General features: G+C 32.7%; 1 protein-coding gene across 1 annotated transcript; it reads left to right on the forward strand.

Moving 5' to 3' along the window:
• Positions 1–36,146: 36,146 nt before the first annotated feature.
• LOC126734652 (transcription factor VBP-like) lies at positions 36,147–230,382 on the forward strand. Its single transcript, XM_050438350.1, has 4 exons — positions 36,147–36,362; positions 93,762–93,941; positions 135,706–135,881; positions 230,221–230,382. Exons 1-4 carry the CDS (start codon positions 36,293–36,295, stop codon positions 230,380–230,382), a joined length of 588 nt encoding a protein of 195 aa, XP_050294307.1. The 5' UTR covers positions 36,147–36,292.
• Positions 230,383–243,793: the final 13,411 nt, after the last annotated feature.

A 243,793-nucleotide genomic window follows, 5' to 3' on the forward strand; every position in this document is an offset into this window, starting at 1 on the left:
AGTAAAGCTAAGCTTTAAAAAGCATATATTTTTTTGTACCATTTACTGGGTAGATTTTAATGAAAAATCACTTAGAAAGTTTAAGATGGCGGTTACGCCCCCTGGCGACCATCTTGGCAATCTGAAAATATTTTCCACGATATTCTTTTGACCACTTTAGTAATAAAGTTTTTTACCGCAAGTCTCTACGACGAATAGTTTACAAAATACAGCACTTTGCATTCTTATCTGGCCACCCTGTACAGTACACTCTACGGGATTACGGCTTAAAGCGTCTACGTGACTCATTTGCGTACCCTTTCGATATTCGACATCAGACGAATATTTTTGTAGGCTTAGCTCTAACGGCACTGCAATCAGTGATGACCTTAAATTGTATTCCAATTAGATAAATCCGGAAAGCCTTCAAGGTATACACCACTGCCATAGTTGCTAATTCGTAGGAATGATATCTTTGCGCTTCTTTAGTGGTTTGCTTGGAATAGTACATCACAGGCTTCATGGCTCCGTTAAGCTGTTTTTGAAGTAAAATACCTCCTATGCCCCATTGAGATGCATCGGTATGTACACTGTGTCCCATTTTGGATGAGACTGCAGGGTATCTCTGTATTTTTTTAAGATAGAGCTTTGCGGTTTTTGCGACCCTGTATCACTTTTTTGTAAAACTTTTAAAGCCACAAACAGAAATATTCTAACTACTTTTGTTCCTGAAATACAGGGTGAAAACGAAAATGTTCACTTTTGGAGATGTTATTATTTCTCAGGCCCTGTATAAGATAGAATAAAAATGAAAACTGCTTATAATAGATATTTTTACATAAAAGTCAGTGGCGTATTTAATTTTTTTTTCTAATGCACTGTTTTTAAGATTGGGCACAAACTTGGTATTTTTTAAATGGAACACCCTGTATATTTTAACGTCAAATTTTTGCATTTTTTTTCTGAATACATTGATGTATCATGTACATGATGTACATATTCTTTAGTAAATTTTAGCTTCAAAAATCAGAAAAATCCATATTTATTTTTGTTTTTAATAGTAGGCCATGAATTCTTACACACATGCATTTAATTACTACTTTTTTAAAACGCCATGTGATTTAAACCTGTTTATTTAACTATATTTTAAACATTAACTTAAAATATTAATATAAACATAAAAATGTTAAAAACTAAAAAAATATATCGGACCAGGTTTAACATTAAAAACTAATTAGTAATTACAAGAATCAAATTAGAAAATTAATTACAAAAACCAAAAAAAAAAACAACAAATATAAATTTAATAAAACTGTTCAAACTGCTGTCCATTTTGTCTTATGCAAAAACCACATACAATATGTATTCGTCTTAAGGCATTTAAAATTATAAAGGGTTGCCTTTGTAAGTTTATGAATGCTTCTTCAGTTGTCGCTCGGAGTTCATTTATATTATTATGCCGATTTGCATAAATTTTATTTTTTAAGTACGACCATACAAAAAAGTCCAAAACACTTAAGTCCGGTGACCTCGGGGGCCATCTGATTGGCCCGTGTGTGCCAATCCAACGTCTATCAAAATGGGCACTTAAATATTCTCTAACTACCCTTGAATTATGAGCGGGCGCTCCATCTTGCTGGAAATATATTTGATGTCGCTGGGCTAAAGGTATGTCCTCCAGCAAGTCTGGCAAATTATTTTGCAATATATTTAGATATCGTTGGGCAGTTAAGCTACCCTCAAAAATTGTATATACAATTTTAGTGCCCAATACAAAACAGGAAACACTAAAACCAAATCGGCCTTGTTGCTGTAGTTCAAAAGTAATATGTTGGTTTTCTTGATACCAATGTCTGGTATTTTGCCTATTAAATATGCCACTACTGCTTATATGGGATTCGTCAGACCATATTACCTTTTTTACAAAATCCGGATCTTCATTAGTTTTGGTTAAAAACCAATTAGAAAATTCCAGTCGTTTAAACGGATCGTCGAGATGCAATTCTTGAATAATATTTATCTTATACGGTTTAAATTTATGCTTTTTTAAAATTTTTTGCACTTTTGTTTTGGAAACTCTTATCTCTTCCTCTATCTTTCTACAGGAAATTTGGGGTCTTGCTTCCACACACGCTAAAACATTAATTTCGCCAGCTTTATTTCTATCGACATAGGGTTGCCTAGGTTTTGAATAGCAGCCATAATTTAAAAGATTAGATTTTAACCGGAATACCGTAGCCCGAGATGGCTGACGTCTTTCTGGAAACCTAATAAGATCTTTTTTATTTTTTGAATTTTGTAACAAAATAAAATAAGCTAGAGCTTTACCTATTTAAATATAATTGCTGCGCCGCTTCGACATTTTCGTTAGAAAGGTTTAAACATTTTATAATATCATACTTTTCAAAATTTTGGAATTCCATATTTTCACCGTCAGCCATCATTATTGATATGTATTGAGTCTGTTTGTGACTTAGTTTCCATAAATGCAATAAACAAAACATTTTTTTATGCATGTGTCAAAGAATTCATGGCTTACTATTAAAAAAATAAACATAAATATGGATTTTTCTAATTCTTTGAGCTAAAATTTATCAAAGATTAGGTTGTGATACATCAATGTATTCAGAAAAAAAAATGCAAAAATTTGACGTTAAAATATACAGGGTGTTCCATTTAAAAAATACCAAGTTTGTGCCCAATCTTAAAAACAGTGCATTGGGAAAAAAATTAAATACGCCACTGACTTTTATGTAAAAATATCTATTATAAGCAGTTTTCATTTTTATTCTATCTTATACAGGGCCTGAGAAATAATAACATCTCCAAAAGTGAACATTTTCGTTTTCGCCCTGTATTTCAGGAACAAAAGTAGTTAGAATATTTCTGTTTGTGGCTTTAAAAGTTTTACAAAAAAGTGATACAGGGTCGCAAAAACCGCAAAGCTCTATCTTAAAAAATGACAGAGATACCCTGCAGTCTCATCCAAAATGGGACACAGTGTACATCGGTTGGAAGCTCTGGAGCGTAGATTGTAAGAACAGGTCTGGATACTAAAATTGTCTTAAGAGTGTTGAAAGCTCTACTTTGTTCAACATCCCAGATAAATTTAGTATGCTTTTTAGTCAAAGAAGTTAGAGGTCTCGCGATCGTAGCATAGTTCTTTACGTACTTCCTAAAATATCCTGCCAATCCCAAAAATTGACGCACAGTTTTAACATCTGAGGGGACCAGAAAGTTACTCACTGCTTCAGTTTTTCCTTTTCCTGGCTGAACACCCTCTTTAGAAATCTCATGGCCTAAGTACTCCACCCTTTCTTTGAAGAAATGACATTTTGACAGCTTCAGAGTTAGACCATGTGCAGCAAATGTTTAGAATACTTCTCTTAAATTGGCCAATCCTGTATCAAAATCCTAACACTTTATTTACAGTTAGTTGAAAAACCGCGGGTGCATTACACAAACCAAATGGGACCCGTAGGTATTCGTAATGACCATCTGGAATAATAAAGACAGTCTTTGCAATAGATGATTTCTCCATTTTTATCTGATGGTAACCACTTGCAAGATCTAAGCAAGTAAAATGTGCAATCTTTTAATTTTTCATAAAAATCGTCTGCTCTCGGCAACGGAAATCGGTCCTTAACGGTTATAGCATTAAGTGCATGGAAGTCTACACACATTCGTTGTTCGCGATTCTTTTTCTTAACCAATAAAATTGGGCTTGAATAAGGTAAGTTAGACTCACGAATTATTTTATTTTGCAATAAGTCATCTACTGTCTGCCTCACAACTTTTCGTTCATTATAAGAAAGAGGATAGGGTCTATATACAACAGGAGTATTATCATTTAAATGAATGGACACTTTTAAAACATCAGTTTTACCCAATTCTGAATTATTATTTGCAAAACATACGCGAAATTCATTAATTAAATTTAATAAACGTTGAGCTTGGTCAGCAGTTAAATTTTTATTGTATGAAATGTCTTTGAGTTCAAAGTTGTTGTAATTTTCTTTTACATTAAAAACGGATATAACATTGTCAAAAGATCTATCTTCAAAACACATTACAGATCTAGCTAATATTTGCTTATCACTTACCAAGATTTCGTTATCTGATAAGTTTGTTATAGACAGAAAACCATCAGCTGCATTCGTAATGCAGTCTTCAACAATGTGCTCCTTTCCTGGAAATAATCGTAGTCCTCCATGAATGAAGACCTCCCCATCGTAACTGCCTCGCGATGTAACGGCAAGAAGGGCTTGCGTTCTTGGTGGAACGACCGTAGATTCTTTTGCCCAATAATGGTATTTTTCGAGCATCAATGTTCATGCAGCTGCTCACATCTTCATCAGAAGGCAATATCCTGACAGTTTCGCTACATACGATCATGGCTAGATGGGCTTGATGAAGAAAAGTCTGTCCAACCATAACATCAACATCTTGAAGCTCATCTGGAACTACTAATAGTTCAACATCAGCTTCTGCTCGATCAACCTTTAAGTGAGCCTCTGTAGAACCAATGACTTTTATCACAGACCCTCCATAACCCGAAATTAATATCGTCGATGGATATATCAGAAGATTTAGCGATTGTACCACCTCTTCTTTTATAAGCACTGCACTGCAGCCTGAATCCACATAACATTTAAATGTTGATCCTTTTGTATGTAATGTACATTTCGACTGCTGAAGCACAATTTGGTTTCTAATAAATTGTCTGCGGCAATCCTTTGTTAAATGCCCTAGACGTTTACAGTTGTTACATTCTATCTTAGGTTTTGGACATTTATTTGAAAGATGTCCTTCTTCCTTACAATTGTAACATCTAAACTTTGGCTTTTCATTATTACTTGATTTTTCGGTTGGGTGCCCTCTGTTACTAGTACGTTTGTGTTCATTGCGATGGGAAACGTTTAAGCGTAAACGTTCAAAGACTGGTTTTGAATGTCTTGATGTGTACGGTAATTTTTCTGAGGCGAGTGAGGATAAATATTCTGCATAAAGTGTATCAGGAGTCTCATATCTTCCTGCTCTGGCGCCTGCCTGAATACTTGTATCAGAAATATCGTCGATGATGCACGATACTGCCTTTTTGCCTGTTATTTCACAAGCAGTAACCAATTCCATTTTATCAAAGTAATATCGATCCCATGATTCATCAGACTTTTTGTATCGATTAACCAGGCTTCTTAATGTCGCCGCAAAATCCTGATGCTCAGGAAAGGATTTTATCAGGAGTTCTTTCCATTCTTGCCAAGAAAAATTATATGATGGTAAATTATCATACCGTCTTCGGGCAAGTCCACTTAGACGGTTCTGCATTATAAAAATCATCGTGGTGTCATCCCATGAGTTAATAGTGCCCAACTGCTCAATTTTGCCAATCCATCTAGAGGAGCTTAAATTGGGGTTTGCAGGTGTAAAAATGGGTATGCAATCTGGTTTAGCCAATATTTGTCCTCGTTTAGGTGTTTGTGTCTGATGACTTATGACTCTTTCTACCAAGGCCTCTAGTCTTTCCACTTTGTCGTTTGTGGGAGGAGGGGTATAACTGCGGCTGGTACTTAACATGCATAAATCTATATTGGAGAAAATATTTCGTTAAGTTTTCTTGCTTCGTTTGTAATTTCCATCTGAAGAACTAGAGCTACTACTACTACTACTACTACTAGTAGCAGGTGATAACTGTCTTCTTTTACGCATTATAAATCCGACAATTTAAATATGAAGCACAAAAATAATAATACTTAGTCTATGCAGTTCTAATTAATAGTAAATACAAACAATAACCATACATAAATCAAAAACGTCTTTTTCAAAATTGTTACATAACTTTAAACCCAATTGGCAAACAACAACAAAAGAACAATGCTGTTTAACTTTTCCGTTCGCTAAACAACTTGTCTTTATTTATATACTAAAAAAAACAACTATGCATCATATACTCTACCTTATCAACAAAGTTAAAAATAATATAAAACTTATAAATCAGATCGTACACAATTTTTCTGCTAATCTTAAAAAAAAAACACCTGATCAACAATTTCAAACCACACAAAGCACCAAGAAAATACTTAAAGCGGAATTTATTTATCACGTTAAATAAATCCTAGCTTCACAAACAAAATAACGTCACATATACTCTTTGTTGTTCATGTAATTTTGCCTGCAACTAAACAAAAACCAGTGTGATTCACTGATAAACATAAACTCTTATTTGGATATTAATAAATTATTACTAGGTGGTAAATATAAACAATATACAATTAGCCATTTACAAATTTAAGTTATTTGACTGACCCGTTAGTCAAATGTTCACATAATTGTTCTAGATGTACTTACAAAAATTGGTCCAATTTAATAAATAAACACTTAACCCTACTAACTATAACTATAGGTATTCATTATTCACTATGATGCAATCAATATGATTCACCCTCGGATTAACCCACAAAACTAACAAACTGGAGAAAAAATGAAAACTCTAAGTCTCAGTCTCAAACTAACAAACTCAACAAACTGGGCTAGACACTCAACTAGGCACGTGATTAGATCTCACCGCTGCTCTATAAAGTCTAATTTTAAAGAAAAGGCACTTTTAACTAAAAACACAGGTTATAATTTTGATTAGTAAAATACAAAATAAATGTCGGACCGCCAGAACTCGACTGTAACTTGAGTCCCCGCCTCGACCCTTTTTTTTGCCAAGTGGGCATTTTTGATCTCCAACGGCTAGTGGAATATTTTACAATAACAACATTTTTTATAGCATTTAAATTATATTAAATGAACTGCCAAAATTAAATTGAAATCAAATTGGACAATTAATAGCTATAGGGATTAATTGTTAAATTTTCTTAATTTTTCTTTTTTCTATGTCCGAAACGTAAAAAGGATCATTTGAGTCTTCTTGTATAACCTAAATACCAATTTATAATTACTTTCGAATAATAGATAACCATAATAGAGTGGGATATGACTACTTTTTTAAAACAAAATACATAAAATAATTTTTAAAAATCATTTAGAGTTTATCAAATTAATTCCAAAAATTAAATTGCAATCAAATGGGTCAATAGCAATAGGGCTTAATTGTTGTATTTTCTTAACCCTAGTTATGTCCAAAACGTAAAAAGGATTATTTGGGTCTTCTTGTATAACTTAAATACCAATTTTAAATTATATTTGAATAATAAATACACGTATTAGAGTAATATATGAGTATTTTTTTTAAAGACAATACATCAGAAAAATTTTAAAAATCATTTCAAGTATATCAAATAAACTCCAAAAATTAAATTAAAATCAAATGGGACAATAGCTCTAGGGTTTAATTGTTGAATTTTCTTAAACCTAGCTATGTCCAAAAGGGAAAAAGGATCATTTGAGTCTTTTTCTATAACCTAAATACCAATTTTTAATTATGAAAGATAACAGTAATAGTGTGAGATAGTAGTATTGTGTTCAAACACAATACTTCAAAATATTATTGAAGATCATTTAGGGTTAAACAAATTATATCCAAAATATAAATTGAAATCAAATCGGACAATAGCTATAGGGCTAAGTTATTGTATTTTCTTTATGAGTATTTTTTTTAAACACAAGACATCAGAAAAACTTTAAAAATTATTTAGAGTATATCAAATGATCTCCAAAAATTAAATTGGAATCAAATTGGACAATAGCTATAGGGCTTAATTTTTGTATGTTCTTAACCCTAGTTATGTCCAAAACGTAAAAAGGATCATTTGAGTCGTCTTGTATAACCTAAATACCAATTTTAAATTACATTCGAATAATAAATACCCGTAATAGAATGATATATGAGTACTTTTTTTAAACACAATACATCAAAAAATTTTAAAAATTATTTAGAGTATATCAAATGAACTCCAAAAATTAAATTCGAATCAAATTGGACAATAGCTTTAGGCCCTAATTGTTCTATTTTCTTAACCCTGGTTATATCCAAAACGTAAAAGGCATTATTTGAGTCATCTTGTATAACCTAAATACCAATTTTAAATTACATTCGAATAATATATAACCGTAATAGAGTAAGATATGTGTATTTTTATGAAACAAAATACATTAAATAATTTTAAAAATCATTTAGATTATGTCAAATAAACTCCAAAAATTAAATTGGAATCAAATCGGACAATAGCTCTAGGGCTTAATTGTTAAATTTTCTTAACCCTAGTTATGTCCAAAACGTAAAAAGGATCACTTGTGTATTTCATTCGAATAATAGATAATAGTAATGAGAGATATTAGTATGGTGTTCAAACACAATACTTCAAAATATTGTAACGAAATTCGAGAACAAACTTTTATTGTCAACGTCAAAAACACTAACCTAACTCGCCTTGACTGTCGTTTAATTGTTTTCAAGGTAAAACTGACTAAACAATTAAAACTGAATGAAATGTCACAAAGCGCGTCCTTCTTAAAACCCGATGGAACAGTTTCCAAATATTTAGAATTATATTCATTGTTTTGGCCGAAAGAGACCAATAATTTTAGGACAATACTGACAATCAAAGCAAGCAAGTATACAAATTCTAGAAAATTAAAACTACAGGAATTTACAATAATATAACCTAAATTGGGGCCAAAATGGGGCTTTCAAACAAGATGAACTACTTAAAATCTAAACAATATAGTTAAAAATAATAAACCAAACATAAGTAGAACCCTACGAATTAACTTTAACTACAGAATACTAATAAAACAGTACAAGAACTAGGAGAATAAATTAACGTATTTATATTTTCATAATACGGTCCCCTTCTCAAGTTTGATCGTCACGATCAATAAACACCTCCAGGTTCAAACATGGGACCACACGAGTCATGATAGGGCGCTAACCGGACGATGTTCAAAACTTTCATATTCGTTTTCAGATGTCGCTGGATATGGTACACCACGTCGTTGATTCTGGTGACCACATCGAATTGACCTTCCCAATCTTTCTGGAGCATTGGTGACTTCCCTTCGTCCTCCGTGGATTGTATAACCAGACTTTATGCCCAGGATTAAAACCGGTAGAATTTGCCTTTATGTCATAACGGGATTTCATTTTGTTACTTTCTAGATGAAGTTTATCCCGTGCTTGTTCGTCAACAATTTTTAAATGCTCTTGTAAATGGTCGACGTACTCGTTTCAGACTTATAGCGTCTTCCAGTAATAATGTCCAAAGGTAAACGAAGTTCATCACCGAAGATAGGTTTTGCTGGGCTTTTTGCAGTTAAATTGTGGATAGAAAAACGATATGCCAATAGGAATGGTTGTAAGCAGGTGTCCCAGTCGGTTTGCTTAGAGTTTACTACCATCCTCAAATAGGTTTCAAATGTGCGGTTAAATCCTTCAACCAATCCATCAGACTGAGGGTGTAGGAGGGTTGTACGGGTCTTATTGATTCCCAGCAACTGGCATACTTGTTGGAATATTTGTGACTCAAAGTTCCGTCCTTGGTCTGAATGTATCTCTCTAGGTACACCAAATCGACAAATCCAGTTCTGGAACAGCACTTCAGCTACTGTCGTTGCTTCTTGGTTTGGAATCGGATAAACCTCGGGCCATTTACTAAAGTAATCCATAGCAATAAAAGCATATCGGTTTCTGGAGCTACTAGTAGGAAAGGATCCTGCTACGTATATGGCAATTCGTTCAAAGAGTGCACCAACAAGATACTGCATCATCTTTCCTCTTGTCCGGGTTCTTGGGCCCTTGCTTGACTAACACTTCTCACACTGTCGGCACCAGCGTTTAACAACTTCATGACTGTTCAGTCAGTAAAATCGTTCTCTCACTTTTTTCAAGGTCTTACTAACTCCAAAATGTCCTTCGCCGACGCCACCATGAACAGCTTCAAGAACTTCTGGAATCCGTTTTCGAGGAAGCACTGTTAGATATGTCTTTTCTTTTCCACCTACGCTCTCCCAGACTTTTTTTAACAATCCATCTTTTATAACCAACGAGTTCCATTGACACCAATAAGCTTTTAGTTCACTTTTGCATCCCACTCTTTAGAACTGTTAAGGCCAATACGATTAGAAGTAAATATCTCCGGATGCTGTTTTAATTTCTTTTTAAAACAATGTTGACATATTTCAATACAGGGTCTTCTCCTTTCGCCTTTCCTATGTTCTATTGTAAAGTCATACTCTTGTAATCGTTGAAACCACCTTGCTATTTGTCCTTCGGGGTTTTTAAACTGAAACAGTTATTTCAGCGAAGCATGGTCAGTTCTAAGGAAAAATCGTTGACCATACAAATATTTATGGAAATGTTCAATAGCTTCCGGCTGGTGACACAATTGTTTCTTTCTAGTTTTGATAACGTTTTATTAAAATAAGCTATCACCTGCTCGTCATCTTCATATTTTTGTGATAGAGCGGCCCCAATTCCAACATTGCTGGCATCGGTATCCAAAATAATAGTTGGTCCAGGAATCAGATATGTTAAAATTGGAGATGTGCACAGGCTCTTTTTAACCGTTGAAATACTTCTTCACAGTCTGTTTACTAACTAAATGCAACTTGTCCTCCGTGAGCTTATGTAGAGGCTTTGCAAGGTTAGCGAAATTTCTTACAAATCTTCTGTAATAGGTACAAAGGCCCAGAAAGCTTCTTAACTAGCGTTTATCAGTGGGTCGTGGCCAATTTTCGATTGCTTCTACTTTATCTGGATCAGTCTTGACACCTTTTTCTAATATTACCAAGGCCAAGGTATCGAATTTCTTTTTGAAATAAGCAACATTTTTTAGGACTTAGCTTCAGGTTGGCCTCTCGGAGCTTAACAAATACCTTTTGAATATTCTTCAAATAATCTTCAAATGCTTATCCCAGTATGATGACGTAATCTAGATAAACTAAACATGATTCCCAAGTCATTCCACGTAACACTGTCCATAAGTCTCTCAAAGGTAGCTGGAGCATTCCAGAGTCCAAGGAGCATGACTGTACAACTGCCAAAGTCCTGTTCCAGTCAAGAATGGTTCTTTTCCTTATCTTCTGGGTGCATCTTTACCTGCCAGTATCCACTCTTTAGATCGAGTGCTGAGAACCATTGTGAACCTGATAGCGTGTCCAGGCGTGTCGTCAATTCTTGGTAGGGGATAACTGTCTTTCTTGGTAATGTCATTCGCCAATAGTCTACACAAAATCTGATGAATTCATCCTTTTTCTTTACTAGTACAACTGGAGATGTGCAAGGACTCTGAGAAGGTTCTATCACTCCTTGTGTCCTCATTTCTTGAAGTATTGAGGAAACTTCTCCTTGTTTAGCTATCGGAATCCTTCGAGGTGTTTGTTTAATCGGAGCATTGTCTCCAGTTTTAATTCGATGCTGCACCAAATCAGTTCTTCCCAGGTCATTATCGTGCAAGAAAAACACATCTTGATTTTCTTCAAAAAGACGTCACAATTTACTACGTTGGTTCATGGTTAAATTGGCAGACGATTCTTTAAATAAGTTTTGTAAACATACAGGGAAACGTCTGTTTGAATAACGACTTCTATTAGCATTTTTCATGACTGCCCCTACTTTAGAGCATACGCCAATGTTCTCACCTTGTTTCAGGTGTTGATCATATCCTTTTAAATTTATCATTCGAGCCAAAACAGTAGATTTCTTCTGCGTAGATAACGTCTTGGCGGGAAAAAATACCTTGACCATACAGGTTGCAGTTTTTTATGGGCTCAACAAAACAGTTTCTCCATCTTTTCCTCCAGTTGTAGCATTAACCACCACCTCAGAATTTTCTGGTATGGTAATATCCTTGAATAACTTAACAACTCCGGTATTTGCTTTATCTTTTACTTCACCATTTAAGTGGTGCATAAAAATCTCTTCATTTCTCGTCGTCAATATCCGGTTATATACATCCATTTTAAACTGCTGAGCATTAATAACATCTAATCCTAATATGACATCATCCATGATTTCTGCCACTAGTACTAGCTGTTGGAATGTTGTTAAGCCAAGGGTGACTGTAGCTTCATGCAATCCAAGCATCGGGATCCTTTTTCCATCCGCAGACTCCAGAATTAAATTGGGTGGTGCTGAAAGTTTACAGTGAGCTACGATGTTTGGCTTTACGATACTATGACTTAATCCTGTATCCACCACCATCTCACAATCACGTCCGCATATTTTTGCCGGTACTACCAAGCTCTCTCCAGGACGTGGCAGCCGATTTAGTCTTATACGTGGGGCTTGGAAGCACCCAGCCAGCTTGAAGTTGAAGTTTTCCTGGTTCCTTGGGTCTCTTAAAGGCTTAGGGCATTGACGTTTAAGGTGCCCCTCCTCATTGCAATTCTAGTCTTTTAGGTTTCCTTGCTAATAATAACTCAATCTTCTTTAGGCGGTTTTCGAGAACGCTTTCTAAAGTTCTGATTTGTCTTATTCATAGCTTCCTTCTAGTTGCTTGAAAAGCTGCCTCATACTCTAGCCTATGGGCCAAAGCTTCTGAATGACTTTTATGATAAGCCATATAGAAAGTTGTTCTGGGAACTCTGTTGGGGCTAAAGGATAAGCCAGATATACTAATCGAGCAACATCGGCCTCAAACTGTTGGAGTCCTTCCTCGGGTTGTTGTCTTCTAGATTTCAATTAAGCCTGGTACACTTGTTGTAGATGGGCTTCACCGTATCTCACCTCTAAGGTACGCACCAGTAGATGGCACCATTCTTATCCGTTTTACTTTCATCTCTAGTTCTTGGATCTTTTTTTGTGCTTGCCTCAATTCTTCTTCCACTGTTGCTTCAAAGTTAGTCATTAATTGTTTCTGATTCATCTCCAGATCTTCTTTAATTTGTAAAACTTGTTCCTCTTGTTTTCTGTCTCGTTCGTCCTGTTCCTTTTTTAAGATTATCTTTTAAATTCAGTAAGTCATCTTTCATGGTTCGAATCAGGTCTTCATTTTCCTTATTTAGGTCAGATTTAATTGTCTTTAGTAAATCTTCTTGTTTCTGGTCTCGCTCTTTTTGTTCTTCCCTCTGTTTACAGTCTCATTCTTGTTGCTTGCGGTCTCGTTCTTCTTGTTTTACTTTTTGCTCGTTAAACTTCCTTAATAGCAGCTCCATCAATTTCTCGGTCTCCATCTTCGCCTGACTTCTTGATAAAAGCATCCACTAAGATGAGCTTCAAAATATCCTTTATTTCTGATACTAATTGTAACGAAATTCGGGAAGAAACTTTTATTGTCACCGCTAAAAATACGAACCTTGACTGACGTTTAATTGTTTCCAGGGTAAAACTGACTAAGCAATTAAAACTGAATGAAATGTCACGAAGCGTGTCCTTTTTAAAATCCGATGGAACAGTTTCGAAATATTTAGAATTATCCTCATTGTTTTTGTCGAAAGAGACCAATAATTTTAGGAGAATACTGACAGTCAAGGCAAGCAAGTATACAAATTCTAGAAAACTAAAGCTAAAGGGATTTACAATAATATAAACTAAATAACCTAAATTGGGGCCAAAATACATAAAATAAATTTTAAAAATCATTTAGAGTATATCAAATGAATTCCAAATATTGAATTAAAATCAAATCGGAACAATAGCTATAGCAAATAGTTATCGGTTTTATTTATCGTAGTTATGTCCAAAACGAAAAAAGGATTATTTGAGTCGTCGTTTGTAATTTAAAATTGGTATTTATGTTATACAAGACGAGTCAAACAATCCTTTTTACGTTTTGGACATATCTAGGGTTAAGAAAATTTAACAATTAAGCCCTATAGCTATTGCCCGATTTGATTTCAATTAAATTTTTAGATATAATTTGTAATTAACCCTAAAGGATTTTTAATAATATTTTGAAGTATTGTGTTTGAACACAATACTAATATGTCAATCTATTACTGTTATCTATTATCTGAATGTAATGTAAAATTGGTATTTAGGTCAGACAAGAAGACTTAAATGATCCTTTCTACGTTTTGGACATAACCACGGTTAAAAATATACAACAATGAAACCATATAGCAATGTTCGATTTGATTTCAATTTAATTGCTAAAATATAACTAAAATTAAATTGAAAGCAAATCGGACATTGCTATAGGGTAATATTGTTGTATATTCTTAACCGTGGCTATGTCCAAAACGTAAAAAGGATTATTTGGTTCGTCTTGTATAACCTAAATACCAATTTTAAAAAACATTCGAATAATAAATAACACTAATAAAGTGAGATATTAGTATTGTGTTCAAACACAATACTTCACACTATTATTATAAATCATTTAGGGTTAATTACAAATTATATCTAAAACTTTAATTGAAATCAAATCGGACAATAGCTATAGGGCTTAATTGTTAAATTTTCTTAACCCTAGATATGTCTAAAACGTAAAAAGGATTGTTTGACTCGTCTTGTATAAACTAAATACCAATTTTAAATTACATTCGAATAATATATGTTAGATGAGAATATACCATGAAACCAGATACCAAGGCCAACCCACATGTTTACCGTCTCAACCAGATCCGTAGGCGTTTCCAGGAATAAGCAATCGTAGCACCTTTTATGCTTAGCTATTGTTTGTTTAAAAAGACTGTGGAAAGAACCTTATCATATTGTTCTCATGATAGTCAGCATTTTCTGTTTATATAAAAAGCCATTGCTTGTTAGCTCTAAGATTATATTATTAAGTATTTAGTATAAGATAAACCTATGTCGGTTTTTTTTGTAATTTTGAAATAAAAGTTTTTTTTAAAAAGTTATTTTTGGAATCCACAATCTAACATTGGCGCAGTCGGAACGGATAGTTATACGCCGCGAAAACAGGTTGATCCAAATTCGCGAGTGATATTAGCTACAGTAAGAACCACTAGTACCCTAAGGTAATCCAGCGTCCTCACTCAGCAACAAGGGTACGGAAGGAACACCTGGTGAAGCCCCTGGTATCCAACAAGCAGAGAACAAGACAATGATTAAGAAGATTCTTTTGTAAGTAAAAGCATTGAATCATTCATTTATATTTTTGTTTTTGTGTATTTTAATATTTTATACACATTTTATTTTACACTGTTCGATTTTCTAATTTCGTATTTCGAAAAAAGTATTTAAAATATTATAATGTCTACCACAAACGAAACTGAACAAACTGAACTTACAACATGGCAGTCGGTGAACAACGCGATCTTTTAGTTATTCACATAAAAAATAAATTAAAAGGAAAAGCCGCACAACTTGTCAATTCTCGAAATTTATTATCATATTTAGAAGTTTAGCAATTATTAAGTTTACATTTTGGTGATAGTCGGGTTTCTTTAATCCCGAAATGTATCTAATTTATCTATGTATTTAACACCAAAATGTATCTTCTTTAATCCAAAATTAGCAGAGATTAAAACAATTACCAAATGAATTCCCGTTAATATTCTAGAGTTAATAGGCTTCAAACTCTTAACTCTAAAATGCACACTTCCGTGCAAAAACAAAATTTAACCGCACCTCAAAAAAATAGCGCAAACGAATTTAATAGACTCGATGGCTCTAAACACACTATTAACCGGTTTAGACCCACGTATTGGTCACATAGTACGCGCAAGTAATCCCAACAATTTACTTGAAGCTCAAGCTAGATTTAGGCGAGAATTGCAATTGTCCTATTTTGAAAACCAAAAACAAAATATACCCATACAACCACATCCATCATCCAGACTAAACACTACCTTAAGACGCCTGCAAAATCCTAGTATAAAATATTTTAAATGCGGAAGAATTGGCCATACTTCAATTGAATGTAGAGTACAGTCAAGCCCCAGACCTAATAATTTTGGAAACCCAGCACCAAATTTAAATAGTAACCCAAATAATTTTCAAAGGCCATACTCACAAAATCAACCTTTATTTCAAAATCCTTCTAACCCCCAACCACGACCAAATTTTGGACAAAGTAGCCAAAACCAGTATCGTCCCAGTGTCATTCAAAGAAACCCAAACTATCAAAGAACCTATCATATGAACTTTGATGATGGTTCACAATATAACTACTTTGACGAAAATAACTATTTTGATGAGAATAGTTATTCTGATAACTACCTCGAGCAGTACAACTATTATTCCGATAATAGTCAAACCTATTATTACGATCAAAATATCGAAGATTTTTCTAACCAAATCGACTATAATTTATTTGAACAGCCAATAGGAAATCAACACGAATCTAATAATAACTTGGCAACACAACAAAATCCTTTAGTAACGTCAAATCGAAATTTTCCATTAATATCGAACCAAAACCACCCACCAGATCAGAAACAAACAGACCAGACAATGTCGCAAATTGCAACACAAATCCAAACATTGCGGATCAACGAACCGAAACAAAATCCCGAACAAAGCTTTCTTTAAATAATTCACACACCGTAAGCTCAAAAAAACTTTACTACATTTACGATGCTTCCAAAAGATATAAAATACTCATATATACAGGTGCGGGAATTTCAGTTTTTAAGGATCATGTTGCAGACGGTTTTAAGCAACGCCTTGCGGAAAATATTGTCGTACAAGGTATTACTAATCAAAAATCAAACTTAGCTAAAGCCTCTTCTTGCCTACCTCAAATTCTAACCCCAACAGTTGAGACCAAAACTAATCAGCATTTTCAAAATAACGCAATAAAAAATAAAAATTTAATATCAATAAAACCCCGTACTGAAAAAGTCTTTAAACTAAAATGTAATTTAAAAAACACCGATGTAATTTTATTAGTTCAAGAAAAAGAAAAAGTTAAAGTCCCAAATACTATTATTCACGTAAACGAACAAGGCAAATTTTTAACAACCATTATTAACCCTAACGCAATTGATAAAATAATCGATTTTTCGAATTTGTCTTTTGAACCTCTACCTGATCTACAATCGATAAATAATTTTAATTATTATGAGTCAGCCGAACCTGTTGATAGACGGCAACTAATAAAAGAACAATTGAGAATTGACCACCTTAACGAAGAAGAACGTGAGGAAACTACTAAACTTTGTTTAGAATTTTCCGATATTTTCTATATCGAAGGTGATCAACTTACGTTTACCAACGAAATTAAACACTCGATTGATACTAATAACGCCAAACCCATTTATACAAAATCATATAGATATCCTCACATTCATAAAGAGGAAGTTAAAAGACAAATTTCTAAAATGCTCGACGAAAATATTATAAGACCATCCATATCTCCCTGGTCAGCCCCGGTTTGGGTAGTCCCTAAAAAACTTGACGCTTCAGGCAAGCAAAAGTGGCGAGTAGTTATCGACTATCGTAAACTAAACGAAGTTACGGTTAACGATAAATACCCATTACCTAATATATCAGACCTCCTCGACCAACTTGGTAAATGCCAATATTTCACTACTTTAGATTTAACCTTAGGGTTCCATCAAATAGAGATAGACCCGAAAGATATTTCTAAAACCGCGTTTTCCGTAGAATATGGGCACGAATTCGTTCGAATGCCATTTGGCCTGAAAAACGCTTCATCAACTTTTCAGAGAGTTATGGATAATATTCTTATGGGAATTTTAAACGAAAGATGCCTCATCTACATGGACGACATCATAATCTATTCTCCTACTATCCACGAGCACATTAACCGCCTACAAGAAGTCTTTAAACGCCTAAGAAAATCTAATCTAAAAATACAACCAGATAAGTGCGAATTCTTACGCAAAGAAGTAGTCTATGTCGGACATTTAAATGTGCAATAACAGAAAATGGTGTAAAACCTAATCCGGCAAAAGTCGAATGTATTTTAAATTTTCCAGAAACAAAAAATTAAAAAGACATAAAATCTTTCCTCGGATTAGCAGGTTATTACAGACGGTTTATTTCAAATTTTGCTAAAATCTCGAAGCCCCTAACCACCCTTCTTCAAAAAGATACCCCTTTTATTTTCAGTAAAGAATGTCAAGAGTCTTTTAATACATTAAAAACTGCATTAACCACTGACCCACTTTTAATTTATCCGATTCGAGGAACCGTTTATCTTAACTACTGACGCAAGTGCTTTTGCAATCGGAGCCGTTTTATCTCAAGGACCGATCGGGAAAGATATGCCCATCGCTTACGCATCGAGAACCTTATGTGCCACGGAAACTAAGTACTCCATTATAGAACGTCGTGATTTATTTGCTACAGTTTGAGCCGTAAAACATTTTCAACCGTATTTATTCGACCGACAATTCACGCTTGTTACTGAGCATCGTCCAATTACATGGTTATGGTCCATTCAAGACACCGGAAGCAGGTTAACGCGTTGGCGCCTCAAACTCGAGGAATATTCATTTAAAATCGAATTTAAACCCGGTAAATATAATAAAAATGCTGACGCATTTTCTCGAATTAAAATAAATCACCTTAAGGAATGCGTAGATTTCCATAAAAAAGTAAACATTTTTGCGTTAGAAGAAGACACTGTTATCCCTGAATCGAGCCCTCAACCCTCATTTACCGAAGAATATGATCGAAACATAACCGAGGAATAAAATCGATTTGTTGATAACTATAAAACTAGATCTTTAATCGATTATTCTAAAATAGAGGTTACAAATGACCAACTATTAGATAAATCAAATAAAACTATCGTTACATTCTTTAGGCAAAACAAAATGGAAGATTTACATTTTAAAATTATTGACGACGTTCTTAAAGAATATTTAGATTTCCAAGAATTAAAGATTAATGTTGCTAATAGTAAATCAGTTAAAAACCGGAAGTATTTAATAATCCCTTAGATCTACCTTCTTTAGAAATGATGTCATTTATTTTTTGCCGACAAAGAAATCAAATTAAAAATTTGTCAAAATATTGTAACCACACCTGATGAAGACCAAATACCTATTATCATAGAACAATACCACGTTGGCAAAAACAATTTACACCGCGGAATTAACGAAACTTGTCGAAGAATTACACAAAAATATAATTGGCGCGGTATGAATAAGAACATCGAAGACTTTATAAAAAGGTGCGAAATTTGCAAAAAGGTCAAAATTGTTAGGAAAAACTTAAGTAGACCTCTAGTAATTACGGAAACCCCCTGAACACCATTCGAAAGAATAAACATTGACATTTTTGAATACCCAACTACGCTTTAACTATTAACGATGAACTCACGAAATTTGTTCAAGTTTATCCTTTACGGGACAAAAAAGTTTCTACCATTGTAAATACACTCTTAGTTTACTTTCAACACTTTGGTACGCCCCACAGTGCTTCGACCAATGGACAAAAATCGAAAAAGTGACTTGTTTTTCAGAAGTATTTAAATACTTTATCTTAAAGACCACAAACAAATAGCCACTATTCCACAAAAATGTTATCGCAAATAGCATTTTTGTTTATAAATATTTGCGCCAAAATTAATAAAATGTAATGTATGTATTCAATGTAATAAAAGGCGGTTAATCAAATTTAAAAAATATATTCTTCTGGGATGAAATCGGTTTGGGAATGTCTGGACATAGCAGCTAGCGGCAAACTAGCATTAGGGTTCCATTTTCCTAGTTGAGAATTGACAGGTATTTATTGTTTACAATAATATTTAAAACTTACCAAACATCAAAACCATATTTCGGAAAAGGATACATTTCTTGGTCTATGAGCCATTATGGTTTTATTCTTTGACAGTACGTAAAAAGTTAATGTGCCCGATATATATAATAAAATGTAATGTAATGTATTCAATGTAATAAAAGGCTCCGAGGGAATCCAGATTATAATAAATCTGACCAGAACATCGGGAATCGGCAAATATCATCCAATTCCTCCGTAAACCTTTTTCACTTCGGAAAGCTATGTAGAAAGAATATAGCCTTGCAGCAAACCTGATCTCATGACGAAAAGCAGATAGAATCCTTAATGAAAAATCTGTAACAACTTAAGTTTTAAAAAGCTTCAATTCGACTCTGCAAAAATTACAAGTAGACAAAGAAACTTACAATAAAAACGTTAAGAGTATCAAAGAGTCTATTGCGAACCTCACCGATACTACAGCTTTTTATGCTGCCAAAGTTGAAATTCTTGATATATATCAATCCCTTATGGAAAATTACGCCTTCGCATGACTTAAAATTTTACATAGTTTCATCATAACACCATTCGATCTTATTACCTCTTTAAAACAAATCTCTCAAGCATTAAATAAAAATCTACCTTTACTAATCTATTCATTTAATATTGCTCAATATTTTGATATTATTGAACTAAATACTTATCAATCCGATTCAAAAATAGTTTTTTGTCTTAAAATCCCATTAGTTGAACTAGAAATGTACACAGCTTATCATATTTATCCTATACTGATATCAGATAACAGAACTCGTTTTCACCACATCATCTCCACAACACAAAAATATATTGTGCGAGGTGATGATTCGATGCCTTATGTATCCGTGCAAAGCCTAGAAAACTGTAAAAGTCTAGGACGGAGCCAGAAAATCTGTTTGGATACGCTACCTCATCCAAGCGATCGAGATAACATTTGTGAAGCGCAGTTGCTGAAGCAGAACATTCACCGGATATATCAGGTAATTGGCTTACGGTTACAATGTTTAAGAAATTGATCAAAACCTCTGGTTAATTTCACTGACGGATTCATTTCCAATTACCACGAAGTGCACAGGAAATGAACCATCTTCCTCCATTGCTACAGTCAACAGTCTTCTGCAACTTCAACCGTATGGTATCGCTTTTATTGGCAGTACCATGGTACAGGCAAAATACATTGTAGAAAGCTATCAAAACATCAGCTATAAAAACCATCCTGTGCTCATCCCATACAAATGCTGTGAGCATCTACCGACCAAAGACGACATCCCGGATTTCAAACCCTTAAAACCTAGTAAAATCGATATCGATGTTCTTAATATTGCCCAAAATAAACTAGATAAACACTCCGAAAAATTGGACCAGATGATACAATAACCATTTATCAACCGACATCTTTTCTGGCTCACAGTCACTTCCATCATCCCAATCATCCTTCTTGTAGTCACTTACATGCTGATGAGATGCCGACGCAGAAAACAAACGATGCTTGCCATACTAATCCAGGAGATGACTTCCCACCAACTTCGATTCTAAGCAATCGAAGAAACAAAAGCTAAGTCGCTTACTTCCCAGAAGACGACCTACAATAATTCATCTTTGAACTTACCTCACCCTAAAAGTTGATGCCTTTGAGGGAGTTGTTATATAGCCTTATATTACGTCATTGACGTGTAGCCGTATATTGTAACATCAAGGTTGCAACCTCAGCAGTCCTAGAATTTCCTAGAGACTGGTAGACCAGCATAAAACCGATAGCGTGATTTTAACATCGTGGGAATCGCTGAATTTACAAACCATTTTACTATAAATAATGACTTTTTGCAATAAAATAGTTAGTTCTGTATAAGTACGTTAAGTTCACGTCAGTCTATATAAGTATTATTATTTGTCAAAATTTAAAGCTTTTATCTTGAAAAATATTTTTTTTTTGTAATACTCGATTTTTAAGTGATAACATGTATATAACCTAATCACTATAAACTTATCGACTAGACAGAACCACCTCTGCAAAAGACAAATCTGAAATAAGGGGTCTGTCGTACACTTACGAGTATATTATTGAATTTTTAAACCATCCCGCTGAAAGTCGAATAGTGTCAAAATTAACCCCTTTCCTACTGGCGGCCGAAGTAGATGCGTGTCTTGTACTATGAGCTGAAAATTTTTCATTATTGACACCTTTTTTTTGCAATATATTTTTGATCCTGTTGGGTCCAAAATAAATTTCAACCCATGCAAAGTCTTCCTTTTTTAAGTTCGGATACTGAAATTAACGTAATGACTTTGCGTAGTCACACGAACAATTTAGCAATAGTGTGAAAGAAAAAACATTTATATTTTCGCATCGTACATTAAATTAATTATTTGTACATTAAGTCAGCCAAAAATAAGCAGATAAGCTTTTTGACTACTAAGGCCTGAAATTTATAGAGTGAACTGTCCAAATTTCAGGCTTTAATTAAGAAATTTGCTCGTCCAGGCATCGACTTATTCGCAAATCCCATAAACAAGAAATGTGATATGTATGTATCTTGGTTCAAAGACCCAGATACCAGTGCTATAGATGTTGGTAGATTTTAACATTCACTGTCATCGAAGAAAGAAAAACATCTTGAAATAAATTTCATCCAATTGAAAGTCTTCCTTTTTTAACTTCGGATACTGAAATTTACGTAACGACTTTGCATTGAATAGTCGACAAGAGTTTGTGTTGCAATTTCTATATAGGGCTTATAAATAGAAATAAATAAACCATTTAATGACCCTCTAAGTAGTTTGGTTTTTTCTAAATAAAAAAGAAGGGTCGAGGCTACGCAAATTAAAAAAAAAACTTTTGTAAAAATAAAAGGTGCATAATAATTTATATCAAAGCAAAGGCAATTGTATTCATAGATATGGTCGTTAAATCTGAACCGTAAAAATTTCTTATCACGTTCGTGTACCGGAACTAAAAAATAAGCTTCTTGCAAATCAATCTTAGCCTTTAAGATAAAATAGTTACTGTTAATTATTCTCGTTACTATTCTGTGGGTTTCTAATTTGAAGTGGTTAGTCTTAATTAACCAATTTAAATTCTTAAGATTCAATATGAAACGCCATGTGCCATCTTTTTTGGGGATTAAAAAATATTTAAATAAAAATTGACCATCACCAGCCTGAACCGTAGGAAAGCTCCAGATTTTAACATTTGTTTAATAGCATGATAATAAATATTTTTGTCTTTCACAGACTATTTTGGTTCTTTAGACATCAAAGCCTGTATGGGTTTTTGCATAAAAGGTAACTTTACTCCTTTTAACCATGCTAAGGTAAGCTTATTGTGAGTAATATTCTTCTAATGAGCAGAGAAATGTTTTAATCTTCCTACTCAACAGGAGCCTACCTCTATTTCCATCGATACCTTCTCTCGGATCTGTCCTGGTCTAGACGGTTCTGGTCTCAGAACTCTCTCTGCTTTGCTGGTGGTATTTGTTGTTGGGAACTTGCATCTAATATCGTTCACAACTGTTTTAGTATTCTTTACTCTGTTCTCTAAATCTTCTTAGAAAAGCCACTCATCACTAACCGGTTGGGATAGTGTTTCTTTCCACCTTTGTTTAAATTAAGAGAGATCAAATCTCTACGACTGATACTCTCAGCATGATGAAGGTCCGATAAGAGCCGACCAAAATCACAAATACGCTCTATTATGGACTTATAGTCTTCGTCCCTTCCTGTTTTTCCAATAATTGTGACATAACAGAGCCAATTGCTGGAAGACTTAAGACGATTTGCACTTGCTTATTACTAAGACGTTTATCCCTTTTTTATACCGACTCATTAACAGACTGAGCCACATTGGGGTTTAGCTTCAGAGCCTCCAAGAAACGACTATTATTATAGGGGAGAAAATATGTCTAAACATTCATGGTGTAACAAAATTGGTGCAAATATTAAAAAACTTCTTGTAGAAAACATAAGATATGGGCTATCATAATGGTAAGCCCCTATGAATTCTTCCCTAAAATTGGGTTTACATCATTTTTGGGGCGGAAAATGTCAAGAGGACCCAAAACATTGCGCACTTGCAAATGTTCAAAAGATTTGACGCATAACTGTATTCAGTGTTTCAAATAATCGGTTTTCTTCTGCGGGCTGTAGCTCTGAGGGAGTGCATTTTAGGAAAAATGTTTATAAAAAAAAGTCTTATTTTACAAACGCTTATTTGCACCGAATTGTGTAATACCCTGTATATTGTAACTTACAACTACAATTTGTGCCTGTGAGGTATATATGGTCTGTTTTGATTTCTTAAATTATATAATTATTTTTAATCAAATAATATATTTTTTCATTCAGTTCCAAACTGTCATTAAACTTTAACTTTTATATTCTTTAACTCATTTGCACTTGGCTTACTATGTAGAAACAATTTTGTAAAATATTCATATTAAAATGCATTTAAAAGAATATTTTGAGGCCTTATAAAAAGTGCGCATTCAGCTTAGCAAAATTTGCTCGTTGGAATCAAGAGGCAGACACAGCTCGCTCTTAAGGAAAAACAAGTAGATCGCTAACCGAGCCTTTAACATGTCAAGTACCGCCCGCCACAATCACGCATTTATGGAATTAATAATTTTTATGGGAAATAATTTTCGTCATGTACGTGATCAAAACAAGCCGCTGGTATAGTTAGTTCGAACTCGAAAAAATTAGATACGGAAAAGTTACCTGAAAAATGAAAAAAAACTATGGAAACCAAGATCTCGGCTTCTATGGGCACTATCGGAAAAACTAAAACGATTTTGTCTTAGTTTTATTCTTCTAAATCCAACGAGACCCTCATCAAGGTCGTAGCTCTGATAGTAGACCAGTAGACCGAAAAAATTACTCATTCATTTAGTTCTAATCGGATCCTCGTATAACACGGCGTCTTCAAAATGTACGTGATAATAACAGTCCGCTGTTATAGTTAGTTCAGATTCAAAAAATGTCAATTATCGCTGGAAAAATTCGATACGGAGGTTATACCCGAAAAATGGAGAACATCTGCAAGGTCGTAGTTCTCATAGTAGTCGACATATTGCATTTTTCGTGTCCAAATTTAGGCTCAAAATCGGCGTCAAAAATCATTAATTCCCTAAGTTCTGGTCGGATCCTCTTCTAACCCGATGTATTCGTAATGTACGTGATGCGAACAAGCGTCTGGTATAGTTGGTTTAAATTCAAAAAAAATCCTGAAAATGGTCGATAGTGTGGGCATACACTTTCGGGAAAATTTTCTGTCTAATTCGTCCTTCTGAATCCAAAAAGACCATCCGCAAGATCGTAGTTCTGATAGTAGTCGAGATATCGCATTTTTGGTGCCCACTAGGCTCAAAGCCGACGTCAAAAAATGACTCATTTCCTTCGTTCTGCTCCGATCCTCTTTAAAAGCCGGTATTTTCATGATGTACGTGATGAAAACTAGACGTTGGTATAGTTAATTTCGAATTGGAAAAAAAATAATGTTTCCTGAAAAAACTCGATACCGGAAAGTATACCCGAAAAAAGAAAAAAACCTTTGAAGACCAAAAAAGTTTTGAAGGTCGATATCTCTGTCTTTGTAGGCACTATCGAAAAAAGTTTAACGGTTTTGTTTTAGTTTTGTCCTTCTGAATCGAACAAAACCATTTGCTAGGTCGTACCTCTGATAGTTGTCGGGATATTAAATCATATTGAGGCCGTATCCTGGCATACAATTAGATGATCAATCCAAAAAGGTTTACTGGTTGTTAAGGACGAAAAGTTGTAGAAAATGCATTGTATATTGTGTAAAAAATTAAGAATTTACTACCGCAAAATCGGTCTCAGTCTAGAGCATGTAGATTCTTACTACTTGCGTATTGCAAGACAGTTAGGAAAATCATAATACGGGATAAATTAAAGATAATTTTAATTCCCCTCGAGTTAGTTCAGCTTGTCGTCGAACAGAAAATAAGTAATAAATATTAGTTTATTTAAACAAAAATAGTTGATGTGTACTTATATGATTAGTAAAATAAAATTTGTACAGCATCGTATATATTGTTATCCTTAGAATTTTTTCTCTCCTTTATGCCTTTCCCTAGACTTCCTTATAATAATTAGTTAGCTATTTAACTAAGTCATTAAATTAGTTTTGTTTGAACCAACGCCACTTAAAAATATATAGAGAGTTTTTTTTTTGAAGCGGCTTCTTCAGTAGTTGTAATTTTATATAATTTTATTTTCTGTATTTTTATAATGTATTTATGATAGCCCTGTGTATATGCTTTTAAGTTGTATCATATGTAACTATTATCTAAGCTTTCTTAATAATAAATTTATATTTTATAATAATAAAGCATATTTTGATTTGACCTTAAAGAAAATAAAAACTAAATCGTATACTGTTGTATACTACACTGTTGTTTTGAATAGCTTCATAATAATTAGATGTATATTAGTTATTTCATTAGAAAAGACCGTATAGATCTCCTTGTAAACTGGATAAATAGGCCTATTTCGAAAGTACTCACGGGAACCTTTAGCCCCAAATAACAGAATATAATATATTACCATTGATATATTAAGGAAGATACAACATAACTTGGATAAGGAGAAGGAGGATACAACATAACTTGTTTTTAAAGTAATAAGTTTGATTATTCACTTTTCTTTTTATATAGATTCACTTGAATGCATCTCTGCGAACTAAAGCTTTCCATTTATGTTAATTTTGAATTTTTAAAAATAACCTAACTTTCTAAGTTAAACAAGGGATTTTTAGTGTGAGCCCATGAGTTTTAAGGAGCTCTTACACTAAAGATCTAATTTAATAGCTAAAGTAAAGGGTTAATATTTATTTTATTGTTAATTTGTTTCTTTCAAGTACATTATTAATTACAATATAACACTTGTACATATTTGAATTTATGGTTGAATATTTTTTGAATATTTTATAGGTTGAATTTATAAATTTCCCTGTCTGTTCTTCCTTGTGAGATGTTCTTTCAGGTTTATAGGTATAGTGCTTTTAGTAATTTCCTGGTTTCTTGGCCATCGGGATTTTCTCGTCCATCTGGGATAAAACAGGTGGTGCTTATATTTTATTATTTATTATTACTCTTGTTGAATCCACGCCACTCTACTAAGGTGGTTAGTGCTAGTCGGCTTCCCCTTGAGAAGATCCCCTAAGCCGTCATCTCCATAGTAAGCCTCCTCTCTTCCTCTTTCCCTTGGTTTCCTTGTACCCATTTTCTAATCCTCACTTCCCATACTTTTACCCTCCTTTTTCACCTTTTCCTTTCTGTCATTACCATCCGTCCATTTAAATTTCGTTTAGTCTATTCAAGTAATTAAATACTTATTATTACTAACAACTTTTTTTTTCTATTTAACAAATGTTACGATCAGAATACATTATACATTAGACTTTAGTGCCAGGGTTCCACATTACTTTATCGTATTTAGGATCAAAGTAAATGGATTAATAGCAGAAAAAGACAGATCGAATATGTGTGAATTTTAATGATGTTATTACGAGTATTATTACGAGTAATGTCAACTAAGCAACAAATGATGCAGTAAAATCTTCTTTAGGTATTATTCTAAGTGTATGATTTTAAATATTTTTTCGACTTGATGATTTTTATAATTAACTGCCTAAATTGTAGCAAAATACTCAAGTATATACGTAACATAAGTAGGTGTAGTGTACTATAAGTAAGTGTGAAACAAGTGTATTAATAAATTAAGGTGTATATTTCTTTACTATTAGTATTAATAACTAGTAGTACAAGCCTAAGTTCCTTATTCTTCTGGGTAACTTGTTTATTTGTAATTAATTAGGAACTTTATACGCTGTGAAATAATTTTGTAAATTAATAAAAAGACATTTTTTACTTATTTCATACTCGTTATACTAAGTTAGACAGATAAATTAGAACTTTTAAATCGTATACTTAATATTTTTGATGTAAAGTAATTATAATAGTATTAGGCAAATTCTTTTAAAGCAAAGTAGGTTACATTTTTATCATAAACCAATTTATTTTGCGAAATATATTGCTTTGTACTGGCGATAAGCAGAGCAGCAAAATGGTGCAAAGCAAATCCAGAAAAAAGATTTGAAGGAAAATGGGGTAGTCAATTTAAACTTTGCAGTACAGAATACAACATCACAAAGGACGTCAAAGCAATTTTGTACATAATAGTTATTCTGCTTATTGGGATGGTGATCATTTTGACAAGTAATTTCAAATGTACAAGAAGGATATTAGGAAGCAGATAACTCGTAAGCTTGCTGTTTTTTGTATTTCTGAATGTTTGTGCCATTTAAAAAGAGATGCTGCCGCTTCAAACCGTATTATTATCCCTTAATCAGTCAACGAAAAGCGACACGACTTAGCAGCAATTTTACGCGATGTTTAGTGACTAAAATGACTTTTGTGAATGGCTAAAATGACTAGCGTGTAAACTAGTCCGCGTAAATCGAGTGCGGTTATCATAGTGCGTGGATACGAGGGCAATTTTATTGGACAACTAAGGATAATCTACCTCCTACTGAGTAAGCCTTATATTATTTTATTTTTGTGTTTATAATTTTAGGTCATTGTATACTTTATAATTTTTTGTTTTTTATTAAGTAGAAAAGCCATTTTATGCGTATGAATTTTATATATAGATATTTTTTTTGACAATATTATACCATAACTATTTTAATAATAATGGTTTCTATGTCTTTCAACTGGGGAAGGACTAATACAACCTTATTGGAATTTAAACAAAGGGCTATAAATCATGCCAAAAGATCTATAAAAAAAGCCGTACCAAAAAATCCGGAAACAAAAGTCCTTTATCAAGCATTTTTGGGTTCAATTAGATAGTCCGCAAAAGAATCAAATTAAGGACGTATTCCTTTTTATTAGAGATAAAGTAGTTAGGGCATTTGAGATATTAAAAGTTCCATATAAAGTACCCTTAAGTTGTAAAGCAGAAAGTGATCCGTTGGTTTTGGAGTATTATATATTATCAAGCGTCGTAGAGGAAATAAATAGGCCTTTATCAAATTTGGAGTTTTTTAATTTACCTGGCAAAATAGTATCTCAGAAGTTTGATGGCTTACATGCTAAAATCATTTTAGATGCTCTTACATTACTTAATGAAAATTTGAGCGATCATGGAGCAAAAGCAGTAGCCTACGTTAAAACACCACTTACAAGTAAGGTTCGAGGTTTCATAACTACCAAAGCATCCCTTGCGAAAATCATAAACACTTTGCGTTTAAAAATTAAATAAGAGAGTTCACAGCTAGTAACAACAAAGCAATTAAATTATAGGCAACATTCTAGACAGACTCTTGGAGGTTTGCTTCGGATATTGATCTCTAGCTGAAAAATTAAAAATAGTATATATTAGGTTTGTTCTCACTGCAAATTTCTTACAAGTTTGAAACTGTTTCCAAACCATTCTTGATGCGCATGTGTAAAATATTACAACTTCTGATCGATTTGAAACCGTCTGTGCGAACATCAAATACGGGTTGAGTGGAGAAGAAAAATAACCTCACTTTTTTGCGAGGTTATTTTTCTTATGCCAGTGGGAAATGGGAAAATAAATAAAACATAAACAAAACAAAAATTATACTACAACCTTGAAATAGCTGTATATTATTAATAGAGTTTAAGATTGTGTGATTATTTGCTACTTCAAGACTTACTCTAAAATGGTCGAGAAATTCTATTCTATTAAATTGGAACACAGTTTCATGAAAATAGTTTTGATTTTTGGGCTTTATCCGTTCTTCAATTAAATCTTCTTTAAAAGTCTGTGTCGGAATCAACATAATTCTGATCAGATTCTTCCGACGATTCAAAATCACTTGTTTCCTTAATATTTATTTTTAGACTAATCCAACAATTTAAAATACAATTTTCAAAACGAATATCAAGGAACAAAATGACAAAATACAAACAACAATTTAGAGGTTATGTTCATATTCCGAAGATCGGCGTTGATTGGCTACACGAATGCTCTGACACTTTGCTTGAAATAAATCCGAAAACAAGTCTGACTATCAGATGACGATCAGAAATTTGTGTAAGAACATCAAACTTTTGATTTGAAACCGATCAGAAGTTCCTGTGCGAACGCATTTTACTCTATTGCGCATGTGTATTTGTCGAAAACTTGTTTCTTACTGCTGTGAGAACAAACCTATTAACGAGGGTGCCCTCGCCGATGTCGCAGCAAAGTATTCTACTAATCAAACAGTAAGAAATTAGTTGTGGCCGTATTTGTCAACTTGCAAAAAGCATTTGATGTTGTGGGTACCGATACACTTTTAAATAAGCTTGAAAAAATGGGAGTCTGAGTTGATTTACTAAAAACATATCTCGAAAATAGAAAATAATATGTAAAATTAAATGATACTCGTAGTTCAGTGTTAGTTAATTCTTAAAGCGTCTCACAAAGTTCCGTACTCGGACCATTGTTTTATTCCTTGTATGTATTAAACTTGAAGCTTGCTAATCTCACTGCGTTATTTCACTTTTGCCGACGATACTGTGTTAGTTTATACAGGTAGTAGCAAGGTTGTTCTAGAGAATAACATTAATGCCGATCTCAATATATATATGGACTGGTTCCATTTTAATAAATTAAAAATTAATTCTAATAAAACAAAATACATGTTATTTAAACAAAAAAATACACACGTTGATGAATGATTCAATATTGGTATATATGATTTTCACATTCAAAAAGTTGAGAAAATTCGGTATCTGGGCTTAATAATTCATGAAGCATTAACTTTGCGGGAAGAAATCTGCGTTGTTGAAAGAGTAATGCGAATGATTGCAGTTATCTACAGATGTCGTGATTATTTAAGTGCAAAAACTAAAAATAAGATTTATAATGCTTTCTTTCTCACCTTAGGTATTTACTCGCTGTTTGGGGAGTGTGTGTTCAAACTAATTTTACTACTGTTGAAACTCTTCAAAATAAATTTATTAAAGTTCTTTTTAATTACGATAGGCTTACTCATACAGACTTATACGAATATGATACATAATTATCCAATAAGAAATGTAAATAACATTTATCAGAACTATACAAGAACTAACATAGGATTATTATTACTAACATAGGACTATTACAAAAGCTCTTAAGGTATTTAATGAATTGCCAGAAAATATAAGATGTGTTCAACCATTTAGTAATTATTACAAAAAAATTAAAATATTATTTGATATTTAGTTTTTTTTAAGGCATAAGCTTACTGTATAGAAGTAAAATAGTTACTCTCGTGACCAATGCTTGCATGCATTGATTAGGGAGTTTTAATTGTATTATACACATGTAAACTTATATTCGAGATAATAATGAGGTTTTCAAAAAAAAAAACGATAAGCCTAGCAGAATTTAACATCTATAAAATCGATACACAATATAATAATAGAAATTCTAATCTCATGAAGCAGTTTAATGTTAAAAATGTACTTGAGTTTGTCAAAGACAAATAAGTTAACTTATGCAACGAATTTTTAGATATTTTTGCCCTTAAGATAGATAAAATAACAGTCGCCAACTTTTATCAACAAGAACTCCGACTAACTGATAGGTCACCCGTATATATTAGAAATTGTAGAATTTGGCATTCTCAATAATTTACTTGAACAAAAGATTAGAGTTAGATTTACTTGAACAAAAGTATTAGAATTACTTGAACAAAAGACTAACCTCAAATTAGTTACAAAAGATTACTTACTTAGTAGTTATTAGAGCCATCAATCTCCGACTATAATAACTCAGTTTTGCTAGTACGCAAAAAATCTCTTGATGGTCAAAAAGCATAGAAGTTATTTATTTTCGCTAGCTAAATAAAAAACTCATTGCTGACAATTTTCCACTAGCTCTTATTGATGATATATTAGATCAGCTAGGAAGAGCACAGTGGTTTTCAGTAATTGACCTTATTAGTGGTTTTCACCAGGTACCCTTATGTGAAAACTGGTGAAACGTAACTCAGTTTAGTGTTGATGCGGGCTCTTTCAGATTTACACTTTTACCTTTCGGACCATGAGTTAGCCCAAATAGCTTCCAGCGGACAATGTCAATGTTCACCGGCATTACCCCTAAAAGAGCTTTTTTATATTTTATTGTGATCGGTTGTTCTAAAAATCATAATTTTCAAAACTTGTATAAAGTTTTTAAAACATGCACCAATTAATAAACCTTATGTATTGCAACTAGCAATATTAAAACCATCTGTGTACGAAGCAGTGAGAAATGTTAACATTATAAAATTACATTCACTACATTTTCAAGTTATACCTCATCATCTTATGGATGCTTATTAAGTACAAAAATAAGTTATATGCACAAAAAACTTCCCAAAAATCTTAAATGGTAACATTGCATTAGAATATATGTTGTCTCAGTTGGATAATATAGTTGGAAATTAAAATATAAGCAAAATAAAACTAAGCTTAGGAGATCTAATTTTTAATTTATGCGCAATTAATAAGTTTAAAGATAAAGGCCTTAAAAATTTTCAAAATATTAATATTGCTCTTTCGTAAGTAAATAAATTAGTTACAGATGATAATAGAAAATAAAATTAACTGAGCATTAGTGGACATTATGGCCAAAAACGACTTTTAAAAAAGTTGAAGGCTAGTTTTACTTGGAGAAATATGTCGCGCCGCGTCACCAATTTTATAATAAAGTGTCATGAATGCCAAGTAAACAAAATTAAAATTTAACTCGAGTTATGTGATGCAACCAGGCCGATAAGCCCGATGACCGAACAATCCTGCTTATTCATATATTATTGCATTATTATTGTATCGCAAAATAAGCATTTATAAGTTAATATTAGTTCTCATAATTAGTTTTTCTTTTACTTATCTTTTAATTTTCGAGTAGTAAAGATCGTAGTTAAATAGATAGTCAACCTTTTTTTGGGCAGAATTATTTTGAATAAAATTATTATTTTTTAGTTAGTATTCATAAATAATCCAATCACTGGCGCAGTCGGTAGGATGGGTATCTTAGAGGTTCCTGGTTTTGCAAAAATATTGCCGACGCCCAGAAAATTGTCAGTAATAACTTTTTGCTGAGATAGTAACCAAGGCAAAAAGACCACAGTTGCAAAGATAAAATTATAAGTAATTTTTTTCTTGCCTATCACATTATTTTTATATTTTACCTTATACAATTGTTGTGTGAATTTAAAAAAAAATACTAAAAGTGCGAAATAATTCGTTTACACTAGTCAAATTTTCAAATTACATTTCATTGTTTTTCATAATTAAGTTAAATCTGAAATTGACGTTAATACTTTTATAGAAAATCTTTCAAATATTACGTTAAATCCTTTAAATTCAAATATGTGTACTCTTTCATCAGCAAAAGTTGCTCGTACCCTCAAAATATTTACAGGCAATAGCGAACATTTAGAATTTTTTATTTCAAGCGTAGATAAGTTTTTTAATAGATATTTAATAGATATATAATATAGATATTTAATAGATATATAGGCTATCTATGATATGACTACCGATGAATCTCTTAAAGAATTTGTTTTTGCTGCAATTTGCTCTAAAATTACCGAAGCAGCAAGCGATTTTTTAGTTTGTAAACTAGATTTGACTACCTGGCTCAAAATACAAAACGCTTTAAGAGAACGCTTTGGTGATAAATAGACAAGTTCTTGCTCAACAGCTTAATTTTTTGACTTGATCTAGAAAATAACCCATTTTAGATTTTATCAAAAAATAAAACTTTTAAAATCTCGTATTTCTTTAAAAATTGCTGCCGATACTACCCTTACTCAAGTTGGATTTGTAAAGGCATAGAATACATATGAGTAAGGTTTTGAAGGTTATTTATTTAGGGATGTATTCTAATTTTGTAAATATTAAAATTCTCTTGTCTGTTCAGTTAGGGAATGATTTAAAACATGTGCACCTGCATCATCGATGTTTTTAGAATTGTGTTGATTAAAATAGTTGGAAGTTCACTTGGAGAGTTAGAGATTAAAACTGTAACGGATGTTAGTTCTGTTTGCTCTAATAAAGCGTCTTTAAACCATATAAATACATATACCTGTATTTTGCGATTGAAAGGCACCTTTAAATGCTTATTTGAACACTAAAAATACCTTTTTCATAAATTTTACCGCAAACTTAAGAGGATATTATGAAAATCATAAATGTTTAAAGTTATACGTTTTTCACCATAATGGAAGCATCCACCCATTTGTATCATACTCAAAACCTTACGTTTTGATGACACTGTTCCCGGGCAAGCGAATTCGAATAGCACAAAGCAAACGCACAGTAGATTTGTTAACGAGTCCAAATGTCATATTAGATACCTCTGCAATCTGGTCCTATAGACTCGTGCTTCAATAACTCAAATACATAACATAAAATTGAATTATAATTGTGATTCATTATTAAACAATAAAAAGGAGTGGTCAAAATATTACTTATTTCATAATAGTTCTTTTATCAAGTTTAACCAATCCCGGAAGTTTTAAAGGTGCGCATAACATAAGAGGCGGAGTATAAGTGCACACAGCACTCCTCTTTCCCACGTAGGAGTTTTAGACATCACCAACCGTAAAATATTACGTAAGGTCTGCCAAGGACAAAAAATAAGTTTATTATAATTAAAATGCTTCAAGTTACACTGAGGCCATATCTAGATTTATATATATTTATAACTATTTTATTCGTTACGTTTCCTATATTATATAATTATATTACTATATTATATAATATGCGTTTTTATTACATTGTATAAATCTTTAAAAAAAATCATCAATGTTTCAGTATCAGAACGCGTTGAAAATATAAGACTTTTTCATTTTATTCGAACATTATCATCACTAAAAGCGCTGTTTGTTTTTCTCGAAATGTTTAAAATACACTAGAGTATTTTACCCTCCTTGGTATTATATTTTTTATTTAATTAAATATTTAGATAATGTTACAATTCCATAACAGAGGGGTGTTAATACAAACTGTTAATCGACCATCTCCCTATATTTTGAAAATATTTTTGTCTAAGTGAGGAAAAAAAGGAGTCGGAGCATTACAGATACTTATTTTATATTATCTCTATATGTTTGAGGAATATTTTGGAGATACAAGTAGAAGTGGATTTAATACAAAAAAAAATCAGAACATTTATAATTTATTAACGCATGCGATGATTTTTCTAATGAAAATCGAGGTAGATATCATATTTCCTAAAAAAAAAGTTGTTGTTTGCTCCTATTATCAAGGAAAAACGAATTTTTTGTTTAGGTAGTAAAAATGATCATTAAAATACCTAATTTATATGCATATTTATTTATATTTTGTTTTTAGGCAAGATATATAAATTATTGAATAAATTTCAACCACTTATATTTAAGTACCTAAATAAGCAAATATATTATAATAATTATTATAAGTATGTTTTGTATATTTTGTTCATTATAGATATAACATTTATAGATCTTAATAACATCTATAAATGTTATTGAGAAAGAAAGCAAAAGTAGAATATACTTAATTGAATTCTTAAACCAGAAAATATTATATAAAACTTCACTTACAAATATGAATGCGTTATATAATGTCGTATGAAAAGCACCAAATCAACACAACTAAAGTAGTACAGTCAATATAGCATGAATCAAAATGAAAAAAATGGTCCCTGGTCTCATATTTTATTATTTGAAAGTGATCCGCTAAAAAATCGTAATTTCACTGATGATTATAATTCTCTACCAATTTGCGAGAGACTTAAACTCTCTCCAATTTTGGTATCGTATAACAAAGCTATAAAATTACGCGAACAAAGTTATAGAGCGCCAAAATCACCAAAACGCAGATTTTTGTAGTTTTTTTCACTTGCCAGGGGAAAATAAATTATTTTTTCTACTACTGTATGTAAAGTACACACACACTTCCCAGGAATTTTTGACATGTAACTTGGTTTTTGTTAAAAATTTTTTGACGTTTTTTTTACGCATTTGTGCGTAAAGTAATTTGGTATTTTTATTTTCTTCACTGGTAGAAAAAATTTTGTGCTAACAAAAAAAGGCAAAAGTCGGTAAAGCAAAAGGTACGAAAATACAAGATATGAAAGACGATATGTTGCTATCAAATTCAACAGCACACAAAATTCACCTTTAATATGGGAATCAGGCGCTGACATAATTATAGACAGTCTAAGAAACCATAACTTGAATACCAAAAAGCATTGTTTCTAATGTTATTTGCTTTCAGTTTACTCTATTTTTTGAAGCATAAATTATAATAGGAAAATGCTAAACCCACAAATAATTTTGTATTTTTGGACCCATTTCGCTATCTATCTATTGATCTTAGAAGAGCCCTTCTCAAAAATTACACATTTCTAATTATTTAACTATTTCCTTAACTGACGTTAACGTTAACCGATGTCAGCCTAAGAATTATGGCAAAACTGTCCCTAAAAAGTCCTTAGCAACATTGCCCTACTCTAACATAATAGTTTTATAGGTATTTAAAGGTTACATGAAATGCCTACATTTAGTATTTGTTTGAAGGTGATGCGCGTTAAACTAAAAATCTAAACATCAATTTTAAACGGACTTGTAATAATTTGTGCATTTATTACTGATTAAGAATATTTATATATAATTGTTTCAAAATATAAAAAGTAATGATGAATACATGATTAAAAAGATAAGTTGTATTACAGTTTCACATGATGTCTGCGTTTCCTAGTTATAGTTTTTTGAAAAACTGTAGCTATATCTTCGAGACCTCTTATCAAGGTATTTATAGCTAGCCTCTAATTAGCTTTTATATTTTCATATTAAATACATACAAAATGTGTATACCTTCAATTATGTATTTTCTCATAATGTGTATTTTACTATACTATGTATTTTACTAATACTTACAATTATATTTAACTACCACCGTATTAAATACATATCTATTTTATTTTTTTATGTATGCTATATTTTAATCTGTCATATGTTAAAAAGAAGCTTAACATTAGTGTTAACACATATTTTTTCTCGTAAATAAAATCCTTATTTAAATTATAAATTCGATTTTTATAATTTCTGAAAGTTATATATTCTTTAAAAGCAGAATCATATGAGTTATCCTTTATAATAAAGTTTTAATAATTGATGGTTTGGTTGAATAAAAAAAAATATATTTTGTTGCTATATATACAGGATGTCCCACATAAAATTGATACAAGCAAGTATCTTAGTTGTTTGTTGAGCGATCTTTTTAATTTTTAAAAGGTAGCTGCGGCTATAAGGCGCATATTTTGCCTTGAGTAAAGAATGGGATGCCTTATAGGCATACGCTTTAATGGAGTTTGATATTTGCCGCCCCAAAAATAAACTACCTTTAGGGCACTATTAATTTGAAATCTGGTTAATTATATTGAATCCTCCTTACCCAAGATACTTAAGGTTCAATTTTGATAAATAGTAATACAGAGTGTGCCATTAAAATAGGAAATTTTTATGTCAATATCTTTGACCAAACCACCATAATGTATAATGCATTTTTTATACATTTTCCTGTTTCTTAAGCAAACTTTTAGTAATTCTGGTCTAGAAATTTGTTCGCATGCTTGTCTTATTTAAGTTTTTAATTTTTCTAATGTCCGTGGAGAGGTTTACAAATACTAATACAAACAGGATACAAATTTTAATGTAGAATTATTTATTTTTAATTTTAAGTTGCTTTTAAATTTTAAGTTTCTTTTGATTTTACTTCAAATACATAATAGCTTAGTCTTGTCAGAATTTAAGTTTAGGTTATGTTCAGCAGATAATTCTTTAATTACTCTGAAGGTCAGCATTTATTTTATCGGCCATTTCTTACGATTTGTTATGATCAAAAGAGATATAGATTTGTGTGATAGAAGGGGTGACAAAATAGCTCCTTATGGTACACCCGATGAATGAATTAATTAAACAGAGTCCGCGTTGAACCCATAATATTTTAGCTTAGGTAATAGGAGACGGTGATCTAGAGTATGAAAGGCCTTGGAGAACTCTAGAAGTACCAAAATATTTATGTAGCCTTTATCGCATATACTGAATATTTCATCAAGCACAGATGCTAAAGCAGATACTGTACTAAAATTATCAAGCAGGATTTTTGTTAACAGTAAAATAAGTGAATATTTGGTTATAAAGAATTCGCTCAAAAATTTTTGACAATGTGGGAAGATTACTTATGATCGGAGGACTGACTATACTTTAGGAGTGGGGTTCCCAGAGCAGTTTTCTAGATTATTGGAAGTTGCTTCTTTTCTATGGTCGTGTTAATAATATGTTAAATTATATGATCTATTAAAGGGCTACATATTTTTAGCATTTTTGTATTAATTTAATCGGCACCAACAGCGTTACTTCGGATGTTATGTAGAGCGGAGTGTATTTCATCTAGTGTAGCCAAAAGAAACTTAATTGCTGGGTTGAATATTGCTGTTATAATATAAAATTTGGTTATTTGAGATACTTGATATGGATTGCAAAAAGAATGTAAAATAACTATTAACTTCATTAGGATTTGAGAGGTTACTTGGTATACTATGTTTTTTTTGTGAGCGCACATTTAAAGCTTAAAGAGTTTTCCAGAGTTTAGCTGTATTGTTTAATTGAGAAGTATTTATAATATATTTCTTTTTTGCAGCTCTAGTGGCAGATGATGTCTGGTTACGACTCCTTTTATAGAATAAATGGTTAGCCTCTGATCTAGTTTTCCTATACTTTTGCCAACTATTTTTCACAACACTTTTAGGTGACGAATTTCATCATTTAATTAAGAAACTTTCAGTTTTGTTGTCAGAATTATTAATAAATATAGAATTATTTATAAGCTGTTGCAGACTATAAGACTCAAAATATCCAATATAGGATTAGGTAAATTAAAAAAGTTAGTGTTAAAATCTCCCAGGTACAAAAGTATATCCGCTTGAAGAAATGTCTTAAATATTACGTTTTCAAAATCATTTATCATATTGTTTATAGTTGTGTTAGCTGGTCAATAAAGAGCTACAATAATTATATTTTTATTTTTAAGTGTGATTTTTAAAATTATGTATTCTAGTTGATCGGATGTTTGAAATTTAAAATTAATAGTTTTCACTTTTAGATTTTATTTTACATAGGTACCAATACCCCCACCTTTACCAGATCGGATGCTCAGTGCATCAAAAAATAAATTATTATTTAGCCACGTCTCAGTTAACATAACAATATCAAAATCATGCTCAACAACCAATGAGCTAAACTCATGAAAACTATTGAAAAGTGATCTTACATCGAGTTGTGCAATCTTCATGCTTTTTAAAAGAACACAGGTATATACAGACATAATAGTGAAATTTTTCATTACCAAATGAAGTTTATGCAATTAAAGGATTAAATGATTAACAAAATATAAATAATTTATATATATATATGTTGTTTATGAAAACTATTATAAACTCAAAAAAAAGACATTCATTTTTATTTATTATGATTATCAGCTATAAAGTATCGAATAGAACTAGGGCATTAAAAAACAGAAAAAATAATAACATAACTTTTCTAAAAATTAATCTTCAAAACCTAATATTTATATACATATTGAAGCTCATTAATCAAGAAATATAACTCAATGAGAAAAAAATTATAACTAACTTAGTGACTAACAGAGGCCGTAAAGTTATTATTAAATTACATTGCTAATTTTTAAAGAAAGGTCATTAGAAGATCTTATAAGTTTCCTCTCACCTGAGATAAAAGCATAAACCGAATATGAGCACACCGATTTTCCATAAGATTCGCGAGCACACTTAAACACTTTAAGTTTCTCTGGAGTAACTTCTGTCACAATATTGTCACACCGGGGGTTGGCCCGGTCTAGGACAAGGCCGTGTGACGGTTACATACATTGTATGTAACATACAAGTTACATACAAGGTTACATACAAGCGTACCTTAAGGTACGCTTTAGCATTGAAACAAAATATATAGTTTACTAAATACCTTGTATTGACAGCAAAATATAATTATAACGATTTAAGTGGAGTTACCCAAATAAAAGAGCTAATTTGACAAGAGATAAACTAAGATCGACATAACAGGATTAATAATTTAAGTACATGGGAATATGTAGCGAATTCTATAATTAAAGTGAAAGTAATGTTACGTAACTTAATAAAGTGACAATAATTGTGATCTTCTTCGATATGATAAAATGTTGTACTTACATTATTATTATTCTTGGAGCAAACATTTCACAAAGCTTTTCCGCACTGCTTTCGGTTACCTCTTCTTGCCCGAGACCCGGTCGTAACTCTGCCAAATTTCGTTCGTCGTACCCTAGTGTTAATTTTCTTTGTCAGCAGAATTTCCGGTTTTTTCCAAACCATCGTTCTGTCGACAAAGTACTTTTGCAATCTTTTTACGATGGAAATGACTTGGTTGTTTCATCATGCAATCAGGAAATTGTTGCTTACACAATTTGTGGGTAAATGACCGAACGAATATTTTTAAGTGATTTTTATATTAATAAAATAAAATTTAAAATGTTTTTTAATGAATTATCTTCGTTTGACATATCCCCCGGGCATAGAAAAGCTGGCCTCCAGCTTTATTGTTAACAATCGAAATCATGATCGAAGAAGACCCAGAAGAAAAAAAAAATTTTACAATTAGTAAGATCAGAACAACAATGTACTTAAATAACATATAATTAATTAGAGCTGAACCCTAATTATTCATTAAATTTTAACTTAAATTAAAGTAACTATCGCTTTTGATGTCCACATTTTTTAAGTCTTTTACCACAAAATACAAATATAACTTCACTACGTAGTCTCTGAACACAAAATGTCTTCAGCATCCGGGTCCGGTCCATAAGGTGGCGACGCAGCGACGTTCATAGCTGTCGCCTGCCCCTCGTCTGGAACGCCTACAGGTTTAACGCCTCCATGTGTCGTCCTAGGACACCTTCACCCATGTATGTCTGACTCCTCGTCTGGAACGCCTACGGGTTTGACGCCTCCAATCGTCCGTTGGCAACCCATGCGACATCACATGATGACTTCTCCCTTGTTTTGTACCAGTCCTTCAACGCCGTCGGTTTCCCGGAACCTGTAGGCAGAGACTCCTTCATTGCAGCTGCTGTGGCGTGACAAAACTTTTGGTTTTTGTTTTGTCCCTTCTTGACCATTTCCAGTGAGCTATCCCATAAGCTTACTGTGTTTTACGGATGGCCCCTGCCGTATCTTCAGCTGAATCCATGATTCGTAATGTTGGCATCCCCTACTGGAGATCATAGGTTGAACACTTCAACCCGCTGCTGGTAGCGTCGTGAGTTCGGGCAAGTTTGGACTTTGACCATTGGCGCAGTGGTAACTTAGCTTGTCCTGGGATGGCCATGGCTCTGGCATCACCCTGTCTGCGATTGGGATGGTCAGGACTGACAACAAGGCAGTGCGCGGATGTGAGGTGTTCCTGTTTGGCTCTGGTTCTGGTTCCATCGGCTACTTTCTGTGGTTCTGGTAGGAGCGTACCCTTATTTTCTGTTCAGGTCGAATTTGTACGGGTGGCATCTCATGGTATGTTTACATGTAAAGAAAGAACAAAGTGTAAGTATGTGCTATTATATGGTGCTTAATGGTTTTATATTTAATCATTTTGATTTCATGTTAAATCTTTATATTATATCTTGAGAAATTGTTGACTTCCTCGCAATTTTTGTATTATATATTTTAGGATAATTTGACTCATAATCAAATTTTATTAATTTTCCTTTGTCTCAGATCTTTTGAAGTTTCTTGTATTTCGAGTTTAGATAACAAAGTGTTTTATTTATAGAAAACCCAAAAAAAATATATTTTTTATTCATTAATTGTTTATCCCCTCTCTTCTAAATAACTTTTATTTATGTATGTCTTTTTAACTTTTATAGATTATTACGGGGACAGTGATAAAAGGCTAGCACTATTTTTTATATCTAGCCGGAACCTTGACATGGCGTTTGGTTTGACGCTCGGTTCGGGGTCATTGTCTGGGTCGGGGATTGGGTATAATATTGTTTCGTCAAATGATTTTTCACTTCTAATGGACATGGGATTTTGGGTTGTAGTTGAATTTTTTGGTTTGTTTTTGAAGTATCTGAGCGTTATATATAAAATATAAGTAAATAAGAATAGAAGGAAAAGTAAACATGAAGTGTAAATTATTATATAGAGAGCCTCGTGATTAACACTTGTTGAGGGGCTTTTTTCATGACAGTCTATTTCTCCACGTATTTGTGGAACTGCCGCTACTATTGCTATTCTATTTTGTTTAATTAGGATGTACGCTACCAAGATTGAAATGGTTATGTTCCAAATTAGAAAAAATGAGTCCCCGTGAAAGCTATGTGTATCACCATAAGCGATTACATTTGGATAGTTTTTCTCTACTGATTTTAGAATATTTTTTAAGGTGTTATCGCTTAAGATGGAGTATCTCTAGTGTCCAATTTGTATTTAGGCATTCGGAAATGTTTTTGTAGAGTGGTGGGGTACTAATAATGTTGGGATTGAGGATATAGGAATTTAGATTTGACCAGGTTGCAGGTATTATGTGGGTTACTATTACATTGGTAGTGATGTTTTCTGGACAAGGGAAATTTTCAGGTATAATAACTGCATTGCCTACGCTGAGGTGGGATTTGCATGAAAGGAAAATTTTGATAGAGCCTTGACGTGCTAATGTCGTGTCTAATTTCTGAGGCTTACTTTTATCACAAGAGATTGTCATGTCCTGTTTCGGGTGGGTAATGACATAAGTTTCGTCTTTAATTTCGGATATTGTCATCGATGTTGCTGAGTGGCAGTCCATTGGGCAGTATTGGCTTAGTTCTGTTACTGTTGCCCCTTGATATAGGATTTTCGCACATTCAGGCCCTTGTAGGATGTCTGCTGAGAATCTGGGTAAATAGCATAATTTATTTTGGTATGGCTTACATTCATGTAGGCCTGTCCCCGATATTTGTCTTAAGTCGCCCTCGTTATTTCCGTTTTTGGACACTGCAATGTATAGCGGTTGGTGGCGTATAATACAGGTCTGGTTATACCAAGCAAAGGGTATGGTTATTAACTCTAGTAGTTGCCAATTTCTGTTTTTCTTAATTATTGGAATTTTTATGTGAACATATATACTTGATTTTGTAAAGGAACAGTCACATATGGGCATTTCGAAGTATGCTGCTAGTTCAGATGTAGGGATGGCCAGCCCTTGTTCTGAATTTGCGATTTTTGACTCGAAATCCTCCAGATCCTTTTTTAGGACTTGCGGGTTGACAATTTCCGCCGGTATTTTATGGTGTCTACATGAATTTACGATAGCTTGTCTTCTGAGAGTCCTTACTAGTAATACCATCCTTTTTAGGTTTAGATATCCGTTATAGAGGTTTGTCATTATTAGTAATTCCTGTTCGTTTGTCGTGTTTGCCACCTTATTTTCCAGTTGTTTAGTGAACCTCTCTATGCTCTTTATCCTTAGCTCTGTGTCCGAGAACGTTGCTGCGACTAATTTCTCATAGTCTTGAAAGTGTTTGGAGTTTTCGCTCATTTGTTTTACGGTATCGGACAGTCCTTGTGACATTGTGTCTAGCCTTTTCCTGATCTCGCCATCTGAGTTTTCGACCATATTTAGTTTTTGCAATGTTGCCACTCCGCAACACCATGATAATCCTGAGCCTATAAAGTCTAGAGACCTCTTCTCTCTCTTAGATGGTTCGTTGTTTCTTAGTGGTGCTATGCCCCAGTGTTCGTTAAGTAAAGTTAATTCTTTGAAGAATGCTTTATTTAGTCCATTTATACTATTTATTACGAAGCATTCGTTCGTTTGCAATTGGCTGCATTTGAGATTTCCTACATCCATCGTGTGGTCATCGGTATCCTCGGTCCATTCCCTTTTATATGTCAATGGTACTGTAGCTTCATAGATTCTTGTCGCTGGGAGTGGTTTCCAATAAGCTCCCGCGCTTACCTCAACTCTGTAATCTTGTTCTTTCTTCATGTTCTGCGTCTGATTTAGCACCATAGTGATTAACCTAATAATAGCGTTAAAATATATTTTTTTAAAATAGTGTTCCTTATATATCCTACCATTCTAAAGGATTTATAAAGTAATTTATTATAGCCTATGTCGTCCGTATTATCTCAAATTAACTTGTAAGGTATTTTGCGTTACATTACATTTTGTACTCTATGTATATTTGTTTCTTTACGTATCTAAACTAATCAATATTTATCTACTTATTTAAAGTTAATTTAATATACCTATTCATTACTTTGAGTTTATTATACTTAGTATATATTTACGTTTATATATATACGTATTTAATTTCTTTATTTCATTTAAAATATGAATGTTAGTCCCTTTGTCTATGAATTAACCTATATATTAGTTATATGTAATAAACTTAGGAGTGAGTCAATATAGACCAGGTGTCCCACTCACATCAAACCTAATCTAACCGTATGTAACAATACTATAATATTCATGCATATAATGAAATAATATTTCCCAAGCTATGAGCTTATCGTATTACATGAAAATGAACTTTTCATATAGTTATATCTATATATCCGTTATATATACCCCTTATACTTATTATAATAAACATTTAGCGTTTTTTTTGCTTTTATAACTATATATTGCTACGAATTAAAAATAAGGTATGTCGTCAGGAATTTAAGTATGTAGGGTTTCGCTTTGTACACCTTAAGTTACTAATTAACCGACTATAGTCTTAGGTTCTTTAATTTGTAGTGATATGTTATTTTTGATTATTTTGCATATTGTAATGCGGTCATGATATTTATGATTAGCATGATATTTATCTTATATGCTAAAAATAATGTAATAAATAAGTTGAGTTGTATCTCCTGTTTACAGAATCCATTAAGAAGAGAAAAAAAATGTTCGTATATATTTTGTAATATAGAACATGTACCGTAAAAAAAAGAATCTATAAGAGGTACTATATATATAAATTTATATATGTCACGTATTTACATTACAGAGTTTTTCGATTTTTATGGCGATTATTGTACATTTGGGGTCGCGTCTGGGGTCCAGGGGTCGTTATAAGGGAGTATTCTACTGACATGAACTATATCTCTTTTCGCGTTTTTATTTGAACCCTTTTGAATTTCGTAATCTACGTCTGAAGTCTTCTTAGTTATATAGTATGGACCGAACCATTTTAAAAGTAGTTTTTCGCTTCTCCCCACTTTTCTTATAGGGGTGAATACTTTCACCTGGTCTCCTACGGCGTATTCTATATGTCTATGTTTGGTGTCGTAGCGTAGTTTATCGATACCCTGCCTCCTCTGGATATTCTGCACTGCCAAATTCCTTAATAGTAGTGCTTTATCTCTTATTTCACTACTGTCCTGGGGGTTGGGAGGCGGCATTAGGGTTGCTTCGATCGGTAAGATGGGTTCTCTGCCGTATACCAGCATAAAAGGCGAAAACCTTGTAGTGTTTTGTTTCGATGTATTGTAAGCAAATGTCACATGGGGTAAATACTGGTCCCAATTTGTTTGGTTGATATTGGTATACATGGCAATCATATCCGCTAGAGTTTTATTGAGCCGTTCTAACAGACGTTAGTCGAATGGTGGTAAGCGGTCGTGAACTGACTAGCTGTGCCCATTCTTTTTAAAAGTTCTCGTACTATTTCTGACTGGAAAACTTTACCCCTGTCGCTTAATAAATGCTTGGGTGCACCGTATCGTGTTATTATTTTTTCTAGTATAAATCTGGCTACGGGCCCTGCTTTTCCGCTAGGGAGGGCCTCGGTTTCTGCCCAGCGTGTAGCATAGTCTGTTGCTACTATGATCATTGTTTTTCCGTTGCTGCTTTTTCTAAAAGGTCCTAGTAGGTCTATACCCACTTTCTCAAAAGGTGTTCCTACGGGTATAGGATGCAACAGGCCAATTGGTTTTTTATTTTGTTATCCTTTCCTTGCTTGACAGTCAGGACACCCCTTAATAAATTTTTCTACATCTTTCTGTAGTCCTTCCCAATAAAATCTTTGTTTAATTTTATGTAGTGTCTTGGCCGTACCAAGGTGTCCGCTTAAGGGCTCTGAGTGATTAGAGTACATTATTTCTCCAATTAGGGATTTTGGTACTACTAGGAGTTTTGTCCTGCCGTCTGAGCTTAAATTTACCTTATAAAGAACCTATAATTCTTGGCTCGTCTCCTTTCTCCAATTGACACGCTGTTTGGGTGTAATAATGCCTTTATTAGTGTATTAAGTTGCTTATCCTCTCTTTGTAGTTTGCCAATGTCGTCGGATTGTAATAAAAATGTGGGGGTCTCGTCTATGTCGCCTATTATATCGGTTGTTGGTTGTAGTACTGGGTACCTGCTTAAGCAATCAGCGTCCTTATGGAATACCCCGCTCTTGTGGATGATAGTATATTCAAATTCCGACAGTTTTATCGACCATCTCGCCAGCCTACCTGTTGGGTCCTTTAATGACTTCAACCAACAGAGTGCGTGATGATCGGTGATTATTTTAACGGGCTTTCCATATATTAAATGCCTCAAATATGTCAATGCCCATATAGCTGCTAGTCCTTCTAGTTCTGTGATGGTGTAATTCTTTTCAGCCTTTGAGAGACTTCTGCTGGCGTATGCTATGGGGTGTAATTTTTGTTCGTCGTCCTCTTGGAGTAAGATGGCTCCAATGCCATTTCCACAGGCGTCTACCCTGAGCTCGCTAGATTTTTCTGGATTGTAATGGCCTAAAACGGGTGTTGTTATAAGCTTTCCTTTTAGGGTTTCAAATGCTTCTTGTTGCTCTTCGTTCCAAATAAACCCAATGTCTTTTCGTGTCACTTTGTGTAGTGGGTGGGCTATACTTGAAAAATTGTTAATAAATTTTCGGTAGTAGTTGCAGAGTCCCAAAAAGCTCTGTACATCTTTTACTGTCTTAGGGGTTGGGAACTTTTTTATTGTTACTACTTTATTTTCGTCTGGTTGAATGCCCTCGCTAGAAACTGTGTATCCTAGAATATTAATCTTTTCTTTTAGGTACTCACATTTGCTGGGTTTTAGCGTAAGTCCGGCCTGCCTAAGTCGCATAAATACTTTTCTTAGTTTTTTAAGGTGTTCTTTTAGGGTTTCAGAAAATATTATGACGTCATCTATATTTACTAGTATTTCTTTCCATTTTAGGTCCTCGAATACTTTGTCTGCTAGTTTTTGAAACGTTTCCGGTGCGTTACATAGTCCAAAACTCATGTAATTAAATTCCCAAAGACCGTGGCCTTGTGCCTGAAATGCTGTATATTGTTTTGCTTTTTCTGTGATTTTGACCTGCCAGAATCCTGAGAACATGTCAGGGGTAGTAAAATGTTTGGCTTTTCCTAAGTAAGTCATGATGTCGTCTATATTTGGTATTGGCCAATTAACTTTTTGTGTGCATTCATTTAGTTTTTTGTAGTCTACACAAAATCTTGTTTCTCCGGATTTTTTCTTTCCGAGAACTACAGGGCTTGACCATGCTGACAGACTAGGGCGAATCACGTTATGTTTTGCCATTTCTTTAATTTGTTGGTCTATAATCTCTCTCTCTTTTTGGGAGACCCTATATGCCTTTTGCTTTATCGGCTGTGAATCCCCTATGTCTATGTCGTGTTCTACCAAGTCCGTTTGTCCCATATACTTTGGAGATTTAGAAAATACGTCCTCAAATTCTTCGAGGAGTTCCTTAAGCTGTGCTTTTATATGGGTGTCTCGGATATGGCTGATTTTGTGGTCGGCCAATGTCACTTGCTCTTCTTCCCTTTCGTCTTTCTCTATGTAGAGCATTGAGGAGTCTACCAGGTTGTACATACAGGGTTTTTCTATATACCCCAGTGTCATACCTTTAAGTATTTTTATTGGGTGGGCTTGCCTTGTTACGACATTCATTACCAAGCTGTTTTCGACAAAATGCAGTGTTGAAATACAAATCATCCCTCTTGGGATTAAAAATGCGTCATTTTGTGTAAAATCCATACCCAATATTTCTTCCGGGGTGTTGTGGTTATAGTTTGTTGTTAATTGTACTTGAGTCTCGATATTTGGTCTTAAGGTGAAGTCTTCTTTGGCGCTTATTTTATAGCTGGTTGTTGCTAATTTTTTCGTTAATGAACACAGTGTCGCTCCCGTTTCTGCCTGACAACTCGCATGTTGGAATTTAACTGTCGTCTCGATGTTTCCCTTTCTTAGGGTGACTGTTTCCCTACCGTAGTCTATGTTAGCTTGTGTTTTTGATAGGAAATCAGTGCCCAGTATTAAAGGCTTTGAGAGGTTCTCTACCACTAATGCCATTACGTGTCCAGCCAGCTCTCCTATCCTAATATCGACTCTTGAAGTACCTAGCGTCCTGATTTTTTGTCCGCCTGCTGCAATTAAATTTTTTTCAAAATCTAAGGGCTCAATCTCCCTTGCTAAGATACTGTTTACTACATATTGACTCGATCCTGTATCTAAAATTATATCTATTTTGTTTACCTTATTAATTAAACCCCTAACACTTAAAATTTGGTGCGCTTTGGCCCCTGAGTATAGGACGACTCCTTCGGCCCTTTCTAGTGGAGTCGTCCGGCTTCGTTTGGGGACGACTCCCTTGAAAATCTGACATTCCTGTTTTCGTTTTCGCATGAGTAGTGCCCAATGCGATTGCATGTAGTACAGCGTGGTCTGTCATTTATGCTTCTTGTATTTGGGTGACCGTTGCCTTGTCTTGATCTATATGGTGACCTTGGCAGGCTGTTGTCTCTTTCCCTGTACCTTGTATTTCTTGCATTAAAATGTTGGTTATGATTCCCCCTATATTGTGTAGTGTTGCCTCTTGGCCCTCTTGCCCCTCTATATGATGAAGCTTGGTTTCCTCTGTAATAGGGCCTATTCCCTACGTTTTGGTTTCCATTGTAATAAAACTTATTTCCTGTATTCTGGTTTCCATTATAATAAGGTCTAATTGCTATGTTTTGGTTTTCATTATACCGTGTGCTATTCCAATTATAGTGTTGGTTTGTATAGTAGTTTGGCCTTCCCCTTTGCCTAGAGCGCCCTTGATTTTTGTTTTCGTAGGTTGTTCCTTCTAGTGGTTTACTATTGGTACTTCCTGACCACTTATCCTCTCCACTTATGCTTAATAATGACGTTTGTGATGTCATTTGGTTAGCCAAAGCTCTTTCTCTTATTTCACTTAGTTTTACGACTAGTGTTTTGAGCTGTTGGTGGTCTAACTCGTTTGAACTTATTAGGTAGTACGTTTCATAGTACGATGGGTGCAGGCCTTTTTCAAAATGATCCCTGAAGGTTTCGAATGTCATTTTTGGATCAACTTCATGGCATAACGAAACTATATCATAATAATATTTTTTAATGTCTTCGTTGTCCGCTTGTTTTCTTGTATTTAGTCTGAACTTTATTTTTCTTAGTGGTTGGTCCCCACTATACTCCCTTATAAAGTCCTCTTTAATTTCTTCCCAGGTTTTGGGTTTATTTCTTTCGTTACTTGAATAGTCCCTATACCAAAAATTTGCCGGTGATTCTAAGAAATTACCTAAATATGATATTTTGTATGCGTCATTCTAACCATTATTTAAAGCGGTTTTTTCGTATTTTGATAAAAATATTATTGGCGAGTCTAAGCTTGGATCGAAAAAGGGTGGGGTTATGAATTTCGGAGTAGCTGGATTTTTTGTCTCAGCTAGAGCGTTTTCGAGAGTTGTATTTGCCATTTTAGTGTTAGGGTGTTGAGGTGTATTTGTGTGTGCTGTTACTTGGATTTGGTTATTTTCTACAGGAATTACAGTTGTGTTCGTTGATTGAACTTCTTCTGAAGTCGTGTTTAGTGTTGATGTGTCTTGGACTAGTGTATCTTCTTGTGAGTCAAAATCTGGGTTTGGCTCTTGAAAATGTGTTATTTTGTTTGATTGTTTTAAATTTAAAATATCGTTTTATTTTGTAGGTGTAGGTCTGGGTGTCGAGGATCTCGGTGTTTGGTTTAGTGTAGAACTGCTTTTTGTGTTACCTGTTTTGTGTAATGGCAAATCAAATGTAAATTGGCTACCACAAACTTTCGCTGAATTTGGTGGTGTCCGTTTTAATGACACTGCCGGAGCAAATACATTAGCACTCGAGCTTTGGTGCTTGGGGTTAAATTCGGAAATATTTGAAAAATCTAAGGGACCTGGTTTTTCGACTTTATTCTTTGTTTTACTGCGGGTTACAATCCCGTCTTTGTTCATTAGCGTTAACAGTATAACGACATTTATTTGTATTTTTTGTAAGTTTATTTGTAAGTTTCGTTAATTTCCGAATAATTTTATGATATATTGCTCTGTTCGATTAATTTTGGATTGCATTTATTATTTAAAAAAAAAATAAATAAATTATGAAATAAATAATAAATGGAATAATAAATTTTGCTAAATTAAAAAAAAAACTTAAATTTAAAGTATCACCTATATTCACATATATTCGATATATCTACTGAAGTATGTCAAAAAAAAAAAAATGAAATAGACCTTAATGTCGAAGACCGCAATTATTGTATATTATTGTATTAAATTTTATATCTCTAAATCATTTTTTAAAATTATTAATTCTGCCATTTCCTCTTTATGTCGCAAATCAAAAATAAAAGATCTTAATTAAATTTTTAATCATACTGTATAGAAAAGAAAATAAACTGTGCCTCCACTTTATGTCTAAACTGTATAGTTAAAAAAAAACTAACATGTCTCGCTAAAAAAAAGGAAAAAGGGACGGCGCCTCCACCATATGTCACACCGGGGGTTGGCCCGGTCTAGGACAAGGCCGTGTGACGGTTACATACATTGTATATAACTGGGACCTTAAGGTACAGTAAAATACAGTAAATACAGTAACAGTAAATACCTTGTATTGACAGCAAAATAGAATTATAACGATTTAAGTGGAGTTACCCAAATAAAAGAGCTAATTTGACAAGAGATAAACTAAGATCGACATAACAGGATTAATAATTTAAGTACATGGTAAGTAAGTACATATGTAGCAAATTCTATAATTAAAGTGAAAGTAATGTTACGTAACTTAATAAAGTGACAATAATTGTGATCTTCTTCGATATGATAAAATGTTGTACTTACATTATTATTATTCTTGGAGCAAACATTTCACAAAGCTTTTCCGCACTGCTTTCGGTTACCTCTTCTTGCCCGAGACCCGGTCGTAACTCTGCCAAATTTCGTTCGTCATACCCTAGTGTTAATTTTCTTTGTCAGCAGAATTTCCGGTTTTTTCCAAACCATCGTTCTGTCGACAGAGTACTTTTGCAATCTTTTTACGATGGAAATGACTTGGTTATTTCATCATGCAATCAGGAAATTGTTACTTACACAATTTGTGGGTAAATGACCTGGTATACCGAACGAATATTTTTAAGTGATTTTTATATTAATAAAATAAAATTTAAAATGTTTTTTAATGAATTATCTTCGTTTGACAATATCACCTAAACCTTTTAAAAGTTTTTTGTTTGTAAACACTAAATTTTTTGACCACCTACGACAGAACCGAACCATAACTGGTCTGGGTTGGGTTGGGTTGGGTTGGGTTGGGTTGGGTTGGTTTGAGTTGGGTTCTGCAAGGCAGTTTTTTTTACCTTTACGTTCTATGTCACCCCATTCAATTTTTTTTTTTGGAAAAACAAAATTTCAAAGCAAATACCTGACGAGTACTAGTTTTTTCTTAAATATTTTATTAATTGTAATAATTTGATTTTAAAAAAATCTAGTATGTTTTCATTATTGTTAAAAAATCAATATTTATAGCGATGGCTAAAATTGCGCTATTTTTGAAATAAAAGAATAAAATAAAAATAAAAATAAAAGATCTGTTAGGTAAATACATAATGGTATTGAATTTGTCTTGGAAGATTGGAATATTGTGACCATCAAATCATCGACATAAATGTGATTTGTCCCTATTGAGATTTTTATGTCATTATCGGTATAGGGGTTTAGTATCAACTCTAATTATACTCTCTATATACCACTATGTTTATTGTTTAAGAAATGTGTTAGTAATGCTACTGAGAACAATATTTGAAGTATCTGTATGCTTTTTGCATTACTTAAAAGGCGCTAATAGTTTATATTTAATAATTAAATATATTTAATTTATTTAATAGAGTCAAGTTTTTATTTCTCGATTTCAGAAGCACTTTTCACTGAGCTCAATTAACTGAAATTACCGTTGTCTAATTTTATAGCTTTAAGACTAGCTACTAGTTACTAAGTAAAATCTATATTGTTGTGATAAAATCATAAGTAGTAACCTATTTTGTTGGGTGTTAATTCGGGTATTATTGTACTAAATATATATTGCAATATAATATACAACAATATACATAACTACTTAAAGTATTAGAAGTAAAAAAATCAAAATTAATGTTAGGTTTTGAAGATACAATAGCATTGAGTCTTAGAAGGTAGATTTCTTAGAAAAAGTAATGGGTACCTCTGTTTTTTTTAAATATCAAGTTGTGCAAATATTTCTGTAAGTGTAATGGTCCAATTGTGCAATGTTCTAAAAGGTGTCGAAAGAAAACAACCTCATGAGTAGTATATGTATATTGTACCTCGACCGACTGTCCCTAGGCAGCTTAGATACCTTCAATTGGTGTTACAATAATAATACAATATTGCTTACACTGTATATTCATAATAATTGGCACACGTCGATCCAAGAACATATATGTACCTAATAATATAAAGGGTGATATACTAATAAGATAACCAAATTGCACTACATCTTCCCCCTTTCGGCCTTAAATGAAGAACATTCTCCACCAAGAAGCTTCTGATCACGTTATTGTAGACAATTATTAAAAGTTTGTTAATATAATTTACCAAACATAAATAATTTTTCGAATTTAAACACAGTATTTCGTCTTTTAAGTAAAATATTTATTAATTTTGACACTAACCTAACCTATTAAAGAGAAATTCCTTGTAACCTTACTTACTTGCTTTTTATGCGGGTATGTCACTTTAATCACTGTATCGAGTTTCTTCACAGAATTTATACTCTACACTTGCATTTTCACTACTTAGTATTTCTTATTATTTAATAAACATGTTTTTATATACCTATATATAAAATTGCACTAAAACTAAGAAAAAAAATTACGGTTGCGAAAAAAAAAACAAAAGTAAAAAGTAAATGGTTGCAACCTATTTTTGTGTACTCTAATTTCTTTACCAATATAATTTTTTGTGGTACAATTTACTCCACCTGACTTAATTACTGAAAAGGGACCCATGTACTAAGGATCGAATTTTGTTCTATTTTCTATACTTAGCAAAACTAGGTCTCCGGGTTTTAAATGCAAGTTTTGTGTTTTATTTTTATCATATTGTAACTTACGCATTTTCTTAGCTTTAGAAATTAATTAGTTTTTTTTCCTTGCATATTGTAGCCTGTATCTCACCTCTTGATAATAGGCATCGATATTGTAAATCGGATCCATTCTGGCACTCAAAAGAATCTCACCGATATCCGCCTTGTGTGCAAAACTTGCTCAAAGGGTGTATAACTATGATATATACTAGGTGTTGTATTATAGTAAAAACTGTAATATTTTATCCAGTCATCCCAATCCGTCTGCGCATCACCTATATACATCCTTACATATTCATTTAAAACTCGATGGCTTCTTTCACATCCTCCGATCATTTGGCTGTGATAAGCTGTAGAAAAGTTATGATTGATCATTAACACCTTGGTTAATTGATGTAGAACCTCATTTTTGTATTCCGTGCCTAAATCAGTTCTTATCTCTTTCATAGTGCCGTAGATTAGAATACACTCGTCCATGATTGCTATTGCAATTGTAGTCGCTTCTTTATTCGGTATTGGTACCATGATAATATACTTTGTGAGTTCATACTGTATCGTGACTGCATAGAGGTTGTTATTTGCGGTTCTTACAAAAGGTCCTATTGTATCAATACACGTAATATCAAAAGTTCTATGAGATGTTGGAGTGCAAACCATAGGTTCAATATGTGCAGATTTCTTTTTATTTATTTGATATTTTCGACAGCTTTTAACATACAATGCAATATCTTTCGACATTAATTTTTTGAGGATTTTTTTTTCCTACAAAAAGTGGATTAACGTGATATTTTTCCATTAACCTGGCTTTTTTTCTCTATTTTTATGATTTAAGGGTCTCAATATATCGCAATGTTTACATTCTTCAATATGGATTGACCAATTTCTTTTAATTGATTTTATCATGCATGATTGAAAAATCTGGTCAGTACTTTTTAAATTCTTTATTTTATAATCACTAGCCATTTTTTGAACCTGAGATAGTATTTTCTTTAAAGAAATGCTATCATTAGTGATTTGTATCTTTGTTTCAGCACTAAAACTTTAGTATCCTGAGATATTTGGGTCTAAGATCAAATTAAATAAATTGAAATTTAATAATATTAAAATTGTCTAAGGCGTCGAAGATCTTTGACTTTTTATTTATTATAAATTCTTCTTCATATTTCGTAGGTAAATTCGAGGGTAAATTACATTGCTGCTTTCTTGTCATTAATCTTGTGATCACCAAGATTTGCGTAGATTGGCATCTTAGATTAATAAGATCATTTATGCTTATTCTTGACAGTGCATCTGCGCCAATGTTGTCCTTGCTCTCAATGTACTTTAAAGTCGTATTCTGCAAGGTCCAGACGCATGCGAGTTAATTTGGATGATCGATTTTTTATTGAGAATACGATGATGTATACAAGCGGTTAATGATCTGATTTCACTAAAAAACATTTCCATATAGATAAGGTCTAAAATGATTTATTGCAAAATGAATGCCTTTCAATTCCTGCTCAATTGTAGCTTTGTTAGCTTTCTCTTGGTACATAATTTAGATGCATAAGCTATAGGTATCTCTTTGCCATTAAAGTCTTGAGCTAAATTAGCTCCACATGCCCCCTTAGATGCATCTGTTGTTAATACGAAATTCTTGCTAAAATCAAGATATTGCAAAATTTGAGGTTTCATTAAAGACTGTTTTAGCTTTTCAAACGATCTTTGGCAATCAGGAATCCATTCAAATTGAATATTTTTTTTGCTTAATTCCCGCAAAATTTCGAATGAACTGTCTATAGTAATTAGTTTAGAGTTGATAATAATACTTTCTACACGTTTGAAAAACCTCTCAAATTTTATAAATGGCGATTTTAGAACATCCAATAACAATAAGGTTATCCACGTAAAGAAATGATTTCGTTGTCTCTTGAAAGGTGTTATCTCTTGAAAAGGTATTTGTTGGAATCTAGCTTTAAGATCCAAAGTAGGAAAAAATGTAGCTCTCCCTAACTAGTCTAACATATCATCTATGCTTGGTAATGGAAACTTATCTGCAAGTAATTTTTTATTTAAAGCTCTAAAATCTGTAACTAATCTTCATACTTTTTCTCTATTTGTTGATTTTTTAGGAACTAGTAAAATTGAACTGTTATATGCTGACGTTATAGTTTCAATTATGCCGTTTTCTAACAATTTTAAAACTTGTGAATTTTCTTTGGACTCTAGCGAATGTGGTGAACGATAATTTTTTATGTACACGGGTGTTTGATTTGCAAGTTTCAGTTCTTGTTTATACAAATTATATTAGCCTAATGACTTTGTTTTTAACAAAAATGGATATCTCTTTATTTAACTCCGCGTCTAAAGCAACATTCTTGTCCTCTGTTTCGCAATCGTAATTATAAATATAAAAATCTGCTAAGTTTGTTGTTTTTATTTCGACATTTTTTATTATTACACTTTCAAATGTAGTACTTTAAATTTGAACAACCGGGCTTGTATTTGGCACTATCGCTCCAGCAACAAAAATTTCTGGATGTATTTCCTGCTTTAAAATAACCGCATCCTGTGTAAGATTCTCTAGTTTCTTAATTTTTCTTAAAACCTCGAATCCAGGCGGAATTACCAGGATGTCATCTTTTGGACTAGTATAAATAGTTATGTTTTTGCTAAAATTTAACAACGTTATAGTCCAGTTAGCATAATCTAATTGACATTGATTATAACATTAATAACAAATTGAAATCACGACCTAAAATCGTCGTTGCCTACTATATGAAATGTATGTTCTACTGATTAAGCATTTTTAAAGTAAATTTGTGTTATTGTAGTATCTAATGAATGTGATATGCCATCTGGTATGCCTTTGATTTGACTAGCATTTCATTTATTTACAACTTGTTGTGAAATTATTTTCGCTCTTTTAATTAATGAAATGTCCGCCCTAGTGTCTATTAATAGTTATTTTTTCATATCCTGTCATTTCCAAATTAATTACTACAAAATTAGAAAGAGAAAGGTCCAAATTAAATAAATTTACATCTTCTCCAATGGACCCAAATGGGCTTCCTGCAGGTTTCCCGACTCTCGCTGAGTGTCGTACGTCCTGATAAAGGTATTTCCTTTATCTTTTTGGCCTCTATGCGGAAATCCCCTATTAAACCAGATTCTTCTATTACCATTAAAGCCTAAACTACTAAAATTTTAAGAAGAAGGGGTCTGATACCTATAATTATCAGTATACCTATGATAATTTCCTGCATGATTATAACTTCTATCTTTTGTGAAAACGGCCACATGCTGATCTGCTTACATTCACAAATTTAATAATAGCTTCTTGACAAGTCGCAAAAGTTCCTGCTTCCAAGATCAGTTTAACTTTTTCAGATTTTGTGTTGGTGTTTAACACTTTCACCACTGTATTTGAAGCATAGGTTTCTGCTACAGCAAACGATACACCCTCGTTAATGTAATCCTTTTAGATTTGTTGCCAACTCCTCTATCTCAGATGAATATTTGGCAGGCTCTCATATTTGCTGTGCTGTTTAAAAGACATTAATTTTGCTGGAACTAGCTGAAAACTCTCCGATATTATGATAATTTTTAATTTAGTACCAATTTCTACCAAAGAGTCTCCATCGCTAATTAAGTCTCTAGCTCTTCCTGTTAGTTTTGTTTTTAAATAAGCTACAGCATTTTGTTCATTGCCCCCGCAATTAGCTTGTACTAGATTAAGGGAGTCTAAAATTGACTGAAGCCTGTCAATTGACCCATCAAATTCCTGCGTTAAGATTTTGCTGGCAAAATTAAAAAATCCGTTTGTGTCATACCCATTTTGGTTTCGTCTAGTTCTTTCTGTTCCACACCTTTATTGCTCTTCTGATCTTCTGAAGCAGCCTCTTGCTTCTCTTTTTCGTCAGTACACACCAGGTCGTCGTCAACTATATTAGTGTTTATGAGTTCAGTGCAAGAAGTCGGAACCTTATAAGGCACTCCAAGAATCTGAAAAGATCTAATTAAAAATCTCTTGCATATGAGAATTTTTTCGATACTGCCTAATATTTCTTTTCATCTAAAAATCTTATATCCTCTATATATATATAGATACTCCAAAATAACTACTTTTACAAATTAATTATAGTAAGTTAAAAAGTTATCTCGAACCTCTATACCCACATCTTCAGATTTAGGCACTTTTGTATTTAAAACCCGTTTTGACTCGCTGACGATTAATTGTTTTAAATTTTGAAGTTTTATAAAGATCTCTTCTCTGCCTTCCGACATAAAAAAAAACGTTCTTATATTATTACTACAAAATATGTAAAAATTGAATATTACTTCATCATTGTAATTAAAATATTATTCCTACCATATTTATTTAGTAAAATGGTTGGCTATATCAACTTATGCATAAACCGCTAATTTAATTATACAAGCAAGAAATAATTTCAATCATACTCTATGTAGAATAAAATGCTTCTTTTCATAAATCTCTAGGCTTTCTTTTCGCGTTAAAATTATTTTTAATTTTTCAGTTACTGCATAAATTAATGTATAGTAGTCACCATCTCTTTAAGATTCTGATTGATCTCGTCCACTGGCGCCACCATAATACGGTCGTTTCGGAAATTTGAGCAGTGTTTAATTCATATATTTAAATGCCAATAGATTTGTCAGTAAACTAAGTCTTACTACTCTAAAGTATCTCAAAAAACGATTAAATAAAACAAAAATAACATTATTTGAAAAAAAAAAATTTTGTGATAATTTCTAGTCCCGATCCAGTTAAACGCGTAATTTTACCGGACTAGCGCAAGAAATGTCAGAGGTCACATCTGCAAACACAGATGTTACTTGTCATAGAAACAGGCGCGTGCTAGCTGCACTGCTGTACAGTGCCGGCTCTAGATTACTTTATTAGATAAATGTTTATTATTTTGGTTTTATTTGCTATATACAAATGGGAACTGTATAACTGTAGAACTGTATAATAAGCTGACATTAAAATAGCATGTTTTGCCACATTTTTAATTTGACTTGGCAAATAGTTTTTGTTACCTACAACGTTTGCATAGTGACAATTTTGTTATAAACGTTATTTTGACTCGATATAAAAAAGGTCACGTGATATTAACTTTGATACATTGTGCTTTGGCTTGTTCAACCACTTAGGTCGCGCTCGTCAGCATGGAGCAAGTATAGATATTATTTATATATAATAGTTATACGACCTTGTGCTTTTCTTTATTGATTTTTTTTTCATTAAAAATTAAACAGTCACAGGTCGCCTCTAAAACAAAAATTTAGAAATCCATTATTATATTTAAAACAAAAATAAGCCAAATTTTTGACAAGTTCATAAGTTGAACTAAGGGTTAAGGCTTAAGTACTTATATAAAAAAATTACGGCCTAGAAATATCGAAAAAAAATTAACTAACCAATCTCAGAAGTGTTTTGAAACAGACATGCTTGTGATGTTAGACATATATTGTATTGTACCCGCCATCGGTATTTGATTCTGGTCCCCTGTCATAAACCAGGTTTCCACATGTCAAATAATGTACACAGCATTGTTTGGAAAGTTGGTTTTTGGCAGGTGACTAAAATCAATTATTGATGGGTATAATAGTACCCACCATATTTCTAACATTTTGGCCACCTTTCAAAAAACTGGTTTACCCCCATTAAATGTCAAATAATGTAAATAGTAGATGAAAGGCCGGTGTTTTGACTGGTGCCCAAAATCATAGAAATATGACGGCTATAATATAGTTTACCAAACAAGCCGAATTAAGCCTCTAAGCGGACACAAGTGCGCCACCAGTAATTAGTTTTATTACAATACGTCTACGTCAATACGTCAATGTCTATGATGATATTAAAACAAGGCTGTATAGTAGTAAAAAAAGAGGAAATAAAAGTACAACGTGGGAATGGGTGTGTTGAAAAAAAAACATTAATTTCATTTCTTTTTTATATTTTTAAATTTATTCATGGACATTTTTCTCTTTTCTGTATAAACTTTATCTCCTCCCTTTTCTTAACAAGTTTCTGTTTTTTATGAAAGACTATAAAAAAATAATTAGAAATATTAAAAATTTTAACATCTTTTCTCACCATATTTGAGGAAGCAGGATGCCCTATGGTTGTCAAATGGCAGGAAGAAGCAGTCATTTGTTTAATTGATAAGGTCGACAATAGGAAAGACTGTAAAAAAAAATAATTAAAAATATTAAGAATTATATTTTAACTTCTTTTCTCACCATATTTGAGGAAGCAGGATGACATGTGTTTCTCGAATGGCATGAAAAGATTGTCCGTCATTCCATTATGGCTGCCCTTTTATTAATTACTTTAAACCTAAAATCCAATATTTTCAAGTGCCTCCTTAAGGTTGTATCTGAGTAGTGCTTCTCCTTTTCTGACAGGGTTTTCCTAATAATCTATATGGTTGGCACCTCACTGCGTCTATACTTATCATAGACAATACTCCTAAGCAATTTAGAAGTAGCTGGGCTAAGTTCCTTTAGTTTCTCTGCATCTTTCCTTATTTTCTTCTTCCTAATCCCAGTTCTTGCCATTTTAGCTATTGTCGAATAAGAGACACCAATTAAAAACGCTGCTTTTTGCAAAGCAGAACTTTTGCCTTTAAACTCAGGGTCATTTAATAAATTTTGGTATACATTTAGATAAATTTGTTTTGCATCCTGACTAAGATTTGTACGCCTAGCTGTTTGTTCTCTTGCATTTTGCACTTGATTCGCTTTCTCAATATTGGAAAATAAATATTCGGAATCTAAGTCACTGTCCAGATCGCTAATATTATCGTCTTCTTTTTGCATCCACGGTCTCTAAAAATCAGTACTATAGTTATAGAATTTTTCCAGGGCCGAACATTTTAAAGTTTTTAAAAATCACACAATGTCCACAATTACAAATAATCGAAACACACACTGTCATAAAAAAAACAACATCCAAAACAATCAGTTTGCTCTTATATAGCACTGCTGACCTACTAAATTTAATTTATTGCACCAAAGACAGTCAGAGATACTTCGTCGCACCGCCCCTCCCCAACGAATACATAAACGCATTAGAAAAAAACAAAAATGGAAATAATCCGGAATCTGGCAATCCGGCACTGATATGGCGCGTGGCCTCAGATTCGGGCAAACTCATGTTGTCTTAGTGCGGTGAAATTTCGCGTTTAACTGGGGCACGGGACTCAATAAATTCTCACAAAAAGTTTTTTTTTCCAAATGATCTAATTTTTATTTTATATAATCGTTTTTCATACTTTACTGATACTTTAGGGTAGTAAGACTGAGTTTAGTGATAAATATTTTGGCATTTAAGTACATGAATTAAACACAGCTCAAATTTCTAAACCGAATGTATTATGGTGCCGCCAGCGGGCGAGATCAATCAGAAACTTAAAGATGTGGTGGCTACAATATAGAGTTAGAATATATCTATCTTTATTTATACCTTAGCTACCTAAATTAATAAAAGTTTAATAAGCACTACTAACTACCAAAGTCCTTAATTTCTCTTTTAATATTCTTATTTACTATTTGACCCAACTTAATGCTACTATATTAATTTGCTGAGAAGCGATATTAAGCGACTTCTTGGTCATCCTATGCTTGATATTGATTCAGCAGCATTCGTACGAAGCGGTCGTGTTTTCACTTGTTGGCTCTGCCGGATTGATGTTTTGTTTTGTTTTGTTCTGTTTTGATTTTTTTTTACGTTTCTGCTGTGCATGATACCTGCAAAAAATAATAGTTCCGCTTGACTGTTATTGTTTCTGATCTAAGTAGAAAACGTAAAAAGTAAAAAGAAAAAGTAAAAGTAAAAAGAAAAAAAAAAGTAGTTCCTGTTTAATACACGTGTTTTGTCAACATAGTTTGTTGAACCATCATAACATTACGACGACGCGGCTAGTGTTTATTGTGCGCGTGCTACCTGTTTATAAATTAGTTCCCGCTTAACTGAACTTGACTTTGGCAATTAGCACTGACCCCTACATAAGTGTTTTTGTCTTTGAACTTTTTACTCTAGAATCTTAAATTTTTTATTATTATTTTTTTTTCAACTTAATAAAAAATGGCTGAGTTCAAGTGTGATTCGTGTCAAAAAACCGTATCCGATAAGGATAAATATAAACTTCATTGGAGCGGAGAGTGTCGCCGGAATTTCTGCATGAACTACACCGGGCTGGACAAGACAATGACAAAAGCGCTTTATCAGCAGAAGTGCCACAATGTAAGATATTTTTGCAATGTCTGTGACTCTCCAACACTCAAATACTTGTACGACAAAGTCTCTCATCTACAAAAAAGTCAGACCCCCCTTGAAATTGTTGAAGCATTGGGAACGTGCCTAAAAAAGAACAACAAACTGTTCCCTGTATTATCTGAGATCTACGACATTCTGAGCTACCATGACTCGAAATGGAAGACCTTATACGATAAAATAGATGAAATTCATAGCCTCCATACGAGAACTTCTGAAAACGGAAAAGAAACCTTATTCCATTCCATCAGGGAAATGAAGCAAGGCATTTTTAATCTGTCGTCTATTCTCCTGGATAATCATGGAGATTCTGTTAAGGTCCAGATACACGACTTATCAAGGGAAGAGCTCGCGAAGGAAATGGGTGATCTCCGAAAAAGTGTTAACCAAATGGCACTTTCCATCGACAATTTAACTTCTAAGGGAAACACGTGTAGTGGAAGTAGCCTCCTGAAACCAAAAAAATCCAGTTTAACGCAGACCGAGCATTTGGAAAACCCTATAGATGTGAAGACTCCCATAAACAAAACCACTCCTCCACCTTCCAAATCTTTTGTAAAAGAGGAATGGGAATACGTGGTTGTGTCTAGGATCCCCTCATCCTATACAGCAAATCAACTTGCACACTACGTCAAGGAGAAACTTAAAACCACGGACTTTGTTAGATGCTTTCCTATGCTGAAGAACAAGGACTGTCCAGACTCAGACTTCAAAGTTGGCGTGAAAAAAAGGAGCACCTAAAAACTTTAAAAGACCCAACTATGTGGCCAGCAGGTACAATTGTAGATGGCTACAAATTGAATGCTTCAACCCATCCAGATTCACCAACATCCAAGATTCAGCCACCACTAGAAGCCACCGCTACGCCAGAGACATCTTTAAGAATTGCTTCAGACAAGGAAGCAATCGTTGCGAGTAAGTCCCTTGCACGGGAACCCTCTAAAATAATAATTGAAAAAAAGACGATGAACGAAGACATCGTTCATTTAGGCTCTACCTGGCATACCTCCACGACCTGCCGGCAAGTACATGCTTTGGAGGGCACACGAAAACTAGCATTAAACTAATGCTTGCCGCAGAAGGACTTCCCACTGACATGGACTCCCTGAGAAAATTATACTGTCGGTTTCATAATGCCTATGGTATTGGTTCGGCTGAGATTGAAGCAGACCTCTCCACCTTTGGATCCTTCTTCTCTTCAGAAAGACTCCTACCGCTCCAAAAAATTAGAGAAGGTCAAACTAATTATTTTTTTCCAACTAAGTCAAAAAATTTTTAAATAAAACGACGCGAATACAGGATCAAGCACCCTCTAAAAAAATGGACGTTAGCAAAGTTAATATATTCCTCATTAACATTCAGTCCTTAATACATGAAACAGACGAATTACATTTTTTATTGGAAGAGCTAAACTTTCCCCATATTGTTGCCATAACAGAACATGGGTTAAAGACTGATGAGCCTGTATTTATTAAAAACTACACCACTTTAGCTAGATAGTTATAATAGATATAATAGAAGTAATTTATCTCATGGAGGTACTATGATAATGTTCACTAACAACGATTTTTCCGCGGTCAGAAAATTTGATAATTTATTATCTGAAAAAGTATTCGAATTTTCCATCGTCTATCATAATAGCTTTGACCTTTATATAGTTTGTATTTACAAAACACCTGACGCGGACGTGCAAATTTTCTGCCAAAAATTATTAAGCTTGCTAGAATCCCTGCCCTTAATAAGCAAATTAATTTTGTGTGGCGATCTTAATATTGACTTCTCCAGTGTGTGTGCTGCAAGGAAGGAATAAATAAGGAATTGAAGGGATTATCCATATGGTCCATATTTGATTCATTTGGGATGGTTATGCATATTAACTCCCCAACCAGAATAACCAAAACTAGCTCTAGTATCATTGACTACGTCGTATCAACCTTTGATCCCGATCTCGTTGATTCAACTGTCTTTAACTCAGGTTTCTCCGATCATGAAGCAGTGTTAACTAAATTTTCTCTAAATCACAAAAATAAGAGTCCCGCGCAAAATGTGCCGTATCTTTGGGGAAAAAAATTTCCTAAATTTTAAAAATCTATGTCTAACAACGGACTGGGACTTCCTATCTGATGATGTTAACACTGAGTTTTCTCGATTTATAAAGTCACTGTCTGATTTGGCATCCAACTCATTTCCTCTTAGACCCATCAAAATTAAACAAAAAAAACCATGGTCTACTAAAGGCTTACGCTTGTCTTCTAAAAATATACGCTCCTTATCACACTTAAAAAAATTCTCAGACAGTGTGTTCTTCCACGATTACGTAAGGTTATACAAAAAAATTTACCATAAAATAATAAAGGCAGCCAAGGACCTCTATTACAATAAAAGGATTTCTAATTCTGGAAATGTTGGTAAGGAGACTTGGTCTATTGTTAATGAATTAAGGGATAAGACTTCTCCATCTATCACAATCCCCACTTCACCGGATAACTTAAACAACTACTTTATAAATGTAGCCAAAAATCTCATGAATACCGTAACTCCTTCCCACGATCCTCTCTCATATCTCGCTAATGAGAATTTACACAATTTCTTTCTTACACCCATAGCATTAGAAGAACTACGCAGCACAATAAAAGACATTTAAAACAAATCTTCATCTGGGGCTGATGGTCTAACGCTCAAAATGTTTTCAAATCTCCCGGATATCACTTTAAACTATCTTACCAACTTGATAAATATGTCGCTTCAAATTGGAATATTTCCAAGCTGCCTTAAGACGGCAATTATTATTCCTTTACATAAAGGGGGCGAGAAGGATCAATGTTCGAACTACCGCCCAATTGTACTTCTCCCAACATTATCGAAGATTATTGAAAGACTGGTAAAGAAACGACTTTTATCCTTTTTGCTTAAATATAAAATTATAACCCCGCATCAGTTCGGATTCTTGAGTAACAAGTGCACCAATGACGCTATATTGTCCCTCTTTAATAATATATACTCCAGCCTAAATAGCCATCTCTCTGCAGCAACAATTTTCTATGATTTCTCTAAAGCTTTCGACTGTGTAAACCATAATATCCTAATTAATAAATTGCAGCACTATGGAATTAGAGGAACACCTCTCGAGTGGTGCAAGTCATACCTGAACAACAGAAATTAGTTTGTTAGGGTTGATTCAATGACGTCTTCGTGGAAGCCAATAGAATGCGGGGTACCTCAGGGCTCAGTTCTAGGCCTTATTTTGTTTCTTCTATTTATAAATGATATTGCTAATCTGGACATAAATGGTAAAATTTGTCTCTTTGCGGACGATACTAGTTTTTCTTGGAGCAACTTAAATATGGTGGCTCTTCGTAGAACCATATCTCGTGACCTAGTCACCATTAAATCGTGGTGCGATTCAAATCTCTTGTGCCTTAACCTCTCAAAAACTAAAGTATTATCATTTAGCGGTGCGTTGCAACCTTTTGTAATTAACAGAATGGAGGTCGTTGATTCCGTAAAGTTCTTGGGACTGATTGTAGACAACTCTTTAAAATGGGATATCCACATCGATTCCTTATCGAAAAAATTAAGTTCTGCATGTTTTGCTCTGAGATCAGTATCCAGGGAGCTAAGTTTGGCAACGGCTGTAACCCTGTTTGAGACGCACCTCCGATATTCCCCTCCCGTTTTGGGGTACGTGTGGTGCGACTCAATTTGAGCGCATATTTAAGCTACAAAAGAGAGCTATACGCTATTAATTAAGACTAAATTACAGAACTCACTGCCAGGAATATTTAAAAAAATTTTAAATACTAACTTTTCCTTCCTTATTTATATTTGAATCCGTCTACCTAATCCGCAAGCACCTATCAGATATGTCAGAAAGGCCATCTCACAATTATCCTCTTAGAAACGCAGAGTACGATCTTTATCTACCAACCCCACGATCAGAACTAGTTAAACGATCCATTCTTTACAATGCAAAAAAAATGCACAATCATCTCCCATTTGAAATCAAATCAATAACAACTTTTACCAAATTTCGGAAAGCTCTGAAATCATACTTACTGGAGAGAGCCTTATACACAGCAAACAACTTTTTTTAATAATTAATGTTATGTAATTTTAAGCACGCGCTTCCTAAACACTGGTTAATTTGTTTATGTTATGATAATGTACATAAATAATATTCGAATATTATGTAAACAAATTAGTAGTTTGCTAATAATGTTTTTGTAAACAGGTGCCTGCTTTTTTTGCCGACTTTGTATACAAGTGAATGTATATATATTTTATAGATTTTAAGGAAATGTGACCTCAAACAATTTATAAAATTGGTAAGTTTTTTGTATGTTTCGTTGTATTTTTTATTTTTATATATTTGTATTTTTTGTTTTTTCTTTGTAGATATTTTGTTTGTATGATTTATTTAAATAATAGCTTTGTCGACAAAATTTTAAATTTTATGATAATAAAGCATTGATTGATTGATTGATTGATTAATAACCAATAATTTATATTCCTAGGTTAAAAAAAATTATTGGTAAAAATAGATTCCATAAATTGTTTTGCACTTGAAATAGTTTTTTTATACTAAGGTTTTTTAATTAACGTCCTAAAAAGTCGATAGAAAGACCTTGTGCCTATATTTTTGCGATGGCTTAATATATATCGAATTTAATTATGTTTTTATGCATGAGTTTTGCTGATCTTGACTAGTTAAACATACAAAATTAGTAAACTTAATTAAGGAACCCGAAGAACACACGTTTTTGTACAAAAAAAAACACGAGGAAAAGAATGCAACTACCGCGGAATAGCTGAAAGTCTTGAAAAACTCAAAACTAATTATTACTGGCCATCAATAAAAACGAACGAAACAAAATTTATAAATTTATAAAAACCATTTCAATTATTTCATGTTGATATATTCAAATTTGCCAATGAAGATATTCTCACTATAACTGACGCTTTTTCAAGGTCAAGCTATCAAACTTCTGCAGTTTATAATATCTAATACTGCTATCGAAACCAGCCCTTGTTTATTACTTTTTTATGGTCTCCCTAAGAAAATAATCATGGATAACGGTCCTCAATTTAATAATACCACGGTTCAAGAACTACTTAATTCTGATAAAATAAACGCACACTTTATAATTATCTATTCAAAACCAACCAAACTCTCCAAAATGACAATGTCATCTAAATATACGAGACAAATTTTATTTCACCAAGGCCTCTTAATGTGGCCTTAAACAATAGTCTTAGGAATGTTAAAAGGGCATGTTGAGAATCGAAAGGCATCTTTTTCAATTCGTAGTGACCCTTAGAATATTTAAATACTAGAATCAGGGAACAACCAATTTGTTTGAGTGCAACATTGTGTTGGCTTTCCAGAAAAATAAAAAATAAAAAGTAGAAATAGACATTTTCCCCGGGGAGGGCCGGGGTAGAATAGCCCTCCGGTATGCTCTGCCTGTCGTAAAAGGCGACTAAAAGAGCAACTTCTTTGGTGGTGGATGTTGTCTACTTGCATCGCCCGGTTCAATACCACCACATAGGACTTAGGCGGCGTGAAGTGGTTCCATGGAACTCACGTTTCGCCCTCAGGTCGATGTGTCCGGTTTCCAAAGGGGAAATGGAGTAGTAAAATTAATGCATGATGACGCCCTCACGACCAAAACTTTCCGGAGGTAAACTAGCCTCCCATTCGGATCTCCGGGCGGAGGCTGGTCGGGGGGGCTCATCAGGCGGATTTAAAAGCCTAAAAATCAATTTCTGCAACATCAGAGGCCTAAACACCAATATTAATGCAGTACACCAACACCTGCAATCAAATAAGCCTCAACAAAGGTGAAACCTTCAACAACAAATGTTCACCTCGTTTATCCTGGATACGATCTACACACCCGTTTTCGACTAAACTTTGGATTGGCAGTATTTGTCAAGAGCGATTTGAGTTGCAAGCGGGAGGAAACGCTTGAACCTGCGGACTTCGACGTTATGTGGTTCAAAATAATAGCCAGTGGAGCCACGAAATTTATCTGCTGTATCTACAGACCACCAAGCGACACCCAATATAGGCGGCTCTTTTTGAACCTGGTTAATTGCATTAACCAACTCCAAATTGACTACCCAAGCGCAGAAATCATCGTCATGGGTGATTTTAACGTTCACAATATCAACTGGCTGCGCTTCTGCAACAAGAACGACGATGAAGGACGAGAAGCTGAGCTATTTGCCACCATATGCGGGCTTACGCAGCTGTGGAGGAACCTACCAGAATCCCCGATCGAGACGGCGAGTTCGCGAGTCTCCTAGATCTGGTCTTGGCTTCAGACCCTGACTCGTACACTGTATCAGTACAGACCCCCCTAGGAACATCGGACCACAAATTGCTAACAGTCTCTTGCCAGTTGGATGTTAAAACGCAGGATCCTCCGATGCCGCGGAAGGTATGGCACTATAAATCAGCAGAGTGGAACCATCTTCGGGAATTTTATCGCTCATTCCCTTGGAAAGAAGTCTGCTTTAGAACCAATAACATCTCAGAATGTGCAAACCAAATTACAGAGACGATCTTGGCAGGAATGGAAGCTTATATCCCTTTTTCTACTAAATGTAGATCAAACAACAAGCAATGGTTCAACCTGAATTGCAAAAAGGCAGTAAACACTAAAAACGCAGCATATCGCAAATGGTGTCAACATCCTTCCATCGAAAATTGGAGGAACTTTTTAACCTCCAGAAATAGCTGCAAGCGAATTATTGATGAATGCAAAGAGAGTCACAACAACAGGATCAAAAACAAATTGCTAAACTGCCCAAATGGAACAAGATCTTTCTGGTCGGTATCGAAAGCCGTTAGTCAAGTTTTTTCTAAGTCGGCCTTGCCACCCCTAACAGCAGATGATGGTTCTATCGCGGTAACAGCAAGGGAAAAAGCCAACTTACTGGGTAAACTCTTCGCGTCAAATTCTACTCTGCACTCGCAAGGCAAAACACCGCCATATTTGCCAAGGGTGAATTCATCGATGGGAGAAATTTCGTTTCCCCAACGAATTATAAATAAAATTCTTAAAAGCGTAGACACAAACAAAGCTTCTGGACCCGATGGACCCGACAAAGAGTCTGGATAGTCTGGAGCATAGGAGAAAGGTGGCTGATCTCTGTTTATTCTACCGTTATTATCACGGTAAGTGCTCCTCTGAGCTGGCAGGCCTGATTCCACCCAGGGCTGTTCCGGCAAGAAGGACGCGTCTAGCAGCGGCTCATCAATATCGAGTCCACCTGCCTACCCCAAGGACGTCGCTGTATCGGGACTCATTCATCTGGAGAACATCTTCTTTGTGGAACGGGCTTCCACCTCACATATTTCCCGACACATACAACCTACAGCGATTCAAGATAAATGCCTACAAATATCTTCGCGCAAGCACCACTCCAAGAGTGACATAGGACTTTCCTTTTGTGCTTGTGTTTACCATTAAAAAAAAAGACATAACCTATTCTGAGAATAAATATCATAGAATAAACATCTTTTCTTAAAACCGCATCTGATAAAACTGGAATGATAACATCGTCAGATTATGCAGGTGTGTATAAGCGAAATGTAATTTTGTCAACCCGCTTTGTATTTACAATCAGTATTTGCGATTCTTCTGTATTCTTTAGTATTCGTTTGTGCCATTTTTGTGTGTTAAAACAAGTGACAAATTTTCATATTACAAAGTAGGAATCATTTTTGTTCAAAAAACTATTTTTGGGATATTTTCTTTTTGTTGGCCAAATCAAGTGTCGTGAAGTATTGACCTTTACCAAGCTTGTCTAAGATGTAAGGTATATCATCAATTGAGCGCTTCATTCGAGTTGCGTTTTAGAACAATCTAGATTGGAGTAAATCAAGGGGAAAACTCATTTTGGATTATACTCCGCTGATTATACGCAACATTTTTAAAATTTCTTGTTTAACTTACTGCTTATGAACCTTGCGATAGCGGTAGCTCTTTGTAAAAATAGGTGTTTTGTTATTGACATTGATTTGATAGCTGATCTATATCTCTATATAATATATCTCTTTATACTTTAAGCAGAGTTTTCGAATCACATTTTTTCTTGCGCATTTCAGTGGGTTAAGTGGAGGTTTTTAATGCTTTCTCTATGAAAAATATTATGTAAAAGGATATTTTTTTAACAAAATGTAAATGTCAATGTCAATGGGTTCTGTATCTAAAGATTTTGTTGAATATACGGTTATGAAAATATCCTGACTTTTAGAATTTGTTGTAATGGCAAAACAATTTAAAATAATAATTAGAAAAGTAGGAATTTCTATATTAATTTCTAAAGTATAAATTTGTAATTACTTAAAAATCCGCTGCCATTTTCGATTTTTACTGAGACTTTAACAACTTGTGATCTAGAAGAGACTGTTATTAAAAAATTGTAAGTTTGAGATTTTTCGTTTGGAATTGTATTTTATAAATAACTGGATTTTCTGCATAAGGAGTTTTTTTTTCATTAATATTTACGTTTGCATTTAACTGGCTGAATTTTCGTAAGAAATCGAAAAGATAAAATTTTTGTCGACGATTAGTGTAAAATAGACTAAAAATGGATATGTTTGTAACTTCATGGTGATATGATGTGTTGTTTGTATATGAAATGAAATTGTCGAAACAGTGGGCTACCAAGGCAGTTGTGCATATAGGTCTCCTGATGGACCCGTCATGCCCCACCGGGGGTTACCAGAGCCCAACGGCCTTAGAGAAACCAATAAAGCTCTCTGGTCAGAAGGACTTAAAGTCACTCGGTGCACTGAAAGTGTCGTTTGTTCATCTTTTTTTTTTTATAAAATATTTTTAACATTTATATGTTTTATTGGTTTCATTAGTTCTAGAATCTCTGTATTGATCAAAAATAAGATGCAATTTTAGGAATGTAATCGTAAACTATAAATCATAGAGGATCGGGTTTATCAAGATTGTTATGTGAGATTTTATTTTTGTTGGCTTACAGAAAATTTTTAATGTATTTTATATTTTCACTCGTGCAATGGTTGGTTATTTGAGATCTGTAATCCTAGGCCCATGTGGATCTATTAATATTAAAGGAATGTTATTTAATCTTAACCTCAGAACTACTAGGGATATAACTGCTCTACCCTTATAAAGGCATATAAACTTCATTAAAGCTTTTATGAAAAAAAAATTAAAGTATTAAAGCGTTATTTTCAGATTTCTTTCAGATTTTAATTGAAAAACGACCATAGAGACTAAAATTAATATTATTACAATATATAGTGAAACTATCGAAACATATGTGCAATAATAATCAATAAGTTTGAGTAATTTATTATTTTAATTTTATTGAAAATCAATATCATTTTGCAATTGATCAAATTTATTAAAATTAATGTTATTTAAATTGAGCAGTTTTACCTCTTTATACAGTGTTTTTCCGGTAAATTTAAAATATAGCCTAAAACTAGATTAAAAGATAGATAAAAGATAAAACCTAGGCAATGGAATACTTTTAAAAGTCTGTCATATTTTTAGAGCTTCTTATTGCAATATCATCTATTTTTAACATACAGGGTGAAATTTATTCTATAAGATAAGTACCATGTAACATTATATTATTCTGCGAGTTTTCGCACATTCCTATACTTATAATATCGTTATTGCTTACAATAATCCATTTATATTCATTTTTGTTTAGAATTTGGGTATTTATTATATCAAGTAATTATAGTTTATAGTTGGATACATTATGGTTGTACTTATACAGGGTGTTCATTTGAAAACTTCCCACCACGGATTTATCGAAAATCACTGTTTAAAAAAAAAAAAACGCCGAAATACGTCAAAAGGTTTGTCAAGGGGGACAACTTTTAACTCTAAAATTACTTCACCTCCTTTCACCCATTGCCCCCAGGGTCATCCCCTTAAAAATTTTAAATGGCAAAGGGTATCGAGTAATAGCTTGTTTAAAAGGTCTTTCGAAGTCTTTTATTTTGACGTTTGATTTTTTTAAATCGGTCGATTCGTTTTCGAGAAAATTAGAAAAATCTTTATTTATCTTAATTTGTTCAGATAGAAAACAAAAACATGAAAATATCTGTTTTTATTTCAATAAGTGTTCAAAATGTTGCCCATTACTTATTCTATCAGGAAACTCGCGGTCATTTCTAAGAATGTCCTTGATATTTTTGATGTGTTCCTTCACTAAGATCATGTCGGTCTATTTAGCTTGCAGTACACTAACTACTTCTAAAACTGCTGAATATTTGGCTATTGTTTGTAGAGTAATAATAAACACTGGTTTTGTAACGGCTGAATGCAACCGATATCCAAATTTTCTGGTGGCATAATTTCTCTCTATGAATAACGTTTCTAGAGATTTGACAAGCTCTCGGAAATTTTGAGAAAACGTTCTGAATGATTTATATTTTTCGGACCATCTCGTCTCACACAATCGTGATAGGTTTGGAGCGTAGTTTCGACGTGTAGTCGATTCTCTAAAAAACGTTATAACATTCTTTACAGTAGCGAAAGTATTTCTATTTTCTGGCAATGCGTTTGCATAAGCTGATTTATCACACTTAACTTAACTTAAGACTACTAGAGACATTTATTTACAATGTATTTATTTCAATTCCAAAGTCCCGGCAATATTTAGACTTGGACTTAAGATTTAGCGATGAGAGCTCTTTATATATAAGGTGGACTACTATTTTGGAACATTCGCCAACTTTCTACGTTTGTCGTAGTCCTACTTAAATTTAATAAGAACATACATGAGTAAAATTTGTTTTCAATTATAAATTAATTTTAAAAATACGCTGTTCTCCCTTTTTCTTTACCCAAGTAACCCATGTATTATTAAAATTAACTCAGGGACTAGCTATGCATTTATCTCCATTTACCATTATAAATTCTAAATTTTGAAATTGGTTTATATGCTAAGATTAAGGAAGCAGTGCATTCTATTTAGCACAGTTTATTCTATGATTATTATCAAATGTATATTTTGTAATTATTGATTTTTGAAATTCACTGTTCTATATAAGATTTATGTTCATTAAATCTTTTTGATAATGATACTACACGGTTGATATATGTAAAATTTACTAAAAGCACAAGAAATTTCATATATATGTAAGAAGGAGCAATAAATAAAAATAAAAAAATAAACTGCTTCACCAACGATCTATTTTAAAAAGAAGGTTATACAAGCCAACTTGCTAATGCGTACAATACGACGTACCGTCTCAATCTGATTTTTTTTAATCTACCATGCCTTAAACTTAAAAGTCCCTATATCATATTACAGACTAAACATAAACAAAGACATCTAAAGCTTAAAGGTCGAAAACTATAAATCTTTCAATAAAAGTTCGTCAGCACATCACTTGAATACCTACTAGAAAATCCAAATAGAGGTTCTTTTGTCGTTTCTTTTGCCTGCTTGACGCCCAAATTCAATAAAATGCTCACATATATAATTTTTATTTAATTGATTTTTATTAAGAGGTTTAGTTTTTATTATTAAAAAGTGTAATATATTTTTTGGTTTAAAAATAGTTCAGAATTCCTTTAAATTTATCAGAAACCAGGCATAAATGGTACAATAAGATGAGAAGACATTTTCAGAAATTTTCCATATATATACAGATCGTGTTTTCGTTCGTTACTTATAGGAAACCGCAGAGAGGCGAAATTTTGCAACGTCGCGCGTGTACGAGTGCCTGCGACAGAGCACTGCCCCGGCCGGCCCGAGGACGGGATTAGTAAACATCTAACTTTTGTGGGAGCTGTGTCATTTGGCGACAAAATGTCCCAAAATATTACGCGAAAAACTATGCATTTTTAAAATATTATAACTCTGATAAAAATATAATAAAAAATCAGAAATAAAACTCTAAACTTAACAACATATCATTTTTTAAATAAAAGGCTCAAATAAATCGCCTTCTTTCACTAAACAAAAACTTAACCTATCGTAAAAGCTATTTCGCACCTCCAAAAGAGTTTCAGGTAAAATGGAATTGGCACCTTCGACAATTTTATTTCGCAACACCTCTAAATTTGTTGGCCTACTAAATTCATGCTTGTAAATAGTCTGCTTAAGGTAACCTCACAGCTAAAAGTCATTTGGAGACAAATCTGGAGATCTAGGAGGCCATTTAATATCGCCAGTCCCACTAATAAGGCGGTTAGGAAAAGTATTTAAGTAAGTAAGACCAATGACGAACAATGGAACGATTGTGTTTGCCATGTAATGGAAAAGAAGATTCATCAGAAAACAAAATATTTTTTAAAAAATATTCATTTTTATTTGCCTTTTCCATCATGGTTTCACAAAATTCCATTCTTCGCCACTGGTCTTCAGGAAATATTTCCTCAGTTTTTCAATACTTAAAACATTTGTACCCATATTTTTTCCAGATACGAGCAACAGTTTTATTGCTCATTCCCAGTCCCTCTCCAACACTTCTAGTGGACCGTATCGAATCAAGTTCTATGGTACTGCAAACCATTTCTTCCCGCCGTTCTATACCCTGGACCACTTCAACAGGTGATTCTTGACGTTTTGTGTGGCATTTTTTACAATCTTGAAGACGAAAAGATGTCTCAAAATTTGTAACCACATTTAAAACCGTTTTTGCATAAGGAATCGGTCTATTCTCAAATGTCACTGAATATAAATCTCTACATTGTACTGCCGAATTGCCTCCATAAAACCATTTAATTAGTTGAACTCTTTCGGAAGGGGTCTAAACAGGCATAGTAAAAAAAACACGAAAAAAGGCTCAAAAATTATTAATGCAACGTGCAGTAACACAGCAAAGTGAGGTCTGCTGACTCCCGGTTCAAAAAATAAAAACGAAAAATTACAAACATCGAGACCATCACCTACTAAAATTTTTATTGGTACCACGCTTTGTCAGCACATTATGATATTGGTCAATTTGTTTAATTTGTTAGAGTATTAATTATACCGAAGATAAAAACCAGTCTTAATAAAGCAATGATGTAGAACATTTTTGGCATTTTCATTGAATTGGATTAATATGTAAAACGAACCTTTTACATGGCGATCCTGCCAGTGCCAAAACACATCGGTTTTGTTTTTAAAATTAAAAACTTTCATAAAAAGTATAGTATCTATTAAAACAATGAGTTAACCATAAAATTATACAGTGTATATACAGTGAAGCATGGCGTACAATAACAAAAGTCTATAGTCTGTGACTTTGGAATCATCTTAAAATGGGTACGACCAACTCCAAGCATGCCGAAGTAACGGACACAGGTGTGGTAAATTCCAATTTTATCGTGGAAGAGCAGAGCATAATTGTCCCAACCGATATACGTGTGTTACTTTATATAATTGTTGGGGCACTAGTAATAATAGTGTTTCTTAAACTCAGAAAGGCTTATCGTCGAGTGATGAAGAAAGACTTAACCAGAAGAATTATGCTAAAAGCTCCAGTCGTCGATGTTTAATTAAGTTAAAGTTTAGGACACTTTGTAGTGTTTGTGGGCGTAGTAAACGGGAGTTAGTGAGAAAAATGTAATATATGGACTGACGCATGAAGGAAACTGAAGGAGCTGCAGCCATCTAACACAGGTTACAAAATATTTATTTTAGTTGGTATGTAATTTTACCGTTATAATTCTACAGTGTAGTCTGATTGTTTATTTATTTATGGTTAATTATTTATTTTAATTTGACGTTTAACTATGGTATATACATATTTTTGGTTTTAAATAGTATAAAATCAAGTATTTGAAATTTATATTAATTAGGTTTTAAATTATTATTTAAATTATTTTAAATGGCTTATATACATATATTATTTATTTTTGGTTATAAGTTTATACAGGAATCGTATACATAATGTAATATATATTAACTTATTAATGTTAAATTTAAATATTTATGTCGTTAAATTGGGAAGAACTTTATACCAAGTTTTCAAACTTGAGGCAATTAATTTCAAATGAATCAAAACGGGTTTTAAAGAAAAAAGTTCCTAAAACTAAGTCAGTTAAAACAGAAGTTACAGATGATTTACTTAAATATTATAATAAATTTATTAAGTTATATTTATATAGTTATAAAAATTTAGATAAAAACAATATCATTTAATTAAAAAACAAATTTCTGCTTTGTGAGATAGAGTACTTAGGTCATATCAAATACTTAATGTTTCATATAAAATACCTACATCGTGCACTGAACTAATAAATCCAGAAATAATAGATGAGGACATAGCAATCATTCAAGATTTTGATAGTAGCTTAAACAACACAGATATTTCAGACACTGAAGAACAACAGGTTGAAATTAACGTTGAAAAAATGGCAGTGAGTAAAATGGATTTTTTTAATTTTGCAAGTAAAATATTGTCCAACGAATTTGATGGATTTACGGCGGTTAAAGCTCTAAAATCAAATTCAACTTCAGAAAAGGTAAAGTTGGTTATAGAGGCAGACACTTTTAATACCACCCAAGAGGCACTGATCAAATTCGTAAGTGTCGACTCTGAACCCAAAACTTCTGCAGTATTTGTTGCCCAAAATAGATTCTGTAATAACAGAGGCAATTTTTATGGAGGTAGGGTTAATAACCATCGGACACAATGGAGGAAAAATGGCTTCGATAGGTATAAAGAATCGACCCGTAATCAAAACGAACATTTTACATGACCAAGTAATCAAAATAATCACTATGTTTGAGGTAATGATAGAAACAGGGGCTACAGAGGGCGCTATCAAAGGAGCCGAGGAGGCTTTTCGGTACGTACTTACGATACAGAGCCTTCGGAAAACGATTTAGTACCCCATCAGGATCCAATGGGGGAACTATAAATATTTTTAATTTGAACCTGTCACTTACAAATGTTATTATCGTGAATACCCAAATGACAGGAAACAATTCTATAACTTTGATAGTAGACACTGGAGCCGATATTACCCTGATAAAGAGAACAAAAACAAATCGAAACCAACTAGTCAATAGATCAGACGCTAGTAGGATTAAGGGTGTAACTAATTCTTTAGGTAGCACAAAAACTCAAATATTATTTGGCAATTATGCAACAGACTATAATTTTCACATAGTCGAAGAAGATTTTCGAATTCCGGCAGATGGAATTCTCAGAAGAGATTTTATAACGCAATACCAATGTCAATTAGATTACGCTAATTGGATTATGAACATAATACATTATAATAAACAAATATCTTCACCCTTTTATGACTGTCCTGAAAAAGACCTTTTAACTATTCCTCCGAGATGTAAAATTATCAGAAAAATCAAACAGCTAGAACATTTGATAGAGGATTCTGTTGTTTTAAATAACGAAATATCACCAGGCGTTTTTATTGCATCAACAATCGTTTCTAGTTCAAGTCCAATAGTTAAAATTCTAAATAGAACATGTCGAGTCAGCACAATAAAAAATCCTTATATTGCAAATGAGCCTTTAAAAAACTATTTGTTTTACCAAATGCATTGTAATAAAAATAATCGGCTAAGTCATCTATTACGGGAATTAAATTAAAATATAACGGAGTGTGCAAAAAAGGAGACTACTAAATTATGCATTGAGTTTGCTGATATATTTGGATTAAAATGTGACAAATTATCAACAAACAATTTTTATAAACAAAAAATTAAATTAGCTGATAAGCAACCTTTTTAAATAAAAAATTATCGGACACCGCATTCTTAATTTATAGAAATGAATACACAAGTCAACAAAATGTTTAAAGAAAATATAATAGAAGAATCTAACGTTGCTTACAATAGTCCAACCATTTTGGTGCCTAAAAAATTTAATGGTCTAATACTCAAAAATGGCGACCAGTAGTGGATTTTAGAGTAGCCAATAAGAAAATTATTCCCGATAAATTTCCATTGCCACGAATTGACGATATTTTAGACCAACTAGGCCGAGCTAAATAGTTTTCAACCTTAGATTTAAAGGCGGGATTTCACCAAATACCTCTTGAAGAAGAGTCTAGAGACATAACAACTTTTAGTACAGGTAAAGGTATAGGTTTACAAGGTTACCGTTTGGCCTCAAAATAAGTCCAAATAGTTTTCAGAGGAAGATGAATATGGCGTTTGCTGGATTAACACCTGAGAAGCTTTTTTTTATATATGGATGACGTAATCGTGATTGGTTGTTCAAAAAAATCACTATTTGCAAAATCTACGTAGTGTGTTTGAAAGATGGAGGAAATACAATTTAAAATTAAACCCTGAAAAATGTAAATTTCTTTCGCAGGAAGTTACTTACCTAGGTCACCGAATTATTTGTAATGGTATTTTGCCTGACGAGTCAAAATACGATATCATTAACGAATACCCTGAACCTAAAAATGCGAATGAGGTGAAACGTTTTGTAGCATTTTGCAACTATTACCGCAGGTTTATACGCAATTTTGCAAAAATCCCGAAGCCACTAAATTCGTTAACAAGCAAAAATACATAATTTACGTAGGATGAATCATGCAAGAAGGCATTTATTGAAAATAAATTATATTACATAAAAATTTATTATTGAAACCAGAAATTTTACAATACCCAGATTTTAGTAAACAATTTATTTTAACTGATGCTTCAAAAAATGCATGCGGTGCTATATTATCCCAAAATTTTAATGGACAAGATCTACCAATAGCCTACACTTCACAAAATCATTTACAAAAGGGGAATCAAATGAAGCCACTATAGAACAAGAATTACACTAGGCTATTAATTATTTTAGGCCATATCTCTACGGGAATAAATTTTTAGTAAAATCTGATCACAAACCTTTGGTGTATTTATTTTCATTAAAAGACCCATCTTCAAAACTTACCAGAATACAGTTAGATTTAGAGGAATACAATTTCGAGATTGAGTATATCAAAGGAAAGGATAATGTAAAAGCAGATGCATTGTCGAGAATTTGTATTAGTGAACTAAGCGACTTCGCATTAAATAACAAAACAATGAACACGCTGGTCGTGACACGGGCGATGGGGAAAATAGAAACAACTTTAGGACAGGAAAATGGTAAAAATGCTAGCCTACCTCTTACCAGTTGAGTTGAGGCAAAAGTCGTTGAAACCTTAGAAAATAGTAATGTTTTAAAATGAGTTTATGTGAAATTTAAAATTCAGCATAAATATCTTTGGATATTTATGGGTAAAAGTCAAGATTTCGTTATTGAGGATAAAATGTTAATCGGTAATGACAAAACATTCTTAGGAAAAGTTTTGTCTAAGCTTGAGAAAATGGCTGCTGATTGTAACATTAAGGAAATAAAGCTCAAATTAACGGATGATGTATTCAAAATGTGCACAATAAATGAAATAAAAAATATTGCTGAAAATAAATTAAAAAATCATACTATTTTTCTTTATGAAGACCCCAAAATAAAAAAAAAATGATGAAAAGCTAAAATTGATACAACAATATCACGATAATCCACTTACCGGAGGTCACTGTGGACAGAAAAAAATGCTTAAAAAACTTAGAGCTAACTACCGATGGAAAGGAATGTCTCGAGATGTGAACAAATACGTCAAAACATGTGAAGCGTGTCAACTTAATAAGCGAAAAATAACACACTCCGAACCAATGGTACTAACACCTACACCACAAAAAGCATTTGATATCACATGTATCGATACTATTGGTCCATACAGAAAAACGCCCAATAATAATCTCTATGCAATAACAATTCTGATAAATTTGTCAAAATTATCCCCATTCCCAATAAGGAAGCCAAAACTGTAGCTAAAGCTATCTTGTGAATTCTAATGAATTTATTCTTAATTTTGGTCCTATGAAGGAAATCAGAACCGATATGGGCACTGAGTATAAAAATGAAGTACTTGACATTCTTGCATTACTTTCCGAACTTTTAAAAATTAAGCATTCTATTTCGACTGCTTACCATAGCCAAACTATAGGTAAGTGCGAAAGAAACCATAGAGTCTTAAACGAATTTGTTAGAATGTATATAAACGAAATGCAAGACAATTGAGATCAATGGACGCAATATTTTAGTTTTTGTTATAACACTACTCCTAGTGTATATCACGAATATACACCTTTTGAGTTAGTTTTTGCACGAAAATTTTTCACATATTTTAAATGGTATTTTAATAGACCCTGTATTTAATATCGACGCATATTATCAAGAAGTTAGATATCGCTTACAAATTGCAAATAAGCGAGCAAATGACTTTATCCAAGAAGCAAAAGCTAAGCGTAAATTAGAATACGATAAACGGTCTAAGCAAATAACTTTAAAACCAGGTGACACAGTTATTTTAAATAATGAAAACAGAAATAAAGTTGATCCTTGGTATAAAGGCCCTTCTAATGTAAAAAAAATTGAAGGTGTTAATTCTCAGTAATAATAAAAGTGATACTAAAGTGAAAGTGCATAAAAATAGGGTGCAACATTATTTTTAGTGACAAAATCGGATTGTGGTTTTAAAGAATAAAATTTGTAAACAATAAACTATATTGTCTAGTATATAAATAAATTTGTAATATTATAAGCGTACGAAAACCCATTGAGTTTACTAAAGGTAATAAATGGCATATTAAATTAATGTAAAAAAAATCAGTACCATATTTCTATTTATCTAATTATACTAATACTATTGTTTTATTTATTCATGAAATTTTAAATTGTATAAATATAATTTTATAAAAAAATTTATATGTATTTCATTATTTCAAAAGGGGGAGATGTGGTACCTGTAAATAATAGGACACAGTATAATGTTTTAACATAGTTAGGAATATTACTTGTTTTGTATTTGCATACCAATACCGCACGTATTCTACTTTACATCGAAACCATCATCTACTAATATGTTTATTGGTACCACGCTTTGTCAGCACATTATGATAATGGTCAATTTGCTTAATTTGTTAGAGTATTAATTATACCGAAGATAAAAACCAGTCTTAATAAAGCAATCATGTAGAACATTTTTGACATTTTCATTGAATTGGATTAATAGGTAAAACAAACCTTTTACATTGTGTTTTGGTATTATGTGGACTTAATTTAATAAATAAATAAAATTATTACATATTCCTACAGGAATAAAATATATTATATTTAGGAATGAAGTTTATTTAAATAATCATTATTTTTGGGTACCATACATCAGAGAAACATAATATCGCTGTTTTATTTTATTTAAAAAACATAATATATTCTTTTTTTCAGCGATGCGACAGTTATTCAAACAAGAGAGAAGTTCTATTTTAAATTGTTAAATTTACAAAAATTAGTGTTTCTTCGAATAGCACCTTTAATTGGAAAATAAAAAAAAAAGTAAACTTATTTTTCTTGAAAAGAAAAAACACTCTGAGAAAAAATGTAATAAATAAGGAAGCTAATAATTCGAAACAATAAATTAAAAACATCATAAGTAGGATCAACTTGGGCTTCGTGATACACTCGCAGGTACGACGAATCGTATACTACTGTACTTACCACAGCAACCCTAATTCTCAGTAAAAGTTCTTCCCGAGTATCGACAGGAGTTGATTACACCAAGGTTTGAGGTAACCCTATAGGTAAAAATCCAATGGCGGTTGAGGGAGACCGGGAAGGCCAGGCAATGTATCCTCCTTTACCTATCCGATAGTTTTGAAAAACGTTATCCAGGTGGTTCCTTACAGATACGCTGAAATGAGGTGGGGCTGAATTATGAATAAAATACGTATTGCGATAAAATCGCAAGTGGCAAATGCTCTATTGAATCCAGAAGATTATTCTGAAGGAACTCTTATTAAAGTTCTCCATTAAATCGTGGCGGTAGTACCAATGGCCTAATCAAAAAATTGCCAATGATCCTGCCCAGATATTAATTGATTGAATCTGATGTTGATGATAAGAAACATAGAAACGGCGGCACGAGGAAGTTCATCAGCCCATATATGCAAGCTATGTAAAAAAGTACTGTATGGATTATTTTTGGTGTATTTAAAATAAAAATATATAGATTGAGTTATATTATATAATATTCATTCCTAAATTATGTAACTCCCTGAGTTGGTGAAGTAATAATTAAGTTGGTAATTAATGCAATCCCTAATACTACCCAGGTCAATATTGAAGAAAAGGATAAACTTACCAAAGTAATTCCTTTCAACTTCGTACCTCACTGTAACTCATAACTCAGCCGGGCATGAGACACTCCACCAAACTCCAGGTCCATGAGGTATGTCCGACAACTTCCAATTCTAAGGTAAGTACCAAAGGTCTTTTCCCCTAATGAGAAAGAGGGCATTAACACAAAACATAATTCAGCAAACAAAGGATAATTCAGCAACTGATTCCCTAAATTATTTACAGAATGGACGATGACAAATAGCTATTTTCTATTATACAAGACATTCCCTGACTGCTCCCTGCTAGACAATACTGATTGAATTGAAGGTAATTCTGAAGTTTAGCTGCTTTTGTCTAAACTAACGAAAAATGATGGGACTTTTTGCACAATGGGTAGATTTGAACAATTGTATAGATTCAATAAAGGCATCAAATGGTAATAGTGCAACAAGTTACCTGTGTACCAAGATAAGAATTAATTCAATATTCATAGAAGGCATTTATTATTATTAAGACTTAAAGAATTAAGATAATATAAGAATTATAAAGAAGGCATTTATCATTATTATTTTATCACTCTTTTGTATTATACAGTACATTCATTTTGTACTTTATTTATGCAGAATAAACGATTAAATTAGATAAAAGGTTTTCTGGATCCATGTGATCCATGTGAAAAAGTAACCGTAACATATTTAGCTGAGCGGCTAATTTTCGAGTGCTCGTTGAAGGAGTATCAGCTACAGCATTCAAAATATTCTCTTCCAATTCTCCCATACGTACTGTTCTTCTTTAACTAGCATTAGTACCTTTTTCCCAAAACTTACCTAAAATTACAATAAAAAAAGTCAATAATACCACCTTAATAAGTGAAATTGCCTACCAGTTCCCTTAGACGTTGGTCAATTCGTTGAAATGACTTTTGATTTGGAATAGTGCGATTATGAAATCTTTCCGCTTAGAACCTTTTTGCTTCCAATGCATTGCAAGACGCAAGACCATACATAAGATGCATTTCTGCAGACGTAAACGTGAATTTCATATTTCGACTTAATTCAAATTAAATTCACCAAGACATTCAAAAATCAATAAATTATTATCGAAATAAAGAAGCAATGTCTTAACAACTTGAAAGATGCTTTGTAAGATAGGTATTTGATAAAGTTTCGAAAGATGGTATTTGTTTATTATATACCGTAGAAACGTTTGCAGGAATGGTGCATTACGAAAAACAAAAAATGCCGATAAAAAGATGCAAAAACATTTCGTTTCCATTCTTTTTCAGGTTGTTTTTTCGTTTCAAGAAACTTTAAATTTATTATGCGCTAATTCAAATGTTGCACCGATTAAATCTCTGACGATGCCCTGGAGTTATGTGCAGCTTTAGTTGCATCAAAGCTCATAAGCAAATGTCTTAACTCATTAGACTTTAATTTTAATAATGCTTTTTGTTCAACCATTATATTCAAGGGTTGTTTAATAACGCCTAATTTATTAAAACCGTTTGTGGCAAATCGAAAAGCCACCATCCCAACCATAATAAAGAAATTTAATTGGCGTCATGTGCCCACTATAGATAAACCGGCAGATATTATCTCACTGGGTCCTATGCCCAATTAGCTGGAATAATTCCGAATGTGGTTTCATGGTTCTTTATGGCTCTGCGACGATCCCCTATATTGGCCTCAGATTTGCGAGATTAAATCTGATTTGTAAAAAAAATTAAAAGTACATCTTTTAGTACAACCTTCCGATATCGATTTAATTTTTGAAAATGTCTCAAGATATATTGCATATGTATTTAGATTTATAAGGAATTGTAGGAATATCCAGAAAAATTAAATTTATCATGCTACCAGTTGATGAAATTGATAGTTCTTTCAATGTATTAATTAAACTTTCTCAAAAGAAATCAGTTTATGGAGATTATTTTTTTCTCAAAAAGGTTCTCTTTTGTCTAAAAGTAAAATTTTTAGCCTTAACCCATTTTTGGATTAAAATGGGATTTTACGTGGTAGAGTAGTAAATTCGTAATTACACGATTATTACAAGAAACATCTCATTCTACTATCTTCTATACATAAATTAACCAAACTAATTTTCGAATTTAAGCTTATAAAGTTATATTATGCGGGAGCACAACTTTTATTATCGATTATTCGTGATAGATATTGGCTAGTCTCCGGTAGCCCGTAAAACTGTGAAAAGTTGCGTTCGGTGCGCAAAATATAATGCTGCACTGGTTGGTGCAGCCAATGGTGCAGCCAATGGGTGATTTACCCATGAATCGCGTTAAGCCTTTGTTACCGTCTCGGTTGCAGGAGTCGATTAGGCGGGTCCATTTATAATAATGAAAACCTGGAAGAGGTTGTATAACAATCAAATATTATGTGGCTTTATTCATTTATTTGTCAAGTTGTGATATTCATATTGAACTTGTCGTCTCCTTAACTTACGATGACTTTCTCCAAGCCTTTAAATGTTTCGTCAGGCGACGACAAAAACCGTCTGAGGTTTATGAAACGTTCTTAGGTATTTGGGAGGCAGATGTGAAAAGTTTCATTTAAAATGTATATTGGCTAACTCTGTATTGTTTTTCTTCAATTTTCAAACAATATTATTACGTATAGAAGCAATACTTAATTTCCGTCCATTATCCCCTCTCTATTCCAGTCGAGATGATTTAATATGCATGTGGGCATTTATGGGTTTTAATACCGAAACAGTGGCAGTCGCATTTCTGGCGAAATTATTAAACCGGCTAAATTTGTTTCGGGATTTTTCCCGTAGTGTTTCTTATAACTTTGTGGTTAATTTTTACTTGGTCTTGTTGTTATTTGAGATATAGTTCGTCTTAAGAGTTTAATAGTTCGTTGTTATTAATTGTATTGACTTATTATTATGGCTTTTTGGCGACCATTTGAGGTGAAGGAAAAAGATAAACAGTAATCTGCCGATTACCACGAAGACATGACTGCAGATTTGTTTGAAAGGTGGTTCTTTGAACAACTTCTGCTTAATATTCTAGAAAATTCAATTATTGTAATAGATCATGCCACTGCAGAATTCTGAACAAAATTCCTAATACAGCGACTAAAAAAAATGATATCCTAAATATTATGAGAATTAAAAATATATGAATCCCAAAAAAAACTGCGGAGGTTGTTTGAAATGCTTTGATATAATTATAAAATAGCTTCAAAAAACAAAAAATTATAATTATTATAATAAAAATTGTTGCATAAAAACATCTTAAAAAATAAGCAAAATTGACTTATTAGAAAAAAAACAAAATCGGCGATTTAAGTATTTTTCCCAGCGCGCCATGATTTAATTTCTTCTGAATTAATACATTACTAAACTTGTGGAATATATTTTTTCAATACCGACAAAATAATTAATCATGAGGTTATTTAATTAATATTTTATTTATTAAATTTAAGTTGAGTATATATTATTTCGGTACGCCCGTGACCACTACGGAATCATCTGAGAAATATTTTTTTTGGGCTTTAAGTAAGTTTGGGAAAACTATACACTTTTTTAGATTTTCGTTTCCGCAGATAAATGAACTTCCAAAGCCGGAGGCATGTTCCATCATATGATCAGGACGCCGCGACTTCTTTATCCTTTCCCTTCGGAGCGAACCGATAATGATCCAAGGCGGAGGATCGTTCTTTCGCGTCTCGACTGTTCATTGAGTGCATCGAGTTGATTTACTAGTACACATACATAGTGCACATAGTCTATGTGAAGTTAATTCGAACGGCATTACAGGTAGACAAACGGTCAACATACCACGTCATAATATTATAAAAATGAACCGAAATATATGTGATCGGTCCTTGAATAATTTCGAAGCGGTTCGGTAGCAAAATCGTCAGGCCCCGGCCCGTTCAACAATTTTTGACAGACGCTAATTAGAGCGCAATATCGTGTGTGTAGGAGCTCGGTTTTGAATTGTGGACGGGCTGGAATTTTAACACTGTGAGTGAGCCTGGGGGAGTTAAATTAAAAGTTTTTATATTATATTAATTTGTATTATATCATTATCTGTTTAGCAGGTGCTTTATTAGTAGGCTTGTTGCGTGTCATTTTATTCCAAATTATTATTGGATTTGTTGTTAGTTTTCACTGTTTTTAACATTTATTTCCAATAGTGTTGCTGTTTTTGATGTTGTAGTAGCTGTCATTATTGCTGGTTGTTTTAGTGTTGTTGTTGCCGGTATTGTTGTTGGTTGTTGTTCTTAAGACTTATTTACGGTATTTTTTAAATATACCACTAAAATGGTGTTGTGAAGACCTTTTGATGAGCCGATAATATAGAAGCTGAAAGCCTGGAGAAAAATAAATTTTTAAACAAAGACACGTTTAAACGCAAAGACTTATATTAAATATTTTTAATTGTTTAAAAAATTAAATGCCTGAAGCCTTACAAAATAAAATGTTAAGAAGGATTTGTGAGCTAACTAAACTGGCTAGAACTACCATCTTAATCATAATAAAAGTAAGAAATATCTTTAACCATTCTGTCAAACGAAAGAAGCCTGATCAGAAAAATTAATGATAGCGACAAAAATGTTATACGTCGAGCTATATATAAATTTTATAAGGAAAATAAATGTCCAATGTTAGAAGGTATTCAAAGAAAGTTTATTAAAAAAGATTATTTTAAATTACCTAACAGATATTTAAAATATTTTTTTTATTCATGCCTATTTGCGTGTTGCACGCCTATGCTTCATAAAGAAGATGTCGCTTATTACCCGTGTTTTAGTTTTTTTGCTATTTGAATTCCTTTCATATAGACTATAAGTTTAAGTCAATATTTAAATATTATACATTAATATTAACACGTTTCAACATTTTTATTCGAAATATAATTAGTGAAAAAAAGAATCAGTGTATCAGTCCACTACACAAAAGTGAATTTAAAAAAAAAACGTGTTTCGTAATACTTTATTCAGTTTTAATTGTTTAGCCAGTTTTTTACCTTGAAAACAAATAAACGACTGGCAACGCAAGTTAGGTGAAAGGTTGTGATGCTGTCAATAAAAAACTTTTCCTGAATTTCGTTACCATATTATATGCAGTGCGGTTAAAATTTTCCTGCTAATGCAGGGCCTAAGTCGATCGTGACCTATCTGCGTTAATCAATTTCAATGTAGAATGATCTTAATTCTCATAATTAAAATTACAGAAGGAATAATTAATTTCTCTTTATTTCTTTTATATTTTCGAGGCTTGGATTTAAAATCATTTAATTTGTTTTTATAAGGATGAACTGTTATTTCTTGCATCAAACGATCAATATTTCGTTGATCAGGAAATCATTAAGTTGTGGCATTTTTTAATTTCTAACCTAATTTCTACTTTTTTATCAAAAATTCGGCTTTTCTGGAAAGTTTTTGGTAAATATATTTAAAAATATGCTTATTAAACTCCGCAACATTTACTGATCTATAACTAATAATTAAATCTTTAGATTTAGAATAAAATAAACGAATTAGGATTACTAACATCGCAATCAAAGGGTTTAATGCTAAAAAGCCGACATTTAAACATATTAAATTTAAAATCAGGCATTGTTACGTTATTAATTTAATGTACTCTGCTCTGAATTATCAATACTAAGTAGGCTATTTAAAAGCTGTTCTATTTAGAACCACTTATTGTGCTCTCACTTAATAACTATGTATACCAGTGTAACTCGTGAATTAATGATGTTCGATATCGCGGCTACCGTGTCTATTTTCTCGTCTATAATGATATTTAATTTTATGTCGCTAATAACTTTAACAAATAGTATATTAAATGACAAATAAATACAAGATTTGCTTTTTACCTACTAGTGCCTTAAAACACTTTTTAATTCCTTAGTCCCTTATGAACTTGGAATGCTCATGAATCTTGGAATTTTTATATAATATTTAAAATTATTAACCATTAAAATGATGTCAAATAGTCAGGCATATTATTATACAGCTGGTAGACGTTGTAGGAGAAGTCTTGTTTAAACATTATATTTTAGATGAAAATGCTACGACTATCATTATTAAATTAAGACCATTCTTCTTCCATCATAATATATCAAATAAAACTGTCGTGGATCAAGAAACCAAATTGAAAAATCAATTTAAGAATTATCTAAACTGTTTTATATATTCACAGGATTTTCTCCATTTTTTACTTTATGGACTCTCATCAACGAAATGATAATAAAATGAAGCTGCGCAAGAAGTTACTACGCAATGCGCAATAACAAGAAACCTGCAAAAATCCTCTAAAAGGCATATTCGTTTTTAGTGACTGGCACGTGATCTACTGATTCAAAACAGCAATCTTCCAGTCCACATTTAAACCATCAAATTATATTACGCAAATCGGCGTATACACACTTATAAAAATTAAAATTAATTTAAGTATTATTAGGTTTGCTTTAGCAGAATTGGCTTTTAATCTCTATACATTTATTATTATTTATCATTTATTTATCATTACAAGGAATTAAAGAACACATGATTCCTAAAAAAGTATATTCAACAGCTTATGGCGAAAAGACGCGGAACTTTGTTAGAAGCTATATTATATTCATTACCGGTAATTAAGATCGTGATTATTTAACAGAATTTAAACCAACACATGCAAGTTTTTAATAGTGATGAAACTAATTCGATGCATAAAAAGAGTGAATTAAGTTCATTCTTCAACTAAAACTTAAATCTTTAGGCTTCTAATAGTAACCTAAGATTAAAGAAAAAATATTAATAATTAATATAATTATAATTGAATATATTAGAACACGGGATAAATATGGGACGAATATATTTTGATAGGTAATACGCTTTCGGCCTATATAAATATTCCCTTTAATCTTTTATCTACATGTTTCAGATCACCGGACCTTAACCCATTGACCTTTTTTATGGTCAAAAATAAAAAATAACGTTCAAAACACACCGTCAGATAATAAAATCTACTTAAAGAATATAGTAAGAATTAAACTAAATGGCGTTACTCGTGGGCTATGAAAAGTAAAGATGGCCGTAGATTAATGGTTATTTTGAAAACCCTAGTTATTAAACGTTTTATCGCCTCTCAAATAATATTGATTGATTAAAAATGAACTTAAAATATTTGATATGATTTTAAAATATTTATATGATTTAATTCAACTTTAAAGTAATTTGATAGATTATCTAACATAGGTAAGGTTTATAGATTATGTTTGATTATTTTTTAGGTTTAAGTATATTTATATGTTTAAGTTAAGATAGAAAAATAAAATAGGTTTGTTAAGTTTGTTAGATATGATAATCATTAAAATCGGTTTAATTTATAGTAGCCTATATCGTAGCCGATATAGGCTACTAATAGTTCTAGCCTGGACACTTATCCCCGCTTCCATCGATACCTCACAACAGAAGCCGAAATCATGCGAGGCGACGACCGCATCGCGATGGCAAAAATTCCGCGCTGGGGCACATATTTTGCGTTGATTCGAAATAATATTTTACTGCAGTTATTATTGTAGTTTTGAGCTTTGAGTTTTAAAAATAATAAAAATTCGGTATTTAAATCATGTAGGTAAATGAGTTTTTGAGACCAAAAATGGGCATCAAAAATGTCATATCTCGGCTATCGTAAAAGCTATGACCTTGCGAATAGTCTCGTTGAATTCAAAACGACGAAACTAAGACAAAACCGTTGGAATTTTCCCGATAGCTCTCGTAGAAGCCGAGATATCGACCTCCAAAGTTTAAGTTTTTTCATTTTTCGATTTGCCAATTTTATTTTTAACTTACATTTTACAATCTTAATTTTATTTAGAATAATGCCTACCTCTTGCTGCATTCCTGTTTAAGCCCAGAAAAAATTAAAATGGATTTTAAATTTTTTTTGGTTTATTTTAATTATCTTCGGAATCATTCAAATTTTCGATTTTTTAAATAAGCAACAAAAATTTGGCGTAGGTACCTACCTAATTTTGTTTTCGGCATTAACATTTTTACGAAAAAGTAATACAGCAATGCAAAAACTTCCCCATAGCAACCAAGATAACCCACAAAAGTGTCAAGAATAAGTTTTTGAAAATTTGTTTTTTTTTTTTGATAATCTTCAAAACCACATAAAATATAATCTATATATTTTTTTATATGGCATATTCTTAATAAGTTGTGTTGCACATAAGTAAATAATGTGCAACTTTGGGGTAAATTATCCATTTTCGTATTTTGAGGGTAGACGAATTTGAAACACCGTTTATGTATATTTTTCCAATAAAATAAATAATAAAAAATATTTAAAACATTTATCATATACCTAAAAATACGTAATAATAAAAAATATATATTATCTTGTAAAATGTAAAATATTAGGTCCCGCGGTATCTCCACTTAGTCGTTCCACTGTACGGCGTGCGCCACCAAATCTCGGCTTCAATTTTGACGCCACGAAACCAGTGTCACGGCTAGAACTCTCGATCGGCTACGCCTATATTTATATTTGTGAAAAAAACAATTAAAGTTATATTGTATATTATGTCTAAAAATGTAAAAAAGATCTTTAATGAAATTTAAACATAAACTCTACTATCGAAAGCCATTAGGATAAGCGAAGAAATTAACTATTAGGAAAAATTAATTAATCCATAACAGAACTCTTACAACCAATGATCGTACAATGGAAAACTTGGGAGAAGATGGCGCGACTCGATTCATTTGCGCTGTTTCTGCCGTTGCCATTATCCCGAAAGAAAAATATTAATTACAACAAGTAAATGCTGCAGATCTTGATTTCAGTGTCGAAACGAATAAAGGTGACCATAAAAAAAATTAACGAGTTAATATCTATAGTAACATATATAATAATTGGTTCTGAATAACTATATTAAAATTATATTATGTAGGTAGAGTTGCAGCCTAACTTACTATATTTAATAAGTAAAGTAAGAAATATAAATACACATTTGCAAACTTCAAGCAATCCTATAAAAAGGCACTGAACAAGAAAATCAATAATATAATGCTCTAGTGCAGGAACCTCACATTAAAAGTTAAATATTTATGAGGTTTAGCGTGACAAATGACAATTCCATTAACTAACGAAAAATGGATGTAAATATAACACCCAGTGAGAATGACGTGGTAGAAATTGCAGTATTGGGTCATTTTGAGATGGAGCCTAATACATCTGCGCAAAAAATTGCTACTGCATCTTGCATGTCATGTTGAGAGAAATTTGCTGTAGAATCTCTGTTTCTCGGACGAATGCTGTTTTTGTTTACATGGTGTCAATAGATACAACTGTCGATACTGGAGCGATACTAATCCTCATTTATTTTGAGTAATATACGCAGCAACCCAAAATTTAATGTATGGCTTGGTATCCTGGAAAATCATTTTGTTAGACCTTTTTGTCTTAAACCCTAGTGCTGAAAATTACTTGGAACTTACTTCTGCAGAATGCTATCACTCTGATAATCTATAATTGCGTTACTTAAACAAGATAGTAACCTTCTAGAAAATGAACTGATGCTTCAACAAGACGGGCACCACGACATTATACTGCTGGCGTTCGTCATTCTTTCAACGATGGATTTACCGGAGGGGTAGCGTAGAATAGTTTGCTAGATCTCTTAATCTTACCCCTTTCGATTTTTTTATGAGGTGATCTAAGAACCAAAGTCTTTGCGACAAAATCTGACTCCCTTGTAGATCTTCGAAACAGAATTGTTAACAAATATCATCTAATAAGTACGGAAATATTCGCAAACTTTTTGAATAACAATTGTCAGACAAACGACTATTTTGTCTCGGACACCCTGTATAATGAAAGCAGGAAAGTAACTTATGTTGCACCTTACTGGGCACTAGGAGACCTAAAATTACAGTATACAATTGACTGAAGGTATAAAAAGGTTTAAAAGCTTATCCTAACACGACCGGCACACAACAATAATAATGTTTTATCAAACACGAATAAATAATTGATCGAAATTCGGCCTTAAATTTGTTATTAGAAAAAGCATGTATATTTTTAAAACATTTTCAGTCCCGTTATCAGTAAGAATATTTATAATATCCTTAATTAAATGACAAAATACGTAAGTCAGATAATAGTTTTTCCGTGCAAAATTTCAAAACTTTTTTATTTTGTTTCGAAGCCAAACTTTATTATCACAAAATATAATGGTGCGATTTTCTCTCACTGCATTAATTTGCTTTGGAATGAACCCATATCTAAAAGTAGATTAATGTAATATGATAGTCACGCGAGGAACTTCTATAATTGGCTTACATAAAAAAAAACAAGAGGGTAATTTAAAGTCATTATTTCCATTAGTATTTGACAAAATAATTTTTTTACTAGCTTTAACTTTACGTAGTTATCGGTTCCGTTTCAGGATATATTAAAATAGTAAGTTATGTAACAAATGTATAAAATGATTCTTTTTTTTATGAATGGGAAACTCCCAAGAATCAAAAAAGAGGATTTTAAACAGGTGTAAAATACAAAATTTTGTCTACTACCGAAGAAAACATTAAAAATATTAAAATTATCAAATTTGATAGTGCGTTAAAAGACATTTTTAGACACTGCCGCGTAAAAAGGAAATCTTTATAAACCCTGGGAAGTGTGTAAAGTGAGTTATTTACCTACGGTAGTAGAAAAAAGCTTTTTGAAATCTTTTTTGTGTAGGTATGCCGAGCACTAGTTCATCCAAGAATAGGCACTACATTTTTTTGTAGGCTATTTTTTCGCTTACATTTCAGTATATTTAAGTAAACCAGGTGTCTTAGTAAAGTGGTTCGCCCCTATAACTTTCTTAAATTGTAAGTAAAAAAATGAAATTTGATACGTGGGTGTAGCATCCAAATTGGGATTGGGTGACGTATTCAGTTGTTCAGTATTCAGTTCTGTTACTTCCGGTTTAATCGGAAATAACCTTAACTTTCTTGTTTTAAATAGGATACCCCAATTTTTTTGACATATTTTGATAGAAAATGACATTCTTAAAAAAAAACAATACCTCAAATGTCAACTTTTTTTCATACCTAATTTTTAAATTATTTAACTTAAATAATTATAAATTATAAATTATAAATTATAAATTATAAATTATAAATTATAAATTATAAATTATAAATTATAAATTATAAATTATAAATTATAAATTATAAATTATAAATTATAAATTATAAATTATAAATTATAAATTATAAATTATAAATTATAAATTATAAATTATAAATTATAAATTATAAATTATAAATTATAATTATTTGATTTCCGTAGACCGTCGAAATAAAACTCGGAGGTTTTATTATAGTGATTATTTTAATTTGAAAAAAGATGTTACACATGACATCATTATTTTTGACAGACAACACACAGAATGAAAATTTTAAAGATGGTAACTTAATACAAAAGACAGTTACTACTTATTTACCATTGAATATAGGTGGCGCTACATTCAACATAAATATTTATATAATATTTAATAAAATACAATGAATAATATTTTCCGTGATTACTTGGGTAAAAATTAAAACTTTTAAGGCATTCATAGCACCCTAGTTCAAAATTTAAAAAATTGATTTTTTCGATGAGTATAAAATAAAAAGTGGCAAGTGTGGTGTCATTATTCTCAGAATATTATTTTCTATCACAATTCTTAATAATATACCAATTGTTCCATTTAAAATAAAAAAGTTAGTGTCACTTCCTGTTAAACCGGAAAAAACGAAAAATAACAGAATATGTCAAAAGATGCTCTTATACCTGTTTTATCGATATACTAAATTTAATTTCTTTATCTTGAAAAGAAAAAAAGGTATTAAGTGTTCCTTTTTGCCCACTACAAGCCACGCTCAATTCCCTCCCGCAAAACTAAACAGAGGCCACGAAAAAATGTAAACACGGCTATACTTCGGACAGCGGATACTCGCTTATGCTTCGGCTATTTTCAAAAATTTTTTTCGCTTTATTTCTCTTGGGCTAATTTGTTTACTAATAAAATCTTATTAATAAAAAAAGGTTTCTTCTTCCCACACTATTTTAAATTTGCTAAAATACTCACTATTTCAGTTCACAAATTTCAAACTTCTCCTAATTTATTTCAACCTTAAAGCTATACTGTCTTGCAGTATAACTTCTGTAATTACGAAATGACTAAATTTAGCCGCTAAACTCCACAACTTTAAAAATAGACTGGTTTTGTTGCATCTGGATAATATACGCGTATAAATATACATATTATTGTCTTTTAACATCGATGACTTATAGTTACTAGTACTTAATGAACTAATGAAATCTTTATTTTCAGATAACCACTTAAAAACATCCAAGGAAGATTCGAAGCAACTCAAACTACACCATCTTCCAATTTGTTCGCCTCCTCAAAATAAAACGTATTATCCACATTTATTACCCAAGCAGATATTTACACAGGAAACACTAATCCCATATTCACATCCCTTAAAATTATTTCAAAAGGACTGTTTTCGTAAGTATAAGCAACGTAAGAAAATCTATCAAAATGGTTTAATTAATATAGATCATGTAAATAATGGAAACTAACAAATACAACTCACTTAATGGTATAAAAAAGATGTGAAAATATATACAAGACTAAGTATTAAATGACACAAAAGAAGCAAATATAATCTATACGATCGATTTATCCTTTATTAAAATTATATAAGCTAACTTAATTTTGCGTTGCTGTTACCACCTCAGCGTTTGCCGAATAGTTCTGGGACGTTTTTTTGCTGTTTTATTTTAGGCGCTGTTTAAAATTGTTTAATTGTTTAGTGAAGATACATTAGGTTAGGTTTATTACGAGTGGGCCTCCACTGCGATCCTAGGTCTATTGTAGCTTACCCCTAGTTCATACTTAAGTACTCGTTAAGTATTTAAGTATAACTCGTTATAACAAGTTAAGCAATACTCGTTAAATCCGCCCTTTTTAAAAGTTCGATAATTTAATTGGGAGAAGCATTCTTAATGCCGTCCGTCATGAGTAAGATATTGCCAAAGATGGCTGGTTCTCTCTAGTACCTACCTATCTATATAGGATATCTACATAGGATGTGCTCTGCAATGTCGTCCTTCATCATGCATAGTCTGCATTCGACAATTTCGGCCAAACCAATCTGCAGTGGCTGGTATACATTCCCAAGGTTGTGCTTTTGTGTTTTGTCGTATTGTAATCTGGTTCTGATAGAGAATTTAAGCGCTTTTAGAGCCGCCTGACTAACACTGTAGATTTTGATGGTTATGTTTTCAAGTTGCATTTGATTAGGCATTTTTGCACAGATTTCAATGGCATGTATTTCCGCTTAAAAGATTGGCTATTTCTCAAGGCAGCGAGATATTTCTGTCATTGAGTGCAGTATATTTCAGCTCCTACTCCTAAATTAGAATATACTCGAATGTCCGCTTTCTCTAGTTATATCCGTTTCTGATTCCAGTTCGCTCGGTCTTGTATCTTGACCCCGTAACATGTCAATGTTACATTACAATAATTTAATATATAATAATCCCAATATTCAATTTTACTTATAAAATGGCGAAACTTAAAAATCGATAGTAACATTCCCTTGCTCAGAGTAGGCATAGCTCCATTGTTAAATAGCATTGGATACTTGCTATTTAACAATGATTTTGGGCAACCATCTACGCATAGTGTTTAAGCTCTTTATATCTATTGTACTACTTCTATTGTTAAGATAACTATGTATTTTGTTCTTTAGATAAGATTTGATTTATCATTTATATTAATTTTGTATTATGTAGCACCCGAATTGTATGAGCTTACTATAATGTAATTTAGTAGATATTTTGCTCTCCTCTATGTACAGGAACTTACTTGAAATCCTATGCTATTGATCGTTATTTTATATTTTTCGTTAACAATATTATTAGTAATTTTACAGTAACTTAAATCAGCTTTTCTCTTTTTGACTTGGCGAGCTTTGAGTGCGGGTTGCCCATGCTTCGGAATATCTGTTTGAAAATTTCATTATACATTTATATTTCATATTAGTGGTGCTCATTCCTTATGACCTTGTGATATTACTTTAAATTTAATCCTTTCCTTGTCTTTTAATTTGATTTAATTTCTTTTAAATTTTGTATGTGTAATGTCAGACATTTATTGGTTCTGAAACATAAGGTAATTGGCATTTTATTTTAGCTCATCGGCTGCAGTGTCTATTCTGCAGTACCTATATATTTATCTATACAGATCGTGTTTTCATTCGTTACTTATAGGAAACAGCATAGAGGCGAAATTTTGCAACGTCGCGCGTGTACGAAAGCCTGCGACAGAGCACCGCCCCGGCCGGCCCGAGGACGGGATTAGTAAACATCTGACTTTCGTGGAAGCTGCGTTGTTTGGCGACAAAATGTCCCAAAATATTACGCGAAAATCCAGGCATTTTTAAAATATTTATTCTAATGCGGGTTTTACAGATATGACAATGTGTAAAACCCGCATAGAATTGTAATCTTAAAATGTTTAATATGCTGTGTTTTGCATACTGAAAATTAAAGCGTTATTCTAATAAAAAATAAAATATCAATTAAAAAAATCAATAAAAATATAATAGAAAATCAGAAATAAAACTCTAAGAAACAAACTTAATAACATATCATTTTTTAAATAAAAGGCCCAAATAAACCGCCTTCTTTCGCTAAACAATAACTTAACCTATCGTAAAAGCTATTTCGCACCTCCAAAAGAGTTTCAGGTAAAATGGAATTGGCACCTTCGACAATTTTATTTCGCAACTCCTCTAAGTTTGTTGGCCTACTAAATTCATGCTTGTAAATGGTCTGCTTAAAGTAACCCCACAGATAAAAGTCATTTGGAGACAAATCTGGAGATCTAGGAGGCCATTTATTATCCCCAGTCCCACTAATAAGGCGGTTAGGAAAAGTACTTGTTAAAAATTCTTTTACCCTAGCCGCGTTATGAGCAGGACAGCCATCTTCCTGAAAATAAACCGATCCCAGGTCTACATCAGGTAGGATTTAAATGGCAGGAAGAACTTGGTTTTGCAACTCAAGGCACTTTTGGGCGTTTAAAGTGCCATCAATAAAAAATGGCCCTATAACATTGTCGCCCAAAATACCTGCCCAAACATTCAATTTCTGAGGATACTGGGTACGAAACTGAAAACTTCTGTGCTCGTTTGACTGAGACCAATAACAAACAATGGAAGGATTGTGTTTGCCATGTAATGGAAAAGAAGATTCATCAGAAAACAAAATATTTTTTAAAAAATATTCGTTTTCATTTGCCATTTCCATCATGGTTTCGCAAAATTCCATTCTTCGCAACTGGTCTTTAGGAAATATTTCCTGAGTTTTTGAATACTTAAAACATTTGTACCCATATTTTTTCCAGATACGAGCAACAGTTTTATTGCTCATTCCCAGTTCCTCTCCAACACTTCTAGTGGACCGTGTTGAATCAAGTTCTAGGGTACTGCAAACCATTTCTTCCCGCCATTCTATATCCTGGACCACTTCAACAGGTAATTCTTGACGTTTTGCGTGGCATTTTTTACAATCTTGGAAACAAAAAAATGTTCAAAATTTAAAACCGTTTTTGCACAAGGAATCGGTCTATTCTCAAATGTCACTGAAAAGAAATCTCTACATTATACTGCCGAGTTGCCTCCATAAAACCATTTAATTAGTTGAACTCTTTCGGAGGGGGTATAAACAGCCATAGTGGAAAAAACACGAAGATAACGCTTAAAAATTATTAATGCAACGTGCAGTAACACAGCAAAGTGAGGTCTGCTGACTCCCGGTTCAAAAAATAAAAACGAAAAATTCCGCCGCCTGCAAGCCGCAACCAAGCGGTGTTGCCATTATTTTGGGTAATACGTAGCTCACGATAACACGATCTGTATATGCATGCTATATATTCATACTATCTATTCAAAAAGTATTTAAATCTGCGGTATTAAATCAGCATTGAAATGAAATATTAAAATGTACTAAACTCACCTTACACTGAGGTTGACTTGAGTTACATAGAGGGCAATCGAATGATACCAGGTAGGTTCCAGACCACCAGAAAATGAAGGTACCAAATAAATTGTAATATTTTTTTATTTTGAGCAAATTTTTTTATTCTTATTGTTACTACACACGGTATTGGTTATATTGGTGGGTTAGTGGGTGCATCTAGTAAATCGTGTGTGGCGCTCTTTTAACCACCTTTTAAGACCCACATTCTACCAACACAACCTTGGCATATAGGGGACCAAGTGTAAACCCCCCTAGCTAACCCGTACAAGCTGTAACCAAAGGTTACATCATAACTCAGTATAAACCTATTTTTAATATTTTTCTTGGCATTAGGTCTGATGGCAAGAAGGTATACTGTGAGTGTACGGTTTTTAAGTAGTTCAGTTGATTCCATCCAAGCTTTGCAGTACAAAGAAATCAATCCAATCATTTCGTATCATTTTAAAATGATTATCAGCACTTCTTGTAGTACTGTTGAGATTCTCTCTATATTCTTGAGATCTTGTGTTCTCCTTTTTGCCTTATAACAGAATCACCGGGTAATCTGCGTAGGCTTGGACTCGACCTCTTACAGTCGAAGTCTGTTAATTTATTTGCTGCTAGGCTTATTAGTAGACATTGAGCGGGGACATAGAGCGGGCGTTTCTTCTATATTATTAATTGTTACTCCCTCCCCAAGTATATAGTTGAAGAGAGACTCACCGCTTTGATAATCGCTTGTGCTACCCTAAACTGTGTGTGGTTATTCCTGATAAGCATACACGCCCCGGGATTGTTGCCAAGGGGTGGTTCGATTAATTTATCAGTGGTTATACCCAGTTCACAGACTCGACCTTTATCGGTGTTCCATGGTTCTTGGATAAGAGCAATGTCGATTTTAGCCTCATCGAAGTTTTTTGTTATGCTTTGCCATGCTTGCCATGCTTTGCATTTTTGCATTGCTTTCAGCATGCTGCAGATTGGCTTGTAGTACTTCCAACTGCTGTGTGCAATTTTTTACGCAGTAAGCTTACCCATCCTGCCATATGGCTTGGGCCCTTTAGGTTGACCAGGTTCAATCCCTTTGAGTGGTGAACCAGGTGGTTGCTTTGCAGAACTCCTCTTCCCCTCCAACTCCTTCTTGGGCACCGGTGTGTGTTTACCCTTTGCTGAGGTCAATTGCTACTACTTCAGGGCATTTTTTTGAAACCGAACTAATCTTCCCTGTGAACGACTGTCCAGAGGCTTAAGCTCCGGCCGTGTTCTAGCTCTCAGCTCTTCGCTCCTGAAACGCTTTAGTTTATGGACGAAACCGCACTTCTCCGAAGCCAAAGAATGGTATGAAGTTCATTAACCTCAGCGTCTCGATGGATGTGTCATCTACAGCAAGGGTCCAGGTGTGATCCAGTCCCGACCACTCAATATATATTACGACCCATTCGCTAGTATCCAGGCTTCGGTTCATTCACCTCAAAGGCGTTAACACGTCACCCGCACTTAAGCGGTGATCTCCGCCGTCGTCGAAGGTATATTACGAAGATATTGGATCGTGGAAGGTCTGACCCTCTCACAAACGTGAGCTTAGCTCCCTCGCAAGGTTGAAGAGTCAATGCAGCCTCTTTCAGCCATTTGGCAGTTTCGTCGTCCGCACAAGTGAGTTGTAGCCACCCGGGTTTGTGCAAACACTCGTGGAACATCACTTGTGGGTCATCCTCAGGCAGTGATTGAAGCGCCCGAAATATATTTCTTTGGAGAGCAGTCAGCTAACCAGCGAACAGAACACTCACCGGGTGCTCGGAGTGAATTATCCTAACTTGTAAAGCTCTAGCACATGGTGTGGCATTTCTGGCCTGGAATGCCACACCATGTGCTAGAGCTTTACAAGCCACCGATTCTTCTATTGTTTCTGATAAGTCACACAATAGAATAATCGGTGTTAGAAGTCAGGAAAGATCTTGCAAGAATTTGAAGCTGATATTGCACTTTTTTTTGCTTCCACTGTCATATCCAGATGGAATGTTCAACCATTTCTGGATAAACTTTACGATAATAAGCAAGCCAGGCTTTTCTACTAGCACATCTCTCTAAGCTAATAGATACGTCAGTTTCTTATCCGAAATGTCATTCCAGAAGAGGACGACTTTGAGAAATTGTTCAGCCGATTATTAAAGAGGTTTATGGAGAACGTAGCTGCCAGGACTGAAAGCTGAGGTGCCAGAAATAAATGGTTGATATACACAGACTTAATAAACGGACTTCTCGAGGTGATGTGATCCTTCGACAAAGTATATAAATTAAATACCGAATCCATGCTCTATTTATAGCGGCCGACTCACATTAAAAAGTTCTGCGACTCTTCTTGTGGAATAACCTTTCTTAAATAACGGTTTATGGCCCTAGCGATTTTAACTTCACTTAGATATACTCTACGGCTTATTCTTCTACCTAGCACATCAATATTCATGTTTTCACTGTAAAATTTTAACGATGGATAAAAACAGGCGCAAGTTTAATATGCGCTGGTAAGGAATTATTAACATTAAAATGTCATTAAAATACATTTTTTCTGAGGATACCCAGACCAAAAAAAATTGTTTAGAACTTATGAATAAGGCTAAAGTCTATATATACGTTGTGATTCTAAAAAATTTTCGTTTAATTACAAAATACGTGGAATATAAAGTTACGTATGCTCCTTTTTCATATTAAGTAGTTTATTTTTGTAGGATGTATATATTTAAGTACAGATTTTCCGTCTGCAGCGTTCTGGTATTAATGTAGTACTGGTGGCCCTGGGCTCAAGTTTTAGAGTTGGCATGGGCATTTGTGAGTGTCCGATATAATAATAATAATAATAATAATAATAATAATAATAATAATAATAAACAAAACAAACAATCTAAACTATGAATCTATTGCAATTGCAATGCTAATTGCAACGCATAAAAATTAATTAAAACTCATAAAACTAATCAAAACAAAAAAAAAATCAAACAATTCAACAAAACATTTTTATAACAGGATTACCAAACTAAAGACCTACTGTATTTTGTAGTCCTTTGAAAAACTGTTATTACCGTACTACCGTACCGCACCAAAGCAAGACACAGATCAAGATTAAAATTAAAGGGCCATATAAGTGGACATGTTAATTTCTAATATTTACCAAACCATCAATAAGCTGTCTATTTTGAAGGATAATAAATTTTTTGATCCTACTTTTAACCAATCCCAATGAGTTGCTACCTAGAATAACACCTCTCATTTCTACTGGTAAAAAATTATAACATCTGGCAAGAAGATAAGTAAGACAATGTTGCCCTATTGTCTTCCTAGCTCTAGTGGTTTGTGAGGAATACTGTTGACGATTTCTTGTATTATACTGATGGATAATTAATGAAATGTTTGACTTATATTTGTGTAAATATGTTAAAATATTTCTAGGCATTTTAAAAATACGTCTCTAGCCCCTCCCCATCCTAAAATTCCGTATTAAAGACGAGATTCTAGCAAGGCATAATTAATTATTTTTAACTTCGAAATGCTTAATATTTCAGCTAAAAACTTAAATCTACCCAATAAAGATCTTAAGGTATTTGCAACGTTTTGTATATGAATATTTCACTTAAGTTGTTCATCTATGGTAATACCTAAATATTTTATGCTAGGTACTGCTGAAATATAAGTTATCTTATCAACTGTTCAATTGAATATTTAACCTATCATAATTTGGAAGACCATCTCTGTATGATGAAAAACTGAAAAACAGAAATTTAGTTTTATCCTAATTCACTCAATTTCCTGCTCCAAAACTAATTAAAAACATCCTTTAAAACCTCTTCTGAAATTCTTTTTACAATTTCCCAGTTTTTTTCGGTAAAAAATAAAATTGTATCATCCGCGAAGCTAATAATATCTGCTGAAAAATTTGTTTCCAATAAAGAGTTTAAGTAAATTATAAAAAAATTAGGTCCTAGTATAGTGCCCTGAGGTACACCGCATTCTTGTTTTGCTAAAAATATTTCCTATGACAACCCTTTGGGTGCGACCAGATAAGTAATTTGTAAATAATTTATGCGGTTTTCCCCGTATTCCAATATTATCCAAGTCGAAAACATCTTGTCGAACTTGCATTGTCTTATTTATTTAATGTAACACGACGTTTCGGTTGGTAAGTATCTCCAACCGTTATCAAGTGTAAACTGACAGCAAATTACTATTCTATAGGCTTATATACTAGATGTGTGCAGCGATGTGAAAAGGAAAGTCATCCGTGAAAGGAGTTGGGAGGAGGACACGCCTCTCTCTAGATCCTACACTGTTCTGAGAGTAGAGGCTTCCAGATGTTGGGTACATCGACGCTTGGCTGGCTGAAGATCCCCTGATTCTGTGAAATGAAAACTGCCTCTACGAACTTCCTCTTCCGCCAGTGCTGTTCCTTGTGCAGAATCTTGGCTTCTAACCAATGGATATTGTGTCCATTATGCCACGCGTGCTCTGCTATTCCGGATTTGGAGACCTCTCCTCTTTGGGTCCAGCTGCGATGTTCCTTCGCTCTGACTTCTATGGGGCGCTTCGTTTCACCTACGTATGAGTCACCGCACTCACATGGGATCTGGTAGACGCAATTTTTGGTATCCAACAGGCCATCTGGTTTGGTCTTTGATACCACGCTTCTGATAGTGGTGCTAGATCTAAAGGCAGTTCTAATATTGTACTTGCTGGCAATGCGTCGGATTTGTTCCGATGTACCCCTAATGTAAGGTATGGGTAGAAGTCTGGTTGTCGTGGTGGCCACGTCTCTGATTTGATTTGGACGCGTTTTTTGGTTGGTCCTACTTATTAGTTTCTTTAGATATCCATTCTGTTGTAGGTCTTTGTAGATGGTATCCACTTCAGTCTTGAGATCCTCGTCGCTTCTACAGATGGTTCGAGCTCTATTGTAGAGGGATCTTATGATGCCTACTTTGGTGGTTGCAGGATGGTTGGACTCATAGTGAAGATACTGGCCCGTGTGTGTTGGTTTTCTATAAACTGAAGTTCGTAGATTTCCACCGACCTTTTTAACGAGGACGTCTAGGAAAGGTAGAGCTGAGTCCTTCTCTGTCTCCATCGTGAACTTGATTGTTGGTCTGAAGTTGTTGAGGTGAAGCAGAAACTCCTGAAGTGCTTTTTCCTCTTTGTCCCAGATGATGATGAAAGCTTGGGTTTGCAATAGGAGGCATCTATTACATGTTCCTCGAACCATTCCATGAAGATGTTTGCTATTACTGGGGAAAGAGATGAACCCATCGGAAGTCCTTCGTCTTGGGCGTAGAATCTATCCTTGACCTGAAAGTAAGAATTACGAAGACAGATCTCCAAAAGTTCCATCACCCCGTCCAGAGGCAGTGTGGTCCGAGTTGAGAAAGCTGCATCCTTGCTTAGTTTGTCTCGGATGATGTTAAGAGACTCTTCTATGGGTACATTGGTGTAGAGACTTTCGACATCAAAACTCACCAATCTGTCATTGGTCTCGACTTCGATCCCTCCAAGAAGGTCTGCAAAGTGGGCAGAGTTTCGCACGAAAGACGCTGCATTTCCCTGGATCGGTCTAATGATCTCCAAAAGGAATTTCGAGATTTCTGATGTCAGCGAATTTCTAGAGCTCGTGATGGGCCGCAGAGGCTCTTGCTCCTTATGAATCTTGAGTAGTCCGTATAGGTGTGGAGGTTTGCTATAATGTGGTGTCAGCCTAGAGCGTACCGCATCCGACAATGTTGAGGAGTACTTCTTAAGTGCTCTGTAAATTCGACCTTCTATGGTTGCCGTCGGATCCTTAGATAGTAGCCTGTATTCGCCTTTGTTCAAAACTTCCTCAACCTTGTTTTCGTAGGTTTCCAGGTCCATAACCACAGTTGCATTGCCCTTATCTGCAGAAAGAATTTTGATGTTCTTTTCACTTTTGAGATTCCTGAGAGCTGTTTCCTCTTCTTTGCTGATGTTCTGCAAAGGTTTCTGTTTTTTAGGTGAGTCCAGAGCAACCCTTACCTCATGTCCAAATTCATAGCCTCAGGACGTGGTAGGTGGATTGATTCTACTGAAGACACTATGTCTATAAAGGATGGTTTTGAGGATATGACGAAGTTTAGTCCTCTGTTTAACACCTTTTGTTCAGCATCGGTAAGGGTTCTTTTTGACACATTAACGATGGTGGCGGGGAGATTAGAGGTTGGTGCTGGTTGAATCCTGTTGGTTCGTCTGGATTTAAGGTTTTGGAGTTTTGAAAGGTGGCTTGCTCTTAGCTTTTCTCTTAGTTTCTGGCAAGCGAAGTCTATTTTGTCAAAGATTGGTTGATAGTCTTCCTCCAATGTAAGCAAGTTCGACAAGACGTTTTCACTGTACCATTGTCTACCACCTTCAAAAACATTATCCAAGTCCTCCAACAGTTTATGGTGGTCAACTGTATCGAATGCCTTAGCAAGATCCAGGAAGACACATAGACAAGGATTACAACCATCGAGAGATTTGTAGATTTTTTTAGTTAAATTGCCTATTGCGTCTTGGGTACTAATGCCCTCGCGAAAACCAAATTGTCTGTTTGATATCAAGTCGTATTTTTTAAGGTAGATAGACAATCTAACTTTAATTAATCTTTCGTAAACTTTTGCCATGCTATTTATTGAAGAAATAGGCCAATAATTAGATGCTAGTTCCTTATCTTCTTTTTTAAAAATCGGTTTTATTACAGCTGTTTTCAATTCCGTCGATATGATACCCCTCTTAAAATTAAGATTAAAAATATGGTTCGGATATTAACATTTTTATTTCTTTAAGAGTCTCAGCTTTTATTTGATCATACCCAGGCGCTTTATTTGGTTTTAATAGAGTTATTTTTTTTCGATTTCTGTCTTATTTGTTTCCTCAAGAAAGGATGAATTTGCCATTTTTTTAGTTTGTTATGGCTTGGTGGAACTAAGGGTATTTTCTCTGCTAAACTTTGTTTAACGTCAGCAAAGTAATTATTAAATACATTCGTACAAACAGGAATAACAATCTTGTACATCAGTTATTTCATACATAGAGGTCCAATTCATTTTACCTAAATAGTCTCTTAGTTTATTATAATCTATATAAGTTTTTACATTGTTTGCTGATGAATAGTTAGCCTTAGGAATTGAAGGTGTAAAAATAAGTTGTAATACTATTGTATAATGATCTGTAATATGCGTCTTTATAACACTAGAATGACTATCAAAATTTTCTTTAAATTTTTTTATAAAGAAATGGTCGATACAGGTGGCTGAATTATCAAAAACTCTGGTATTTTTATTTATTAGAGATAAAAAACTATATTCAGACAAAATATTTAGATAGTTATTACACTCAACATCATTCAATTTTTTTATATTTATATTTATATCACCCGCTATAATATGACTATACCCGAAATAAGCATTTCGACTTTCTTTAAGATAGTGAGCTAGTCCTGTAAGGAAAATATCAGTATTTCTTGATGGTGGTCTATATATTCCAGTTATGACAAGTGGCCTGTTATTATTAAGACAAACATGGATTTCGGGACATTTACACTCCTCTATTTGTACAATATTGTATGTAAAATTTATTGACTGTTTTATGTATATTAAGACACCATCATTTTTATTGATAGTTCCACAACTATACACCAATTGATAACCTGATATTGCAAAAAGAGGTCAAGTCATTTATTTGCCAAGTTTCAATTAAAATAAAAATATCTAAGTTATTAAATATTTTATTAAAGTTTATAAGCATTTGATCAAAATTCCCAGATATACTTCTTATATTTTGGTACTGTACAGTAAAATTCCTTCCATTTGGAAGTCTTCCAAAAAGTGATGTATACTATTATATTCACGTGTATCTACAGGTGCATAGTTATAATCCCTTACATATGTGTCCATTGTAATATGTTTTTATTAAATTAAAACTAGGAATCTACTTATGAACTAACTATATTAATTTTTTTTTTCCTTTTTTTTTTGAATATTTATTTATTTTTTAAAATTTTCTTAAAAGTAACAACACTGAAAGAACTAACATACATTCATACGGATATACATGAAAAGGTAAAATTAAAAATATGCTTAAAATAAATTAAATAAAATAAAACATTTAAAATATCTTGAATAAAATTAAACTACACTAATATAAGTTTTTTTTTCTATCCCTATTATTATACTAAATTAAAAGAATAAAACAAAATCACCTATTTATTATCAACGCAAAAGTCTAGGCAACTAGGCACAATTCCGCCCCCTTAAATAAATATAGCCTGATGATGCATCAAACATTACGCGTAATTTGGTCGTATTAAATATTTACGTAGTTTATCAGTATTAGATGTTACTCGTTTAGAACACTCTTTTTTAGTATGAATATTCGGGTTATAGGTCGGTTTATTAGGAAAATTATAGTTGTAATTTGTTAGAAACATACCACTTCCAATTATACTTGCAATGGTATTTTCTTAAAGTCATATTTTTTGAATTTAGGAAGAAAACAAAGCGATTCCAAAAACTGACCAGTTTCACCAATGTTGAGGAAGTTATTGGCTGCTAATACACACAGAATCTGTATAGCGATATACAAAATAGTCATATTCAAAAAAATTAAGCTGGCGGTTCCTTAGAGGAAAAGTGCATTGGCACACGTCACTTGTACGATAAAGGACATTAAAAAAAATTGTATTCCTGAAATGAAGGAATGTGGCTTATTTCAGGATATTGAGATTTGCCTTGAATGAGTTGCAACATGTACTTGTTGCGACTTGTTTAGCAACAAGTACATGTTTTCCACCACAATTCTATAGTTTGTTGATGGAAAATGCATAAATTACTCCCTTTAAGGATCTTATTCGACCGGTTGTAATGCTGCTGCAATTTCTTTTAATAAATAATTTATGATTATTGTGATATTATTCAAGATGGTTCAAAATTTTAGGAAGGAAATTTCAAAATATAAAGGCTAAAATGCAAAATATAAGCGCATAATTTCTTTAAAAAAAAGACCACTTTTTCAACAAAGACGCTCAAAAGTAGCAGTCCTTCCTAATGAAGATTATGGCCTAATAAAACCTAACGAAATTAACCCAATAGACGGAAATGAAAAGAGATTTTTTTTTAATTTGCAAAAATTTTCCAAGAAAATAGATGCTATTGAAAAACAAAAACAAAGATCGAACGAGTTAATTTAAATTGATCCAGAAGAGATCCATATGAACTACCGCATCAATTGGAAAAATATGCAAGCTAAGAAAAAATACTCCGTCCTTCAATACAGCTAAAATCTTATTATACTCCAATTTTTTTGGAAATAATGCTATCAAAGGACTCTGAGTCTGTTGATTCTTGATTCCACTTTCGGCCACACTGATAGTGCTATTCAATTATTTGATATATCAAAAGGTATATAGTCATTAATAGTCATTAAATTTTCAAATTCAAATTTATTTCTTGTCTAACAGGAATCTAGTCCTAATCAGTAAGATCAAATATAAAAATATAAATAATAACAATGCATGCGTAATAAAAAATATTATTAATCATATATAAAAGCATAACTAATAGGTAATTATAAAATATGTACGAAAAAAGTACAAGAGATATTTAATTAAATACTAACAATAATATTTAACAATCATTTTTTATATGATGAGGAGACTTGGAGGAGTGAAAGGATTGACATCCAGATTCAAATGGAAAAAGCATGCCCTGTATAAAGGCTCTTTCTTTGCTGAATTTGTACTATATGTTTGTAAGTAAAAATGTTTTTTCTTCTCGTATTATCTTTTTTATGTAACACACAATAAAGTGTAGAGCTGCTGGCAAATCCGGGAATTTAATATGACCCTTTCATCATTTGAAAAAAAAAGCAAACCAATAAATGGTTTCCTGATGAAGAGAAAGCATTTAAACTGCTGAGTAACAAGTGCTGATCGTATCCTTCTTTGGGTTCAGTTTATTCGGGAATATATTTCAGAAATTTGCGAGATCTCTGACAATGTGAGAAATATAGTTTTAATTACCAGAGTGGAGCCGCATAAAGTAATTGCTAGTTTATTAGGGCATTAAACAAGATGATTCTACTTGATATATTAGTGAAGAATGATGAAATTTTTATAATAAGACCAAAAGATTTTAAAAGATGACCTTATGTGATATTTGTGTGATACTTGTGATACCCAAATCACGAACATAATCACAGTTAGAAAGAATTGTACCATTTAATGTAGCTAATTTTATTTTTCAACAAAGAAATTGGCATCTTTACTTTTTATATTAAAGAGAACCCTAATGATCTTACACCAGTTGAAGATTAAATTAGGATCATTTTGGAGGAGCAAACAATTCTCAAATAGTTACAATGCGAAATAGTTTAAGGTTTAAGTTATTTTCAGCACACAAAAGAAAATTGCTTAAAATATTAACAGACATGTCATTGATAAAAATGGAAAACAAAAAAATAGCTATACTGAGCAGGACCGCTATATGTTTTATACATATGATCTAAACCCAATATATTCTACAAGCTGGTGTCTATCTGCTAGGAGGTAAAAAATTCTACAAGATTAGAATGAAAACCAAGCCTGTTAAATTTCTGATCAACAAGTACATGGTCCATCTTATAGACTTTAGCGAAATTCGTATAAATTACGTCTAGTTGATATTTGTTGTTTATAGCCTCATATACAGTCTGAATAAATGCTGTTAAGTTAGTTACTATTGTTTGGGGTGAAAGAAACCATTTTAAAATTATCCATCGTTTTTGACCGAGATATCGCTTGACTAATAACATCGTATACCCCGTGGTATAATTACTAAGTTCGGTTGTTAGCAGAAGGTCAAAAATGTGTGAAGCTCACTTTATAATATTTAATGCTAAACTTCTTTAAAGTAGTTTTAATAAAGTTTTTTATGAATTTAATTCATTTTGTTGTTCGTAATGCCACATAGTTATATCTTTTCTATATCCATATCATAAAGATTTTTCTAATAATTTAACCAAAAAAAAATTAAAAATTTGCTTATAGAGGGAAGTAAAAAACCATAAACAGTCAAAAAATAGGTTGGATGTAAAGAACTACTCTCTATAAAAAATTTATTAAAAAAATATTGTACAACATCAAAGTTTTAATCTACTTTATAAAACTTAAGTTATTTCAAAATTAATAAAAATGATATTTAATTTTTTTACTTTTTTCACGGGATTTAACCTATAAAGTAACAAATGCCTGCGCAACCAAGTAAATTTTTACACAAAATTATCGACGTAAGAAAAGTACATGATTATTATTAACGTTACCTATGTGTTTTTTTATTTTTTAATTATTATTAATTAATTCATAGATAATTGTTACTGTCCAAAAGCCATAACCTCAAAAACGCCTATTTCTATTAGCTAACATGACAAATCTCCAAATTTCGAACCCTGCCTATATCAGAACTTAATTACGGAATAAAAAATTACATAAATTATTATTATAAAAATCAAACTTCAATAAAACAAAATAAAATAATGATTCTGATACATACAAAATTTGCTGGAATAACAAAGATTATTTGAAAGAATTCTTGCAATGGAGTCTTGTTTACTGTAGAGAGAAATCTTTACAACAGAATAAAAATGACCGCGAATATTCACTTTCACTTGGACAAATACTAAGTACCAAGAATCTATACTAAAGGACTTATACGGCTATAGTAAAACAACTCTTTTTTTTAAAATAAACTAAATAGATTTTAATAAACTGAAAACTAAAATTAATAAAGGCAAAATCTTCAAAACCCATACACTTCATAGGTCTTACCCATAATTTATAATAAGGAACAGAATATAAAATATATTACAACGACGTAAAAATATATTTGCAAAAGTATAGGATTACCGCCAAATTACCTGCAGTTACTCAGCCGATCTACTTACCTGAGGGAAGAGTTGGCTCGGATAGCTAGGTTCCGGGGAATCCCGGGGCATAGTTATCCAAGGGTTGGATTTATAACTATTTCTTAATTTAGGTATTTTTATTAAAACAAAAGTAATAAAGAATTGTAAATTCGCGAATATCGTTATCAAAAAGACTTATCACAACAGTAATAATTCAGCAAAACTATAATTAGAAAAAATAATTATTATAATTGGAACAAAGCATTTTATAAACGTATATAGAAGTGAAATAAATAGTACTACAGATTAAACTAGCTACGCAACAGGTACCTACTCCAATACTAAAATCAGCCAGCTTTTTAAGCAGGCGTAAAACATTTCCCTCGTTGCCAAGTTTAAGAAATTCAATCCACCCGGTGGACGGTCTGCCCGCTTGACTGAAAAAAAATTACCGAATGGAAATAATTACCGCCTTCTATTGCCAATTTTTTACGACGCGGTATAAATCTAAGGCGTAGTATATGTTTCACAGTTCTTAATTTTAGTTATTTTATTTCATTTAAAATATTCATACATTTTTTATTGACATTTTATTAGTTATAATGAATAAACATCCTAAAAAACGCCCGGGTGGTACCAAGTGTGAATAGTTAAATTGTTGAAATTCACGAAGAAACTCTACAGTTAGAATGTTAAATTTAAGCATATTTGTGATCAATGGATAATAAATTGTGGTAAGTATTATTTTGCGTAAATTATAAGCAATTATTTCTTTTATGATAGTTTTCGTAATAGTTGGCAACTTTCTTGTGAACTTAGCCGTTAAAAAAATTAACAGTTTTTAATTTACAGAGTGAGAAGAATTTAAAGAGAAAGAAATATGTGTAAAATAAAAAATTTTATGTAAAATATGACATCTCTCTGGCCCTGTATAGGGTATCCAGATTTTATTGAAAACAGTCGGAGATACAAGGTCGGATAAATTGAAGAAAAGTTGTCAAAAAAAATTTAATGCCTAACAAAATTCCGTTCTAAAATTTAAAAAATTATGAATACTTCTGAAGAAAGTGAAAAAAAACGTACATATACTGGGTGTCCTCGAGATATGGTTTTTTGAAGATTGGCTAAGGTATTCAATTATTTCTGTCACTTTCGGTTGAACCGGATATGACCGCACCTTTCTTATTTTAAATGAGATCCCCCATAGTTTTCTACTTTATTTTAATAGAAAATGACATTTTTAGAGAAATTACACTCCACATGTCAAGTTTTGATATCTAGCCTTTAGCTCTTAGCCTTTAGCTCTTAGCCTTTATCTAGCCTTAATTACACTCCACATGTCCTTAATTTGACATCAAGTAGGCCTAGAAAAATTGAATTAACCGTCTTTTGTTTCTTATGATGGTTGTAAATTGTAGATGAGTCTAAAATTTGCAAAACCGTATTTTCGGCAACAAATTATTCAAAAATATATATACTTTTAACCTATAGTAATGATCTAGGAAAGTGGTGAAAAACCAAAAATGGCCAATTACATTTTTCTAGGCCCTCTTAATGTAAAATTAACGATTTTAAACTATTCATGACACTCTTTATTGAAATCTAAAAAAAATAAATAATTTAAAGGTTAGATGTTAAAACTTAACGTATGGCATGTAATTTTTCTCCAAGTCCAAATTAATTTAAGAAATTTAATGTAATTTCCAGCTTAACCAAAAGTGACAGTTTGCCAAATTGACTATTCAGCCAATTTGACTACCAATTCCAATTTGGATGTTACATCACCAAATTTTAAGACGAGTTGGTAATGTTTTTAATATGACGTTTCGTCTTTTGGTAGCTATCACTAACTTTATTTTTCTTGTGGGCGCCATATTTGATTATTCCATTATTTTCAATAGTCTTTTTAATTTCCTGTTCAACAATGTATTACGCATATATTTATTAATTTGACAAAAAAGTAGCGAAGCTGCCGCAGATGACAACGGAATCTGGAAAACTGGAGTAAAGACAGCAGATTATATCAGATTGCAGTATATACTGCTCATATCTTGAACTGCTTAAAAAATTGTAGTTTTTTTATTTGGGGTAAAAATGATATTTTTTTATTACTTTTTTATGTATTTTTTTAGTTCTCCTGGAATATTACAGATCTTTACATAAATAAGATTTATTTTGTTAAAATAAAATGTATGAGCAGTTTATAACTGCTTTGTCACACTAGTATCTGCAAGCCCATATACCTTCTTGACTCGTAAATTTTTTTTATTTATTTATTTATTCATACATCAATACATAATAATATAAATTACATGAATGTAGGAATGTAGGAATATACTCATAGGCACCTAGGTAACTTAAAACCTGAATGAGCCTGTTAACAAGATTTTTTATATTACAAAATATCAATAAATCCATCTGATGCTAATTTATATTCACTTAAAATCTAAACTACATATTCGGTTACTTAAACCTAACCTATATAAATTCCAATTTATAATTTTAACTGCTGTTAAATAGTTCTTTAACTTTTTTATTATTTGTATAAATATAATGTCTGCAAGATTTCTTAAATTTTTTTTTATTCGCTATTTTTCTTATATCCTTTGGAACTAAATTAAATATTTTTGGTGCAAAATAATTTATAAAACGCTTATTTAAATTTGTATTACTTTTGGGAGTTTTTAAGTGTTCATTCATCTTATTGCGAGTATTAAAGGTATGTGTTACAGCAATATTCAGTTCAGGATTTTTATGAACAAAGCAACAAACTTCCAAAACATAAAGTGATCGGACATCAAAAATATCACATGAGTACAATAAATTGGTTGAATATAGTTTATTTTTCCCAAATATGATTTTTAAAATATAATTTTGTACCACATTTAAGGGTTTCAAAGAAGTTTGGTACAGTCCACCCCATGCAACAATACCGTATCTAATCAATGACTCAACCAATGCCCTATAAACTGCAACCAACAATTTCCGGCTTAAGATTTGTTTTAGAATGTAAAATTTGTGTAAGAGTTTTCGAATATTTTTGGTTAGATTTAAAATGTGGTGATTCCATTTTAGATGCTTATCAATAGTAACACCCAAATATTTAGTGAAGTAAACTTCTTTAATAATATTATCCTGTTGTGTATTGTTTTCTATATCAAGAGAATTAAATGATGGGCGGTTTGCTTCAGTTAATGAAAATGCAATATAGTGAGTTTTTGATATGTTAAGTGATAATTTAAAAGTGTCTAGCCAGTTTTTTATCTTACGTATTCCGATTATTGCACTGTCTTTCACATTTTCCCATGTTGTTCCAGAGAAAATTATTGCCGTATCATCTGCGTATGATATAACAGCACCATCTTTAATTTTTAATTCTGTTAGTGAGTTAATATATGTAATGAATAGTAAAGGTCCTAACACGGTTCCCTGAGGTATTCCTATTTTTATTTCTAATGGTTCACTTAATGTATCCTCAATTTTTAAATATTGCTGCCTTCCAGTTAAATAACTTTGAAAAACCTCCAATACTGGGCCCCTAACTCCATTTGAAGATAAAACATCCAAGAGAAGATCATAGGGCACAGTATCAAAGGCCTTTGCCAAATCCAGGAATACTGTAATACATTTCTTGTTCTTTTCCAGTTTATCTGTTATTTGTTTAGTAAGTTGATATAGGGCATCTGTTGTACTTGACCCACTAAGAAAACCGTATTGTCGTTTCGATATTAAGTTTTTACTTTGCAAAAATGTCATTAACCTATCTTTCAGGCACTTCTCAAAAACTTTAGCAAAATTATTTATTACACTGATTGGTCGATAATTATTTATATTACTTTTTTCTCCGGATTTAAAAATAGGTGACACAATTGATATTTTAAATTGTTCAGGGACTTTTCCCGTAGTGAATATTAAATTAATAATATGGGCGAGGGGGCGAACTAAAAATAAATGTGTCTTTTTTATTAAAGAAGAGGTAAAGTTATCTATCCCTGGAGAGCTATTGTTCTTAAGATTGTTAATCTGTTTAATTATATCATTATTATCAACTGGACTTAAATAAAATGAATTCAACAAGGCTGTATTTACATCTATTTCATTCTGGCTAGTTTTAATTTTGTTATACATTTCCAGTCCAATGTTAGTAAAGTAATTGTTACAATAATCGGCCAAACTCTTGATATTCGTAAAGGGGATGTTAGTTTTATTATTTACAATGGGAAGTATGTTTTTTTTAATTTTTGACTGACCATTAGTCGCTTCTGTTATTAATTTGTAAACTCTTTTAAGATTACTGCCAGCATTTTCAATTTCCGTTTTATAATATGTGTGTTTAGTTTTATTTATTAGTTTATTTAGGTTATTTCTATAATTTTTGTAAATCAGATTATCATTTTCATTAAAAGTTTGCAAAAGTAGTTTTTTCATTTTGTCTCTTTTCTTTATACTGGTTATTATACCATTGGTTATCCAAGGTTTACGTTTTTCATATTCTTTTATGTGAATCGTCTTTGTGTAACTGGCCTGGTCGCGATAGGTTACTAAAATTTTATAAAAACTATCTGTTGCTCTGGCTGAATCCGTTTCAGATAGGACAGTGTTCCAGTTTTCTTCTTGTAAAAGATTATAGAAAATTTGTTCATTTAGTCTATTTATTTTTTTAATTATATGTTTATTTTTATTGCAATTAAAATTTTTTTTAGATATGTTTAACATAACGGGATAGTGATCTGTCACATCAGCATGTAGTAAATATGAGTTGACCTGCATCGTATTATTATTTTTTTTGTTAAAGAAAATGTGATCAAGACATGTACTTGTTTCTGGGGTAATTCTTGTCGGAGAGTTTACACATGATAAAAAGCCGAAATGATTTAAAAGGGAAAGATATGAGTTTACGCAGTCATCATCCTTGTTTAAAATATTTATGTTAATATCACCCAAAAAAATATTAAATTCACTTTTTTTACATTCTTGTAAATAAATTCCAAGGTCATTCAAAAAAAGGCGTTTATCTGTATTAGGGGTTCTGTAAGTGCAAATCACGCTGATAGTAGTGGCATCTTTTTTTAGATTGATCTGACTCAGTGTAACATTTGAATTTTTAAGTAAAACGTGATTAATATCAAAAGTTATATCGGATTTTACAAAAATGACAACACCATCATTTCTATTATATTTTGCTCCATTATAAAACATCTTATAGCCGTCAATATTATATTGATTGTCATAACTTTCAAAAGATTCTCCCAAAACAATTATATCGCTAAAATTTAACTCATAAGCTTGCAAGTATGCTACTAGTTCATTAAAATTCTTATGTATAGATCTAATATTAAAATGTAAAATATTAAAAAAAATATTATTGAGATTAATTTTACTTGTAATTGATTCACTGTCGACAGTCTCCTGATGCAATACATTATCCAGAACTTCTAGGTTTTGTAATAGTACTATTTCAGGTTGTTCACATACCATTAAGATTACCCATGATAATCTATTTTCGTTCGCAGAAGATTCAACTGGTACTGATAAGATGGACATTCTGGGTTGTTTGCTTCATGAACTGTGTTGTAATTACTTTTGTATTTCATGTTTGCTGAAATGCAGTTGACGCATTTTTTTTGTAATTTCGGACATTCAGATACATCATGTTTGTTGGAGCAAAATTCACATACAGCTTCATTAGGACAATTTTCAATTTTGTGGTAAAATTGTTGACACTTAAAACATCGCTGTATACTCAAATCCTCGTATACTGGATACCTTTGCCAACCAAAGAAAATTTTCTTTTCATATATCAGTTTACTAAATAAAATGGGGTCACATTCACCAAAAACTATGGATTTACCTTTGTCATTTCTAGCTTTTTTATTATATGTTATTTTAAGTTTATTTTGCTCGGTGATAAAATTGTTTTGCTTTCTTATAGAGTTCTCTATCTCCTTTTCGCTAAGATTGGTGGTACATCCTATTATTTTGAACCTCGGTAGCCTTAATTTTGTTACTTGTACTTCATAGTTCTTTAATTTGGATTCTGCTTCTTTTTTTAGAATGTCAACATGTTCCTTATTGCAGCATTGAATAAGAATACTACTATCTTTTATTTTTTTAGTATTTTTTACGGCAATTCGAAGATCTTTTGGAACTATAGCTTCCTTTATATCCTTTTCAGTTTTTTCGGCAGTTTGTTTTTGCTTTGGTTTAATAATGATTCCGGGAAGATTTATGTTTATTTTTGGTGATTTTTTTATTTCAGTTTGTGCTATTTGACTATATGATGATGTTGTTATTGGTATACGTGATGATTCGGACTCCGTTAGTTTTTGTTTAAGTAGCGTTATTATTTCATCTTTGGATTCAATAATTTTTATTTTGTCTTCTATTGAGTTTTGAAGTAGAGTGTGCGTCTCGAATTGTAGACATTTTTCACAATAAAATCTCAATATTCGATGTTCTTTTAATTCTAGAATCGAAGTTTCAGCCTGTGATAGATGACTGCATTGTTTACAGTATTTTTTCTTGCATATATCACATGAAAAAAGGGGGTTCCTTCTTCCGCCCACCTCCAGGCAAACAGTGCACTCCATCTTACTGCTATTTGTAATATCTCAAATAACCAAATTCGCTAATTGTACAAATCATAGTACAATTCTGTTTCCTGCACAGCCTCGACAACGTATGTATCTGGCCACGTTAGAATCGCAGTTTTTTTCCTGCGGAATTCAGTGACTTAGTCCAGCAACACCAGATAAATTATTGTTTATTATAAAGCTTTTTATGTTTTTAGCTACGGTATGCCTTCAATGAACAACTAATCCGTCACTTCTCTTAAAACACTTCATTCAATATCCAGTAACACCAATCAAAAATACTTAAGTTTAGTTTGACCACTAAAATTTTAGTGTTTTACGGAGCACAACATTTTACGTGTTTACTGTTTACTAAAAAATATTCGTCAATATTTTTTAGATTCAAAAATAATAATTAAAAAAGATGAAGTGTCTTAAAAAAAGTATATAATCGTTCCATTATATTTTAGGAAATGCTAAATTAGCTGGAATCCCCAATGAACTGTTACATACCAAACACGTATGTTCAGACCACCTCCGAAGCGAGGACTTTCGTACCAACAAAAAGTTTTATTTAAAGAAAGAAGCCATTGCATTTTAAAAAAGCCACATGACATTTTAAAAAAGTAATAATTAAAAGAATGTGTGAAGTAAGTCATGGACTACTATTAAAAAACAAACATAAATATGGACTTTTCTGATTTTTAAAGCTAAAATTTATTAAAGATTAGGTTGTGATACATGAATGTATCCAGAAAAAAAAAATGCAAAAATTTGGCGTTAAAATATACAGGGTATTCCATTTAATCCCATCTTATACATGGACTGAGGAATAATAACATCTCCAAAAGTGAAAATTTTCATTTTTGCCTTGTATTTCAGGAACTTTGTATTTGGAATATTTCTGTGTGTGGCTTTAAAAGTTTTAGAAAAAAGTGATATAGGATCGCGAAAACCATAAAGCTATATCTTAATAAATGACAGAGATACCCTGCAATCTCATCCAAAATGGAACACAGTGTATAACGTTTGTCATCTTTTTAAAAGCGTTAGAAATAATTGGCTAATATCATCGGTATGCTCTAAACTTTTTAATAAAAATAGCAACTTTGAAGTGGTTAATAAAACATATGAAATTAACAAGTTGGCCAGTTTTTTCTCAATTGGCCACATTTTACCAAAAATTACAGAAGAACATTAATCCTAATGCTTTTGAAAAGATGTTCTGCAAGTTGGCACTTCAACTCTTCTCAAATACAATGGCTGCAGCAATAAAGACATGTTTATAAAGTGGACTAATTGATAGGACAATGGGCACAAAAACCGCAGAATTCATAGAAATTATGAATAATCCATTTAACGCTTTAAATAGCAAAAGGTTGTATCACATAAACCCTTATAAGGGCGAAATTAGTTCACAAGAGACGCAAGTTCTAGATGTTTTAAAAAAACGCAAAAATATGTGATGTTTTCAATAAAGAAAAACAAAAAACAGTGTTAATAAAAAGCAGGCCATCTTGTTTTAAAGGTTCAGCTATAAATGCAATTAAAACATCGCATAAAGAGCAACAAAAAGAAAAAAATAAATAATTTCTTGTTAACGAATAGATTAAACCAGAATTTTTCGAAAAAGTTTTTTAATAGCTAGGCAGCGTGGTGGCTGGAATCTTAATCCTACAGCTGGATCTTTTCGGATAGCGAATTTATTAAGCCCTTTAAAATTTTGCAATTGCGAAAGTGATTCTGACAGATAATTATTATTAATTGATTTATCTACATCAAAAAAAAAATCTAAACAAATCTGGCGAGTTTAACAAGCCAAAACCAATATGTTATTGAACAAAAAATTGAAAATTTTACTGTTCCTACCCCAAATTATTTAAATGATCCTTCATAATTATTCTTATTAAATAAATATTACGGTGGATATGAACATACATATTTGGTTTGTCATTCTACAAATGTCGCCATTGTATTAAAAAAAATTTATAAAAGTATTTGTTAAATAATTTGCCAAAACTAAACATCAAGAGTTTGTAGGGACCAAAAAAAGAAACAACATTTTGTCATAAAACATGCAGTGGTTAGGACTATCTAATAATGCAAGAGTCCAAAAAACAATACCTAGTTTTTTGGCAAAACTTGTTTACACTAACCTTTGTAAATGGAGCCGACAAAATTGGCATAATACCAAACAAAAAATTCAAAATTTAAGACACGAATAGACTTAAGAATAATGATAAAGAGCATGTTTAAGAGAATTTTCTACCCTGTAGATTGATCATTTTGAGCGAACTGTATTTAAAAGTTTTACGACAACGAATGTAAGCGGCACGATCTGTCAGTAATTTTTATTAAACAAAATATAAATCAAACGTATCCACAACGTGACTATGTCAAAATGGTACTCACCCAGTATATTACACGTCTGGAATCTTTAGGGGCCTCTGCTCAGCTTGGCAAATTTTAATTATCACACGCATCTCCGCAACAATTGATTAACAATGAAAAATAATAGGCCTTATTAATTTAGGCAGAAAAAAGGATAATTCCTTTAGTAGTTGTATGCAACGTGCGTAGTGTCACTAACTGCCTTATTCTCTTGTCTTTTACTGTCAAGACTATCGTCTCTCTTCCACGTTCCCACTCCAAAGTCGTACCAAGAGACAGAAACGTTGTGGATAAAGATCGGTTCACGTGAAATTGAAATGTAAATGACCTGGCCGTTAGGTTTTTAAGTTCATCCGCCAATTTCAAACATTTACTGTATTACGGCGTAAACATTTCCAGCTTTTACTCACCAAAACCCTGGTTTTGATTTTAGGAAAAAAAAATAAAATCTTAAAGTAATACTTTATGAATAACTTAGCCTAAATAACTATCTTGACCAAATGTCTCCCTGATTAGTTGAACAGTTCTTAGATTTATAATCTGACAAACTGAACCTCACTTTTTTGAACATTCACTTTTATTTTTTATTTTTTTATTTTGATTTGTCAATCTGTAATCTAAAATGTGAATGTACACATAAAGTCCGTATTATTATTATTATAATTATTATTATTATATTTATGTCTATTTCTTATAAATTCCCATTTTTTCCTTTACAGAGATTTAACTTTTAAGTGGGAGAGATCAGGGTCCGGAATAAAATTGTTTAGAGGTTCGAGAGTCATCAAATAAGCAGGACTAAAGGGTTGCAGATCATTGGGATCCTGAATAATGCCGCAGAGGGGGCGCGAATTTAATAGAGCTTCAATTTAGATAAGCAAAGTATTTAACTCCTCGTAGGTTAACACTTGCTCCTCATTAACCCTGTACAGGTGGCTCTTCACAGCTTTTACTCAGGGGCACCTGGTGGATTAAATCTCATCATTAGTCAATTAATATCTAGGGATTTCACAGAATATTTGGCAAGTTCAGTAAGGGGAACAGGAAACTAATTATCGCTTATTATCGCTAATTATGACAGAACAGCGACCACGTTGGGATATTAAACGTCTGAACTCTGCGATGAAAGCTTCGCAGGTTTAATCAGACACCAATTCAAGGTGTATTGCCTTTACAGTTTAACAAACGAATACACAAATATATGCCTTAGACCGCTTTGCATCCCGTACTTTACTTAGGGTAATCATTTTGGGTCCAGCATAGTCAAGATAAACAGTTGATAACAATTTGACCTGTGATACCCGAAATGTGGGAAAATCTGACATTCTTGGATTATAAGATCTAGGATGAGAACAAAAGTACTCTATACAGTGGGGGAGACATCTGGATATTGCCACGTGAGGTGATAGAATTCGAAATTTTTAAGTAGCAAATAATGCAGAGTCTTGAATCCAGAGTGAAGATTCTCTTTGTGACTTGCTCAATGATAAATTGAATGAATCTAAAAATGTATCTTAATCTTAAAGGCACATCCCTGCTCTTCTTCTGTGCACTTCGCAGGCAGAGCAGAAGATATTAGATTGGTAGGCTGAATTCGCCAACAATACTGAGGCCTTTTTAGCCAACGAGGACGATTTAACCAAATGTGGTTGGAAGTACTCCTCTTGCGTCCCAGTTGCTTGGGCCGCGAGCCTTCTGCCGGATTATAACCGGTCGGGACATACTTCCAACCCGGGAAAGGGAGTATGTCTTGTATATGAGATACTTTAGTGGCGACAAAAGGCTTGCAACGATGGGCTGAAGAAGAGAGCCAAGCTAAAACAATTTGGAAATCCAACCACGCAAAAATATAATCAAAAGTGAAATATCTGGAAAAAAAATACATTTTTGACATTAGCAACAAGGTCATTTAAGAGTTGTGCAGCCATTAACTCCAGCCTCGGAAGTGACTGAGTTTCAAGTGGTGCAACTCGTGATTTGCCTGTCAAAAATCCAATATGAATGTTCCCCGAGTAGTCTCTAATTCTACAATATACAGAAGCTCCATACCCAACCTGCCACGCATCACAGAAGCCATGCAATTCTCTGAACAACGGTTTGTCAGCGAAGACTCATCTGGGAATAAGTATGTTAGATATAACAGGAAGTTTAATTTTAAATCTATCGCAATCCTGATGGTACACAACCATAGCTGCTGCGTGAAAAGTTTAGCAAAAACGATAATAGGTGGCAAGAAACCCAGGGGATCATAAGTCTGTCTGGATGGGTTCCACTGAAGGCCCAATACTTTTATGAACAAAGACTCTTCCTTGTCAAAGGAACAAGGCATTTGTGTATAAGAAGAGGACACATTTTATAGAATCATTGGGTGATTACTTGCCCACTTCCTTTAGCCAAGGCCTTTAGCCAAAAGTTTGAATCAGCTCTTTCTGAAGACACATTAAGACTAAGGCGTCTAAGGACTGTGTCCCTACTACAGCATTATCGACAAAAATATAGTTTTTGAGAACTCCTGAAGCCTTAGGAAGAGTTTGTTGCTTCTAATTGGCAAGTTTCTGTAATGTCTTTAGGGCTAGGTATGGTGCACTAGAGACTCCATAAGTTACTGTATTAAGGCAGTACTCGCTAAGGGTGCATCGTCAGAAAAACGCGACAAATTTTTTTGAAACTTTCTATGTGGAGGGATAATAAGAATTTGCCTATACATCTGTTTAATGTCGCATATATATACAAATGGATGAACTCGAAATTGAAATAATATTGAGAGATATCTTGCTGGAGTTTTGGTCTGGTCAAGAGACTATTAAGGGACAGACCTTTTGACATCTTGCAAAAAGCATCGAATACCACTCGTAGTTTTCCATCTTTGAAGATACAAAAGTGTAGAATATAATAAGCAGCAGGACATCGACAGTCAGCAGGATGTAAGTGATATATGTCTGCAGACTCTAAATAGTCATGAACTCCACATAAGCTAGCCGTAGCTCTGGATTCTTGAGACAAACGTTTCTCCAAAAATGTCTATTGCCTAAGGGCTAATGAATATGATTCACCAAGGTCAGATTCTGAGCATTTGAAGGGCAAAACAACAATCAATATGCCTGAAGAGTCCCTTTTGGTAGTTTCACGGTAAATGTTTTCACAGAGAATTTCTTCCCGTAAAGGCTTATAGATATTTTCTACCTGCTAAAATTTTTGAAGGCATAAATCTAATGCAGGTTCTTCTGAAACATGAAGACTGGTCGTTTTACCGAGAGATTTCGGTGCCATGCCTGACGATCTTCCCTGTAGAACCCAAGTTTCTATAGCAGCTGGTTGGTTCTGGGACCTAGAGCTCTACCGAAACGAATTATATAAGATACAAATTCAGCACTAAGTAGGAGGTCAATGGGACCTGGAATATGGAATTTGGTATCCGCTAAAGATACACTTTTGATGTGGAGCATTTTAGAGGAGTCAATTACTTTTGGCTGCTCTGAGCATACTTTAGGTAAAATTACTGCCTAAAAAACTACACTAAATCATTTTTGTCACACGGACGGATATGACATGAAGTGATGCCCCGGTTAGTTGAAGAAAACATACTATTGAGATCCTCAATTGATGTGGGACAATGCCTACGGGGTAGCTGTAGCCTTTTGGCACACTGGTCAGGTATAAAATTAGCCATACTACCTGTATCTAGCAAAGCTCTGACCTTTTGGTAATGCCCATGGCTGTCTTGTATTTCTAACTCTACTGTAGAAAGCAAAATGGTGTTGCATGGAGCGTCACACCAAGTAGAGCCTGTTAGGGAAGGCTGTAATGAAATTGCACAAGTTTGACTTATGCCAGATGAACTGGGTTCATCTGGAATGGGGAAAGCGAAGATAATTTACGCAGTAATTGTTTTGTTGCACGAAAGAAGATCGATCACTGGTAGATTTTTTCCCAGAAATGAGTAGTATATAAAATAGGAGCACCCGAACAAAGAATGCATTTCTGTTTTTCCTGGGCATTCTCATATGAAGACACGGTCATAATGGAAAGAAAAGTTCTTTTTGTAAAACCTCCTGAGAAATGTTTTGACGTTTGCGTATGACTGGGCCCTACTAATTGCATTAAGTCTAAAGCTTTGCAATAAGATTCTAAAAAATCTAATAAATGTTGAAATGTGGGTAATTCTGTTGTTCTATATTCCTTTTCAAACTCTGTGCGTGTTGTAGTGTCCAGTTTAGGAAAAATCATTGAATAGAATCGTGATCTTTTGATCTGTAAACTCTTCGATGTGGACACTGGTTCGGCGTTTTTGTTTACGGTCTTGTGTATGCCCGGTCCTGTAAGTCCTGCGGACGTCCCTTGTAAGCCTTCAGCCCTAATTTATTGTGATTTGCCCCACCCAGCGAAGGACCAGCGGTTTTACAAGAAAACACATGAATTTCTTTCTATTTAGAATTTACTTTCCAAACAGCTACACTACTAAATATTACACTAATTAACGGTTTCCCGTTTTTCAAATTCACAAATTTCTAGCGACCGAAACTCAACTGTTAGGGAACGTGCTATGTACTAAAATATGAAAAGCGCGGGAGAAAGAATGCAGCGTGTGACGTGACCCAATTACAGGTTCAGAGGCGCTGGCTGACTTATTTGTCTTGCCCTGCATAAAAATATATTTTTTCCGCATAGATAGCCGTTCTAAGAAATATTGACGCTTGCAAGTTGAGACTCTGTCGGCGGTCTATGTATGATTTCGCGACTGTCGATCATGATTTACTTATTTCATATTAAATTAAATTAAATCCAAACATCCTCCCCCCCTTGAGGCAACGTCCTCAATTAGTATCGTACGGCAAAGGACACAACTTTGCTATTGGTCTTATAAATTTCACGTTTTTGGTTTTAATCTTAGCAACACTCACTTTATTGTCACTACCCGGAAAAACCTCTAGGACTCGTGCTATATTCCACCTTAAGGGCGGTACATTATCCTCTTTCACCAGAACCACAGAATTGATCTGTAAATTCTTTGAAGGTACAAACCAGTTCGGACGGTTCTGTAGCCGGTTCAAATATTCAGTTGACCAACGCTTCCAAAAGGCTTGCTGTATCTTAGTACACTGCTGCCAATAAGTCAATCGATTTTCTGGAACAGACAGCAAGTCTCGTTCAGGATAACCAGTCAAAGGTTCTCCGATTAAGAAGTGAGAAGGCGTTAAACAACTAAAATCGTTCGGATCACTCGAAACCGGACACAAAGGTCTCGAGTTCAAAATTGCCTCTATTTGGGCGAGAACCGTAGAAAACTCCTCAAATGATAATTGGTTGTCACCTACAATCTTTTTCAGAAATATTTTTGTGGCTTTAATACCCGCCTCCCACAATCCGCCCCAATGAGGACTGTTGGGAGGTATAAATTTCCATTCAATTCCCCTTATAGATAAATGTTCATTTATTGAATTCATATTTGAATGTGATTTGAAGAAATCATACAAATCCCTTAATTGATTTTTGGCCCCATGGAAATTAGTACCATTGTCACTATGAATAATAGCTGGGCAACCTCTCCTTGCTATGAATCTTTTCAGAGTCAAAAGAAAAGCTTAAGTGGTTAAACTGGAAACCAATTCTATATGTATGGCCTTTGTAGCCATACACACAAACAAAGCAATATATGCCTTACAAACAGCTGCCTTCCGTACTCGGGTCTGCTTAATGAAAAAAGGACCCCCAAAATCTATTCCTACCTTTAGAAATGGTCGCGAGACCGAAACTCTATCTAATGGTAAAGAACCCATTAATTGGCTAGCTACCTTAGCCTTAAATCTATAGCACGTTATACAGCCCTTAATAACCGATTTAACCAAGTTTAAACCATTTACTGGCCAATATCTCAACCTCAAGTTGGATAAAATTGTTTGAGCCCCGGCATGTAAAAGTGTTTTGTTTTCTAGCATGACGAGAAGCTTTGTAACATGATGCTTAGCAAGTAGTATTATGGGAAATTTATGACTATAACCCACTGCTGCATTTGCTAGGCGTCCATGAACCTTTAACCCAATCCTTTAACCCATCAGCATCTAAAAAAGGGTTCAACAATTTAATCTTACTACTTTTGAATATCAAATTGTCTTTATTTTCCTCCCCGTTTAATTTTAAATTACACAAATAGTCAATTTCCTGAGCGAATGCTTCTTTTTGTACCAATCTGAGGATAGCCTTGAGCGACACCCCCAGCTCATCAACTGTCAAAAGACCCAATTGTTTTTCCCCTTTACAATTTTTTGAAAACCTGAAACAAAAAGCCACAGCTCTTTGTAAAAAAGAAAAACTAGAATAGCGTTCCCAAATTATCGTCAAATCCTGCTGAAAAGATTGAACTAGGACAATCTTTTTTCTTCAGGTACAGGCGTAGCTAAAGAAATATTTGGCTTATTCTTTGGAAATGCCTTATTCTCTCTCAAAAATGTTGACCCATTCCACCATAAGTTACATGAAAGTAAGTCGACTGAGAAAGCCCCACGTGAAACGTATTTGCGACGAAAGTCGTCCATCGTGAAGGTGTGCCTCTTAACCAACACAAAACAATGCTGGAGTCTGTCCACAAAATTACCCTAGAATTAGAGTCTATTTTCAATATTGGTAAAATTTTACTCATCAATCTAGCGAGTAATAAAGCCCCACAAATTTCAAGTCGTGGAAGTGTTACAGTCTTCAGCGGTGCCACTCTAGATTTTGAGCATAATAGATTGCAACTAACCTCACCACTTTCATAAATACCCTTCACGTAAATGCATGCTCCATATGCCTTTGTTGAAGAATCTGAAAACCCATGAACTTGGATTTCAAGCAAATTTCGGGAACCCAAAAATAATAATCGAGAAATCTTTAGTTTTCCTAAATCCGGAAAACACACGACGAAACCTTTCCATTTTTCCAACAAATTTAAAGGAAGCTCCTCATCCCTATCTATTTTGCTAACCCAAATTTGTTGCATGAAAATTTTTGCTAATAATACTACTGGCCCTATAAGCCCCAACGGATCAAACATTTGTGCAATATTTGACAACACAATCCTTTTTGTAAACTTACTATCTTCCTCAATAACTGGAGCTAGTATTTTAAAATGGTCTTTAAAAGGAGACCACGATAGACCCAAAATTTTATTAGATGAATTTTCATCTTTAAACTCTATTTCCTTGATACAATTGTTTCTATCCTTTAATAAAGAAATGTCATTTGATGCCAATTTGTGCAGGTAAAATCCTGCTGAACCTAACAATTGTATGAGCTGTGTCAACAACTCAATGGCCTCTTCCCTGGAATTACCCCCTCCTAAAATATCGTCCATAAAACACTGTTGCAACAGCGCTTGAGATGCTAAAGGAAATTCTAACGCCCTATCTTCACTTAATTTGTTTAGGCATCTTGTTGCAAGATATGGAGCACAGTTAGTGCCATAAGTGACCGTTTGAAGCTCAATGCATTTAAATTTGTCCCTTGGAGAATCTCTCCAAATAATGTTTTGCAAAAAACATTGTTCAGGATTCACTCTCACTATCATACATTTTTTTAATATCCGCAGTTATGACATATTGAAAGGTCCTTAATCTACATAAAATGTCAAACAGCTCCGGCTGAGTTGGAAACCCCTTCAGCATGATGTCATTCAATGAGAGCCCAGTTGAAGTCTTTGCAGATGCGTCGAAAACAACCCTCAACCCTGTTGTTAAATTTGACTCCCTTATTACACAATGGTGCGGTAAACAGTTCCTTTGAATCCCTACCTCATCCTTATTTTGATCAAAATCATAATTTATAAGTCTTGCATGACCCAATGAAACATATTCTTTAATACATTTTTTATATTCAAGAAATATGTCGGGGTTATCTTTTCTCCAGAGAAGAAAATCTTTTAATTGCCATGGATAAAGAATCGCCCAATTTAAAAACGTCACTTTTATTATAAAGTGGCAAATCTACCTGATACCGTCCATTATTTAAGTTCCTAACAGAATCTATAAAAATTTGTTCACACTGTTTATCTTCAGGTGATAAATTTCTTTTATACATGACTTCCTCCATTTGCCAAAACTTAAGCATTGTCAAATTAATGTCTTCTTGATTGCCTTTAATCCCTAAAGAATGCCCAAATAATGAAACTTGAAAATTACATGTCTTAAAATGACTGCTTGACAGAGCTAACACAGCTCCACATACCAACCACCCCAACTGGGTCTCTTGCAAAACAGGTAACTCATCCCCCAGTTTCACTAAACCCGGTAAAAGCAAATCAAAATAAATGTCAGCTGCAATAAGCATATCTATCTCAGATGTCTTGTAAAAATATGGGTCGGCAAGTTTGAAATTGCCAGGAATTTTAAGGTTATTTATATCTATAGTTACATGTTACAGTTTTTAATCAGTCGCGTCGTGCACAGCAGTGGTTGCACATGTTGTTCGTGAGCTCCGCATTATTTCGTATATTCTAACTGCTATAAATTTGTCTGTACTATTGTTCCATATTAACTGTTGAATAATTCTTATTTTAAATTCGCAATTACAGTATATTTTTCAGTTACAATGATAGATAAGTATGTAGCCTGTGATTCTAAAGTCAGCAGGAATCAACCAGGAATTCCATGCGATGTTCGTAAACAAGTATACCATGCTAACGCGCAGTGCTGCGAAGTGAGAAAGGATCAAGTAAATTTATTTCGACCAACCTCTGGTGTAAAATGGAACTGCCCATCATGTCGTACTGGGCACCGTGATGACCAAGAGTCTAGCGATCGGCGATCATAGATGTTGGCGTCGGCGGCGCCAAGACGACAGTCGATTATTATCGGCAACGACGCCGGTGGCCGCGGTGATGGTACTAGTACCGGTGCGCCAAACGCTGTTTCGTCAGCGTCGCAGGGCTTGTCGGCTGTTTGCTTGGAAAATGAACTGAGGATGCTGCGGGAGTCTGTTACATTTTGTTCTGACAAAATTTCAGATTTTGAGGCTACTTTAAAAGCACTTTCTGAAAGCATTAAATGCATTAAAATCTTGAGAGAGGAAAACGAGAGATTAAAGGCTGATTTTCTGTTAATCGCGCAAAAAATTAACTCACTCGATCAGTTTTCCAGATCCAATAATATAGAGATCCATGGGATACCAGAAATAAAAAATGAAAATCTTATTACAATTGTAAGTAATATAAGTAAATCTATTCAGTGCGATATTGAAGAAGAAAAAATTGATTTTATTCATCGTGTCCAGAGTCGAAATCAAAATCTACCAAAGCCTATAGTAGTTCGATTTTCATCCCGCATTTTTAAGGAGAAAGTGATGGGTGCTGTGAAGGCCAAGATTCGTTCTACTGGGAAAAATGGACCTGGTTTAATGCTGGCCAGTGCTCAAAAGCCAATATTTATCAATGAAAACTTAATCAGCGAAAAGAAGATATTGTTGAAGGAGGTCAAGCAGTTTGCTAAGGATCATCAGTTTAAATTTGTCTGGGTCAAGAATGGCAATCTCTTCTTGAGGAAAAATGAAACATCCCGAATTTTTCTTGTGGGAAACTCATCTGTTTTGGAGAAGTTGGGTGATGGCTCTGCGTAATATATTTATGTTTCATTAATTAAGATATTTTTGCTAATAAAATGGCTCTTCACGTATACTGCCAAAATACAAGGGGCTTAAGAACCAAGCTTAATGAATTTTCTTTGGCCATGGATGGAATGAACTTTGATATTGTTTGTTTAAGTGAATCCTGGCTTAATAAAAACATATCTGATGGAGAACTGTTTGACTTAAATAAGTACAATGTCTTTCGACGTGATCGGGAAACAATAATTTCACAAAAGAAGGATGGGGGTGGTGTGTTAATAGCAACCAAGAAAGTGCTTAATGCAGTTAGTGTACCAGGGTTTTTCAGTGATGCAGAAGATGTGTGGGTGGCTTTAAAAGTCGGAATCAATACAGTGTATCTTTGTAGCGTTTATATTCCGCCAAGTGATCGTATGGCATATTCTTGTTTCTCTTCAAAATTATCCTGGATAAGTGACAATGTGGGTGATAGTTCTATTCTGGTGTGTGGTGATAAGAACTGTTCTTCGGTTACATGGGAAAAGAAAAATGAGACTGAGGATTTTTTGATACCTATTACCGTAAGTGCTGGGCATGCAGAACTTATAGATACATTATCATTTAGTGGACTAGTGCAATATAATCCTATTAAAAATAATAATAACAGAATTTTGGAGTTAATTCTTTGTAATAAAAACTATATTAGTCATATTATAAAATGTTCAGTCCCAGCAGTTAAATAGGATAACCATCATCCTGCTCTTGAATTTTTGTTTAGCCTAGATATTCCTAAATCCTAAAGAAACCCAAAACATAGTTTTTTTAATTATAAAAAGGCAAACTTTGAGGAAATCAATAATGAAATGTCTAAAACTTATTGGGATACTATTCTTACTAGTGTTAATATTGATATAAATCTAAGTAAATTTTATAATATTTTAATGGATATAATCAAAGAAAAGGTCCCACTTATCCATCAGAGTAGTGGTTACCCTCATTATTTTTCAAAAGCTACTATTAAAGTAATTAAGGAAAAAAATAAATTCCACAAAAAATGGAAAATATATAAAAACCATCTGATCTAAACATATTTAAACTCTTAAGAAGTCGATCTAAGGGGCTAATAAAACGTGATTTTAATAATTATATATCCTTTTTAGAGGACGAAATATCAACAAATAATAAAATTTTCTGGAAACTTGTATCTGTTAAGAGGGGAAATTCTGGCTTACCTTCAGTTATGAAATATAATAATATTGAAGCCTCCACCTCAAAAGAAATTAGCGATTTATTCTCAGAGTATTTTAAATCAGTTTTTGTAGCGCCAATTGTCTCAAATAATCACCATAACAGTAACATGACACATGATAATCTAGGTTTAATTCAATTTCAACTGGATGAGGTTGTAGCGGGAATTAATGATCTGCATCCTAAAAAGGGTGTAGGCCCTGATGGCATATCTTCATTATTTGTCAAAAATTGTTCTAGAGGACTCTTATATCCTTTATATAAATTATATAATCAATCGCTTTTACAAGGTCAATTTCCGGATGCGTGGAAGGTTCCAATGTAATTCCTATATATAAGAACGGACAAAAAAATATTATCTCCAACTACCGTCCAATAAGTAAGCTCAGTATATTTGCAAAATTATTTGAAAAACTTTTATATACATATTTTTTTAAGTTAGTGAAAGGACAATTGATTTTTGAACAACATGGTTTTTTTGCAAACCGTTCTGTAGACAGCAATCTTCTCACCTATCTTGAATTTATAAAGAAAAATATGGACAAACGTATTCAGGTTGATACCGTCTACACGGACTTCAGCAAGGCCTTCGATAAAATTAACATTTCAATTTTGCTAAAAAACCTAGCTTTGGTAGGGGTAGGTGGTTTTCTTTTAAAATGGGTTGAATCTTACCTCTCAAATCGAAGGTTCACAGTCTGCATAAACGGCGTAAACTCCGAAATAGTTAATGTAACGTCGGGGGTGCTCCAAGGATCTCATTTGGGTCCCCTTTTTTTCATAATATTTATAAATGATATATTTAAATGTTTTAAACACTCGGAATTTTTGCTTTATGCAGATGATCTTAAATTCTTTAGACCTATAAAATCACACGAAGACTGCCAGCTCCTGCAGGAGGATATAGAAAGCCTTGTTGAATACTGTCGGATCAATTGCCTTTTTTTAAATATTGAAAAATGTCACTTTATTTCATTTACTAAAAATAAATTAAAAATCCAATTTAATTATAATATAAATAATGTTGATCTTAAAAGGGCTCAAGAGGTGAAGGATTTGGGAATCATTTTTGACGAGAAGTTACTTTTTGATAAACATATTAATACCTTAGTGTTAAGTGCGTATAAAATGTTAGGGTTTATTAATAGGCAGGCTAAAATTTTGAAATCTTCTAGATCCTATATTTTTTTGTATTACGCATTGTTTATAGCAAGCTTAATTTTGGGTGTGTTGTTTGGAATCCGATTTACTCAATTTATAAAGATAGATTGGAATCTGTGCAGAACAAATTTTTAAAGTGTCTTTATTATAGGGATAATTTAAATATTGTTACTAATGACTTAGGTGATATAAGAAAACATTTTGGTATACTTACTCTTGACAGCAGAAGAAAAATTTCAGACCTTTTATTTTTGCATAAACTGTTGAATAATAAAGTGGATTGTCCATGTTTAATGCAGGGGTTGAGGTTTAATGTTCCATCACGCAGTTAAGACTTAGTGATCTTTTTAATTTACCTTTCAGAAATACTAACAGTTGTCAGTCATCTCCACTGTGTAGAATGATGAGATTAGCAAATTTTTATAATAACAAAGATCTCTTTTTTGAAACCCAAAAAAACCTGAGAGATGTATTGAAGAGAGAGCTACTATAATTCGTGTCCCAGACTTTGTTTTTTGTGTAGGAATTAGTATTTAAAGATTAGTATTTAAAATTTAATAGTCTTTTTCTGGTTTAGCAATTGTTAAGTGTATTTAACTTTAGTGTTTGCAAGTTTATATTTACTTCTATATTTATGAGTCGATACTGTAGTGGGCTTACCTGTTTGTATCCTTAAGAAAATAAATAAAAAATAAAATAAAAAAAAACTAGTAGTGACCGTTTTATTGTTAAAAGAACTCAATTGCAGTTGAATGTCAATCATGTCATTCACCTGGGTAACACTATTCCCTATACCACCAATAGTTAATATTTGTTTATATGGTTGAACTTTAACCTTTATAACAAACTCGAAGATATGAAGCTAGACTGTGACCCTGAATCGAGAACTGCAGGAGCCTTTATCAGCTTCCCATCCCTAGCACATAAATGAACAATAGCCGTAGCTAGCAATACATGTGATTTGAGTCCCTGAATATGTAATGTTCTTTGAATATCTGTGCTACTTGCGCTAGCAGCATTATCTCCTCGAGAATCCCCTTGATTATCCCTATTAATATTTATATTTTGATCGAGTTTTTGCTCTTGTATTTTATTTTTATTGCTAAAATTCTCATCATGCAAAAGTGTATTATGCTTTCTTTTACAGATGTTACACCCTGTAGATTTACATTGTGCTACACCATGATTATTACCCAAACAATTTAATGTTGCCTAATTTTTGTCAAAAATTACCTTATTTGGTCCCCGTGCCCTTTTATAATCTGTGGCATTTCCATTAACCCTTTAATATGAGAATTTGTGATAACTAAATTGTTGTCATATCTTTTTTTTAAGATATCTAAAGCCACCTTATAATTTTCATTTGTTAATGACAAATTGCCTATTAGATTTAATGCCTCCTGTGAGAGTGCACCCTTTAACTATAAAAACCTTTGAACGTCAGTCAACTGAATATTGTCGTGAATTAATGCTGTAAATAAATCAAAAAAATGATTTCCACTCATATTTCCCGGAAAAAGTGGGAGCATTTAAGTTTGGCAACCTCACTCTACCCTAAGGATCGCTAAGAGAGATTGGATGGCTGGATTGCTGTAAACTAGGTGCTATTGCTACCCTGCTTCGATTCTGAATTATGGTTTTTATTTTAGCACAAATTCTAAAAAATTGCATTTCAATATTTTCCCTATCAGTTGACTCAAGGTCATCTTCATCTTCAATCTTTGATTGAACAGTAATATATAACTCAAATGCAGTTTGTAAATACGTTTCCCTGATAACAAATTCATTAAAATCTACTTCTAAATTGTTTTCATTTGTTTTAACATAAGTTCCTATTCTAGTAATAGCTTTTTTCTGCTTTGTACGCTCTTTTTTATAACCCTCCATTATAAACTTTTGGTTTCAACTCAAAATTAAAAACCTAAATTAGCCCTTTTTTACTAATACCTACTTCACAGTACAAAAACAATAAATATTTTGTGTAAATATTTGTAGATCTAGTCTTAAACATGAACAGATCTAATCAACTTAATTTAATTCACCAATTCACAAGTAGGTACGTTTAAAACACTGTAGGCACTTCTTCTTTAATGAACCCCAGTTTTAATAAAACAAGAAAGATCTAACCTTGAATTTCCTTCAATGTCCGGTTGTAGTGGAAAATTTCCAGTCCCAGTTTGCCCAGAGTGGCCTACAACCTCCTACCAATAAACCCAGCTGTACTAAGTATTCACGTCGCTACCTGTCCGACTCTCCGTAGAAGTCCCTTGGAGCCTTGCTTGAAGCGTTGAAGTCGTAAAAATGCCCAATCATTACTTCAGCAGCAACAGCAAATTAGCCCTTTCACTAAAATCCCATAATAAATCCCGTTAACTCAACTATCCGGCTCGAAGGACCATGAATAGAATCGTGATCTTTTGATCTGTAAACACTTCGATGTGGGCACTGGTTCGGCGTTTTTGTTTACGGTCTTGTGTATGCCCGGTCCTATAAGTCCTGCGGACGTCCCTTGTAAGCCTTCAGCCTTAATTTATTGTGATTTGCCCCACCCAGCGAAGGACCAGCGGTTTTACAAGAAAACACACGAATTTCTTTCTATTTAGAATTTGCTTTCCAAACAGCTACACTACTAAATATTACACACGTAATTAACGGTTTCCCGTTTTACAAATTCACAAATTTCTAGCGACCGAAACTCAACTGTTAGGGAACGTGCTATGTGCTAAAATATGAAAAGCGCGGGAGAAAGAATGCAGCGTGTGACGTGACCCAATTACAGGTTCAGAGGCGACTGGCTGACTTCTTTGTCTTGCCCTGCATAAAAATATATTTTTTCCGCATAGATAGCCGTTCTAAGAAATATTGACGCTTGCAAGTTGAGACTCTGTCTATGTATGATTTTGCGGTTGTCATCATGATTTACTTATTTCATATTAAATTACATTAAATCCAAACAATCATGTTTAAAAGAAGAAAGTCCCACTCTTCTACATTAAAGTTTAAGACCCTTAATGTAGCAATATTTTCCTTAAAAGTTTTTGACAAAAACCTAAGCTTTCTAGCACATGGTTTTTGTATTCGAGAAGCGTTAAAAATCTCATTGTAATGTGATGTAGCTCCTACACGTCTATTTTGATATCTCCTACAAAGGAATTCATAAGCAATCAAATAATTGTTTTCAGTTATAGGTAAACCCCTAATTAAATTAAATGCTTCACCCTTTAGAGATATATGCAGGTACTGAATTTTTTTAATAATATTCAGGCAAGAATTATCATATGTAAGTGAGCGATAGAGGTCAGTAAAAGATGGCCAAAGTTTAAAATTACCCTTAAAGCAAGGAATATTTATTTTGGGCAAACCACTATCAGACTGCTGTGATGAAACTCCTACATTGCTCATGCTCAAAGAAGTATCCGCATATTGAATATGCGAAAAGTTTTGATTGCGTAATATCATGCGTCAGCCTCTGGTCGTACCTCATCGTGATTTTTAAACTCGTTGTTTGGCAATGACATTATTAATGAATTATGTGCATTAGGAAATTTCTTATGCCTTTGTTCTACCTCATCACTCTCACTAAAAAATATATTTTCTTTAAACTATCCTTCTGCGCAGCCAACCCTTCATTAAATGTTTCCTTTAAACGATTTAAAGTTGAAGAACGTTTCATTTAAAGTCTATTAAGCTTTTCCATTGTGCTAGATTAGTTAAACGATAATGGCTTACTTTATAAAAAAAGCAGAAGATTATAAAATAAATTATGCTAAATTATGCTATACTTAAAAAAAATGATTAGTTTATGAATATTTATTCTTAATTCAGTTTATTTACGAGTAATTAACGACTAAATTTAATAAATAAAATCTACGCACGAATCAAAAAAAAATATAAAATAAATTAAATTCAGCACAAATGGAATCTTTGGACGAGAATTTTTGAGAAGAAGAATCGTCGGCTATCCAAATTAAAGAGCCAAGTAGTTTCCAGGCCTGGTACACAGATGGATCATGGATGAAAAGCACCAATTCAGCCGGAGCCGGAGTGTACAGGATGGAAACGAACACAGGGGAATCCTTCCCGCTAGGGAAACACACCATAGTTTTCCAATTGGAGGTGTTTGCTATACTCGAAGTAGCAAACAAATGAGAGGCATTGGAAGGTAACAAGGGGATTTGCATCTCCTCCGATAGTCAAGCTGCCCTCAAGGCGATTCAGAGACCCAGATCCAGCTCAGCGCTAGTCCAGAAATGCAGAGACGCATTGGAAAGGCTTGCAGCACACAGGGAAGTGAGACTGAGGTGGGTCCCAGGACACCAAGGTGTCGAGGGCAATAAGCGGGCCGACGAACTAGCAAGACAAGGTTTCGTTAACTCCTTCGTATGCCTCGAACCTTGTCTCGGTCTTAGCAAAAAACAAATCTCCCAGGCACTTAATAATTGGGCCTGGGAAAAAACAAGGAAAAATTGGAGTAGGACAGAAGGATGTAGACAATCGAAGGAAATGATACCAGACCATGACGGCTCTAAAGCAAGGCGACTGCTAACAAAGACCCAACAAAGTATCAAAGACTTGGTGGGAATTCTGACCGGGCACAACAGTAAAGAAAAAGTGTAAAAAGTGTTTAAGATTTTTTCGGCTATGCTTCATTGCATTTTGCGTTCTTTTAGTTACATCTTTAGTATATAAGGTCACTTGTAATAAAATAAAATATCGGTGGTAGACAGTGTGTATATGTAAGATACACATAGTGTATAATGTATTTATGTATAATAATAAACTTTAATTAATAATCTAAGTGTATAATATCAATCCCTTTGTATACCAGCATTAAATGTTTAAATCTGGGTCAAAGAAAAAAAAATCATTTAAATTTGGTTCAGTTAATCAATTGTAGGAGGCAACTACACACATATTATAATGTAAATAGATATTAAAAAATTTATGTTACTACCCTAAATACATTTTTATATAGTTTTAGTTTACAGTAAGTATTATATTAAAATTAATTAATTTCCAAATAATCTAACATTGTCAGGTATAGTTTTTTTATTACATTATAAATATGTAATATTATGTACATACCTTATATTTAAAAAATATATATAAATTTTCTCATACTATTATAATGACTTTTAACAAGGGATATAATTGTAAATGTGACAACGGTGCGCCGCATTTTAGCCAAAATAATTGCACGATCGGCGCTAGTGCTGTCGCATCGGCAGAATTCACGGAGGCCGAGCTTTGCTATTTCAGTACTTATTTGTTGCGTAGCTAATGTAATCTGTGATAGATAATATATTTGACATATTATATTTACATTTTTTTTTTGTTTTTAATTTCTTAAGTATACTTTTTTAGTTTAATATTGCCATAGCTTAATATTTTTTTTAATTTAATTTTTACTAGGATCCCGATTAAATCCAGCAATATCTCCCACTGTAAAAAGCAATAACAAAAAGTTACGCAGCGAGAAACGACATATTCCTGATGAACAAAAAGATGAAAAATATTTTGAAAGACGAAGGCGGAATAATCAAGCTGCCAAGAAATCTAGAGATGCTAGGAAAATAAGGGAGGACCAGGTATGAAAAATTGGTATAATAGTAGAATCTATAATATTTAATGTGCAGCATTAAAAACTTTAACTCAACATTTCTTATATATAGGATACCTCCGTTTAAAGCGGGACTAGACCTTTCTTAAAATTTAAGATACAGGGTCGAGTAAATTACCATAATAGTAGAATCCTTTCTGTTTCTCAATTAGCGAAATGTTATTATGACTTTATTTTTATTTTATTTTCAAAATCAAGATATTAATATGAACAACTGCAATTTAGTTTCAGATTTAACTTATGAACTGCTCATTATTAATTATCTTTCTGATTTAGTTATTTTCCTTGTTATAAGTTATTAGTTGGCGGATTCTAAGGTCTGGATAAGGGTTATGCCATTATTCTTTATTATTTTTCATTGATCAACAATCGGATATTATTTTTTTTTGTAGTTTTTTTTAAGTACTTTTATGAAAATATATAAAAATATACCGGGAATTTTAATCATAATAAGTAATTTTCCGTAAAATCATAAGTAATATCAACAGCTAAATACATCAAAACATAAGCTTTAACGTAACATACATGCAAACCAAATTACAATGTAAAAAGGGATATAAAAAATAAACAATTAAATCCCTTCAGAGCCTTTATTTTATTAAGTGCTCAAAATGTGCTCAGTTATTCGCGAGACAATAACAAAATCTGTTTTAAAATTCCTTACAAACATTGGCAAGTGTTTGTTCGCTAATATCTTTACATTTGCGAGCAATTTGATCATTTAAAACATTAATATTTTTAGGTGTAGTTTTATAAACTTTGCTTTTTAAATACCCCCAAAGGAAAAAAATCTAGTGGTGTTTAGTCTGGTGACCGTCTGGGCGATTCAATTACACCATGCTTGCAAATCCAAATCCCTGGAAATTATTCGTTATGTCACCCTCGAACTGTCAAATCGTAATGCGGGGGAGCTCCATCTTGTTAGACATTCAAATTATTTTATTTTAGTATGCCAACACCATTTTCATTTACGTGGTATTCCAAAAATTGCACGCTTGAATATTGTATTTTCAAGGAGGTCTAAATACCTTTGCCCAATTAAATAAATTCGCCAAATATTATACGGCAAAAAAAGTTGGGAAATGTTTCAAAATAGCATTAATTATTTTCTCGAGAATAATGAAGGCATATTTAAAAAAAATATATTTCGACCTCATGAACTGTTTATTAGTACACATTTGTACTACTAAATTGCTTCAACTTCCATTTTTTTTTGGCAAAGTAAAATGGAAAATTGTTTGCCATTTAAAATAGTGTGTGACACTATGAGGCAACCATTTGACCTACTAAAGTTTAAGTTGATAAGATGTGTTTTTTTTTTATTACTACACATTTTTTACTTAATATTCGCTTATATGCCTACTGATTTTGAATTTTTTTCGGTTTGTTTAAATAGCAGATTGTATGCCCTTTTAAATGCTGTATCACACTAAGGGTAGCCATTTGGAATAGAAGAGTTTGAGGTGGATCATTGATATCCATTATTCCCAGACGTTCGTTGGTACGTCAACCGATTTATTTTTTTAGCACTTTTGACTAGATATTTGAAAGCTGCTTTATAATGATATTGATATACTATGGGAGTTCCCACTGGACATATCAAAGTGAGGATATCTGGAGGTAAGGAGGTTATTGACACAATTTTATCAAATTTAAAAGTGTGAAAGTATAACAGCTAAAACCAACTATTTAAAAATAAAACTGACCAGTCGAGATTTTGTTTAATCATCCTTTTATATCTAACGATTATTTTCCATTAATTCTGGAATACATTGTATAATTTTAAAATTTGGTACATTTGGCAGTGGTTATTCCTCTTCATAAGGGTAGAGATTTGGATCAGCCTTGTAATTTCCGTCCCATTTCTATTTTGTCTACCCTCTCTAAGATAGTTGAAAAACTTGCAAAAAGCAGAATTTTGTCCTTTTTACATCATAATGGCATTTTGTCTGCAAATCAGTTTGGATTTCAAGCCGGTAAAGGGACTCATGATGCTGTTTTTAGCTTTTTGGAGAGCGTCTATGTGTCCTTGAATTCTGGAGAGTCATCGGCGGCAGTGTTTTGTGATCTATCCAAAGCATTTGACTGTGTGGATCATGGAATACTGTTATCTAAGCTCGATAAATATGGTTTTAGGGGCGTAGCGTTGCGGTGGCTTAAGTCCTATCTATCAAATCGTACTCAGAAGATTACAGTGTCTGGGCGTTTGTCTGCTTCTAGATCCCTAAAATGCGCCGTTCCCCAGGGTTCAGTGTTGGGACCACTGTTATTTTTACTGTATGTGGATGACTTTAGTTCATTGAAACTGCAGGGCAAGGTGGTTCAGTTTGCTGATGATACCACCATACTATGGAGCCATAAGAATTCTGATTATATTAGGACTTGTATCCTTGAAGACCTTCAGATTTTATCAGGGTGGTGTGCTTCCAACAGGCTCGTGTTTATTGTAAGAAGACGTCTATTATGGGGTTTAAGTGCGATGTTCAGGGTCTGATGTTTGACGAAAATTCCGTCTTGCAGAATAAAGAGTGCTGCAAATTCCTAGGAATTACCATTGATGGTCGCCTACCAAAAACTCATTAATTTACATAAGTAAAAAAATTTACAATCATGTTCCTCTATGTGTTAGATATATATCGGATGTTAAGAAATTTAAAAGAGAATTAAAAACGCTTTTATTGGCTAAGGCATATTATAACCTGGATGACTTTTTTAATGATAGGTTTTAACCTTGGACATGTTGGAAAGTTTTTTTTTCTTTTTTCTTCTTTAGTTTTGTCAACAAGTTTACCTTTATTTAGTAATTGATTGTTTTATTCAGTTATCTTTAATTCAAGTATGTTCAAAAAGTTTTGTCTTCTTGTGTGTAATTTTGTTCATTGTTTTGTCAATTTTTGAAATTGTATTTTTGTTTTGTTTTTTTTTTAGCTTGTAGGATGCTTGTACACAAGATTATTCTTACGTTATATAGCACATTTTCTTTCTTTCTTTCTTTGATAAATGTACGCATCACTGTTATCAAAAATTTGATGAAAGTGATGCATATTTTAACATATCTCTTTTCTAAAGGCTAATTAAATTTCTGTAGATTTGAAAAAATTGTTTGTAAAAGACCTGATATACTTCTAAATAAATAGCTATAGTCTGGCAAGTGGATCTGAATCAGCGGCAGGAATGTAGGCCAAAATATTCGACGTTGCCACGTTTAACCTCAAAACGTAATTGTGCGGGACTTACTTTTTAATAATATGCAATATAAGATTTTTTACAATCACAAGATATAGAGGGTAAAATGTTAAGAATCATAATCTAAATAGTTATTCCATTTTGGCTTTAATACGCAATTGTTTTACCATTAAATATGGTACAATTAAATGTTTGTCCAAAAAATGGATCATGTTTAGTAAATCTGGTAACATTACGTTCCACCTCTACATTCCTACTTCTACTCCTCTATTTCTTGTTTAATAGGGGTCAGCCATTATGAACCTGAACGCTTGTGATTAGTTTCCCTCGCCGCACATGTTTTTGTTATGAATTATTTCGACAGTTCATTGGACAGCGTCTTTGTCACCTGTTTACAATGCTTGCTGAGGTTTCAAAACATTGATTACTATTGAAGGGTGGACAGTGGCGTAGGTTTTATCGTTGATTTTTGGATTCCGTTTATTTTATATGTCATTTATAATTTTGTTTTATTTGTGGCTATTAATTAAAAAAACTGATATTAGTGTTGTGTATACCTATAAGTAGGTAGTGTAATTTTCGTAGGTTTGGAGTTTCACTGTTTTATTACTTACATGAAATACCTAATATTTAATTTTTTAGTTTGTTTTATTATTGTCTACATATATACGAATAATAACATTTATTATAATGAATAAATTCACTGAGGGTAAGGTCCTTCATAGTCAAACGAGGGAAGTGATAGCAAACATTTACAGGTAAGTTATAATATTTTATTTTTAAAAAAAGTGAAATACATTGTGCCTCTTAAAAAAACAGTAGTTTGTATTATATTTTATTGCTTTTTGTATACCAACTGTGCATTCAAAATGTTGTTATTAGGATTTGCGGTGAAGAAGCTGCAAATAATTCGATGAAATTGCCTCTTAAGCGTAAGCTTGATCGCGTTTCCCTTTATACCAAATTCTCCGTATCATCTGTGAGAAAAATTCACAAGGAAGATGAAGAAAGGCGACAAAATAACCCTGATGAAATGTTAGCCAGTCCAGGGAAAAAACGGCCACGGAAAACTGTTGTCGAAAAAGATGACAGTTTTCATTTTCAAATAGTTAGGCATTGTATCACCAGATTTTACCTGGAATATAAAGTGGTTCCGACAACTAGAAAGTTGTTAAGAAAATTAAAAGAAGAGGCAAATTTTTCTTATTCCAGGAAAACGCTTTGGCTTTTATTAAAGTCAAATGGCTTTTTTTGGCGTAAGTGTCAAAATAAGAGAAAAATCTTAATGGAGAGGCCCAATATTCTTTCCTGGAGATACAAATATCTTCGCGAAATACGAAAATATCGTGAAGAAGGCCGAAACATTATTTACTTGGACGAAACTTAAGTGGATAATGATTTGACGTTCAAGAAATGTTGGCAGAGCGATACGGTTACTGGTGTTTTAAAAAATATTAGATTAACGGGTAAGCATACAATACAAAACAGTGTGTATAAGTTACAGTCTTATATTTTTTCACGGGCAAGGACCCGTTAAATTTGAGAAATATATATATTTTAAATGATATTTTAGGTCGGCTAATAATTGCTCATGCAGGTTCCGACAAGGGTTTTGTGGACAATGCCTGTTTAATATTTAAAGCCGGATTGGCCACAGGTCATGGCCAAATGAATAGGGAAAATTTTACTAGATGGCTCACGGAAAAACTTCTCCCAAATATACCTGCCAATTCGATAATAGTGTTAGACAATGCTCCTTATCATTCGGTGCAAGAGGATAAAACCCCAACAAAATCCTCTTTAAAAAGAGATATAATCGCCTGGTTAACTAAGAAAGGTAGCTATAACAACTTAATTAAGCCTTTTAAAAAGCCTTGATAGATTTTAAATTTTAAATATATAAATGTATCTATATAATATGTACATGCACGGTGACCTAATGAAAACTTTCCACCCCAGTTTCTTCAGATATTTTCTTTTAAAAAAATTTTTTGATGATCGTTTTTTGACTTCAGGCGAACAAATTTATTTAGTATTTTTAATCAAAAGGAAGGGGTGTCGAGTGATACCCTTACCATTTAAGATTTTGGGGTTGATAGTCACCCCTGCGAGGGGTTAAAGTTAAGGGGTTAAAAATACCAAATAAATTTCTCCCTTGCAGTCTAATATCGATTGGCAAAGAAATTTTTTTTTAGAAAATGCCTGAAAAAAATGGGGTGGAATAAGGTTTATCCTGTATATTATTATCTATTACATATACTATATGTTATAGGTATAAGTCACGATGCAAGAAAATTTGATCTTTTTGATTTGTTTTACGCAACAAACCACCTGGTGACCAAAAAAATTATATAGTAGTCCGGATTATATGGACAAACTCCATTAAGAACACCGCCTTATTTATGCGAGTTAAACCCAATTGAATTAGCTTGGGCAAAACTCAAATTTTTAATAAGAAGTCGGAATACTACTGGAAATTTTAACATTACAACCTTAAAGGAGGTTACTAAGGATGCTATATCCTCGATTTCCGAAAATGATTGGCAGAAATTTTGCCAGCACGTCAGAACTGTGGAGGATAAATTCTGGGAAACTGACCAAATCATGGAAGAAATCGAGCCCCTTGTCATCACAATAGGAAATGAGGACAGTGACACTAATGACAGTAGTAGTGAAGACGATAGTGAATACGAGGCTGAAGGTAAAGAAAACGAGCTCACTTATTTCACCAGTGAAAATAAAAACATGTTTAAGTGAAGTGTGTGAGACTTAAAAAAATATTAACATAAATAACAGTAAACGAAAAATTAGGTGAGTTATTTACCTTATATTTTTCTCAAATTACCTTACTTTTTCGGAAATACCAAAAAAAGTGAAAATTTCGCATATAAAAACATAAAAATTCCCGTTCCTAGTTTAACCGAACTTTTATCATTGCCAAAACGCTTATGTAATCTATACCAGGTGGCTCATTTTAGTCGATGTTTGACTTTTGTTTTGCTTTTTTTTAATGACCTTCAAAATACACATACTATTGCAGTGACGTGGCCCCCTGTGACCTTAGCAACTTTTGTTTAAACTTTGTTTTTAAATTCGGCTTAGCAACAGAGATTTTTGCGTGCGACTCTGTATACAGGGTGTTCCACAATTAATTAAGTATATTTTTTTTTAAATATATTTTTAATAGCTATAGGATCACTACCCAAAATTACTTAAAAAAACTACCCCCGACAAATTCTTTTTTGTGGGATGTATAAAATGAATGTATAATATAGCTATTATTTTTTTTTTAATTTTTATAGTTAAAAATAAAAAAGTTATAGCCTGTGACGTTGATTGTGGGACACCCTGTATACCAAAAAAAAAAGAACTTATTTCTAAAACCATAAAACACAGAAATCAATAATTACTTGGGGAAATTTATTTCGATAAATTTTAAAATTATTTTCCTTAAATCGAATTTAAATAGTTTCACATAATACCACACGCCACTGTGCATTTTATTAATGAAGTCGGCCATGTTGTCTCCACTACTGCATTCCCCTTACCTCAGGCCGAAGTGTTTCAGATCCGTCTGCCACATTGTACTTATTATATACGTTAATGCTTTACCACAACACAAGTCTGCTCTTAGGAACGTAAGGTGGCCTTTTCAATTTTTTGATAGGCTCCTTATCCTCACTGGTAGAACCTCTTTTAATATTTTTTTTTGTGGGTTTTGGGAAACAGGCATAAAACAATTCTCAAAAATATTTTTAAATACTTATTCAACATTAGGTGTCCTAAAAATGTACAAAGTTTAAGATGTCTTAGGAGACATTAAAATAAATATTTTTTCGCTAGTAAACATATATCCGCAAATAAGCCGTTTGGGTTCTAAAGCAAAAAAAAAACTGTTTTTGATACTATTATTTTGAGTAAAATCTGTATTGTTATGACGAACTCATAATAAGTTACTTATTATATTGGGTATTACGTCACTTATAGCAAAAATCAAATTAGAAATTTTTATCTCACAAGCTCAAAAATTGAAAAGAAGAAGAAAATGTATTTATTTTTTCACGTATTTAAAAGAAATATGAACTTAAATCTGTAATGATACCGTTCGATATACTTAATTTAATTTAAGTTCAATAAGTTTTAAATACAATAATTTACTTAAGGTATAATAGATTTTTTATATACCTAGGAGCTGAGGTTCAATCTATTAATCTCTGAGCTCGTTTCTTCTTTTCAATATCCTACCTAACTTTGTTATGAATATTACAATTAAAAAACGATAAAAAAACAATAACAAGAAGACCTACTTTTTTTAAAAAATACCTAATTTGAACCAACGTTTCGGTAGTTATATCTACTACCGTTATCAAGGTAACTAAAGTAAAATTAAATTAAATTAAAAATAAAATATACTTATCTTTCAAATTTTTCAGCTATGTAGTATCATCAAAATTTCTTCCTAATTCGAAAATACTTTATATACTTTTTTATATGATTTGACGGTTTATTAATAGTTTGACAAACTATTTTGAAAGATAACAAAAATTTTAAAGGTTACTTCTTTAAAATTAAAGGGGTGTGAACTTAATGTAAATTAATCATAGATTATCTTTGATATAATTATTTTGTATTAAGATATTTTTAATAAAATCTTTTTCAGTTGTTAAATATTGATTGTTACAAATAATATGTGCACGATCATATACACTTTTTACCACTCCTCTTTTTACCATTATTGGATGATTAGAATTAAAATTAAAATATCTATTAGTATGAGTTGGTTTACGGTAAATTCTAGTTTCAAAATTTTGTAAATCCTTTTTAATTAAAATATCAAGAAAAGGAAGCTGACCACTAGCCTCCTTTTCAAGAGTAAATTTTATAGTAGATTCTTTTGAGTTAATGTAATTTAAAAAATTTATAAGATCTATTTCGTTATGGTGATATATTGAAAAAATATCATCAATATATCGCCACCATATTTTAGGCTTTTTATCAAATGTATTAATAATTTCAGATTCAAAATTTTCCATAAATATATTACTTAAAATTGGTGAAAGAGGAGTGGTGGAATTGGTGGAAATAAGTACTTTTTACGCAATAGGTTAAAATTTCTAAAATTGTACTAACGCTGATACAATATACTAATACGTAATTAATTACGCATACATACAAAATTAGTAGGTTAAAAGTACATACCATAGTAAAAAAGCAATCTTTTTATAGGATACAACTTCTAAGATTCCTCAGGTTCATCCTCATTAGAAAGAGCTTTATTTAAAAGCTCTAAGGTTTTATAAGGGGACTAAAAAAAATGCCTTTTCGTAGGGGTGGGCCTTTTTATATGAACTAGTGCTATTTTACTATTTTCTAAAAATTCCATACCTGGGTCATAAGCCATATTATATCCATATTCACTACAAATAGAAATAGAATATTTTAACAGAAACCACTTTTTGTTTTTATGATTTGGTTTGGTTATTTAATTTTTTTACTAATATCGAACCCTTATTAGGTAGAATATGTGATTCCATTTATTGTAGACATTATACTGGTTTAAACTTTAAGAATACTTTAATTTTTTTGAATATTCCACCTATTGATGCCAGGTAATTTTGTTGGCAAATAAATATAGATTAGTATTATATAATTAATTATAGAACACAATAATAGCAAAAAATTTATAAGTTAAACAATGAAAATTATAAAGTTATACATATGGGGAATTATTTTATTCTAGCAGATTTAATTTCTTTAACGGTTCTTGGTTATCAAATAAGTGTTATATAAGCGTTCTCATCTAAGTTATTTTTCCGATAAACCTATCGCGGTACATTTACTGAAGGCGGCGGCGACTTGAGGCTGACACTACGAGATTCACTTATGAAAGATTTTCTTGCTTTGACTAACGGTCTGCGACTGGTGGTTGATTTTTGGTTATGCAGCAGGTTTAATTTTCAGTATTAAGTTGGCTTTTGGGCGAAACATTTGGTACAGGGGATTCTTTACCTAGTTTCGGGTTTTTAGCGAGGTGCGCTCTAACTCACGTCCAATTACTTTTATTTATTCTCATAGGCCGAGAATAAATATACTTACACTCACTTTTCTGTTTAGTGAGGAGTTAAGCCGAGGAGCGGTTTAAGGCTCTGTGGTGAGACGTGTGGTCTCGCAACGAGGTGTTAAGGTGTCACCCGTTATAGAAGAGTGTACAGTGTTTTAATTAGTAGTGTCGCCAAAAGTGTTTTGCGCGTCTTGTTTTATATGGCTTGGATTTACCTGTGACTGTTTTGCTAGAATCTCACATTCAAATTATTGCATGACTTTAAATTTAACTGTTATTTAAGTGCGTTTCTTCATTTATCTCTTTTATTTTATTAAATATTGTTTTGTTTAATTTAACAACCGGACTTTCATTTAACGTTCCTTCTACTCCTAGACAATGACATAAAAACGTAAGTTTTTGGGGACTTGATAAGTTCAGGGATGAGAAATGTTAAATGGTTTGAACTGTTAAATATGAGAGTTACATTAAATCTTTGGTTCGTGTAGTGTCTGCGAACAGTTCTACAGTACAAGAATGAGAACAGTTTTGTGTCGTATTGCTGAGAAGACTTTGATGGTAGTGACTGTGTTGTCAACCACAATAAAACGGTACACAGTTTAATTTTTTCTTCAGAGATCAAGGTAGGATCTATTATTTTTGTTTGTTTGAAAGCTGAACTATCAAGTTTAAAGATTTGTTTAATAAAGACGTTAAGTTTTGTTTTTTTTTTATTTTTTATCAAAAAGTTTAAAAAATAAATGTAAGGTATTATCATAAACTTTATAGATTTTTATGGTATTAAATTTTCTTTTGTTGAGTAGTAGAAGTAAAGAAATAAACCTGTAGTAAGATTTTTTTTTGAGATTTAAAGGTACCTAGTGTTTTTAAAACTATTTAGAGTTTAACGCATGTTAGTTGGTAAGAATTAAATGCATGTTAGATGATAATAAATTTGTTGTTTGTGGAAATTGATGAGTAATTTTTTGAATTGATGAGCTGTTTTTTTGGGGGATGAAAAATCGCTTCAATTTTGTTGTTTTTGTGCGTTAATTACCACTGATTTTATTATTTATGATGTTTTTCAATTAGTGTAAACATAAAAAAAAAGTTTCATAAAAGTATCAATATTTTGCAACTTTTAATTTTTGTTTATGCAGTATTGTGCAATTATTTTGCACAACAATATCTTTTTTGTGTAGTTAAGCGTAAGAGTATTTTAAGGTTTGATTTTGTTAAAATCGTTCCTTGGCTTAACGGCTTGGCGCGTTTGATAAAAATCATTAATTAAATATCTTGTATTGGTTTATTTTATTTATAAGAAGGAAAATACTTAAAATAAAAATGCTTTCTTGTGTGAAATTGATAAAATCGTGCAGAATATTAAGTCTGCTAAACTTAAACCTGTACAAGCATTTCATCTTGCTGCATATGGTGAAGCAAATAGTCAACCGTGATTGACTAGAAAAACTTTGGCCAAATTTTCTGGTTTTAACTTGGATTTAGAATTCACTCGGGTACGTGGAAAAAATAGTTGTAGAACTAAGTGACGCCATTTCTGTGTATAATGTGTTAGATTTAGATTATAGTGGTGAGCATGATGTGGTAGTGAAACGTGTTTGTTCTTTTCTTAATGATTTAAATATGCGCGAAGGGAGTGAATACGAAAGTGACCAAGAAAGTGATATAGAAGACGAAAATGTTAAAGGAAGTAGCAATGAACATAAACAAGATGAATATTATGACGACGTGGTGACATGTTCATCATCGGACGAACATAATGAAGATAATATTGTGCGTAGGCTTCGGGTTAGAAGGCCTGATTCATTTGCACTTACACATAAGGTCATTTGACGGTAAAAACAACTATCCAGTTAACAAATGGATTTTGGACTTTGAAGAGCTAGCCGACGTAACCGGATGAAATGAGTTACAGATGCATGCTAAAAAATTGCTTAGTGGATTAGCAAAGTTGTTTGTTCAGTCGGTGAAGGGTATTAAGACATGGCCAGTTAAAGAAAAACGTGAAAGATGAATTTGAATAAAAAGCTAGTATTGCGTAAATGCATAAATTGCTTATGTCGAGAAGAAAGCAATATACTGAGACTGTACAAGAATATACGCTTATTATGAGGGAAATTGGTAGCCGATGTTCTCTAGAACATGAGGTAATAAATCAGTATTTAATCGATGTTGGTTTTGGACACATTGCTGCAAAGCGTCCTAAGAAAAATCAAGAAATTGTAAATACTATTGAAGTGATTCCACAAAACTCAGTGATGTTAATCATTAATAATGTAGCAATTATCGCTTTAATGGATGCGGTTTAAGTGTCCAGTTTTGTGTTCCCGAGAAAAGGCCAATTCCATTGGTAAGTCCTAATATTTTGATTTGGCATCTTGGTTTATGATAATCGACATATTACACATGTAATTTTATATAAGTAGACTCACGCATACCGTTAAGTTTAACCATCAATGCTTATATCTACTTACTCTATTGGCGATTCCTCAATCTGGGTATTCTTCCACTTTCAGGCTTTTTCTTTTATCCCCCGGTATGGTCTTTATCCACCATTGTAAGACGTAGAAATCTCCACTCATCTACTCCAATAACGTCCACAACATCTACATTGACATTCACTGTTAAACCGATCCACCCAGGTCCCCCATCGCAATCATGCAGCCCTTTTGGAGCCAGGTTTGATCAATGTTTGTGACGTTTAGTGAACCATGCAGTCAGTAAAACAACCTAACCAGTAAACCAAAGTCCTGTCAACATTCATTAGCTTTACTGTAGTATATTATATGGTTTTGGATTTATTTTCCAGCATGTATGACATTTTCGAATAAGTTCACGTATAATTTTCTTGGCAGAAATGATCCAAAAATGTTGAAATAGAAAGTGCTGGGTGGTTTGTATACCACAATGTAAATATGTAATGTGTAGATCAAAAATCAACAAACGTGTTAATTTAGCATTTGAAGGCAGTACTAAAGGAAATTTACTATCATAACATATTGAGTCAGTAAAACCTATGACTTAAGGGTTTTACTTAATTCCCTCGGGATATACATATTTCGAAGGAGTTGACCCATTTTATTGGTAGTATATTATATGGTTTTGTAGTATATTATAGACTAAATACTAACCTCAAAATTACATTGTTACCACTCTCATCATTAGATTTTACTACCACACCATTGTTTTGAATAGTTTCATAATAACTAGGTACATATTAGTTATTTTATTGAAATAGACCGTATAGATCTTGTAAACTGGATTAATAGGCCTATTTCGAAGGTACTCATGCGAACTTTTAGCCCCAAACAACATAATATAAGATTTTAGTCTTGATATAAACACTATATTTAGGAAAGACAACATAACTTGTTCTTAAAATAATAAGTTTGATTATTAATTTTTCTTTTAATATAGATTCACTTAAAACTGTCTGTTTTTCCTTGTGAGATTTTCTTTCAGGTTTATAGGTCCTATAGTGCTTTTAGTAATTTCCTGTTTTCTTGGTCATCGGGATTTTCTTATCCATCTGGGATAAAACAGGTGGCGCTTATATTTTGTTGATCTCTTGTTGAATCCACGCCACTCTACCAAAGTGGTTAGTACTAGTCGGCTTCCCTTTGAGAAGATCCCCTGAGCTGTCTCTATAGCCTATAGTAAGCCTCCCTCCTTCCATTGGTTCCCTTGTACCCACTTTCTAACCCTCACTCCCCATATCTTTACTCTCCTTTTTCCTTCCTGTTATTCCCCATCCCTCCATTCAAATTTCATTCAATCAAAGTATAATTAAAGTGATATTAAAGTAATTAATTTTTATTGATTAATTATAATTATTAATTCTTAACAAATTGGCGCCCAACGTGGGGTATTGTTTTGTTTTTTTTTGCCACATTTTTTTTAGTATCTTTTGAAATACGTTTAATATGTTTTGACAGTAAAAATTTATAGGTTAGCGCATCCTTACTTCTTCGATTAATACTCAGCCTTATATTTGGTGTTGCTACAGTATAGGGAGCACTTGATGATAGGATTGTTTGAGTATCGATATAAGTATATCTTAGCAGACTTGTTGTCGCGACTCGATTTTTTTTGCGATTCAGGTTTACTGTTTGTTGAGGTTGCAAATACTGCAATACAACAGTTTTTGGTTATATTATTTTATATTATTATATATTTTAAAGCGATGGGCATTAATGATATATGCGTTCGTAATGATAGTTAATTTTTTCCCTTAGTTTTAGGTGGTTTACTTTTTACCTTTAATTTTTGGATAATTCCAGCTTAGATTTTTTTTTTTGTTTCATATAGCAGTTTTTGTCTTTTTTTTTGTTTTTTTTTGAACTGTTGGGCGGGTTTGTGAATTTATTCACAACTCATAACGTTGTTTTTTTGAAGTTCTGTTAACAAAAGATATTAATAATATTTTTTTTTGCTTTAGGGACTTACTATTTTTGTTTTCTTTTCTCATTCCTTTTTTTTGATTTAATTTTAGCCTACTTTTCGTTAGTGATTTTTTATGATAGATACTGGTTACGAATAGCTTGTGTTTTCTTTTATAATTTGTCTTTACTACACGGCTTAGATAAAATGGATATTAATTTGCTTGGCACGGAAGAAATTAAATATGAACTAGCGATACGTGGTCTTCCTTTATCGGGTACTTTTGCTCAAAAACGTACTACTTTGCGCGAGGTCATACAATTAGAACGTGATGGACGTATGCCACCACCGACTACTTCCTGTTACGATTCTGACAGCGAGTTGTCAATTTGTGAAGCAAAATTAATTACCCTTTCTCGCGATATAACAAATTTTGATTTCAATAACAGAGCAAACGAATTCCGTCGCATTTTTACCTTACTTACGCATACTAGATCTCGCTTAAACCGGATTTTATGCATCGAAAGATCCGAACGAGATGCGAAAATAAAGATTGGGAAGAATTGCCATGAACTGTTCGATCGCTTGGTGCTTGTAAAAGAAGGAAACTATATTCCTGTACAAACTCACCATTCTGCAGCCAACCATCATCGACTCGAATCCGCTAATCACAGTATATTGGATACAAATAACCCCAATGATTCTCAACCATTATTAGTTCCTCATGCAACTACCCACAAAGACCCAGCCATCGTTCATGATCTGATTAGTTTAGATGAAAATCAGAGACAGTCATCTAGTCAGTCTGTTCTAACTGTATCCCACGATAGATTAGAGCCAGTAACTGACAACCGTCGAGTGATCCGTCCACCATCTCACTTAGTAAGAGAAAACTATCCGGAGTCATCTGACCCTAATAGTCACACAAATATTCCACATTCCTCTTTTAGGCCTGTTGATATTCAACCTCCTTCTTTACAATTGTCTTCTCCCCAAGGTGTAGATACTTCCCTACCTATATCTCAGAGACGTCGTGACTCAATGATCGCAGAGGGAGTTCCAGAACAAATTCCACTCTCAGCAACTTTGAATCCGACAAATGGTATATCAGACAATTACCGTCAGTTTTTAGGACATACCTCTCAAGTTCCTCACTCAACTTCTAACGGGCGTGTAAATAATCAGTTAGGTACCACATCTTATGATCAGTATGATCCAGGTTATTTCCAACATGGTGGACCTAATGAAAGACGTTCTCGAAAAAGGTTTATGAATTCGGAAGTAGATGCCTCACGACAAGTGCATACTGATGCATCTCATATCATAGATGAAACTTTAAGTCACCCTAATCCAGTTGTGGATCTTGCCAATCGACTTGACAATTTTGAGTTTTCTCCATTACGAGGACAACCAAGTCGATATTATATAAATTCTCCGCCTTACAAGTATCACGATGTGTCATCGTGGAACTTAAAATATAATGGTCAGTCTAGTGCGACAGACTTTCTCGAACGCCTTGAAGAGCTTCGTGTCTCTAGCGGAGTCTCCAAAGAACATCTTTTAAAGTCTGCCCCAGAACTCTTTACAAAAGATGCTCTCCTTTGGTTTCGGACAAAACGCTTTTCCCAATGGGATGATCTTCAAGCTCAATTACGAGTTGCATTCCAGCCTTTTGATTATGAGTTTGGGCTTTGGGATGAGATTCATCACCGAACTCAAGGTTCCCACGAACGTGTAGTTAGTTTTGTCGTAGCTATGGAAGCATTATTTAGAAAACTCCCAAATTTGCCCTCAGAAACCACCCGGTTACAAGTTATCAGAAGAAATCTGTTACCTCACATTCAGCGAAGACTTGCTACAGAACGTATCAACACTCTTGATGAACTATTGTATCTAAGTAGATCAATTGAGAAAACTGAAGCACGAGTTCAAAGATTTGCTTCTCCTCCTACAAATTACCGGAATTTGTTGGAACCATCGTTAGCTTATCATAAACCCTCTTGGCAACCTTCACAGTTAGCTTCAATTAAACCAGCTATGTCAGAAGATCTTCTCCATTTTGAGGAAGACACGACTAATCTTTGCCCGGTTTCTTCAACACAAAAGTATTGGAACTGTCAAAAAGTTAGTCATAATTTCAGGCAGTGCCAGAAGCCTCGCCAGAAATTTTGCTTCAGATGTGGCTCTCCGAATGTTATTTCCAAAAATTGTAGCAAGTGCTCAAAAAACTCCGACATCGGAAGACGTCAGTAGGCCCTCCGTCTTCCTCAGTTAATTCTAATGTATCGGTCAACCTGAATGAACTCCTTGACTTTATCTTATCACACGCGATATCTTATCCAAAGGCGATTTGCGACCCCATCTAGAAATAAATATTTACGGAAAATCCTTTCTTGCCTTATTAGATAGCGGCTCTACTCGAACTATTATTGGTTCTGAAGGATGGAAGATTTTAGAACCACTCTGTTGCCCAAATCCTAGTAATGATTCCAGTTGTATTGTAGCAAATGGCGAAAGTGTTAAAGGATTAGGAACTGCACAAGTGCCTATCCAGCTTCGCGATCGAGTGATCCTACTAGAAGTTCTCATTGTCCCGTCTCTATCCCATAACGTTATCCTAGGTATAGATTTTTGGAAGAATATGAAGATTATCCCCGATCTTTATTCTTCAGAATGGAGTTTTCGCTCCGGCCTGCAGGAAACTAGTCATTTGTCGGCCATTCAGTCAATCGCCACGCTCACTTCCGAGCAACGACAAATCCTAGACAAATTTATTGAGGACACTCGCTCGGCTATAGGAAGTAGAATTGGGTGTACAAATCTCATCGAACTTGTCATCAAGACAGATTCACCCCCTATCAAGCAGAGGTATTATCCTTTGTCCCCAGCTCTTCAGAAGGAAGTTAATATGGAGTTAGAAAAAATGTTGTCTGAAGACATAATAGAACCATCCGACTCTCCATAGTCGTCTCCAATAGTCATGATACGAAAGAAGTCTGGAGGTTGGAGATTTTGTGTCGATTACCGTGTCCTTAACAAGGTCACTACCCCTGATTCTTACCCTCTTCCCTTTGTTAGTTCAATCTTAGATAAGCTTTGAGACGCTCAATACTTAACAACGTTAGACATTAAGTCTGCGTATTGGCAGATCCCTATATCAAAAGAATCACGTCCTTTAACTGCATTTACTGTTCCATCTCGAGGTCTCTTTCAATTTAAACGTATGCCTTTCGGATTGACAAATGCCCCCGCCGTATGGCAAAGATTGATCGATCGTGTTGTCGGGGTTGATCTCGAACAGTTTGTATTTGTATATCTTGACGACGTAATCATCTGCACTCCTACATTTCAAAAACACATTGAGATTTTGCAAGAAGTGATTAAGCGAATAACTCGCGCACGACTCACTCTTAACCCCGATAAGTTTTGTAAGTCTGAACTAAAGTACTTGGGATATGTAGTCAATGCTTCGAGACTGCTAGTTGATCCTGAGAAAGTAGAGGCAATTTTAAATATACCTTCTCCTAAAAATGTTACAGAGGTTCGACGCATAGTTGGTATGGCGTCCTGGTATCGTCGTTTTGTGCCGAATTTCTCTACAGTTATTGCACCCCTTACTGCCCTGACGCGCAGAAATGCAAAATTTATTTGGGATTTAAACTGTGATGCGGCATTTAAGAAAATCAAAGAATATCTTGTCCAAGCTCCTGTACTATCGTGTCCCGATTTTAGTGTTTCTGTCCTTTTCTGTACAATGCGATGCATCTGATTATGGACTTGGAGCTGTATTGTCGCAGGTACAAAATGGTGAAGAACGAGTTATCTGCTACCTTAGTCAATCTCTTAACAAGAACGAAAGACGATACAGTACCAAGTACCACTGAAAAAGAATGTTTGGCAGTCCTTTTTGCCATAGAAAAGTTACGACCTTACCTGGAAGGGACAAAATTTACCGTAATAACTGACCATTATAGCCTAAAATGGTTACATTCCATTAAAGATCCTATGGGTAGAATAGCCCGATGGAGCATAAGATTGCAGCAATATGACTTCGACATAATACATAGAAAGGAAAAAGAACACGTGGTTCCTGATGCCCTGTCTCGCGCTGTACCTGCCGTGGATTCCATTCTTCCTTTCATCGCCACCATCGATCCAATCAATTCCGATTCTTGGTATGCGGGTATGTGCCAAAAGGTAGAGCAGGACCCTTTAAAATATCCTTTGTGGTGGGTTAAAAATGGGAAACTTTACAAAAAAGTCAAAGAAAGGTACCCCGAACTTACAGGAAGGACCTTTACAATGCTATTAGTTATACCAAAACACGAACGGTCCGCTATATTACGAGCCAACCACGATCCCCCAGAATGTGGACATCTAGGAGTTTTCAAAACATATTCCAGAATAGCGAGACGTTATTACTGGCCAAGTATGCGGTCTGACGTAGCCAAATATATTCGGCGATGTCATGTTTGTCTGCGAATAAAGCCACAACAAAAAGCCCCTGCTGGTCAAATGCTTAGCTCCCAACCAAGTAACTCTAGACCCTGGCAGACCATCAGCATAGATCTTGTAGGTCCTTTACCACGGTCAACATCTGGATATAGTTACATTCTCTCTGTGTGTGACGTATTTAGTAAATACGTATTATTCTATCCCTTACGTTCAGCTACTACCAGGGAAATACTTAAATGGATGTAAAATCATGTCATTCTGATCTATGGTGCACCTGAAACTGTTATCACGGATAATGGCGCGCAATTTCGAAGTAAATCTTTTCAGGAACTCATGGCTAAGTACCATATTAAAATAAAGTACACTGCGAATTACCACCCACAAGCGAATCCAGTAGAACGAGTACATAGAGTTCTAAAGTCCAGTTTGTCAGCCTATGTTGCTGATGACCACCGTCAATGGGATAAATATCTCGCAAAAGTTGGTTGTGCAATTCGTTCCTCTCGCCATGAAGTCACCGATTTCATCCGCAATTTTATCATGTTCGGCCGTGAAATCTTCTTTGACCATGACACCGAAAATGTTAACCCTAATAGCGAACCTGATGATTTGAGGAGATCAGAAACACTCAAGGAGATTTTTGGCGACGTCCAAAAGTGAACTCAGCAAGCTTTCTACCGATCAAAGCGCGTTTATGATTTGCGAAAGCGCGACGATAGATTCACCGTTGGTCAAAAGGTTTGGAAACGGAACATCGTTCTTTCGGATGCCACTAAAAATGTCACGTCTAAGTTAGCGCCAAAATTCGCTGGACCATTCTCTATACATCGTATTGTGTCCCCTTGGACTTACGAACTTATTGATGATAACGGTAAAAATTTAGGAATCTGGCACGCAAAGGATCTCAAAGCACATCCTCCTGATTCAGACTAAACCCCCAATTTTTAACTTTAAACCCCGATTTGACTTTAGATTAGGATTAGAATAAGTTAATTTAGGTTTATTAGGTTAGATATATTAGAGTAAATTAATTGGGTAAATTAATTAAAAGGTTTAAGTGAATTAACTGCGTTAGGCCAAATTTTCGTGATTTTTTTTTGTAGTAATTACAATATGTAGCACATAATTCTTTTTGACTCCTTGTTCAAAATTTTTTTTTCTCAAAAAAAAATTTTTTTTGAGGAAGGGGAGGTGTTGTTACAGTTTATTTTTGTCAGATACATAAAGAATAAGAAAATAAATCTCGATTATAGAACTTTAAGAGGCAATTTCTAAGTTATTCTGGTGCTAAAATTAATAAAATAAACAGTTATCATTTCAGTATTAATTCTATTTTTGATATCAATAATTTTCAACCCTTATGATGAAACTCAAATTATTAATCATAACATTAATTTTTTTAATTGTTTTGATGTCACTAATGTCAGAAGTCATATCCTAGACAATAAGATCCCAGCTCATTCTCCTATAACCCTACTAAAACCATTTCTGGCGCGAAAATCTTTGACCTCTAGGAGTCTTGAAGAACAAGCCTTTGAAGAAGGTTGTTTCTTGGTATTTTTGCCAATTGTCCTTTTTACTGACGAGGCTTTATTTACAAAAGAAGGCATTTTTAATTCTAAGAATGTGTGAAGTGAGGAAAACCCTTGGTGGATGATGAATACTCATGGTATTCATTTTAGCAGCTATCAACATAAGTTTTCGGTCATTTGTGGGCCGGCATTGTTGGAGAACGCTTAATTGGTCCAATTATGTTGCCTCCTCGTTTAACGGGAAATATTTATTTAATTTTTTTAAGAAATGTGCTGCCAGAACTATTAGATGATCTACCCCTAAATATGCGACAGAACTCATGGCTACAACACGATGGAGCGCCAGCTCATTTTCCACTTATTGTCCGCGAGTTTATAAATGAAAATTTTGGAAGGCGCTGGATTGGCCGGGGAGACCCTGTCACCTGGCCAGCGCGCTCACCAGATTTGACACCCTTAGATTTTTTTCTTTGGGGGCATATGAAAAGTCTCGTATATGAAACTCCAGTCGAGTCAGAAGAAGACCTGGTGACCAGAATTTCCGCAGCTGCTGAAGTAATCCAAACCACGCCTGTTATTTTTAACCACGTCAACCTTAATATGGTGCGTAGATACAATAAATGTATCGATCGTGGCGGCCGGCATTTTGAGCAATTAATATTTTAAGTTTATTTTTGTAATACCAATTTTTAATAAAATTTGTTTACGTTTCTAAAATTGTTAATTTGTTGGTTTTTTAGTACACTTAAAATAATTTAAACATTTTATGCCTCAAGGTAATTTAAGTGACAGTTAGTTAATTTGAGTACCAATTTAATAAAGTGGCTACCTTAACTTTTTTTAAACATTTTTTTTTATATTTACGCCAGATTTTTTTTTAATTGTTTATTAATAATAATAGATAATTCATTTTTGTATCTCATAACTTGCTTGTCGTCACTTTTCACAAAAACGGTGGTATTTATCATTTACCGACTTTTACTAAGAGCACCTTTTTTATGTAAAAAGCATAGGAACATCATAATCTAATACCCAAACGGGCAGGAATTAAAGTCTTAAAGAAATGGGCCCAAATTTACCAAATACTCCCCTGATTCTGAAGCCCCTGGTAAATATTTTTTTTATTTAGTAGGTTCAAAAGAATGAAACGTACTGAAGAAATGAAGAAAAGAAACGTACTAACAATAATTTACCTCCCAAAATTGGTTGCGGTAGCTAAAGTAGTTCCAGAGCTATTAAAAAAAAACTAGTTTTTAAAGGTTATTTTTAAAGAGCTCTAGCTCCCTGAGGAAGCTTTTCCGGACCCATGTTTATATGAACTTTTGTTTTTCTTTTGACGTTTTCTATCTGCCATAGAAGTTTGTAACATGATAAACGGAACACCCTGTATATGTTTTTAAGGTTAATTTTTTTTCAAGGTATTTTTTTTTAATTTATAAGCCGTAGGCCCAAAAGCTTAAAACACTTTACCATATGTATATTTTTGCACCTTGTATAAAAAATAACAGCCTCTGGTTCTGCCGAAATGTAGGCAAACTCTATAATATACTGTACTTTTAAAAATAAGCAAAATTATATTACTTATATTACTTATTAGATTTTATACTTAAAAATTAGAAAAAAAAACAAAATATGAAACTAAACCTTTCAATATTTTCTCCCAAATTTATACTATGGAATATGCGAATATGTCCTCAAACAGAAATAGCGCAATGCGAAAACTCCCATTTCTCTGCGATTTTATGTCTGGTAATTTTTAATACCAAGGCTGCCAAGCGAGTTTCATCATTCCTACGTATGGGGGCGCCACCTCTTAGCTTCTAAATTGCTAGATAAAGCAAAGAACGGCTGGCTGCCGCGAGTTACGGGTACCAACCCGCCACCTTATGCCGACCCTGCATACTTTATTTAGAAATAGCTTAGTTTGTATTGTCATCATTTTTAGAACGTATAAATATAATGTAATAGACAAGAGCAATAACAATTAATATAGTAATCGATGTAGTCATTATCTATCAATCAAGTTAGTTGTAAGTTAGTTAGTCCCTGTTCTCAATAAATTTGTTTTTAAAAAAGCAAATGCCGGTTGTTGTCCTTTAACTGGCGCAGTCGGTAGTTCGGTCTTTCCAATATTGGACAAAAATCGCCATATTTGGGTCCGTTTCTACGGTTTGAAGACCGCTACAATCCCTGGAAGCTGAAAGAAGACCTGCAGAAACCTTCAAAGAACAAGAATCGTCGGAAGTACCTGCAGCGATCCAACTGAAGCAACCACCCGTTCAGCACCGGATTGAGAACAGCTATAGTTTAGGTCCTGGGAATACAAAAATCGATTCCTTTAGGAAATTAGGCTAAGAGACAAATGGAAATTTTGGCAAGAACCTTACTGTAAGTGAACATTTTTCCTTACCATTATTTTTAAATCCTTTGGTGATATATTTTTGCATTTATTTTCGAGTATTTGGTATATTTTAATATTTACCAAGGTGTATTTTATTTTATTTGAGTGCAATTTTAATTGAAGTTTTTACCATTTATTTTTATTTCTTTATAAAAAGACGCTTTACCTTTTTATAACCTTTATTTTTACAATTTTTACAGTTAATAATTGTAAATTTTACTAGATTTTTGAACTTCTTTTATGTCTGAGCATGAAATAAGAGAACTCAACGAGTTCATAAATTTTTTGCAAACCGTTTCTCACGAAGAACTAAGACCTTTACCTTCAATTACTATCGAAAAAAAGAAAATGAGTCAAATAGATATTGGTATGTTAAGATATCAAGCTGACAATATCCCTACTTTTGATGGCAATCCAAGACAACTCAATAGATTTATCACTGCTTGTGAGCATGTACTTCAAAACTTTCAAGATGCCACTAATTTAAATAATCCAATAAATTTAGCTTTAATTGATACAATTTTAATGAAACTGAGAGGTCGTGCAGCCGATCTCATATGCTCTAACTCAGATTTAAATTCATGGTTATTAATTAAAGACGCACTTTTAATAGCTTTTTCAGATCAGCGTAGTATTGAATGTTTGATACAAGATTTAATTTTATTAAAAATACGTAGAAATGAAAATCCTGTTCAATTTGGTATGAGAGTACAAGATGCTCGTTCACTTTTATTTTCAAAACTCAATACTTCCGTTGCAGATGAAAATGAACGTAGAATTAAGTTAGCACACTACGAAGATTTTGCCCTTAAAACATTTTTAAATGGATTACCTTACCAAATTCAACTTGTTGTTAGGCTAAGAAACCCTGACACTTTGGAAAAAGCAATTTCTTTAGTGGTAGAAGAAGAGAACTTTCTTTATTTTTCTCAAGGCAAGAATTTTCAACAAAACTATTCAAGACCGCTTACTTTACCACCCTTACCACCTCGAAATTTCCCACATTCTTCCAGGCATCAACCCCAACAACGACCATATACGAATATTCCAACCTCTAATTTTCCATATAGAAATGCTCCTCAACCGACCCCATTACCTCAAAATATTTTCAGATCTAATGTACCACAAGGTATTGAATCAATTCCCCAAAATTTGAATCGTTCAAATTTTCCTCAAGGCCCTATTCATCTAGGCAATAACTTCCAAAATAGATCTCGTACTGACTCTATTTCACAGCCCCACCTTTTTAGAAGTAGTAACAGCTCTACTTTTAGACAACCCTTTCTACCCCCAAGTAGACCAAATAATTTTAATCCCCGAGCAAGCTCTATTATTCGAAGAAATCAACCTGAGCCTATGGATACAAGTTCTGGCAACACTATTATCCATAATAATTTGGAATCCGCTTACCCCGAATATTCAGAAAATAATTACTACGATCCTGATAATTATTCCAATGACCCCTATATTAATTTAAATTACAATTATTCTGATTATCACAGTGAAATTTTGTCGCCACATGCACAATTAACTGGTGCATTCCCAGAAACTCAATACGATGAACCTCATGATAGTTCATCACACGATCAAAGTCATCTACCTCATAGTTCCGATGAACCCTACAATACATCTGAACAGCAAAATTTTCACGAAATCACAAACCACGAACCCGTAACATAATATACCTTAACAATATCAGATCAGATTTACCGTACGTTTACATCCCAGAAATACGAGCATATTTTTTAATCGACACTGGAAGCTCGAGAAGTTTGATGAGTCCGCAACTAGCATACAAATGTTTCAAGAATCACATTTCAAATGAGATATTTAATATACAGACGGCACACGCTAATTCCTTTCACGATGAAGTTGCTAACATCCCTATTTTTAAAATATTTAACACCCGTGGCTCACACAAATTTTATTTATTTAGCTTCTCTCAAAAATATGATGGATTGATTGGTACTGATCTCTTAAAACAACTAAACGCTAAAATTGACCTAAAAAATAGTAAACTTTCTACACAAAACTCTGACATTCCAATAATTTTCGAAAACTCAAAAAAAATAACCAATAATAATTCCGACAATTTTTTTCAAAACTTTTCTATAATCATTTCACCAAGATCGCAAGAAGTTATTAAACTACCTGTGACTATTGAATCTGGTTTAGGAATTTTTGATTACATAAATTTCGAAAATGGAGTAGAAATTCCAAAAGCATTAGTAAACATTTCTAACTTTTACGCTTATACTATGGTCACTAATTCTAACGAGACCCCCGTCAAAATCAACATAAATAAATCATTTAACGTTGAACCAATAAATTCTTTAGACGTAAATTTTTGTCAAAAAATGGAAAGTGAACAAAATCTTACTATCGAACATGACAATTTATTAAAAGAAAATCTGAAAAATTTACGCTTACAACACTGTAATAAAGAAGAAAAAGAAAAGCTCAGAAAATTATGCTTTAATTTTAGAGACATCTTTTATTGTGACAAAATCCCATTAACTTTTACAAACCAAATTCAACACAAAATAAATTTAACAGACGAAAGCCCCATTTTCACTAAAACTTACCGCTACCCCGAGATTCACAAAAAAGAAGTCAAGGAACAAGTTTCTAAAATGCTAGATCAAGGAATTATTCGAAATTCAGTTTCTCCCTGGTCCAGTCCAATATGGATCGTTCCAAAAAAACTTGATTCTTCTGGCAAACGCAAATGGAGAGTCGTTATAGATTTCAGGCGATTAAACGAGCGCACTGTAGGAGATAAATACCCCCTTCCCAATATTGCCGATATTCTGGACAAACTTGGTCGAAGTCAGTATTTTTCCACTTTAGATCTCGCCAATGGTTTCCACCAAATCGAGATGGATCCACATGATATTTCTAAAACCGCTTTTTCTACTGAGTCTGGACATTTTGAGTTTTGTCGAATGCCATTCGGTCTTAAAAACGCACCCTCCACCTTTCAGAGAGTGATGGATAACATCCTTCGTGGCCTCCAAAACGAAATCTGCGTAGTTTATCTCGATGACATAATAATATTTAGCACATCCCTTGAAGAACATCTTTCTCGTCTAAAGCAAGTTTTTTCACGACTTCGTGAATCGAATTTTAAAGTTCAACTGGACAAATGCGAGTTTCTCAGGAAAGAAGTCCAATATCTCGGACATGTCGTTACATCCAATGGAGTCAAACCAAATCCAGATAAAATATCTGCTATCCAGAAATTTCCAATTCCTAAAAGTCCAAAAGAAATTAAAGCCTTTTTGGGTCTTCTAGGCTATTACAGACGTTTTATCAAAGACTTTGCAAAAATAACTAAGCCCATGACAGCTTGCTTAAAAAAAGATTCAAAAGTAGTTCATTCTCCTGAATTTATCCGATCTTTCGAGCATTGTAAACAACTGCTAATTAATGCCCCTATCCTTCAGTACCCCGATTTCGAAAAAACATTCATCCTTACCACCGATGCAAGTAATTTTGCAATAGGAGCCGTTCTTTCACAAGGCAACGTCCCAAATGACAAACCTGTAGCTTATGCCAGCCGCACACTTAATGATAGTGAATCCAGATATTCTACTATTGAGAAAGAACTTTTAGCAATAGTTTGGGCATGTAAATACTTCCGCCCTTATCTCTATGGAAAGAAATTTAAAATTTATAGCGATCATCGTCCTCTTGTTTGGCTTTTTAGTTTAAAAGAACCAAATAGTAAACTTATCAGATGGCGCCTCAAGCTTGAAGAGTTTGATTACGAAATAATCTATAAAAAAGGTACTCAAAACACCAATGCCGATGCCCTTTCCAGAATTCAAATAAACGCTTTAGAAAACGAAAGCATCATTAACAATCCAGGCGAAGTCAACAACGACATTTTAGATTTTTTGCGTAATATGGCTGAAAATCCTCTCGAAAATCATGATACAATTTATTCCCGCCCTTATCTACCTGAATCGCAATACTTTAACCCGCAACCATCTACAAGCATCAACTATAACTCCAACCCGACCATAAATGAAAACGAACAACGAAAGTCCCCAAAAATTAAAATATTGCAAGATATTTTAATAAGACCAGCTAACAATAACACGAATTTAGAAGTCATAGACAATACCCCAACTTTGGCAACACCGCATTCATGCAGTGACCCTGATAATCTTAGTGAAGGAATTAAAATACTAGATGACATAATAAATAACAAACCACACCAAATGATCATCTCTAGACATTCCATAAACAAACTTGATGTTATACACGATAAGTTCGAACATCTAAAACTTCTTTTAGTAAAAATCCCTAAATCAAACGACCAACTAATATTTGATTTACTAAAAACCTACACCACCGGAAATAAAACATTTTATCTATATTTTTATGACGACTCACTTTATTTAGATTTTAACAGAGTGTATTTAAAAAATTTCTATAGCTCTGGACTGAAACTAATTAAGTGTACAAAAATAGTCACTAACATACGAGAATACGACCATAAAATATTATTAATAAAACACCAACATGAAGGCAAATGTAATCATAGAGGAATTAACGAAACTCTAGAACACCTTAAAAGAAATTACTATTGGCCCTCCATGAAAACAGATGTTACAAACTATATTAATGATTGCGAAACATGTCAACTCACTAAATATTCCAGAACAAAACCTTATGTTCCCCTGGTTCTAACCGAAACAGTAGGCAAACCTTTTGAGTTAATTCACATTGACGTATTTAAATTCGACAATCAAGACTTCCTAACATTAATTGACCCCTTTACAAAATTAGGACAAGCAATTCCAATTTTTGGAAAAACTGCTATCGAAATTTCTAATGCCCTAATAAAATATTTTTCATTTTATGGCATCCCCCAAAAAATTATAATGGACAATGGTTCCGAATTTAAGAATGAAACTGTACAAGAATTACTAAAAGCGCACAAAATCAAAATACATTTTACTACACCACTCCATCATGAATCTAATTCACCTGTTGAAAGATTCCACTCGACTCTAATTGAACACCTGCGAATTCTTAGACACAAACATAAATCAGATAATGTATCTTCTTTAATGAATTACGCAATAATTGCCTATAATAATTCTATACACTCAACAACAAAGTTTACTCCCTTTGAACTAACCCTTGGACATACTAATTGTAGAGATCCCTGCGATATTATAGAACCCACATTCTATAATGATTACGTTAACAATCACAAGGAAAAAGTCAAACACATTTACCAAAAAGTGACAGAAAACATCGATCAAACAAAAAGAAAAATCGTAGAAAAACATAACACTGCCGGACCAGAACAAACACAATTTAAAATAGGTCAAACTGTATATATAGTTAACAACACTAGAAACAAAAAAGACAATAAGTTTAAAGGCCCCTACGAAATACTACAACTACTACAACATAATAAAGTTAAAGTAAAAAATAAACAATCTAAAAAGGTAACAACAATTCACGTTAAAGAATTAAGAAAACCCCCTGTTGTTACAGAATCCTCACCTTCGTTGGAAGAGAACTAGCCCTTCCCCAATTTCATAACCTCAACCAGAACCCTGGACTACTACCACTTAAACTCGGCAATGCCCAAAACACAGCAGACTATTGGTCTTTTGTACAAATTTTTGACGTAAGTGACATAATCCAAGAAACCAAATACCTAGAACAGACTTTTATAAAACTAAAAGAATCAATTCATAAATTCTTTGACAATAACTCCTTTTTAAACTCTTATAATCTAGTCAATTCGTTAAGTGCTAAAGTAAACTTACAAACTGAACAACTAAATCCCTTATTTAACAACCGAAACAAACGTGGACTTATTAACGGCTTAGGTTCCATTATAAAAACCATAACTGGTAATCTCGCACAAGAAGATGCTGAAAAATATGACAAAGCTATTTTGGAAATCTCTAATAACCAAAATTCGCAAAAAACTTTTATAAAAGAGCAAATAACCATATCTAAAAAATCTGTCGAACATTTCGAAAGCATAAGCAAAAATTTGTCACATAATCAACGTATTTTAGAAAATCGTGTAAAAAAACTAGAATTGGTGGTTAAACAAATGAATTTGAATAATACAAATACATACTCTTTCTTTTTAAGTGAAATACTTGTCTCTCAAGTGATAAATGCGTATCAAAATATATACGATATCTTGGATAACATCGAAATAGCGATAACATTCTCTAAATTAAATATATTTCACAGCTCTATAATCGACCCAAAAGAACTTCTAAATGAAATAAAATTAATTGGCCCTAACTTAAGTAAAACTAAGTTACCATTTGCGGCAACTTTAGAGAACATTTTACTATTCGAAAAAATTGTCGAAATTAAGGGTTATACAAAGGAAAACAAAATATTCTTTATAATAGAGGTACCTATAGTTGAACTTGAAAATTATGTACTATATCACCTCTACCCTTTGCCCGTACCCTTAAATTCCATTTACCAAATAATTATCCCTCAAAGTCAATACCTTATCCTAAATGAACACTCATATGTACTGTTCAATGCCAAATGTCAAGAGGTAGCTACAGAAATCTACCTTTGCAAAGAAAACAGCCCTCTGAGCGTATCCGAGGATCCGCCATGTGAAGTACAAATGATGTTGTATTCAAAACATCCCTCAAATTGTCGAGCCATTCAAACCGAGGTCAAGTCTTTGAAAATCCAGAAGCTGGAACAAGAAAAATGGATAATTGTTTCACCCCAAAAAACCGTAGCTGTCCAACAATGTGGCCATAATAAAGAAAATATCCCAATCCAAGGCACCCTTGTCCTTGAGTTAAACCCTAGCTGCACCATACAAATTCAGGACTACCAGATTAGAAGTTTCCACGATACAAACACCCATTTTCACAACATTGAATTACCCAAGCTGACCTTAGACTTAAATGTTCGCCCTAATGCTATTGATTTACAGCCCTTTGAACTCAATAGCTTAAACTTCGATGAACTTAAGAACATTCAAACCATGATGGACATCCAAGCCAAGAAAATGGAAGAAACCAGCCAAGGACCTGTCCATATAACAAATGTTAGCGTATGGACCATCATCTTGTATATCCTGATGACTACTGTAGCCGCCTTCCTGTTGCTGAGAAAGACAAGAAAATTAATCCAGACCAAAAGAAAACATCCCAACCAAACCACCACCACGACCAGTGACGACGAAGAAACCCTACAGAATCCGAGCCATATTGTCATATAATTCACCCCTGGGCTCATTTCTTAGGAGGGAGGAGTTACGGGTACCAACCCGCCACCTTATGCCGACCCTGCATACTTTATTTAGAAATAGCTTAGTTTGTATTGTCATCATTTTTAGAACGTATAAATATAATGTAATAGACAAGAGCAATAACAATTAATATAGTAATCGATGTAGTCATTATCTATCAATCAAGTTAGTTGTAAGTTAGTTAGTCCCTGTTCTCAATAAATTTGTTTTTAAAAAAGCAAATGCCGGTTGTTGTCCTTTAACTCGCGGTCACGAAATTTTATACAGTATTTGCGCATCTTTTCCCTTTTCAATCAACGATAATACACTAAGGAAAAAATAGCCCATTCAGGTTGCGTAGACCAATTGCGTTTTTGGGTATTTAGAACGCTCTCATTCGTCGAGAGCAGGTCATGTGAGCGTGGGAAAAACCCAATATCTAATTTCGGGTTTTGGGCATTTCCCTGATCATGCTTATTGTATAATTACTATTGTATAATTAACATTTACAATTTCTACATTGATATACATTTTATGAAACAAAAATATAACTAAGGATGCTTTAAATTTATCCTGTTATTATAACTACTTGCGGTTTCTTTTATCAAGTATCAATGTAAACTTCGTTAAATGTAAAAAAAACCTCTTGGCCAATACCCCAAATGTTAAATTTACACACTAAATGTATAAATTTAACTAAATGCCCAAGATCCAAATCCTTTATTACCCGCCGTAACGTAGAGGATTGCAACGAACCAGGATGCTCGATTTGGCAACATAGACTTATAATTTTGGCTTAAGATGCTAGAGCTCACTCAGGCCAGCATCCTTTTAGGGTCCGCAAATTTAACATTGGAGTATTTATCTGGCGCGGAGCTATTTACATCTGTGGCCGAACATCATTGCCTTCAGATCAGCTCTGAAGCCGCTCTATCATTTCGGATACATAAAAGAGACGTTGTCACGTCTAGTGCAGTATAATAATTTAAGCTACCGTATAATATAGTATTGCCTTAACATATACCGCCCGCTTTAAAAGTACCAAGTACATTCAACATAATACTTAAAAATAACATTTTCAAAAAATAATCTTATAACTCTATACAAGTAGAGCAACTAACAAAAACTTAACAAACAATAATGTCTTTGAGTTAAAGTAATTATTAAATATCGGAAAATAAACTGAATAACGTACAAACTTTTTTTTGTTATCTTTCCAAACGTAACATAAAGGATAATATCGATAATATATAACTATATCATTTTGTCATCCTATAAATAAACAGTTTCATAATTCTAAATTTAACGTAAGTCTAAAAATTTAACTTTAGTTCATATTGTCTAAAGGCAAACAGATTCGGTTTACAGCTCTTGAAAGAATTTTAGCACGCACCATCACTTTTACCACTCTTGTCTCACCATCTAAACCAGGACAAAAATTCTACAACGCAACCCAATGGGTACATTTAGACAAAGCATATTGTCTTCCTTGAGTAAAACTAGTGACCCAACCTTTAATACATCTGGATAATTTTCTTGCCACTTTACTCGTGTCTATAACTCAGACAGATATTCCTTGTGCCACCGAGACCAGTAGTGCTGCACCATTGACTGCAATAACTGCCCCTTTTTGAGTCTATTTTCAGGCATATTAGTCAAACTTAGCTTCGGCAATGCTGTTAATTGTCTACCAATGAGAAAATGGGATGGTGTAAGGGCTGATAAGTCTTCTGGATCTGACATCATTGGACATGGCGGACGCGAATTAAGAACACCCTCTATTTATGTCAAAACAGTTAAAAATTCTTCAAATGTTAATGAGTTGTTACCAATTACTCTTCTAATATGCGTTTTTGCACATTTTACATCTGCTTCCCAGATACCTTCGAAACTTGGCAATTTTGCCAGAATAAAATGCTAATAAATTCATTTATCACCCAATTTATTTGATATATAAATATAATTTTGGTTTCAAAAATTATATAACCTTATGAGTTCATTATTCGCACCGGTATAATTAGTACCATTATCCGAATATACATTTATTGGTTCGACTAACAAATCTTTTGAAGGCAGCCAGGAAGGCTTCAGTAGTCAACTCCGAAACTACTTCAATGTGAACTGCCTTTATTGACATACAAATAAATAAACATATATACGCTTTGTTAGATTTAGCACCACAAGATTTTTTATCCTTAAGCATAAAAGGACCACCAAAGTCAGTACCGACGCTTAAAAATACATCTGAGTCGTTTACACGTACACCAGGTAAATCTCCCATAAAATAATTTAGTGGCTTTTGGATTGGCTTTAAAACATTTATAACATATTCTAATAACATCCTTGCAAATTTTTCTACCCGACAAAGGCCAATACGATTCCCTTATAGAACAAAGCAATACTTGTACCCCACAATGTAAAAGGCGTTCATGTTCATGAATCAATATGAGCCTTGTTAAATTATGATCATTTGGTAAAATAATTGGATATTTTCTCTCATACGGCTGATCGAAATTTCTTAATCTCCCACCTACGCGAATTAAATTGTTTTTCATAAAAGGCTTAAGAGATTAAATTTTGCTAGACTTTGGTAATGGTTTTTTTGATAATAAACATTGATATTCTTTGGGAAAAACTTCCCCTTGGGCCTGCATTATCAGTAGATTTTGAGTTGTAGTTATTTCTTCCACAGTCAAATGACCTAAACACCGATTTTGTTTTAATTTTAGATTAGAAATAAATCTTAATATATACGCTAAAACAACAGATTGTTCTAAAAGAAGATCTTTTTAACAAATAATGAATAATAGAATTCTCCCTTTCTATCACTAAACCCGATATAGTTTTTCGTTCTTCTGGTATCGCGTCAATATTGCTAGTATTTGGAGAGTCCCAAAGACTACTATCTATTTTAAGCCATTGTAGACTACTCCATCATAAATCATTCTGTAATAATACCTGAGATGATACTCCTCAGATAATAAATCGGCTGGATTCTCCAGCGATTTAACGTGACCCCAAGAAATACCTGTGGTAAGCGATTAGATCTCGCTAACTCGATTTGCCACAAAGATTTTCCATCTCACTGGTGTATCCTTAATCCAAGCTAGAACAATTTGGGAATCTGTCCAAAAGTATACCTTATTAAATTGTAATTCCAGTGAGTTATCTGTTTACCAGTATATTAATCTGTTTTATGGATGCAACTCTTGATTTTGCGCAGAACAGATTAGTAATACAATTTGCAGGGCATAATACAACGAATGTATAAACAAGCTCCATAATTTAAGCTCTTTTAGAAGCATCACTAAATCCGTGGACTTCCTAGATTACACACTCTGAAAAAATAGTCTGCTTTGGATTCTTATGTTGCTAATCTGACCCAAATCTTCTTGAAAGTCTGACCATCTTTAGTATTTCACCTGGGAGTTCATCGTCCCAACCAATCTTGACATTCCACAACTCTTGAATTATAAGTTTGGCCTTATGGGACCTATGGGACCTACTAAGCCCAAAAGATCAAAAACTTGGCAAGCTATTGACAAAATGGATCTTTTTGATATTATTTTTAGAGGAAAAACTTGACTGTTATTAACCTTATAAGTAATTATATCCTCATTGGAATCCCAACACCTAACATTTTGTTTTGTTCTCCTTGTCCATTATTCAATATATTAATATCTAACTTATCAATAAGATCAAATTTCTTTTGTAAATTTTGATCATTACATAACCACTTTGGGTTTTTGTTGGAAGCTGGCTGAATTGAAAATTTTTGTAATGACCCTTTGTATCTTTAAAAGTTCTTCTTCATTGCTGGTTCCTGTAATAGGTCATCCATAAAGAAATCTCTCCTTATTATGTTGCAGACTTGAGGATTTTCCTTTTCGTTTTGCGCGTCTAAATGAAACCAATATTTAACAGCTAAATATGGTGACGACGCAAAATACGCTTACTGACCGAAACAACTTATTTAAAAAAAAATATATTTTATTTAAAGAAGAATAGTTAACAGAAACAATGAACAAGTAAGAATGCTTAAGATAAGGGATTTACATATATTTATAGGTTTGGTGTAATTACGTATTATCTGCTGATTATTATTATTATTATTATTCTGCTGATGGTTTCTGTGGGAACAGTTGAACTGGACTTCTAAGGAATGATAGTGCTGAATATGCAGTATCCGTGGGAATGTGAGTACATAACTCCTCTCTTCTTAAGTCAGAAAATACTAGGATTTTCTGAAATTGGAACAGGCTGGTCTAATTTGGATCTTCGTGGCTTCTTTGTGCAGATCTGGAGAACAGCAACCTTCCATTGGAACAGGAACAAGATAATGATCATTAGGAATAAGAATGTCATGGCCCCAATTGATAGATACTTAGTAACAGGTTCATCAATGGTTTCTTTTAAAGGAGAAAGTTGATTGATCTTCTTTGATAGTCGATAATTTTTTTCACTCTGTCGACAAGTTTTCACTCCTGAGGATTTCCGGCTTTTTGGAAAAGTTGACGATTTTTAATTCAGGTAATATAAGTGGTTTTCCATATTAAATATTGACGTTGGTATTAAATCTTTTCTGGCCAATTTGAATTGTGCAGTTGCTGGGCATTTTCATCAGTATAGGGCTTTCCAGGTCAAAAGACTGGTCCATTTTGCATTGCGTCAGGAGTCGAACTTTCTCTTGTGATAGAATGAGGATTTCGTCAGCGGTAACTTGCTCGGTGATTGGTTCTTTAATGTGAGCTTCGATGATTTGGCAGCTATTGGACTCGATACCATTCAGAATTTGAAGAAGGCAATGGTCGCATGGGTAAAATTCTTCCTTGCAGTAGAAAGTGTTTTCGAGAAGTGGACAATCGTTTTCTTCGAACTGGATCTAGGAATAATGGTATTTAGGAATAATCAACTGGGAGTTTTGAATTATAGGGAAAAGGTGATAAAAAGCAAATGTTTAAGGCTTCAGTATTGGTACATGAATAGCGAATATTATTCTTTTTTCGGCAAAAGTAACCTGAGTACCCAAAAATTGATAGTCATATCATATTTTCTAATTCGTTTGTGGGTATTATACTGTTATGCAAAGCATTTAATTATGCAAACATCATGGCGTCCTCCAAATTATCAACAAAATTAATAAGATTTTGACAATCTAAATTGATTTGAAACAAAATACCTTAAAAAATAATGAAGTTATTTATTTTGGTGATTTTATTTTCTACCGTTATTTTTAAATTTTCAATATTTCTTTTTAATTTAAATTGACTTAAGTAAAGCAAAGAAATTGTTTTATTGAAGCTATCTATTAGGTTCTGTTCTAATTAAATCGGGCTATTAGTTGTTTTACAACGTTGTTCTGGTTCTGTAAGAGCTTATCAATTGCTTGGTCGTAGCGTTTTCCGTCATCAGCATCTAAATTCCCAAATAACCATTTTTGGCCCTTCCCAATAATATCTATTAAACTTCTTTTATTTCTATATGAGGGTATAGATTAAGAACTTTGGTTTTTGCATTATCAATAAGGTATTCAGTTCCGAGAAGAGAGTTTTCAGATAATACATGGTAAGATATTGGGTTTATATTTGAAAGATTATCATTATCTACCTTTTCTATAGGACTTTTTATAATACTAAAATAATTTTGAATATTTGTAAATTATTGAATTATAGGTAATAAATCAACGTAATGAAGAAATGAATGCTTAGAATAAAAAATCTTTGCATTTCCCAGGTGAATAGGGAGTTCCCAGGTGAATAGGTTTTTTGTAGGAGTTATTTGGATATCAGAGCAATTACTTACGGACAGGATTTGGTATAGGTAAAGTAGGAGTAGGATTATTTTCATCTTGATCGTTCTGTAAAAACATTTGTTTCTTAACTTTTGGGATTCTAGCAATATTTTTATGATAGGAATCGGGAATTTTGGGATAGCTGCAATCTTTTTATTATTAGGTTTGATTCCTTCTTGGGTAACAACATGGCCTAAAAATTCTACTTCTTTACATACAAATTCGCACTTATCTAATTGAATTTTAGATTAGCGTCCCGTAATTTTGAAAAAACTAATTTTAAATTTTAAATATGTTCTTGTAATCCTGCACTAAACATGATTATGTCGTCCATGTAAACCATACAAATTTTGTTTTTCAGATCTTTTAGGACCTCGTCCATAACCCTCTGAAATGTTGCGGGCGCGTTTTTTAAACCAAAAGGCATTCTTAAGTACTCATAATGCCCGTTTATCATGGTAAATGCTGTTTTTTGAATTGAATTTTTCTCTATTTAAATTTGATGAAAGCCGCTAGCGAGATCGAGAGTGGAAAAATATTGAGCTCTACCTAATCGGTCTAGAATGTCGTTAATGTTGGGTATAATGTTGGGTATTGAGTATCTATCAGCTATTGTTTTAGAGTTTAGGTTTCTATAATCGCAAACAATACGCCACTTGGTTTTTCCAGAGGCGTCCTGTTCTTTAAGTACAATCCATATAGGGCTTGACCAGGAACTACTTGATGATCGAATAATACCTTTGTCTAGCATCTCATTTATTTGACGTTGCACTTCCTCTTTGTGCACGTATGGGTAACGATAAGATTTCGTATGAACGGGAATGTCATCAGATGTTTTTATTTCATGTCGTACTTTCAAAGTAAATGAAAGCTGATCAGCTTTTACTTATTTCCCGGTTTTATGAATAAATCTGAGAATTCGTTACATAAGCTGAATAATAGATGCTTTTCTTCTTAGTTCAAATAGGAAGTTCTTATCAAGGGATCAATTTCTCTTGGGTTTTAAAGATTTGAGGCCGAATTCTTGAAATGGTCGATAGAAAATGTTTCAAGTGATTTTCTTCAATCAATTCTACAGGCAATGGCCTAGACATAGTCAAAGAGATTGTTTGATCAGTATGATTTTGAATTTCGACAGGGGCGAAACCATTTACGGAAAAGCTCAGAACTCGAGGAAAATATAAATTATTACATGTTACAGGTTTTGGTCGAATAACTCCATAAAAAATATCTACTGGAATATTTTTTACAATTTTTTCATAAGGGTTAACTGAAAATGAAAATTTTGAATCATTAGGTTGTCTGTATTTAAAGGGAATTTCTAGTATTGATCCGATTAGTTTTTGCCTTTATAAGTCAATATTTAGACATAGATTCTTTAAATTGTTAATACCTAAAACACCATCGAAAAAATCGTGAAAGTTAAACAATACAAAGTCAATTTTATTTTTAGACCAAGTTCTACAAATAGCAGAATAGAGGCTTGAAATTTAGTTTATTGGCTTTTGACAGCTGTTTTAATATTATTGTTATACACAGTGTGGATAAAACTTTTCTGCTAATGCAGGGTCCAAAATTGATCGTGAACTACCTGAACTACCTACCTGTGTCTATTAATATCTTCATTTTAGGGTTTTGATATTCAATGTAGGGTAAAGAATTGCAAAAAGAATAATTGATTTCCATCATTTTTTTGTGTTTTCGAGGCGCGGATTTGGAAAATTTACGTTTTCCGAAATAAGGTCAAAACTATTTTCCATATCTTCAATTTGAGAGAGGTTTTGTGAATAGTTAGGGTTAGCGGATTCATCATGAGCATTTGTAGAAGCTCCTTTACAATATGGATCAAAAACATAAGAAGAATCTGCTTCTAACCAATTTTCTGGATATTCGTATTTATATAGCTCTTGTGCTATGAAATTAGGTTATGAGAATTTCTTGTAGTTGTCGACATTGAGGTAGGCTTTGGAAGTTGGTTTTCTGGAATTTGATTTGGTCGAAATACGTTTCTTTGATTACCAAATACTTGAGTGAAAGTTTATGGAACGTTATTTTGAACTTGCCTTGGTTGATAGGAATACATATCTGTATAGAGGTTAGCTTGATTAAAATTGGGTCGATGAATCTTGTATTGTGGTTGGTGTTGTGTCTGGTGAGGCTTTGGTTGGTATATTTTGGTATATTTTCATAGAAAATACCGTGTAATTTTTCAAAATTTTGGTTATCGCGAACAAACGCTATTGCATCTTCAAAACTACTAGGTTTTTAAAGATACATATTATTTCTTAGATTGCCATTACATCCAGCAATAAATGTGTTTAAAGCGGTCTTGTTATAATGTTCGATTTGACAAGTTTTTTGTAAAGTTGAAAGGGAAATATCATTGCTAATATGTTGAATAACATTACTAACTAATAATTGTAACCTATTTTCAAAATCATTTAAATTTTCATTTTTGTAGGGACGGACACTAGTTAATTCTTGTACCAAACAATCAATATCCCTTCTATCAGAAAAACATTTATTAAAACATTGTATTAAGGCATTTTTTAATTTATCCCAATTATCTAATTCTAACCCTTCTCCCTAACATTATTTCGGCTTTTCCACAAAGTTTCTCTTGAATACATTCAAAAAATGCTTTTTCAACTCAGCATCATTTAATCTATAACTACTTATTAGATCGTCACATCTTAAAACGAATTTATTAAGGTTATTGGTATCGCCATCAAAAGGTTTAATGTTTGCAACACGAGACTTAAACATATCAAATTTAAAATCAGGCATTGTTACGTAATTTGATGTACTCTGCTCTGAATTATATATTAATTAATTAATTAATTAATTATTATGAAGTAGGCTATTTAAAATCTGTTCAGTAGATACTTTTAATGCAACCATAAATTTAGTAATTAATAAAAAAAAATAAAAATAAAATACTTTCTTTGCTTTTGTAGAAAGCAAAGAAGTGTGAGCAATACACAGCAGTATATCTACATTTGTGTGTTCGATACGCAGGGCTAATATTAAAACTGTGTGCTCGATATACAGAGCTAAAACTAAATTGTGTGCTCGATACACAGAGCTAAAACTAAATTGGTGTGTTCGATACACAGAGCTAAATTTATCCCTATATAGAAGTCCTCAAACAAAGGGTTTAAAAAGGGGCGGAAAGGAAAAACTTGGTACTTACCGAACTTCTTTATCTGGATTCCCAGTCCGCTCCCGATTCCCTGACCGAAACAACTTCTTTAAAAAAAAAAAATATTTTATTTAAAGAAGAACAAGTAAGAATGCTTAAGATAAGGAATTTTTATATATTTATAGGTTCAAGGATAAAAAATCATTTTGGTTATCACTATTAAAAGTATTATGATTTAATTCTTCATTTTGTTTTATCCTCTGAGATATCTTACTATTAGTAGCATTACTACGATTATCTACTGATGCCTCTGGAATATTTAAATCATCATGAAAATGTAAACAGTTTTTAACTTCCCCTATTAAACCGAAATATATTTTTTCAAAATTTTCTCTTTCGTTTTCGCCAGTGTCGGAGGTGTCCAATAACTCAATTTGGCAGTGCAACTCATTAAATTCGTCAAAGAGCGGCTCAATTTTACCCAGTCTTACCCGCAATTGGCACAGAACAGCATTGGCCAAGATGTCATTTTCTTTTTTCATATATTCAAAATAACTCGAAAAACACAGTTAAAACTACGGAGCGAACACAACGCTCAAAGCCAAACATCATGGCCTTCAGATCAGCACTGACGCCGCTCTCCGCTATCGTTTCGGATACATAAAAGAGACGTTGTCACGTCTAGTGCAGTATAATAATTTTACTACTTACTAATTAGTATTACTACGAATACTGTACATGCAGTATTCGTAAATCGCCAAGCTTGTCTATAAACGTGAAGAATTGTCGAGCTGTAATAAGTGGTCCAGACTTGTATATTTTGGTTGTTTTTTCCAGTTCAGACTGGTAAGGTTCACGGGGTATACATTAAAACAACGACAGGCATTCGCTAATCGGTTTTTGCTAGTCACACAAGAAAACAGATAATAAATTAGATGTGTTTTAAAGTAGCAGAAAGGAAATATTCGTTTCGATAAAGTGTTTTATATTTTTTGTTATTTTGTTTGGTGTGGAAATTAAATTAAGGGTGATATGGTCAGTATTATATTATATCATTATATATATTATCATACAAAAACTTATATTTATAATTGAACATATTTTAATAAAGTAATAAAATCCAAAATTAGTTTTATTACAATAGTTAGATCCTACGTAAAACTCGAGGATAATCTCTTAAGATTTAATTTAATAGCTTTTGGGAAATTGTAATTATTTCAAATAATATAGCTTTTAACTATTAAAAGCAGAAACAAGCTAGAGCCCAAGAACAGGAGAAGATGGCTGATAAAATAAAAGATTTCTTGGCCAACTCCAATTTTCAATGCAGAAACAGAAACTTTAGAGAGTCAATTTCTGAAGCGGTCGCTGCTTCACCAGTTCCTGCACCTTGACTGTAATGGGCCCTGAAATGACAAGCACCATTCTTTTATCAGAGGATATGGTATTTACTATAGAACCATTAACAATGAGGAAGTCAGAAGGTTGGTTAGACGAATCTAGCAAAAAATCAAGCCAAAAGAAAATTTTCAAGTATGTACTTTGTCAGAAAACTGGGGAATGGTGAAACAATAGAAAATTTGGCTTATTTATTTAGTTTGAAAAAAGTCTATATTTTGCTTTTATTAAAAGTTTTCGGTAAAATTATCAATACTTTTTCTGATTTAAATGGTATTTCTGATTAGCAATACTTATCGTTGGCAATAAAAAGACATGAAACATCAGTTGTACATAATGTTCATATGAATACATGGATGCGTTTGAAAAAAATGTTAAAATTATCTATTACTGTAAAAGATCATCATTTACGGATTTTAAAAGCCGAAAAAAATATTGGCATGATGTTCTGGAAAGAATTCTTGCAGTCGTAAAATTTTTGTCCCGACAATGTCTAGCATTTCAGGGTTCTTTTAAAATACTTTTTCAACCTGACAACAGAAATTTTCTTAAGGCTGTCGAGATGATTTCCTTATTTGACCCTGTGATAAGAGAACATCTTAGTAGAGTGCAAAACTCCCAGGAAAATTCTTAAAAAAAAAATAATTATTAAGGCTATCAAATTCAAAACGAAATTGTAGAATTAATGTCTTCTAAAGTAAAAAATAATATTTTAAATATGCTACGAAACTCCAAATATTATTCAATAATTATGGATTGTACCAGATAGAAGTCACACAGAACAAATAAGCCTTGTTTTGCGTTATGCGGTGTTAAATCAAGATTGTAAAAAAGTTCAGATACAAGAGACTTTTTTAGCTTTTAGCCCAATATTTGATTCTACAGGAAAAGGACTATTTAATTATGTAGTTGAAATTTTACAAAATTTAAATTTAGATATTAAAGACATTAGAGGTCAAGGGTATAATTACGGTGCCAATCTGCATGGAAAGCTAATTGGCTTACAAAAACGTATACTGGACGTTAATCCTAGTAGGAAATGATGCTGCTAAATAGTAGATTTGATATGCTCTCTTGTTAGGACACTTTGTAATGCGCCCCCGTATTACGCTAATTCGCATAAAATCACATCCGGTAGCTAGTGGCTCGTTAACCCTAACCTATTTCTGTGTTTTGCCGTGGTGCGAGTAATATCTAATAACTAATATTTAATGCTGATATAAGTGTATATATTCTCATTCCTTACTTTTACCAACCTTTTTGGCAGAATAAACTCACTTAGAGAGTTTTATTATCTCGAAATTAAACGTTTTTAATTAACGTAAAATTAAACGAATTTTCCCTATACGATAGGTAACGATAATGATGATCAGAAAAAACTTGTCTGAGCGGCAATAAAGTCTAAGTTTACTGATAGAGCAAGAGATTTTTTACTCTCTAGGCCCAACTTAACATTTTGGTTTTAATTAAGGTTTTATTAAGACTGAAATTCGGTGATCCAATAAGTTACCAAATCTTAATGCAACAACTCCAATATATTAAAATTTATAGGAACGGAAGCATGTTACAATTTGTTGATAGGCTAAAAACTTTTGTACAAAGAATAATAGCAAAAATTAATTGTGAAGTATATAATAATAGTGCAAAATTAACCCTGCCAAGTCAAATTGAAAAAACATCTGTATTAATTTTAACTGCTAATTCCCCACACAGCCTCAAAACTTTGCTTATGTTACAGCCCAACATACTTAATGATGCTTATACCCATGTACTCAATTACAATATGATTGAATCGCAAGTAAATTTCACAAATACCTATAGTCAAAATCGCTCTTATCGTGCGGGTGTATCGGATTATCAACGACAAACTTTTGTAGTTACGTTTCATTTCAATTTGCGCAACAACGTTTTTTAACTACAACGCGTCAGATAAACGAAACAGATATATGCAGCGTTAACGTATCAAAAGAAGATAAAATGATAAATGTCAGTGGTTCTAAAACAATTACTTTCATAACAAACATGCCTCTCTCGTTTCCATTGAAGAATGACATTATTTGTCACAAGATAATTTAAATTTCAAATTATGGAAAAGAAAAAGCCTTTTTGTGGATTTCTAAATCCTCAAGCCAAAAAAATGGTACTTAATGTTATTAATTACTTCGAGAACGAAAAAGAAAATAAAGGGTTGCCTAAGAATGTACAAGAAGAAGTAGCTAAAGCGCTTGGAATTAGTTTAAGAATGGTGCAAAAGGTTGTATATGAAAACAAGACCAATCTTATTCCCAAGAAGGAAAAAAAGTGTAAAAGGAAGAAGCCGAAGACTGAAGATTTAAGTGAATGTATAAAAATGGAAGTAAGGGATAGGATTTATGAACTATATAGGCTAAAAACAATTATAACGCTGCCATTTCTGCGGGATGTTTTAAAGCAACGCGGCACTTTGGAAATTGGACTTTCTGCTTTATCAAAATTAATTAAAAGCATAGGTTTTCGCTATAAAAAAGACTGCAATAGAAGATATTTGTATGAACTACCAAATATTGTGAGCCAACGAATAGGATTTTTAAGACAATATACACAAAATAAAAAATCAAAGTTAAGGAAAGTGGTATTCTTAGATGAAACTTGTATATTTTCAAAAGGGAGTGGAATAAAATCTTGGGAAGATGAATCTGTGAAAAGCGTGAAAAGAAAAAAAGGATGTGGTCAGGGAAAACGATTTATTATTTTACATGCCGGGTCTTCAACGGGATTCGTTCCAGGTGCAAGTTTAATTTTTTCTTCTAAGCCTAAAAGTATGGATTATCATGACAATATGAATTGCGAAATGTTTGAAAAATGGTTAAAGGAACAGTTAATACTGAACTTGCAAGAACCTTCCTTAATAGTATTAGACGATGCGTCATATCATTCAAGAATTTTGAATAAACAACCAAATGGAAGTTGGAGAAAAAGCGAAATTTATGAATGGTTAGTAAAAGAAAATCAGAATCCCTTGCCATATATGCTAAAATCCGAACTTCTTTCAATTGCAAAATCGCTGAAAAGACCAAAAATATATGCTGTTAACGAAATAGTACGTGAATATGGCCATGAAGTTTTAAGATTGCCACCATACCATTGTCAGTTTATTGCCATTGAGCTTATATGGGCAGGGTCAAAATCTTATTATGAGAATGGTGCTGGGCTTAAATCTGACCAGGTTGAAGCTGTTTGGAATGAGGCATTGAATCACATCACAAAGGAGTATTGGCGGAAATCAGTGGATCACACAGAAAACATTAGTAGAACCTGGTGGAAGAGAGAAAAAGTACTCGATATCCAAGTTGAACCATTGATCATTGCTCCATTTGAAGAAGATTCGGAAAATGACGAAGAGTTTTCGGACTCTGTTAGTGATAATGATAGTTATAATTAGTTTCCTTTTTTTAGTCAAATTTGTTACTTCATTTTTACACATTCACTTAAATCTTCAGTCTTCGGCTTCTTCCTTTTACACTTTGTTTCGTGCTTGGAAATAAGATTGTTCTTGTTTTCATATACAACTTTTTGCACCATTCTTAAACTAATTCCAAGCGCTTTAGCTACTTCTTCTTGTACATTCTAAGCAATCCCTTATTTTCTTTTTCGTTATTAAAATAATTAGTTTTCTCTTTGCATTTCGTTTATTATTTAGGTATGATTAAAAAGTACAACATTTTTTTTTAAACAAAGCTAAGTAAATAAATTGGTGAATGCACTAGGAGATTGATATGCCCGGCGCATTCTTCATTTTTTTAATAGTTAGTTTCAATCTTGTTTTGCCTTGTATGTAATGTGTAAATAAATAAATATTCATAAGAAAACGACATTTGAAAGAACTGTCGTAGGTCCCCTCGTATTTATCTTTTTAAAAAAGCTAAGTAAATAAATTGGTGAATGCCCTGAGAGATAGAAATGCCCGCCGCATTCACGAGTTTTTTTTTTTAAGTTATTTTTAATCTTTTTTTTTGCCCTGTAATTTGTAAAAAAAATGTCTTAAGAAAATGACATTTTAAAGAACTGTCGTAGCTCGCTTCGTATTTATCTTTTTAAACAAAGTTAAATAAATGAATTGGTGAATGCGCTGGGAGTAGAAATGCTCGCCGCATTCACCAGTTTTATTTTTAGTTATTTTTTTATCTTTTTTTGACTTTTAACCGATATAAAAGAAAAGATAACACAACTTTTTTAATTTTCTGTGCATCAACGTATAGATTGGGTCCAACGACAAATAATAAATCATAAAATTAAAATGTCATTTTAAAAGTGAGATTGTAACATGAACTTGCCTTTAAACAAAGAAAGTAGTTTTTTGATCTCCGCACTGCATCACACACAATACAAATTAATTTTTTGTCATTATACCAAAATGTATAGTTTCCCAATAATTATTACAAAAAAACACAATCACACATAAACAAAGAAGAAGACAAGATCAAATAATCGTTAAAAATTAGACGCTGTGCCCTGAAATCGACAAATTAGTATGTTATGCATATACAGTGTGGCAGACGGATCTGAAACACTTCGGGCTAAGGTAAGGGGAATGCAGTAGTGGAGACAACATGGCCGACTTCATTCATAAAATGGACAGTAGCGTGTGGTATTATGTGAAACTATTTAAATTCGATTTAAGGAAAATAATTTTAAAATTTATCAAAATAAATATTCCTAATTAATTATTCATTAGTATGTTTTATGGTTTTAGAAATAAGTTCTTTTTTTTTGGTATACAGGGTGTTCCATAATCAACGTCACAGGCTATAACTTTTTTATTTTTAACTATAAAAAATTTAAAAAAAATTTAATAGCTATAGGACCACTACCCAAAATTACTTAAAAAAACTACCCCTAACAAATACATCCCCCAAAAATTAATTTGTCGGGGGTAATTTCTTTAAGTAATTTTGGGTAGTGATCCTATAGCTATTAAAAATATATTTAAAAAAAATATATACTTAAAAATAAAAAAGTTATAGCCTGTGACGTTGATTGTGGGACACCCTTTATACAGGGTCGCACGCAAATATCTCTGTTGCTAAGCCGAATTTAAAAACAAAGTTTAAACAAAAGTTGCTAAGGTCACAGGGGGCCACGTCACTGCAATAGTACGTGTATTTTGAAGGTCATTAAAAAAAACAAAACAAAAGTAAAACGTCGACTAAAATGAGTCACCTGCTATAGAAGCGTTTTGGCAATGACAAAAGTTCGGTTAAACTAGGAACAGGAATTTTTATGTTTTTTTATGCGAAATTTTCACTTTTTTTGGTATTTTCGAAAAAGTAAGGTAATTTGAGAAAAATATAAGGTAAATAACTTACCTAATTTTTCGTTTACTGTAACATTATATTTACAATAAACTTATATTTATAGTAAACATTAATATTTATATTAATGTTTTTTTTAAGTCTCACACACTTCACTTAAACATGTTTTTATTTTCACTGGTGAAATAAGCGAGCTCGTTTTCTTTACCTTTAGCTTCGTATTCACTATCGTCTTCACTATTACTGCCATTAGTATCACTGTCCTCATTTCCTATTGTAATGACAAGGGGCTCGATTTCTTCCATGATTTGGTCAGTTTCCCAGAATTTATCCTCCACAGTTCTGACGTGCTGGCAAAATTTCTGCCAATCATTTTCGGAAATCGAGGATGTAGCAGCATCCTCAGTAACCTCCTTTAAGGTTGTAATGTTAAAATTGCGAGTAGTATTCCGACTTCTTATTAAAAATTTGAGTCTTGCCCAAGCTAATTCAATTGGGTTTAACTCGAATAAATAAGGCGGTGTTCTTAATGCCGTATGCCCATGGGACCTTATAATCCGATCTACTATGTAATTTTTTTGATCACCAGGTGGTTTGTGGCGTAAAACCAAATCGAAAAGATCAAATTTTCTGGCACTTGCATCGTGTAACATATAGTATACGAGTATGTAATACATAATAATATACAGGATAAACCTTATTCCATCCCATTTTTTTCAGCCATTTTCTTTAAAAAAAATCGATATTAGACTGCAAGGGACAAATTTATTTGGTATTTTTAACCAAATTCAAATACCCTTACTATTAGAATACCCTTACTACCCTTACTATTCAAAATCTTAAATAGTAAGGGTATCACTCGACACCCCTTCCTATTTAAGATTTTGGGGTTGATAGTCACCCCCGCATGGGGGTTAGAGGGATTGAAAATACCAAATAAATTTGTTCGCCTGAAGTCAAAAAACGATCGTCAAACATTTTTTTTAAAAGAAAATATCTGAAGAAACTGGGGTGGAAAGTTTTCATTATCTCACCGTGTATGTACATATTACGTAGGTACATTTATATATTTAAAATTTAAAATTTATCAGTTCAAAAGGCTTAATTAAGTTGTTATAGTTACCTTTCTTAGTTAACCAGGCGATTATATCTCTTTTTAAAGAGGATTTTGTTGGGGTCTTATCCTCCTGCACCGAATGATAAGGAGCATTGTCTAACACTATTACCGAATTGGCAGTTATATTTGGGAGAAGTTTTTCCGTGAGCCATCTAGTAAAATTTTCCCTATTCATTTGGCCATGGTAATCACCTTCCGGCTTTAAATATTAAGCAGGCATTGTCCACAAAACCCTTGTCGAAACCTGCATGAACAATTATTAGCCGACCTCAAATATCATTTAAAATATATATATTTCTCAAATCTAACGGGTCCTTGCCGGTGAAAAAATATATTGACTGTAACTTATACACACTGTTTTGTATTGTATGCTTACACGTTGAACTAATATTTTTTAAAACACCAGTAACCGTATCGCTTTGCCAACATTTCTTGAACGTCAAATCGTTATCCACCCAAGTTTCGTCCAAGTAAATAATGTTTCGGCCTTCTTTACGATATTTTCGTATTTCGCGAAGATATTTGTATCTCTAGGAAAGAATATTGGGCCTCTCCATTAAGATTTTCCTCTTATTTTGACACTTACGCCAAAAAAAGCCATTTGACCGAAGCGTTTCCCTGGAATAAGAAAAATTTGCCTTCTAAACAACTTTCTAGTTATCGGAACCACTTTATATTCCTTTATATTCCAGGTAAAATCTGGTTTTTTTCCTGTACTGGCTAACATTTCATCAGGGTTATTTTGTCGCCTTTTTCATCTTCCTTGTGAATTTTTCTCACAGATGATACGGAGATTCCGGTATAAAGGGAAACGCGATCAAGCTTACGCTAAAGAGGCAATTTCATCGAATTAATTGCAGCTTCTTTATCGCAATTCCTAATAACAACATTTTGAATGCATAGTTGGTATATAAAAAGCAATAAAATATATAATAAACTACTGTTTTTTTTAAGAGGCACAATGTATTTCACTTTTTTTTAAATAAATTATTATAACTTACCTGTAAACGTTTGCTATCACTTCCCTCGTTTGCTATGAAGGATCTTACCCTCAGTGAATTTATTCATTATAATAAATGTTATTATTCGTATATATGTAGACAATAATAAAACAAACTAAAAAATTAAATATTAGGTATTTCATGTAAGTAATAAAACAGTGAAACTCCAAACCTACGAAAATTAGACTACCTACTTATAGGTATACACAACACTAATATCAGTTTTTTTAATTAATAGCCACAAATAAAACAAAATAATAAATAACATATAAAATAAACGGAATCCAAAAATCAACGATAAAACCTACGCCACTGTCCACCCTTCAATAGTAATCAATGTTTTGAAACGGCAGCAAGGATTTTAAATAGGTGACAAAGACGCTGTCCAATGAACTGTCGAAATAATTCATAACAAAAACACGTGCGGCGAGGGAAACCAATCACAAGCGTTCAGGTTCATAATTGCTGACTCCTATTATACAAGAAGTAGAGGAGTAGAAGTAGGAATGTAAAGGTGGAACGTAATATTGCCAGATTTACTAAACATGATCCATTTTTTGGACAAACATTTAATTGTACCATATTTAATGGTAAAACAATTGCGTATTAAAGCCAAAATGGAATAACTATTTAGATTATAATTCTTAACATTTTACCCTCTATATCTTGTGATTGTAAAAAATCTTATATTGCATATTATTAAAAAGTCCCGCACAATTACGTTTTGAGGTTAAACGTGGCAACGTCGAATATTTTGGCCCACATTCCTGCCGCTGTTTCAGATCCACTTGCCAGACTATACATAGGGTCATGCTAAATCGTATACTAATTTCTCAAAAATTTAGGTAACAACCATTTTTAAATGAAATATGTACAATTTTAATAAAAAGCTAGGGAGGCATTTTTGCTCTCATAAAAAAATATAAAATGCTTAGATTTAGATATTATTGCGTATAGAAAAATTGTTATTGAGAATTCCGTCTATTTCGGACAATGTTTCAAAAAATAAAAGTAAATATTATGTCTGGCAACTTACAAGAATATCGGGGATTCTAGGTATATACCGATGAGGCGTATACCAAACGGGCTTTATACTTATGGGCTTTTTCACGTCATGAAAGGAAATAACCAACGTATGTTTTACATGTCGAATCTCGGATACGTAGTATTCCGCAGACATTTTTACGGCGTTAAAGGCATCACGTCAGTTAATAATTATGATCTAAGGTGTATACGCGGCTTTAATATGTCACATGACGGCGTTCAATGTATTGTCAGACTCTCAAGGAAATAACATTTTGGCAGCCACTGATTTTTCAATTTGATTCATATTACGTGGTGACCTTTGAACCCGCACGATAAGAGCGAAGGCGACTATATTCAACTTTGCGTCGCAATTTTAACCAATTTGCAACACATTCAAACCCTAATAGAAAAATTTCACAAAATGAAAACTATAGGTCAGATAGTAATCAGCCTCAATAATTGAACCTACATTTAAGACCAATGTTATTCCCATCAGACCATAAATGCCCTAGCCAACCCGTTCCAATATAATCTAGACCCGTTCAGATATATTATCCCACTAATGCCCAAGTCTTTGGTAAACTAAAGAATAAATCTGCTCCCAGACACAAGCCTGTCTCAGATCCCCAAACTCCAATGTCGATCTCTACAGCAGGACCATCCAGAATGTCCTATTAAAGGCAGCCTCAACCTCAATGGCGAGACGATAATATTTTCCAACCCTAAGGCCCTCAAAACATTATAGCCGAAGAACTAACCAATGTAGAAACATATCCCGACCGTAACAATGCTGATCTTTATGTTCTTGAATAACCCCCTGATATTAATAAAGCCTCCAACCTCCAAAAATCCGATTATCATTACCATATTCAGGATTTCAATGACCAAAACTTCCACGAAGCTACACCCTCCAATCAATATTCTACTGATTCTTTGGAAAATTTTCATGATGAATCCAACCAATAACTTAAATAATATAGCTCAAAAAATAGAGCTGCCCTACTTTCATCTTCCAAAAAAACAAATTACCATCCCTATTAACTCTGGCGCTTATGACTCCTTCATTACCCCAAAAATTGCAAATCTATATCCAAACAAAATATTCATTAAATCTTTTGAAGTTACAGCATGTAAACAAGTTTATAAGAAAACCCAAAACTTAAAAATAAATTTATTAAAAGAATTAGGCATTCCCGAAACATTTAACATGCGCGTTTTGAACTGGCATAATGACTTTGACGCCCTAATAGGCAATAAAGACCTTAAACGACTTCAAGCTCGTATTAACTATGAAAACAAAACTCTAACCCTTTATAAAATACAAATTCCATTCTCTCTAGCCTACAACAAGCCGTTACCACACCCTGTCCGGAATTTTAATGTGAATTCCCTAACCATTCCCGTTAACCTGAAAAATGGCATTGCTCTTTTACCATCCTTAAACATAAAAGATTACATCATCCCTGATGGTTTGATCGAAGTTAAAAATGGATTTTGTAGAATTCCCAACCCAACTACTAAAACCCAAATAAACTTTCATCAAAGAATAAAAGTCGTACCTGAAGACCAATTCGATTTAGTCCATTCCTCTAGTACAAATTCAAAAAGTATTTGCCCCGAAAAAAGGCTAAGATTCGATCACTTAACCCTCGTTGAAAATTCCCCTTTGCCATGAATTTAAACGGATAATGTATTACGAAAATTGTGGCCTCTCATTTACCAGTTAAACCAAACACTGTATCCAAACAAACAGACATTCTCCGAACTTCAGTCGCAAATTCAAAAACTGTTAGATAATAAAATAATCCGACCGTCCATCTCTCCTTATTCAGCCCCTGTCTGGATGGTGTCAAAGAAGCCAGATGCTTCTGGAAAAAAGAGATTCCGACTTGTTATTGATTATCGTCGTCTAAATGATGACACCCTAGAAGAAATTTGGCCTCTTCCTAGAATTGAAGAAATCTTGGACAATTTAGAAAGATGTACTTATTTTACAAGATTAGATCTTGCTCAAGGGTTCCATCAGATCAAAATGGACTTAAAATCCATCGATAAAACTGTTTTCACTGTAAATACCGGACACTATGGATATTTACAAATGCCGTTTCGCCTTAAAAAAGCTCCAGCGACATTTCAACGCATAATGGACCAAATTTTTCGAAAATACTTGTACAAGTTTTGCTTTATTTACATGGATGATATATTTATCTTTTCAAAATCCTTGTCAGAACACATCGACCACATAAGAGAAATTTAAAAAAAAATTAAAAGAAGTAAACCTTAAAGTCCAACCTAATAAGTCAGAATTTTTATGTAAAGAAGTAGCATTTCTTGGCCACATTATCACTCGTGAAGGAATAAAACCTTACCCTTAAAAATTAACGTCATCCAGCATTATACCATACCGCAAAACCAAAAGGAAATTAAAGCATCCCTCGGTCTCGTTGGATATTCCCGGCGATTTATCAAAAATGTTTCCAAAATAACGTTTCCTCTCACAAAATGCTTGCGTAAAGGTTCTACAATTAACCCTAACAATGACGAGTACAAACACGCATTTCAGAAATGCAAAGAAGTAATCTCCAACTCCCCAATTTTACAGTTCCCCGATGTTAGTAAACCCTTCAAGCTCACAACAGATGCCTTTAACATCACTCTCGTACCCTCAATTTAGTTGAGAGAAATTTTTCCACAATTGAGAAAGAGTTACTTGCAATTGTAGATTTTACAAAGCATTTTCATCCTTACCTCTATGGTCAACACTTTCTTATATAGACTGATTATAACGCTTTAGTATGGCTGTCAAAAATCAAAGAACCAAACTCTCGTTTAATCCGTTGGCGACTTAGACGTGAGGAATTTAATTTTGATATCAAATATAAACAAGGAAAAGAAAATCATGTTGCTGACGCTCTTTCAAGGATCGAGCTCAATACCCAAGAAATTAAAGATACCGAAATACCGAAACCCGAGACACCGAATCAACTGCCCCTAATGCTGATATATCAGTTGCAAACCTCTGTGATTTCGACCTTGCTGATTTTGTGCTTAATGAACAATATAATGAATCAACAAATAATAATAATGTAGCTCAACTCAATCCCGACAATCTCAGCCCCACAGAACTTGATTTAAATGATGATAATTCTGACATTACGGTTCCCTCTAATAATGAAACAACAGGAAAGCATATCCCAATTTCAGAGTTACCCCGTAACTATGTAAGTAATTGAATTGTCATGGATTATGGAAACGAATACAAACACGTATATACAAAACCATTTAAGAAAAACTACCATTTCATCAGAATCCCCAAAGTAAATGCTGAAACATACATTTTAAAAATATTGAAGGAAATAATTAAACCAGACATATCGTTTACCATATACATTCCCAATTAAGAATTAAAAGTGGAATTTGAAAAACTAGTAAATGCAAATTTAAATCCGTAAAACTCTTGTTTTCGAATATCTTTTTAAACGACGTCATCGACGTAAACCGACAAAAAGATATTATTTGCTACTCACCGAATCAACCACAACGGAATAACTGAAACCTACAATCGTCTTAAACAAAAATATTATTGGCCCAAACTAAAAGACTCTGTAACATACATTATTAATAACTGCGAAATATGTGCGTAAAATAAGTACGAAAGGCACCCTTATAAAATTGCTTATGAAGGCCCATTATTAGGTGAAAAGCCATTTAAAACTATACATATGGATATCTTTCAATTTTTAAATAGCCTTTTTCTAACCATTATTGACTCCTTTTCAAAATACGCTCAAGCATATTTCATTCCGGACAAAAACTCTGTCACTATAATTGGTAAATTGAGACATTATTTTTCGCACCATAACATAAAATAGTTGCTGATTAGGGCACAGAATTTAAAAATAAGCTGTTCAAAGAGTTTGTCAATTATTCTGTATAGAAATGTATTAATAAAACCCCTGGCAATTCCACATCAAATAGCCCCGTAGAACGACCACATTCCACTCTATTAGAAAAATTAAGAATCCTTAAAATGCAGAACCCAGAGGAAACACCCCAAGCATTAATGACTTCCGCTGTGCTAATCTATAACCAAAGCATACATTCTACCACCTGCTACTCTCCATTCTGCATCTTATATGACCCTTATCTTAACGAACCCAACCTTGACAATGATCTTACGATATTCGAACAAAACAACGAAAAAAGTAAACAAGAACTCGCTCCCTTTAGACGCAGTATACAAAAAGGCGTATCAAAAAAAAACCAAACATACTCAGCGTTTAAACAAAAGCGTAGAACAAATCCCCCAACTAACGCTAAATCAAACCGTATACAAGAAAACCACTCATAGAAATAAGATAAATCCTAAATTCATACCTATAAAAGTCACTAAAATAACTGGAAACAAAATAACAGCTATTTCAAAGAAAAAGCCAACAACGACGCATATCCGAAAGATCAAAAGAATAAGAAAAAATCCGATTACTTTCCTGATTCTTCGGAGCCAGATCAACCCTTGCCAGGCCCTTGTAGCAATCAAAATACCTATTTTCGAACAAAAACTATGTGATTTAAAATATGTATATCGTATACCAAATAATGAAACAAAAATACTTGTTAGTCCTAGTAAATATTACTGTACTAAATTGTGGTATAGCCAATGCTTAGAAATTAGTTGCAATTGGATGTGCTCTGATCCCATTGCTAATAGCTGTTCACCACCAACAAACTGTCGTTACGCTAAAGCACAAAACAACTGCCAAATACACTCATAACAAATTCTTACTTTTCTGTACAAGAAAAGTAAGTTGGTAACTGGTACCCAGAAGTTGTATACGAGAATTGTTTTCACTTCCAAACAGAAACCCTACGGTGCTACGACTGTGCTCTCATTTTCAGCCAATGTGATGTTATCATAAATTAACAAAAATACTCCTTATCCTCAAATAATATTTCTTTTATTATACCCAAAATTCCAACCGATAAATCTGTCCCTCAACTAGCAAATTAGAAATCTGGAAAATCCTAGAAAAATCCAGGAAGATCTCATGGATCACTTGGCAATTTCAGACGTTTAATATCTTATGGAATACTGCCCACACTGTACTCGTAATTACTTGTATTATATGTGCATGCATCTTAGGTTTAGTAATTTACTTTTGGCAAAAGCAAAAACACCTTAAGGCCAGTCCAACAAAGGTTTTAAAAAAATTGATCAACGGGGACGTTAAATGTTCTAAGGGTGGAGGAGTAATATCTAATAACTAATATTTAACGGTGACATAGCAATAATTCTATATATAAGTAACCGTAACTCATTAAACAGTAACATTAATATAGTGTAAAAGCTTAGTTGTTATTGATATTAATTGTTCAATAGATTTATGTACGTTTTGTGACAATAAAGTTTTTTAAAAGGAACTTCGCCCAACTGTGGTCCTTGATTGGTTGCCACCTATACGAAAATAGATCAATCTTGTGCCGACGCCGACAGGTTGAGACAATTACAAAAATACCTCATACAAGACGTTCTGCTGTTGACCGATAATCGGGCTGTGTACCCGCCGCGGCTGTTATGCCCAAATTTAAAAAACATTAATTAGAGACTGGAGTTATTAGTACCCAATATAAAAGTGTAATCAAACTCTAGTTGTTGTCTTTCACTAAAAAACCTCACCCTTTACACTTACAAAACCAACAATAAATTCATGATCCTTCGTCGCCGAATATAACGTAAAATACGTCTAAATTCGATGTGCCAACTGAATAAACCTGAACTGTAATGTTGTGAAAAGCTTAAGTGAAAAAACCTATGCAGCCGGAAAGCAGCAGAAAACCAAAGCCCTAAGGTTAGTCGAAATTGTCCGCAAATTTGAGATTTCTATAGCCAAAATTTGAATCGCGTTACCTTAAACTATTTATTTTAATCTTTGAGACCTGTTGCTTTGTAGATTTAACGATTTAATCTAGCTAAATCAATACCTACTTGGTTTTGAATTTAATCTAGCTAAACCAATATCTCAATATCTACTTGGTTTGAATCTAACCTAGCCAAACCAATACCTAATTGGTTTTGTTTTTAACCTATTTAAACCTTAGATATTAAATATTCTCAATTTAAGTAAAAACTCACGCGATTTACACTCGTTTATGTATTTTATTGCAGCCTTTTATCCTGTTGTGTTGTTTTTAGCCCTCATTCATGATTCATGAAACCTGTAAATTTTACAGTTAATTTACAGGTTTTGTTTTGTAGTTTTAGTGCATTAAACCTAGGTGCACTATCCTTATTTGCATATAACTCTATATATATATAACTAAATATTTGTACCTACCCATTGATTTTTAGCCTATTTAATACACACACGAGTACAGTATTTTTGACATTTTGGATTTGTCTTCCTTTTTGACTATAGTTATTTGCCTGTGTTAAAAAATGAAAGAAATAATCCAAGAATTCACTAACGAACAGCTTTTATCTAAGGCTAAAGCCGAGATGAAATTCCTCTTCTCAAAACGAGGCCACCTCAAATCCTCTTTAACTCAATTTTAAACATTTTTAAACACATGCTCAGGTACACAGCAATCTTCGTCAAATGCTTCAGATGTTAAGGTACAAATTGAAACCCCATTGAATACACCAAAAAATTCCCTTAATGAATTTGAAAGAATTCAGGCTGGCATTGAATATCTTTGCATTATACACAACCTCTCTGATGCTGATGATCAGGATGAGATTCGAGCTGGTTTTGAGAAAAAATATGTTTCCATTATTCCAATCCAGAAAGCCACTTCCCTCGACAATTTGTGTATTTACAAAATAATATGCCTATGCCAAATAGTCAAGTACCTAGTAACATTATTACCAGGCTTCCTCCTCTATCCATTCCTGAATTCTCAGGATCCTATGAGTCCTGGACTCAATTTTCTGAGACATTCGAGTGTCTAATAGACAAGAATCCTGCCCTTCCAAATGTACAAAAGTTTTATTATTCGCAGTCCTCCCTCAGAGGCATTGCTGCGCAAGTAATAAGCTATTTCACTGCCTCAGATGATAATTACATTATTGCTTGGGACCTACTCAAGCAAAGATACCAAAATAAAAAGGCTATAATACAATTCCATGTCAAGGCTATCTTTAATTTACTTTCAATTAAAGCGAAAACCCATTTGACCTTAAGAAAATTTCTAGACAATTTTCAAAAGCATTTCAGATGCCTTCAAAACCCTGGTGAAAAAGTTAACCACTGGGACACTATCCTAATTTATCTTGTATCATACAACATGACCCAAGGTTTATACTCGTACCCGCTCAGGTAGATTTAAAAATAACCTCCCTTTCAACAGGCATTTTATTAACTGACTCTCATGGTCGGTCCTACAATCCAAATGGACTTGTTCTCTATTATGAGATGAGATGATGAGATTATATATATTGATGAGATTTCGCAAGCATAATTTTTTACTATTACATTATTTACGATCTAAATTTACGTTTTCTAAAAAGGGCTTAAATTAACTTTTTCCAATTTATGTTTTTCAAAAACTTATCTCAGTTAAATTTTACTTTCCAGAGAAGAGCTTGTCACATTGATCTCATTAAAAAGTGATATGTATTTGTCAGTGGTCCAATTCACCAAACGCTCACGAGATATTGATGTTATATAAATGATCTTAAAGTAATGTACTTTAAGTTACCATATTTTAACGAAAATTCTTTGTCATTTCTATTATGCATATTATGTTAAAAAAATATTCAAAGATCTTTGTTCTTGAACCCAAAATTTTTTTTGCAAAATTTACTAAAACATGCAATTGTTTATTTAGTTGGCTCAACTAATTTGTATTACCTTTTTTAATTTTTTTAACAACAATTTTGGGGTTTGAACGGAAGATTCTTAAAATGCAATTTATACAGACTAGGCCACTGGACTTATCGAACAGCGTAGCGAAAAACCAAAGATGCTAGGACTAGTGTATACATGCAGCTTATTTCTGACCAGCATCTTCCGGGATTTTTTTATAATCAATTAAAATATATTTATTGCAAGTACATGGAAAGAATCATTATTTTGGAACATAATTAAGACTTACAAGTAATATCTAACAAAATTACTAATTAGTGAAAATCGACTAATACCATCGAGTTAATACCATGGCTGTGTTTTTGTTTCGTGGTGTTGGCAAAACTTGTCAATATAATGGATTATCAATATAATGGATTTTATCAGGGTCTTGAAAGCTTGGTCTACTTACGGAACACTGAAACAGCTTCTACTCCTCGATATATAGATAGCAGCAAGGAAGTTTACCTTTTTGAGACTACACGGACTGTCAAGCAACTGATATGTTATATAAAATGAGGACAGTTTTTATAATTCTTTAGCTTGTAGAGGCTTTCTTTTTACTTCTGTGTAAAAACTAACTTTAATTAATCGAATTTTCCGAAAACTCTTAATAAAATTGATTTGTTCTCACATTTCACACGAAATTTTTCTAGGTGTTTAGTTCAGCGTATTGTGTGTCATCTAGGATTAATTTTCATTGAGGTTTGCTTACGTATCGGATAAAGGAAAATTTCTGAAAAAGCAGTGAATTATATTATAATAAAAGAACTGAGAAATAACCAGTAAAAATTATGAATTGACAAAATATAGACGATGGCGAAATTGCATCTGCATAAGTAGTTATTGCAATAAACTTTTTTTTTCTCAAAATGGCAAATGTAAACAACAAAATTGAGAAATGGATTATGAGAAGAAGAGGCTCTTGTATTAAATCTATGCATAGCAAAAGACACAGTTTTCCTGTTTTTTTAACAGACCCAGTATGTTTATTACTTGAGTTCCGATTCTTATGCCTTGGAACCATGACACTTAGTATTAAACAATTCCGTTTAAAATTCTATATACGTGAAAATTATTTTACTTCTGATTCAACCATGTTCCCAATTCAAGGAGTGCTTATTTATGCGGTTAATCTCCCAGGCTGAATATAAGTTAGAGTGGTCTTCCTAATAAGGGACCCCACCATAGGTGATAAGCTTAAGTTTAATTTTTAAAGATAAACTACTTGGGTTAACCTCAGCTCTTTTTTAATTAATAATTTGCCATTGTCGTAGTGAAAAAATATTCTACTCAACTTAGTAATATATATTTTAGATTGACACCAGTGTTGTGTGCCAAATGATATTTTGTATGATATATTTAAAATTAATAAAATTATCTCTTTTTATTTATTTTACTTCAAGATGTAAAGAACATTTCATTTAAAAATGTCTTTTTTCAGACCATGAATATAAAGAACTTTATATATTTTTATATATTATTTACTATAACGTTTTGCAAAATCCTTTCTAAATTATCGTTTGCAACTTTTGCTATTCATATAAGTTAAATAAATTTGTAAGCTTATACATTATGGAATTTTGGATGAATTTTATATTTTATTACATGTTTTAACTGGTATGTGTAGGTTTGTATGTAGTTGTTTATGAGCTGGAGGTACGTTAAAGGAAAGTCCGGTTGTTGAATTAAACAAAACGATATTTAATAAAATAAAAGAAATAAATATAAAAACGCACTTAAATAATAGTTAAATTAAAAGTCATGCAATGATTTGAATGTGAGATTCCCGCAAAACAGTCACAGGTAAACCCAAACCAGATAAACCAAGACGCGCAAAACACTTTTGGCGACACTACTAAACCACACACTATACACTTTTCTATAAGAGGTGACACAACTTATCACATCGTTGCGAGACCACACGTTGGTCTCACCACAGAAGCTTAAACCGCTCCTCAGCTTAACTCCTCATAAAACAGAAAAGTGAGTGTAAGTAAATTTATTCTCCGCCTATGAGAATAAATAAAAGCAATTGGACGTGAGTTAAAGCACACCTCTCTAAAACTAGAAACTAGATAAAAGATCCCCTGTACTCAATATCTCGCCCAAAAGACCACTTAACACTGAAAATTAAACCTGATGCATAACCAGAAACAAACCACCAGGGCCGCACAAGGGTGCGTGGCGCCCGCGTGCGGAATGTTGTTTTGGCGCCCTATCACTGTCGCACAGATATGCGCGACAGGTGATATTAGTTAGGTAGAACGCAGCAGACCTATGCGCCAGAAAATTTTTTAGATTGCCACGCCCTTTTTTACACTTATTTTGATATTTTGCTTTCATAAATTTTACATTTATTTTCCAGTTATAAAAAAAACACCTTTTTTATTTTCTAATAATAAAAAAGTTGATTTTTTTTAATTTAATTTTTATTAAAAATAATAATCAATAAATAAAAAAAAACAATTATCAAAAAAAATATCTGTAATCCGTCACTTAAAACTAGAACTTTTATTAGGTTAAATGTTAAATATAGTTGTTTTTCTTGATTTAATTGCAGCAAATTCTTTTATAACTTCATCAAAATCGATTTTGTCAACCATCTCATATCCAGAGGATTTAAAGAATGAGGAATTGAAAATAACTTTAAAGCTTTCATCTCATTAAACAAAACATCTGCCTCAATATTAGCCTCCATCTTTACCGCATCAGTAAGCTTCTGTTCTAGAGCTTGGCAGTTCTTTAAGAGATTATCGTTACATAATGTAAAAATATTACTAAAAAAAAAACAAAAACATTGTCATAATTATTCATATATATAGATTTGATAAAGAGATCATATCAAATCTACTATTTAGAGAACTTAATACTTCATCAAATATTCTCAACCAAAAATTAACTTTAAACGCGGTTTTGGAATTTCTAGGAGGTGCTTTATCCCTATGTTCATAATGAGAAAACTTTGGTATATATTTTGGTCTAGTAGTATTAATTGCGGTAAACACTCGCTCTATCTTAAGATCGGCGGTTAATTTTGCCGCTTGAGCAATTATTACCTCAGAAAAATTATCATTTCGATAATTTTTGAAATGATCGACAAAAATTGTTTAAAAATAATTTTGACATACTTTAATGTCAATTGTTACACTTTGCATAATTTTGCTTACAATATTAATCTGAAATGAAACATCATACCAAATAATTACACTACAAATAAATTACCCCTACTTGACCATCTAGTATCACTTAGGGGTTTTGGATTTAATGCAGGTAAATTTTTTATAATAATATCCCATCTTTTTGTGGAGGAAGAGAAAAAAACTTAGAGTACTAGATTAAAAATGTTAACTGTTTTAGTAGCATCATTTACTACTAAGTTTAAGCTGTGCGCTGCTGGCGCGCATGGCACATAAAAAGCTCTAGGATTAACGTCCAGTATATGTTTTTGTAAGCCAATATGCTTTCCACGCATATTGGCACCGTTATCATACCCTTGACCTCTCATGTCTTTAATATCTAAATTTAAATTTTGTAAAAATTCAACTACAAAATTAAATAGTATTTTTCCTGTAGAATCGAATATTGGGCTAAAAGCTAAAAAACTCTCTTGTATCTAAACTTTTTTACAATCTTGATTTAACACCACATAACGCAAAACAAGGATTATTTGTTCTGTGTGACTTGTATCTGGGGCAAGGAGTCCATAATTATTGAATAATATTTGGAATTGCGTACCATATTTAAAATATGAATTTTCTGTAGAAGATATTAATTATACGATTTCGTTTTGAATTTGATAGTCTAAATAATGAGTTTTTTTTTAAGAATTTTCCTGAAAGTTCTGCGCTCTACTAAGATGTTCTCTTATCACAGGGTCAAATGACGAAATCATCTCGACAGCCTTAAGAAAATTTCCGTTATCAGGTTGAAAAAGTATTTTAGAAGAACCCTAAAATGCTAGACATTGTCGGGACAAAAATTTTATGACTGCAAGAATTTTTTACAGAATATCATGCCAATATTTTTTTTGGATTTTTAAATCCCATAAATGATGATCGTTGACAGTAATAGATAATTTTAACATTTTTTTTCAAACTCATCCATGAACATTATGTACAATTAATGTTTCATCTCTTTTTATAGCCAACGATAAGTGTTGCCAATCAGAAAGACCATTTGAATCAGAAAAAGTATTGATAGTTTCACCGAAAACCTTACAACAAAAGCAAAATATAGAGTTTTTTCAAACTAAATATATAAGCCAAATTCTCTATTGTTTCACCATTCTCGAGTTTTCTGACAAAGTACATACTTAAAAATTTTCTTGTGTCTTGATTTGTAGGAAATTGATAATTGCGTCCTATCAAAGGAGTACAGGAACAGGTGAAGCAGCCACTCTTTTCAGAACATTGAATCTCTAAAGTTTCTGTTTTTGCATTGGAAACTAAAGTTTTCACCTAGAAATCTTTTATTTTGCCAGCCATCTTCTCCTGTTCTTGGGCTCTAACTTGTTTTTACTTTTTGCGCCAGAAGGTCGTTTTCTCTTCCGTGGTTACTAGAATTAAGCAAGTGAAGCTAATATGCTACATCAATATAAAATGTATTAAGATATACTAGGCTCAGAAAATATTTAAAAGAGAAACATGGTGTGATCCTTGGATGATAGACGAATAAAATATTTTGACAGTTTTGGCACTACCGGCTACGCCGGAAAGAGATGTCAGATTCGGTAATTTGAATGAAATACCCTATTATTATATAGTACCACGTAAAAGTCTAATTACCTGAATTTTTGTATATTTAATATCCTTAAAGATTTAAAAAAATAATCATTTTTATTTCAAAAATTACTTTTGCATTTTTTTTCCTATAATCAAGACATTTATTATTTTAACTTGAATTATTATAGGCAATGATTTGGCATAACAAAATTTGTATAATATTTTATTTAACTTTTAATAATTAAAAGCTATATTATTTCAAATAATGAAAGTTAAAATATCCCAAAAGCAATAAAATCTTAAGAGATTATCCTCGAGTTTTACGTAGGAACTATTGTAATAAAAGTAATTTTGGATTTTATTACTTTATTGGAATGTGTCCAATTATAAATTTTATTTTTTGTATGATATAATATAATACTTGCCATTTCACCCTTAATTTATTTTCCACACCAAACACAATAACAAAAAATATAAAACACTTTATCGAATCAAATATTTTCTTTCTACCACTTTAAAACACATCTAGTTCAGTGGCGAAGCGTACGAGTAGACAAGGTAGACACTGTCTACCCAAAATTATCCAGTTATTTGTCATATTACGTAATTTATTACGTAATTATTTCATGTAATTGTTGAATTAAAATTTTAAAAAAATTAACACAGAACGTAGTCGCTCTCCTTACTATTATTATATAGTATCTAAACGGCTATAATATCTATCTATCTATAATATCTAAGGCGCGCCCCGCCTGACGCACCAATTGAAATAAAAATGCAGGGCTGACACCCAATTAATGTATATGAGCCCCAGGAAGACACATTGATATTTGTCTTCCGAAATTTGGAGCATCTAACCGAACCATATACGCATCAAGCAGGTAACAGAGGTCCGGCCGTATCAGTATTCAGCCTATTACGTATGCAAAATTTACTCGCGGAAAAGACATTCGAGCTTTTGTCTATCGAAGTCAACCAGCTATTTTATTATGCTGTTGAGGGTTATTGCTTATGGACACGCTTGATCTGGTCGACCGCAATACATCTTCAGTTTAGTTTTTTGATCAATCTGCATTTGGCATTTGATGCGGACGCGTGCTATAATAATTTAATAAGTATTTTTATTTTTGGGTGTATAGAAATGGTTTTTTTTAGTGGATATTTTAGTGGCTATTTATGAACGACTGTTCGATATTGGCAATTGTATTTTAGTTGTGTTTTTTTATCTACTTTTTTATGCTAGTAATAATAATTTTTTTCTTTTTTATATCACCACATAATTTTTCTTTTTGAGTTAATATTTCATGCGCTTTCATTCTCTATTTCATTAAAGTGAATAATATTGAATACACATTTTTTTCTAATTAACGATTTTTATTGTTTGTCTACCCGAAAAAAAAGTTCACGCTTCGCCACTGATCTAGTTTATCTTCCGTTTTCTTGTGTGAATGAATATCAAGAACTGATTAGCGAACGCGAGTCGGTGTTTTAATTTATACCCCGTGAACCTTACGAGTCTGAAGTGGAAAAATCAACCAAAATATGCAAGTCTGGACCAATTATTATAGATTACAGCTCGACAAGTTTTCACATTTATAAACAAGCTTGGCGATTTACGAATACTGTATAGTATTCGAATTTGGTTTAACAAATGCAATTCTATTATTAATTTTTTTTTAAATATTAACAGAAATTTAAAATAAGCGTTTAATTGTTAATAAATGATAGTTATTTAATATCGCTTGATCTGTATAGATGTTTATAGTTTCTTTTTAATCTTGCAATAGTTCTTAGAACCACTTATAATCAACTGATTGTTACAAAACTTTCCGCACATATTTTAGTAGGTTTCCGTGAAAATATTATATTATCATATTTTATATTTAACCCTTGGTTTAACCCCACAGCACCAACCCCTGAGCGAGGGTGAAAGCTGCCTTTAAATTTTTTTAATTAGAAGATCAAGTAATATATTTTTCTAGTCAAGTAAAAAACTAAGAAACAAAAAATAGGAAGTATAGGTAAAAATATATAGGTAATAATACCTCTGAAACATTTAACAATTAAAAATAAAAACGCGGGGGCGCAAAATTAAATTAATTGTTAATTTTTAAAGAGGTTAGAATCTTTAGAAAGTCTTATAATGTGTCCTAATAATTATTTTCACGTTTTTAGTGCACCAGACTTTATTCAAAGTAGTGGTTTCACTTCACCCTGCGTTGGACGTGTTGCACGCCCGGTTACGGGGGCCCTGCAAATTATGTTGTGATATATAAATATTGAATGCAATTTAATCTATTGATACAAGCTGTTTTGTTTCAATTTTTCTTTTAGGTACTTTAGCCGTTACAGAGCAGTGCCGTTCATTTAATTACTTAAAAAAAAGTTCTAATAAATAAAAAAAAAAGGGTTTTGAAAATCGTAATAAAATCAATATATTATTTTTTAGATAGCCTATTTCTGATCTAATTTTATTTAAAAAAATGTAGATTTAAATAAGCAAATTTAAAATTTTTTAATTGAGTATTTCAATCAATACCTCAGAGGTAGTTTCATAGAAAATGTACTATACGTATTCAAGTCAATTCTTAATCTATTTGAGGATTTATTACCTTAGAACATTGAAAGGCTAGAAGTAGCATACCGTGGAACTATGGGCAGATTCGTTTGCTTGCAACATCTCTGATGCAATGATGCCAAATGCTCATAGAGAAATGAAAAAAATCACTTTATAATATCATAAAAATTTTCAGTTGTTTCCGAAGGCTCAAAACAATACTACTGCTCCCCTTTAATAAAATATCAAGCATTTTTTTAAAGAAATTTAATAAGATACTCTATATCGAAGTCAATATACGTTAAATAAATGAAAATAAAGTACGAAGCAACGAGAAAACGGTAATGGCATCGCAACGCCGCTCGATCGCATTGTTGATGCTACCGATACAAGCACTCTCTACCAGTAACGTCGTCAACAAATATTTACCTGATAAATTTTTATTAATTATTATAGAGTTTGAGTATAAGTAATATTACCATTTACGAGCTATTTATGTGTTTTTTAACGGACTTCGTTACAGGAAGGTCCTAATAAAAGGCAGCATTTTTGTCAAAGCATTTTTATGGAAATTAAATATTTTAATAATATAATATTATAGATTTTTTAATAAATCATGCTTTAAGACACAAATTTTTATTATTTTGCATAATTTTATTGTTATATTGGATAAAACTCAGTTTTACATCACTTACTTTATATCACATAACATATACTTATATGGTGCTGACTTTTTCAAAGGGACAGTATTGCTTCAGCGGAAAGAGTTAAAACTACAAGGATGTTCAAATTGTGAAGGAGTTGCAGGTTATAAGATTTTTATTATGAGTATTTAGCCTGTACAATGGTTTTGAGACATTTAACAGTGACCTATAAAATACCTATAAAAAAAATTATTATTATAATATTATTATAATACCAATTATTATATGATATTAACTTATACTAAAAAACAAAGCTTACCTGAGAATAAAGACTATGTACAATAGATTAGATTAGATAGTTTATTAGTAGAAATATACAAACAAGTACTTTTACAAGTCAAATAAAATATGTAGTATGTTGGGCTTTTTCGAAAATCATGTTATTATTTCTTAAGTATTTTAATAATGACTTGAGAAATCTAATTCAATTTCTTTGGCGCAAATTTGTTTGTTGCAATCTTTGAATTTTAATTTTTTGTTCTTTATTTTTTTTCCATAATTTGGTGACAAGTGATTTAGCTTTTGAAACGGTGGAATCATCAGCGCTTAGGTCCTCAGGATATCATTTTGATTTTACCCTAGAATAATATACAGAAAAAATACAGTATTAATTAAAAAGAAAAAGAAAAAATTAAAAAAATATATTATAATAAACCAATTGATCAATAAAATGCATGTTATTATAAAGAATCTTTGTAATATCATACATTTGATTAATTGCATTTAATTAAACAAATATAACAAAATAAAATACTATATCACTTTTAAATAAGATATATAGAATAGGATGATACATGGCATAAAACTAGTAGTCTATTTTGAGTGTATTTTTACCTTTTCCTTGGCAGATTCAGGGAATGTGTAGCAGTTAAACAAAAACGGCTTGGATGAGAAATAGTAATTGTTGAACTAGACCCCACGGTAACTATTAATCTCAAATGCAGTTATTGTTGATGATGAATGATCTGTAATTATACAAAATTTGGTGTATCAAGAATATTAATATATTTTAATTATCCATACTTGTCTATATTAGCTTCACTGTTTGTACTATATACCATTTTGGAAGCTAAAGAAGTTTTTGCACTCTTCAGGAAAACTACCCCTGCAGCTTTGAAGGGTAAATCACTTGGTAAATTAACTGAATTATCGGCTGCTGTGTTTTTAACCAGTGCATCAGAAATCCTAGTAAAAAAATAGTTTTACACACATACCTAATTTAATAAGTATTAGGTATAAATAAAGCTTATACAGGGTGTCCTAGCGAAAACGAAACAGAGCTATTTTCGGTATGAAAAAAAAAAATTTTTTCAAAAATCTCGGACACGTCAATTTTATTTTTGAGGGGGACAACTTTTCCTTACCAAGGCACCCTCATACCAGCAACCCCCTTTGAGGGGGTGGAATCACCCCTAAAATCCTAAATAGAAAGAGGGGTCGTATGATACCTTATTTTAAAGGTCTTTTAATTCTAAATATAACTGCCAAATTTGAAGTGGCTAAAATTATTTCTCTGGATAAAACAGCTTGTCAAAATTGCGGAAACAGCGAAAATGAGAAAGGTATTATGGACTCTTTTTTGGATATTATTTTTAAAATGTAAACCGTAAAATATAAAATGTAACCGTAAAACGTAAAATACCAAAATATAAATATTTTGGTATTTTACGCACACTGTCACATTCAAGTTTTTATTAGGTTAATATCTATAAGATCCCCTATTCTACGTTTATGATGATGGTAACCCTATGATGTGATGTTATGAAAGTATCGGTACTTACTTGTGAAAAGATCGGCTGGAATCACCTTTTTATCATGATGCGGCACAAACGACACAGGTTTTTGCCATCCTAGCAATTTAAAAAAACGCTAAAATGTGGCCTTTTTCCTTTTTAAACCAAAAATTAATGAAAATACACGAATCCCGAAAATATACAAAGAGGCCGTTTGACAGATGACACTACGCGTATGGCTCAGGCGCTTAAGCTCCGGTGTTGTCGCTTCAAATTTTTTAGAAGCAGTTTTAGGGATAAGAATGTTAATAATTTTGTTTTTTTTTGCTTAAGGATATTATATTTATTCTTAAAATAGGTTAATTGTAGTATTTATTCTTTTTATTTTAAATTTTCCTATAAAATACAACACAAATAAGTTAAATTAACGTTATAATGGTTGTTAAAATATAGCTAAAAATTTCCTCCGTTGGAAATTTGCGTCGACTTGACAACAGAGAATCGGCAAATATGTTTGTAAACAAAACACCCCTCTTGACCCTGTGCACATGTTGGACTCAAACAAAGTTGTTGTTTACTAATTCTAGCCTTTCAATGTTCTAAGTTTATTAATCATGGAATTATATAAAGTAAGTCAAGTTTAAGTTCTTAATTTTTAAAAATTTGATCTCGAATCCTCCAGTCTACGAGTTTGCACCTAGGAGCAATTTTATCGCTGGATTACTATTTAAGACGTTAAGCTTATTGAGGACCTATTTTTTGATTCAGTTCGTTTTCAAGGAGACTCAATAAATAAAAAATCAATGTTTAGTCGAATTTTTTCTGCGTATGACACTAGCGCAGCCTTTCTTTTCTGACTATTGACTAATTATGGGTTTTTTGATTACTGCTAATAGTTTGCAGGGTGGTCCCCACCGTAATTGCAACATTCAGCCGGTTTACCCATTTCCTTATCGCAATTCTTGAGAGTGATCGAACTCTTGACTAACTACTACTAAACCTATGTCGATGACAAATTGATAAATATTTACAGTTAATAATTAACCATTTCATCCCGGCTGACGCCTCTGTGCATTACTTGGCTTGCCAACAGGACGGCTGACGCATATGTGCGTTAGATATTTATACCCATTCTTCAACTGTATTTTATGACGTAATATTATTCTAAAAAAGCATTTTCTACCGCCAGTTGACGCTCTGACCCTTTAGCTACATTTCATTTAAATAAAATTCGTCAGCTGTTAGGTAATTTTGTTTTCATCTGATGTTTCTTATATCTTATTTTTTTAGGTTTCATAATTTAACTCACACCTCCAAAGTAAGAGTAAATAATTTAACTTATATCAGATTTACTGAAAGACATTTTCTATACCTAGTGTATTACAAACTGTTTAAAATGCTATTTTTGTTTTTTGCTAATATTTTCATTTATTAGTTTCAACGATTAAAAATGATTTAGATGTTAATATAAGCTTTAAAAACATAAATGCTAGTTGTTTTCTTTTAGTTAAATATCAAAAAAAGAAAAATATAATTGCGACGCTTATGTGCGTCATCCGTCTCAGAGACATGATATTATTTGACGGCTATGCGGTGCAACAATATATTTTCGCACCCGGGATAAAAGGGATTCTGATTTATAATAACCGAAAATGGGAAACTCAAAACCTTATTAGCAAATCTTAAAAAAAATAATTATAAACCTCACCAAAAATTATTCATTTTGTCGACAAGAACTATACCGAGATCTTATAAATTTTTTTTCTCAATTTCTATGAAAGCCACTTTCTGCTTTTCTTTCTTTTATTTATTTAAGGAAATTTTAAATCAATTTATTAATTTTATGGTCTTTAATTAATAATTAGTCAGGATGCACCAAGAAAATTTTGATAAATTTTTACTTTTATTTGAACAAGCAAAATTGATTTTTTGTGATGTGTTTATTTTTACTCAGAGTTTTTAGTTAACACCTTATTAATGCTTTAATATTGAAAGTTATAGCACATATTATAATGGAGGGGATTTTAATAGAAATGATGCGCTCTTAATTCTAAATAAAAATGTAACAAATCTTGTTGCTAATCACTATCATTTAAGTTAGATAAGTCAAAAATAATGATAAGCAGAATAACTTTTACCGTATTTAAATAAATCTATGGAGTAATTTATACTATATAGATCTCCAAACTCAAATATTAATTTATTATTTAAGGATTTACAGGCGCTTTTTGATGACAAATTGTAAAATAATATTGAAATCTTTAAGGGGATAAACATGTTGACTTGAAGGACGTAAATAGTGGTACAGTAAATGAATATCTCTGTTTCATGCCAAATTATTATAAAGAAAAATGGCAACACCTTTGATTTTTAATGCAACACTATATATATTTTTAGATATTTTAATTCCCTGCTTCATTTTGAGTCTTTTTAATCATACTACCCTATACCTACCTCTAGCAATTTTCCAGGAAAACAATAATTTTGCGTGTTTTTTGCTAAAAACCAAGTGATAACTAATTGTTTATGTCTCAACTGTTAAGTTAGTAAAAAGCTCAAATTATAAACACTACTTTAAAAGACATTTTAATTAACTTCCTAGCCTCCTCTTGAATTAACTTCATACTAGTCTGATTTAATCAGCATTATACAGGGTCATCGAAAATTAAATTAATATCCTTCATTTATTGCATAACTGGCGAAATGTCTAATTTTTTTAATGGAAGACCCAATATTTTATTTTATATTTCAATGAACAGTTAACAGGGGTGTACGTAGGTACTAGTAGGAGTAGAAACGGGCAGCTGCCTCCCCCAAGAAGATAAAATAAACGTAATTTTTCCTGGCAAGTGGGAAAAACGTGTTACGTACTCTGCGCAAAATGAAGTGTTAGAAACAAAATATCTTTTAAGTCAGATATTTTGATTTAATATTTTTGATCTAGAATTAAATATTCTATAACATTTGATATAGTATGCTGTTAGCGACTAAATATAATTTAAATCTCCCGCAAAACCGTCGCATCTTGTAGTTTCCGTTTCCGACGAGACAATCAGAGCCATCTAGAATTAAAGCCGAATATAATTGGGAAAAAACAACATCTAGCACTATCTAGTTACCTACGTCAGTATTTTTTCCAGTAAAGAGAATAAGAGAAATCGGAAATAGCATCAAATTATACGGTCAATAGCGACATCTTCTATTGAATAGCAATACCACGAACAACGTTTTGGCTGGAAAGGAAAGGCAGTGATAGCAAGTAGGAGGCAAGCACGGAAATATAGTCGAGAATCGAGAATCTTCTACGTATTTCGGCAGCAGGAATATTTGAATATATAAGCGGGATCGTGAGGCAGAGCAAGGCAATTCAGTTCAATTAAGTTCGGCGTTTAATACGAGCGAATACTTTATGCGCCATAGTGTCTTAAGGTTTAGTTGCGGCGACACGAGATTTAATTTACGTTTACTGCGCAACAGTTGGAGACTGGAAATATTACTCTGTCCAATGGATATCAGGAAATTCTTAAAAGAAGTGAGTCAAAACAAAACAAAACTTAATATGATTATTTGATTTCTTTGTTCAAACCACAAAGTTAACGAATTTTGAATATCGCAATTTTACCTTTACTGATAGGAAGTTACTTCGGACTTCCTATCAATTCATATTTTAGAAGTCATATTTGAATGTGATGTTATTCTAGGTATCTTGATCTTTATTTTCCGTATTTTCGTTCTAAGCCTAAATACCGTAAGAGTAACTTTGTGTATCCATTTTTTAGGAACACGCGAAAAAAGAAAAAAGGTCGGAAAAGTAGCAGTGGAAGCGGAAGCAATGAAAATGATAACCATGATAAAACTACTCATGGACAAGCCTCACATTCTCCAGGAGAACCTGTTAATATATCTGTTGCCGACTATTCTTCTTCATCGATGTCCCAACAAACTTATGACATCAACGTCGATCCTGAAATTATAGTGGTCGATGGCTATCATGAAAATGTTCTGGGTCGTTATGTTGGGTTGGCTACCCAGCTATCGACCGAAAAGAAGAGGAAGTTGTTACAAAAACCTTGGATCCCGCCCAAAAATTGCGATTTCGAAAGTGATGCAAGTCATTTGAAAAGAAATTTTAATCATGCTTGGTTGGATCAATATGCATCCTGGCTGGTATATTCCAAGCGACTAAAGGATGCTCTTTGTAACCATTGTGTTTTGTCCCCTCCTACCATCAGCACTGTGAGAGGAATTTTGGGATCATTTATGGTCAGGCCATATATAAAGTTCACAAATATGCATGAAGACTCTGAAAGCACGCAACGACCAACCATCACCTAACAGCAACAAATGTCCATTTCCAAAGTGGACACCAAAAAGCAATCGATGAAAACAGACAAATATTGTCATTAATTATTTTTTGTATAGTATTTTGCGGTACACATGATATGCCTCTTAGGGGAAAACACCAGGTGAGGGTGTTTTATTAGATTTATTGAAGTTGAGTGCCGTCGCAATGCAGTTTACACATCGTCAAGCAATTGCCGAAGCAATTGACAATTTCTTCATTAGTTCTATCCTCCCAACGAAGATCGCGTAGGGTTAGATTCGATGGTTGTTTTACAATGGCAGGGAAAGAAGGTATCGTAAAAGCCATTTTAAGAAAAAAAATATCCCCGTGCTTTATTTTTTAATTTATCTTTATTTTGAATGAATGATGCAAACGCAATACCAGAAATTAGAAATACTGTCGCTACTGTAAAGGATGTTATAACGTTTTTCAGAGAATCGAATACACGTCGAAACTACGCTCCAAATCTATCACGATTGTGTGAGACGAGATGGTTCGAAAAATATAAATCAATCAGAAAGTTTTCTCAACATTTTCCAGAGCGTATGAAATCTAGTAGGGGCGTAAAGGGAAATTATGACCACCAGAAAATCTGCATATCAATTCAGCAAGCATTCAGCCGTTACAAAACCAGTGTTTATTATTACTCTACAGACAATAGCCAAATATTAAGCAGTTTTAGAACCAGTAGTTAGCGCATTGCAAGCTAAATCGATCGACATGATCTCGGTTGGAGAGCACATCAAAAATATTAAGGACATTTTCAGAAATGACCGTGAGTTTACTGATAGCATAAGTAATGAAATGCCTCAAAAAGCGCGAGCTGTTGCAATGGATTTGAACATAGAAATTTCGGTTCCACGTCTTGCTCACAAGCCAACACATAGAATTAATCCGCCATTAGACAGCGATAATGAATATAAGCGGCGTTCCCTAATAATACCATACATTAAGTCACTCATTAAGTTACATCCCTTGTATATGACCAAGACCAAACCAGCAGCACTTACACAAGAACGCAGAATCATTCCAAGGATTTTATAACCTGGTTATCACCGGAGAACTGAACCTTTGGCATAATTTATGGGGATAGAAGGCTTTATCAGATGATCAGTTAAGGGACAATAGTTGATCTATTCAACGAAGCCAACATTTTTTACCCTGCTATCTAAGAAAGGCATTGATTATTTTAATGTATCCTATCCCATGCACCACGGCAACCATAGAACTGTAAAGAGTTAAAACGTGGCTTAGAAGCACCATGGGTGAAGAAAGGCTTACAGGTTTATGTCTATTGAGCATATATCGCAATTATTTAAAAGAAAGCAGTAAGTTTAATCAAAAGACTGTCATAGACAAATTTTCGGCAAATCCGAGAAGATTACTGTTAAATTAATATACATATATATTATGATTATTATATATATTGTTAAATAAAAATGATAGGAAAAAAGAAACAAACTCACTACAGTATATTTTCAAAGTTAAATCATTAAATTACTTAAAACTAAATAATATTAACTTATTTAGCGAAGTACGGTAAATTTGATAAACACAGACAGCGTTTAATATGAGAGTGTTGAGGTATCATTCTTTAGTGGGGTGATCTTCGTACAACCGCTTGCAGTTTGCATTTTTAAGGTTGGTATGCGCAGGTTCTTTTTTTCATTTTAAGCAAAAGAAATTCTTAAAATTGAAAATAAGAGAAATTATATATCGGTTTCTAACACGACCAATTCTGACACAGGCTTCGCTCTTGAAGCCCACTTTGGTGGATCTGCTTACGAAACATTGCCTTCAGTAAATGTGATAGCTTCCTCATTGGTGCTGTAAATAGAAAAAAAAAAGGAAATGTAAATACAGTAGTACCCCATTTTTAACTTTTAGCCGTTATACAAATTTATAAACACTTATACATTAACATCAATGTAAAGCATCCATGCTTTCAACAGTTATACCTCGACAACAGTGTAAAGCGTCCATGTTTTTAAGACTTAAACATTAGCAATAATGCAAAGCGTCCATGCTTTCAACATTTAAACATTGACAACAGTGCAAAACGTCCATGCTTTCAACACTTAAATATTAAGAACAGTGCAAAGCGTACATGCTTTTAACACTTACACATTGACAACAGTTCAAAGCGTCCATGCCTTCAACACTTAAACATTACCAACAGTGCAAAGCGTCCATGCTTTCAACACTTATACATTGACAACAGTGCAAAGCGTCCATGCTTTCAACACTTAAACATTACCAACAGTGCAAAGCGTCCATGCTTTTAACACTTATACATTGACAACAGTGCAAAGCGTCCATACTTTCAACACTTATACATTGAGAACAGTGAAAAAGCGTCCATGCTTTCAACACTGTAATATTAATTTTATTCATTCTAATAATACTACAAAGTGTTATTCAACTCAACATTTACATTTTACATTTTCAACATTTATATACTTATATTTATATTTCTAACACGTCCCATAAATATTACATTTTACAGAGTATTTTACCAACCTTGGATCATTATTGACCTGTTCATTATCGTTTTCTTCATCGTTGTCCAGAATATCCAGCAAATCAGTCATATTCATGGAGAGGGACCAATCAGTCGGCGTTTTAGGTGACGCGTTTTAGCTCATAGCGGCCCTCAGCAGTAGAACCCATGACTTCAAATGGGCCTTGAAATTCGTACTTTAGCTTTCCTTAATGCATTTTATCGTCTCTGTGAATCAATACAAATTCTCCCTTGGCAAACTTAATATTATTACGATGCTTTTGGTTAGCACTAATCAAAGCATTTTTAGATTTCTCTCTTTTTCAAGGTGGTCGTTTATTCTTTTACGATCTAATTCCATACTTCTGATGAGTTGAAGGTCTTTATTTAGGTTTTTAAGCAAACTTTGAATCAAAGGGGTTGAGCCACCTATCCCAATAAAAGCTCTTAAAGGTGACGTTTGAGTAGATTTTAGTACAGTTGAGTTTAAAACAAGTTGTATCTTCTTAAGTCCTTTAGACCAATCTGATTTAACACTTGTTTCCACGCGTCCGAGATTCATAATTGTGCGCATATGGCGTTCCACTTGTCCATTAGAATATCTGGTGTTGTATAATGATAAGCTATTCCAAGACTATCTAAGTATTGAGGAAGGCTTAGATTTTTAAAGTTGGTGCCCGCATCCATGATAATCTGTTGCGGCGTTCCAAATAAAAAATAAAATTCTGAAACGCAAGTCTGGTCTCATCAGCTTTTAACATTTTTAAGGGTTGTAGCAAGCAATATTTTGAAAAGGCATCTAATAAAACAAGAATATATTTGTGTCCTTCGGAGGCCTTTTTTAATGGTCCAAAACAGTCTGTATGCAAATCTTGCATTGATGCAGTAGGTTTGTCTACATTTTTCATTAATCCTTGGAGGGTCCCAGATCTGGTTTTCTTTAGAGCACAAATTAAGCAGTTTTTAATGTACTTTCTAACAAATGAACGTAGTTTTGGGAACTAAAAATATTTTCTAATGGATTCGATAGCTTTGTCCATTCCGATGTGACATTGTTCATCATGAAAAATACGTAAGATGCCAAGTCTACTTTGCCTCGGAACAAATGGTTTCATACATATTCCATCAGGAGTCATAACAGCATAATGAAGCACACCATGCTTAAGTGAATATCTTGTTGGATCCAGTCGGACTTCCTTCAAATCACCACCCCTTTGTTCAACATATATCCAGTTTTCTTTCTCAGAATTCTTATCTGAAATAAGTAAACCGAGTCTCAAATATTAGAATTTGTTTCTAACAATATAATATTTTGTTTTGTTTTGTGTCAATCAAACTAATAAATAAAATTCAATTTTCATGATTTTTTGTTTTAATATACCCGACCGACCATCTTCTTGAAACAGGTATGAGCTGTGTCCCCCTCCCCCTAGCTGAAATCCTGGGTACGCCCTTGACAGTGAATCTAAAGCTTTAACGTAATATAACATATTTTTTAGAAATAAATAGCTAATTTTATGAAATTTGTTAATTTAAAAAAAAAATGATTTTGTAAATTACTAAATTCGTAATAACAATATTAGTATAGGATTTAATAAATGACACTGAATTCCTGCTATTATTTTAGCACATTATCTTTGGAAAATAGATAGTCCCATCAAAACTATATTTAAGTAGTTAATCATGTTTCTTTTTTAAATTAATTAAGTTTATTATAGAACATAATGGTAATACAATATCTAAAACTGTTAGTCATAACTAAAAATGTTATAATCATTTATTAAACCATTATGACATTTTAATAGCTTACTAAGCAATTTACAAAATATATATGTTTAAAATTATTAAATATTATAGAAATAAGTATTTATTTGTAAGACGCTATACTTATAGTATAGGAATGTGTCATATTAAATTAAAGGCATTTTAACTGCCTATTAGAAAAAATAATAAAATAAAAGAGTTCCATTTAAGAAAATTGACTTCTTGCTATTTTAATTTAATTTTCGAGATCCCTGTTTAATGCTGATTAGAATGGACTTTGGAATGTTACTTAAAATCGTCACTTAAAGTGATTTTTGAAATTTGAGCTTCTTAGGAATATAAATACCTGAGAAATAAAAAATTAGTTAACCCCTGTTTTTTATCAAAAAACACGCAAAATAATTTTTTTTTATCCAAAACGTAAGGGGTAAGGAGGTATGATTAAAAAAGACTCAAAACGAAATAGGCAATCAAAATTTCTAAAAATCACGCTGTATATCTGGTTGTTCTTCTTAAAAACAGTATTAAACTTCGAATGTTTTATTAGGGTCCTAGAACATTCCGTCGATCTTCCATAAAGCCTAAAAAAATAACTAACATTTTCTCTCCACTTAAAAATTTTTTAGAACGTGATAGCGCATCTCTGGAAAATAATTTGAAAGCGATATAAGCGGCGTTTCTTTAAAAGTGCCATCCTTATTATTTTATTTTTGAGATCATATTAGGCTAGTATATGCGCTAAATATGGCTACTTTGTCTTAAGCAGTTTGACTGCAATCATTTTTTTACAAAAAAAAATAGAAAATCACTACATTATTTAATTTCATCGGTTTATTCCACGTATTAGAATAAACCATCCTGGAGAGAGCTTGGTGGTACCGGTAAAAATATGCGGCCATGACTGTGGGATGGTGGTGGATACAGATTCCAGTTATATTATCGTGAAGCCGAACATCGTAGCTCACTGTAGAATTTTACCACTACCAAATTTAGTCCTGGGGTCAGCCAATGGAAAAAGGATCCCGACAATTGGAATAAATGAAGCTAAAATCACTATTGGTTTAACATTCCAGCAGCAAGTATTATTAGCAGGATGACGTTGTATTAGGATTAGATGTTATGAATGCTCAGCAGTTTAAAATCGATGTATATAACCGCATATAAATGACAAAAACTGAGGAGATCCTTATGCACTATGTACATGAAGATATTGGAAATGCCCTAGTTGTTAAGTTATCTCAGGATATTACCATACCAGCTAACTCAAAAATGGTGCTTAATGCCACAACTGAAGTAAAAGATGGAGAAGCTGTTTTGATTGAGCCCATGAATAACTGCAAAGTATACTGTCAAGGAATTCTTCCAGCAAAGACGTTATTCACCCAGAAGTACTGTACTGTTTTGGTTCAAATGGCAAATTTGAAACGATATGATCAACATTAAAAAAAGGAGAGAACATTGGCGTGTGCTCTAAACTAGCGGCAGTCGTAAAAAATGATTATAGAAGTTGACATTCAAGCAGATCTTTTCCTATGTGTTATACAAAACCTTTTTGAAGAATCTTCTGCCAATTTAACCTTGGATTAGTGTAGTAAATTGCGACGTCTTCTTTAAGAATATCAAGAAGTGTTTTCCTTGCACGATAATGACCTTGGATGTACTGATTTGGACTGCAGCATCGAATTAACACTGGAGACCATAGAGAACACTGGAGATGCTGGACTTTCGCAGTTTACAGTCATGCCCTGTAATCTCTAAAATGCTCCAGCCACCTTTGAGACACTTCTGGAAACTCTGTTACGTGAAATAGCTCGGGAATCATGTTTAGTTTATCTGGATGAGGTGGGGAAACATCATACTGGGAAAAACATTTGAAAATCATTTAAAGAATATTCTAAAGGTATTTGTTAAGCTCCGAGAGGCCAAGCTGAAGCTAAGTCCTAAAAAATGTTCCTTATTTTAATAAGAAATTTGATACCTTGGCCATGTAATATCAGAAAAAAAGGTATCAAGACTGATCCAGATGAAGTAAAAGCAATAAAAAATTGTCCACGACCCACTGATAAACCAGTTAAAAAGCTTTCTGAGCCTTTGTACCTACCTCCTGACCTTCATTCACCTTTTTCTTTTCCTGTTATAACGAAAATTTATAACTTTTTGAGCAATCATGACGGTAAATGGAAAACCGTTAAAAAATATACATATACATGTATATATATATCTATATATACAGGGTGTTTCAGAGTTGTGGTGCCAAAACCTTAGGGGAGATTCCGCTCAGCAAAATAAGAAAAAAAGTTTATATAAACATGGGTCCGGAAATGTTTCGTTTCCGAGATACAGGGTGTCAACTTTTTTCCAAAAATTAAGTTTTTTATTAATATAATAATAAACTTAGAAATGCGTTAGTCGATTTCATTGAATTTTTTACAGTTTATTTAAACCATTATCAGACATCTACTGAAGCAATTAAATTCGATCCGAAATTTCCAGGGGCGTACCAATAGAGCAAGTATTTTGTCTTTTTGTAGAAAAATCACCCTGCAACTTTTTTGCGGTTTTTATTTACTTATTTTAAAAAACCCACTAAAATACAACTTTTTGGTCTCTTGACTTTTTTTAGTGTCTCGCTTCGTTTTTGAGAAAAAATTACAATACGGCACCACGGCACGTCTCTGAACTCCATAAGGAAAAATAAAAATGCTTAGGAATTATCCAAAAATGTATCGCAGTGTGTTTATTTTTGAAAACTAAAAAAAAACATCAAATAAAATTTTCTCTAAAATAATACATTATTTCTCAATTTTCTTAGTAGGTACGAGAATACATTTTTGTTAAAGTAATCACTGATAACAAAATCACAATAAATGTTCAAACTGACAACCTCCTGCTTCGATGCAAGCATTGCACCGTCTCACCATACTTTGTCGTACTCGTTCGAAAATACCTGCAGTGTTCTGAATAGTCCGACAAGAATCGAAAATTCTTTGCTGTAATTGTTCCACTGTTTCCACGGGGGTAGCATAAACAAGGTTTTTTAGGTAACCCCAAAGGAAAAAATCTAAAGATGTAAGATCTGGTGAGCGAGGAGGCCATGCAATAGGTCCAAGATAGGTATTTTAGAACTAACACTGTTAAATTTAAACTTTAACAAATGCAGAGCGTTGTAAACAAAAACACTTACTTTGATACAAAAATAATCTTTAGAATGGATAGGAATGTAATTTCGGTATTTTCGATGTTAGTTACGATTATTTACGATTTCGATGTTATCTACGTGGTAATGTTTTTTTTAGTTTTCAAACACACTGCGATATATTTTTGGATAATTCCTAAGCATTTTTATTTTTCCTTATGGAGTTCAAAGACGTGCCGTGGTGCCATATTGTAATTTTTTCTCAAAAACGAAGCGAGACACTAAAAAAGTTAAGAGACCAAAAAGTTGTATTTTAGTGGGTTTTTTAAAATAAGTAAATAAAAACCGCAAAAAAGTTGCAGGGTGATATTTTTTTCTACAAAAAGACAAAATACTTGCTCTATTGGTAAATTTCGGATCGAATTTAATTGCTTCAGTAGATGTCTGATAATGGTTTAAATAAACTGTAAAAAATTCAATGAAATCGACTAACGCATTTCTAAGTTTATTATTATATTAATAAAAAACTGAATTTTTGGAAAAAAGTTGACACCCTGTATCTCGGAAACGAAACATTTCCGGACCCATGTTCATATAAACTTTTTTTCTTATTTTGCTGAGCGAATCTCCCCTAAGGTTTTGGCACCACAACTCTGAAACACCCTGTATATATATATATATATTAGTAAATCATTTTCACCATATCCTCTTTCGAAAAATTCATTTTTAATGCAAAAATGTTTCGCTTTAGTGACAAACTGACAACACTAAATCTTCTGTCAAAGTAATTGATTGATTTTTGTACAATTGTTATTTCCATGGCCAACTAAGCAAACTTCTTTTAAATTAAAACGCGACTATTGTGGATTTTAAGGGCGAAATTAGGAAAAAGTGTAAAAAACTCGATAACTATTACAGATAGGTATAGGACATGCTTAACAAAAAAGAAAGCTTATCACATTGTGAACATTTTAAGATAGAAAAATATGGGTCATTCCATTTGAAAAAAATAAGATATGGTTGTTTAGATTTTTTGGTTTTGGATAGAGTATTGCGAACACCCTGTAGAATATTAGCAAATTCTCATGGGACCATAAAGTAAGTGTAAGTATGCACTAACAACCTACAAAAGATTTGGCTTGTAGGATCCCAAATAAGTGAATTATTTTTGTTTTCGTGGATATGTGCAAACGTCGATTTTTTGATAAAATATTAAATATCTCACAAACGGGTAAGTTTTGGTATAGACGATGCTTGATAAAAGGTATGCAGAATTTTTAAAGCAATCCAAAAATGCAATAAAATATAGGGTTTTTAAATTACAAAAAGTATTTTTATTTAAATTAAAAAAAGTTGTGTATCATATCACATTTATGAATCACCTTGTATATACAAAAATATTTTTATGTTATGCACCTTAGACAGTAAAATAATTTTGTATAAATTTTTTTTTTGTATCACTGTATAAGGAGCTATCGTCCGTTATCGCACTAATTTCCACATTGTAAGTATTTTATGACTTTAAATTATTTTCGTCTTAATTGTGATGTTATTTTAATTCTTCAACCGTTTAGACATTTTAATAGCGTGTGTTATTTTTTTTGTATTTTAGCTTTCCTCCTGAAGAAGCTACAAAATAGTTGCGAAATATAGACGTTCCTTAAGTAGAATAAAGGATTTATAAATTTAAACAGACCGATTCACAAGAATATCCAAACTACAACTATAACTTGTACTTGTAAATATATTATTGTATATTATATATATTACTAAAGCTATATATATATATATATATATATATATATATATACATATATAGCTTTAGTAATGAAATTCAGTCAGTAATTGGTGCCAAATGATTTTTTAAGGTCTTGTTTGTATGTTTAGAAAAGTAATAATAAATAAATATTTTTATTTTAAAGAACTTTCGCTATCATCCGTTTAATTTGGTACAATAAACGTTACCGACATGCGAAAATACAGGTGTTTTAAGTTTGTTAAAATAAAGATTTTAATTTATATAATGTATTCACGTTGATAGAGGTCATTATTATTGTTTTTTATTAAATTTAAAAAATCTTTCTGCAAATTACATTCAAAGTAACAACACAAAAAAATTAATTCCAATTTTTTATTATTCCGGTGCGGCATCAAAGACTAAAATACGAAATGTCTTGGTAACGGTTAATTTTAGAGGGTTCCAATAAGAGTATCTGTTCTACTCAAGAGCATTAGGGAAATTATTTCCTTTACAAAGAAAATAAAGACTACACTTGCAAAAATGTTATGGGCATTTTACACTATCAACAGTGCAGTATGGAGCGCCCTTTATCGAATGCAGTAAAAAAACCCATTTTCGAGTTTCTCATAGCAAAATCCCCTAGGTACCAAATTTCAAAAGGGTATGTCGCAAAATTTTAAAAAAATTAAATAATATCGACGTTTATTTTTTAAGTTTAATACTCTATAAGAAACGAAGCAACTTTAGATTAAGGTAAGTTGCTTTATATCGGCTTATTTTGACCTCAGGAATATGTCCTAAATTGTTTACAGACCATTTAGAGACACCCTGTATATATGGAACATGAACGCAATAGAATTTCAGCATGAATTAGCAACATTGATACCTTAACAATGAATACTAGTCATTTAAGGTCGACAATAGTGGTTTGTTACATTTTATTCCTATAATTATTCGTTCGTATTATATAATTAAGTGCGAGAAAAAAATTTGAAGAGTTTGTGTTGCTTGTCGAGAGTTTAAACTGTGCGATGTAATAGTTTTAAGTGAAACGTGGCAGATTAGTTATGTAGATGCATTTAAAATTGCAGATTATAGCATATTTTATTCAAATGGAAGATACAATTAGAATGACGGTCACAGTGAGTGATTGGTCAGAAATGTAATACACATAAGTCACTTTAAGAATATAAAATATAATGAAGAAACATTGTCAGTTTTGAATCTCTAATTTAATAACATGGATTATCAATTGTTTGCGGCTTATAAATCTCCATCAAGTAATGTCTCCACTTTACTTATAGATTTAAACTAATTCCTAATGATTAGAGATGACAACGCAGTGTGTATTTATTTTAGTTGAAGATATAAATATAAATTTAATACTTTAAAATGAAATGACTAATAATTATATAAACATTTTGTTAAAAAATGGGCTTCTAAGCTATATTAATATAAATAACTCACTGCTTTCTTCTAAATAATTGCGATATATGCTCATCAGACATAAACCTGTAAGCATTTCTTCACCCATAGTGCTTCTAGGCCACGTTTTAACTCTTCGCAGCGTACCGAATGACCATTATACGGTCGCCGTAGTGCATGGGATAGTGCTTAAACTAATCAATGCCTTTTTGAGAGCAGGGTAAAAAATGTTAGCTTCGTTGAATAAATCTACTAAAAACTACCTCTATGTCCCTTAATTTATCATCTAATAAAACTTTCTTCACTCATAAATTATGCCAAAGGTTCAGTTCTCCGGCGATATCGAGGTGATAAAATTCTTGAAATGATTCTGCGTTCTTGTGAAAGTCTGTAATGCTGGTTTTGGTCTTGGTCATATACAAGGGATGTAGCTTACTTAAAGCAAACGCCGGAGTATTTCCTTGGGAGAATCGAATATTCAATGATGAGATAAGTGAATCAATGTTTGGTATTATCATTGTCTGATGGCGGATTACTTCTACGTGTTTGCTTATGAGCACGGGGATATTTTTTTCTCAAAATGGATTGTACACCACCCTCTTTCCGTGCCATTGTAAACAGCCACCGAATCCAAACCCTACGCAATCTTCGGTTGGGAGGTTAGAATTAATCAAGAAATTATTAATTGCTTCAGCAATTCTGAAGCATTTTGTGCTTTTAGTTCAACCAATCGTACAAATTCTTCTTTGATTTTCCTTTTGCTTTCGTCGTAGAATCGCACGCCTATTGACAACTGTTCTTTCCCAACTACGTCTCTGAGCCATGGTCTTCTGAACTTCACTTATTATATTCTCCTTAAAAACTTCGCCATATATATTTATCAATTCGTTTTGTATTTTTGGCGTTTATTATTTTTGTATATGTGTAAACTGCATTGCGACAGCACTTCCCAGGTGACTCTTTAATTTGTCGTCTTCGGAATTGATTCTTAACTTCAATAAATCTAATAAAACACTCTCATCTGTTTGTTTTCCCCTAAGAGGTTGTTTTCCCCTTTTAAATTAGAATCCAGACTAATTAAGAAAACTTTATAACTTTTGTGGTGAAGCCGCAATCGCCAGTATTTTAAACGGGCCACACACGATACTACACGTAGGACGATAAGATGTACTACGAAATGGAACAATCGATTAATGCTATTTTTGGCCACATACGGATACGATCTGCCGATCTAATGATCCAACGGTCTAATCGACTTGAATTGTACAACATGTTGTACGATAAATCGTACCGTGTGTGGCCCGTTTTATTAGAAACTAATATAAGCAAATGCCCTAATTTAAATCAAAATATTATCGAAAATATCTGGAGCCCACATATATAAAACAAATTTGTGCAAAGTAACAACGTTTTTTTTTGAAATATAATTTTTTTTTTTAATATGGATTTAATAAAGATTTGGCTAAAAAAATGAAACGAAACTCAAAATTAGAATAAATAAATGCATAATAAAATAAACCAGACATAAGGATATTACAATACTAAAATATAAAGTAAATAAATACAAGGAAATATATAGTTTTTTAATTATTACATTGTCATAGTACAAACTTTTTCTACCTCCCAAGTAAATGTATAAATATGTGTTTAATTAAACTCTACTCAGCTATAATTCAAATCTGTTTAAATAATATTTTAACATTGAAAGTGCACCTTTCCTTTCAGAATGTGGCATTAATGAACTTGGAATTTGGTATAAAAATGATCTTTGAAACAGGGCAAAAAAAGAAGGAAAATTTTAGAAATTTTAAAATACGCACAGAATATACATACCTAATGTGAGGAAATGTTAGCATCAAATCACAGATATAACCCAGTGTTTAAAATTGAAATAATTTTTACGTCATTTTAGTTATAGGGGGTTGGGAAGGGCGGGAAGACTTTTCTTCACAAATGAAAATGCCAATCTTTTTTTAAGAGTTATGCATTTCGATGAGTTCACTCATCAACATCAGACCCTAACATAGATGTTTACATCCTTTTGTACTGATTTCTTTTAACGAAAAAAAAGTTTTAAACTTTTACAAAAAATTATCAAGGATATAATAAATAAATGAAGCCCCCAATAACAGTTTTAAAGAATAACAACCGGTATTCGTATCTGCCTGATTTTAAGACCACTCCGTATAGAATATATAAATCTTTCATACTTTTTGGGTCCAAAAAAGCAATATATAAATATTTTTCTCATTGACTACTAATACTAATATTAAAACAAAAATAAAAATATTTTAATTTTTCTAGCAGTAGTCTTCAAAACAGTACGATTCTCTACAAACCAAAAATCAAGGCATTCAATAAAATAAATATAATTTTCAGAATTTTATTTCCGTCTGGTCACCCGCCGCCGCCTTCGATCTACACGCAGCCTTCCGTGGCGCTACAGCCAGTGGTTTTTTTACGAAACTAACGATTTTAAAATAACATGTTAGTTGCGCCATCTGTCGGAAATTGTAAAAGCTGGAAGTCTAGTATAGCAGCCGACTACACCCCTTTTAATACCATAAAATATATATTTATATGTAGTTGTTATACATCTGAGTGTAGCACTACATTAAAATTTTGTAAAAATATATTTAGTTTTCTAAAATATATTTAATTTTGATTTTTTAATTTAAATACATGACACTATTTATTAGTCTAGACACTACATTTTAGCGTTGATTGAGAATATGGGAAGATGCGCAAGCCCCATGCTAAGAATCGTGCCACCAAAGTATATAGATTTCAATTTGTTAGACTGTGGTGCTACCTTATTTTTCCGCCCCCTTACGTCTCACCCACTCGCTTGTGGTGCCACTTCGCAGCGTTCTTTAAAATCAATCGCGTCCCTTTTATAATAATAATATATTCTACCGTTTACCAGAAATATATTTTGTAGCTGGGGAGTTTTCGCGATGTTCTATTCTGATATGTATTTATAGTTATAATAAGAACGTAATAGTATTAATGTAATTAATATAAATACTTATAACAATCAAATTTATTATACAGAAATACTCTGATTTAACCTAGAAACATAAAATTATATGTAATAATTAAAGCACTAACAATAATAGTAATAATTAAAACGTAATGCATATTTTTATTCACATAAAGATAATAACATCAGGAAGACATTTTACTCTAATTACTTAAACATAAATATTATTTAAAAATGTTTTTAACAAAAACGTAAAAGTATTTTAACGTTTTTGTTGCAATTATTTTGCAAATTAGAAATAGAGATTTAAAGGAAATGTAATATTTCCTTTTATTCTGTATTTTATTTAAATGATAAAAATAAAATTTGAAACTCCAAAAGAGCCTTGTGAGTTAATTTTAAAAAATCAAATTATAGGTTTGATAAAATTATAATTTTTCTGTTTATTTTTTTTCTAAAATATCTTTAATATCATTTGCAGTAGATTTACATTTCTCAGACTACCATTTTATTTGTTTGTAGAGCATTGTTTTTATTAAAATTTTAATTAATTTAACTTTTTCAATATGTTCTGGACATACGTTTACAACGTTAATATTAATCGGGTTTAACAACAATATATAGAGAGATTAAAATATATTTTTATATAATTTCAAGCTATCAAAATGCGATTTAATTTTGATAATAATTTTGATGTATCAAAAATTCCTCACAATTGTTTTCACATTTTATTTTTTCTATAATTTTATGTGCAAAATATCCAGCTATATATACAATCTAAATAAAGATAATGCTTAGTTACTTGTTCGCTTGATTTTAATAATACATGGATTCCTTTGTTAAAAAGAGAGGTAGAACAAGACATTCTCAAAATTAATTAATAATTTAGAACAATTTTAGACTAATAATTAGAACATTCCTTCTAATCCTTATTTTATAAAGTTTTGTTTAAGAGTAAATCAATGTTAGCAATGTCGAAAGCTTTTTTTAGGTCTACAAATACTACTATAACAATTTTCTTTTCATCCAAAGCTTTTGAAATATAATTTGCAAAATCAAATGTCGCGTCTAGTGTATTACTATTTTTTAAAAAGCCGTACTGAAACTTATCAAAAGATATGTTGGTGTCGACATAAAGTGTTATTTGTTCTTTTATTAATTTTTCTATTATCTTTGAAAAAACTCCTGTTATAGAGATTGATCTGTAGTTTTCCATGTTTTGCTTGTCTCCCGATTTAAAAATTGGAGTTATCCTACTTATTTTTAACTCTTGCGGATATATACTTCTATTAATAAACTGAATTTATTAAACTTGTTATAATCGGTACAATACACTCCCTCAAAATAAGTAGATTTAAAACTCTAACCTCATCGTCCCCTGCAGCACGATTTTTTTTAGTTCAACCAAAATATGATTTATTTAATTTTCGTTTGTTAAAGTTTGTTAAAGTCATATCTAATAATTTATTCATTCAAGTTCATTCAGTTTTATACATTCAAGTTCCCTAAATGGCACAAACAAATCATTTTCAATTAATTCGGTGCTCAGGCTATTTACAATGTTTTCACCAATCTCTGCAAAATGCTTATTTAAGCTATTTACAACTTCTTCTCCCTCAACAAGCAATGAGTCAACCTCTGTTGTATCAGAATCCTTTAAAAAAAAAATAAAAATAAATTTCCATTGTTTTTTAATATTAGTACCAGCTCGATCCCATTCCTCCCTAAAATGTAAGTTTTTTAAATTCTTTATTTTATTATTAATTCCATTTTTAAGCCATTTAAATTCATTTATATATTTAATATTTAAGGGATTTTTTTTATACAATATTTCACGTTGTTTCATCATTTCGAGAATTTCTGTAGTTATCCAAGTATTTTCTTCTGTTTTTATAATTTTGAAATATGATTTAAGCTTATTCATTTTAATAACATCAATAAGCTCTCGAAATGAAGTTATACTTCCATTGGTATTTTCAATTTTTTCTTTAAATAGTAATTTAATTTTTTTATAGTCTACAAATTTAATTTCTTTCTTAATTTTGGGTCTATAAATTTTAATCTTATATGCTATTTTAAACGATAGCATATCATGATCAGATAAGGAATTTTTCTAACATCTAAAGAGCTTACAACACTTGAGCTACCATAATCCAAGAAGACATGATCAATAATAGTTTTGGTGTGGTCAGATACCCTAGTAGCATATTCTTCTGAAATTGTGTTAGAGATTTTGAAGTTATTAATCTGAAGTAAATTTGTGTACTTTGCAACGATGTTATTATTATCATCTAACAAATTAGTGTTAAAATCACCCATTATGATATGCCTTCTTGGATGCTTGGTCAAAATATTCTCTAAATCTAAAAAACTCAGCTACATTTTCACCTACACCCATACACACCCAGTTGATTGATTGATTTGATTGATCAATTAGTCGACTTTTGTAATTGTTCTTAACAAACAACGCCACTCCTCCATCCTTTTTGCCATTTCTGCAAGAATAATACGCACAATAATTATCCAGGTCATAGAGATATGCATCACTTTCCTCCAGCCACGTTTCCGAAAGTCCTAGTATGTTGCATTTAGCGGTTCACGATGGTGGAGGTCTTTTTGTCCTTTAAGCTTACCCGAGCTTGCGTAAACTTAGTTAGTTCGTCTCTAATCATAAGTGTATGATGTCACGTGGGTTATTCAAAAATATCGATGTTAAACCGCTCGAAAGCAGTTTTTGAAGTTTCTGTAATTACTAAAGGGCTACTAAGATTTTACACAATAATAAAATGCAAGAAGCAATTTGCAGAAAGTGTATACATTTTAAACAAATAATTATATTGAGCGTTCTGTCTCTGTATATATGTCTTTTAAATGATAGTTATTGTCTTCTATGTTTGAACTTTTAAATCGTATAAATTTTGTTAATATTAAATTGTGACGCGTACGTTTTCCTAAATATGTTTTTAGAAAAAATTGTCAGCATATTTTATATTTTGACCCCAGAAGTTGTGAGTTAGATATCTCAATTTTTGAATAGTCTATTAGTGATTTTATTTCATACATTCTTACACTTGAAGCACAAATCAAAATTTAAGATTGAAACTTGTTGTTGAAAATGGTTAATCTTGATTCTTGATAGCACATCAGCATTTTTATTAACTTTCCGTTATTTGTGTTTGATATTATAGTTGTTCAAACTCGAATGACCGTTCTCGACTAAAAACGCGGTTTTCGGGGTGTCTTCAGGAATAGTCTCAATACGATGAAAGCCGGACGCGAGATCAACCGTCGAAAAGTACTGGCATTTGCCAAGCTGGTTCATAAATCAGAAATATATTGGGTACAGGATACTTATCATCAACGCTGAGCTCATTTAGTTTTCCATAGTCTAGGAATACGCGCCATTTTTGTTTTCCCGAGGCGTTTAGCTTCTTAGAGACCACCCACACATGCGAAGACCAGGGAGATATGTCTTCGCATGTGGGTGGGCTTCATCATAGGAAGGTTTGATGGTTTCTTACTCCAACATTTTGTTTACTTGAGTCTATACTTCCTCCTTGTGAATTTGAAGGTACCTATAGGCGTAAGTGAAAACGGACTTTTCGTCATTGGTGCCAATATTGTGTTTAATCTTATTAGTAAATGTTACCTGATCTCCCTCTATATAGAATATGTCTTCGCATTTGAGGAAGATTTTAGTGATTTGCTCCTTTTCTTCACTATTAGGATGATCTGTCCTTAATTTATTTCTTATTACCAGGTTTTTATCAATAGGGTGATTTTGGAAGTCATCAAGTCTGTTAAGATTAAGAATGGTTTCATTTGATGGGACATAAGGTTTAATAGATAACTCAAAGAAATCAACGCATTTTATAATAACGTTAGCATTAATTATTGTTGTATAAAATGCCCCATGTTCAATTACATGTATGAGTGCATTAGGTAATGTAAGTGTCTCTTTTTCTTGTGAAATTTTATTGGCATTAAAATATTGCATTTTAATTTGAATATTTTTTTAATATGCCTCTCTATCGGGATTTTTTAAAAAGAATTATCGTTGTTTTCTTTAATGCGATTTCTTGTTTTTTTTTTTAACTTTATATGAGGAAATATGTAAGGGTTTGATTTGAGATCTGTAACTAATTCATAATGTTCTAAAAAATAGACACCTGAAATTCCGTCGAATTCTATGTCGAGTTTGTAAATAAAAGTTTTATGGTGATTGCCGCTATCAAACGGTACGAGAGTAGATTCCTTTATACGAAGTTATTCATTTGTTATTCCTTGAATACATACGTTTTCGAGGAAGAAGAATTTCTTACCGTATTTTTTTAAATATAGAAATTTCTGCTCCTATATCAATTGAAAGTATAAAGGTACTTGTCGTTAAAATAGTAGAGATTTTTGGGATTAATGGTTATTAATGGGCTTATAGAAACAGGTTGGAATTAAAATCTTCGAAATTCATGGTATTCATTTGGGCTTGGATCTGGGTAGCGAGATCTTAATTCAGAGGTGGCAGTCAGAGGTGGTATGGCCTAAACGACCACAATGCAGGCACTTAGGAATTTGAGGCCCCCATTGGCTACACCGATTTCTGGCTTTTAAAGAAAGATAACTGAAGCTCTCTTCTTATACGGGTATATGCTTCTACTGGGCTCCGGGGATTTTTTGCTCTTATTATTTGACCTAATCTAGGTTTAAGTCCTATAAGGAGAGTATTTAAATAATGCAATTTTTTCGACAAGGGTATATTGCGCGACTTTTTGATCAGTCGTAAGATTACTAGCTTTTTGAATACTTGATAACATTTTTGCATTAAGTACTTGAAGGCGATTATAAAACGTTAAAGCGGATTTGCCAGGTGATTGACGTAATCTTTGTCTGTCCGGAAAGTTTAATAATTGTCAGCTGTGCTGCTCTTCCTTTAAGTTTATTTTTTACTTAGATAATTAAGAGAAGTTTCTGATCATTATTGGCCATTTTAAATACGAGTTTTAGGCATTTTTGTTTACTTATGTTATTAAAACTGGTTATAAAGTAATTAAAATTGAGTTAAAATTGATGATTTTAAAGTTTTCTTCTCATTTTAAAGGAATATAATATAAATTTATTAAAAAAAAATTATAAAGTTAATTGCTAAAATCATAAATTATTTATAATGAAGTTAGTATCGGCAAACTATTAAATAACGTATAGTTTATATCGAACAGTATTTTACCAAAATAATCAACAATAATAAAATTAAACGAGATGATTCGATTACTTACAGAATCAGCAACATTGGTCGTCTTGTCCTCTAGATCGATCAGGGTTTTTACTGGGTGTTAGTTCTACAGCTGTATGAGTCAGGACGTCTTTTCTTTCTGGTTCATTTTCTTTAAAGGTTTGGGATCCACCATCACTAGTTAGGCCTTTTCCTTGTTCTAATGACATTGAAAAATCCTATACTGAATGCGCCAGTTGTTAAAACTATTTTATATATTTAAAAACAATATTTTTACTTTAAATTACGTTTATTCAAAAATTAATAAAAAGAGTAAAGTGCTTAAATTTATGATAATATTACTGTAATACTACTGTACTTTTTTATTGGAAAGGATCCTATTTATATTAAAATTAATTGCTTAGTTGACATACTTCACGGTAAATTATATATTATATAAAAAGTGCTGATTAAGTTTTGGCGATGGGTGCTATTGCGACACCGTAGAATCTGTTACATAAGGTCAATAGAATCGCATATAACATATATAACAAACGGCTTCAGTTCAAGGAAAGTTGTCGAATCTGTCTCTGACGAAATCCTGATACTACTGGCTTATGCTTTGCTGAGTAGACTTGTTAAATTAATTTTAGACCTGGCAAGGAGTGAAATTAAATACAAATAAAAAAAACATCAAATATCCATTACGGGTGGACCAGCCACCAATCTTAATAGTGATGATAAAGAAATTATTAAAATTATTAAACCTGTTTTAGTAGATGATAATCCCAATGTCTTCATTGTCATTTATTCTTGTCAATTTAGTTTTGATGAAAACATTTTAAATATTAAACCTATGAATTAAGCTGTCTCTGCTCAATCTGATCTTACAACCACTGCTAGTGAATATTAAACTGTAAGTTATAAATGCACCTGAGATGAGCATTTAACTACAATGACACACAAGTAAAAAAACTTATGTACGAATGCAAACAGTTACTTAAAATCTTTGAAATAATAACGAAAAATAATAGAATTAACAAAAGAATAAAATAATTTAATCAAAAGATATCTATGCTTCGGCTTAAGGTTAAAGTTAATCCTGATTTACGTTAGGTTTACCTAACAGGGGAAAATGCAAGATTTCTCTACTGCAGTAAGTTGTGTAAAAAATTATTTGACCTTTCACCTTCAGGTAACTTAAAACCCTTAAATTTTTTTACCTCTTCTGCCAATCTTCCATTCCAGAATAACGTTATCCTCTGGAACTTGGCTTATAATCTGTTATGCAGAACACTTTAAATGATTCTTCAGTTTTAATTGGAGCTTCAAGACTTCTTGAAAAGTCAGATTTTATTGAATATAAAAAAGTTAAACAAGGCTGCATAAGATTGGCTATATATAAAACTTTTTGTGTACTACTTTTTAATTCGGGGAATTTAATCTCAATGGCTATGAAATAGTTTAATAGTTGCATGATTTCACTTAATTTTGACAAACACAATTTCTATTTATGAGACATAACTTGGCCACTTATGTCGGTAGCCCTAAGCTCAGTGGCACTATTTCCTGAGCATCTCCTGCTTAATTTTTTTTAAATCAAAATCACAGGTATTTCTAAAAGACTCTTTTGTAATACCTGTGGGGCTCTTTTTGCACAGAATTCGGAAAGCAGGAGATACCTGTATTAGGCATTATAGATTACGACTATTTTAAAACCACCAAAAATTCCCAAACACAATAAGGCTGTGTAATGTGTATAGAGTAGTATAGACGAATAACACTTAATATTGCTATGGCAAAAGCAGGTAAGGCAACAGACATTTCGGATGACGAAAGGCTGTGGAAAACAGGGCGATCTCTATTATGATTGGAGTACCATGGTTCGTCAGAAACACCACTTTGTATAACGTGGGAATGTAACTAAACTTTGATTTGACACATTTTACACTTCTTTAGGCATTTTGTTATTTTGTTTTGATATGATTAAGATCCTTTAGAATTTTAACTAGCAGCGGCTTTATCAACCGATGATCTACAGACATGGTTTACAGATAATCATTTATGTCCCACCATAGAAAAAAACTGAATATGTCCCTTTTTTCTTAAAAAAAAATTAAGGTCAATTAAGTCATAAGAGCTTTCTTGGCATCTGAATTGACGGTAGACTAATTTGGCAGCCACATATCAATTAGCTTTTAAAAAAACTGCAATACTACATATATTGTTTTTTTATTCAAGGCTAACATTTAGTTTTGTCCTTTGGGAAAATTCAGCTGACTGGGTAAAAGTTTTTAATGTGCAAAAAACTGCAATAAAGACTTTGTGTAATAAAAACCAACCAAGAGTGTAGATTTTTATTTAAAAAATTATAAATTTTACTGTGGTTCGTGTCGTCGTGCGGAGTCTTTTGGGAGCTTTTTTGGAGGACCTGGACCGGGACGAAGTGTCCTTGGAGTAATTTCCTTGTTAAGGATCCGATGTAAAGTTTTTATTTTTAATACAGCTATGTATATATCACTTAACCTAATAATATGGTAAATATAACTTAGGAATAAATTTAAAGCTAATCAGTTAGAGTCGTTGCTATTTGTTCAGAAACTAGAGTACAGTGTTTCCAACAAATCAAAAACAGTTTTACCACTAATTAAATCTCTATTTTATTCTCCACACGTGTTTCGCTAACGATGTTAGGATCTTCAGGGAAAGATTAAAATTGCTTCTTATGATTGTTCTTATCTTATGGAGGTATTTATTTATTCCGTATTGAATAGTTGTTGTTAAAGGTTCTGAAACTATTATTAACCAGTAAATTATTTCTGTTAAGTTCTTAAACGTAATAATATGATGGCAGGAGGATAGAAGTTTGACAGGTAGCTGAGCTACGTAGATTTCATCGCTGTCTATCGAATATTCGAAAGTTTGACAAAACGGAGTTAGTGAGTTGAATCTAGTTTGCGCCTCTGCAGATTTGGAAGCGATATATATCGTAAATAGTCGTCGTCATGCGTGAGAAAATTATATGTTGTTTAAATTTTATAAGATAGAAATAATAGGATTATTCAGAATTAGGATAGGAACATGTAACTAAGCGTATATGAAAAAATATTAGAAGGCTGGGCTATTCCGCTCAGCTCAAAGAAAAGATATCATTAACGGCAACCATGTTGTATCAACGACTATCGATAGATACAAAGCTATAAGAGTATTAACCCTTGAGCAATCGAGTACTTTAAACTAACATTAATACTCGGGGGGGTCCTATTGTACCCAAATTTTATTTGGCAATTAAAAATTAAAAAAAAATATATAAACAAATATTTACTGCTAGAACACAATTTTAATTTTATTTGTGATATCTTTTTAATTTTATTTTAATTTTTTTTTTAATTATTTTTTTAGGTATTTTAAGCAAAATTCTAAACTAAACAATATTAATAACATAGAAAAACATTATCTCATTCTTTATTAACAAAGAAACCCTAATCCCCTTGTTCATTTTTAATTCATTCTTGACACATAGGTTGGACATGCTGTAAGCATAACCACTTTTGTCACTTTTATTTTCAAAGAGTGCTGGCTCTGACGGGAATCCACTTAACTTTTGGGCGATAATTCTAATTTCTTCTTATAAATGTATGTCTTTTCCCCTCATTAACATGTTCTGTTTGACCAAAGTTAAACCAAGTTTTTTTTAAAAACAATCATTGCTAGGGATATCATGTTTTTTTCATTGGCATTACATTTATGTATTACATATAAGTTAATGCCTGCAATGTTAAGCAAATTATAAAAAATTACCATGGGTCATCTTCTGGTATTCCTGGCACGGTATATACTGCACACTTCTGATCTACTGAGTCAACCCCCGATTTTGCTATGTTTTAAAAGGTAATAATATTTAGCTTACATGCATCTCCTGAATCTTCAATAAACGTATCATCATAGTGAAAAGATGATAATGCTGTGACGACTTTATTTTTTCCCGGTATGTATGATACAAAAGTCGTGAATCTGGAGAAGGCAAACATAGATGACAACTCTGGCCTGTTAGGTTTAAGAAGTTCTTTTGGAATCTCCCTCTTATTTTTTCGGATTGTTCCAACACTTCTAATTTTGTGTTACTCCAGCATGCGTTTTACAATTCCATCACTTGTAAACCAATTATTCATCGTTATATTCCGCGACGTACCAAATACTGGTTCACACATTCGCTTTACTAAATCAGTTGTTTTATTGCTAAGCCAATATTATTCTGGAGGTTGAGTTCCAACATAAACTTCCACATTTAGGGTATAAAAACATGGCATCCACCAATGAAAAAACTTTAATGCCATATTTGGCTGGTTTATTCGGTATATAAACGCGAAATCCGCAACGCCCGTAAAACGAAAACAGCATTTCATCTTAAGTCAAGTAAGAGCCAGGAAAATAATTAATTTTTAAGTTCTGATTAAACTGAACAAATACATTTCTGATTGATGCGGGTTTATCGAGAGTTCTTTTTTTTCTGACATTCACATCGTCAAGAATACAAATCGCCTGTGAGTCCTAGTAGTTTGAAGTACCCTTTCACCTGTTCTATCAGTAGCCCAAAATCCTTTGCAATTACGGCGACCTGCCTTGAAAACTCCAGCTAGGTATAAGAGAGCAACTAGCGCCTTAATTTCTACAGTATTTGTAGACTTCGCTTCATTTGCACCTGCGTAATTATTTCTTATCATAGAAATAAATTGTGTTTTGAACAATGGTATCAAGATTATTTTGATTGATGTAACATCTTCAATACTCAAAAGAAATACAAGTTAAGACGAGGAAAATATGTTACAATTTCTTCTTCGAACATTTTTTGGAGGGGCATGTTTTCTCCAAGTTGTACAATCTTTTGTATAATATAAGAGTCGATGATTTTCTTTATTAGCCTGAACCTATTCCGGAGTTTCAGACTCAGATTCTAATTCTTCCCCACTATCCGTATTGTGATCGCTCTCTTCGCAATGATTCAATTCTGGCTCGCTCTCCAAATCAATATTCTCAATTTGCACTTCGGCATGCAACTGCTGTAATCTCTAGATTTCTTTTAAGTATGGCTCCATCACTAATAATCTAAAAAAGAAGGAAAACAATCGCTGAATTGTTAATTTATAGATAAATTTATTCTTAACCGAAAGGTTTTAGTAACATAAGCTAATAATTTAAATAATATATAGCTTTTAAGCATACAAATAATTACCTTATATAAATAATTTTTCAGCAAAAAAAAGAAAGACAAATTATATTGTCGGTTGCGATAAAATCACACAATTAGTCGGGTTGGCTTTGCCAGACCATACATCCAAATAACAAGTGAACTATTATGCATTAGCGCGAGACCCGTGAACTACTGATTCTGAACCAATATACGGAGAGGCACTGGCTATCGCGATATGCCCAAACGAAAAATAACAGTGGGGCAAAACTTTAAAAATCTCAACGGTCCCATAGACCCCACCCGACTACTGGAAGGTTAATTCAAGTAACCACATAATGTATTCTTAAGAGTTTATATTAGATTAAGCTTAGTTTTATTCTAGTAAGTTATATATTAAATAAATTTAGCGTTTTTATTACAGATAGCGCTTAGAGCAGCAATCTTAGAACACGAAAACGCAGTTTTAAGAGCTCAAGTTCTGAGCCTTAGAGAAGAAGCTTCATCTTTGAGGCAACTCTTGCTGCACTGCAAATCTTTCGACATGCCTCAAACAGATGTTCAAGTTTGTGTAGTTGCTCAATAAATGCTTGCTTAAATAAGCGTTTTATTACAGCCAACACTTTCAAAACAAAAATATTTTATGGCCAGTATGCACTACAATGTTTTGTGTATAAATAAAATATATCTTACGAAAGTTAACTTTTTTTATTGTAAAACATATATGTAATTCAATGCCCTTTTTTTATTTAAAGCACTAAATGAAATAATGCCATTCTAAGCCAATTCCATCTATAATAATAATAATAATAATAATAATAATAATAATAATAAAAATAATAATAATAATAATAATAATAATAATAATAATAATAATAATGTTTATTTAGCATAAAAAAACTGCACAAAATACATTTTACAAAATTCAATAAATTTATAATACTTTAATCACCCAATATATTATAACCTACTTTCGTCAGCAGGAGTAACATATATCGATTTAATAGATACGTGGGTTATTGCAAATCGATGATTTGATAAAACAAGTTATCGTAAACGATAGAAATATAAAATCGCATAGCGGCAATGATGAAACCTGTATCTGAATCAATTTGTGGCCTACTTGAATTGGGTTCAATGAGGGTGACACGCAATGCATCGATTTTCCAGGAACCACAGCAGCCCGGTAATCCATGGATGCCGCTTTATTCCGGTCCGTAAACACCGTCTCGGCCTCGATCTAGGCATTGGTGTGGCCACTGTGTGACCACCATCCAAAAACTGATAAAAGCCACATATAAGACAACAAATGCACTCCAACTAACGTATTGTTTAAACAGATAAATAAAAACGGCATAAGAAAAAAAATCATACATAATAAGCAAAATACACTATAGTTAAATAATAATTTAAACTTAAACATGCTGTAGCGGGGGGTACTTACGTACTTGCCGTATGTCCACCCTCTAACCTTTGACGTCGCAGGGTATGCGTCAACCCCCCTCACTATTTCTTTGTACAGTTATAGGAGAAAAAGTTAACAAAATGCCTCGGGCGCCACTCTAAGTAATTAAAGGAGCTTAGAGTCCCCTTAGCCTTTCGGGTAAGCCTTTAGACAGTAAAGAAACCAGGTAGAGATTGAAACTAGACTGTCTGGTTATAATGAGATCTTATTGCTCTTAATCTTTATTATTACAAATACTAATAAGTAAGAGGTTACCAGAAAATTCGGCACTCTATTATTGACGCAAAATAGTATGATTTAAGAGACGGGGTTATGATGTTTTGTACAAGCGGTTACGGATGACATTCGTTAAGCAAAGCCGGAAACTCAACACCAATCAAGCGAAGAAATCCCAATCAATCGTTCAACATTTACCTCTGCTCTGTTGCTATACGGATAGTAATTATGACATCACGGACTCGGGTATTACTTGTCTCTCATCACTTTGAGAAGCCAAGTAATAATTAATAAACGCGGCTACTGCCTGCCCAACAAAACACGAAGAAAGATAGTGTCCAAGCAGTAGTTTTCACCAATCAAACAATTAAACGGAACGGTACGGCCGCGGACAGAGCAGAAAATAAAAAATCAATGATAAAAATTATCAATTAAATATAAAATAAATCCACAGTGAGTGTTTCTCTGGTTGCAAACAACAATGTAACTTTTCGCGAACGGAACTAATGAAACGTTGGTTTAATTACCCGTTTACTACCTGCCCTACAAAACACAAAGAAAGATAGTGTCCAAACCACAGTTTTAAAAGTTCATAAAGCGGAACGGAATCAATATGAATATTCTAATAATTAATCACAGATAAAAAACTCACAGCGGAAAAATAAAATACCACCGTCTTCCAAGCTTGTAAAAATGGTAACTAAAATACCGTAACGCGGATAGTTTTACGATAATTTTATTAATATAACCCGCTTACTACCTGCCCTACAAAACACAAAGAAAGATAGTGTCCAGGTAGTAATTTAACAAAAATGCGCTGCTGCCTGCCCTACAAAACATGAAGAAAGATAGTGTCCAAACCACAGTTTTAAAAATAAATTGAACGGGACGGAACGATATCAATAGCAACGGATTCGATAAAGATCTTAATACGCGAGCTTGAAAGCGGCCGGTAAACTGTCAACAGGTGGCTCTTACCTAACCCAATTCACACTGTCAACGTCAAGACAAAGTTTTAATGTAAATATTGAAAATTTAACGGTATTGAAATATGGAAAAAATTACTGGTACTTCGCTCGCAAGGTATAGTACGACCTTACTGCAACGAATGTGAATCCTTGGTGGACCTGGAACCTTTTTATACCCATCGCAGGAATTTGGATAGTTATTTTGTACCATCCTATACAACATTATAATTAAAGCACCCTATACAGGGTGTCTCACGACGAATAGACGCGATCGATATTTCGGAAACTAATTTTTCAAAAATTTTGAAAATTTGGCAACATGGCACAGTCGGTGGGGGCTACACAACTAAAATATTTTGACAGTTGTGACGTTTCCGGTTATACCGGAAGTAGGTGTCAACTTCGTTATTTTAAATGGAACATCCTGTATATTTTTACTTTTTTGGCTTTTACGTGAAATTCTAAGTATATTTTGTGTATAATGTCCTATACCTAAGTGTAACCGTTTTTGACATATTTTTAATTTCATGTGAAAAACTATGTTTATAAGCCCTAACATAATTACCGATTACTCCCTTTTAGTAGCTTTTATTTATTGGTTAGTTTTGGTTTTATTTTAGAGAAAGGACCACTTTAAAAGACTATTTTAAAATTTGGCTAAAAAAAAGATACAGGGTGGTCAAAAACTAGCATTAAAAATTAAAATAAAAAAATCATTAAAAGTCAATTTTTTTAAATGGAAACCCCCTATTTTTATAATTTTTTTATAAAGATAATTAAAAATAAGGTTAACTTTGTATAAGGTTATCTAGTCCAAAAATTGATAGTTTCCGAAATATTGGCAGTTTAAATTTGGCCTAATATTAAAAGCCGTATAATAACACGGCTCAAGGATTGTTGATTAGTTGGGCATGACGGTTGTCATAGTAACCGCTAGAAGCGGCAGTAAGACAATGGATTATATGCATTAAATTTATAAGTTACTTGCTATTTAAGTTTTCTTCGTAAAAGTGTAATTTAATTAAAAAGTGTACATTTCTGTTATAATCCATTATCTTACTGCCGCTTCTAGCGGTTACTATGACAACCGTCATGCCCAACTAATCAACAATCCTTGAGCCGTGTTATTATACGGCTTTTAATATTAGGCCAAATTTAAACTGCCAATGTTTCGGAAACTATCAATTTTTGGACTAGATAACCTTATACAAAGTTAACCTTATTTTTAATTATCTTTATGAAAAAATTATAAAAATAGGGGGTTTCCATTTAAAAAAATTGACTTTTAATGATTTTTTCATTTTAATTTTTAATGCTAGTTTTTGACCACCCTGTATCTTTTTTTTAGCCAAATTTTAAAATAGTCTTTTAAAGTGGTCCTTCCTCTAAAATAAAACCAAAACTAACCAATAAATAAAAGCTACTAAAAGGGAGTAATCGGTAATTATGTTAGGGCTTATAAACATAGTTTTTCACATGAAATTAAAAATATGTCAAAAACGGTTACACTTAGGTATAGGACATTATACACAAAATATACTTAGAATTTCACGTAAAAGCCAAAAACGTAAAAATATACAGGATGTTCCATTTAAAATAACGAAGTTGACACCTACTTCCGGTATAACCGGAAACGTCACAACTGTCAAAATATTTTAGTTGTGTAGCCCCCACCGACTGTGCCATGTTGCCAAATTTTCAAAATTTTTGAAAAATTAGTTTCCGAAATATCGATCGCGTCTATTCGTCGTGAGACACCCTGTATATGATAGAAACATGATCCATTGTACGTAGGCGCTACAGAGATAAATCTCGGGATTAGCTGACTATTTCTTTTTCTCGCGAATTATCATATTATATTTCACTTATTATGTTTTACACCGTAGTTTATCAACTAGTATTTTACGTATTATTTTTATATCATATTTTATCTTATATTATTTTAATGAATATGTTTTTTGTCGTATTTTATCTATTTTGATTTAGTATTTAAGACCCTAAAGTTAGATCTTAAGTAGTAGAAAGAGTTGATTGTTGCCAGCCTTAACTTTTTAATAAATTTTTAAAAGTTCTGTGAGTTACTTTCACTTAACCTACTTAAGAAACTAGGTTGCTTCTACGAACTAAAAGAGGCTGCTGGAAGCAATACGTTATTGGCGCAGCCGGTAGGATTGTCCAGTCTAACATCAAGTAAAACATAGTGCCATACACATACGTGCCGTTTGGATAGTGTTTTCAAGGGTTGTGACGGACAGTCAAAATTTGGGGTACTTCGTAACGAGGTGGTAGTGCCGTTGTCGCGGATAGTGTTTTCCTTACATCGATTATTCCAAATTCGAGGACTGAATATCCTCATAGTGTTAGTACTGAGTTGTGAAAAAGTGTGTTCTTGCAGTAACGGTAAACGTGGATAATATAATCTAAGGTAAGACCATTTTTCTCAAAAACCAATTTGAAAATGTATCCTTATTATTTTCCCATAAATGCCTTTGTTATTAAATGCAATATTTTAAGGATAATTTTAAAAAGAATAGAAAACATCGTGAACAAAATAGATTTAAACCCTATTATAATATTTTAGTTGAAGAAGATTTAAATTTTGACACTTTACTTTCCGACATTGAATCTAGTGAAAACATAATGCCTGAAGTAAATTATCAAGAACTTAAATTATTTTTGGATATTATTCCAAATTTTAATGGAGAACCGTGCCATTTAAACAATTTTATTGCTAGCTGTGATGAAGTCATTACGCAATACGCTGCGGCTTCCGAAAATATTAAAAAACTTATTTTTTGAGCAATAGTTGGAAAACAGGATAAAGCGCTGACTTTAATATCTAGTAGAATTGAACTTGATACTTGGATTAAGGTTAAAACTATTTTAAAGCTCAGCTTTAATGATCAAAGGTCTTTTACTTGCTTGTTACATGAACTTCATAGCCTTAGTCCGAATTCTAAGAAAAGTATCTATAATTTTGGCATTAGATGTCAATATTTTCGTAGCTTAGTATTTAGTGCTATAAATAATGACATTTTAATGACACGTGAGGCAAAACTTGCACAAATTGATAATATTGAAAAATTAATTTTAGTAACTTTTCAAAAATATATTCCAAGCTCTATTCAAGTAGGTGTAAGACTTAAGAACCCTTTATGCCTGGAAGAAGCCATGCAATTTATTATTGAGGAAGAAAATTTTTTGTCCTTGTGCACAGATACAAAACGTTCTTCTAATCAGTACGTACCTCAAGCATTCCTAAAAGTACCGGGTTCACAAAAATTTTCTCAAAATAATTATAAATCTCAATTTTTACCACACAATTTTGGACCTTCTACGTCAACATTTAGACCTACTTTTGCTAATCAAACAACACGACCAAATTTTCCTTGTCAACCAGTACCAATGAATCCTAGGCCAGTGCCACCAAAGAAATATTTCACCAATCAACAAGTTTTTGGAAAACCAGTAAATGTGTGGAGACCAACAAGACAAATACCTAAAGAACCACCCACACCAATGTCTGTTGTGACAAACCAGTCTTCAATACCAACAATGCAGCAACGAAGTACAAATCAGCTTCAACCTTACAAATATCCTAGTGCCTTTACTCCTCAATCCAGACCAACCTTTTATGCCGAAGAATTGCATTTCACAAATGATTCTTCAGGTTGTGAACCAAGCTTCAAGGATAATTGGATAAGAGAAATTGATCAAACTGATCTAATTCAACCAGAAATAAGAGAAGTTACAAATAACTATGCAGAAATCTATGATCCAAGTCTTTTCAATAATGAGGAGGATGCCATCATTATAGATAAACAAAATGAGACAACATCTCTTAATTGACTCAGGAAGTCATATTTCCCTTGTAAACTCTTTTATAGCAAAAAAATATTTTTCACATTGCATAATTACTAACCCAGTTACAATTAAAACATCTTGTGGTGAACAAATAGCTAAATATGAAGCACATATACCAGCATTTAAAGAATTTGCAACCGACTGTAAAATATGTTTCACTCTTTTTAATTTCCATCCCTTCTTTGATGGTTTAATAAGTTTTAGAGATTTGAGAAATATGGGTTTCATTTGGAAAATACAGGAAGCATTTTTACAAAAAAAAGGCGTAGAGATACCTGTTTATCAATGCTCTCCTAGCAAATATAACTGCTACAATATTTATTTAAATGAAAACGAGATACTTCAGACAAAACTTCCTACAAATACGTCAACTAATGGAGAATACTTGTTGCCTCGGCAAAAGATAAATGATCATTGCCACATTCCTGAATGTTTAGTCACTGTAGAAAATGGAGAAACATTGGTTGAAATACATAATACTAGTAACGAAGAAACATACGTAAATTTAAATAATCCATTACAACTTATTCCTGCTAATAATTTTGAAATATTCCAGGGAGATGTGTTTAATTTAGAACCACATTTAGATCACCAAGATATAGAAAGTAATTTGCGATTGGATTATCTTAATGAAGAGGAAAAACAAAAATTGGTAAAACTTTGTAAACAATTTTACATGATTTTTCAAAATTTAACAGAGCCTTTATCAAATACTACTTTAACTGAACATACTATACGGACCATTGATGATGAACCAGTTTATGTTAAATCATACAGATTTCCTCATATACATAAAGAAGAAGTGAAGAATCAAATTACAAAAATGTTAAATGATGGAATAATTCAAGACAGTATTAGTCCTTGGTCCAGTCCAATTTGGATTGTGCCAAAGAAACTGGATAGTATCAACACACAAAAATGGAGAATTGTTGTGGATTATCGTAAGCTAAATAATAAAACAATTTAAAGCAGATTTCCAATACCCAACATAGATGATCTTTTGGATAAACTGGGAAAAGAACAATACTTCACCACCTTGGATTTAGCAAGCGGTTTTCATCAAATTAAAATGAGTAAAGAAAGCATTGAGAAAACGGCGTTTTCTACGGATTATGGGCATTATGAGTTTTTAAGAATGCCATTTGGGCTTAAGAATGCCCCTGCTACTTTTCAACGGATGATAAATGAAGTTCTTAAATCCAGTATTAACAAAATATGTTTTGTATATATGGATGACGTGATTATCTTTTCAACAACTCTAGATGAACATATACGTAATCTAAGAGAAATTTTTGAAAAATTCAGAGAATACAATTTAAAGGTACAGTTAGATAAAAGTGAATTTATGAAACACGAAGTAGAGTTTTTAGGACACATAGTTACAACAAAAGGTATAAAACCAAATCCAAGAAAAGGTCCATGCTATTGTTAATTATCCTCTTCCTAAGACTCATAAAGAAATTAAAAGTTTCTTAGGAATGATCGGTTTCTATCGAAAATTTGTAAATAATCTTGCTAAAATAAAAAAACCCCTTACAAATTGTTTACGTAAAGAGAAAAGGGTTGACCACACTAAAGAATTTTTAGAAGCATTTCAAACATGTAAAAATCTTCTTTGCAATGATCCTATACTGATACATCCTGATTATGAAAAACTATTTACAGTCACTACAGATGCTAGTAAATATGCAATAGGAGCAGTACTTAAGTCAAGAAGGAAAACCTATTTGCTTTGCAAGCCGAACACTAAGCCCCTGTGAAAAAAATTTGTCAGTAATTGAAAAAGAACTCCTGTCGATAATCTGGACCGTGAAATATTTTAGACCATATTTGTTTGGAAAACATTTCAAAATAAAAACCGACCACAAACCATTAAAATGGCTTGATAGCCTAAAAGAACCCAATTCTAAATTGGTTCGTTGGAAATTACTACTGTCTGAATATAATTATGAAATTGACTACGTTAAAGGAAAACAAAACTTTGTAGCGGATGCGTTATCTAGAAACCCACCAAAAACTGCACTTTCTACTATGTTAAATACTTCAACGGAAGACTTGTCATTAAAAAATGAAATTGGGGACTCAGATAATGTAATTCAAGAATTTATGGATGTAGAGAACTATCATCTAACGACAATTCATTCTGCTGAAGAAACTCCTTTATTAGGATTTCCTTATTCAGAAAAACCATTAAATTATCATCAACATCAAATGGTAATTAAAATTTCAGAATCATCACCAGTACCTTTATACATTAAGGAAAAAGTATTTCAAAATAATAGATATTATGTAAATCTAAGAAGAAAACATATAGAAGATGATTTACAAGAATTTATTGCAAATCTAGTTAATGGGCCAAATTACTATCTCTTTTTTCAAAACAAAGAAGACGAACTGTTTTTTGTAAGAAATATGCAAGAAAAAATTGATAAGTTAAATTCCAAGTTATATATTTGTTCCACTAAGTTAACGGATGTGTTATTGCATAATGAAAAACTAGATAAAATGAATTACCATCATGTCTATAAAACTGGACATCGCGGAATCCAAACTACTATAGATTCTTTAAGAAAAAATTATTATTGGCCTAATTTAACCAAAGACGTGACTAATTATATCAACAACTGTGATATCTGTCAGAAGGCCAAATATGAACGAAATCTAAACACTTTTGAATTTCAGCCAATTCCAATTGGGAAATATCCTTTCGAAAGAATACATATGGATACTCTTTCAATAGCGAAAGGAAAATTTTTAACCGTGATAGATACTTTCTCTAAATTTGGTCAAGCTTATCCTATTGAAGGTCTCAATTCAACTAATATAACTGACTCATTTTTAATTTTTGTATCGCATTATGGTTTACCAAACACTATAGTTTGTGATAACGGAACTGAATTTAATAATCAAGTTTTTCAAAATTTCTGTAAACTACATAAAATTAATATTCATTATACAACACCTAAGAATCCTAACTCAAATAGTTACGTTGAGCCCTTTCATTCTACTCTCTTTCGAGTTCGCACCCAAATGCAGCAACATAGTGCAGAGTCATTAGACACATTAGTCAGATATTCTCTTTTTTTTATTATAATAATGCTATTCATTCTAGCACAAATTTCACACCGTTCGAAATAATTTCTGGTCATTTTAATTTCAAAAAACCATTCGACATTCAAGAAACTGACATTGTTAGTAAATATGTTCAAGATCATAAAAACAAAATGACTAGAACTTATGAGAAACTTGGAGAAATAATAACTGATAAAAAGCAACAAAAATTACAAAAAATAAATGAACAAAGGCAAAATCCGATTACAATTTCTGACTCTGACAAAGTTTATCATAAACAAGAAACTAGAGATAAGTTAGCACCCAAATTTACTAAGATTATACCTATTGCTCAAACAAAAAATAAAATTAAAACTGACACATCAAAATATTCCAAACATAACATAAAAATGCGCAAGAAATATTAGTTTTTTTTTCTTGTTTCAGATGAACCTCATTGTTTCCTTTCTATTCTTCCTTACGATTTGTTCTGGTTTTGCTTCAGTTCAAAAGCTTTCAAACCCCATCCTACCAGTAAAACTTAATGATGCCAAAATAATCGTAAGCAAACATACTTTTGTAACTTACTTTAATTACACATATTTAGAAACAATGCATCTCTATCTTAAGTATCAAGTAGATTTTATAGCCAAAAGAAAAAATTGTAGTGAATTCTCTAGTAAACTTATTGCTTAAGCATATTTAATACTAAATAATAATGAACATCTTTTAACTACAATTGTTCCTTCTGTTAGAACAAAACGTGGATTAATTAATATGGGAGGCAAAGTTTCTAAATGGTTGTTTGGCACACTTGATTCTCAAGACGGCGATAGAAAAATAATTATATACTAATTAAATATTAATGTTTAATAAAATACTAAAATTTCTTCGTAAAAATAAGAATCTTCTTCAAGATAAGATTAATGATCAAATACATCTTTCAAAAGATATCATATTAAATATAAACAAAACTTTTTCAGAACTTAATAAAAATATTAAAACTAGTAAACAACTTATTGATGATCTACAAGAAAGTATTAATGAAGTTAACGCATTACAATTAATTCTTTAAATAGCTTATCAATTCAAATGGATCAAATTATTAATGCGATTTCTTTTGCAAATATTCACAAAATACATCCACTATTTTTGTCTTTGAAAAACTTGCAGTTTATTATTGATAAAATATCCTTATTATATTCAAGAGAGCAACTCTCTAATTTTCATGATCAACAAAGCTACTATCAGTTTTTAGGAATCCATTTATTATTTAAAAATGGGAAAATAATATTCCTTATTCATTTTCCTATCCTAAAAAAGGAAATATTTAAATCCTATTTCATTTATCCTGTTTTAATTCAAAACAAAGTCCTTTTATCCCAAAAACTCTACCTCTATTTAAATGAGAGTTATGGTCTTTATCAATTTGAAACCGACCCATGTGATGCGATTGAAAATATTAATTACTGCAAGAATCACCTCCAAACTCAAGAAGACTGTGTGGTGAACATCATGATGAACAATAATGCCAAAAACTGCTCTTTCTGTTCATCTTGAAGAGGATATTATCAACCAAGTTAGCCCATATAATGTCTTATTCACAACCCCCAAACGTAGTATTATCATGGAAAACTGTGCTGTCCAAAACCATCATGAGTTAGAAGAAGGCAGCTATCTTATCTCGGGATTACCTGACTATTTCTTTTTCTCGCGAATTATCATATTATATTTCACTTAATATGTTTTACACCGTAGTTTATCAACTAGTATTTTACGTATTATTTTTATATCATATTTTATCTTATAATATTTTAATGAATATGTTTTTTGGCGTATTTTATCTATTTTGATTTAGTATTTAAGACCCTAAAGTTAGATCTTAAGTAGTAGAAAGAGTTGATTGTTGCCAGCCTTAACTTTTTAATAAATTTTTAAAAAGTTCTGTGAGTTACTTTCACTTAACCTACTCAAGAAACTAGGTTGCTTCTACGTACTAAAAGAGGCTGCTGGAAGCAATACGTTATTGGATGTCGACGACTCACGAACATCCTCGGAACCAATCGTTGAATAAAAATGCAATTGGGAAAACTTAATGAAAATAGAGTTTTTCCTCATGAAAATGGTACAGATTTATAGGCCATGACTTTATATGATAAACAAACTTAGTTTCAGCTCTTAAAACCGGGTATTTCTAGGTGAAAACAGCGGGACAAAAGCTGGCCACATGTGTACAAGAAAACCGGCTTTTCAGGAAAACCGCGGGAAAGTGAATCATGATTTATATTATATTTTGCCGCACCGGGCATGCCCCTTCATTTAACAGAGATTCCCAGGGTAGGTAAACCTTGAAACTTTTAAAATAGAACATGTAAAATGCAACAGCATAAAAGGAAAATTTCATGAAAATAACCGGAAAACTGGAAGCATAGTGATGAAAACCCTGTTAGTTTTAGGCATTTGTGGTTTTTTATTATCCTAAGAATAACCAGGGTTAAAAACAATGAAGGCCAGAGATTACAACATAGTCAACGGAGAACTAAGTATAACCTATAAGAAATCGAATCTTTCCAGGATACTATCAGGCTAGAAACCTCTTTAAGTTGGTTTCTTTATGTACGTTTACAATAATTATAAACCCCTCATGACTCACAGGTAAAACTTAAAATGTATCTTTTTGTTATGTAAATTATAAAATTGGAGGTTAAAATGTTTGCGGAGCAAAATTATCTAAATTGTCTTATAAAAGACTGCCTGGGCTTACCCTTATTACTATAAAATAAAGACAAAATCTTGTAACTTCGTTACAATGCTCTTTCAGAAGTCTTTTAAATGCAGTTAAACGATCACAGTTTTTTTATAGTAATTGGCAACATATTATAATCATATAAGCCCCTATACAAAACGGAATTCAACATTTGGCTAGATGCACATCTATCGGTTAAAATAAAATCATTACAAAGAAATGTAACATGTTATTTTTAATTTTAACATTCTCTAGCAAAAACTTTGTGAAATACGGCCGAATTTTCTGTAGTACTTTAACATTTGAACTTGTGTCTCTTCAGAAACAGTCGGTTTTATCCTAATATTTCTTTTATTTCCTTATAAACTACAATAAAAACGATATAGATTAAAAAAACTAAGGAAGAAATTATATATTTATGGCTAATAATACCTGTATACAGGATGTCTCACGATGAATAGACGCGATCGATATCTCGGAAACTAATTTTTCAAAAATGTTTAAAATTTGGCAACATGGCACAGTCGATAGGGGCTACACAACTAAAATATTTTGACAGTTGTGACGTTTCCGGTTATACCAAAAGTAGGTGTCAACTTCGTTATTTTAAATGGAACACCCTATATATTTTTACATTTTTGGCTTTCACGTAAAATTCTAAGTATATTTTGTGTATAATGTCCTATACCTAAGTGTAACTGTTTTTAACATATTTTTAATTTAATGTGAAAAACTATGTGTATAAGCCCTAACATAATTACCGATTACTCCCTTTTAGTAGCCTTTATTTATTGGTTGGTTTGGGTTTTATTTTAAAGGAAGAACCACTTTAAAAGAATATTTTAATATTTGGCTAAAAAAAAGATACAGGGGGTCAAAAACTAGCAATAAAAATTAAAGTGAAAAAATCATGAAAAGTCATTTTTTTTAAATGGAAATCCCCTATTTTTATAATTTTTTCATAAAGATAATTAAAAATAAGGTTAATTTTGTATAAGGTTATCTAGTCCAAAAATTGATAGTTTCCGAAATATTGGCAGTTTAAATTTGGCCTAATATTAAAAGCCGTATAATAACACGGCTCAAGGATTGTTGATTAGTTGGGCATGACGGTTGTCATAGTAACTGCTAGAAGCGGCAGTAAGATAATGGATTATAACAGAAATGTACACTTTTTAATTAAATTACACTTTTACGAAGAAAACTTAAAAAGCAAGTAACTTACATTCATTAACATACATTCCCAAGCATTCCCATAGTCCTAGTTATTATATAGCCGCCACACAGCGTAGTACTAGGCATTTCTGTGGTTTGTGTCATGATCCGGTGTCTTTTAGTATTATTTTTGAAGAAAAATGGGCTGAACTGCAAAAACTTAATTTTAAGTCTAATAATAATAGTAACATTCCATCGGCTTTATCTGAATATCTTAATAAAATAAATTTATTTTTCACTAATCAATCAAACTCTACATGGCCTTTGGACATTACCTTGATTCAATTCTATAATACCCATGTTAAGGAAGGTATCACGAGTAATCTCACCTTTGAACCAGTGGCCGAGGCTGACGTAACTAAAATAGTGTTTGAGATTAAAGGTAAGGTAGTTGATTTAATTAACTCTGTTTTGATTCAACTATGTTGCTCTCATATCATTCCTTATATTACTCATATTATTAACGTATGCA

The sequence above is a fragment of the Anthonomus grandis genome, chromosome 3 (genome assembly GCF_022605725.1).
Source record: "Anthonomus grandis grandis chromosome 3, icAntGran1.3, whole genome shotgun sequence".
NCBI classification, from domain to species: domain Eukaryota; kingdom Metazoa; phylum Arthropoda; class Insecta; order Coleoptera; family Curculionidae; genus Anthonomus; species Anthonomus grandis.

Coding starts and splice junctions, on each gene's coding strand:
- LOC126734652 (XM_050438350.1), top strand. CDS start 36,293: ATGATGTCTGCGTTTCCTAGTTATAGTTTTTTGAAAAACTGTAGCTAT. Junction 36,363..93,761: donor CTTCGAGACCTCTTATCAAG/GTATTTATAGCT, acceptor CTTTATTTTCAG/ATAACCACTTAAAAACATCC. Junction 93,942..135,705: donor ATTTCAAAAGGACTGTTTTC/GTAAGTATAAGC, acceptor AATTTTTACTAG/GATCCCGATTAAATCCAGCA.